The sequence below is a fragment of the Urocitellus parryii genome, chromosome 1, assembly GCF_045843805.1.
Source record: "Urocitellus parryii isolate mUroPar1 chromosome 1, mUroPar1.hap1, whole genome shotgun sequence".
Taxonomy (NCBI): domain Eukaryota; kingdom Metazoa; phylum Chordata; class Mammalia; order Rodentia; family Sciuridae; genus Urocitellus; species Urocitellus parryii.
In genome coordinates this window covers 16065514-16336039 of record NC_135531.1, presented here as the reverse complement: position 1 = coordinate 16336039, position 270526 = coordinate 16065514, and the positions used below count along the sequence as shown (strand labels likewise).

Here is a 270526-nt window from a genome sequence, read left to right as displayed (position 1 = left end):
TTGGCTATCGCTTCGCGGGGCCGCTGGTCCTATTCTAGGCGTGGGCGGCTACTCTCTTCAGACCCAGCTGCGTTTGGGGTGTCATGCTACCACGCCGGCGGGTCACTTGGCCTGCTCTGGGTGCAGGTGGAAGCTCCACTCTGCCCCCACAGCACCCAACAGGACCCTGACTGAGAAGCAGACACCGCTGGTTCCCTAGCCTTGGGTCAAAGCAGCTTCGGTAGCCAGAACCCGCCTCTCCTATCTCAATACACTCTCCGCTGGGAGCTGGCTCCAGCGAGCGACCCCCACGGGTTCCCTAGCCCCGGGCCAAAACTGTTCCGGGAGTCAGAACCCAGTCGCCCCTAGCTCAGCGCACGCTCCACTTGGAGCTGGCCTCCACCGGCAGTCTCCGCAGTTTCCTCAGACCTGGGCCAGGTTAGCCCCGGGAACCAGAATCCAGCTGCTCAGTGCCCGGTACACGCCTTGCCAGGCATGAGCCTCTAGGAGTATTCTCCACAAGATCCCCAGTCCCGAGCCTGAGCTAGAAATCTGTCTGCTAGACGCAGGCAACTACCAGTCTGAAATCACCTGTTCCGTCGCTGGATGAGCTGAGATCAATAGAACATGGGGATGATTACATCATCTCTCCGAAATGGCGGCTGCTGTCCTCCTCTGTGGTCCGACCGGTGTCTGGAACCCAACTGGACCGCTTCTCTCCTCTGTCTGAAAGCTGGAACTCAGCACTAAGCGCTGCCAAAGTCCTAGCGCCAAACCGCTAGAGGCAGTTCACAGACTCAGGCCTGCGGAGCCTGGTCTGGCCGCCTCCAAGCCGGCTGGGGGTGGGGTGGGGTGGTAGGAATGTGGATCCTATTGCTGGACCGCCGGAGGCCGTTCACAGACTCAAGCCTGTGGGGCCCAGTCTGGCCGCCGCCCCTGGCCAGCCGGCGGGGTTGTGTCCCTGGTCCGCTTTGCTCCGAACTGGCTGGGGGTGGGGTGGGGTGTTAGGAGTGTGGATCCTAGCACCAAGCCGCTAGAGTCAGTTCACAGACTCAGGCCTGCGGGGCCCAGTAGGTTCCTATGTTCGCTGCAGTTCAGCGGCGGCCTGCGGGATTGTGTCCCTGATCTGCCTTGCACCGAGCCGGCTGGGGGTGGGGTGGTAGGAATGTGGATCCTATCGCTGGACCGCCAGAGGCCGTTCACAGACTCAAGCCTGCGGGGCCCAGTCTGGCCGCCGCCCGTGGCCAGCCCGCGGGGTTGTGTCCCTGGTCCGCTTTGCTCCGAACTGGCTGGGGGTGGGGTGGGGTGTTAGGAGTGTGGATCCTAGCACCAAGCCGCTAGAGTCAGTTCGCAGATTCAGGCCTGCGGGGCGCAGTAGGTTCCTATGTTCGCTGCAGTTCAGCGGCGGCCGGCGGGATTGTGTCCCTGATCTGCGTTGCACCGAGCCGGCTGGGGGTGGGGTGGTAGGAATGTGGATCCTATCGCTGGACCGCCAGAGGCCGTTCACAGACTCAAGCCTGCGGGGCCCAGTCTGGCCGCCGCCCGTGGCCAGCCCGCGGGGTTGTGTCCCTGGTCCGCTTTGCTCCGAACTGGCTGGGGGTGGGGTGGGGTGTTAGGAGTGTGGATCCTAGCACCAAGCCGCTAGAGTCAGTTCGCAGATTCAGGCCTGCGGGGCCCAGTAGGTTCCTATGTTCGCTGCAGTTCAGCGGCGGCCGGCGGGATTGTGTCCCTGATCTGCCTTGCACCGAGCCGGCTGGGGGTGGGGTGGTAGGAATGTGGATCCTATCGCTGAACCGCCAGAGGCCGTTCACAGACTCAAGCCTGCGGGGCCCAGTCTGGCCGCCGCCCGTGGCCAGCCCGCGGGGTTGTGTCCCTGGTCCGCTTTGCTCCGAACTGGCTGGGGGTGGGGTGGGGTGTTAGGAGTGTGGATCCTAGCACCAAGCCGCTAGAGTCAGTTCACAGACTCAGGCCTGCGGGGCCCAGTAGGTTCCTATGTTCGCTGCAGTTCAGCGGCGGCCGGCGGGATTGTGTCCCTGATCTGCCTTGCACCGAGCCGGCTGGGGGTGGGGTGGTAGGAATGTGGATCCTATCGCTGGACCGCCAGAGGCCGTTCACAGACTCAAGCCTGCGGGGCCCAGTCTGGCCGCTGCCCCTGGCCAGCCGGCGGGGTTGTGTCCCTGGTCCGCTTTGCTCCGAACTGGCTGGGGGTGGGGTGGGGTGTTAGGAGTGTGGATCCTAGCACCAAGCCGCTAGAGTCAGTTCACAGCTTCAGGCCTGCGGGGCCCAGTAGGTTCCTATGTTCCCTGCAGTTCAGCGGCGGCCGGCGGGATTGTGTCCCTGATCTGCGATGCACCGAGCCGGCTGGGGGTGGGGTGGTAGGAATGTGGATCCTATCGCTGAACCGCCAGAGGCCGTTCACAGACTCAAGCCTGCGGGGCCCAGTCTGGCCGCCGCCCGTGGCCAGCCCGCGGGGTTGTGTCCCTGGTCCGCTTTGCTCCGAACTGGCTGGGGGTGGGGTGGGGTGTTAGGAGTGTGGATCCTAGCACCAAGCCGCTAGAGTCAGTTCACAGACTCAGGCCTGCGGGGCCCAGTAGGTTCCTATGTTCGCTGCAGTTCAGCGGCGGCCGGCGGGATTGTGTCCCTGATCTGCCTTGCACCGAGCCGGCTGGGGGTGGGGTGGTAGGAATGTGGATCCTATCGCTGGACCGCCAGAGGCCGTTCACAGACTCAAGCCTGCGGGGCCCAGTCTGGCCGCTGCCCCTGGCCAGCCGGCGGGGTTGTGTCCCTGGTCCGCTTTGCTCCGAACTGGCTGGGGATGGGGTGGGGTGTTAGGAGTGTGGATCCTAGCACCAAGCCGCTAGAGTCAGTTCACAGCTTCAGGCCTGCGGGGCCCAGTAGGTTCCTATGTTCCCTGCAGTTCAGCGGCGGCCGGCGGGATTGTGTCCCTGATCTGCGATGCACCGAGCCGGCTGGGGGTGGGGTGGTAGGAATGTGGATCCTATCGCTGGACCGCCAGAGGCCGTTCACAGACTCAAGCCTGCGGGGCCCAGTCTGGCCGCCGCCCGTGGCCAGCCCGCGGGGTTGTGTCCCTGGTCCGCTTTGCTCCGAACTGGCTGGGGGTGGGGTGGGGTGTTAGGAGTGTGGATCCTAGCACCAAGCCGCTAGAGTCAGTTCGCAGATTCAGGCCTGCGGGGCCCAGTAGGTTCCTATGTTCGCTGCAGTTCAGCGGCGGCCGGCGGGATTGTGTCCCTGATCTGCCTTGCACCGAGCCGGCTGGGGGTGGGGTGGTAGGAATGTGGATCCTATCGCTGGACCGCCAGAGGCCGTTCACAGACTCAAGCCTGCGGGGCCCAGTCTGGCCGCCGCCCGTGGCCAGCCCGCGGGGTTGTGTCCCTGGTCCGCTTTGCTCCGAACTGGCTGGGGGTGGGGTGGGGTGTTAGGAGTGTGGATCCTAGCACCAAGCCGCTAGAGTCAGTTCGCAGATTCAGGCCTGCGGGGCCCAGTAGGTTCCTATGTTCGCTGCAGTTCAGCGGCGGCCGGCGGGATTGTGTCCCTGATCTGCCTTGCACCGAGCCGGCTGGGGGTGGGGTGGTAGGAATGTGGATCCTATCGCTGGACCGCCAGAGGCCGTTCACAGACTCAAGCCTGCGGGGCCCAGTCTGGCCGCCGCCCGTGGCCGGCCCGCGGGGTTGTGTCCCTGGTCCGCTTTGCTCCGAACTGGCTGGGGGTGGGGTGGGGTGTTAGGAGTGTGGATCCTAGCACCAAGCCGCTAGAGTCAGTTCACAGACTCAGGCCTGCGGGGCCCAGTAGGTTCCTATGTTCGCTGCAGTTCAGCGGCGGCCGGCGGGATTGTGTCCCTGATCCGCGTTGCGGAGATTCACTCACCTGGGACCAACTGACCCCTCCCACAGACTTACTAGTTATCGGCAGGTCTCCTTTCAGTGGAAAATTGTTAGAAGTTCCTCAGCATGTCCCATGCAAGTGTATTTATGTGTCTCTCTGATCCCGTTACTGCGGAGGTATAGAAAATGCTGCCTGCTCGCCAGCCGCCATGTTGGATCCCTCCAGTCTCTTTTCTTTAGTTAGTGATTTCATCTATTTCCATGGGTTTATGAATCACCTTTGTGTGGATTGTTTCTTAGTTTGCTGGTCTCAATTTTCTAATGCTTATTAATAATATCCAAACAGTATCACAGTGATTGTATCATTTTCCCCCGATTTCTCTTCTCCTTTTAGATGCTAAATCTTGTTTATTTCAGAGTCGCCCTTGTTTATGCATTCCTCATCTTTGCTGCCCTACTACCATGTCTGTGACTCCAGCTCCACTCCAGTCCCTATGAACTCACACCTTGAAGATTGTACCAGAGGCTTAACTGCCATCTGAGCCTTTGGGCTCCTGCATTCCCTCCTAACCTACTTTTCCAGCTTATTCACTTTGTATATCACCTCTAAGTTGTTAAACCCTACACAAAATCTCAACATTATTCTTTTAAGGAAGACACCAAACTAGTAACAGCATCCCAATATCAATTATTTGAAACCCTTAGAAATTTGGTTCTATGATAACTTCTTTTGACTTATTTTTTCTCCTTTCTTTTGCATACTCTACCATCTGGGAAAATCACATAACTTGTTGGTCCTCAAAATTGGCTATAGTTTCTCCTACCATTATATTTCTTTCTTAAATATTTTTCTTTTGTTTTTCCAATTTTTGAAATATTAGTGAATTGTATATCTCTTCTTCACATTCCATTCCAAAGGTTTCATTTTCAAACTTTTTTTTTATGTTCCATAAGTGCTTTCACTCTTGAGATGAAATGCCATGTGTTTCTTCCATCCTTGAAATTTATATAGCTCCTTTTGGGAGAACATCGATTATTTCCCAGTATTACGATAATTGCATATTACCTATTATCTTTTACTCCATCTAATAGACTCAAAGTTCCTTAATGATAAGGCCAGAATAATATTAATTTTAATATTTGATTAACACAAAATTGTACAAATATTTATTGAACTGAGTTGTATAGACATAATGACTTTGTAGGAAAATTGCTGAATTCTACAATATGTCTAAACACATATACCCTTAGCCAACTTTTACCATGTTGGCTTGGCATAAGAGACAACAATCGTTTTGGCAGCAGACTATTTAAAGAATTATTTTTATTTGTATATCTGTTGAATTTTGAACAAAATGGTAATATTAGATGTAATAAATCATTTGACAATTCATTGGAATAAAAAGAAAATAAACTTCTATGTAGGCTCTGTGTTAGTCTGCTTTCTGTTACTATAATAAAATACCTGAGGTAAATTATAATGAGAGATTTATTTTGGTTCAGAGTTTTGAATGTTCTAGTTTATAATTAATTAGTTCCATTGCCTTGGGTCTGTGGTGAAGCAGTACATCATAGAAGGAGCATGTGGTGAAGCAAAACCAATCACATCACAAGCTGGGGAGAAAGTAAAGGAAAAGACCACAATCCTTTCAAGGGCATAACCTCTCTGACCCAGTCAGTACCTCCTGAAAAATCCCACTCTGAACCATTCTATCATCTCATAGTGTTGCTATCCTGGAGACCAAGATTTTCACACACAGGCCTTTAGGGGACCTCCCAGATCCAAAGAATAGCAGCCTTCTGTTTTAGAACTGATCTAACATAGACAATAATTCAAATCTAGTTTGAGAATCAAAACAAGGCAAATCTATGCAAGTTTTATAGAGAAAGATTTATGCAAGATTTATAGAGAAACCTAGAAGAGATGCTACCTTAGAACCTTCTGGTAGAAGCAAGGTCAGATGAGTCTTATCTATACTCCAGGGTTAGCTTCCTATCCTCCTCCTCCTCCCCTTTTTCCTCCTTCTCCTCCTCCTCTTCTTCTTCTTCTTCTTCTTCATACAGAAGATTGAACTCAGGGGCACTTACCCACTGAACCACATCCCCATCCCTTTTTTTCTTTTTCTTTCTTTTTTTTTGGAGAAAGGGTCTCACTGATTTTCTTAGCACCTTGCCAAGTTGCTGGGGCTGGTTTGAACTCAGGATCCTCCTGTCTCAGCCACCTGAGCCACTGGGATTACAGGTGTATGCCACTGAGACTGGTCCTACTGTACTTCTTCATTTCCTATTGTCTTATGCATCGTGAATATTGTTACCAAGATAATTTTCCTAAAGTTTCATTAGGATGACAAGAACAGTCTAATATCTAATATGGGTAGCACCTTATGGCTTTAAAAATGCCATAGGAGTAAGAGTATCTTGATTCGTTCATTTAGTTAGTTCATAAATATTCACCCATTATGTGCTATGCATTATGCTAGCGCTAAATATTCAAAAATTAATAATTTTGGTTAGTTCTTTCAAGAACTTCATTTAAAAATGATAGTTCAATAGAAAAATAAAGCAAGAGGTTCTGAAAATTTTCAAAAATCTATCACAGAAATTAAAACAACTCTTGTACAATTGGACACTCATTCCCTTGTTTTTAGGTGATATTCACTATAATTACTATAATTATTATTGTCCAGAGGTTTGTATTTACTCATTCTACAAAAATTTACTACAAGGCACTGTTATAGGTCCTAAAGTAATAAACAAAATAATGTAGAAAAAATCCTCCTTTTATGAAATCTATTATCTGTTGAAGTGAGAGGACAGAAAATAAGAAAATATCTAAGCCAATTATATGATGTTTTTGAAGCATTTCTTTAATATTTATTTAAATATTGTGCCTTTTTAAAATATAGGTTATTCTTTCTGCCTCTAGTTTCTCTTAGCCCTGTGCTTTCTTGGAGAAAAACTGTTCAGTGTGATCCCAGAAAATCTGACCCTACAGGATCTGCTTAGTTGTTTTCAGATCTCACAATTCTGTCCCTTCAACAAGGATGAGGGGTTTGGATTGGGTGTGGGTGGACTGTATTTTATGAGTGAGACTCACAGACTCTAGATAAACAGAATACAGAGCTTAATTAATCCACTTGCAAGGAGAGGCAGAAGGCCATTCTTCAGAGAGAAAGAATGAGATGGGACTTGAAGAAATGTATAGATTTGAGACCCAGGGTCCCCAGAGAATGCAAATGTCCCTCATATCCTTTATATCCCATCATTCCATGAGTGAAATTATCTTTTTTTTGCTTATAATATTTTTATTATAGTTGTGCTACTTTAAAACAAGTAATTCACAAATAAGTTTTGTGATTTAAAAAATATATAAAAATAATTTCAGAAACATTCCAACACTTTCTCAACTGTATATAGCACTGTTCAACAGGAAATGGATATTGTCCACTTCATCTAGACCACTTATCTGGGCTGATGTCAACCCTGAGCCCTGCAGACAATTACGTCAAGGGTGCATACAGCCTTCTCTCTACGAGTTTCATGCTGCCACCAGCAACTGCAGAAATTAATATGATAAATTAATATCTACTAAAAATGCTTTACCTCCTAGAGCAGTATGGAAAGAGGGAGCTAAAAATCATGCTTCCAAATAAGGTCAGGTTCCTTCAGGTAGGATCACCAGGATCAGTCTATACTATGGATGAAAGGAGGCTGAGAAGGAAAGGCCCTTCTAAGTTCAGGTCTGACTGTTGAGAGAACTTGGAGAGAGCTGTATTGAACAGTTTATTCTCTGGGTTGTGAGTAGCTAATAAATGAAGCAATAAAAGCAATTGAAGGGAGATGCAGAGTCTTCGAAATAGCTCTGACAAAGTGCTTTGAGGGAAGATTTTTTTTATTATTATTATTTTAAATTCTGAGGCTGTTTAAAACTACTGGAAGCTGGTGATAGCAAGTAATGTGATCTTCTGGGCAGAGGGCAAAACCTGAAGCAAGGAAAGAAGGAAGACTTCAGCTCAGGTCAGAGATTACTGGAGTCTCAACTAGTTTTATGGCTTCGAGGCAAAGGAAAAAGTGTTGTGTTGGGGCATGAGAACAACTCCAAGTTTTAACAAGCAATTTAAGGGTGAAAGGCAGTGAGAGAGAAAACACACCTTCTCTTTGAGATGTGGATTACACAAAGAAATAGCATTTTTCTTTTCAAGTTTTTCAAGGAGGGAGATTGTCTAAGTCAAATGCTTGGAAGTCTGACAATCCCATTAACAGCTTGTGTTCAGCACATCTAATCCAGCAGTTCTCACAAATCATTCTTCTACAAATAACCAGGACTGTAGCCAAAGAAGAGAGGGAAATGAAAGAAAAGGAACACATTATAAAGTGTTTGTGAAGGACAGTTTTTTAAATAACTAAACACCATGAAGAATATTTTTTATAAATGATGAAAGAAGCAATTTTGTAACAAAAAATTCAACTTCTGTTGAATCAGGTTTCCTGACTTCTTTATTATAATTATTTGTGCATCTTAATTGTACAGATGAATGGGTTTCATTGTGACATTTCCATATATGATTATAATGTGCCCACTATCCTCTCTAATGCTCTCCTCCCCGGGATCTATTCTCCTTCCCTAACAGATACCTTTCTACTTTATGTCATCTTTTTAAAATTTTTTATTTAAAAACATTTTTTCTAGTCTCACATATAAGATGATATGTTTTTCCAGTGCTTGAAGAAATGGAATTGTTCATTTAGCTGTGTTGATCTTTTTAGGTCCGGATAAAAGCCACTTTCTCTTATCTGTCTTTGAAAATTTGATCTTAAAGTTGAAAATGAACTCAATCTATTTTCTACCCTCAAACAGGAAGTATTTCAAAAGTCTGGTTTTTAGGTTCATTATAAAACCTGAATTTAATTGTGAAAAAATAAACATTATTCATGATCTCAAGAGCATGCTTACAGTATACTAGGCAAATCTGATTTTATTAAACAAATACCAAAAATACATTATAAGCTAGATGTGTGCCATAAAAATAATAGGGTGCTGTGAGAAAGTGTGAAGGGTATAATTAGAATTAGAGGTAAGGAAAGTGTGGAAGACAAACATTTGATCTGGGATCTATTGGATAAAAAGGGGATAGAAGTAGGGAGAGACAGATTAAGACTGAGAGTTGTAGAATTATTTTTTTTCCTGCTAGAAAGGAAGAGAAAGCTTTGGTGTTTAGGCCTTGTTTTTATGCAAGTAACATATTATTAATAAAATATAATTTAAGGCCCTGGGCATTTAAACAATTAGTCAATGGAATGCAATAAATAATTGGTAGAAAAGGAATTAGAGGTATTTTGCATTCTGGTGGAACTTGCCTACTTTGCTTTTTTAATTGTCTTTCAGTACCTCCAGGTCACCTCAAGACATCCTGGTGTGCTTATTGGTCTCCAATAGACTGATTCTGTTTTGTATAAAATCAGAAATAAGGTCTTTATGTCTTTATGTAAACTAGATTAAAGAAGAACAAGGATCTAATATGCATCCTCAGTAGTTTTATTTTAACGTTTTATTAAAATATTCATTTTATTTAAACTAATGAATTTATGAAGGTTTTTAAAAATAGCAACACAAGATTCATGCAACAAACCAAAGCTACTATTTCAGTCCACAGTTGCTTGCACATTACAGCTGGTTTTCTTCCTTTCTTTTTTTATCTTCATATTTCTTAATATTTGCTACTTGCATTTATCTTGATCTTAGGCATTTATGCTACAGATGTCATGTAAACTCCACAATATATTGTTAGAGCTTTTGCTTTAAGCAATGCATTCATAAGAGTGGTATTTCCCTCAAGAGGACAGAAATTGGTTGTGAAATAGGTGGTGAAAAATTCTTAGGTATTATAAAGTTTGTGTAAAGCTCAACCTTACTTTATATAATCTCACTTTGTAAAATTTAATTTCTCCTGTTGAGTTTTCTTGGGTGTTACAAGAGGGACATTGAGTCCCTGGAAAATACACAAAATGTATATGAGATCAATGCTATAAAACTATGTTGAGCATATTGCTTTTTCTTTTGTTTAATCTTGAAGGCATATTGCAAGAATTCACTTACTTCTGTCTATTGGTCAGCACTAGATACCTTGGAGATGTTTTGTACTTGATCCTTAATGTTTTTGTGTGTGACGGGTTTAGAGAATTAAACAAAAATAGTTTTATTGGGAGTTATCCCACAGTTATTTAGCAGAATTATTCAAGTCTCAACAAGTTATTTGGTCCATCAATAAGTCAAGTTCTAGTATAATAACGTCAACAATAACCAAATGGATATCTAGCTGCTCATAATTACAAGTTATTCTCTTATGAAACAAAAGTTAAATAATAAGTTCCCTAAAAATAGTTCTTGAGATATTTAATTGTCAAATTATAATATTTTTGTAAAAATTAAGTTTGGGAAGCTGTCACTGTATTTATATGTTACTACTTTACATATTGATCTTAAACATTACTATATGTAAGTAAATAAGTGACATTAAAATTTGCTCAGAAATAATCATGAAGTTACAAAATTAAGTTAAATGATAATAGTTTTTCAGTTTTTCCAATTTAACTTTCAACATTGAAAAAGTTATTCTAACTCCTGCATTGTACAAAAAAATGTAGGCTCTATACTTTTTTGTTTTAATGTATAAAGCCAGCTATACAGACAACATATAGACAAATGCACAATATATTTTAAGTATAAAGATATATTTCATGAGAGAAGGTGGAGTGGTTAGGGGGAAAGACTCTCTAAAAAGTCTCCTTGGGAAAGGGAGATCAGTACAGGGAGGGGACCAAAGGGTGGAAGGCAGTGGGTGGGTGGGGGCTTGCTGGGGAGTGATATTGGCCAATTTAAATTGATATGCATGTATTAACACATAACAACAAACCCCATCATTATGCACAACTATAATGCACCGATACAAATGTGGAAAAAAAAATTAAAAATGTCTTCTTGGGGATAATCATAAATTTGAGAATATGATTTAAACTATCATATGTATTTTAAAGAAATGAAAAGGAGAAAAAATAAATGAAGAGTATAAATAGTTCATTTTTCTATGAATATCTTCCTATTCACCATTTCTGATTCTCTTGGTTCTTTGAGGAGGATCTGATGTTTCCAGCTATTTCCTGCTGAAAGAAGATGGGGAGGTAACTGAGTTGAGGTAACTAGGTCCTTTGAGTTCTTGGCCTCTACAGGATTCTGTAGGTGAAAACTCGCTCATTTTAGTACTTGCTGCTGAATGCCTTTCAGCATTTAGCTTCCTCTGCTGTTGTAAGTCATGTACCATTTCTCCTGCTGCTTTCTATTTCCCCAGAATTGTTGAAATGTTATGTCTACTGACAATTCCTCTGTTCACTGGTTACCTTGGGCTTATAACATTTTATTGTGCACGTTGCAATGAGAGATGGATGAAATAAGGTCATATGCCCAATTATTATGTTCAGTAGAAATTCATAAAGCCTTTTTAATGGAAATAAATTTGATCTCTCAACTATGTGTATTTAACCAGATACTTTTCCTAGCTTCCTTCCCCATCTTAAGCACTTTAAACATGCTTAAGTTCTTTTGAATTTCTATTGTAAAATGAGTCGTCTAATTTGTTTGGATACCAGATATAAAGAATACAGTTTATATTTCTGTGAGAGAAAGATTTGCATTTAGACTGAAACCAAACTTGCCTCAAGCACTACTGTAATAAACAAATGCTTTGGTTTCTATGGCTTCTCCTATAGCTGACATTTAGGGATTATACCTTCTAGGTCCCAGGACCAGGGTGATATATGCCAGAGAAGGCAATAAAACAAAACATAATAAAAAAATGCTAGAGAATTAGAGTCACAAAACTTTGCTTTTATTATTCTACAAAGACTAGATGGTTGAGTGAAACTATGCCTGAATAAAAATGAATTTTCTGTTTTTCTCTCCAGAGTAACTCATAAGAAAACCAGCAGGGAACAACCATTATACAGCAGCCTGGGTGGGTGCAAAAGCCCTTGTGCCAGCTCACCATGCAAAACTCTCACAATGGCTAGGAGGGGCTACCTTCACATGGTGCCACATGGAAAAGAAGGTCTCACAAACCTTTTCTTGGCATCATGAGATATGCCTAATTGTTCTTGTGTCATCTTACTGTCTCCAAATTTTCTAATTGATAAGTTGAAGGTAGAATGGAAAGTAGTTTATTTTAATAAAAACAATGTTCTCTTAGCTTAGATGTGATAAGCAAAAATTATGGAAGGTTATTGTTTTGGACTGAGCTCTAGCAGATGGCTCTAACAGACCAGACCAAAACAAAATGGTATCATTCATACAAAAGGCCACACAATCAAACGGAAACTTTAAGTAAGCAGATAGCAAAACAGACAAGTTTTTTTTTTCCTGAAAACTGTGAGATTCCAGTTTATCTTTGTAAGCATAAATAAGAAATTCCCTTTTGACTGATCCTTTACAAAAAAATGAACTGGAGTGACCTAATGTTAACCAGGTTTCCCCCCAACTTGTTCTGTTTTCTTCTTGCAAAACTGATCCTTTGGCTTATTGCCCAGTGGCAGGTCCCATTCTACTGTATGCAGTGGGGGCTGACACTGTATATGAATCACAAATAAAAGCCAATTAGGTCTATAACTAAATTTTAGTGATTTTTTCTTTTAATAGATGCATGCAAGACAATAAAGATTCCATAACAGGAATTTCACAGCTTATACATAGTCTAATCTTGATCCAAATACAGTAATCATTTTAGAAATTTTAACAATTGATAATGTTTTCATTTATTATACAGTCAATATTGTTCATATTTCAATATTGCTAGTTGTTTTATCATATCTTTGTTGATTTGTTTTTCTCTCCAGTCCAGGTTCAGCTCAGGATCACATTTTTCATTTAGTTATAATGTTGCTTTATCTCTTTTAATATAGAGAGGAATTTCCTAAATTTTCATTGTCATTCAAAGCATTGACAATTTTGAAGAAGAAAGGTCAGGTATTTTTAGAATATTCTTCAAACAACCATTACCTTTTGAGAATAAATTCAGTTTGGGAATATCTGTTTAAATTGCAAATGTTTCTTTAGTGTTTTTGTGACTGTGTTTATGAGAGATTGGCTATATTTTAGTCAGTTTTTTTTCGCTGCTGTGACTTAAAGACCCAACTAGCAAAATTGTAGAGGAGGAAAAGTTTATTTGGGGCTCATGGTTTCAGAGGTCTTAGCCCATAGAAGGCTGGCTCCATTCCTCAGGGATCAAGGTGACGCGGAGCATCATGGCAGGAGAGTATATCAGAAGGAAGCAGCACACATCAGAAAGCAGAGAGAGAGACTTCAATCCACAGATACAAATATACACCCAAAGCCATGCCCCAATCCCCACCTCCTTCAGCCAGACTCTACCACTTCAGTTACCACTCAGTTAATCCCTATCAGGAGGATTAAACCATTGGTTGGGTCAAGACTGATTGGGTCAATCCAATAATTTCTCCTCTGAACCTTCTTGTATTGTTTCATAGGTTAGCTTTTGGGGAACACCTCAGATCCAAACCGTAACAGCCTATAATTTTCCATTCTTGAAGAAGGTTTGTCAACATTTAATATTAAGATTATGCTTCCAAAGTTGGAAGTGTTTCTTCATCTTTCGGATGATAGAAAGTTTAAGACTTAATTAAATATAGATTCTATTTAATAGAAACAGGATTATATAGATGATCTATTCCTTGTGTCATATTTGGTGAATTGCTTTACAACCAAATGTTTTTCTGAGAAATTTTTATCTCCCCCGACACCTCGCTTTTCACAGTCTTCTCAGCCACTTTACTTAGAACATTCTTTAAAAGGAAAAATGGCAGGAAATTGGTCTTAATGGATTTTCTTCTTTCAGTTTCTTAGTTGCTAAAATATTTTTTTCTTGAATTTTTTTTTTTAAATTTTAGCTTTTAGAGTTGCTTGTGCTGAGAGGGTTGGTCTGATAGGACAGAATTTGATGTCAAGCAAGGTTGTTGTACAAAACAATTTCTATGCATTATTTCTGACTAGCAAAGTAATATGTGTTTTGTGGAAATTTGGAGATTCGGGATGTATAAAGAAACATTAAAGAAAAATCTTCCAGGACCTTATACGTCATCATCTTCACCTTGTTAATTCCTAAACATATTTGTTTTCAGCCTAATTAACTTCCATCATTTATACTATTAGATGCCATTCACAGCATCTTGGTTATTGTTCACCCTTTTCACAATGTGTTGCTATATATTTTTGTCTTTATTTGATAAGCAGTTTTCTCTCTCATTAAATTATTAGTTTCACTGTGATGAGGACCATGGCTGCTCATCTTTGTAAACCTAGGACATAGTAGATATGTGACTTCATAAAATGTGTTTTACTGACACTATTTCTTCTTTACATATATGTGTTTTTATTTAAAATTCTATTATATGTATAAGCTTCATATGCAATTTTGTAGTTTCCATATATTTTAAATTTGTAAGCATATAAATCTTTATCTGTATGAAGATTTGCTTCTCATATTAGCTCGGTCACCAATTCTATTTTTTTTTTTTTTTTGTTACTGGAGATTGAGCTCAGGGACACTCAACCTCTGAGCCACACCCCCAGCCCTTTTTTGTATTTTACTTAGAGACAGGGTCTCACTGAGTTGCCTAGCACCTGCTAAATTGCTTCGTCTGGTTTTGAACTTGCAATCTGCCTGCCTCAGCCTCCTGAGCCTCTGGGATTATAGGAGTGCAGTGCCATGCCTGGCTCAGTGGCCATTTTTTTTTTTAACTTTGAAAATGTCAATTAATGTTTTTTAGCAGTTTCCTCAGCTGTAAAGTAAGGAAAGGACGACTCTAACTACTGTCTCTGATTATTTTTAAAAGTAAATGAGATCATATATCTACAAAGAACTTATGGTATAAAAGTTATTGGACCCCAAATGGCTAAACAATGATACCTCTAACTATTCTCATGTTGATGATCAACGAAAAGTGTAATCGGGTTATATGATATGAAGTCCTTGTTTACTTCAGATTTCCAAGGAAGGTATAAGTGTTTCCTTCCTCTCCACAGATGGAAAAACTCTTCACACAAAGAATATTTATATCATGGCAAAGTGATATCTGTCATGGAACCATTGAATAGGGGGGAAAACCAATATAGAGCTAAAACAAGAGGCAGCCATTTCTATTATAGCAAAGCAGGCAATTAGCTTTTTAAAGCACTTTGGAAGGAGGTAAACACATCTGCAAAAATGTAATAAATAATTGCTTCTAAGCAAATTCCTGAAAAAAATAATTGTAATTATTGATAAAGGATAAGAAGGGGAAAAAGCTATCCCACCTTAGAAGATTTGAAACAAAAGCACTGTGAGAGAAACAGAAAAACTCAGATGAGACCCAATCATTTTTTCTGGTGCAGAAGTTTTTTTTTCTGGTGCTAGATTATTGTCAGGTGATAAAAGACTCATCTGTGCATGCACATTAAATTATTTTATTATCTCTGTTATAATAAGTATATGGCAGCATTATCAACTTGAAATATTGCTTCAAGAATTTCCACAAATATTTATGTTTCCATAATAAATTCCTGAGATTGAAATTCTAATCTTCAAATATTACTCTATATGACACCTGGGATAGTTGGTTTTTTGTTAACCATTAGAGTCAAGGTTTTGGTGGGCAGAATTTGCAAAGCTAGTTGCATGGCATCATCTGCAGAATGTTTTTCTACAGAAGTCATTTTTTCCCAATGAACTTCACATTTTTCTTTTGAAGAAGAAAGGTATAAAGTATGACAAGATTCCAAGGTATCAGTATAACTCAGAGACAAACTAGAATCTGTGTTTTAACAATAGAATTTGTACTATCGAGGTCAGGGGAGAAAACTAGCATTTTCTAGTAAGGAAAATTTTGTTATGCTAAGTTTCTAAGCTTCTTTTGCTTGAAAAAAATTGAAAAACTCAGTGAACTAATATCAGAGAATTTGGCAATGAGTATATTGCCCACATGTTTGTGTTTTTAAATTGTCTCTGGAAAATTGTCCATTTAATCAACAGATTGAGAAAATAGAGATTTAGTCCAGAGCTAAATTGGAGTAGGTTAGGAGTTGGGAGAAGCTGAATCATTCATTAGTTTTTGGCTTCTCCAATTATATCAATGATTATTAGTGACTAATGAAGCAATCACCTACCTCCTCTGTACCATTTGTGGAAACAGAAAAACAGAAAATCCCCTGTCTTGAAATTGCTGTTCTAAGGTGATTCCAGCTGCTAAAAATGCTAAGGGAACACAATTACTCATGTTCACTAATTGCTTATTAAATCAAATCAGCTTTATTACCATGGGAAACTGAGAAAGTTATGAGAAACCAAGAATGCCAAGGTAGTAAAATATGGAGGCCCATTTGCAACTGTGAATTACTCAGAACTCAAAGTAGACATTTTATTGCTGCTTGTTGCTATAATAAATCCTCACGTATGGATTTATTAATTTGAAGTTTGGGATGATTTGGAGTGTTGGCTGAGAATTGAATTGTCCTTCTATTGATTATGAAGATGAAGTTTGGAAAGCAATTTAGTATTCAAGCCATGAGGATAATATTTTTGAAACTCTAAGTCCTCTGCTGCCCATCTTTATTGGTAAGTAATAAATTCTATTATTGCCTTTTTTGACCCAGAAAAAGAGAAGGAAACAGGGGCAGGGATTTTCACATGTGAAGCAGAAGTAATAAAACCCTTAGACCATTGGGAAGAGTACAAGGAGAAGAGACAATGAATTCAAGGAAATGATGATCAAGAGGTGAGACTTGAGCAGTGATGTGCTGATAAATGTTTAACAATCACAGCATTTGCTACTTTCTTTAGTGTTCATTCCCACATGACAGATAATTTCAAGTTACCAATTTGATTTCATTGCATAGAGACCAGGAAAAATAAATGTACACAATAACCTGAAGGATGGAGATTATAGTTGTCTAGTTTACTAATAAAGTACCAACAAATTTAGTGAGGTTGTATTAAAATTGTTAGAATATGATAAATTAGAATATTTACCTTTGTTTCTAAAAATATAACTAATTTAAACACAAATTCATATAGTTATCTTAAAATAATATCTATGTTTAATGTATGGTGGACAAAATCCCTAAAAATTTAACAGGTTACTTTTATGAGCTGGCTATAACACACCACGGGATCTTGAATTCTCTCTCTCTGAGCTGAACTCCTGGGAGAGAACAAAACACATGCAAATAAATTTGAAGAAATCCCAAAGTATTGGACCTTGAACTCTGATTTCTTAAAACTGATGAGATTATGGACTTTGCAGAGAAACCCTGAACTCAGAATGACATTATAAGCAACATGCCGAGCAGCATAAAACAGTGATGGTAGAGGAAGTGGATATCTGGGATGGTTTTCCTAAGTACACAAAAATTATTTATGGTATCCACAAGCTCTGTTTGACCAGATGGGGTGACAAGAAAATGTAGAGAAAACTGATAAAACAGAAGAGGCTGTGACTAGATGTTATGACAGGGAACACAGGTTTCATAGTGAGTGTTACTATAAAACCTTATAGACCAGATGGCAAGACTGGTTTAAGATGAATACTGGTTTAGGATGTTTAGTAACTAGTAGAACAAAACACATCATATGGCAGCCAGCATGGCGTGAAATGAGTCTGCAGATCAATGACACCATTCCAACACCTGCATAGTTATTTGGATAAATCCTAAGAAGGAAAGGTAGACTAGAATACCTGTAAGCCATTAAGAAAAAAAGTCTGGAAAGGCAGTTACATTTTGAGTTGATTGAATAGTTTCCTTGAACAAAGTTAATTCAAAAATATAAGATGTCTTCCTGGAGCAAGAAGACAAGAAGAACTTAAAGAAAAAAAGTTATGTTTTTGAGGTACATCAGATTCTCTAGATGACTATATTTATTCTGTTTGTAAATGAATAAATTAAGATTTGATAAGGTTAAGAATGATGTTGAGCTCATAAAATGAACTGGGGAATATTATTTGCTCTTCTGCTTTTTGGAAAAATGTATGTAATGTCATCACTATTTATTCCTCAAAAATCTAATAAAATTCACCAGTACAGTCATCTGAGCCTTGAGTTTTTATTCTGAGTATGTTTTTAGTCACAAGTTCAACTTTGTAGCTTAATTTGAAAAGAGATTTTTTTTTAAAAAAAATCATGACCTGTTATTGAATTCTATCAAAAGCCTTTTCTCCATCAATTGCAATAGTATATCTTTCTTTTTTATTCTGTATTAATTGACATTGATTGTTTTTAAATTTTATATCAAACTTAGAAATCTGAAGTAAATCCAATTTGGTTTTATGATTTTTTTTTAACCATGACAGATTTTTGATGATATTTTATTTAGAAATTCTGAATGTTTATTTAGGAGTTTTGTATTTTTTGCTCATGAGAAAAGATGGCCTAGAATTTTTCCTCTTTTCTTCTTCTTTATCTTTTTTCCCTCCCTCTCTCCCTCCCTCCCTTCCTTCCTTTCTTTTATCCCCTTGTAATATACCCATTTCAGGTTTGGGATCAATATTATGTTGACTGGGGCTGGGGATATAGCTCAGTTGGTAGAGTGCTTACCTCGCATGTACAAGGCCCTGAGCTCAATCTCTAGCACCCCCCTCTGCCCTCCCCCCCCAAAAAATTATGTTAGAATCCTAAATAAGTGGAGAAACAACAATTTTCTGAAGACAGTATACTTCCCTTCTGAAAAGTAGTTAAGGTGGAGGTAAACTTTTTTTAATGTTTTTACTGATGCATTATGATTATACATAATATTCATTAGGACATTCCTACATATACATAATTGACCAATCTCCATTCCCCAGTACCCCCTATCCCCTGCTTTTCCTCTTTTCCTACCTCTTTCTTCTCCCTTTACTTTGCTGGTCTTCTTTTTTGAAATTTGTTCATCATAATTATGTGTAAAAGCTGGGCATGTTGGTACATACTTGTAATTTTAGTAAATCTGGAGGCTGAGGAAGGAGGATGGCAAATTCAAACCAACCTCAGCAACTTAGCAAGACTATCTCAAATTAAAAATAAAAAGGGTTGTAGCTTGGTGATAGAGCACCCCTGGGATCAATCTCCAGAACTGCAAAAAAGCAAAACAAAAACAAAAAAAGCCACACGCCCACACACCACATGCACAGAAGTTGGATTTATTGTGTTATATTTGTACATGAGCATAGCAGAATTCAGTTGATTTCATTCCTCAGTACCTCTCCTTCCCCTCTCTTTCTCCTTCCCCTACTCTAATGGTATGAATAAATCTTAATCCTTTGCAAGGCAGAGAGGATTTGAAGGATAAGTCTTTAGCAAAGGTGACTAGTTTCTCTTCCTTGTCAAACCATGAGCTCTACCGTTTGCCTGTCCCCACCCTGACTTGAAAAGCTTGCTGAGCCTCCAGGTGCTGTTGCTGCCCTCCTCCTGGCTTCCTCTTGACCTTGGTGTTGGGTGGATCTTTGAGCCACTGCTTATAAGTCAACAAATGCCTCTCTGCTAAAAGCTGGGCCAAATGCTGGGTTCCTTTCTGCACTTAGCTTCTCTTTGGGATCTTGGTCTTTCACATCCTCACCCATGCTTTCAGACAGATGGTTTTGAAATGGCATCAGCTATTCTAATTATTCTTGGTGGGAGCGTTGATCTGATAAAAACCTTTCTGCCATGTACAGGTAGAGAGTGTCCAAAGTCATCTTCAGGTGGGAAAAACTTAGTCATACCCCTGAAAAGTAACATCTGCTGCATCAGAATGACAGATGAGTCACAGATGACTCACCAGGTTAGGATGTGTCTCTCCAAGAATTTTCAAAGGAGGCTGGGGACGCTGGGGAACCCATCAGCCAGTTCTGAGCTGCTTAACTCTCGGCTGCCCTTTTGTGAGAGGAAGGAACCCTATGTATTTAAGCTGCTGTGGCTGAATCTTTGTTCCTAGCAGCTAAACAAAGCCCTTATATGTTTCAGAAGAGAATAGGAGAGACAGACTTATTTGAAAACTAATCATAACTATAACTTTGGATAAATAAATGTAATACACCTTTACATTCCATGGATTAGATTATTGAGACGATTTACTTCAAGAGGTAAGACAATGAAATTATAACAAGACTTGAAAAGAGTTTCAGTCCATACAGGAATGACAGAGATCCATTGTTTTAGTAAGGTTTTTCACTGCTATGACTAAAAATCCCTACCAGAACAACTGTGGAGGAGAAAAGGTGTATTTGGGGGATCATGGTTTCGGAGGTCTCAATCCATAGATAGATAGCTACACTCTTGGGAGATTCAGGTGAGGCAGAACATCAGGTAGAAGAGTGTGGCAGAGGGAAGCAGCTCACATGATGATCAGGAAGCAGAGAGAAACTCCTCTCTCCAAATACAAAATATATACCCCAGAGGTACACTCCCAATCACCCACTTCCTCCAGCCCTACCCTACCAGCCTTCAGTTACCACCTGATTGGGTTAAGTCTCTTATAACCCAATAATTTCTATTCTAAACCTTCTTGCATTGTCTCACACATGAGCTTTTGAGGGATAACTCACATCCAAAAATGTTGATCATATGCTATACACTAATATATTTTAGGTCAAATATGAGTAACCCTGTTCTTCCACTGTGCTTACATTCCATATTAAATGCTAGCTGACTCAGCTATGCATCAGATTTATGTTGATTATTCTACCCCAAAGAAGGCAATTCTAGTTTTTTTTTAAACTTGAGTAGTCGTTTTATGAATAGTAAAATAATATTTAAAAATCATATGCTAACATTATACAGATTTAATGCAAAATCCCAATGACATTCCTCATAGAAATAGAAAAAGCAATAATGAAATTCATTTGGAAAAATAAGAGAGCCAGAATAGCCAAAGCAATTATTAGCAAGAAGAATGAAGCAGGAAGCATCACACTACCAGACCTTAAATTACACTACAGAGCCATAGTAACGAAAATGGTATGGAATTGGCACCAAAATAGGCATGTAGACCAATGATGGGGAATAGAGGACACAGAGCAAACCCACATAAATACAGTTATCTCATATCAGACAAAAGTGCCAAAAACATTGGAGAATATTATAGCCTCTTCAACAAATGGTGCTGAAAAAACTGGAAATCCATATATCTCTCACCCTGCCCAAAACACAACTCAAAGTGGATCAAGGGCTTAGGAATTGGGCCAGATTCTCTGCACCTAATAGAAAAAAGAGCAGGCCCAAATCTTCATCATATCCGCTTACGACCTAACTTATTTAACAAGACACCTAAAACACAAGAAGTAAAGTCAAGAATCAATAGATAGGATGGATTCAAACCAAAAAGTTTCTTCTCAGCAAAAGAAAAAAAAATTAATGAAGTGAAGAGAGAGCCTACAGAATGAGAGTAAATTTCTCTCTCTCTCTCTCTCTCTCTCTCTCTCTCTCTCTCTCTCTCTCTCTCTCACACACACACACACACACACACACACCAGATAGAGCACTAATCTCCAGGATGTAGGTTCCCTATTCACCTCACATATTATTTCTCTTGCTGAGAAAAAAACTTTTTAGTTTGAATTCGTCCCCTTTGTTGATTCTTGGTTTTAACTCTTGTGCTATAGGTGTCCTATTAAGAAATTTGGGGCCTGCCCCCACATGATGACGATTAGGGCCAATTTTATCTTCTATTAGATGCAGAGTCTCTGGTTTGATTCCTAGCTCCTTGATCCATTTTGAGTTGACTTTTGTTCGTGGTGAGAGAAAGGGATTCAATTTCATTTTGTTGCATATGGATTTCCAGTTTTCCCAGCGCCATTTGTTGAAGATGCTATCCTTTCTCCATTGCATGTTTTTAGCACCTTTGTCTAATATAAGGTAGTTGTAATTTTGTGGGTTGGTCTCTATGTCCTCTATTCCATACCATTGGTCTACCAGCCTGTTTTGGTGCCAGTACCATGCTGTTTTTGTTACTATTGCTCTATAGTATAGTTTAAAATCTGGAATCGAGATACCACCAGTTCACTCTTCCTGCTTAGAATTACTTTAGCTATTCTGGATCTCTTATTTTTCCAGATGAATTTCATGATTGCTTTTTCTATTTATACAAGGAATGTCATTGGGTTTTTGATGGGGATTGCATTGAATCTTTAAAATGCTTTAGGTAATATGGCCATTTTAATAATATTAATTCTACCTATCCATGAGCAAGGTAAATCTTTCCATCTTCTAAGGTCTTCTTCTATTTCTTTCTTTTAAGTTTCTGTAGTTTTCATTGTATAGATCTTTTACCTCTTTTGTTAGGTTGATTCCCAGTTTTTTTTTTTTTTTTTTTTTTTTAGTATATTGTGAATGGGGTAGAGTATACAAAGAACTCAAAAAGTTAAGCAACAAAAAAACAAATAACCCAATCAAGAAATGGGCCAAGGACCTGAACAGACACTTCTCAGAAGAGAATATACAATCAATCAACAAATACATGAAAAAATGCTCACCATCTCTAGCAATCAGAAATGCAAATCAAAACTTCTCTAAGATACCATTTCACTCTAGTAAGAATGGCAGCCATTATGAAGTCAAACAACAATAAGTGCTGGTGAGGATGCGGGGGAAAAAGGTACACTCATACATTGCTGGTGGGACTGCAAATTGATGCAGCCAATTTGGAAAGCAGTATGGAGGAGATTCTTTGGAAAGCTGGGAATGGAACCACCATTTGACCCAGCTATTCCCCTTCTCAGACTATACCCAAAAGACTTAAAAAGAGTGTACTACAGGGACACAGCCACATCAATGTTATAGCAGCATAATTCACAATAGCTAGACTGTGGAACCAACCTAGATGCCCTTCAATAGATGAATCAATTTAAAAAATGTGGCATTTATACACAATGGAATATTACTCAGCACTAAAAAATAACAAGATCATGGCATTTGCAGGGAAGTGGATGGCATTATAGCAAATTATGCTAAGTGAAGTTAGCCAATCCCTAAAAAACAAATGCCTAATGTCTTCTCTGATATAAGGGGGGTTACTCAAAATGGGATAGGGAGGAAGAGCATGAGAAGAAGATTATCACTAAATAGGGAAGAGAGGTGAAAGGGAAAAGGAGGGAGAAGGGGAGTTGCACAGAAGATGGAAGGAGACCCTCATCCTTATACAGAATACATGTATGTGTTGTGATGAGAAAAAGAAAAAAAAGTGTGTCACATTAGATTGGAGGGGAGGAGTAGGGGGGATAGGAAGGGCAGCAGAATAGAATAAACATTATGATTGCTATATGTATATAGGTGACTCTATGATCAGTGTGATTCTGCAATCTGTACAATTAGAAAAATGAGAAATTATACCCCAATGATTCAAATGTATGAATTGCCAAGATTATTGTACTGTCATGTGTAGCTAATAAAAAAAAACTTAACACCAAAAAAACAAATAACCGAATCAATAAATGGGCTAAGGAACTGAACAGAGAGATGAAGATATACAATTGATCAACAAATTTATGAAAAAATGCTTAATATCTCTAGCAATTAGATAAATGCAAATGAAAACTACTTTAAGATTTCATCTCACTCTAGTCAGAATGGCAATTATCAAAAAATCAAGCAACAATAAGTATTGGTGAGGGTGTGGGGAAAAAGGTACACTGATTCATTGATGGTGGGATTGTAAATGGTACAAACACTTTGGAAAACAGTATGGAGATATGTTAGAAAACTTGGAATAGAACCACCAGTTGACCCAGATATCCCACTTCTAGGTCTATACACAAAGGATTTAAAAGCAGCATGCTACAGCAATGCAGCCACCTCAGTGTTTATAGCTCAATTCACAATAGCTGAAATGTGGAAACAGCCTAGATGCCCTTAAATAGATGGATAAAGAAACTGTATTATGTAAACACACAATGGAATACTACTCAGCCTTAAAGAAGAATAAAATTATGGCATTTATGGGTAAATGGACAAAGTTGGAGAATAAGCAATGTAAGCCAATCCCAAAAATCCAAAAGCCAAATATTTTCTTTGATGTGGATACTTATCCATAATGGGTGGGGGGCAAGGGAAGAATGGAGGAACTTTTCATGGAGCAGAGGGGAGAAAGAGGAGGGAAGTGGGGGGAAGAGGGTAGAATGAGATAAACATTATTACTCCATGTATGGGTATGATTGCACAGATGGTGTGACTCTACATCACGTATAACAAGAGGAAGGAAAAGTTGTGCTCCATTGTGTAAAAAAAATTAAATTAATAAAAGAATCAAATGCTTGAAAATACTGAAGAAAATAGAACTATATTTGTTTATATATATGTATGTAAATACAAATCTATATATATATGTGTGTATATATACATATATATGTGTGTGTGTATATATATATGTATGTATGTATGGATATATATGTATATATGTGTACACACACACACACACACACACAAAACCTCTACTTTGCTTTGCTCTAATAAATCACTTTGCCTTTTAAAGCTCTGGTTTTGAGAGCCACAGAGAATTTTCCTTCATCCATGATCTTTCTGCCATAACTTCCAGAAAAGCATCAGGGATATTAGTATTAGAGATTAGCCGGATGTGTTTTGTCACCCAGCTAAAATGTTTCCATTGCTCAATCTATCAGACCTCTGCTTTATTGCTCACTAATGGGCTGAAGTTTTACATGTGAGTAAAAAGTCTATTTTGTCCAAATGCTGGAAATCAGCACTGAATAGAGTTGTGCCTATGATCTTCCTGGTTAACTTTTTAATTTTCATAGTGAAAGGGATTTTCTAAAATTCAACTGAGAGTATGAGCAGAACAACTACTTTACAAGTGTACTCTTAAGAAAACCAGCAATGAAGTGTTTCAGAGTCATGTTAATGAAAAGAAGAGAGGAAAGCATGGAAGGACAGCTTATAATAAATCAGGCACTACCATCTTAAGTAGAAAAAAAAAGTGTATGTTCCTAATTCTATAAGTGGGGGAGGATTTGCATTTATTTAACTGCATGTAGGAAGCCATCTCTTTGTCAACTTGTGGTCAACAGCATTTAACCAGGGGCCAATTATCCATAGTTAATGACAAATGGAGAATTTAATATGAGGCGCTGAAGTTTTTCACATCATGCTCTATTTCATAGAGTTGACTGTACATTCCAGAATGGAGAATTTCCACTCCCACCCACACTGGAGGCTTCAGAGGAAAACTGGAGTTACGTCACCTAATAGTTGAGTTCCAACAGAGAGAGTCATCAGACAAGCTGAGAACTTCCATATATCCTATGACCTTATGGGACTTAGCTTTTGTTTTTTCACCATTACCCGGGAGGATAAGAACACTTCTACCGTTATTGGCTATGGGTCTATGACACTAGAATTCATGATCCCACTCAGCAAGCAGCTTTCAAATACTTAATTTGTGCCAAGTTATATTTTAGACTTTGAAAGGAAAAAAAAAAAAGATATTGAGTGTGACTATCAATAGCTGTAGTAGACTGTGCTCTTCTTCTTTTTTTTTTTTTTAATAGCAATATCCACTTTTCCAGGCACCCACCTTATGTAAGGAGGATCCTTTCCTGCCCCATCTATGTTGGGTCTGGTCAATGAAATATTACCTGATCTGTAGTACATCAAATTTAAGCCGGCTTTAAATGTCCTGGCAAGTTCTGAATTGGTGTTTTGTACTCTTACCACTTACTCCACAAAGACCTTTGCCTCAAGTCACTGGCCCCAGAATGAGAGCCCTGGGCATTCCTGAGTCCAGGCAAGGCTCACAGGCCAGGTGATCCTGCAGGGATACCATCCGCTTTCAGACCTGTGAGTGACAAATATTTGCCCTTGTATGTCATTGAGGTTTTGTGGTTTCTTCTTGCTGTCCGAGAAGCTGACTAATATCACCAGCTTATAATCTAGTAGGAATAAAATGTCATCTTCTCACAAATAAGTTTAATGTAATGTAAAAATGATTTCATGTTTAAAGGCCTTTAAAATCTTAATTTATATTTGTGTGCTGTTATAATATTATTTAATTCCTCAATCCTTCTACCAGACTATTTTATCCACTTAATAGCTGAAGAACTTAAGATGCAAAGTATTCATTACTTGTCCCAAATGACCCAAGTACAACAGGTAGACCCCTAATTAAATACTAAGACTTCAGAGTTTCTAATCCAAGCTCTAGGTTCATCCTACATGGCATTCTTCTGCCTTTGGTGTCTATATTTTGGTTATTATGTACTAAAACAGGCTTCTACATGCAAGCTCTTTGAGAAACTGACAATAGCCGAGGTAGGTAAAAGGAATTTATTTAAGACACGATTGAATAGCTCAAGCAACCTGTGGACAGGCTGAAAATTCAGGCCAGGGGCAGCCTGAAATGAATTCCAGATCACCCCGAATCCAAGCTTTTTAAACAATTGCAAATATCAAGTTTAATTGTAGAAACTCAGCTCACCACTCATAAAAACATTAGCACATATTCAGTGAAAATGTATATAAGGTATAGGTATCGTAGTTTAAAAAACAAGTTTCCTAGAAGGTCAAAGGAAAATATGTGATTTAACCCACTCTGAATATCTAATTCATTCTAAATAAGAAAATGAATCTTTTTTTCCCCTTTTCAATGATAAAGTAAAAACTCTGAAGATACTTTATTCTTTGTGAAAAGAATCTGACAATACTTCATTCTGACAATCTTGGAATTCTAAAATACCCCAGGGGTGCTGAATCTTTTCTACTATTAAAAAAATAAACCAAACAACTAAAGTTTTTCTTACAACTGTAATATAACAAGTGTCTTCCCTGTTAACAAGCTGTCTCTTCTAAAAATAGTCTTACATATAATTTGATCAAGCTGGAGATCAGTGCACACATTCTAAAAGAATCACAGGGAAGAGAAGCTAAATCAGAGGCATGGAGATTTAATCAACCGATTATCTGCTGTAAGCTGGTCATATTCGGCACTATGTGAATAATTAGCATGAATTTACAAACTTAGACTAAATTTCAAAGAAGTTGGGATATCTTTGAGGTAACAGATTTGGATGCGAACAATTTTATGCTGAGTTGTATGTAATAGCAATTCGATTATGAAGTGCGATGGTATACTTTCTTCATTGATCTTGTGCTTGGGGTTTTCCTCTCCAGCTGTTAAAGGTAAAAATATTCCCAGCTGTGCCTGAACTTGGGGCTCGTACCCTCTAATCCTTGTGTGGGGCTCTTGCTGCTCTTTGGGCAATTTCTTCACCCATGTGAACAACTCAGTTGACAAATAGAAGCAACACCCTTCATGGCCCTGTGAGCTCTCATGGGCTTGAAATCCTTAACTACCACCTCTGTTTCCACAGCTCTGGGACACTCTCAGGTTCACTTGGGTTTTCATCCTTACCTTGAGACTTACACACCTTTGTCCAGGCTGTAAGCTCAGTGGGCAATTGTAGTGATCACCCCATTTGTTTTTCCTTTCTCAGGAATCCCTGTTTTATGCTGCCTGCAGTCCATTATCTTAAGGAAAAAAAACACATTGTTTTATTTAGCTTATTTTTAAGTTATTTTGAGTCCCTGTTACTCCTTTTTTGCCCAAAGAAAGATATGATTATATGAATAATTTGTGCTACTATCATCTGTAACATCAGCTATGCAAACATGGTATTTTTGTTTTTCTTTCTCCAAAGGTAATTCAATTGACAGTGTTTCTTAATGGCATTTTTAAGTTGTAAAAATGCATTATATGCAGCACTGAAAAAATATAATTGATGATTATGCCCCAAAACAATGTGTAATTTAAGAGTCTGTGACTCTTTTAATTTTTAAATTTTTTTAGCTCTCTAAGCAAACAACCCTTACTCCCAACTTTAAAAGTTGCAAATATGGACAAATGTCACACAACTTTATTTAGCACATTTTTCTACAGATGTATTGTGTATGAGAGTAAGTCTCTGCCTGTAGTATATATATAAAACTTATTACATAGAAGAGAACGAATACCCTTTCCTTCAGCTAGTAGAAGAGTTTCGGCAGAAGTGCTTACACCCACAGCCTCCATTTCTTAAGTTTAGTTAGGATTCTCCTTATACATTCTATCACTAGCCTTGTTACATAGCTAACAAGGGAAAAGAAACTTGATTCCTCCATTCACAGCACTTTCAATATTATTTAAATTATCATCTGATGGATTAGAGATTATCAATATATTACAGATGTATTTTAGTTCCATGTGAAGGTAAAAGCTTCCTTTTGGCAAGGAAGTCATAACATGGCATTGAAATAGATTTTAATCACTTTGATAATGCTTAGTCTTTATGAATCTTTGACTGAAAGAACAGCAGCAACTCAGAAAAACAGCATTGGTAGGAAGCACCAAGTGATTAGTCCTGTAATATAATTTCTGCTGCTGTGGGTTATATGACAGTCATTTAAATTTCTTAAAATAATTTTACAAATGAGTAATCAGTTACATAAAGCCTGGGTCCTCCAAATTTTGAAGGAATGACCTAGAGTACCATGCATAGGTCTCACGTTTGAACTCTAGTCATCTATATCCTCTTCCCAGAGAACAAATGATCTGAGAGGGCAAAGGAAATTTATCAGTATCTTGAGATGATGCCATAGGATCCACTTTCATTATTTCATACTCTTGGTAGACAGAAAGTTGAAATCTTTTGTTTGCAAGTAACAAAACTAATAACTTAAAGGGAATTGTACACAGAAGTACTAGAGTATCTCATGGAATCAATGGCAGCTGCAAGGCTAGGCTTGGGGAGAGGAATTTAATCAGGAAATAGGAAACTATGAAGCCTGAGTACATCTCCACTTCAGTCTCCATATATATTCTTGTACCTACACTGACTGCCTTTCTCTGCATGTAGTCTATGAAGGGAAGACAGCAATCCATAAGTGAATTTATACACTATTGGTCTATTAAAGATAAAGGCAAATTGGGGGACCCGATTCTTAATTCCCAAAGGAAGACATATGAATGGTCAGCTTGGTTAGGACTGCATTTATGGTTCAATGAGGAGATTTTATTTGTATAGAGTCTATCCCTGTGGGATACTATGTTTTTCTGCTAACCTTACACCTGAGGTTGCCCCTCAAGTGGAGTGATTGATAGATAAAGTTTTGGAATTTCAAAGAAATAAGTACTAAATGCTAAGAAAATTAGCGCAAGAAAACTTACAGAATGCTGCAGCGTATTCTCATGGTGGACAGTGAGAGTACAAGGATAGTCTACAAAAGTATCCACAGGTGAGAGTCAGTACTGGGGACTAAATTAAGATTTAGGAAATTTGGCTCAAGATCAGGGCCACTTTCTTTCCGTGTTTTGGACAACTACTTAGATACCTTTACCAGTGCCTGAGGATGTTCAGGGCCCTAGCTGGGGTTCACATCTGCTGGAAAAATCCTGCAGTGGCCGAGTCAGAGGTGGTTAAAGCACTCTATGATTTTCAGAACACAGAAAGTAAGCAGAGGGAACTGGGGGACTCTGAAGTTAGCATCTGCAGAGGGAGCAGTTCCCAAAGAAGGGAAAAAAATCACCGTGAAAGATGTCTAAACATTAAGGATCAGAAATGTTAATAGGAAGGGGTAAAATTACATGATCAGTTCAAAATGTTACTATAATGGGGTGGCTGTGTGGTGGGAACAAATGTTCCATTAAATGTGGTTTGGGGATAAGAATTCTAGATTCTGCAGGCTTCACATTAGACCACACCACAACATCCAGACTGCTAAGGGTACCTAAAATCCATCCCTCCAGTGTCAGGATTCAGAGAACCCCACTGCTGAGGATATTTTGCAGTTTGGCAGCAGCCGATCTTTGTATCACACAGAGGTTTCCATTGGATTTTAATTTCTAGGCTTAATGCTTTCCTGCTTTTTATTCTTCTAGTGACAAAAGTGTAATAATTGCAGCATATTCCAAACCAAACTTTATTCTTGAGCTTCTGCATTTTATATAAAGGTTGAACCACTTATTAGAGAGACTGAAGGTCACCAGATGAAACAGAATAGATTTTATAGATGGGTAGAGAAGTAGTCTCTTCATTATGCAATATCAATGGAAGGTTCAAATGTCCCCCCACTTCTGCCCCCAAGTCCACCTTGCTCTTTCTTGTTGTCTGAATGAGCTTGACTTTCCACTGCTTAAATGGTGGCTTTTTTTGTTATACTAAAAATACTATAGAGGATAATACATCGGGCTTTTAGTGGTTATTACACTTTCATATGAATACATATCTGAGAGAGGCTTTTTTAAGTTAAAGGCATTACCACTATTAAGGATCCATCAGAATAACATACCCACAAACAACTGCTACCACATCTATCCAACTCCCTCAACTGTGTGCACTGACTTTGCCCCTTCTGCTATTTATAGTTTTAACTATTTGTCCACTTGACACCAACAGGTGTTCCAAATACATTCTTTTCTCGATGAATTAGGCAGATTCCTCTATCATATTTCCCTTCTCTTTCATTCACCATCAAATTCTCTCTCTTGGACTATTCCCATATACATAAGTATCTGATTTTCTTTAACAAAAGAAATAAGCTAACAACTCTCAGTATAAAACATTTAATCACATTTAAAACTTCATATAGAAAATATTTTACAAAAATATAAACTTTTTCTATAAGATGGTATATTTCTACAAATTTATAAAACTTGATTTATTATGACTTAAAATAAATTGATGAGATTTAAGATATATATGAATATCTCTGAATATAACCCTTGTCTTCTTAATGCAGAAAACAAAGAGTAAAATATTTAATTGACTATGAGTGAATTAAATGCATGGTTTATTTTATTTTCTGTAGCTTGGTATATGTATGGGTTTCTAGAATCTCATGTTCATTTCATCATTGATGTAAATGATGTCTTGGACTCTTGACAGGGTTAATTTTGATTTTAAATCCTATTTTTAAGGTCAAGTTTAATACCTTAAAAACTCCACATTTATTCCAGTTTAAAACTCTTAGAAATATAAGAAGCCTTTTGTTTTGTGAAATAATAGTACCATTTTCCTTCAATAAGATTTAAACAGTTTCTAGCACATTAGCACCTCACATAAAACCTGAAAACCCCTTTCACACATATTGAGAACTTAAATCATCAGTTGCTTACAGTGGGTGTTAATTGTAATTTTAGAAATAAGAGATTCCTGTTTCCTGATTATTTTATTTTATTTTCCTAATATCTTTCGGATGTCATGCCTATTAAGAATCGGGACACCATAACTTCTCAACAAGGGTGCTGCTGGCACTCTAATGCTAGAGTTCATTAAGCCAGAATGTCTCATAGGAATGAAGATTATTTGGCATCTCTGGCTTGAACGAACCGAAAGCCTGGGGCTGTCCCCAGTCACTGTGACAATAAAAACCTCCTCCACGCATTTCCAAATGTCCTCTAGGGAGCACAACACCCCCACCTAGAAACCTAACCCTTGGAGAAGGAGGAAGTAATTTTTTTAAATGTATCAGTTGATTATCCACCTACAGAGATGATTTCTATGTTATTTATAAGTTACAGCCAAAGTTTCTTTTAGTTTTTTTTTTCCCAAAGTAATTTAGGCCAATTTTTTCCCCTTCCACCAGAACTTTATTGCAAGCTTCAAAATACAAGCTCAATATTTTTCAAATTCTCAATGTCTTGGCAAATGTCTGGGGACTAAGAGTTAACCTGAACAGGACACGTGTGCACAGGCATGAATACACACAGAAACACACATTCACAGCTTTGTGAACAGTTACATAAATTTCTTCAGAGAAATGACACATGGCAAATATTTGAGGCATTGAATTCCAAATATATAATATCAAAACTCTTAATGTTTTCAGACTCCCCACTTCAATATATCCAGAATTGCTCAGTTAACAAACAAACAAAAAACCAAATACCCTACAATTTCTCTAGTCCTAACCATCAGTCCTACATATGAATAAGATGTTCAGAGAAAGCAGAATGAACAAATGAAAACATGACCAAGTTATATTGATGAACTTGCATTTCAATTAGTAATGAAAAGTTACTACAGAAAGGTTTGCTTCCAATATGTGTAAAGGAAATCTCCATGCATCCACTGAAGACACTGTTACGGCAATCATGCATCATAAAAATCTCCAGGATGAATGGACTATGAAACACAGTCTACTGAACTTACTAAACTTTCATCTAAAATAAGCAAAAAACAAAAACAAAAAACAAAACCACAAACCTCACACACATGTCCACAAATAAAGGAGAATAATAAAAGTGCAAAACTTACCATTTACTTATGACTGGTAAAACATCATCAGAACTCAGGCACAGCAATGGCCAAATCCAGAGTAATTAGCTTCATGTTTCTTTTTATGGGCTGTTACCAGAAATTTCATTATGTACTGATGTGTTTAGGCTAGAAGCATGTTTCTCCAAAAGTATTCCAGTTTCTAAGACCCAGTTTCATAGTAAAATTTAATAAATATTAAATAGAAGCTATACAACATTAAGAGAAAATGTATTTTAAGGAGGAACTCCTATGTACTCTTAACTTGATTAAAAATGTATACATCTTGGGGCTGGGGTTGTGGCTCAGTGGTAGAATCCTCACCTAGCATGTGTGAGGCACTGGGTTTGATCCTCAGCACCACATAATAAATAAATAAATAAATAAATAAATAGATAGATAAATCTATTGTTTCCATCTACAACTAAAAAATTCTTTAAAATATATATATATATATATATATCTTTAAAGTTTATTTTAAAAAGATATTGGCTAAGCAAACAGAGAAACAAATATTGTTCTGCTTCATCTTCCTACTCCACCTCCTGTTTATTTTTTTTTAGTATGTATTTTAAATTTATTTTAACTGATACAGAAAAACAAAATTATACACATTAATGTGGTACCATGTAATGCTTTGATACAGGTATGCATACATTGTATAATGTTTAAGTGAGGTTAAACATATTTATCTCCTTCAATACTTATCACTTCTTTAATATGAAAACAGTTAAAATATTTTCTTCCAGCTTTTTAATGTTGGGGGGTGGTACCAGGGATTGAACTCAGAGGCACTGGACCACCAAGCCACATCCCCAGCCCTATTTTGTATTTTATTCAGAGACAGGATCTCACTGAGTCCCTTTTGCTGAGGTTGGCTTTGAGCTCACCGTCCTCCTGTCTCAGCCTCCCAAGCCACTGGGATTACAGGCGTGTGCCACTGCACCCAGCTTTTTTAAATGAACAGAACCTTATTGTTATCTATAGTCACCCTAGTAAGCAATAATACTGGAACTGTCGCTCCTGTCTAACCATAACTTAGTGCCGTTGATCAATCGTTCTCCATCCCATATTTCCCCAATTCTCTCAGCCGCTGGTAACCACCATTCTACTCTTGACTCATATGAAATAAACTTTTTCAGTTTCTACAATTGAGTCAGATCACAAGGTACTTATCCATCTGGGCCTGACTTATTTCACTCATAATGATCTCCAGTTTCATCCATGTTGCTAGAGATGACAAGATTCCATTCTTTTTCTAGCTGAGTAGTAGTCCATTGTGTATATGTACCACATTTTCTTTTTTCATTCATCTGTTGATGGACATTTTTCATTTCTTGACTATCATCAATAGTACTGCATTGAACATGGGAGAGCTCTCTCTCTCTCTCTCTCTCTCTCTCTCTCTCTCTCCCTCTCTCTCTCCCTCTGTCTCTCTCTTTCTGATGATATTAGGGAATTGAATTTGTCAAGCCTTGAATATGCAAGGCCAGGGATCCACCACTGACCTATATTCCCAGCCTACAGAGTTCCTTTGGATGTATATCCAGTATAAAATTGCTAGATCATATTCTAGTTTTACTTTTAATTTTTTTGAGGAAACTGCATACTGTATTTTCCACAATAGCTATACTAATTTACTTTCCCACCAACAGTGTACATGGATTTCCTTTACCCTTTTCTCCATATCCTCTCCAGCACTTGTTGACTTTAGTCTTTTTGATAATAGCTGTTCTTATTGGGGTGAGGTGATACCTCATTGTGGTTTTGATTTGTATTTCCCTAATGATTACTGATCTGGAGTATTTTTTTCATGTACCTATTTGCCTCTTTTGTATCTTTGTATTTTCTTTTGAAAAATGTCTATTCTCTGTCTTCTTCTTCTTTTTTTTAATGTTACCAGGGATTGAACTCAGGAGCTGTCTACCTAAGCTACATTCCTAGCCCTTTCGATTTTTATTTAGAGTCCAGGTCTTGATAAGTTGCTCAGGCTGTTCTTAAGCTTGTGGTCCTCCTGCCTCAACCTCCCAACTAACTGGGGTTATAGGCACTCACTACTGTGCCTGGCACTATTAAAAAATAGATTATTGAAAAACCAGACTAAAAAATATTTTAAAATATTTTAAAATCCATTAAAACTCAGATTATTTGATTTGTTTACCATTGAGTTTTTTGGAGTTCCTTAGATATTCTGAAAATCAACCCCTTGTCAGATATGTAGCTTTCTAATAGTTTCTCTCATTCTACAGGTGTCTCTTTACTCGGTTAATTATTTCTTGCTCGGTAGAAGCTTTTTAGTTTTATGTAATCCCATTTGTCTATTTTTGTTTCTGTTTCTTGTGCTTTTGCACAAGAAATCCTTGCCAATTTTAATGCTGTGAGGCTTTTCTCTTATTTTCTTTCATTAGTTTTATGATTTTAGTTCTTATGTTTATATCCATTTGTGTTATTTTTGTAACTGGTGTGAGATAGGTCTCTAGTTTTTACTTTTGCAGGTGGATTTCTAATATTCTCAGCATAATTTATTGTAAAGACAGTTCTTTCTCCAGTGTGTGTTCTTTGCACTTTTGTTGGAAATCAGTTGACTGTGTATGCATAGGTTTACTTCTAGATATTGTAGCCTATTCCATTGGTCTATGTGTCTGTTTTTATGCCGATACCATGTAGTTTTGATAACTATAGCTTTTTACTTACGCTTTAAGTTAGATAATGTAATGTCTCCTGATTTGTTCTTTTTGCTCAAGATGGCCTTATTTATTCAGTGTATGTGTGTGTAGTTCCATAAAAATTTTACATTCATTTTTTTTCTAGTTCTGTGAAGATTGTCATATGTTAATAGTACTTTGATAGTGATTTCTATAGTGTTTGTATTTAATATTTGGGAATGTATGAACATGTTAACACTATTGATTGTGCAATGTTGCTGAATTCATGTATAGTTCTAACTGTTTTCAGTTTTTGTGGAACAAATACAAATTAAATTAATTAACATTAAAACCTTTCTACTTTAATTTTTTAAAATAATATAGGAAAAATATATTGAAGTTGCACCTAAATATTTCTTCTAATTAAAATTTTCATGGTCATTTATTAAACTCCCTGTTATTAGCATCTTGCATCTTTTATTTTAATTTTAATGAGATTATCATTTTTGTGGGGGTACTAGGGATTGAACTCAGGGGCACTCAACCACTAAGCCACATCCCCAGCCCTATTTTGTATTTTATTAGAGACAGGGTCTCACTGAGTTGCTTAGCACCTCACTTTTGCTGAGGCTAGCTTAGAACTCCACGGCCTCTTGCCTCAGACTCCTGAGCTACTGGGATTACAGGTGTGGGCCACCCTGCAGGGCTCAAGATTGTCCTTTTTAGTAGCAATGTCACTACACCAGAAGGTGATGATTTTTCTTTTTTCCAAAATATTTTTCAAATTTTATGTTTCTGATATATTTTGAAATGCACAGAAATTGAATTTTAAAAGATATTCTATAGAATGAAATCTACTGTATATTGTAAAAGCAAGACACATTCCTTTGGAGTGAAAAACTTTTAGCAAAAAGTTAATAATTATTTTGTCCATATATAATAAATGAGCAAACACATTCTTCCTTTTCTTTTATGTTCTTCCTTTTCCTTTCCCAATCTCTCACCCTCTCTCTTTTCCTTCCTTCTTCCCTTCATTCCCAAATCCTCTTTCCCTGGAGTATATTATACAAAATTAGAACTAAAGACCTAAGGTGGGCAGGATGTAGAGAAGAGAATAAAGAGGAATAAAATTTTTGCAAACAGACTCTACAAAAAGGCTTCAATTTTACTCCAAGATGGTAAAAGTTGCTTGAAGTAATTTGCAATGCAGTAGGAGCTGAAGTTGGTACTGTGGTGTGAAGTTCCCGGAGGAATCCACTTCTTGAGACCATGTGCCTTGCCACTGCACATCCTGCATCCTGCTTCCTGCATTCTGACTCCACAGAAAGGTTTTTGATTCCACTACCTTTCTCTCTTGGAGGACCTCTAGTGAGCAGGAAGTTTTTGTCTTCTGGGACAATTTAAAATACCATTTTCAAGACTCTGCACATGTGTATGAGAACAGGACATATATAACTCAATTACCAATTTTGGGGGTGCAATTCAACCTTTTCTTGGGCTTCCATTCTTAGAATCAATGGAAAGGCATTCAGTTCTGACAGAACTTCTTATGAGAATGATATTTAGAGTCCCTTTGGAAAAAAAAAGCATTACAATATTATGAAAAGACTTACTTAAGTAGATAAGATGTTTAAATAAAAAGTTGTAAAAAAAAAGTTGTAGGTTGCATAACAAATTACTTTCACCCACTATCTGAAAAGCATTCCTTCAAAAACAGGGATTTTTCTATGTACTTGATTCTTTACTCATGGATCATGTGGCAAAATAAGTAGTTTTAGTTTTCATTTGAGATAGTTTTTTCATCTTTTCTTAGTTATAACTAAGGAAAAATAGTTTCCTAAGGAAAAAGAAACTATTGCAATATGAAATGTTGGAGTATATAGGTCAATGATTTTCTTGTCTTTGCTTTTATAGTTGGCACTGGATTGAAGAATGAAGTTATTAATAAAGGTACAAAATGATTGAAAGGAAAATAAATCATGGAGCAGGAGGCTATGCCATGGTGGAAGCTCCCTGACATTTACCATGGGAATCAGTGAGGATTCTCAAAGTGACCAACAGAATAAGTAACTGTGTAATGGATAGGCTGAGTCCCACTGTTCCATTTGAGAAGGATGAGGCAAATCTTCATGAAAATTGGCTCTAAGAGTTTGCTAACTTAAGATTGTTTGACTTTTTAAAAGCCTAAATACAAATTTCACATAATCTATCTGCACAATGTTTACTTCTTTTAAGGTGATTTGATTTCTTTAAAGTTCAAATTCAAACCCAAGTAGAGTTCCAGCCAAGATTTGCCTTTGGGCCAATCTTACCTAATCTCTCATCACAATTATCATCAAAGTTGGGAAACTTTGCTCATGGTTCCCCTCCTCCTGAACTTCTCAGTTTCTCTCTAAACATTTCCGAAGTCCTCGGAGCCTGTGTGACAACTCCCAAGTGTATAGTGTCCTTGCTTTTACCACCAACAAAATTCTGAACTGCTAAGAAAACTTATTGTACTTTTCTGTCATAAAATCTTGCCTCTCTTTATGGCTACTTAATCTTAACGAAACCTGCTAAAGTACTCGTAGGGATCAATAGGTTTGGCATGCCTCTCTTCCAGGTAACATTGCTGTGTTTTTAGAGAGATGACCTGGAGGCAGAACACATAAGCTTAAATATTGGCTGGACTCCTTTTCTTCAATATCGTGGCACAAATATATGCCATTAGTTCAATATAGATAGTTCTATTAATCTATTCCATCACTGGACAACAGCATGAAGCACCTGCTGTTTCTGATGAATGATTGTGAAGTTATGGTGTAGGGGTTAAGCAAAAGCTTTCCTAGCAATGAGAGGCAGACTATTCATTTCTCTTTCATAACATGAATGACCAGAAACAAACAGTTGAAAGCCAATTTTGAATCCAAGGCAGATAATGTTTCCTGTATCCTGCTATTATTTTTCTCTCCAGCATGTGTTCATTGAAGATAAGTCCTGTGAATAATTATCCGACTCCATAAAAACCATTAGGCCAGAGTCCAGTGAGATACCACAGCTGTGCTAGGGACAAGATAATAGAGAAAAACAGTGTTCATCTCCACCATGCAGGTGCAGTGGAGGGAAGACAGGACCTAGAATGGGGTGGTCCTAATGAGACATCAGGTTGTGGGAAACATCAGGAAAAGTCCTCTAAGGAAAAGGTCAAGAGAATTTTTCTAGGTGAAGTATCCCCTAAATCCTGGGATTAATATTCTTTGTTTTTCAGTTTCTCCTCATGTTAATGTAGAAGATTAGAATGTTACAGTAACCCTTAAGCTCTGAGGTGAAGCTACAGTGCAGGATGAGCTGGCAATTCAGGAACATAAACTCTGAAGTTCTGTCTCAGGAAGTTTCCATGGTAGATTGAACCAAACCAACTTCTTAGAACATGTGTAATTCTGTCCTAAAAACAACTAGGAGCTGGCTCATGTGCTGCTGCCTATATTGCCTCCTCTGATCAAATTGCAATATTTTCCTTCTTAACCAACGGCTTTCTTCTCATCAGGCCTGTTGCCACAAATAAATGGAGATTTTTCAGCTTGCCAAAATGATGTTCTTGTCTCTTGTTTATATATTCTTGAGACTAGATTTTGGCTTTTGCTATCTAATTTTTAAGAAACTAAAGATGTAAGTTTAGACTCTATAAGTAACTGAGAAAAATATCAGCAAACCCTATGGAGCAGAGTGATTGATAGCTATAGGGGTTTGTGCCCCACCAATCAAGTTAATCCAACAGTCCTTCTTCCTAGCAGTGAGAAACAGATATATATTTTTTTTAGAGTGCAGGTGTTTTCTTTACTCACGGCTGAAGTTAAAGGAAAATGTGGTTTTCACAAATGTTTTTCTTTAAAATATAATGTCAACAATTCCTTAATTTGGAAAACTTTGAGGAAACCACCTGAGGTCAGAAATTTTTCCTAGCAAACCATTTTGATGTCAGCTGTATATTAACACAAGTAGAAAAGTTCCCTCCCCTTTGTTTTACTTTTATTAGGACAAATTGAATGCTTACCCATCATCTGGAACATATCTTCACAGAGCAAAGGAATCACTTGAGAAGGAAAAAATGTTATTGGAACAGTGAGATCAGGGTTATCTGGAGAGCTTTTCCATGACGTATAGCGAACACCGTCGCTTCACTTTGCAGAAGTATAACCTCAATTGCATTCTTGCATTCATTCACAATGGGAATACAGGTTTTTCTTAGGATGTTGTGGCAAAGGTCCTCTCTTTAGACAGGGCACTGCCTGCAAATCAAAATGCTGGACTGAGTTAAGCCCTGGTGATAATAGAAACGTATAACAGACTGCTAACCCCTGACTTCAGTTTCCACATCTCTACAACATGAAGCTATTCTAAGTTCCCTTCCAGGGCTGACACTCCAGAAACCCCTGCTTCTCCTTGATAACTCAGAGACAGAAAAGGGAGCTCATAGAACCCATGTTTCTAGTGTGTGTCTGGTTGATTAGGGGTAACAAAAATACAAATGATAACTGTGGTTTGGGCAGTAGAGGGATGTGTGTGTTTATGGACAATTATGTGTTCTCAGCACATCTCTAGTTAGGAATTACAGACAACAGAAATGGAATCTGAGGTAATATGTCTTGGTGTATGTGTAATTAAGGAAAGTCGCCATGGCCAGAGAAGTATGTGTCAACATAGCAGAACATAATTTCCAAAAGTTGTGAAATAGGTTAAAATTCTCTTCAAGAAAACAGAACAAGAGTTATGGAGAATGTAAGCAGCATGAAATTAAACTTATAGGTCTCTGAGTTTTAGCACCTTGGTGGCCAAAGTGATCCTGGACAAAATATCTTTGCAGGCAAGCAGATCTTTGAAATGCAGAACATTGGCTGAGCCTGCTTTGCCAGTAACAGGTTGCACAATGTTAGCAAGTTCCTGAGCCTCTCTGTGTCCTATGTTTTTCTATTAAAGAAAGAATTGAAGTGGAGCAGAGTGATTGATAGCCTTATTGATATATTGATAGTGGAGGCCTTCTGAGCCATCTTCAGTTCTACAGAGTCAAGGTTTGTAAGAACAGATTAAAATACAATTGCAAACTAATAAACAAATTGTACAGATGAATCTTTTGAATCTTTAAGTTCTTCAAAGACTCTCATTAGCACATGAACTATTCATAATTAAAACCCATAGGGTCACACGACATTACTCCTAAAAAAGAACCCAGAGATCTTCATTGAACTGGCACATCATTGTGCATCATGATCATTTGTGAATGTGATTCTGTCTTTGAGTTTATTGAGGGCATAAATAGTTTTGTTTGTCTTCATATCATCAGTGCTTAGACTAGTACAGATATAGGATAGGTACTAAGTAAGGGTTAGTTAAGTATATTTTGCAGGAAAAGAATGAGAAACCTGAAAATTTGCTGAACTGCCCAAAGTCTTGTAGGCAGCTAGAATAGAGCATCTCTCTTTCACGAGGCCCAACTCAGGGAGGGCTTATTGTTTAAGGACAAATTTAGAGAGTATTACAAAAAGCATCATTAACAAAGGTATCTATTCATGAAAAGAGGCCTTCAAATGACTTATGTCAAGTCAAATAGAATGGAACAGATAAAGGTCATAAAATCATATTTTTGTGGTAGCATCCCAAGTTGACTATTTCTTCTCTGCCTTGCCGTGCTCTACTCCCCAATTAAGAGGTGAAGTCTACCCCTCCAAGCCCTTGAAGCTTGCTCAGCCTGTCACTGCTGCAACCTACAGAAAACAGCAGTGACGACACTGCATCACTTCTGGTCCTAAACATTAGGACTTCAGTAGCACTGGCCTTGTGTTCCGGAGGCCAGAACCTCCATCTCAGAGCTCCCTCTCCCAGTGCTGAAGAGGACCCAAGACTGCATGGAGAGGAAGAGGGAGGGGCAGAGGAGTCCAGCTGAACCCACAATTTCAGTTGTACCCTCCCAGCCCCTGGATTGTGGAGAAAGCTGACTTGAACTCTCCAGAAGAGGTCATCTTCTAGACAAATATCACAAGCTGACCGCACACTGTGGATGCCTCATGGAGCCAAAGGGTCTCAGAGTTGAGCTTGAACTCATGGCTTCAAGATGAAATCTACAAATACAATAAAAAGTTGTTATAATACACCTATTTTTAAAAAATGGTTCATACTGTTATACTTAACATTAGGACTCATTTTGACATCATTATAAATGCATGGAATATAATTCGCTCCGGTTGAGTCTCCAGAGCTTCCCCTCCCCCCGCCCCATTCCCTTCCCTCTACTCTCTGGATCTTTCTGCTATATACTTATATATCTTTCCTTTAGTCTTGTGGATATACATAATGGTGAGATTCACTGTAGTATGATCATACATGTACATAGGAAAATTAGACCAGATTCACTCCAGTTTATCCCTGATCCTCCTCCCTCCTTGTCAATCCCCTTCATCTACTCCCCAGATCTTTCTTTTATTTTGATGGAATTTCCCTCCCCCCCACATTTCTTTTCTTTCTTTCCCCAATCCCCTGATTTTAGACTAGCTTCTGCATACCAGAGAAAACCTTTGACCTTTGACTTTCTGTATCTGGCTTATTTTATTTAGCATGGTTGTCTCCAGTTCCATCCCTTTACCAGCAAATGACATAGTTTCATTATTCTTTATGGCTGAGCAATACTCCATTGTGTATGTAAACCACATTTTCTTTATCCGTTTATCTGTTAAAGGGCACCTAGGTTGGTTCCTTAACTTGGCTATTGTGAATTGTGCCGCTATAAGCATCGATGTAGCTGCATCCTATAGTATGTTGATTTTAGATCTTTGTGGTATATAGTGAGGAGTGAAATAGCTAGGTCATATGATGGTTTCATTCTTAGTTCTTTGAGGAATCTTCATACTGTCTTCCAGAGTAGTTGCACTAATTCACAGTGTCACCAACAACATATGAGTGTACCTTTTCCCCATATCCTCACCAACATTTGTTATTATTTATCTTTTTGATAATTGCCATTCTGACTGGAGAGGGATGGAATCTCAGTATGGTTTTGACTTGCATTTCCTTAATTACTACAGCTGTTGAACATTTTTGTCAAGTATTTGTTGGCCCTTTGTATTTTTTTTGACAAGTGTCTGTTTAGTTCTTTTGCCCATTTATTAATTGAGTAATTTGTTTTTCTTGGCATTACGTTTTTTAAGTTTTTATATATTTTGGATATTAATGCTCAGAGGATCAGGAGGCACCTAGTTTGGGGATAATTTGTTATGCAGCAATAAATACCTTAAACATTCCCTTAGTTTAAAAGTATATGATTTTATATTTTCCATAAATAATTTTTTTTTCTGACTGTCTACTCTTATTCCAGATAAATGTAAGTGAAAAAGATCTAATAGTGTTGACCAATTTCAAGCTTTGCTATGTTAAGAATTTGCTCAGAATATCACCATTAAGAAAAGTTTGACTAACTTCTTTATTTTATAGAAAGGAGATTAATAATTAATTTCAATGTGATTCATAGCATAGAAGGTACAGTACAAATTTCTTTCCCTGTAAAGATAGCCCTATCCTTTATAGTCAAGTGAAGCAGTAAAAATTTGCCTGCATCCTACCCTCAGCTTTCTTCCCCTTTTCCTGATCCCTGAATTACTATTTCAATGTTCAGTTCCAATGTCTCATTCATGGATGTGTGGATTCTTTTAGAAAACCTTTACTGAACCCCTGCTACCTTGCTGAGGGAGTCTTAGGCATGGGCAAGGGGCTTCTATTGATGAAGAGACACAAGTACCTTGAGGAACATGTATTCTACTAGGGAAGATAAATGTATTGATAAATGAGGTCCACGGGGTACAATAATTTTGAAAATGGAAGTAAGTACTCTGGTCAATGGAGACTTGGAGATGAGAAATAGTGCCAGAGAGAAAGTTATCCCAGAGGAGATGATTATGAGTTTAAAAAGTAAATTTTCCAGATAAAGAAAAAAAGAGATGACGTTTTAGGCAGAGAGGATGACATCTGCAAAGGCATAAAAAAGTAAGACAAAAATGGCAAAACCTCCATTGTGCATATAGCAAAGATTAACAGGGAAGGAAAAGGGAATAATGAGAGAAAGTAATGGATGATGGTGGGAATGGGTTGGGAGGAACAGAGTGAAGAAGTCTTATGCCATGAACAGTCAACCTTCACCCAGTGCCTCCTAAAGTCCTACTGTGTAGGTGGCATGCCCACTCCTGTCCACAACTGATGAGACAGAGGTGGGTACCCACTGCCCATTTATCATTTGGTTTGTTTTTGACCAAGCAGATCCTTGACCTTCGATATTTGCCTTAAGAGACCTATTCAGTGGCTATGCCTGACCTTATCACATGTCCACCCCATCAAATGATCATATACTCAGAGGGTCAGTTCTGGCTTCATGGCAAGACCAAGCCACGAGACAGTTAATACATTAATAGCACAGGGAGGCAGAACTACTACAGGCCTGATGCTCCAGTCTGTGGCTTGGAAAGGGGAGCTAATATGCTGAGAGAAGAGGAGGGATGAAGAGCCATGTAACCTGAGTAAAAATGAGAGTGAGAGAGAAGCAGATGGAGACTTGTTAAAAGAGCCAGGGCAAGAAGAACATTTCTGGGAGAAGGATACAGGATTAGACAATCAGGCCAAACGTGGTAGAGACAGGCATCAGCCAGATGGGGATTTGGTTTTGTGCGCGCTGGATCTGACAATTATTACTGGTGTTAGAAAGACTGCTTCTCAGGGCACTTGTGGCCAAAGTCCAGACATTATAACTAGGAGCTCTGTGTCTCTGTGGCATAAAGAAATAAAGCACACGAGACATGATGGATAATCACGACTTCCTAGCTTTAGGCTGAGGAAACTCAACAGCTGTTCACGCAGGCTGTGTCTCTCTAAGGACATCAGGGTGGGATGGTCTTCCCTCTCTTCTACTCAGCTTCCTCTAATGTGAGGCGTGAGTTGAGCTCTCCCCCTGTCTGGGATTAGATTTGTGGCCTCCTCCTTTAGTTGTGGTCACATTCCATTCACTTCATCTATTTAAAACTCCACAAGTCCCCACTTTGGTGTCAGTGATCTTCATATATCGAAAGATTTGACACAGCCCTTCAGAAAACTTAATTTTCAAAGATATCAGTGTAGCATTGAGGCCAGGGGACAAAAGGACAGTCAGCGTAGGTAATAAATAATTGGGTCTGATCAGGAAGATGGAGGCTGGTTGGAAAAGAAAGGAATAAAATGCTGATATCTCCCAAACCCTTCACTCCTCCTCCAATCTGCTGGTGACCTACTTCCAGGGGATTGTTCCTCCCTGCAGGGAGTTATAGAAGTTGTTAATGAATGCCTCCTGGGCTGCTCCCTTCCTGCCCAGGATCCATGGCCCACCTTTTGGTCATGAAGGCAAGAAAAGGGAAGAAGGAGGGCATGAGAACAAAGGAAATCTAAATGTATAAAAGGGGCAGAACATCCCCACTTGTTTGGATACCAGCTCTGGGTCCCCTTCTTCCTCCTGGGAAAAGTCTAGCTCTATTCCATCTTTTAAATAAAACTTGCTTTCTATGCTTGCCTTGGTGTTTCTGGGGTGTTCAGTCTTCACATCTGAGGAAGCAGAACTTGGCTCTGATTGATTCTGGTCATCATCAGTATCAGCACGGGGCTGTGGAATGATGGAGTCAAGTGAGCTAGCTGTTGCAATGTGGTTTTTCTCCCTCGGAATCCTCAGAGTGTGTTTACAAGGTCTTCCAAAACAAGACTGATTTTCTTGATGCTGGATCAGGAGTTGGTGCCTTCCTCATAGAAATCCTTGGCGTCTCTTGTATCTGTGCCCCTGTAGGGGAGAGTGGTGTGGCTAGTGTTCTATAGCCGATCTGTTTTCTTTCAAGGGGTTCACAGGCTACTTCAGAATCACTGCTTGCTGCAGTGCCACATCCCCAACAAGAAGAACATGTTGTCCTCCAAGGAAGCTCAGGGTTGAGTTTTATTTATTTGCTTATTATGGGATGAGATACAAAATCACAAAAACAATGGAGTTGCCTTCTCTGGTTAATACATTAACCAAATACCTGGCGCCTGATGCTCCTCTGCTTGCCACCAGGGTGCACCATTGAACACACTTCCAAACTTCACAAAATCCAAGTTTGTTAAGCCCTTCATAATTGGGTTCTACTCACCTTCCAAACAACAACAACAACAACAACAACAACAACAACAACAAAATATTCAGGAATGTTGAACCTATAAAGAAATGTTTATCATAGTATAATTCTCAAATCCTCTGATTTGTTTTTCATTATATCTACATTCTGTTCTGCCATAATACATATTTTTAATGCAGATCAACTCATAAGCAATTGGTAATTAGGGTAGTGATGTCAGCATAACAAATCAGATAAATGGAACCCAACATATTTTTTTCCCCCAGTATGTTTAAGGCTTGAGGTGATCAAGGGTAAACTGCTTCACAGCTGAATTAAGAAAAGAAAAAAAAACTTTAATGATATTTGCATAATATTCAGAAATAGCTGAAAAGTCTCCAATGTCTCCTGTTGGATTTGAGAAATGATGGCTGTTAGACCCACTATGACTGCCCATTGTGTCTCACTGTCGGGTGGGAGGCCAAGCGTAGACTGGAACCTGGAAAGACAATTTCCTGTATTGAAAGAAAACAACAAAAGAGATAAACTCCTGAATTACATTTTTATTTTGTATGAAACCAGCCTGTATTAAAGTGTCTGATTTCACAGGCCTCTATCTCCAAGGAGAAAGTCTCATTTCCAGGATTCAAGACGTCAAAGGGCAGACGGGTTCAGTTCTAGGGGCAAAGACCAGTGCAGACAGACTGTGATACTATTAGCTTGAGGACTGTTGCTGCTTTTGCTAGTGCCCTGGTTAAAAAGTGCCATACCTTCTGAGCAATCTCTTCCTAACCCTATTTTCCCCATGAGCCCTGTTATGTTTAGTGTATAATTTCGAAAAATGTGAGAACACATAGATACAGTGGTATGACAGAAACACCTGTGCCTCGTGTTTTTCTTAAACAACATTTGTATAACGCTTACCAAATACCAGAAAATACGTTTTTCTAAATGTTTTATATACACAAACTTATTTAATCCTTGGAACAACTTAATGAGGTTGGTTCTATTAACATCTTCTTTTTACAAATGAGGAAACCAAGGTGCAGAGAGAAGAAATGCACAGCAAAGATGAATATTTTGAGGGAGTACAAATCTGGTGGGGGTGAGAGGGGAGAAGAGGTCTTATGCTTTAAGTTAGAGACATGGACAGATGACTACAAGAGTTGAGTTTGTTAGGAAACAAGCTTCTGTTAGAATTCGACTAACATGTAGAAGGCAGCATACAACTTTACCAGATGAAAACTAGTCCTTTTTAAAATGTATATATTTTTTGTTGTAGATGAACACAAAATCTTTATTTTGTTTATTTACTTTTACATGGTGCTGAGGCTTGAACCCAGGACCTCACACATTCTAGGCAAGTGCTCTACCACTCTGCTACAACTCCAGCCCCCAAAACTAGCTTTTTGAGCTGTGCCACCTGTTTTAATGCAGAAACAATTTCCTTTTAAAACTCAATGATATATATATATATATATATATATATATATATATATATATATATATATATTACTCCTTTCAGGCTTTTAATTAAGTTGTTGATAGATATTTTATATGATGTGATGCTATGTGTAATGAACCACAGATGCGTACCATGAAAACTGGTTTCTTTGGTCACTTTTTGTTCATCAACTGCAACTTCCATTTCTCTCTTTTCCTCTGCCCCCCTGCCCAAGTTACATTAACTACTGAGATTAGTTCAACACAAAGTCAGAACAGGCAATGAATATGGAGACCCCATGACACTCTTGCATTAAAGCTTTGGAAAGGTTTGTTTGTTTATTTCCCTATGAATGACACTGCTTCATATAGAGAAATTGTTTAAGAAATTGATTTAATGGGAGTTAATGAAATTTTAATGGATAGGAGTCATTGTATTTGAGCTGCCTATAGCCTGGGTTTCAGGCACCTGCAGACTGTGGTAGGTGACATTATCCTCAGCTGCCTTTCTGTGAATCTAAAGATTAGTGAAAATCTTTCTTGCTTTCATAATGAGTTCATAATAACAAAGCACTACAAGGACTTGCCATGTCACCCGATGATTGTATTCTGGGGCTCTGGAAGGAAGAAATTGCATCATTGAATTAGCATTTTATTTGAAATTTCATAATGAGGAGAGAATGTATAAAATTGGAATAAAATGCTTATCAATTTACAAGGCAAGAAAAATGTGCTTTACCTTTTATAACTCTACTTTCATTTTTTAAAAAATAACAAAATGAATTCCTGATTTCTTTTCAGTGTCAAATACCTGAAATTTATAGTTACTCTTTTGAGAACAAATTTGGAATTTAACATTTCAGTAGATGCAGATCAGTCCGTTTAGCAAAACATAGACTAAGGATCATGCCTATCAGAATCACCTGAGCTGGTTATTAAGCAATGTGAATTTTGGGGGCCCCAGACTTGTTTACTAAATTACAACATTTCTATGCCAGGCCTAGGTCTGTATATTTTTAACAAGGTCCTTAATGACATTTACACACACTAAAGTTTAGTGTTTGTAAAATGTAGTTTTAAATCACTGATGTAGAAAATCTAAAGAATTTGCAATATGAGTCGTCGTTGTGGCCAGGAAAAACAGCCACTGACTGATTGATTACTGTAAATTCCAGGTTTTTCTCTTACATATTGGATAGGCTTTGTTTCTTCATACTAATTGAGTCAAGAGAATCAAGTCATCTAACTCAAACACTAAGGACCAAGTCAATAAATCAAAGTCCCATCATGTAATTAATCTCAGAAGATTGTTCAACTGAAAAAAAAAAGACATTTAAAACAATCCATATACAAATGTCAAGATAGTTGAATTGACCTCTGAGTGCAGAAATAGCCTTAAAACAAGCACTACTAAGATCATAAATATACTTAGGTTTATACTAAAATCTTCAGTAGCAAAAAACAAACCTTTGAATGAAAGATCAATACAGCAACTCACTCAGGATGTATGTGTTGCTAAGTCTAAGGACTCTCCTCAGTCCTCACCTGACTTCTCAGCAGGTTTTGGAAACTGTTGAATATTCACTTATTTTTGAAATAGTCCCTCTCTGGGCTTCTGTGATTCCACATGATATAAGCAGAGTTAATGCTTCTGTTGCCATTTACAGACTCCACATCTTGTGGGCTTAACACAGAGAAGTGTATTTTTCTCTCATGTGAACTCTACTCGTGTTTTCTCACAAGGATGAGAAAGATTTCTGGCGTCTGATGATGGTTGACGTTTAGGCACTACATAGAGAAGAAATTGAGAGATTTCCATGAATTGGCTTTGGAAGTGGCCATCATCACTGTTGCTCTTATTCCATTGCTTGGACCTCAATGGGATGGTAATACCGAATTGTCTGGGAGACTGTGAAGCAGCCCAGCCTAGAAAGAAGAGTAAGAAGGCTGGTGCTCAGCCAGCGCTCTAGACCAAACCCGCCTTGTTTTTCAAACTATCTTTTTTCAAGCTTGTTTTAGGGTTGTTGTTGTTGTTGTTTCTGCTGCTGTGACCAAAGACAGGACAAGAACAATTTTAGAGGAGGAAAACAGCTGGGAACATGGCACCAGGAAACAGAAAGAGAGATCTGCTCAGCAAAGACAAAATGCAAACCCCAAAGGCATGCCCCTATCTCTAGCCAAACTGCCTGTCGATAGTTACCACCAAATTAATCCCTATCAGGGGATTAATGCAATGATTAGGCTAAACCTCTTCTAACCCAATCATTTCATCTCTAAACTTTCTTGCATGGTCTCACACATAAATTTTTGGAATGCACTTAATGAAACCATAACACAGCTCTTACTCAGATGCATTTGTGACTTTTTGTTCTCTGTCCAGCCCTGAAACATTGATTTTCCTCATGGCTCTGTTCTAAGTCTTCTACTCAATTTGGTCTTCAAATATTGTGGGGCAACCTTCCTCTTTCCCCTGTTTTAATGTATGTTTCTAGCCTACAAAGCCCTCAAATCCAAGTTCAGTTGTCACTGAAACTCTGCCCTCAATGTCTCAAAGATGCATCTGAAGCCAGAGTTAAACAGGTTGTCAGTATAGGTAGGTAAATTGAGTCAGGTCGGATCAAGGAGGCCAATTTGAGTGAGTCTCAGGAGTTGGAGACTGCCCCCTGAGAGACTGAAATGCCTTCAGAGCCCTTCCTCCATCCTACCAAGATAGCCTGCCCCTGGTCCAACCTGTCGCTAAGGTAACCTGTCCCAGGTATGGCCCCTCCCTAGAGGGAGTTAAAGTTGTTAATTAATGTCCTGAGCTGCTCCATCCGGCCCTTCCCCCATTCCCCTCACCTTTTGACCATCCCATGAGCATCTCCTGGGCCTAGTTGCTTACACAGGGAGGAGAAAGATAAGGGGAAGAGAGCAGGAGAACAAAAGAAGCCTAGGACATATAAAAAAGACAGAATGCTCTAACTTCTTGGGGTACCATCTATGGCCCCCTTTTCCCTCCTGAGAGAAGTCTATGTTAACCCTTTTTAAATAAGCTCTGCTTTATATGCTTGCCTCGGTGTGCTTCTTTAATCATATACTTCAACATGTGAGAGAGCAGAACTTGTCACTGGTAACCAGCAGTATCACGCCCATGTCAAATATATGAAATTGAGCTCTTCCACTCTATCCTGTATCTTCTCTCCTTTCCTGATGTAGTGACACCGATCACAAATCATACTAAATCAGAGACCTAGTAGGAGTGCTTCCTGGTTCCTCCTGCCCTTTCCTCATCATCCAATCAATCATTAAGCCTTGATCATTCTAGTGGTTAAATATCTCTTAAATTGAATAATTTCTTTCCTAGCCTTCTGTTATTCTAGTTAATGTACACGATCATCTCTCTCCTTTTCCCTCACTGATGCCTACAGTCTTATTCTGCTCCATTTTACTCTCCACACCGTCACCAAGATAATTTTTTTTTTAGAGACAGAGAGAGAGAAAGAATTTTTTTTAATATTTATTTTTCAGTTTTCGGTGGACACAACATCTTTAATTTATTTTTATGTGGTGCTGAGGATCAAACCCATCGCCCGGCACATGCCAGGCAAGTGCATTACTGCTTGAGCCACATCCCCAGCCCTCACCAAAATAATTTTTATAAAACTAAATTACGATAATGTGTTTTCTCTGTTTCGAACCATTCCATGATTTTCTTATGCCATCACAATAAGCTCCAAGCTCTCTAACATGGTTTATGGTGGCCTTCATGATTTTGTCCCTCATTATTTTCTTCTCCTCATTCTTGACCCCTCAACTCCATTCCCCTCACTATTTCCTTTGTGCATATAATGTTCTTTTGATTGTTTTTCAACTTTCCCATTCTTTCTTTTATCTCTGAATCTCTGCACATGCTATTCCCTTTTTTTAGACTTTTTTTCTCCAACCTCTGTGAAAGTCTAAACCCTCCTCATATTTTAGGTCTTAGCTTAAAGTTCACTTCCTTTTGGAAACCTGTAGGAATCCCTCAGTTCAGAAGGATTCTTACCACAAGAAGCAGAAGTCCTGCATTTTATTCTGTTTTCTTGTTTAAAATGTTTACTTCACCCTCTATTCTGCAGTCTCCTCTACTCTTGTTGTTTCTCAAGTTCTTAGTGAATGCACAGAAATTTGTTGGTGAACTAACCAAGTTATTAAGAAACTCACCCAACTACTATCACATTTCTGCTTGTTCTGTGATGTAAACGGTTACTCATGTGTACCAGTTAAATTCTCTATGAACTGATTTCCCCGAAGTCCAACTTCGGATGGCCTCTTGACATGGTACTTCCAATCACCTCCTCTGATGGAAAGAAAAGGAATGCTTTCTGTTTGCCCATGTTTGTTTGCATTTTATCCCCCTCTTCAACAAACTGGCAAAGAAGCCAACAAGTGATATCTATAACACCTCCCAGAGGAACACACTAAAGGAAATCAGAGGGACATCTGTGCATTGTTTATACCTCCATTAGCCTTTCATGTGCTGTAAATTACTTGAAAACAGCTGGGCAAGAGGGAAGGGAGAGCTACTCTGTTTTGGAAAAAGACAAATGAACATGGTGATCAATTTGATGCTTTCAAGTTTTATCATCTACAAAGTTATGGTACTTTTTATTACTAAGAATTGGTTAATTATAATAATAACCAGGAGACATCAATATATTGATTATGCTCATAGAGTGAGTAGGGATAATTCTTAAAATACTAATTTCCTTTGGAAAATTTAATTGGATAAAACATCTAACCTGTGTGGATGCTGGTCTGATCACGTCCCAGCACTGAAAGATTGATTCTTCTAGCTGTGAGATGCTGCCTGATCTCTGTTGGGGTTGCCTTGCATAAGATAGCCAACCTTGCTCAATGTTGCACCCTATTCTCAAGTGTAGCTTGCTCCACAGACTGTTGGCCTGATGATGGGGTACCCTGTCCTCTTGATCCAACTTGGGGCAACTATTACAGACTTCCAGCAAAATTCCTGTAGGGTGAACCAAGGCCTAGATTTGAACACACCAAACTGCACATTCTTCTTCTATTCAAAATTACTTCCTCTTCCTTCCCTACAGGTGTGAGTCTTAGGACAACTCCTTAATAAGTATCTTATTCGTTGATCTCTATTCCAGGTCTGTAACAAAAGTCCTGAGTTCCAGATGGTAAATTTTGGAGACTAAATATGGTTTGTTCAGTGACCGAGGCAAGAGAGAAAGGTGGGTTTGGGGATAGAGGGATTGGACCACCAAAAAGAGGACAGACTTGAGTCCTGGAAGCTTTAGCTTCCGATAGGTGGAATTATTCCAACTTGCTAGGTGACCTATAAGATTTGCTATGAGAAAAACTTTTCCAGTCTGACCTATAAAGGGCTTTGTGGCTGTTCCTATAATTTTTTCTTTTACAGTTTGCCTTATACCACTGGCTTATTGTTTTTTAATATTTAGTTTATTGTTCAAACTTTTTTAAGGCATCGTGAAAGCATTGGGACTCAATAATTCTATCAGTATTTTGGATATCCTAATAGTTTAATTTGGTAAATTGTTACTGAAAGAAGTTCCTTAAACATAGATACCTGCCTAGTCATGACTTAGTCAGTTCCTTCCTCAGTTTGGCCCTTCCTTGTTACAACTTTTCTTTCTTTCTTTTTTTTTTTTGTGTGCATTCAATTTGATTTTAAGGTGTTGTCACAACAACTTTTCGAGTCTGATTAAATATAATAATTTCTCCGTTATTTATATCCTTTTGTTAACTTACACATTCATATGTAACAATCCCAGTGTGATATAAAAAGTAATTTCATGTAAAGTTGAGAATGTTCCAGGGCCTGCACAGAATACTCGACCCACAATCTTGAAATGTATTCTGCATTTTGAAAAAAAAAAAAATTCTGCACAACATATTTTTTGGAATCTCCTTGATTTTTATTTTATTTTTAATTGATTTTTAAATAAATAAATAAATGGCAGCAGAATGCATTACAATTCTTATTACACATATGTACCACAATGTTTCATATCTCTGTATATAAAGGATTTTGATACCCAATTCGTGTCTTCATACATGTATGTTGGATAATGATGTCTCTCACATTCCCCCATCCTTGCTAATCCCCTGACCTCTCCCTATCCCTCCCACCCATCTTCCCTATCTAGAATTCATCTATTCCTCCCATGCCCCCCTCCCTACCCCACTATGAGTCAGCCTCCTTATATCAGAGAAAACATTCTGCATTTGTTTTTTTGGGGATTGGCTAACTTTACTTAGCATTATCTTCTCCAACGCCATCAATTTACCTGCAAATGCCATGATTTTATTCTCTTTTATTGCTGAGTAAAATTCCATTGTGTGCACAATATATATTTTTTTCTATTTATTATATTTTATTGTATTCACAATCTTTGGAAACTGTCAGTCCATTTAGGAACTAGACTAATCTTTCTTCATTAGGATGCCTGACTATTAACAAAATTTCATATAATACTCACCATGTAACAGGGAGACAGGAGAATTGTTGTCAATTTTCTGGCCCTGAATGCTCAGTGATGAGAAGGTCTTGTGGGAAATGAACATGCTTGCCAGTCTACTAACCTCCTTTGACATTTTAATTCTCATGACCTATGGGTTGCTGTTTTAACTGCTTTTAGTTTGTCAATGAAGAAGTGAGTTGGTTTCCCACTCATTCAAAGGGAGGGGATAATTTCAAAGGACTAAGAACAGTGTCAAACTAGGAAAGAATAACATAGTTAAACATACACTAGTGACTTGGAAAAGAGTCACTAGTGATAAATTTTCAATCAAAAGAATAGCTTAAACATGGATATGAGAAAATCTCTCATTCTGTACAGAATAGGGAAATGGCAGGAGGCTCTAAATTAAAAACTTGTCTCATTTCAGCCATTACTGAATCCCTACTATGTGTATTTCTGGCACTATGCTATACTGCCTGCCCCCATAAGAACCAACTGTGGGAGATACTGATGGAAACAACATGAGATCCCTATCCTAAGGTAAGTGCTAACAGGAGTGGATATAAGAGAGCCAGTGTAATTCTAGAAGCTGAAAACTGTGTCCAGAAGAAGGTAAGCCATTTATCTCTCTAGACTTATAACCAGTTATTTAAGGATATTTCTTAGGAAAAAATAATAATCATGTGTTGTTCAACTGAGCTATGTTTTTCAAATAATCTGCCTAAGAAAATCTTTATGTTTAAGAGGGAGATTGCTAAAAAGAAATATAGCTTTATCCTCCCACAGACTGCAGATTTATCAAAATTATCTACTAGGACTCCAGCTTCATCCACCACAAGAGATCAGAGTCACACCTGTGTTGTGAAAAATGAAGCTTCTGTGTTCTGCATTTATGTATACAACATAGTAAAAATCACTCCAGACTTCTCTACCATGCATTCTGCACATTTGAAATGTTTCCATAGTATCTCAGAGGAAGCAAAAGGAGAGCAGGGAGAGGAGCAGGTGTGTGGATCTGAGATCAACAATTTCAGGATGCCAGGACCTCAGATCAGATACAGAGGCACAACTATGGAATTTGTGTAGGCTTATTTTCTGTTATTTTTGACAAGGAAAGGAGGTGGTGGCTGTTAGCATGTACTATTATTTGGGGGACCATGCCTTATAAATGATTATTTTCTGCATACAGGAATCAGATATTTTGGATTTGGATGTGGATCCTAGCTCTGCCACTTACTAGGTGTTATGATAGAAATTCATTATCTAAGGCTGGTCTTGTGGCTCAGTGGTAGGATGCTCTTCTAGCACCTGTGAGGCACTGGGTTTGATGCTCAGTACCACATAAAAATAAATAAGCATATAAAAAAGAAATTCATTATCTAACACCAACTAATTTAATACCTGTAAATAACCATGTGTATACAAAGGAAGAAAAACTAGTAGAACCATATTATTTATCATCTAAATTGTATATCTCCTTGGGCTTTGATATTTTTGTTGGGCAGAGGGAAAATGTCCTTCAGCTAAAGGCAACAATGCTGTTTTAAAATTTAAATATTGGTAATTTAAGTCACAGCTTCCTTTCTCTACATTCTCCCTTTCTGAAATGCAATAAGTCACCTAACCAGTGGATCATGCAAAATCCTGTTATTATACTTTTTAAAACGTTATTTAAGAAGCATACAAAATTGCAACTGCACTATTCAAAATAAGTAAACTATCAGAAGATGCAGGAATACCAGGAAGAGTGCTATAGTAAGAGATCAGTATCATTACACCAACAGCCTGGGAAAAAGTGATTATTGCAGCCAACCTCAAATATAACTGGTTTTCATGGAAGACAAGGCTAGAAAAACTGAAAGGGGTAAAGTGTGCTTCTTAGGGAGGAAGCTGTCTTCTCTGATCCTAAACTCTACAAAAGCCTTGTAATAGATACACTTATATGATGTCAGAGGATGTTAGATTGTTGCATGAAACAGGTAAACCTCAAATTAAAATAATTTAAAAAGTAGCAACTGTTTCTTTTATATTAAAAAATGGTCAGAGTAGGGAATCCCTTTCTTGGGGAATCTTCATGGGGTCACCAAGGGCCCAGGTTCCTAAGTTCCTATGCATCAACTTCAAGATTTGTGATTTTATACTCAAAGTAGCTCATGACCCAAGATGACTCTTGAAAATACCAGGCATCACATTTGAGTTTTAGGTTGTCAGCTCAAAGGGGGAAACCACAAGTTATTTGTCCCTTTCCATTTAAGAAAAATTTTCCAGAAGTCTCACACAACACTTCTGCATCTATTTTGTTGGTTTGAATTTAGTAGGGGACCACATCATGGAAGGGTGTATGGGTAGCTGAGAAGTGTAATCTTTCTGCAGAGTAATGTACAAATATTTGGCCAGGCAACTCATAGTCTACAGATGGGAATAACAGAAGGGCAACGTCTTCAATGAGAGTTTTACAGAAAACTCAGATATGAATTTTACAGAAATGTATTATCAGAGGCAAGAGAACCAAGTCCTGTGACCCTAAAGTATTATTGCATCTATTCTACCCTCACTCTGGTCTCTGCTTTCTCCAAGGGAAGAGAATGCTGAAGGTCTAGAGAAATAATTTCATGCTTAATATATTGGATCTAGTGAACTTCCCTGAGGACCACCCTACATTTTTAAAAAAAGGAAGTTCTAATGGAAAAACACAAATCTAGTTCTTATCAGGAGATTTCATCAATGCTGGTCATATTTCTCTGAGCATCAGGCAATAGATACACAAAACATTTGCCTATAATTTCTCTAATAACTTAGTTGTGAAGAAAGTGCTTTGTTCAAAGCACATATGTAACCCAGGCATCAGGAGCTCTCTGAACCCTTTAATTCTAATGTGGATGGATTGGAGCCCCATCCCTTGGACTGTGGAAAACCAGAGCCCTTTGCATGGTTGCCATGAGCTTTGGAAGGACTTTTGTTCTCAGGTTTACATCTGGCTTTGCTCACCTGCTTCCACCAGGTGTCCCTGTTTTGATGGATCAACTTGATCATGTTGTTTCTCTTCCATGCTTTGTAGATATTGACCTAGGACTTGGGTATTTTTCTCGTTTTACATATACATGCACACACACCTAGCCAAAGCAATAAAACCAAACCAAAACTCCCGAAGTTATTTTGTGTGAGTCAGATTTTTCTGAAATACATCAGAATAGAGAATTATAGTATGTACACATGAAAAAAAATTAAATTAAATTAAATTAAATAGCAGACATGTTTGAGATATTAAGTCCTTTGGTCACCAAACCATGGGGGACATTTTCTTGGCAGCATCATGCCTATTTCCACTCCTGTTAATCTCCTCTCAACCATGAGCAACTTTGCTGGGGTTTTCTGCATTAAAATGGAGAACAGCAAACCCCTCTTTGGCCCTGACACCCTCGGCATACTCAAGGTGCTTTGAACTGCACATCTGGACAGCAGCTGTGCCCACCTGTGCATGTCCTTACTTCACTGGGCCATTGTCATATGACTGGTTTTTAGGGTTGTAAGAATGATTTGAAATGAATGAAAATGGGAGCTCCTGGGAAGGTGGAAGGAGATGGCAAATGTAAGAGACAAATCATGATATTGAAAATAAGTACACACGAGTCACTTCATAAGGGTTAGGTATTGTTTTAAATAATTTTCAATTGATATTGCTTTTCTCATGGAGAAAAAAATGTTGAGTCTTTCTATTCTTCTGGTGTAGATGGTTTTGAATACAGAAGCCTCCAGAATCAGAATTTGGGGAACAAGGCTAAATCAGGGATGATAGCCAGGTTCTTGGGATAGTCCAGTTATTGGGGTGATTTCATAAGGACATGGAGCTACTAGTTCTGTTACTGAAATTCAGTAGTGGAAGGCAGGAACTGACCCTTCAAAACTCAAGCAGGCAAGTACTGAACAGTGGTCAGTTAACAAAGTCAACAAGAAGGAAAGGTAATATTTTCCCTTTCAAAATGTCAAATAGCTCTCTAAGCTGATCAGTAGTACTTTATCCTAAGCTTCCCTTTAACTAAACAGTAAAAATGTACAGCTCACATACTGCAGATCTCTGCCCCTTTGTGCCTTTAAATGGCCCTAATCACCTGCTGTTTACTCCCTTTGTTAGTTTCTCCCTTAACCAGCCCTTTTTTCCTCCCTTACATTCCACCTCTTTTTTACTCTTCTGCATCTTTAGATTTGTTGCTTTAATTGATCATGATTTGAGAACTTGCAGTCAATCACAGTTCCTGAGAATTTATGGTGCATATTTAATAGATCCAGTTTCACTTTTAAAAGCAGGTGGACTTAATATTTTCCTCTACCTTTGTGATTTTGAGTTCTCAATTGTTTTTCCTTTTAAGAATATTAATCCATAATTGAAAATGACTTATTCATAGGAGCCCAGACGTTTCTCCTCCATGCTGTATATTGCTACTTACTTATAGTTTGAAAAGTTATTTAACAACAATTTCTTGAAGATTTATTATATGTCAGACACTGAGACAGATGCTGTGTGTTAAATAAGATTTGGTTCCCTTCTTCAAGCAGCATGTAATGTATTTGGAGAGAAAAGACATAAAATTCACAAGGCACAATTTAAACAATGGCTCAAAACATAATATAAAAACTCCCTACTGTATACCTTGCTAAATGGTTTAAAAGTTAAATACGCCAGATCTAGTTTAGTGATATAATTATATTGTCCCTAATTTTTTAGCAGCAACCTAAATTCTAATAATAAGGTGCCTTGCAATCCTCTTTAAAAGGAAAGCAACAGTATATCCAGTTTCCTTTAGAATGAAATCTACAAAGGTAATACTCCTATGGATCTCATTAAGCAGAAATGTTTCTCTCCTTTTCTCTCTGTTGAAATCTCAAAATATTACAATAGATTTTTCCCATATTCTGTATTCACAGTCTCTGGCACTCACCCAAAATAGAGTATCACTTAAAAGAAAGGCACTTCTTTTCTGATATGGATGACTAATGTTTCATTTAAAATGTCATTTTAGATTTAATAGTCAAATCCCTGGACTCAAATCAGCAAAGGTAGCAAGATTCTCTATAAAAGGAAATGAAGACTTAAAAAAAGAACTACTTTTTTAATATTAGATGGAGAAAAAAATACTTTCTTAGATTACTTACTAGTTATCTTACATGGGAAATAAATTACGTGGCCTTGAAAACTCCTTCAACAGGAAGAAGAAGCATCCCACCTTACTGACATCTCGGGGGCAGGTAAGAAAGGCTGATCGCCTTCACCCTCAAGATGATGTGTTTTTAAGTCATCTTTGAACTTGAGAGTGACTGCACCAAGGATCACAGATTAATATGGAGACAGCCAGAGAAGGATTGACAAAATTCACATGCTTTTCATTTCCACTAGTATTTATATTTATTCTGTAATGACTATTTACTTCTATGGATGGGAAGGATCAGAAGTTCAGGGTAGGAGCAGTCATTGTGCAGGTTCTCAAAAATAGTGCTCCCCTGACTTGGTCAACCTAGGCAGCTTCTTAGAATGTTTGAACTGCCTTAGGCAGAAGGTCAAAGGGGGTGGGATTAGGTGGGAGAAATGGAAAGCTGGGGACTGTAGGATTGTAGGCATATATATTTAGCTCACATCCTGCTGGTACATATTTGTTTTAATTCTTTTGCTACTGTAAATTGTATTATAATGAACTTGTATCTTTGTTAGTTCACAATTCTGTAAGTGTATTTCATGGCTACATTTCCAGAGAAAGAATTTCTGAATTAAAGGAAAACATACACTTTTGGTCTTCATTGCTGTTAAAATAGGCATAATTTTCTCTATTCCCAGCAACGCAAGCACATGTTTCCCTACCACCATCTGAGACAGTGCATTATCCAACATTTCTGATCTTTGCCCACTGGATAGTAAGGAAGTAAGTGAATAAAATATAAACAAATGTATAAATATAGAAATTTGATTCTCATCTTCATTTTTCTAATTGTGAGTGAAGTTGAATGTGTTTTTTTTTAATTTTCTTTCTTTTTTTATTTTTATTTTTTGCAATGGGGAATGCACCCAGGAGCACTTAAAACCCCAAGCCACATCCTCAGCCCTTTTCATATTTTATTTAGACATAGGCTAAGTTGCTTAGGGCCTCACTAAGTTGCTGAGGCTGGTGTTGAACTCATGATCCTCCTGCCTCAGCCTCCCCAGCTGCTGGGATTACAGGCATGAGCCATGGTTGCCAGCAAGTATTTGTAATTTTAAGAGCCATTTGAATTTCCTTTCCTAACATATCTGTCATATCTTTACCCACTTTTCTCTTGATACCTTCATTTTTTTACTGAGTTTGGAAGCTTTTTGTTAAATTAATTTTTTATTTATATATGACAGTGGAATGCATTACAATTCTTATTACACATATAGAGCACCGTTTTTCATATCTCTGGTTGTATTCAAACCATTTCATGTCTTCATACATGTACGTTGAATAATAATGTCCATAACATTCCACCATCATTTCTAACCCCATGCTCCCTCCTTTCCCCTCCCATCTCTCTGCCCTAACTAGAGTTCATCTATTCCTCCCATGCTCTCCCTCCCTACCAAACTATGAATCAGCCTCCTTATATCAGAGAAAACATTCAGCATTTGGTTTTGGGAATTGGCTAACTTTACTTAGCATTATCTTCTTTTAACTCTACCAATTTACCTGAAAATGCCATGATTTTATTCTCTTTTATTGCTGAGTAATATTCCTTTATGTATATATGCCCATTTTTTTTTATCCATTCATCTATTGAAGGGTATCTAGGTTTCTTCCACAGTTTAGCTATTGTGAAATGTGCTGCTGTAAACACTGATGTGGCTGTGTCCCTGTAGTATGCTGTTTTTAAGTCCTTTGAGTATAGGCTGAGGAGAGGGATAGCTGGGTCAAATGGTGATTCCATTCCCAGTTTTCCAAGAAATCTCCACACTGCTTTCCATATTGGCTGCACCAATTTGCAGCCCTACCAGCAGTGTATAGAGTGTACCTTTCCCCCACATCCTCGCCAACACTTATTGTCGTTTGTCTTCATAATAGCTGCCATTCTGACTGGAGTGAGATGAAATCTTAGAGTGGGTTTTGATTTGCATTTCTCTAATTGCTAGCGATGATGAACATTTTTTCATATATTTGTTGATTGATTATATATCATCTTTTGAGAAGTTTCCGTTCAGGTCCTTGGCCCATTTGTTGATTGGGCTATTCGTTTTTTTGGTGCTTAGCTTTTTGAATTTTTTTATATACCCTTAGAGATTAGTGCTCTATCTGATGTGTGATGGGTAAGGATTTGCTCCCAAGATATAGGCTCTTTATTCATCTCACAGATAGTTTCTTTTGCTGAGAAAAAACTTTTTAGTTTGAGCCCATTCCATTTATTGATTCTTGATTTTAATTCTTGTGCCATAGGAGTCGTCTTAAGGATGTTGGGGCCTAATCCCACAAGATGGAGATTAGGGCCTATTTTTTCTTCTATTAGATGCAGGGTTTCTAGTTTTATTCCTAGGTCCTTGATCCATTTTGAGTTGAGTTTTGTATATGGTGAGAGATAGGGGTTTAATTTCATTTTGTTTCATATGGATTTCCAGTTTTCCCAGCACCATTTGTTGAAGCAGCTATCTTTTCTCCAATGTATGTTTTTGGTGCCTTTGTCTAATTTAAGATAGCTGTAGCTATGTGGGTTTGTCTCTGTGTCCTCTATTCTGTACCATTGGTCTACCAGTCTGTTTTGGTACCAATGCCATGCTGTTTTTGTTACTATTGCTCTGTAGTATAGTTTAAGGTCTGTTGTAAGGATGCCACCTGCTTCACTCTTCCTGCTAAGGATTGCTTTAGCTATTCTGGGTCTCTTATTTTTCCAGATGAATTTTATGACTGCTTTTTCTATTTCTATGAGGAATGTCATTGGAATTTTGATTGGAATTCCATTAAATCTGTATAGTGCTTTTGGTTGTATGGTCATTTTGATAATATTAATTCTGCCTATCCAAGAGCAAGGTAGATCTTTCCATCATCTAAGGTCTTCTTTGATTTCTTTCTTTAGAGTTCTGCAATTTTCATTATATAGATCTTTCACTTCTTTCATTAAGTTGATTCTCAAGTAGTTTTTGTTTGTTTATTTTTGAGGCTATTGTAAATAGTGTAGTTTTCCTCATTTCCCTTACTGAGGATTTGTTACTGATACACAGAAATGACTTTGATTTATGGGTTTTGATTTTATATCCTTCTACTTTGCTGAATTCATTTACTAGTTCTAGAAGTTTTCTGGTGGAATTTTTAGGGTCTTCTAGTATAGAATCATATCATCAGCAAATAGTGCCAGTTCAGTTCTTCTTTTCCAGTGTATATCCCTTTAATTTCTTTCAGCTGTCCAATTGCTCTGGCCAGTGTTTCAAGAACTATGTTAAATACAAGTGGTGAAAGATGGCATCCCTGTCTTGTTCCAGTTTTTAGATGGAATGCCTTCAATTTTTCTCCATTTAGAATGATGTTGGCCTGGGGCTTAGCATAAGTAACTTTTATGATGTTTAGCTATGTTCCTGTTATTCCTAATTTTTCTAGTGTTTTGAACATGAAGGGGGATGTATTTTGTCAAATGCTTTTTCTGTGTCTATTTAGAAGATAATATAATTCTTATCTTTAAGTTTATTGATGTGATGAGTTACATTTATTGATGAACCAACCTTATATCTGTGGGATGAATCCCACTTGATTGTGGTACACAATCTTTTTGATATGTTTTTGTATTCGATTTGCCAGAATTTTATTGAGAAATTTTGCATCTGTGTTCATTAGAGATATTGGTCTGAAGTTTTCTTTTCTTTTCTTTTTTCTTTCTTTCTTTTTTTTTAATGTGTCTTTGTCTGTTTTTTTAATCAGGGTGATATTGGCCTCAGAGTAAGTTTGGAAATGTTCCCTCTTTTTCTATTTCCTGAAATAAATTGTAGAGTATTGGTATTAGTTCTTCTTTAAAGGTCTTGTAGAACTCAGCTGTGTATCCATCCAGACCTGGGCTTTTCTTGGTTGGTAGACTTCTGGTGGCATCTTCTATTTTATTGCTTGAAATTGATCTGATTAAATTGTGTATGTCATCCTGATTCAGTTTGGGCAAATTTTATGACTCTAGAAATGTTTTGATATCTTCAATATTTTCTATTTTATTAGATTACAAGTTTTCAAAATAATTTCTAATTCTCTTCTGTATTTCTGTAGTATCTGTTGTGATGTTTTCTTTTTCATCATGTATGTTAGTAATTTGAGTTTTCTCTCTCCTTCTCTTCACTAGCATGGCTAAGGGTCTGTCAATTTTATTAATTTTTTCAAAGAACCAACTTTTTTGTCAATTTTTTCAATTTCATTGATTTCAGCTCTGATTTTAATTATTTTCTGTCTTCTACTGCTTTTTTGGTGTAGATTTGTTATTCTTTTTCTAGGGCTTTGAGATGTAATGTCAAGTAATTTATTTGTTGACTTTTTCTTCTTTTAAGGAATGAACTCCATGCAATGAACTTTCCTCTTAGAACTGCTTTCATAGTTTCCCAGAGATTTCAATATGTTGTATCTCTGTTCTCATTCACCTCTAAAATTTTTTAATCTCCTCTTTGATGTCTTCTGGAACCCATTGTTTATTCAGTAGCATGTTACTGAGTCTCCAGGTGTTGGAGTGGATTTTATTTCTTATTTTATCATTAATTTCTAATTTCATTCCATGATGATCTGATAGAATGCAGGGTAGTATTTCTACTTTTTTTATACTTGATGAGAGTTGCTTTGTGGCATTGTATATGGTCTATTTTAGAGAAGGATCCATGTGCTGCTGAGGAGAAAGTGTATTCTCTCATTGAAGGATGAAATATTCTATATATGTCAGTTAAGTCTAAGTTATTGAATGTATTATTGAGTTCTATAGATTCTTTGTTCAGCTTTTGTTTGAAAGATATATCTAGTGATGAAAAAGGTATGTTAAAGTCACCCAAAATTATTGTGTTGTGGTCTATTTGATTCTTGAACTTGAGAAGAGTTTGTTTGATGAACATAGATGCTCCATTGTTTGGGGCATATATATTTATAATTGTTAAATCTTGTTGGTGTATAGTTCCCTTGAGCAGTATGTAGTGCCTTCTTTATCCTTTTTGATTGACTTTAGTTTGAAGTCTACTTTATTTGATATGAGGATGGAAACCCCTGCTTGCTTCTGCAGTCCATGTGAGTGGTATGATTTTTCCAAACTCTTCACCTGCAGTCTGTGGATGTCTTTTTCTATGAGATGAGTCTCTTGCAGGCAGGATATTGTTGGATCTTTTTTTTTTTAATCCAATGTACTAGTCTATGTCTTTTGATTTGTGAGTTTAGGCCATTAACATTCAGGGTTATTATTGAGACGTGATTTGTATTCCCAGCCACTTTTGTTTATTTTTGGTATTTAACGTGACTTGATTTCTCCTCTAATTAATTTTCCTTTAGTGTAATACCTCCCTCTGATGATTTTCATTGTTGTTTTTCATTTCCTCTTTGTGGAATATTTTGCTGAGGAGGTTCTGTAGTCCAGGCTTTCTAGTTGTAAATTCTTTTAACTTTTGTTTATCATGGAAGGTTTTTATTTCATCATAAAATCAAATCTAAAGCTTAGTTTTGCTGTATAAAGATTCTTGATTGGCATACATTTTCTTTCAGAGCTTGGTATATGTTGTTCCCGATCCCCTGGCTTTGAGAGTCTGTCTGGGTTGAAAAGTCTGCTGATATACAAATTGGTCTCCTCCTATATGTGATCTGATTCCTCTCTTTTGTGGTTTTTAAGATTCTATCCTTATTATATATGCTAGGCATTTTCATTATAATGTGTCTTTTTGTAATTTTGTACATTTGGTGTCCTCTAAGCCTCTTGTATTTGGTTTTCCAATTCGTTCTTCATGCTTGGGAAATTTTGTGATATTATCTCATTGAAGAGATTGTGCATTCCTCTGGTTTGAAACTCTGTGCCTTCCTCTATTCCAATAACTCTTAGATTTAGTCTTTTGATGCTGTCCCATAATACTTGGATGTTCTGTTCATGGTTTCTAAATATCTTCACTGTTTAATCAGCTTTATTTTCCAGATTATATACTTTGTCTTCATTATCTGACGTTCTTTCTTCCAAGTGATCTAGTCTGTTGGTTAAACTTTCTATTGTATTTTTTATTTGGTTTATTGTATTCTTCATTTCAAAGATTTCTGACTGGTCTTTTTTTCAGAGTCTCTATCTCTTTCTTGAAGTAATTTTTTGCTCCTGTATTTGCACTCTTTGTTGGAGTGATCAATTTTTGCCTATATTAGCTCATTTAGATAATTCTTTAATTCACAGATCATTGTAAGTATGAACCTTCTGAATTTCTTCTCTGATATTTCATCAACTTCACTGTCCATGGGTTCTGTTATTATAGTGTCCTGGTTTGTTTGGGGCACTTTCCTCCCTTGTTCATGTTGTCTATGTGTCATCCTTTCTTGCAGCATGAATCTGGGATACTACAGTTTCTACCCTATATTCTTCTAGTACCTGTGCAGAGTGCCTGAACCTCACCTTGATGTTGAGTTTCCAGACCCTGCTGGTGTCCCTCAATGTATGCCACAACATCTAAAGCTGGTCACAGCAATAACTGAGGTAACTCAAGATAATAGTTGAGGTGCCCCAAGATGGAAGCAATGTCCTACAGGAATGGGGGTGAAAGCGCAGGCCTCACACTCTTTTTGGGATGTCTGCTCTGAGATGCAGCTGCTTCTAGGTCCTGTATGTTGTCAAAAACTGCATGGGGTACTGCATGGGGAAGGCTATGGTGATGACTACAGTGTCCCAAGATGGAAGTGGGTTAGGCTTAGGCTCCCAGGTGGGGGGTGGTTGTGGCAATCTTGGACCTACTCTGTACCTGGGTCTTGCGCAAGTTGGTATGGGCAGATCTGGGCTGGGCCTGGGCTCCAGCAGTAGTCTGCAGGTTGGAAGAGGAAATCATGTGCTGGAGGTTGGGCTCTGGAGGGTGTCTGCCAGGGGAGGGGTGGACCTAGGCCTCCTGTGAGCATGAGTTCCACACAGGCTGTTGTGGGTGGATCTGGGCTGGACCGACCTATTGAATTCTTATGGAATTCTTTTACTTCTTAAATTCTAACTCCTTAAGATGTAAACCTATGTTTTATCTTTGTATTTTCTACCTAGCAATATTCAGAGCATGATAGATACTCTATGACAAGTGAATAACCAAATGATTACATTTGTAAATAAATCAATGTGTCTTATCAATCAGTGATTTTGTTTCTGTGCTTTCAACAGTATTTCCATTGAGTTTTGATTAGAATAAAAAAAAAGGCATGATAGTTCAATTTTTAGTTCTGCTGTATGGTCACATTCTGTGTAATCCAAGGTGGCAATTCCTACATCAATTTTGTAAATTAAAATGTTAATGAAGAAAAGCCATGAAGCCTGAGATTTTTCTTCCAGTTGTTCTGCCTTTACTCTCCAAAAGTATAAATGAACATCTGTGTTTCTGAAACAAAAGGCAAATTAAAATGTGGGATTAATTAAGCATTTAATTGACAAACATAAATTTGAGCATTGTAGAGGTGGTAAAATCAATCATTTCCAGTGTGTTATAGTGGAGTGTTTTGATTTTACTAAATATTTACTGAAAGATGACATGATCTGTAAAATTATACAGCAAAGAACATTAGCTTTTACATACAAAATTATCTTTGGAAGAATTGTCTATTAAATATTGTTGCTTAAAAATCCATGCTTTGCACAACTTTGTTATCAGGAGCCTTTATGTTTGACATTTTGGAAGAAAAGCAAATGGCTTAAAAAGGTGAAAAGCCAATTCATCATAATGCCTGACATTTCAAAGTTTTACTCTCATTTGCAATTTAAAATTCAGAAATGATAACCACATTCAAAGGGTCTTGCTGAAATATATGTATTTATCTGGGAAAACAAAAGAGTTACAAAAAGTTGATGGTTTTGAATTTGAATGTTTATGCCTCCCTATCTCACATTCAAATTTTATAAGATAGTGAATTTCTGCCTTCTGCAAAAATAAAAATGTATTTAAAAGAAGTTGACTTTAAAAATCAACATATGACTTTTCACCCATGGTTAAGAGAATTTTCTTGATCATGTGTCATGTGATCTTTATTGATGACGTAGTTTATTTTTAATCAAACTTGGGAGAAATGAGGAGATTTAGGGATGGGGAAAGGTTGATTGATGAGTACTAAGTGTATGGTTAAGTAGGAGTAAGAAGTGCTGGTATGAGCTCTGGCATAGGGGGATGATCCTAAATTATAACTGTATATTGTATATTTCAAAACATCAGAATAGAGGATATTGAATGTCTTCAACATGAAGAAAAGTGATAGATAATTTAGGAGACCAATAATTTTACCCTGTTTTGGACATTACAAAATATAATGTACTTATTATTGAAACATTACATGGTAACCCATCAATATGTACAAGTTTTATGTTTCTATGTATCAGTTAAATATACAAATACATAATAAAAATAAAAATATTAAACAATAAAACATAAAGGAACACAAAATATGTTTAAATATGTTATGGGAATTCTACTTGGGATGTCAATAATAATCATGATGTTGTTGTACACTTACACATAAGGTTTTCCTGGCCAGGGACTCCTATCTGGTAACATCAGGAGGTATTTTCAATAGTATCCGCATCAGAATATATCTAACTTCTGGGATTCTACATACCTATACTCTCATAAGTCCCAGAAGGTCCCCCTAAAAGTTCTGGAACCCAGATGACTTGAGACCCTAGATTTGATCAGCCACTTCACTTCTCTTTAAAGAAATCAGCATTAAGATTGAGAAACAGAATGGGCATCAGCCATTACAATGTTTACTCTTTCTCTTGTCTGGCATTGATAGTTCAGCTCCTCTCCTCTTGTAAAGAATGGCTTTTTCTGTGTATTATGCTCAGCTTTCTTACAGTTACCCTCAGATCAGCAAAGCAAAGCATTCCCTTTCTTCCTTCCTTACAAATACTGCAAGTAGAAGCATCTTGTGGTTTGTACAATTGACAACTGCAGCCACTGTTCAGGACAGATTGATAGAAACTCATATTCTCCTTAACATAACCCAGAAGTGCCTGTTCATCTACCTTATGGCTGAGGCACACATTTCATTGTTGCTTGTGATCTAATTCAGACAAGAGGTAGCTGCTGCATTTTCAATTGATTTATAAAAATAGCTGGTTGCACTAGACACTATCTGACGTCAATGGAATCATTAAAAAGCAGTGACCAGCCTGCAGAATGTCTCCGTTGAAGCTACTGAAGCTCAGTGTGCAGACTTAAAGAGATATCATTTTTTTTTCTTTTGACTAACAGCCATCTCTTCCTATTGCAAGGCAATTATCATCAGTCATTTAACAAATACGTGGTCAATGTTTAAGTTCTTTGCACTACATCATGGTGCATAATCTTGTACAAAAGTTCAGCCCCATGTGGGAAGGATTTAAATTCTGTGAATGTGGCAGGAATGGATTTTTAAAGACCTTTGAAAATTTCTCAGTAGACCCTTGTATAATTTTATTGGTTTCTAATGACAGCCTTTGTCCTGGAACTTCTAGCCATGACTGAGGCAGGAAGTCCCTGAAATTTTAATGGTAACCAATGTGGTACTAAGGCCCATGTATGCGTTCTTTCTAAGAGTTGGAACTCATACCAGGAGCCAGACATGAATATAAAAATGTCATGTGGGACCAGAATTAGGAGCCTGCAAAATTTCTATCCCATAAAAAGTTCTGTCAGTCCTTCTCTCCAGGATGGATTCCCCTCATTTTCCTTGCTCTCAAGTTAAATTTGACCTGTCCTTCCAATGAACCTGATGATGTCTTACTTGAACTCTCTAGCATTAATTTTCTTTCCTTTCCTTCCTAGGCAGGTTGCTCCAGTTTACAGTCATTGCCTATCTAGGTCCTTTATCAACTCTTTCTTACACTTTCATAGAAGAATACCCTCCTGACCCCTGACCAACATATCTCCACTCTGTCTTTCACCATACCTCAGTTGCAATCCTTCTAATACCAACATGATCATGTTAGCCTCTTATTTAACCATGGGCAGTGTCTCCCTGGGTGATGCTCCACTGCTTTCACATCTTTTAACCACATCCAAGCCAGAGACCAATTACCAAGTTATAGTTGTATCTTGTTTACCTCTGTATCTTTAGGAAATAGAAAAGTACCTGGAAATAGTGATATTAAATTAAAATATTAAGTCAATGAATGAGTGAATGTCATTTCTTCATGAGAGTTCAGTTATTAGTTGGGAATAAGTTTTTAATCTAGGTTTGAGTAAGCAGTTAACTTCTATATTGCTTGATTGATGAAAATAAATTAAACATTGTACTACATACTACTCTTTTTGGTATAATTTCCTTCCCCTTACCGGCCCTGGTAAGAAACTTTTCACACTTGAAAACAACATGTACAGGAAGATAGCAGGCTTTCCCAAGGGACTCTCAAGATAAGAGGTCTTGTGATTGTGAACTTGTGTTGGTTAATTGCCTAGTTTAGCACATCAATGGGAAGTCAGACCTTGTTCTTTTAAATGCCTCAATAAACATGTTTATATCTTGTTGTGCAGATAATATTATAGCTAATCACTGAGCTTCACCACTAAGCAACTGTCAATGGAAAATGCAGAGCAATCAGATCAAATCAATAAGGTTGTCTAAAAGCAATTACAGGAAGGAGTGACACAGACTTGATGTTGTCTGACCTGTTTCAGAACACTTTGATTGCATTTTTGGCTTAAATAGATTTACTGTAACCATGCTTTTATTGGTAAGTATTTCAGGACACCTGGGAACAGAATAACCCTTCCTTCCCTTTTTCCTTCCTTCTTGCCATCCTCCCTCCCTCCCTCCATTTCTTTCTTCCTTTTTATTTTCCATTTCAGTGCAAATAGCATGAGTTTTGGAGTCATGTGCTCTTAGTTTTAAATGCTATTTACAAACTTTGTAGTGCTGAAATAATTTCTAACCTTTGGGAAGCCCTGATTCTTCTACTGCAAGGTCATCAAGGTTGAAACAAATAGCATGCAAGTCATAGAAGCAGAATACCTCTTAGCTTTTCTTCCACACACTATACTTTAATTTCCCCTTTATTTCTCCTTTGTCTTCATCTTCCTGCTCTATAAGGCCCTTGGTGACTTTCTTCAATTTCCAGGATAATGTCTAAAATTATGTCTTGCAGATTCTAGATAATTCTAAAATTTAGGGAAATGTAAAACTTCCTCAAGCATATTAATAACTAGAAAAATACCGTTTATCGTGTTGTAGTCACAAAGGGTCTATTTCCATTGACTGAAGAGTTTAGAATCTTTCTTCAATAGAATAAATGTCCTCAATAGTATTATAGTGTTCCTTTAACACTCCTATAGTTTAGAGAAATTCTCTCTTCTCCAAAAAAAAGTTAGGGACCTAGTAATCTAAAATGTTATTAAGCAATGCAAGAGTAATGGGACCAGTTTGCAAACTAAGAAAATTAGTGACAGATGCATCAATTATCAATTTACTACCTCAGTTCCACTCGCATTTCATTGCCTGCCTCATGAAAATACAGCTGGGCCCTTTATATGAATTTTCTTTGTCATCTGGCATAATGTTTAGCTTTATCAGTGGAAGACTTTGGGGGGAAATTACAGGAAGAGCATGTTATTTTCTGCCTAGTCCCGTCTTATTCCTCTAGCCAGGCTCCCGCAGCACAGTTTCTTCAGTGCTGAGTTTTCATTGCCCTCCTTCTCCAGTGCCCAGGTCCTGCAGTGCAGAGTATCCAGAAGCATCCTTTGGCTAGCAGGTTCTCCTAAGAGCCTTGCAGATAATTTTGCAACGATGCATCCTTGAATGGGCATGTCCTAGAGCAAATCTTCCTCTGAACCCACTTGTGCAACACTGCAGTGAATTTGGGGGTATGACATCTCCTTCTGATGACTTTCTCCAGATGGCAAATGTCATCAAGTTCTAATGGCAAAGGGTCTCAGCAACTCTTCTTATATCCACGGAACCACAGTTGTGCCCTTCCCAGTGAAGTATAGATCTTAGCCTTCTTTGGTTGCTCTGTTTCAGCTCTAAGGATAGGTACTGTCCTTTATTTCTGCTATTCCTAAATTCCCTATAGTTCTAGTTCTCCTTACTTAATGCTAGCCAATACCCCATTATTATAATCCTTTGTTATAGTTAATAATTATATATTAAAACTTCCCTGTTAAAACTACTGTGTGTGTTCTGTCCAGATACACCAGAGTCCATTGTCTACATGGGACAATGAAACAATAAACCTGTTTCGTCTAGATGACATTCTGTAAATTTGTTAACAGAGGGATTTTTCTGTTTTCTCTTTGGAAGTAAGCCTTTTATAAAATGGTAAAAAAAAAAAATTAAAAAGGATATTGATCATGTAATTATTTCACATGAAAAGTCTGTAGAAAAATGTAACAAAAGAAAAGTTGCAGGGGAAAAGACACACTATTTGAGCAAAGTGTGCTAAAAACATTGTTTTAAAAATGTCTATGAAAAATGTGAGAATGTTGTTCATGGTGACATTACAAGGAAAAAATACCACGAATGAGTTTTTCACACACTAGTAATCTTATTTTTATTTTACATTATTTTGTCTTAAATTCAATAAACAACTAGCCTACTAAATGGTAGAGGAATCCATAAAATAAAAGAGATTGATTATAAATTATACGATTTTAAAACATGCAGTGGCTTTTACAGCATTTCTTCAAGATGTGTACCAGGTTTTAGTAACCCGAATGCAGGTACTTCCTGCACCCTTCCTCTCAACATCCATGCCTACACCAAATCCAAGAGTGTGATAGGGTAAGGAAATAGGGTCTTTGCAGATGTGACTAGTTAAGATGAGGTCGTACTAGGATAGAATGTATACCAACCCATTCACTGGTGCTTTCAGAAGAAGAGAAAACACAGAAAAATCAGGTGCCCTAAAGATGGAGGCAGAGACTAGTTATTAACCAGCCAAGGGAAGCTGAGGACTGCTAGGGGCAGTTTCTTCCTCAGAGCCTTCTGAAGGAGCCAGTCCTGCCAACACCTTGATTTCAGACTTCCACTGTCCACCTCTGTGATGGGATACGTTTTGTTCTTCTAAGCCATCAGATGGTTGAAATAGCCCTAGTAAACTAATACTCAGTTACTCGACTAGTTGTTTGGAATTCACTGAAAAATCAGACAAGAATCATTACTGGGCGTATGGAGCTACTGGTCATCTTCCGTTATTTTTCATCTAATTTAAAAACATGTTTTTACAGGGTATATTTTTAACTTAGAAGATCTTTCTCTTCTCACAACCTCATAAATTGTAGCTGCTGAAATAGGCCAAAATTTGGAAATGTGGCCTTGGGGGTCAGGGGGCCTGTTTAGATAGGAGCATCAAAGTATATTTTAAAAATACTGTTAAGAGGACACCCTACAGAAAATCTTATGGAATTCCTAGATAGCCAGACGCACACACATGTACATACCACTGTGAACTTCATCTCCCTTCCTAATTCAGAAGTGGCTTATCTCATGTAATGTACAGATTGAATTCAGCCAATCATTTAAAAAACGACTTTAAGAACTCAGCTGAGGACTACATGTTCTCCTTCAATTAGTATTGATTTGGGAGAAATAATTTGGTGCTACCAAAGCTATAACTTTCTCTCATTGTCAAACTATTAATTCAACTACATTAGCAACCTCTTCTAAAAATTGTCTCTCAGAACTGCCTGTTGCTTCCCGTATAGTAAGAATCCTAGTCCACATATATTCAAATTAAATGATACATCTAATATTCTCTTATATTGTGTGTATCTTAGAGATGTTTCTTTCCACTCTTTTTTATATGAAACAATGACTTTATTTTTATATTGCTTGTAATGCCTTAGTATAATGTGAATTTTAGCATAATGTGACTTTATTTTAAGAATGACTGCAGGGATATGGATTTCTAGTTTTTAATTCTAACATGATAATAAAAAATTTGCTTCTGGAACATGAATAATACTTTAAAAAACAGACTTTTTCCTAGATAAGTATTTAATGTTGAAATACATTAATTAAAATGACTCCAAGGAAAGTGTATGTGGAAATTTCTTCTAATATCTTTGAAACTTTTCTCTAAGTTTGAAATAATTTAAAATTAAATAGTATGAACAAGACCCCCACAGTTAAAACTAGAAATTACCTTAATATTTGATTTTACATTTCAACTTCCTACAGATTCAGAACTGAACTCAAAGCAAATTCAAGGTGAAGTTACAGAATAAATTTAATAGAATGCCTACCTACATGGTATGGTTTCAGAGGTATAGGAAATTCTTTGCAGAGGGCACCTGCTACTTATGTCTGACTAAAGCACCTTTTACATCTTCTAGTACATCTTCTAATAGCAGAGTTTCTATTTTCCTTTCCTACCACTGCTAACCCATGTTCAGTCACAGCTAGGAGTGGGGCTGGCATAGGACCAACCAGTATATAGTTGTCACTGGTATCCATGGAGTCTTGGTTCCAGACCCCGGTGGATACAAAATCTGGGGACACAAAAATCTGTGGACACTCAAATCTGTTGTGTAACTGCATAGTGTTTGCATATAACTTATGCATATCTTTGTGTATATTTTGAATAATCTCTTGCTTATGTATAGTACCTAATATAAGATAAATTATATGTAATAGTAGTTATATTTATATTGTCTGGAGAATAATTACAAGAGAAAAGTTGTGCTTGTTCAATAGAAGTAGATTTCTTTTTCTGTGAATACTTTTGATCCATGGTTTGAATCCACAGATGCTATACCCCACTTTTGCTGGAACCCACCAATGTCAGAACCCACATAGGAACCTCCACAAGCTCAGCTGTGGGTACACAAGACTAATGGTCAGTGCTTGTTTCAGAAATTGGTTTCAGGCCCACAGCAGACCAATGAGACTCAATTCTGTTTCTTGCTTCAAACTACTTACTGGGATAAAGTATCTTTGATAATCTCGACTCAGTCTGAAAAGGTTCCACTTAAACAGAGTCACTGAAGAGAGAAAAAAAAAAGAAAAAAAACTGAGAAATAGAAAAATCAAGCCCTGATATGATATTGTTAGCCCAACACTATCTCTTCTTTGGGCCCCAATTAGTTTGAAAAGTAATACACTTTCTCCTCCTCTGTTTTGGCCTAAAATCATTTGAGTTGGACTTCTGTCACTTAGAAACTGAGCATGTTAAAATCAGCTTGGGATGAAAAATTAACATCTGGATGGCCGTTCACCAGGTTGGAATAATAGACAAATGTAAAGTCAGCTTTGCAAAGTCAGAACTCTCTCTCATGAGGACCCTGCAGCTCTGAGGTGTCATAGTAACCCTCTTCTTGAGTAAGTGTGGCTGTTTGAAATTCTATCAGTAAGAATAAAAGACCCCGTTCTTGTGTGCAGGGATTTAAGTTACTTTGATATAAAGAAGCAGCCTCTTCTCAGTCCAGGACCAGAGCTTCAGATGAGCTTCCACACACCACATGACAGCTGCCTGCAATGTAATAGGGTCAAAGGAAGCAGGATTCAGACTCTCCTTTGCAGTCTAGACCCGACCTGACCCCTTTTACACAGTCTTATTTTTCTTAGAATCTATCAAAACACTGGTGTTTAAATTTCATCTGCACTCCGTTCTTGCACATCACAATGTTTGTCTTCCTTTAGTGAGATGACCCTTGTTTCATCTTCCGGGTGGTCTGTCTCTTGGTAGTAGGTAAACAAATCAGACTGTAAGTAGTTACTGATGATTTTAGGTAGACAAAGCTTGGAAAACTAAAAGATTTTAGTTATAGAATTTTCTTCCTTACAATAATTCCACCACTCAGATTTGATAATTAAAGATCTGGTCATTAATTCCTCCCCCGTAGTAAATCTCAAGGGGAATTTGAGACATTGAAGTAAGTGTTTAAAGTTGGGCTCCGTAGACTCCTATAAGAGGCACACATGTCACAGTAACATCTTTATTGTTGGAAGCTTGTTTTGAAGGCAGAATCTAGCTTTATTCCTAACTGGCTTGTATTTAATTAAGATATCAAGGTAATTGTATGCATGACAAAATTCAAGAAGTATTGCTCTGGAGAGTTGTGAAAGTTTTCATGGGGTTCCTCAGGAAAACTTAGGGGCAAGGAAGGGAGACACCAAACTCTTAGCCTTTCCTTGAAGAAAGCCATCCTGTAATATATTGCTATGTGAGTGTCACTTTTCTGTGAATACTTAATTAAAATAAAAATCATGTGAATAACTACTATTATAAGCCACATTACTATTTCATGGTGAATGAGCTCATTAAATTGTGTGTAAGGGAAGAAGTTTTGTTTTCTGTGCACCAGGTGAAGAAGAATCCTACTAAGAGAAATTTGGAGATTCAAACACAATCTTCTACTCAATTTCCTCATTTTTCCATCTGTACAGAAAGGGTTTCTGGCAGGAGCAGCTGGTTCTTTTAGACTACGTGCATCTGGGGTTCTAGAATGAATTTGGAGGTGGTTTTTCAAAGACCTATTTGTATAAAAACCAAGGATCCTACTAGGATAATGTCTTGAGAAAAGGAAAAGCCAAAGAAAGATGAATTTGATGAAGAAGAAAGCATGGCTCCTTGGAGCGGAGTGGAAATGGAACTGTGAAGGCCCTATATTAGAATGCATCCTGAGAGAGAAGCATTTCCTCACCTACCTCCACAGGGCCCAAACCATTCATCCCTTTGCCACCTGAGGACTCTACCTTCATAGGGATGCCCAGGTGGGCATAAGCAGGGCCTTCTGGTGGGTTGCTTGGCCTGGCAGAGAAGGGGCAGAGACTGTAGTCTCCAGCAGCTGGTAGACAGGGGAGGGCATGGAGGATTTTGTATTAAGCACATAGGAGACATCATCTGCATACTCAAACAAGTATAGGGAAGGAGAGGGTCTTCCAAAAGGGAATGGGAGCTGGGGACTCACGTGGGAGCAGGCATCCGTGGAATTTAATTAACATATTCATGCAAACCCATATGTATCCAGTGGCAGATGAGGGACAGGAAAATTGAGGAAGAGATTTTGCTGACATTCGAAACATAATCTCTTCCCCCATCCTTTCTTGGTTCTTTTAAAATACATCCATTATAAACCAAGTTCCCCTGAATGAATATTCTCCACAAATATATATTTTTTTGACTTTATAGCTAAGAGGTAGGAGATTTTTAGACTTGGAGAGAACACCCTGCAGTGTATTTCCCCCCTAAATCTTCCTCATATTCTTAGTATTCCTCCCAGGAATTCAAGGGGTGTTCTTTAGTGAACCCTCATCTCTCAAGCGTCTTGGTACATTCATGGTATTTATCAGGCATTTGTCCACAATTCAATTAAGTCACAACCAGGCACAATTTTATTTCATTGTTTCCAAACATGTTTCAATACCTTGCTGCACCCTGGGAATACAAAAATAGAACTTTCAAGGCTTAAGTTAAAGATTTTTATTGTTGTTCAGAAATTAAAGAGTACAGTTTAATATCTGAGCAGTTATGTTGACACAAAAGATTTTTTTCTTAATTATTTCTGTGCAAAACCACCAGAAGTCAAACTTCATGTTCTTATGGGGAAAAAAAGTATGTGGAGAATAAAAGTTAGGCAGGGAGTGCTTATTAACTCCCAGCAGCGGAGTTCTCCCCCACCTACTCTTCTTGTCACTTAATGACGCCAAATCTCACTTCTGAGAATTTAACGTGGTTTTAATGTGGTTTGCCTTTGCCTAATAGCTCCAGATGCTTCCAAGAAATTTTCTACCCACAGGACTGAAGGATGAATTTCGGTAGCAGGTGCCCCATTATATTTAGGATCACTTCTCCCTACCTAATCTCAGCACGATCATTATTATGACTAACTTTTAAGGACATATATTGAAATCCACGTGGTGAGCCATCGTTAAAATATTCTACCATGCAACAGTATTTCTTTCCATCTAAAAAGAAATATCTGCTTTCATTCCAGATGATGTTTTTACTCCATCGATCCTGATAGCATCACTGTTTTTACCCCCCTCTGTGGAGGAGATTCTTCTTTACTTGCTGTGCTCTGCTGACCTGAAATATAAAAGTCTACTTGTTGTCATCCTAAAGCTAGGATCAGCTTCCTCTGTGGAGTGTGAATTATTTCTGCTGTAGCCTAAAGGTGGCGGGGGGGGGGACAGGTGAAGGGATGGAGCCTCTGGATTTGCCCATGTACAGAGTCATGAACATAGTGGCTGTTGGAATCAGGGAGTGAGTGGGAATCTGCTCTTTACTATCTGTTTCTGTGACTTATTTCCAATTATGCTTATTTTATAAGACCCCCAGGGTCTCAGGAATATCTGTGTTGGAACAATTTTACTACCTGGAGATATTTCTTTGAAAAGGTCATTGAGAATGAGTTCTTGTTTTTTATATTCTTTAAGGGGACAGGATAATACCACCTATTAACTCTAGTGAGAAACTCCCAAGGAGGATGCCCTTTGTTATGGTCTGGATCTGTGGTGTTCCCCTGCAAACTCATATGTTAGACAAGGCAAGACACTTTAGAGGTGAAATGACTGGGTTATGAGAGCCTTAACAGAGTCAATGCATTAATCTGCTTGAATGGATGAACTGGGTGGAGACTCTAGGCAGGTAGGATGTGGCTGCACAAATTGGGTCACTGGGGGCACGTATTTCATACCTGGTGAGCAAAGTGCTCTCTCTGTCTCTCCCCCCTCCACGCCCCCACTTCCTGTTGTCCATATCCTGAGCTGCTTTCCTCTTCCACACTCTTCTGCCATGATGTTCTACCTCACCTCGGACCCAGAGCAAGACTACAGACTGAGACCTCTGAGATCCTGAGTGCCAAATACATTTTTCTCCTCTAAAATTGTTCTTGTTAGGTCTCTTTTGGTCACAGCAGCAAAAAAAGCTAATTAAAACACCCTTTGTTCTTTCTTTTAAGGAACTTTTTGGAAATAAATGTCTTCTTGTGCTTATCAGAGGCCTGCCACCTAGTAGCCAAATGTTTGCTGAATGAAACTAAAGAAATGTTATATTAAGGACACACAGTAATCATGTCAGCTATTATATGGAGACACACAGCACTTCCTAAATAGAGAGATCAGTACAGCTTTAGAAACAGAAATTGTCTAATGTCATGAATGTGATAGTTTATATAACAAGTAGAGCCTTTGGGGGGTCTTATATCCAAGTGAGCGCCAAAGATAACTTGAACCATATTTATTTACTGGACTTCCATTATAATACATTATCATGCTTAAATTTTATATTAAAGCATGATTTGTACCCCAACATATAGGTTTTATTTGGTGGAGTAATGCAAATGCAATTCCATCTCTGGAATCATGTCTCATGTGTTAGATACAGTAATGTCTTAGCAAAAGAGATTTTTCTTCACTTTAAGATTTTAACTTGATGGTGTTTTGCAATAGAAATATGATATTTTATTGTATTATTGCTGTTTGTTGTATTACTGATGTGTTGATATTGATCTTCTTATGGATCATATCAGAAGCTAACATTATTGGATCTCAGAGATTCCTAATTTTGAAATATCAGAGCACTCGTTGCAGTGCCTTTATTGGTAGAAAATATGTACGACATTTGTGGAGGAAATTCTAATATGATGATCACAATTTTTTTAAAATGAGTTTATTTTCTGATGTTCTGAGTCATGTTCTATTTAAGTGACCCACACTTTGGGGTTTAGAATGAAGCATTGATGAATATGAATTAAGAAAAAAAATCAAGATAACCGGTGCCAGGACTTTATTAGCATTTCACTGGATACAAAGAAACTGTTTTTACATTAAGAACACAATAATATCAAAAAAATTCACATTTGCTATACAGACTGTAAGCATTAATTTTTTTTTCACACCACGTTTATTAAAGTGTCAATGACCAGATCCTAAAAAGAGAAGGCACAGATCTGTCTCACTCTGGTAAAGGAAATGTCACCAGCTTTGAAAGTTCTCATCCTCCAGAATGAAGCAAATCAACACAAATTTGTAGAGGCAGGAATCAAGAGATGGAAATGTTAAGGGATTTAGGTTTTCCTGTATCATTTGAAGGAATGCTGTTCTAAGACTTCATTCACCTTCAGTTTTGTCAAGGATTCAATGTTGGAAACAGCAGTGTTAGAAAGCTTTGTTCTAGGAATTCCAACATGGTTCTATTCTCTGAAAACTTCTAGAAACTATCTTTGCTTCTCATTATTCATAATCCAGGAATTCTTGGGTTTTCGATTCCTATAAAAATGGACTGGTCATTATAATTTTCTTTAGCCAGTGTCCCTGGCAGGTGCTAGTGTTCTGTCCCAGAACAGCTGACCAACTTCACCTGTTTTAGTGAAGTACTTGACAGGGTCATACCTCAGACTCCTCTCTTTCCAAAGTGAAGAGTTCTTTTCTACGTCAAATTTTATATTTTGTGGTATGGTGTTAATGGGAGTGAAGGGATAATGGATTAACTTGTCACCTTTCTGAAAGAAAAAGAAACTGAATTTTAAAAGTGGTTCTGGTACTAAGTTAGAAGGTACTGCTGCTATTTTTACAAGAACATTTTTAACAAGGGTATGTTTTTCATTTTCTCAATTATTGGGTAATGTTTCTTAAGGAATAAATGGGGAGACTATGTGCTTCAAAACAGGCTAGTGAAGGGAAATTTTGAATGCTATAGCACTAATCTAATGAAGATAATTGGTTGATTATTCCCATCTTTTTTTTTTTTTTTTTTGAGACAGTGTCTCACTATGTTGGTCAGGACCTCACTAAACTGCTGAAGTTGGCTTTGAACTTGTGATACTCCTGCCTTAGTCTCCTGAGTAGCTGGGATTATGGGTTGTGCCAGCAGGTCCAGCTATTCCCTTCTATTTTTGAATTGGTCCTTCATAAAACATTTCCGGGACCTGGTGTGGACCAATATTTTCCTTCAAGAAGGGTACACCAACAGCAGATTTGCACAAAGTGTCTTAACATAATGACACAGAGGGAGGTAGATCTCACTCTTCATGGGTAGCCCACTGGAAAAGATAGAGAGGCAGTGTGGATAGGGTGCCAGATTTAGGAAAAAATACAGAATATATCCATTTTAATTTGAATTTCATATAAGCAGTTTTTAGTATATTTGATGAAATATATAAGAAATACTCTAAAATAATTATTTATCCAAAATTAGAATATCACCAATGTCCTGTATTTTATTTGGCAACACTAAATATTAAAAACAAATTCTTGGAGATGGAGGAAATAAGAAGTTTAATTAATATTTCATATCCAGATCCCAGTCTAAAGAAGATTGTAAGATTTTTGCTTAGAGCATAACTGCCAGGATAGATTCTTAAAATCATGAGCTTTCTACCGGTGGGATGCACACAGGGCAGACAGGAATAGTGTGAGTGTTGCATGCTTATTTTTTGAAAAGAGAACCATGTTGGAACCACATCATGTTGATGGAGCTTCAGCAACTTTCACAGAGCCAAGGTGGTTCATTTTCCTTCAGAAGATCCAGTTTTCAAAAATAATGGTCTACAGAAAAACTATTTGTTATGGAAAAGTTATCATTAAAGCAAAAATCTTTTTACAGAGTTCCATGTTGGGAAGAAGAACTTTAGCAATGCACGGGTTCTGACAGAAGCAAAAAGTGAATTTAGTCTATTTGTATGATGATGAATTTAGTGAATTAATCAATGCATGGTCGTTTTGAAAAACATAGGTGCTTTGCAAACTGGACGGTTTGCTTGTGGGAACTCAGAAAACTTCTAAAGCACATACCACATAAGATTTTTTTTTAAAAAGTCATCTTTAACAAAAACATAATTTATGTTTAAGGTTTAAATCCAAATTGCAGCAATGACAACCAAAAAAAAAATGGTGACAAATTAAGGCTGGTCATAATGTGCCCTTTTTCTTTAGGATAAGTTTGATATTTAGTAAGGTACAATATATTTACACATACCACTGACAAGCACATAGTTTTGACTCATACAAATATACATTTAGAACTAATAACTATAAAATAGTATCACAAGTGAAATAAAAATTACACAAGTTTTAACAGATTCAGTCAAGACCTTTTACAAATTCTACAGAACATTTTATCACTGTCATTGGGAAAACAAACAATTTGGAGCATTATTTGAAACCACATGGAACACAGGAGCCACCAATAAGTTATGGCAAATATAGCATTTACACCATGGTGTTACTGAACCAAGTTTGAAAAACAAAGTGCTGCAAAATAAAACACTTTAAAAATTGTATTTAGCATAGCCTGAGGTGCACTGCATTATTTTCTCCTAGCAATTCAAAAGGTGAACACTCTTTCTACGGAGCTCCTGTTTAGTTGTGCAATCAAAGGTTAAAAGATTGTGTCACTGAATATTTGTAAAACTATAGAATGGAAAAACTCATGAAAACATGCATTTCCTGAGACTTCCAATTTTCTAGTCTGGAATCCTAAAAGGGGAGAACAACATGTGACCTTGCTTTACTAAAACATGGTCAGAACCTCAAAGGACTTTTGACACCTTTAAGTGAAGATGTATATGTGTGTGTAATTCATATTCAAAGTCCACTGTCCAGCTTAGATTCTCTAGCTTCAAGTGTCATTGACAATGCAGTTAGACCACGAGTGCCACGTGTGTCCTATTTCTGATGGTCTCACTTTTCACTGGTTTTCAAATAATTTTTCTCCCCTTAAATATTTAAATACTTGAGCTATGTTTATGCCTACTAACATAGGAGATGATTGATTTTAAGAATCAAAATTGCAAAAGAACTAGGTTGGATAATTAGATGCAGTTCCTACTTGAGTGTGTGTGTGTGTGTGTGTGTGTTTATGTGTGTGTTTATATGTGTGTGTATATATACACACAGGTGCATCATGCCAAACACTTTGTATTCTAGTACATTCACTGTTAGGTGGCGCTCCATGAAAAGTGAGTTTTCCCAGTATGGCTGAAAGTGAATATTGAGGTCATCATATAGAAAATCCTAAGGCTTTTAAAGGATGCTTCCTCATTCCTTATGTTCACATGACTATGTACTAATAAAGGAAACATAAATGATTATGGCAGGAGAAGTATTCACCATATTGGTGCTCCAAAACTGCTGACAGGAAGGCAAATGTATAAATGAGATCCTTTGCTTATTTCCCCTCACTTCACCCACTCCTTTGATTTCCTGATGAAGACTGGGTAAAAGTTGGATTTTATTTTAGTTTTTTGCCTTGTAGTACTTGTGACATAAAGTCTTAAGAAGCAAAGCAAAAAATGCACCAAGATGTGTTTACTACATCTTGGGGCCTCTTTGTAGCCCTTGTGCTCCTACCTCTCTGAAAACACAATGCCCAGCTGAGACCAAGGAGCATAGGCGGAGGGTAAACTTGGAATGCATCCCCGGTTCTCCATGTAAGACCCACAGCCTGCTTCCTAAGTGTGCTCCAGGGCAGGACCAACGAACAGACACAGCCAAAGGCACCTCCTTGCCATTCCCTCTCCAAGGAATCTCTAGTGAATTCTCTCAGGGTTCTCTACTATCTCTACCCTCCTTTAGAATTAAGGCAAGTCTATTTACTCTTAGTGCCTGCTACAGAGGTGGCACTGTATGTCCATGTGGGAATCAGAACATTAGATTGAAAGTACCTTTTGTCTAACAAGGTCTTTGTGTGCATATCTCTAATGGCAATCAGAAGCTTTCCTCAGTTTACAAACTGCACTGTCGAATGCTTCCTCAAGTTTGTTATTTCCAGCACCCAAATGACAAATATAACAAAGTTAATTCTAAGCAAACATTATAGGAAAGCATTTAATTTCAAGAAAATACAATATAGTTACCTCTATATTTTATTCATTTTCGTTAATAGGCTGAAAGACCTGTTTTCTGTCATATTTATAAGTTAAATCCTGTGTCATAACAAGTGTAATTGCTGAAATATCTGGAGTGATGAATGATGAAGAACCAGCAAAAAAAGTCTGTTCAAAAAGCAAATTTACAGGACATAAACTTCAATAGCCCATAGCCTTTTAAAAAGAATTCATGTTCGGTTGCACATAGAGAGCAGGTGAAAAGGGAAAAAAAACTGTAATGGAAGAGAAAATGGAAGAAAAGAACTATATTTTGTAAATATTTGAGTTCTAAACTATAATATTTTTACAAAAATATTTTAATATGATAAGCTACTCAATTTTCAAAGGTTGTGTCCATCCTTTTTTTATATCACTAGTTAAGAGACTAAGTGTTAAAATTAAATTATTTAATAATGGTGTTTTCACTTGAAAAGAATTATACTGTATCTGTCTATTTTTTTGTGTGTTTGTGTATATTTGTATCTTGCATAGGAGTGGGTATGTGTAGGTATATTGTGTATGACAAAGAATATACACTCAACTGGAATGTCCAAATGTATCTGTTGCTTATAAAATGTATACGTGTGCTACTTGGTCTAAACAGGTACTACATTTTTCATGAACATTCTGTTCAGTATAAAAAATCTTTTATTCCTTCTCTGCAGTTACTATTAAGTACTGTTTTCTGACAATGAATATTCATAATCAACTCTTGATTATCCATAATCTTGACATATGTAATCAACTCCCTTACCTAGGTCTAAGATATTAAGTTATACATCTTGCACTTGGATTAATTAAAAGCTGAGGGCATGCTTCTTATTTCTCCATAGTCTCAATTTGCATGGAATTGCACTGTCCCAGAAAAATATGGAGGTGCGATTATTTCTAAATATGAAGATAAAAAATACTTCAAAATTGTAAGGATTTCAACAAATTTTATAGATTTGTATAAATGCCTCACAATATTCCTGTGATGCATACAGGTAAGGGGGCATTGTGCTTTTGAAAACTAATTTTTGGAATTGTCAACTGTTGTAAAGACACCAAAAGGAGGCAGGGCTCAAACTGTGTTATCACTGTCCTTTCCTAAGGGCTTGAATTATCAAAAGTTAGGTCACAGAATCTTTGTATGACACTTTTGCCCCCTGCCTTCATCTAACCTCTAGAACAGGGTAGATCCCAGAAGTGATGAGTGATTGCCAATTTGAAACAAATCTGTCCAGATCACACGTATTTCAAGGATTTCCTAGAGATATTTTATGGATCATTGTGGTTTGGTGGACGTAGTTTCGAAGACATTGCTCTAAAACGCTCCATCCACTACTCTTCCTTTCTCCTTTCTTCCTGTCAATTGAAATTTCTTGAGAAATTTTCCTGAAAACCTGGGATTTAGAACATATTTGGAAATCCTGACTTTCATCTTTCTTTGTTCTTCCTTTTATTTAAATCAAAATTGTTAAGAAAGTTATTGGAGGAATCCAGATTTCTGATTTTAATGCATTTGCTATAACATCATTTACTGGGTATTTGCAGAGTATTATTACTTCTAGGGGTTGCTGAACTAAAGTGACATCCATCTCCCCCCACATACCTCACTCCTCATTTTTTACTAGGGAGTTGGCACTCAGTCCTATCAAAAAAAATTTTTACACTATAGTTATAGCTGCCTTAAATGGAAATACTGTGACACACTATTGTTTTTATATAACACAAATATCACTGATTATGGCCTCCAATATCACTGATGCAGGGAAACTGATTGGATGCACATTTTCTATGACCAAAAGTTGGCTATGATTGCCCAATTGCAGACGACTACAGAATATTATATCAAGTCCCACAAAACAAATAAATTTCAGTACAACAAGGTAATACACATTATGTTGGACATTCAATTGTTTTGAGTACCATACAGCATCTGATTAGAAAGAGCGAGCAACAGAGGGAGTGGAAAGGTTAGAGAGTTTAGACAGTAAAGGAGCCCTAGGTTGAAATTATAAAATGCAATCAAGTAACCACTCATGAGTTGTACGTTAAAAGACTAATTTCAAAAAACAAAATTCACTATACTTTTTTATCCCTAACACTAGAAGTAGATTTCGCTCATCAAATAGGAAATGAAATATTTATAGTAGATTGTGACATAATCACTGAAGAAAATGATTTCCCCTTTTCCCCACCCACTACAAGCCCTAATCCTTTCCAAGACTCAGTGGAAAAGGAAAATCAGAGTGTTTACAGATAATACACCTAATACAATGAGTCTTCTCTATCTTATTCATGGCCACTCCAAATAGGACTATCAAGTGTTGGCTTCACCTTCATCAAAGATATAGTTGAGCTTTATGACAGTGCTGATAAAATCACCAAGTTCTACAAAATCGGCAGTGACAATGTTGATGCCACTCTCTCCTGGCTTCTGCGTGCGGACCCATTGCATCATGGCAGGAAGAGCTCTGAGAAAGAAAAAGAGAGAGAGAAGTCACAGAAAGCAAGATATTATCTCCCAAGGTCTATAATTCTCTTTAATTTTCTAATTTTTTTTAAAGTAAATATTCTAAATCATGGAAAATGTGACAATTTGACTTCATCTTTTCCCATTTGGATGTCCTTTATTTTTTTCTCTTGCCTGGTTGCTCTAATGCATTTTTCCTTCATTGACAGAAGCATGATACATGCTTAGGAACAGGGGATGCAAACAGCCATGTTACTGATGTTAGTGATGGTGTGTACTATGACAGCATACTGGAGTGAAATCTGCTGTGAGGCGGCAGGAAGGGAGCTCTCCATGATGAAAGCATAAATAACCTAAGACAAGAGAGATGATGGTATATTAATAAAATTTAATGAAATACACTTGAACATTCAATTCCTGGAAGACATGAAGAGGAAATGAGAGATAAGTGATTAGTGGAGAAGAGAAAATAATGAGTTAAGGATCCTGACGAAATTATATAACAAAGTTACAGGAACAATACTGGAGAGAGAAGAAAGAGAAAAGAAAAGAAGAAAGAGAAGAAAGAGAGAAGAAAGCTATGCTATGAAGCTATAATAATCAAAACAGCATGGTCTTAGTAAAAATAATAATAATAATAAGTCACATAGGCCAGTGGAACAGAAAAGAAAGCCTAGAAATAAATTCATGCATCTAAAGCCAAATGATTTAAAAAAAAGTGTTAAGAACATGCATTGGAGAAAGGATTTTTTTTTTCAGTTAATGGTGGGAGGAGAAGGGGATATCCACATGCAGAAGAACAATGCCAGATCTGTATCTCTTCTTATAAAAATCAACACAAAATGAGGTCAAGATCTAAATGTAAGACTTGAAACTATAAAAATACCAGAAAAAAGAAAAGATACAAAACCAGTTCCAAACATTAGAATAAAAAAGATTTTTTTTTTGGAAAGAGATTTCTTTCCTGGAAGTAAAAATAAACAAATGGGATTATATCAATCTTCTGCACCATTAAGAAAAAAAAATTAACAGAGCAAAGAAACAAACTTCAGAATGGGAGAAAATATTTGCAAACTATATATCTGACAAGGGATTAATATTAAAAATATACAAATAATACACACATTACAATAGTAAAACAAACAAAAAACCCACAAAAAACAAATAATTTGATTTTAAAATGAGTAACAGACCTTAAAGAATATGTATGAGTGGCTGAAGGCATATAAAAATGTATTTAACATCACTAATCACCAGGGAAAAGCAAGTTAAAGCCATAATGAGATATCACCTCACTCTTGATAGAATGGCTGTTAACAAAAAGATACACACTGGGGATGTAGCTCCATGCTAGAGCACTTACTTTGCATGTTTGAAGCCCTGAATTTATACTCCAGTACATGTGCATGCATAGGTGCACACACACACACACACACACACACACACACACACACGCCATAACAAGGGCTGGCAAGTATATAGAGAAAAAGGGAATGCTTGCACACTGTTGGTGGGAATGAAAGTTAGTATAACTACTATGAAAAACAAAATGGAGTTTCCTGAAAAAAATTAAAAACAGGAAGACCATACCATTCAGTGATATTATATTGAAGAGCCAACTGCGCTTATCCAGCACTATTCACAAAAACCAAGAGTGGAAACAACTCAAGTGTCCATCAATAGATGAATGGATAAAGCAAATATGTACAGAATGGAATACCGTTTGTTCATAAGAAAGAATAAAATCTTGTCATTTGCAATGATAGGGATGGAACTAGAGATCATTGTAAGTGAAATAATCCAGGCACAGAAGAACAATACCACATGATCACATTCACATGTGGAATCTGAAGAAGGTATTCTTGTGTAAGTTGATGGTAGAATGGTGGTTACCAGAGGCTGGGAGAATATGGGAATAGTGGGGAGGGGGAGAAGTTAATCAGTGGGCACTAAGTTATAGTTAGTTAGGAAAAAGAAGTTCTGATGTTCTAACACATAGTAAGGTGACTGTAGATAATGATAATATATTGTGTATTTCAAAAAATGCTACAAGAAAGGATTTGACTGTTTTCTCCATAAATAAATGGTAAACGATATTGAAGAGATAGATATGTTTATTCTCATCTGCACATCACATAATGTATATGTATATTGAAGCATCATCTTGTACCCCATAAATGTGTACAATTTTATGTATAAACTAAACAATAAAACAGTTAAGGGGCTGGTAAACTCACTCAGGCTAAAGATAGTGGTAAACTGAATTGTTATTAGCAATAGTGAATATATGTGAAAGGGACATTTGGTGTGCGATTGGAAATAGACGGAAAGGGAGAGAGAGGCCATGGATTATACCTAGACTTCTAGCAAAATTTTGGCATGTACATTGTTCAATAATCTTGGAAAGGATAGGGGTGATGGATCTCCAGCAGGTGTGATAAGTTCAGGGAGAGACATTGATTTTGAGAATTTTGGAACACGTGAGTTAATATCTCAAGTGGCTGTTAAATGAAGGTCTGATATTCAGGGAAAAGACTGGTCAGAAGCCATTACATATAAAGAAATTTGGTGGGTAAGATCATTTCAAAATATTTTGTAGAGAGAGAAAAAAGAGAAAATTTGAAGACAACAGCATTTAAGAGATGGGCAGAAATCTTGAGTCAATAAAGAAGAAGAAGTTAAGCATGAAAGTAGGAGAAAATTCAGGAGGACATAAGGTCATGAAATCAAGGAAAGAATGAGGTAATGCTCATTTTCAAGCTTAAAAGAGACCAGTGGGGTTTAAACATGGAATACAATCCATGTGCATTTCTCCTATTATCAGAAAGCAAATCTATGAAACTCAACCCCTGCAGGTGAAACTGGGACAATTATGTTGGTCTACATGGACCCTATGGGTGATACCTTGAAAAATTCTGATCCATATTTTTTAGCATATGTATTTTCCCATTAGAAACCCATTGAAGAGGGTACCATTGCTTCTAAAAGGGCATAATATGGATCTAAAAGGCTCAGTGCCTTCAGAACATAGATGGGGGTGGGTGGAGAAATGTTCTCACAGGAAGAGTTCCAGAAGAGAATTCTATCTTAAAATGAGAAATATGTATCTCTGGAGCACAGACACAAGTATATTCAAATTCATTGGAAAGACAGATGCTATTGCCATGTGTGCAAAATCACTCATGTTTGAAATCCATTACTTTCTCTTCTGGACTTGCTAGAACAGATGAGTTTTCTGTTGTGAATGTAGCATCACCTTTGCATTTGAGAAAAGGCAGTTATCCTTTGGAAACCATCTTAACAACCAGTGCCTTTCCCAGGAGAAGCGTTTTACAACAGACAACTTGCCTTGAGTAGTGAGAGAGGAGGTCAGAGTGACATTGAGGACAACACTGATTCTGCATGGACCTTTATGGAATGGCTCATTCACCAGATCCCTTGGGTACGAGGTCATCAGAGATTCCTAGGCAATCCTCACCTGAGAGCCATGACTACTGCAGAAAGAGCTCCACAGATGCTCTCTACTACTCTGAGATGAAAATTCCCAGGCCTGAATTTAGAACAATTAATTGTTATCCCCATGGAGACAGGTTAAGAGAACCTAAGAGTGCTCTTCTCTGTTTCTCTGTAAAATACATTGCTTGGAGGATTGATGAAATGTTCTTTTGGAAGAGTGTGTAGTCCTCAGATGAAATATGAGAATTATACTTAAAATATCATTCCTCTGAGTCATGGGAATATTTCTATTTTCTGTGCAGACTTATTTTCCTAAGTCAATATGACACAAAAACAAAACAAGCAATTGACTCTCTAACCCAGTTAACTCTCTAATACTCAGAAGTAGGATTATGTTAAGGAAAAGTACTTACTGTGCTGGATGAAACTAGCAAATATCATTGAACATTTACTTCAAGTAGCATTTCTTAATTCCTTTTCATTGTTCCCACCAGGGAGTGTTTTAGATATTTTTTCCTATTTTTCCTCCTCTTTCATGATACTTTTTTAAATATTTATTTATTTTTTATTGTAGTTGGAAACAATACCTTTATTTCTTTTATGTGGTGCTGAGGATCAAACCCAGAGCCTCACACGTGCTAGGCAAGCACTCTACTGCTGAGCCACAACCTCACCCTTCATGATAGTTTAATACCACAGATATATTGCATATTTGTTTATTCTGTTTATATATCTATACTTTAATACTGTTTATCTGTGACATATATGTCACATACATATATATGTCATATATGTATGTGTATGTATATTCATGTACATATACTTATGTATATATATACCTATGTAAATTTTAACTAGCTTTCACAAGAACCAGTTTCTGTCCCCCAGAGGCCAATTTTTCTATTAAGAATGCAGGATTTCACAGTTGTGCATGCTTGTGATCCCAGCAGCTCTGGAAGATGAGGCAGGAGGATCATGAGTTCAAAGCCAACCTCAGCAAAAATGAGGTGCTAAGTAATTCAGTGAAACCCTGTCTCTAAATAAAATACAAAATAGGGCTGGGGATGTGGCTCAGTGCAGTGGTTGAGTGCCCCTGAATGCATTCCCCAGTATCCAAAAAAAAAAAAAAAAAAAAAAAGAATGCATGATTTTACAGCTAGTTGACAAGTTCTCAATTATACTTAGCATTGAACAGAGAATTAGGAAGAAATGATAAGTTAATTCTGATTGTGATAAAAAAATGTTACCAATGTAACAATTTTCATGGTATAAGATCTTTTTTTTAGTCTGTTTGGGGTTGATATAATAAACTACCATAACCTGGATAGAGTTATAAACAACAGAATTATTTTTCATAGTTTTGAGGACTGGAAAGTCCAAGATCAAGGTGCTGACAGATTCAGGTGCTGATGAGGGCTCACTTCCTGATTTCTGTGCCCTCTCGTGGTGAAAGGTCAAATAAGCTTTAGTGGCCTCTGTTATAATGGGACTTGTGCCATTTATGAGGGTTCCACCCTCAAGATCTAATGACTTCTAAAGGCTTTGCCTTGGAGTAATGAAATTTCAACATGGGAAATTTGGGGGCACACAAACATTCACCCCCATGCAAGGACAAAGCAGTTGAGATTTAACATTTTAGAAAGATTCATCCATTAATCTATCCATCCAACCAACAAAGATGTATTGCATACCTGTGGAAAACAGGGTATTACTTGTAGCTCCTGTTAGCCACCCCCAGAGCTCAAATCCTCATCTCTCTTTGAGATCTGTCACAGTCTTATCCCCATATTGCTATTCATGCCTTTTATACACTATAGTCAAAATAATCTTTCTCAAATATATCTGAGCAATATGATTGCTCTGCATTAAAAAACAGAAAGTCTTCTCCCTTCTCTGCAGCCAACTCCTTTCTCTACAGCACAAGTCAATTCCTTATCTCCATCATATCGGCTGCCACAAATAGCCCTCTTTGGCACCATGTGTTGTTTATTCCTACCTATTTTTTTCTCCAAAAATACTGAAATTCTTGTATTTTTCCCCCAAGTGCACCCTGTGGTTTCATGCCTTTGCTTTTTTCCTACTTTTCCTCTATGTGAAATATGATTCTTTCTTCCAGCAATATTATTGACCTAATTTCTGCCTGACTTTTAAGATTTAGATTAGGAAAAATCTCAGTCCCTCCTATCTGGTAAAGAACCCTTTCATTTACGTATACTATTCAATTTTCTTTAAGTATTGTTCCTTTAAGTATTGCTCTTTAAGTATTAAAGTCTTAAAGAGTCTTAACCTTCATTATGCTCATTTTAAAAGTGATGAACTCTTTAAGTATTGTTCCACATATGACAGTGGCATGGTCCATTTCTGGTATTATTTCTTTCGGTACTTTCTAGAAACAGTTCACCAAAAAAAGGATGGTATCAGAGTCATCAACATGTTCCATAAACCTACAACAACCCCCAGAACTCAAAAGGAAAACAGCAAACATGTTGAACTCAAATTTTGAACTAGAAATCCAGAACTCACGTGTCTCAAAGTCAACAAATAAGATAAACATAAACAATCATAACAATATAATATGGTGCAATAGATGTGATTGTAGTTTTCTATGGAAACATAGCTGATAACATAATTCACTATGCTTAGGAGAAATTAAGGAGGGATTTTAAAAATGCTTCACAAAACAGGATATTTGAACTTAGACGAGGCACTTTTTAAATACAGAAAGAGAAAGAAAACATTCCAAAGAAGGCTAAGCAAGCATCTCAAGAAAAAGGGAATCACATTTGCAAAAGCATATGGCATAAAAGAGATGATAAAAGAGAGGTCAAGAGGGTCAGAGAGAAGGCTGTACAAAGTATGAAATTGGGGAAAACAGAAAAAGGATGTTGGCCAGATTATTAATTACCTCCTTTGGCACATCCTGGATCCTGAGTTATAGTCTATATTTAATTGTAGGATGATCATTGATTTTGTCCAGTGAACAAAGCTTTTTGGATTTTTTTCCATGTTAAATATTAATTCCATCCAAAGACTTCCATATAATGATACTTACATGTGACACTGAAATTTGTATTATTGTTACATATAAATATAGAGACTCTTCTTTCTCTTTGAAACTTCTGTTACATTGTTATGAGTTTTTTTTTTAAAAAAGCCTTTATTTACTAAGAATACTCCTACCTTTCTTTATAGCCAGAAATTATAAGTAGAAAATTGAACAGTATTCATTAGTACCATGGAAAAAATATTTTTAAGTGAAATTATATAATCTGATTGTTAAATTTTCTTTGAATTTCTGTATTAATAAGTTAGCATCGATCTATAGGACGGTCTACTTTGATATAAGACAGGATTATACATATACTGTGATGATATTTTATAAATGCTCCTTCTTAAAAAAAGTCTCTCTTTTGGGAGTTGCTGGATTTACAATGTGAATATGAACTCAGGTTATTTGTAGGACTTTACTGATAGCCAGGAAACTCATTTCAAGAAAAAATGTTTATTTATTTATTTAATTTAAAATCATAGCACTACCATCAATTCTGGCACAAGATGATTTCTTTTCACATCTCATCACCATCCTTTTTTTTTTTTTTACAAGGTTAGGTTTACTCTATGCCTCAGTTGCATCACTTATAAAATGAGCATAATGAAGATTAAGTTAGTTCATACATGTAAAGTGCTTAGGAGACTGTTTGTTTATTCATTGTATATTCCTATAATTATCAACTGTTTCTCATTTAATCAATTATAATTGAATTCATTAGAGATTTATGATGAATCCATGACAAATTCATATTCAGGTGTGTATATATGTATAACCCTTTTACAATAATCATATTTTTGTGCAATATTTTCCTCATTCCTCTAAACTGTTTTATTTTATAGTTATGGAAGAACAATTGTAAATGTCAAAACACATGTCTTTCAGTGAATTTTATTTAGATGCACTGAATTTTTAATGACATGTTACTCTTATTGAATGAAAAAATTTCCACAACAATTCCTTAATTTTTTCAGGATTCTCTGGTGCACTTAGGGATCAAAATGATTACTATGAAAATATTACAGTCTTGTTACTGCCAGTCCCCAACCCAGCCACTCCTGAGAAATGGAGGTCTCATAGTTTAAAATAGTGGCTTCTGTCTTTCCCTGAGCAACTGAGTCAGCTGAACCTATTAATTAAGATCAAGTCCGACCAATTTTAAAATATGATTTCCTGTCAGTTTGGCCATTTCCAAACATTTGGAAATTTTACTTGAACATGTAAGGAAGAAAAAGACTAAACAAAAAGAAACTTGAAGAATGTTGACCATTCATGCACCAAAGCCTACAGTGATAAATGACAGAGACTTTGCATTTGCAGATTTAAAGAATGCGGGAAGCTTTAAAACAGCCTCAAGTAGACAGGTATATCTCATAAATCATAGAGTCCAAAAACACCAAGTCTATTTCTTTATAATCTTGCATAAATTAGGAGAACCCTCTGAATATCAATTTTCCCCAGAAAAAAGTTAGAAATAACAATATCCAGGGGTTTCTGTGAGGATCATAGCACACCAGTCCAATGCACACCCCCATGATACTGTCTATAATAGCATTAGGCAAATGCAGCCCAGGGTTGTTAAAAAATCAGCCATAGCCTTGAGTGCAGATGTGTTCTGGATGCTGCAGGATATGAACTCAAATGCATCTGTCACAACAGAAACATTGGGAGACAGGGACTGAAAAAATTCACTCTCACCCTAGCTATATCAGCAGAATCAAGTGTTCTGGTGGGAAATTCCAAGCTCTCAGAAGTTTATGAGGCATACCTGCCTGGTAAGTTCTTAGTTTTGAATTTTTGTTTAACAAAAAATAATTGAATCAACTCAAAGCAAAACAGACCACTCATTTTCTTTGATGACAATGACAACAATCCATCTTCTTGTGGCTAGAGAAACAGTTAAAAATCCATTTTCAATTAAAATAAGATCATATAAACTCTAGAAACATGATGTTGAGAGTTTATAAAATGTACTGTGTCCTCGGGCTCATCCTTTGCTCCAAGGCAGTGTTTCAGAATGAGTCATGCACTCTGCCAGGAGGCAGAATGTGAGCACAGCCAGCCCTGTGACAGGGCCTCCTGGCATGCGAAGACTGTTCTATCTGCTGAATTTCCAAGGGAACCAAGGAAGAAAGAAAGCTTTGCAAATTCTAAACAAGGAGACCCTTCAATACATTAACAAGATTTAGATTGCCAGGAGACAGATAATGGGTTTTCTTTCAAAGGTGAATCTCAATATAATGAGCACTTCTGTGGGGGATCAAGTGTTCTCACTTCACAGTCTCTTCCCCAGAACCAATAGCCCCTCACTCAATGCAAATGTACAGGGAATTTGGGTACTGGATGCACACAAGCAATTTCTTCCTCAGTGCACAAGATGATAACTTCTATCTGCTAGCACCTGTCCATCCTTTCTCCTCTTTAGAAAGATTTCCATTTGCTAAGAAAGTGCTGCTGCTGAGCTTGGGCTAAAAAGAGATTTTGACATTTCTGGGTGTGCTTAGAACAAGCATCTCAAGGACTATCTGGGTTTATCCCTTGGTTCTCCAGTGTTCCCAAGTTGAGGACCAGGGACCTAGGAATATCAGAGGCAGTAATATGGAAAGGTATGCAGAAATCAATTACCCACAGTCTGTTGTCACATGCGTAAACTAAAATGCTGCTTTTATCAATTCAATTTTTAGTTTTAGTTTTTCTTTTTAATTAAGATGTAACATTTTACATATTTGTGGGATACAGTGTTATAGTTTAATATGTATATCTGGAGTCCTACTGATCAAATCAGAGTGTGTAACATTTCCATTTCTGTTATCATTTCTCTGTTTAAAACTTCATTTGCCTCCCTTCCAGTTCTTCTCAAATTCATAATAGGTGATTATGACCTATAGCCACCTCACTGTGCTGAAGAATATGACAACTTATTCCTCCTATATAAGTGTGTTTTGGTCCCCATTATCTATTTCTGCCTTGTATCTATCTTCCCAGCCTCTAATTACCATTATTCTATTTCCTTCTACTTTGAAATCATCTTTTTTAGATTCTCTATATGAGAAAGATCATGCAGTATATTTGTCTTTCTGTGTCCAAATTGTCTCACTTAACATAAAGTCTTTTAGTTCCATCCATTTTGCCACAAAAGCCAAGTTTTCATTCTTTTTTTTTAAAGCCGATATATTTTCCATTGCATTTATATAAAACATGTTTTGTTTATTCATTCTACCATCAGTGAACATCGTGGTTGATTCTATGTCTTGGCTATTATGGAAAGTGCTACAATAAAGATGGAAGTGCTAAAACCTCATTTCAGGTTTGGTATTTACTATCTGTTGTTTATTGGAAGTTCTAGTGGATCCTATATGTCTTTAATTTTAACAATGAGAATATAAAGTATTACTTATAAAATATTCATTTACTAAAAAGAGAGGGTTCTATAGGGTCAATAGTGAGAGGTCTTGGACAGTGAAACTCTGGGAACTACTTGTCTGAGTGGCATTCACATTTTCTCTTATATGGTCTACAGTAAATTTGCCTATCATATGGTAGTTGTCAGAGAGCACACAGGAATGAATCAGACATGGTTCCTGCCTTGGCTATGGAATTAATTCCAGAATTACCTGAACTACTGAAAATAGAAAGTGCTTCGTTGCTCTGAATCGTCTTGCCTGAAAGCATTGGAAATGGCGATGTTCATGAAGCCTCCTTTGGCCTCATGAACTGGCTGCCAGTCTTGTGCACATTCCAGTTCCAAAGAATATATCTCACGGATTCTGACAAATCTATGAAGCTAAATGAAAACCACTCTCCACAGACTCGTAAGTTAAGTGAGCACTGTTGAGTTTCAGTGGACACCCTGCAATCAACACAGGGGCAACAGAAAGAGCAGCAGCTTAGGAGTCAGAGCCCTATTTGTGTTACAATACCATGTGATACCTGGAAGATGACTTAACCTCCCATGCTCACTTTTCTCATTGTAAAGTGAGGTTAGTAACCATACATGCTTCACAGTATGTAGGAACAAAACCATAATAATAAAAATACAAAAAAAAAAAAAAAGTTGGAGGAGCTTAGCAGTTACAAGTGAGGCCCCAGAGCAACTTGTCCAAATGAAGATTCTGGCACTCTCATGTGCACTTTTACACTCTCAAGTAACTTGCTTTCCCTTCCTTCCATTTCCTCACTCGTGTAAAGGAAATAAGTGCAGACTGTGAAAAATAAATGAAATAACATGCTCATGAAATTTAGCATAATACCTGAGATACAAAGACTCACTGATGGTTAGTTAGTACTCCATGATTAGTGTCAATGTCTGAAGTGTCTCACTCATAGTAGGCCGTAATTAAATGTAGAAACCTTCTTCTTATTAGTGTGGGGTGATGTTAAGGCAGGTGATTGACACAAGCCCCTCTCTACTCAGATGTGTGGTGACTGCTGGGGTGAACAGCCACATCCTCTTTTCTGGATCCAGGATGCTCATTTTCCCAGCTTCTGGAGTGTTTCTGGTGTCAACTCCCTGCTAGGTTTCTGTCCAACAATTGCCTTAGCCAAAGAGAGCCACTTCACCGGAAGAGGGTCACACACTTCCTGGAGATAACTCTCCAGTTTAGATAGCAGGAGATTCTGTGAGCATGAAAGTTTTCCTTCGTACATAGTAGGAATCAAGAGTGGCCTCTGACAAACTTAGTGAGGTAGAGAAGTTCGCAACACTCTTGCATGACCAAGATGAAACCAGGAGATGTCTTCAGTTAATTTAAGAGTATTCTGGGGAAAGGTCACCTGGGAGACACTGCATTTCTGCTCAGTGTGGTGGACAGCACAGGTTCGTGTTGGGTCCTCTGTTTTATCTGGTGAAGCAGAAAGGCTGCCAAAACTAGATATTATTGGCAGTGACCACAGAGTATTATTTCAGATTTTTTTTTAGCCAGGATTTCCCTCTGGATACCATTAAGCTATGAATAATGTAAAAAAGGCTCAGAAATCTAAACTTACTTCTAAAGGAAATATCTGCCATGGTGACTCTAGTCCAAAGTGCCCAGCAGAGTTTTTGTGCCTAGTACTCTCTGCTGCAATTCCATGTCCCTGACATGGCCTTTCAAAGATGAGCATGCTCATAGCATGCAAATCAATGTTCAATTAAAAAAAAGCCAAATTCTGAAATTTTATATTCCTTAGAGAAAGTAGTAACAGGCAGAAGTGAAAATAAGCTGGTACTTTAATTTGATCTGAATACCCCAGGTGCTCATGTGTTAGTTTGTCTGTGGGGCTGTGTAATCATGTGCAATTATCAGGGGTAATTTCTTTGGCCTTTTCCCTTTTCGTCAGCAGCAACTGCAGGTGCATAGGATAAAAGAATATATCTTCTGTCATGTAAGAAAATAATATTCATTATACTGTTAATTCTTTGATTTTCTCCAGATGGTAGACTTTGAAAGTTAGAGTCTCTTAATAGGACCAGAAGAGAGCAAAATTTTAAGTCACTTAGTCTGACTTAAAAGAGTACTTTCCATTGTGTTGTGTATTGGTTTTATCTTGTGGATAAACCTGATACTTTTAAAATTGTTTGACCACTTTTGCATTTTTTGGCAATATGGAAAATTCCTGGGAACTTAATAATATACAAGTATTGAAAAATCATATAGATTCTACCCTCTTCCTATATCTTCCTTGATAGCTTAGAAAAGTGACAGAGACTCCATGTTTATATAAATATATCAAAACAGACTCTACTGTCACATATAACTCAAAAAGAATGAATAAAAATTTAAAAGAAGAAAAAGAAAAGTGACAGAGAACATCAGGTTTGAAAACATTCTTAAGAATTCATAAGTGATGAATAAAATTCTCTACAAATACTGTTTCCTAAGCCAAATTTCATAGAAAAAAAACATTTTATGAGATTTTAGCAGATATTCCCAAGGCAAAATATTTTCTTGGCCAAATAAGTTTAGGGAATATTGAAACCCCTTTACTGTTCACAATACATACAATGGCATACCAACTCTATTGTCATATTATCGATATTGAGATAGCCTAGATTTAAGAATGAACTTCTTCATTTGTAAGCTGTTATCCAAACTTATGCGATCTAAGAACATCCCCACCATTACCACCCCTGCTAACATACATGTATGTGTGGACGCACATGCCCAAACTCACAAACCACCACTGGACATCTTTTAGACTTCATGTCCTACAGAACACTGTTCTGAAAATGTTTCAGTCCAGCATCCTTGTCAAGGGATTGACTATGACATTTATTTCAGGGTCTTAGAATTCTTACAGCTGCTTGAATTTGACCTTCTCACATTTAGACTCCTTCTATTCTTAGAAGGTTCTTTCTGACCATCCATTTAGCTTCATCCTGAATATGTCTATTCTTCGTTAACACAATATTCCTTTAAACATATGAAAATGATTATCATTCACATATCCCTACTATGGGTATCTTCCCTTCTCCCTCCTCTTTTTCTTACATAATTCAGCTTAGAACCTTCTTATTGCTTTTGTCAGTCTATTTTGAGAACTCTACGTATACATTCTCAAAGAAAAGGACACCCCCCCAAATAACACAATTTTTCTCATATGAGTGTAGAGTATAACAGAGTATCTACTGTCATAAATAATTCAAAAGAACCTCATTCTGGTTCTGTTATTATGATTATGGCCACAAATGATGATGATGATGATTATGATGATGACAACGACAACGATGAAGATGACAATGATGAAGATAATGATTATTTACAATTTCTCTATTAACATTTTCCAGTAGTTCCATGATTACCCTTTTCTTGGATTTATTCTGAATGGAGCAGGCATGTATTAGGCAGTACTACAGGAAGGAGTTAATGGGAAGCAGTTCCACCTTAGATGAGTCCCCATATGCTTGTTATCTTACATATTCTTCTGTCTCTAGCTCAGAGAATCTTCTTTCTGCTCCTAAAGAGGTTTTATAGCATGCAGGAGCTGAGATCCCACCAAAATTGTTAAAAGAAAAAGAAAAAAAAAGCCCTGGAGAGTAGTCCAAGTCCAAGGCTGAATAGTAGCTGGAAACAGGAATGAAACAAATCAAGTATAGAAAGTTTATAACCTCTTGCAGGTTACATTCCAGCAGGTAGTAGCAATGATATTGTCAGGGGATCATAGTTTTCCTGATAAACATTCTCTGAATTGATTTCCAGTGAAGATGTCAATGGATACAGAGAAATTATGTGAGTAATTATAATTCTTTTTTTCGAAATTTAGAATCACATATGCATATGAATATTTGGTGGTGAAAGTTATACAGCTGTGAGACTGAATTTGCTCTTAACAAATACAGAAGTAGGATTTCCAAGGTGAGGTAAAGACAATAATGCTGCCCTTGCTCAGGGCTGGTGCACACTTTATAGTCTTAATTAACTAGCATTTATTCTAAAGGTCATTGCCTATAAAATATGCTACATAAAAGAGAAGTATTATCAACAACTGTATCTATTATGTTTTAGAAGATAATTAGAAAAAGTAGTCCCTAAAGAACTCTCGCCACACTTTTTCCTTAATTAAATCTGTTTTTTTGCATTAATCTATAATGCTATAAAAATTATCCCAAAAGGCTAAAATAAAATATTTCCATTGTAGTAGGCCATACTCAATTCTGTTTTTATTTTTATTTTTTTTTAAATTGCGATAGGCTTGATTCTTGTTGGAATAGGAGGAAAGTCATGGAGAATGCCACAGGAGCCTTCTGGGGAGTCCATAGAAAGCTGTTGAAAATTCAGAGAAGAGGCTCTGTGTTGCACATGTATGCATGTTTTGGAAATTCAATTAATTTTCAAGTTTTATAGAATCACACCTACCATGATTTTATATTGATGCTGCTGGCCTGGGTCCTTCTCCCAGCAAATTTTTTTTAGTTGTATATGGATTCAATGCCTTTATTCGTTTTTATGTGGTGCTAGGATTGAACCCAGTGCCTCATATTTGCAAGGCAAGTGCTCTACCACTGAGCTACAACTCCAGCACCACACTCGCCCACCCAGCATTTCTTTTGTGAGATAATCAGGAGCTGTTTCATTTAGGGAATGAAGTGAGAGTTATGTACCACAATCGCCCCTATATCAGTGCATCTGCCTACAACTGAATTTATATATGACCACACATACCATCCTAAAAATGAACAATAAGATACTATTAAACGACTCTGTTGAATAACTAAAACAGTGAAATTGCAGAATCATCTTAGAGGCAACTAGCACATATTCGTTTATCAATTAATAAAAAGTAGTAAAAATAACTAAAATAACTTGAATGCCCTGTGTTCTCAGGTTTTCTGTTCTAGCCCAGAAGGACCATTTTTAAAAATCCCATGCATTCTTCACCACTAGGTTGAAATCTTTTTCATTCAAGAGTTGGGGTTCAAACTGGGAAGAGACTCACCTTGCAAAAGGTGGTGAGCCAGACAGTAGCACCAGTGCTACCACTGCCTCTGCTGACTGTGAGGGTCAGGCGCTCATCATTTTTTATTAGTCCTGAACCTAGCTGGGGCCAGGGCCTGTGAAGAGCCCTCTCCTAAAGTGTTAAAAGTCTCTCCAACAGGGAACTGTTTCAGAGGGACAGCATTAATTTTTAGTGAAAGAATTAATAAATACTTTCCAACTAAATATCTAAGTCAGCAGGAAAAAAAAACTAAAGAATTTTGTTGCTAATTTTATTAGAAACTTATGTCCCACTGGAAGTCATTAAGCAGAAATCATTTGAAAATATCTTCTAATCTGTGACTTTTCTTAGTTACCAAAAATAGAATGTATTTTATAACTGATTATATTCCTGGCACTCAATTCCAATTTAGGCAATAAAAAGAATTTGAAATAAAAGAAAAAAAAAAAAGAATTCTCTGTTCATGTTCCACCAAAGTAAGGTATTCTAAATAAAGTAAATGGTGTTGCTGACAAAATACTTGTCATGTTTTGAAGTCTGCTCTTGCTATTTCAGATGACAAATGATGCTTCACAATGCTAATCTGTTTTTCTTAGTTACATTTTACCTGGTCAAAATAAGTGAAAAGCACAATCAGTAGGAGATAACTTAAGAATTTATAAATCATTGATTCTAAACCTGGTTCTAACAGGATTCCCATGGAAGACAGGACCATCAGTGTCATGTCTCTATATTGACGTGAATGTCCAGAAGGGATCGCATATCTTTCCTGTCTGTGCAAAGTCATTCTAAAAACACATCATTATACAAAATACATGTATGAAGATGTGATTTGGGTGTCAACATACCTTATTCACAATCAGACAGATGATAAATTGTGGTATAAAGTTGTATTAAGAATTGTAATGCAAAAATAAATAAATGAAAACAAGGTTGTAACTCTATTTGAACCATGTCTGCAAGTCACCGACCCCCTCTGTGAAATGTATGAACAGAAATGCCTCACTCGGCCACAGGGTCATTAGGAAATCAAGATGTGATGTAAGTATATAAGAAATTTGAAGTATATTTAGTTATTTCAATAAACCTAAAAATTTTTTTAGCAATATCAAAAGTCTACACTTACCTGAATGTAAATGTAGATCAAGTACGTTTCCTTTTCATTAGAAGAATGTAAAAATTTAATGATAATCAACTCACAATCATTAACAAGCCCATACTCCCAAAGCTGCTGCACCTTCACACAAGCTGTAGGATTCTCAGAGCTGAGCCCAGGTAGCTCCACCTGTTCCTGCCCTGGTCCGTACCACTTTCTGGGCTCCTTGGTATATAGGTATATGAGGACTACTGTCCATACCTTGATAGTGACAGAAAATTAGAATAAAAATAAAAGCATGCTTTTCCTTTTACATGGAATGACTGTCCTTTTTAATGTAATCTTAAAATTTTATGATTACTTGAAAATCTAGTTGTTTTGCTTCAAAAATCACTTTTATATAAATAGGAAAAAAAATCAATCTGAAGCCTAAACAAAACATCTCCATACACCTGACCAATATTTTGAAAATCAATTACTATTAGGCAAAAGGAAAGCTAAGGTTGTTTAGATGCAAAGTAAATGCCTTCCTTTTGACTAAACTAAATGGCCAATTCAATTCTTGAGACTGAATGTCTAACCTCACAGACAGTTCACATTGTGCTATCATTAGCGTTACTAAACGCAGTTTGAATCTACATCCTGAGCTTCAAATCCAGATAATGTAAAGCCATAACATAATGTCTAGACTGAGGACATTTTTAGTCACATTGAAAATCCAATATACTTAAATCTGGAGGAAAATAAAGTATGGTACCTGCTAGTGGTGAATTCTGACATTTTTCTGATCTTAATGAAAATGTTGTTCTATTTCTATGTCAAGTCACATTCATATTAAAACATTTTCCTCTAATCCCCAGCTGTTGTATTTGCTGTACACAAGGCAAACATTTCCATGAATTGTGTTATTTTCTTTTCTTTTTCTTAAAGAGAGAGAGAGAGAGAGAGAGAGAGAGAGAGAGAGAGAGAGAGAGAGAGAGAGAGAATTTTTTAATATTTATTTTTTAGTTTTCGGCGGACACAACATCTTTGTTGGTATGTGGTGCTGAGGATCGAACCCGGGCCGCACGCATGCCAGGCGAGCGCGCTACCGCTTGAGCCACATCCCCAGCCCTGTTATTTTCTTACTTAAGCTGAATTGGATGATTTGTTTGCTTGAAAATATTATTATTTTTTTTTACACCTCAGTCTTCTATTTTACTTTTATTTTTTTATTGGTTGTTCAAAACATTACAAAGCTCTTGACATATCATATTTCATACATTAGATTCAAGTGGGTTATGAACTCCCATCTTTACCCCAAATACAGATTGCAGAATCACATCGGTTAAACATCCACATTTTTACATAATGCCCTATTAGTAACTGTTGTATTCTGCTACCTTTCCTATCCTCTACTATCCCCCCTCCCCTCCCCTCCCATCTTCTCTTTCTACCCCATCTACTGTAATTTATTTCTCTCCTTGTTTATTTTCCCATTCCCCTCACAACCTCTTATATGTAATTTTGTATAACAATGAGGGTCTCCCTCCATTTCCATGCAATTTCCCTTTTCTCTCCATTTCCCTCCCACCTCATGTCTCTGTTTAATGTTAATCTTTTCTTCTTGCTCTTCCTCCCTGCTCTGTTCTTAGTTGCTCTCATTATATCAAAGAAGACATTTGGTATTTATTTTTTTAGGGATTGGCTAGCTTCACTAAGCATAATCTGCTCTAGTGCCATCCATTTCCCTGCAAATTCCATGATTTTGTCATTTTTTTAGTGCTGCGTAATACTCCATGGTGTATAAATGCCACATTTTTTTTTTATCCATTCATCTATTGAAGGGCATCTGGGTTGGTTCCACAGTCTAGCTATTGTGAATTGTGCTGCTATGAACATCGATGTGGCAGTATTCCTGTAGTGGGCTCTTTTAAGGTCTTCAGGGAATAGTCTGAGAAGGTCAATAGCTGGGTCAAGTGGTGGTTCCATTCCCAACTTTCCCAGGAATCTCCATACTGCTTTCCAAATTGGCCGCACCAATTTGCAGTCCCACCAGCAATGTACAAGAGTACCCTTTTCCCCACATCCTTGCCAGCACTTGTTGTTATTTGACTTCATAATGGCTGCCAATCTTACTGGAGTGAGATGGTATCTGACTGCTAGAGATGGTGAGCATTTTTTCATGTACTTGTTGATTGATTGTATGTCCTCCTCTGAGAAGTGTCTGTTCTGGTCCTTGGCCCATTTGTTGATTGGGTTATTTGTTATCTTATTGTCTACTTTTTTGAGTTCTTTGTATACTCTGGATATTAGGGCTCTATCTGAAGTGTGAGGAGTAAAAATTTGTTCCCATGATGTAGGCTCCCTATTTACCTCTCTTATTGTTTCTTTTGCTGAGAAAAAACTTTTTAGTTTGAGTAAGTCCCATTTGTTGATTCTAGTTATTAACTCTTGTGCTATGGATGTCATATTAAGGAATTTGGAGCCCAACCCCACAATATGTAGATCGGAGCCAACTTTTTCTTCTATCAGATGCAGAGTCTCTGATTTGATATCAAGCTCCTTGATCCATTTTGAGTTAACTTTTGTGCATGGTGAGAGAAAGGGATTCAGTTTCATTTTGTTGCATATGGATTTCCAGTTTTCCCAGCACCATTTGTTGAAGATGCTATCCTTCTTCCATTGCATGCTTTTAGCCCCTTTATCAAATATAAGATAGTTGTAACTTAGTGGATTAGTCTCTGTGTCCTCTATTCTATACCATTGGTCTACCTGCCTGTTTTGGTACCAGTACCATGATGTTTTTGTTACTATTGCTCTGTAGTATAGTTTGAAAACTGGTATCACTATACCACCTGATTCACACTTCCTGCTTAGAATTGCTTTTGCTATTCTGGGTCTTTTACTTTTCCATATGAATTTCATGATTGCTTTATCTATTTCTACAAGAAATGCCGTTGGGATTTTGATTGGCATTGCATTAAACCTATAGAGAACTTTTGGTAATATCGCCATTTTGATGATGTTAGTTCTGCCTATTGAAAAATTTAACAAAACTAAAAGTTGGTTCTTTGAAAAAATAAATAAGATCAACAGACCCTTAGCCATGCTAATGAAGAGAAGAAGAGAGAGAACTCAAATTACTAACATACGGGATGAAAAAGGCAATATCACAACAGATGCTACAGAAATACAGAAGACAATTAGAAATTATTTTGAAAACCTATATTCCAATAAAATAGAAGATAGTGAAGACATCGATAAATTTCTTAAGCCATATGATTTGCCCAGACTGAGTCAGGAGGATACACACAATTTGAACAGACCAATATCAATGGATGAAATAGAAGAAGCAATCAAAAGATTACCAACCAAGAAAAGCCCAGGACCAGATGGGTATACAGCGGAGTTTTACAAAACCTTTAAAGAGGAATTAATACCAATAATTTTCAAGTTATTTCAGGAAATAGAAAAAGAGGGAACTCTTCCAAATTCATTCTATAAGGCCAACATCACCCTGATTCCGAAACCAGACAAAGACACCTCAAAGAAAGAAAACTACAGACCAATATCTCTAATGAACCTAGATGCAAAAATCCTCAATAAAATTCTGGCGAATCGGATACAAAGGCACATCAAAAAAATTGTGCACCATGATCAAGTAGGATTCATCCCTGGGATGCAAGGATGGTTCAATATACGGAAATCAATAAATGTTATTCACCACATCAATAGACTTAAAGATAAGAACCATATGATTATCTCGATAGACGCAGAAAAAGCATTCGACAAAGTACAGCATCCCTTTATGTTCAAAACATTAGAAAAACTAGGGATAACAGGAACTTACCTCGACATTGTAAAAGCTATCTATGCTAAGCCTCAGGCTAGCATCATTCTGAATGGAGAAAAAATGAAGGCATTCCCTCTAAAATCTGGAACAAGACAGGGATGCCCTCTATCACCACTTCTATTCAATATAGTTCTCGAAACACTGGCCAGAGCAATTAGACAGATGAAAGAAATTAAAGGCATAAAAATGGGAAAAGAAGAACTTAAATTATCACTATTTGCGGACGACATGATTCTATACCTAGAAGACCCAAAAGGGTCTACAAAAAAACTACTAGAACTAATAAATGAATTCAACAAAATGGCAGGATATAAAATCAACACGCATAAATCAAAGGCATTTCTGTATATCAGTGACAAAACTTCTGAAACGGAAATGAGGAAAAACACTCCATTCATAATATCCTCAAAAAAAAAATAAAATACTTGGGAATCAATCTAACAAAAGAGGTGAAAGACTTATACAATGAAAACTACAGAACCCTAAAGAGAGAAGTAGAAGAAGATCTTAGAAGATGGAAAAATATACTCTATTTTACTTTTAGATAAATAACAAAAAACTATTTTTTTTTGACATCTTGTATTTATTTTAAATTTTAAGTGGCATCTGTGAGTATCTATTCACCATAAAATATAATCTTTGAAGAACACACCATCTAAACTGATTTTCTAAATTAATAAGCATGTTTTAAAGAAATGATTTCTAAAACACAAATAATAAATTGATCATAAAGAGAAAACATTAAACTGGCATTCACGATCATCTCCAGGACACAAGACAGAAGGCAAAAGATAGTCTGTCCAATATTTCATTAAAATACACACACACACACACACACACACAAACACATACACATATACATACCAGGGATTAAACTCAGGGACACTCGAACACTGAGCCACATCCCCAGCCCTATTTTGTATTTTATTTAGAGACAGGGTCTCACTGAGTTGCGTAGAGCCTCGCTAAGTTGCTAAGGCTGGATTTGAATTCAGGATCCTCCTGTCTCAGCCTCCCAAGCCTCTGAGATTCATTGACATATTTGACCAAAACTAAGTGCCAAGACTACCATTAGATATGCAACATATTTTTAGAAAGAGTAGACTCGATAATTGAGGTTTCTGATTTCTTCAGCTCTTATTTAAATACAAGGTAGGAATTTTTATTTTTATTTTTTAGATTTTTTTCTTCCACAGAAAAATGAAAATCTGACCCAAAGGGTCAATTCATCAATTAAAGAAATATTTTAATTTAGAAGGTAAAACTCATCTCCATTTGTCACTTAAGTAATTAATTTTGTTACAAGTTTATATTCAGAATAGTTATCATTACTTTGCTTTTATAACATTATTTTAATTCATTAGTTTGTCTACAAAATATTCTAGCTATGAACAATATAAATGCAACTGATGCTTGTGGCTCATATCAATTAACAGAAGAGTATTTGTATGCAATAAATTACCACTGATTACTAAAAAGTAAAATTCCTAAATTCTTGCTAGAAAATTTTCTGCTCAAATATTCTATCATTTAGAAATATTTCCTAATATTTTCAGAGTAAGCTATGTTTTCATAAACCAATAGTGATGCATGAATTAGGGTTAAATATGTGTTGTATGGTTTTATATATTTTGACAAATACATAGTGTCCTGAATCATCATTACTTTATCACAGTTTTATTGACCTGAATTTTCTTTTTTTCACCTATTCATCTCTTATCCCTTAGTCCCCTAACAATCACCAATCTTTTACTGTCTTTATAGTTGTATGTGTCTGGTTATGTTTATGTGTTGTGATAAAAATATATGTATATAATGTAACATTAACCATTTTAAATGTATAGTTTTGGGTATTAAGTACATTCAAATGGTTGTACAACTATCACCACTATCCAACTCTCTCCATAGTTTTGGCTCATCCAAAATGCAAGATAGTTAGAATTATATACTAAGTTGTCTTTTCAGTATTTTTTTTTTACTTATCAATATGCTTTTAAGATTTCTGAAGGTCTTTTGTGGCACATTTATTTTTATTACTGAATAATATCCCATTCAATGGATGCAAGAATTCACTTATCTATTTAGCTATGGAAGGATGACTTACTGATTCATCTTAGTTGCCTCCACAGTTTGATAATTTTTATGCACAAAGCTTCTATAAACATTTATGTACAGGTTTTTGTGTGAACCAAATTTTTCATTCATTTTAGTAAATACTCATGAGTGCAGTTATTGAATCACATGGTAAGCTGAGCTTTAGAAACCGAAACTGCCAACTGTCTCCCAAAATAAGTGTACCATTTTGCATTCCCAGCAGCAATGAATAAGAGTTCCTGTTTTTCCATATTTGGTGGAACAGCTGGTATTGTCAATGTTTTGGATTTCAGCCATATTAATCTAGTGATATCTCATTTTAATAAACAGATCTTTTAGAACTTAACCAAATTAATTGTTGAAAAGAAGTCTCAGAACAAGAAAAGGGAGTTAGAGAAAATTCTTAACCTATTAAAATGACTTCTGACTCATTATCAACAAAGCTTGCCACCTGCTAGTTTGGGTCTGCTCTGGATATTTATTAAATCATGTTTTTTGGTTCTTTAGCAACTTCTTACTCCAAGGCAAAGGATTTTTCTTTCTAATGAACTTGTATAGCTCCACAGCACCTTAGACAGACTTATATTATATGATTATCATACTGAAGCAACTTATTGCAATGCCAGTCTTCCTAACTGGACTTCGAGGTCTTGAAAAGCAGAAGGATTGATGTGGCCACATCTGCGTCCCTGTGGCAAGCCCAGGATCTATGCCTTGGGGTTATCAACATGAAGTTGCTCAAGATGATGATGGAGGTCAGTGGAGGATGTTGGAGACCAATTCAGACTTATCCTGGCCTTCAGGTTCATTATTTTCTCTGTAACAATTTTGCCCAATTGGTCCAGTTGTTCCCAGACCAAACAGATGATGTGAGGCATGATTACTAAAAAAAAAAAAAAAATCATCAAATAGGGTAAGAAAAAAGTCTGAGAGATATAGAGACAACATGATATAGAGAAGCAGACATTTCTCAGAAGAAGATAAACAATAGATCAACAAATATATGAAAAAAAATTCATCTTGTCTAGTAGTTAGAGAAATGCAAATAAAAATGACTCTAAGATTTCATCTCTAGTCACAATGGCAATTATGAAGAATACAAACAACAATAAATGTTGGCGGGATGTGGGGGAAATGGTATATATACTCTTACATTGCTGATGGGACCATAAATTGGTGAAACCATTATGGAAAGCAGTATGGAAATTCCTCAGAAAACTTGAAATGGAACCACCATTTGACCCAGTTATCCTTCTCCTTGGTCTATACCCAAAGGATTTAAAATCAGCATATTATAGTGACACAGTCATATCAATGTTCATAGCAGCTCAATTTACAATAGTTAAACTATATAAGCAACCTAGATGCCCTTCAATAGATGAATGGATAAAGAAACTGTGGTACATATACACAATGGAATTCTACTTGGCAGTAAAAGAGAATAAAATTATGGCATTTGCAGGTAAATGGATGGAGTTGGAGAATATTCTGTTAAGCAAAATAAGACAATCCCCCAAAACAAAAGGCCAAATGTTCTCTTTGATAAGTGGATGCTCATTCACAATGGGAGAGGGGGCATGGGGAGAATGGAGAAACTCTGGGCAAAGGGGAGGGAGAGAAGGGGAGGGGTCATGGGACAGGAATGAAGGTGGAAAGAGATGAACATCATTATCCCAGGTGCATGTATGACTGCACATGTGGTGTGCCTCTACATAGTGTACAACCAAAGAAATGAAAAGTTGTGCTCCATTTGTGTACAATAAATTGAAATGTATTCTGCTATCATGTATAACTAATGAGAACAAATAAAAAATAATAATAAAATAGAATAAATTGTTCAACATAAAAAGAACTACTTGGGGATGAGTACAAACCCACTCTTTCAGAGCAAGTATAAAAATTTTGAGCTTTGCCCTTGGCAGTGAAACATTGTAGTGTCTAAGAAGGTCAAATAATAATCACATACACAAGTGTTTCCTCTAATTATCCAATAACTTTATCTAAAATATTTAATTCAAAATTCTTAAATTATTATAAAGTGATTTACTTCTGTTTTCTATGATTTATTGGCATCCATCACCAATAGTGATGGCTAGTACAAGATACCATCATGTTGCCAGTTCTTCATATGCAAGATGAAGATTCCTAGTTTTGTCCAGTAGTTGTTTAAATGGTCAGGAAATTGTTCTTATGTTCGCTCTTTTATTTCCAAAGCAAGATTTAGTTTTTAAAAGCATGGCTGGGCTCATTAGAGGCTTTTAGTTTGCTAAGCATGGCTTTAGGAGCAAAGAAGCAATCAGAAGTTCCAAATATTGTGTCAGGATGAAAAAAATGTCATTTTGAACATAAAATAGCACCTAAGGAGGGCTGTCACTCTTAGAGAACTATCTCCCCACAAATTCTGAGATAGTCACATGCTCTTGCTGGGAAAAACATAGAGAGTTCTTTAAAGTCTTATTATACTAACTGCTGCCATGGATTGTGTTAAAAGGACGTCATCCCTGAGAAAACATTCCTTTAAACTGCAGCAGCATCTCACTTCACTCAGGGTGTGGAGTTGGGGGTGAAGAGTTGGCAAAAGCACCCACACTTTCCCACATGGGATGGTCCAAGAGATTAAAGCAGTGGTTCTTTTTCCATATTTTTATTAGTGCCTTACAGTTGCACATAATGGTGTCATTTGTTGTTGCATACACCCACTACATCAATACAATGTGTTCACCATCATTTCCCAATATTTCTCCTTTCTCTCCCATCCTCCTTCCACCTGGTCCCTTCCTCTACTGTGTGAATCTCTCTTCCATTTTCTTGAGGTCCCCCTCAAATTTTCTTTTTCTTTTTTCTCTCTGCCTTTCCACACATGACAGAAGACATGTGACCCTTGACCTTTGAAGTTCGGCTTACTTTGCTTAACATAATGTTCTCAAATTCCACCCATTTTTCCAAAACAGTCATTTTTGTATTTTGAAGGTTTCAATAGCACTTCAAAATGTTAGATTTTTTAGACTTTTTCTTTTCGCTGCACACTTGAGATTTATGAACTCAAAAAAAGCATTCAGCTAGGCATTAGTTATTACCACACAACCACAGGTACCACAGTGTCTGTAAATCATTTATAGTTGCACAGCACTAGTCCCTGGGCTGTCCTTCAGCTCTCTGACTACTGTTTACTGCCCTGACTATACCTGTAAACTCCCAAAATAAAGTTAGGGAATTTTTTCTCTCAGTGCTCTAAAACATTTTTTTTGCAGAAAACTTTATCCAGCTCTTCACTGCTTTCCACCCTGCTCAGGTGAGTTAATACCTGTCAGTGGATGAGTGCATAGTGGTTGAAGCTGACAAAGAAGACTCCACTTCCATCTCCTGAACCAGAAGTTCCCACTGTCTCCTAGGTTACCAAATGCCATGATCTGCATACAGCATCTTCTTGCTCAAGTTTTAAAAATCTTCCACATAGAATTTATTTTACTTAAGGTGCTAAGGAACTTGGAAATCTAAACCATTCTCTTCTGAGACATCTGCTGTATTGTCATCATGTAGATTAGCAGTGAACATGAGGGGAAGTTTGCTTTCTTTATTTTTAAAACAAAGTCTAAGTAAGTTCTATACATCAATCAAATTTGGCAGCTCTCAGTGTGCAGTTTTGCAACATGCTGGTTGGGGATACTTGCTTTAAAATATTCAAGGTCATTTTCACAGTGAAAATCCTAGGACTAAAAAGCATCCTAAACCTGGTTTAAGTACTATCCCCTATTCCATCTTTATGAGCCCAATTTCTTTATCCTTTTAGCCTTTCCAGTCTGTTTACTCATAGATATTGAAAGAGGTGTTTTCTATTTCAGCCTCATCTATAGAAGGGCTCATAAGGGAGGTGCTGGCGAGCTCTGCTGGCTGGACTTCCCACCACTGACCCTAAGTCCACCACATTCCCCGTGTCTCTTTGACCATCTTTCCATTCACTTGTACTTCTTTCCCATTTCTTCCTTTCTTTCCATCTGAAGCTGTAACAATAGGGAAAATAATGTTAGGATATTAGGTCCTACCTCCATCATGCAGACAATACTATTGATTTTTATGGGAATTTCTTCTTAGCACTTAGATGTATTCCATTAGAAAGAATCTTCTGCAGAACTGGATAATTACATACAAACTTTGACTTGCTTAAATTATGCTTAGAAGAATAAATTAGAAGTGATATGTGTATGTACCATGAATTGGAAAAATCAAGTATAATTCTGTCCAAAAGCAAGGTCAAAAAAACTTGTCTGGCTATCCACTCTAGAACACTTACTAGGAAAGAAAAAAAAAAAGCAGTTCCAAAGAGCTATGAAGTAGAGAAATATTGGCATTGTTGTTCCCAGAAAAGTGCTTGTGAAACATCTGAGAGACACATTGTACACAATCACTTATTAAATTCATCTTTAGATCTTTGTTGTTTGTTGTTTTTTGCTAATTTATGGAATTTAGGACTGATAACATAAGCTATCATTTATCTAGTTTTGACAACTTTATGCCTTTACTGTCAGCTTGAATGAAAAATTCTGCCAAAAACCCAGACAAACAAAAAACCCCAATGATTTCTGCTCTTACAATGGGTAAAATCCACCAAATCATTCTTTATGATTATTTGCAGCAGGAATTGAAATAATCATTACATTAGGTCTCATAAACTATCAAAGAAATCTGAGGACTTAAGAACAGATCATTTTTTGAGGCAAACGTTCTCTGATCTTTGAGTCACCCCCCACTTCTCGGCACTCGGAATTTGACTCAGGGTGTTGCACATGCTAGGCAAGCACCCTACCACCAAGCAACACCTGGGTCTTTACAACTCTATTTTGAGAAAGGGTCTCACTAAGTTGCTCAGGCTAACCTCAAACTCATGATCCTCCTGCCTCAGCCTCCTGATTAGCTGTGATTACAGACCTGCACCACTGTACACAGCTCTTTTTTTTTTTTTAATTTTATTTGTTCTATTTAGTTATACATGACAGTAGAATGTACTTTGATACGTCATGCATAGATGGAGTATAATTTCTCATTCTTTTGGTTGTACATGATGTAGAATCCCACCAATCATATAGTTATATATGTACATAGGGAAGTAATGTCTGATTCATTCCATTATCCTTTCTACCCCCATATCCCCTCCCCTCCCTTCACTCCCACTACCTAAAGTAACTATTCTTCCAAACTGCCCTCCACTTAATATGAAATAGCATCTGCATATTAGAGAAAACATTTGGCCTTTGGTTTTGGGGGGGTTGGATTATTTAGCTTAGCATGATATTTTACAGTTCCATCCATTGATTAGTAAATACCATAATTTTATTTTTCTTTAAAGCTTAGTAATATTTCATCATATATATATGCATGTATATACATGCATAGATAATGTGATGGATATAAATCAGGTTAAGTATGCCTTCTTAAATTGGTATATATATATATATATAATTTATATTGAAAGTATATAATTATCATAAATATATATTTAATATATAATTTATATTGAACATTATATATAGATATATATATCTAATTTAATAAATGTGATATATACATATCATATTTTCTTTATCCATTCATCTGTTGAAGGGCACCTACATTGGTTCCATAGCTTAGCTATTGTGAATTGCGGTGCTATAAACACTGATGTGGCTGCGTCACTGTACTATGCTAATTTTAAGTCCTTTGGGTATAAACTGAGGAGTGGGATAGCTGGGTCAAATGGTGTTTTCATTCTGAGTTTTCTGAGGAATCTCCATACTGCTTTCCATATGGTTGCATCAATTTGCAGTTCCACCAGCAGTTATGAGTGTACCTTATCCCCCACATCCTCGCCAACACTTATTGTTGCTCATATTCTTGATAACTGTCATTCTGACGGGAGTGAAATGAAATCTTAGAGTAGTTTTGCAGCTCTTCAATTTTTAAGACGACAAACCAATCAGACTGGAATACATCCTGATTCTTTAGGGCCCTCTGATAGGCGACTTCCATTGGGCCCTGCTCTTTTCCCACTTCCTGACATTTGCCATTTCACCTCAGCGTGACTTTATTAATATGTCGTTCCATGGGAATTTGAGCTTCAGGCTAGAAGGATTCCTGTTTCCTTGGGTCCATTATCTTATTACCAGACCTGGCAGAAGGGCCTGAGCCACAGTGGACTTTAGTGCCTGCAAAAGATGAGCAGTTCTCTTCTCGCTCTCTACCTTGGTCTCTTGGTAGAACAAGGACAGTTCAAAGAGATTATATGAGTCACGAGAAGAGTCACACAGTGGAAAGGAGCCACTGGACTAAGGCCCAAGGGCTGAAGTTTAGGTCCAGCTTTGCAAAACTGCCCTTCAGTTTGCAGCCCTGAGTTTTCACATTTTTAAAATGACACCACTACTCTAAAGGGAACCACAAACATTCAGGTCAAATCCCATGGTTCTCCCTCGTATCAGGCAGTGGAGTTCTTGTTCACTCATTCATTTAATGAATGAGCTCTGTTGCTTATTCACTTAAGGAGCAAGCAATGTTAATGTTGATGCCACTGCATATTGCTAAGACTGACTTGTATTGTTTTTCAATTAATTCATATCACTCAATTCCCAGGCTTCTCTTTTCAGTTTTGAAATGTGTGAGAAACATGCCATTTATTCTTTTTGAGGAAATATCTGAGAAAAGACCAGAATGATGCAATGTTTTGGTGAATATTACATTTCATGGAGACTATTTCATTAAAGATCTACATACTTTGTACTTAATTTATCTATTATAGCACTGATATATGTAAGTTTACGAAGCTCAACAAGGCCTGTTATAACAACTATTGTACTTTGGATCTACCCCCTTATTGCCCGTGTGTTTTGACCTCCGTTTGGCACTGTTAGGAGATGGTGGAACCTTTGAGAGGTGGGACCTAATGGAAGAAAGTTAGGTCACTGGGGCATGCCTTGGAAGAATATATCAAGACCCTGGCCCCTTTCTGTCTCTGCTTCCCAGCTACAAAAAAAGTTTTTCTCTACTACATACTCCTGGCCATGGCATTTTGTCTCAACACAGGCCTAAAAGCAATGAATCCGATTGACTCATAGACTCCAGAAACGTTAGCCAGGAATAAACCTTTCTTTATTACAAATTGATCACCTCAGGCATTTAGTCATGGTGACAGAAAACTGACTAATGCACCAACAATGGCCCAGTCCTGAGAATTTTAATCAATGAGCTTGGTTTATGATAAAACTGGTCTCAGTGAAGTAATAGCCATAGATACTCCCTCCCAATGTTCATGTCATTTGAAATTAAGAAATAGAAAACTATTTGCTTTGTGAATTGAAAGGCTCAGCATACAGTGGACTGCATCATCTGATCTCTTTCAGACTCTTAGCTCTTCATCTAGCTTTTGCAGATATAAACTTAGGTTTAATATTCATTAAACATCTTGAACACAAATATCCTTTCCTATTTCACATAAATATATTCCTTCTATTTCAAGAGTTATTTTTCCCCAGGTTCATCTGGAAAATTTTCTACTCTATTTAGTTCTCTGATTAAAAATCACTTTGTAAAAATTTCCTGGAAATCTCTGGGTTCGTGAGAACAGGAACAGTATCTTATTTAACTTTAAATCAATTGGCAACATCTAGCAAATTCTGGCAGAAGCAGATGCTCTTACAGAAATGAATGAATGATAATTAGCCCAGTCTTAAGTCTCAACCATGTTTCTTAATGTACTTGTTTGAAATAAGGTAGCAATCCATTCTTTCTCTAGTTGGAAATCTTCACTAATAAAGTCTGAATTTTTTAAAGATCTAGCTATCTTTGAGTTATCCAAGTAAAAATCAAACACACATCTAAACAGTTCTTGACAGCTGAAAAATACTTTGTTTAGAAAGCTTAAAATGAGACATTAAAAAAATCACTCTCTCTGGAGTATAGGAATATTTTTAAGTTTCAAGTAATTTTCTAGGAGGGTTCTAAATGAATGGGGTTAGTTTGAAGGAAGACCCATCATTTTATCACTGGCTGTACCAGATGTTCCAGAATTGGATTTATCTGAAAGAGAATTATATTTTACAAAGCAAGAAAATTTTATCTCATGATTTAAGGACAATGAATATCATAGCTAAGAGAGTACTGGAGGTGTTGGATAATCAGCATAACACAGTGAACTCTTGGTTAATTAAAACATTACATAATGGAACAATTCATCCCAAACCAGTATTTTGAGCCCTCAGTTTGAAAGGGAGAAAGCCAAATGCAAGAAAATAAATTTATATCAGGAATTCTACATAAATAGGCTTATCTAGGATATGGTTTGAGGTCATACCTGTTGTATGATTGGCATTTTATGCATGCAACAATTATTTATTGAGCATATAGTACATGTCAGACTTTTTTTTAGGACTAGGGATACAAGAGTGAGCAAAAGACAAAAAATATTATGAATTTTGTGGACCTTCCCTTTTATTGAAGGGAAACAGATAATAAATTACCAGGTAAAATACAGTTATGCTATGTTATAAAACCACTTGCTTGGAAAACAGTTGTTCAGGATTCTTCTACTTCTGAGTTTGTTTTGTTTGGAGCCTTAGGAGTGGCAGGATTGGTAAAGACACTTTTCTTCTGGATCTCAGAAATTCCTTATTTGTCTACTGTGGATGTTAATGGTTCTGAATTATCTACTTTCCTGTCTCACTAGAATTTTTGAACTTCTCCAGAGAAGGACTGTTTCTGTTATCTTTATATTTTCTGCACCTGGAATACAAGTACTTTCTTTAAGTAATGTCATTTGGATTCTAAGATGCCATAATCCTGCCAGCCTTTTCCTATTTCCTTCCAACCCTTTTTCTGTTTTCTTCCAACCACTGCCCCTTCTCTGTTTTTCTACTACCACTTTTGTTCTGCCCAAGCCTAAAATATTGGTGATTGTCAGACAAACTTCCATCCACTTCTTTTTGGATTCTCATTTCCTGTCTCAGTGATTTTACTCTTCCCACAGCTTTCCTTGCAAACTATTTTGTAAACAGACATCTCTCTGGACCCTAGGAAATAGAAATCTTCTTCAATCCAGGATGCCTTATGATCATCAGGACTCAAATGTCCCCAAAACATCTCAAAATCCAGATATTGATATAACCTGTCATCTTTCCTCCCTCAACTTGCTCTGTGTTTAATGTTTCTGACCTCAGTAAAAGGGGTCAGAAGTGCCACATGCCAGAAACTTGTCTTTATTTTGATTCCTTGAATCCCTCCCTCCTTAATCCCTGCCACATGTGAATTCTCCTCCTGCTGCAGATACCCACCAACATATTTAGAATCTCTATTCACTTCATGACATCCTCATTGCCACATGTTAGTTTAGTCTATTAGCATATAATACCTAAACTATTACCATAGCCTTACTCAGTGACAAATATACATGGACTACCTATTATGTGCCTAGATCTTAGGGAGAAAAGATACACAAAGTCCCTGCTCCACTGGGCACTTGGGTCTGGAAAATCCTTTCCAAAATCCAAAATCCAAATCTGATCATATTACTTCTTTGTATATAACCATTTAATTATCTCCCAGTATTCTCAGGGAAACTTTTCCTTTTCTTTCTTTCCCTCCTCCTCCTCCTCCTCCTCCTCCTCTTCCTCCTCCTCCTCTTCTTCTTAATTTGGTATGAAATACAAGAAAGAGTCTATATGATATGCTTTGGTTTTCTTTCTCTAGACCAATCATTTGCTAAATTCCAAATACTGTTTCAGTGTACAGAACCACTTGCAGTTTCCTGAAGGCACTCTGTGTTTATCTTACTTCCAGGTACTTGCAGTTCTCTGTGACTAAAGAAATAAGTCTCTTAGGATACAGCCCAACACAATTTTGACACTCCATCTGTGTCTCTGTGTACTCCAGGACAAACCTCACTGTACTACAATTTCTTCCCTTTCTTAACAGTATCCTGGCCCCAGGACACTATTAAGGATGGAGAAGAGATGGTCTCTCAGATCTCTGACAGACATGTGAAGTTGTATAAATCACAGCTCCTAACCCAACATCTGGAATGCATGATGTAAATGATTCTTCTGTCTTTGGATATCATATTTTCAAATGCACAGAGCCACAAAGAAATACATAGCACCTGGAACAACACTTTCCCAACCAGAATGAGGATGATGTATTCTAGCACACTTTGAGCTTACATAAGGATCTTCTGAAAAAATTACATTGTAGTCCAACTTTATTCCAACCTTCATGCTCCTGCTTCAACCTGAAGCTCCACCTGTTTTTGGTACTCAATCTGTCATGGAATGCTAATGTCTATTTATGCTCCACCCTTTCTCTGCCACTCCTGAAGTGGAATTAGGAAACCATGCCAAGGTATTTTCCTTCAACTACTCTGATATGGACCATATACATGTAAAGGAAAGGAACAAATTTGCTTTCATTCACCTAATCATGTCTCTTACTCTATCCAAGCTGCTCTAGTCACAAGAGTATGTTTCACATAGGACAATATTCTGGCTTCACAGTGAATGAGCACAGGGAATGTTAGACTGAATTTTTAGGACAGATGAAGATGATATTAAGAGAAGAAGAAATTAACTTCTGCTCAACACACATCAGGGATTGCTTATCTATCACTAGCATCTTTTTTTTGGATATCAAGTGGCTTACTTTGCCTTCTATTTTAACATATATGAAATGGTAGTTTGTGCAACCAAGCTATTCTCCCTCCAACAAATCTAAGCATCATAACATCATAAGAAGTGCAATGCTTGATGGTGCTACTAGGAGATGGCTTATGTCAGTGGAGAAAACAACTGGGGTGATTACAGGATTTTTCATTCTAGGCAAAAATTAGCAAGGTGACTTTAGATAAGTCATTTCACGAGTGCTGATCTAAGAGCACAGGCATCATTAATTATCAAATCTTGTTATTAGCTAAATTTTAGTTTGCTCTTTATACTTATTATTTAATGCAAATACTGAGCTTCTGGTCATTGAGGATTCATAGTTCCCAAACTATGTGGATCCCTGCTTATAAAAAAAGAATGGCCTCTCATTTTAATCCAGTTTATACAGTATTATGTGCAGGTAAACCTTTGTGCTATGAATATTTACTGAAAACAAAATATGGACTCTTACCAAAACCTCCTGATGAAGTGACCCCAAGAGATCAGAAACATATTTCTCCTTCCCAGGTGTGTGCTCATGGGCTGGGCTGGGAAGACTCGCTAGGCCATGCCATCTGGAGGGCAGCATGTTGTTATCAGAAGATACATGGCAAACAGGACAGGCTGCAGAGGAGTGTGGAGAAAACACTCATCCCAGGGGCCCACCATTGGCTGCTGGAATTAGCTGCACAATTACCAGCCACAACAAATTTTTTCCATGGGTGACAGAGATCTTAGAGGCGACTTAATGAAACATTTTCAGTTTTATTGTAACAACCACGTGTATGCAGACATTCTTGACCTAATCCCGAGATGGACATAGGCTCACTTGCAACAGAATCTGCTGAGGTGGTTGACATATTTAAATAACAGAAATGTGGCTAATGACTACAAGTGTCTTTCTCAGAGCAGTGCTTTGGTCAACATTGCCCAGCTAACCAACCTGTCAACAACCTCCTGAAAGACAGGTATTTCAACCATTCATTAATTATGGCTAGTCTTTCCTCCTTGGAATAAAGAAATATAGCTGTCAGAAAAAAATTAAAGATTGAATTTTAGGATAAAATTATCACTTTTAAAAATTGTTATTTTTGTAATTTAAAGTATCAACAGCTAATTGTAAATATGCCAGATAGTAATTTTGATTTCTTAAAACATGTAAGACTTGGAATCTGTTTAGTAACTCAGTTTCTATGTTAATTGATCTCCAAAACTACTTAGAAAATAAATAAAAGGCTATTGGAGACATTGAAGTGGATATGAAACTGAAGAAATGATGGTCTGTGTCTTCAAGGAACTCATGATAGAATCAATCATCAGTTTTCAACTTGAACCTGGCATTAAAATAACCTGGGGTGGAGGCTCGCTGAAGAATCTCCAGAGAGGGGCTTGTGCACATGTAGAGTGTAAGGTTTCATTGGTAATTATGATGCACAGAATCATTGTAATGCATTTATGCTTAACTTTAAAAATAATCATAATTCAATAAAAATAATGATAAACATAATGCAGAAATCTGTAATAACAATAGTTAGAGAACCCCCCCAGCAAGATATCATTTCAATGGCCATATAACATCTCACAATTGTGTATAGATTTGCTTCTGTGTGCCCAGTTGAATTGAAAATGCCAAATCATCCTAATAATCCAGATTACAAGATGATTCTATTTTAATTATTCCCAAAAATGAAATTGCTTCCTAAGAAATTAGGTTTTTAAAGACAATTATTTACTCTTTTAATTGAGCACGGCACCATTTAGTGTTCTACCAAAAATGTTTTGCTCATAATAAAAAAAAATGTCAGTATGTCTGGAACACTGACTATGTGATAGGCACACAGCTAAACACCTCCAATGATTATTACCTAATGCTTCCCAATAGCAATGGACAGGTGTACGTTTGTCTCCATCATAGAGAGGCAGAACTGACGCTCAGATAGACAAGGAACTTGCCTAAGACCACACACTGGCAAGTGGCACTGTCTGGCCAAGTCTAGCTGTGTTGAGAATAAATGCTCTGGGCTACTTAAGCCATAGTGAAGACATGAATGAGGTTTCAGGAATGAACAACAGAGAACCTACCCCCTACTCCCAGGAGAGTGGACAAATAAAGGAACTAAGAAACAAATAGCCTGCTTTGCCCTGCTCTGCTCGAAGCCACATCTCAGGGTATCAGTTAACCTATAACTCTACAATTCACTGTATTTTTAAAAAGTCTGTATGATAGAAAAATAAAACATGTTAAATTAATTTCCACCTAATTTACTGCATCAATACTGGGCTCATTACCATAATGTTAATGGGATAACTGTTGAATCATCAGGACTTTTGCAGATGAAAACTGAAAACTGAAGATGGAGGTGGTTACTTTTTGAGAAAGACTCCAAACAGAACATTCACAATTGTTTTCATATTAGCATCTCACTTAGTACACTGACTAAAGCAGATAATCTGAGAATTTAATTGCCTTCTTCTCTATCCTTGAATCTTTGGGAATTTTGAAATATTCTGGGTAAAAATCAATGATAATCCTTGGAATCCATTTTTACCTGTTATGGAAAGCTACTAACTTGCCAAGATTTTTATGGCTTTTTTTTGTCATTTAAAATCCTTGAATTTGGAAATAGATATAAACATTTCCTTCTCTTTCATTCTTTGGTTGTTAGCTAATATGTGATACTTTCATATTACTGCTTTTGCTTACTTGTAAAGAGAATCATATAATTTAAGATCTTCATCACAGGTGATTCAAAAATTGGAGTGATGTTTAGGGGTAAAAGAAAACACAGACTGAAACCAGACAGACTTGTTTGAATTCCAGCTCTCAAGAGATGCTGTTGAGATGAGGCAAGCTAAGCCTCATTTTTTCCTTATGTAAAATGGAAAATTTATGCACCATTCAGTTGTTAGGAGGACAATGAGAATACATATGTTGTGTCTAATGCAGTCATTCAAAATGTATTATTTCCAATTCCAATCTCTGTATATTGCAAATGAGAATATTAAAGTCAGAATCTGACCTCCCAAAAGTCATATGGATTTTAACCTGAGATTATGCATGCCACTCATATGTTTTACAATAATACAATAATTTAAATCACAAAGGATTTATAAGTTAAGCTTTGAATATAGGTATTTTACTTCACTTTCCATCTGCATGCTACTCCAAAGATACCACAATTCCTAGTCAATCAAGGCTACATGTGGATCATTTTAACCCTGTATAGTTCAGGAAGAAAAAAGTAAGAACAATTCATTTGGCTTATAACCATTATTTAATAATAAGTCACATTTATCAATATTTGATGTTCATAAATATCTAATTGGTTCTCTTCCTGTTTTGATAATTATTTAAATGAAGCCAATGATTTGTATTTAGATATTATTAGATCAGATTTTCTTTATAAAAATTGTAATACCTATGTTCAAAGAAACTATCAGTATTACCATAGAATCAGTGTGTTGACGCTAGAAGAGGAGACAAAGACTTGTTGATACCTGTACTATGCAGAGCAGGAAACTAAAGCGAGAAGAAATTAAGTGAATTCTAGGTTACACAGTTTTTAAATGGAAGTGTTGGGTTGAAAAAATCAAATGAACACCTGCTTATGATTTACCTTAGTATTGACCACACTAGAAAAAAAAAGTTATGAACTTGTATCTTCCCCTAGAAAGTAACCTCCTTGGGAACCAGAGACCATGTCTTGGTCATTTTGAAGTGCAGACTTTGTGTAGACTGAAAAAACTCTGTAAATATCTATTTGACCCAAGAAATACAAATAATGATAAATAAATCCAAAGAAAGATATTTTTTTCAAGAACCTAGAAAGTTTCCTTTTCTATTTTTTTTATTCTGAGGTTTGACTCTAAAGTAGTGAGATGCTATTATAATAGCCCAAAACTTAAAAACTGAAAGTGAGCTATCATTCAGAATAGTGACCCATGGAGCTATCTGCTGACTACCCCCTTCATGGCAGAATGATTCAAAATCTGTTTATGACTCTTCTATTAGGATTGACTTTGGGGTTAGTTCATGAAGCACAGGTGAAAAATCAATCTCATTACTGCTCCACTGGGTTTTGACTTCATCATCAGCTTTGCTACCTATCTTGTTTACTGAACATGGATCTGAATGAATTTAGGTTGTGTCAGAAACCAATTCATCTTGAAAGAAAAGGATTTACCACTACCACCACCCTGCACCCCCTGAAATTATTCTGAAAATTGCTTCAGCATTACTTGGCTAGTTGAGTAAATTCTCAAGATGACTAAGAGGAAGGTAATAGCAGACATTAAAGGTGTAAAGTTCTGTTATGCTTTTAAAACAGAAAACAAGCCGTATAACTGGTTCTTTTATGTTTCCCTAACCCCAGGGCAGTTGGTCTCATCTGTGTAACATGTAAAGAAATTAACCTCTAGGAAAAGTAAATTAATGCACAAGATCTTTTGCTCCCAGGCAGCTTTAGGCCAGTGCACCCTCTCTCCTGGGTGGGGAGGATTGGGCAATGTCTGAAGACATTTTTCACTGTCATGACTGGGGGAAGGCAATACTAGAATCCACTGAGCAGAAGCCACAGATGCTTGACGAACATCCCACAATGTGGAAGACATCTTCCCCAAACAACCATCCTGTTTAAGGTATTGATAGTGCTGAGACTTTGAAACTTTGCTCTAGGCTAAATATTCTGATTCCCAGTCTCTTAATTATCCTTTACTACAATCAATGCTAACATTAAACGTGACTTCACGTTTCCATAAACAAAAATGTATGCATGTATTTTTCTGTGATAATGTATGAGAGCAACCTTTCTTTTTCCATTTTATTTGCCAATTGAAAATCACCCTTTGCCTTAGGCTTCCTTATCAGAGAATACTAAACTGTCACAGAAGATGCCTGGAGATGCACTTGACATCTAAAAAGTCTAATTGGCAGGAAAATTAAAACAACTAAAATGTGTGTGTTATTTAGTGAGAGGCGCTATTCCCACCCTGCATTATTAGATCTCAGAGACAGCCGGGGCCAGAACAGCTGGGACTTCCTGCACTACCCTTTTGCCAAGTGCTAAAAATTTTTCCCTTCTCACTGCAAAACTGAGAAGGAAGAGAGGGAAAAACAGCAAGCAGGCCAACCCCATTTGTCAAAATGTGCTTCTCGGCTGTCCTTCAGAAGTCTCCACTGCGGCTCCCTCATTGTCACGTTAGTTCAACAAAGGAAGGAATGTGCTTCACTTGATAATCAAAGACTGTATCTTGGCATATACGCTATGCAGGACAGAATGTCAAGTCTAAAAACATAGTTTTCCACCTCAAATTTAAAAACATTAAATGTGTAGCATGCAGTTATCGGATTTTCTCAGGGAACTTGCTGGATTTTGTGGCAGAAAACTGGTCTTTTTGCCCGATTCTTTTATTCTCCCCTCTCTTACAGAAGCTATTACTAATACCAATAAGTCACACAAAGTGCGTGTATGTGTGTGTGTGTGTGTGTGTGTGCGCGCGCATGTGTGTGTGGGGGGGAGAACTGGGTCTTTCAAATCCTCACAGAACTCTTGCTGGTTGACCTAGTCTGAACCTTACTATCTAGAAATGTTCCCCAAACCAAGAACAATTTTCCTTCATAGAAAAAATGCTTTTTCCTGTGTTCAATGGCCAATGATTAGACAAACATAAGAGCAGATCACAACCGAGTGGAGAAAATAGATGTACTCACAATATTTGGACCCCAAATTGCAATGTTTTGAAGGGACAGGAAATGTCAGTGCATTGTCCTGAGATGTTAGAGGACTCAGTTTTGTCACCTTTCTTTGGAGCCCTGGGATATATTATCTACAGGTCCACATCTCAGTACTCAGTTGCAAATTATATCTTTCGCCAATCACTAATTGTGTCTCTTTATAAATCTCATACCTGAAGGAGAATATCCTAGAACTCAAGGACAAAGATGCTGAGGCAAAATTTTACAAGATACTACATCATGCTTCTCTTATCCCTGTTCTAAGTTCTCAGCATATTCTTTACATGTTCTTGTTGGTTGAGTGATGGTTGGCTCAATCAATGCATAGATTATTGTTTCTGTCCTTGGGTAACCTAAAGAGTCTTGAGACCTAGGGAAAAAAAATACTTTAGTCTACTTTGAATAATAGAAATTATAGAAATCAAAGCATAAATATCAGGGCTGGGACTGTAGCTCAGTGGCAGAGCACTTGCCTAGCACATGTGAGGCACTGGGTTCCATCCTTAGCACCACATGAAATAAACAAATAAAATAAAGGCATGTTGTCTGCCTACAACTAGAATAATAAAAAAATTAAAAAGCATAAATATTATCATAGTCATCAAGTGGCTATGTTGCATTCTTTCCTTCTACACCCCGACATTCGTAAGTTCTGAATTGTTAACAAGAGTCAAAGGAAGAAAAAAAAATCACAAAGATAAACCATACAGTGTTGGAAGCAACAAACTTTAACAGCTATACTACTAAAGAAATCCCTCAGATAAAACACTAAAAGGGAACATGGGGTCCAGAGCAATGGAGAGAATATAAATGCATGCTCTCAAACAATCATGAACCTAGGAGAGAAAGTACCACAGTGGGTATTTTAGCATTTTCAGGAGACCATCATCTCCATGCTCGACTGCTTGATAGGGATACCCAGCAGATAAAATTCTTCTTTACTTTATGAGCAGGAAGAAAGAAATGCAATTTTACAGGTGGAGAGAGAAGAATAGGTTTTACTACTTATTTTCATTACATTTCTTTCACCCCTTTGAAAACACACACACACACACACACACATTTTTGTCAGTCTCAATCTGATCACCTGTGTTAGCTGGACTAGCAAGCAAATGGGGTACCATTGAAATAGTTTTTTTATACACAGCCCATGTCATGAAGACATGAAAATATCATTGCTCATGGCACTAAGGAACTACTCAATCTTGATCAGATACAATAGTCCTGGACCATGTTCCTTTGGGAGCTACTGGCCTGTGGGTACATGGGCAAGGTGTTGAGTGGTGTGTGGGCAAGTATGTGAAATTCTCCTGTCATGTTGACACAGACAGAGATGCCCGTGGCAATCTGCTCTGTTTGTGTCAGATCCATCACATAATCCTTTAACGACTAGCTGGTAAATGTAAATGTAAGACAAATAAAACTAAGCTTCCAGTCTGCTTAGAAACAGATCCACCAGGTCTCTCCTAAATCTTCGCATGGTCTCTATTAAGAGAGTGAATTTAGGTTGAACACATACTCCACTAAGTTTCCCTATAATCTATTCATTACAATCTAATTTGTGCAAGTATTTTATTTGGGAAAACAGGCAACCTGAATTAAGACCTCCAAAAACGAACCATGCAAATAGAAAGATTTACATTCATAAATAGCTCTTGGTAGCTTTGTTGTGTTATTTGTTTTCTTGACTGGTTCATTTTTGAATGTGAGTTAAACAACACAGGCAATGGCTTTTCTATTTGATATTCAGTCAACTAGCAGCCACACAATGAATTTGCTGGCCAGAGCTCACATACATTTCCAAAGGGCAGCCTGTGCTTTTAGCATTCACTAATGAAATCACACATTACGGTCTCACTGCCACATACTGCTCCTTCCAGATAGGATGTCACAGCCTTTGAAACAACTTGTAAGCTTTTTTTTCTTTTAACAGCTGAGGCCACAGGGAAATAAGTGATGAGGGGGTGGGAGGAAGGAATATTTTAAAGCAAAAATTCAAGGTATACTTATGATTTCTGCAAAAAAATTAATTATGACAAGCAAGTTTCTAGCCATTCTCATCTAATTATTTTTAGTACTTTAAAATAAGCTAATTAGCAATAGGCTACAATCCCAGACACACAGAGCAAGAGCCAAAAGATTTGTGCTCTAATCAATGAAGCCAAATATTCATGTCTGCAGGCAATGCAAGCAGTATTTTCTTCTAAAATCCTCCAAGGTCTGATATTCTGAGAAAAATTTATCTTTCCAGCTTTTTGCTGTTGTTTTTATATTGAAATTACTATGGAAGAAACTTGCATTTTTCCACTGAATATGGTTCAGTTAAAAGCTGAACTGCCATTGCCTACCATGTTGTTGATAAGTTGTTGGAGATTTATTTAACAATTTGATTAGGAGGGTAAATTTAAAGCATTTCCTAGTCCTTTTACCTTTGGTGAAGAGAACTTGGTTTATATCACCTCACTCAAGCAAACTTTGATACTTCTCAGGATCACCTTGATAATCAGTAGATCAGTCACCCAAAGTTGTGTCTACCAAGTACACGCAAAACAGACACCTGGATTACAAGCCTTAAGAGTCATTCATTCAAACAAACCCTGGTAACGAAATGATTCGGTTGTAAATATGATACTCTGCCATCCTATCTTCTACTTTGTACTCTGAGCAAGTTATGAAACCTCGGGAAGGAAGTTGGAATGTTCACAAATCTTAAAGGATCAGCAATTCTTTTTACAAAGAGCCATGTTCTCACATTTCTTTCCCATCCACACACAACTTCTCAGTCCCCTCTAACTGGAGTTCTCTATACCTATCAATCAATTCCCAGAGTCATCCAAAGATGTAGGGAGAAATTTAAGATCACAGAAAAAGAAAGTTAAGTTGATTCTCAATATGGATCAATATAAAGAGTTTGCATTTTTAGTAGGCAACCTCCAGGTTGTGGTACCATTCTCTCTTATTATCATTCCCCTATTATCAGAATGGTCTAGGCTTTTGAGTAGACATAGCCTCAGTTGTTTTCTGAATTCAGTGCTCCAAAACTGAACCATAAAAATAGAAAGAGCTGCATTCATAACTGACTTTTGATACCATTATCACTTTATTTATTTTAACAAAATAATAAAGAAATAGACAAAAAGCACAATGGGAAGCTTAACATGTAAAAGGTTTCAAACTAAATGAAAGCAGCAATAGCCCCTGACCATGAGAAACTGCCCTGATCCTCACAATCAGGTCATACTATTCACTTGTTGGACATAATAATTTCTCAGAATGCCATCCTCAGATGAGGTCATTCTGAATCATCATATAGAATATATGTTTTTTTAAAAAGCTGGACCTATTTTTGTTTAAGCACAGAAAAAAAGACACTGTTCCAAACATGTAGCTCTCTTAACCAAGATGAGTGACAATGACTTCTTTGCCAATTAGAGTTCAGTTTTGATTTGGCCTATAATAAGACTTATCAAGATACCCAGCGGTAGAATGGTCCTTACTTTCTGACACCATGTGATCCAAAGAGGATCTCTACTTCTTTCCACCAAATCACCCAAACTGAACCCCAACCCTTTTCAGTTCTTTCTTGCCTCCTCTCACTGGGACATCCCATGGCCCTCATGGTGAATGTCCCCGCTGTAACAGTATTCAACCCGGGATATTCCACTAGACATTTTCACCTGGTGATCTTTTTCTTAGGGATTATAGAACTTCTATGACATCTCTCTCTACAGTTTAAAAGAAAAAAGTTATCTTCAGAATGGAATTGTTGCTCCTTGGATAATTTTTTTTTTTTTTTTTTTTTTTAGCTGGATGGGCATGTGACCCCCTCAGGAGCCCTGCCTGCAGAGAGCAGAAGGAAAGAGCTGGCCTGAAGGCCTCCTCCTCCTCATGGCCTCAGAGTGTGATCTAGAGATGGTCCATTCGAATTCTTGAATCAGACACCTCTTTCTTACTCATCTACTGATCATGATTGTGTCACGATCAAACAAATCTCCCTCTCCCCTTAGCTGGTGACTTAAGTACCCAAATATTGTGACCACCTACTTAAATATCTCAGCTTCCTGGACACTTGTCATCTTTGTTCTCTCTATGCTCCACCAACCTACCTCTTCTCAATGTTTTATGAGTACTAGCTGTATACATTCTAGCTACATACTAGGGTAGTGTTTTTAAGACAGTGAACTCTGTTGGCCCCACAATTCTACAAAGAACAGATCCAGAAGGGTATACTAAGGTGGGTGAATCTATATCTCATATTAGAAAAATGTGTGCATTCCCATACACGCTCACCGTGCACTTTATGGATCTGACTTCCCAGAAGCTTGGAAACCCCTCCAATCTTTTCTTCCCCTAATACAGATAATAAAAAGTTCCTTTATGTATTTACCTGTACAACAGTGGCCGAATGAAAGAGAAAGAGCTTTTATGTGCATACTTCTTTCAAAAATTCTTGGGTCAAACACTGCTAAAACCAAAAAAATTAGAGACAAGCCTTTTCCTACCATACCTCAGCAGAACCAGACTGAAATTACCTTTCTGTCACACAGCCTCATGGTTGCAAGTTGTTAAATAAAAATCTCCTCCTTCTTCAAACTGTGAAATCAGCTTGGAGAGGCAGTTGGGATGCAAAGCGCAGCCATATTTAATGGCTTTGGTGAGAGATACTAAGTCTGGAAGTTATTAAGGCTTCTTCTATGGAAATGAACACATTTTTTTTTCTAGCTCAAGGCCACAAACAATTCCTCTAAAGGAGACTTTGCCTCTTCCTATCAGCACAATAATCCTAGGATCAAACTAAGTGACATGAAAGAGAAGATGCCAACAGGAGAGGTCTACTTTTGGGAAATCTTTGATGGGAAGCTCTGTTTGGGACAAAACAATCAGAGATGAACTGAAATCTGGCAGGCTCCATGGTAGAGGAGTCATAGCTTCAATTTCAGAAAGAACTATCTGAGCCTGGAAAAGAGGGCACTGATAAATCTTGAGGTTGACTCCAGACTGACGAAGCCCAGGTTGAGGTACATCTTGTCTGCAGATGTGAGCAGGGCTACTCAAAGTGAATCTCACTGGAGTCTGTTAAAAACACAAAAACTTTGAGTCACAGACTGTTGAGTCAGAATCTATGGGGGTGGAATCCAGGAAATTGCATTTTAATGGTCTTCATGAGCATGTTCCAGTTTGCCAAACCCCAGGGTTGGGAAAAGGGTTTGCTTTCTGGAGCTTCCTTCCAATTTATCAGCCAGCCTCCTCTTTTAGTGGTTCTAATTATCTAGATTTAGAACTGATCCCAGCACTGGCTGGAAAAGGGTTGAAAAGGAGGTTAGGCATGAGGCAAAGAGGACCCCTCTAAGTTTCTTTCCTGTTCCATTATCCTATGCCAGGGCTTCCTATGCCAGCATTCCCACCTGGGTTTGCTCTCTGGAGGAAAGACACACACCTCAGACCTTCTCTTCTCATGACTTTGTCAACCCTATCTTCCACATAATTTGTCTTTCCAAACCCTGAGGCATGATTTTGCCTCCCAAGACAAACAGATACTGTATTACAGGTACCCAGTACTAAGTCATATCATTTTTATGTAATTTGCAAGAGTAAGCACGGGACTTATAGTCAAACAAATCCACATAATAATCTTAACTCATGAGCTATGGTATTAATTTAATATTGGAATTTTTGAGTATGGTACTATGCATCTCAGGCTCAATTTTGCATCTCTAATAGATTAACAATGCCTACCTTAAAAGGTTGTAGGTAGGATTAAGTGGATATAATTTATGGAAAAAGCAGACCATAAATGTGCCTGGCACATTATGGGAGCCTCAGCAACTGTAGGTGACTTCTCTGCATTTCCAAGCTGGGTAATAAGGGCGCACACAAACAACCATGTCCTGAAATTTTTACCTTACACTGAAGGCAATAAGAGCAATCATGAGATTAAGTGGGCAGGGATCCCATTGTCCAACTCCACATTTATACAGAATGATACAGGGAATGGTATCCCCAGTATTCCAAAGGGCAGGCTGTTGATAGAGCTGAAATCACATTATGTTGACATCTTTTTTCCTCTTTGTTCTCAACCACTTGCTGACATCCTATTTTTGTTTCCCTCTTTGAACTTGTGGCCATCTTTAGTTTCTACCTACTTTATTCAACCTATGTAATCCAGTCAGTTTTACCACCTAAGGTCTGATTTTGATTTGGCCTGTCCCTCTTCAGTATCTTTCTAATTCATCTTTAATTAAGACTAGAGTCCTATAATCTTTTCCTTCCCTTTTCTTAGACCCATCTCCCAGATTCCTTTGACATCAGTCCACTATGGCCAACCCTGACTTCTCTTGTCCTCTGGATTCCTTGTCTCCATTCTTTTGCTTTTTTCTCAGTCTTAGAAGCTACTTCCACCCATCTGGCCAGTCACGATACCATCCTTTCTGAGAGCCAAACAAAATCTTTCCAGGTCTCTATTGCCTCTAAATCACCTCTAAAAATCTTTGATCTTTAATTCTCTCATTTTTCTTAAATTTTATTTAGGTCATGTATGTGCCTGGCTTACTTGATACTTGACAGAAACAATGGCATCTTACCAGTTTTAGAATGCCTCACAGCACTGAACTCAGAGCCCTGCACACAGGAGCTGTCCAACAGGGTAAGTACTAACTTGAACTTAGTCTACTTGAATATACTGCCAAATTGAGTCTAGATCTTGTCATTTAGTGAGATGAAAACAAAGTTGCCATCACCTCTTTGGAATCTCACAAATAGCAGAGAGATATGATGGTGTGATAGTTTTAAGAGTACATATTTGAGGTCACACACTTGAAGTACAGTGTCTAAAACAGAATATGACTCTAAACATGTTTGTTTGGTGGATAAACAAACAGAACAACCTGAATTTAAATCCTAAATGCACCTCATGTGGATGTGTACACGTGCACTGGGGATTAAACCCAGGGGATTGGGTGTGGTAAGCATGCACTGCACCATTGACTTAAATCCCACCCCCATGGTTCTACCTTTCCTGAGTGGTGTTATCCAGGTAAATTGCCTAACACTTCTAAGGCTCAATTCCTTCATCTTAAAGATGGATAGCAATAGTACCTACTTTTTCTGAATATTAAATCAAAGAATACATATAAAATAGTATTATATCTGACAGCACTTAAAAATTGCTAATAATAATATCACAATATTATTATTATTGTCATTATCATCTAAATTGTTAGCCTGTATAAACATCATCCAACTTAATTCTGCATCAATTTACTTGTAAAGATGCATTGCTTCCTAAACATTCTGACAGGCGATATGACTGCAGTTTTTTAAGCTGGAATTAAAAAAAAAATCTATTAATTAATACACTTCCACAAATTAGGGAAAGACATGACAAGTTGCACACCTTCTTTTTAAGAACGTGTGAATTCTGTGGGGGAAATGTGTGAAAACTAGTGTTTGAAAAGTAGATTAAAAATAGGTCTTTAAGAAATAAAAATCTGTGTCTTTTGGCATTGCTAAAATGTAGAAAACACATCTGCAGTATTTGGCACCAATGGCCAGATTGAAAGATACAGTACCTAAACTCAGGCTGGATTTAGTTTCCCTGAAAGCCACCCACAACTTCAAAGAGTATTTTCTAAATGCATATGCTCAGGGTTTTTGTTAACCCAAATATTAGAAAAGATTTGAAAAGTTATACAGAAACTAGCTAGTCAAATGCAGAATCTAGTTCAAACTCTGGATTTTGGAGATGAAAATACTTAAGGCCTAGAGATCTCAAAACTGCTTGGTGATTCTTTGTTAGATGGCACAAGGGGGCTCATTATAATCTCTTGGTGCCAACATGCCACTTTCTGAATGAAGGTTTCTGGCACAAAGCTCATAGGACAGAGGCACAATCAGTCTACTTTTGAGTATGTTTTAGGACTCTTCACTTGGTAAGAAGAAAAAGGAAATGAATTCTCTGGAGTCAAATGTCCCTGCACTGTTTCTTCAGAGCTAAGTAAATTGCCTTTGCAAGGCACAATTCAATAGCTGACAATGACCTTGTCTAAAAGGCTTATTCATAAGGCTGGAATTTTTTTAAAAAGTAACAAAACAAGACAATAAAATAAAAATCCTTGGCCATTAACTCCACACTCAGAATACAGCTTTGGTTAAAAAGTTTGTCTTTCTAGTGTGTATAAGACTAAATTCCAAAGGAGAAAGCTATAGCACAAATATAATGACAAAGTTCAATGTTTTTGCAAATTATTAGCAAGTAATTTGCATAATATCAAAGAGGAAAAAAATTGATTCTACCTACTAGGTTTTTTTTAAGAGAGAGAGAGAATTTTTAAATATTTATTTTCAGTTTTCGGTGGACACAACATCTTTATTTTATTTTTATGTGGTGCTGAGGATCGAACCCAGCGCCCCGCACATGCCAGGCGAGCGAGTTACTGCTTGAGCCACATCCCCAGCCCCCTATTAGGTCTTTTTAATACCCCCACCCTTGCCACTTCTCTTTCTCTTTTCAATATTACAGCTTTACCACTGCAGATAGATAGAGCCAGAAGCAAGTTCTGAACTAGAACAGATGGCTGAGGACAGTTTTTCAAAATTAATTCCATGGGCTGTTAATAAGTGTTATCTGAAAGAAAAGGTGCATGGAAAACACTGTATTAGTTAAATTTAAATAGGCTTCTTCACTAAAAGACTTGTTAGTGCCTTTTATATGCTAATGTGCATTGGGAATCTTTTGGGGAGAATTGTGTAAAATACAATTTTCCACATTTTCTTAACTTATTTTGACTTTCTCCTCCACAAATCCCCACTTTAGTATTGTATACTAGTGCATGAATAGCCAAAAAGAAGTTTAACCGTGGCTTGAAAGCTCCCAAAGTCTACCAGGTGCCATAAAAGGAAAACCATTTATTCCCTGAGTGAATTCTTCTTGGCTTCTTCAAAGGCTGGTTCCTACCCTGGGAGAAACTGGCTGAAACCCATTTGGGCTAAAGTGGGCTTGTTGTACTAGAAAGTGCTTTCCTTAGTAGAGAGGTATGGTTCAGCTGTAAGAGACCATGGGAAGACTTGTGTCATGCAAAATATGTAAAAGTTAAAAGTAAGACTTCTTGCATTCGAATAGAAAGAATGGAACGAGTTGGAACCAGTTCCTCTCCCAGCTCTTGCTTCCTCTTCTCTACCTTTACTGGGTCCCCAGGAACTCCTCAAAATTTTGGAGACGCTAAGGGCTAAGGCTAACAGTAACACATTCATGTGTACGTATCTCCCTCATTTTCTAATCTGGTGAGAGAGGGGATAAGTTGTTAATTACCAGAACAATGAATGTTTGTAGAGTGCCTTTAGTAAATTTAAAAAAGCCTTCTTGTTTTGATGGAACTAACTGGGTTTGGGCATAAGAAGGCTGGAGAGAAGTGACTATGGTTAGGTACAATAACCTGGAAAAGGATATCCCCAAAGCAATCTGAATGTAGGGGGAGAAAAGTAATGAGAAAAAAAAAAAGAAAAGAAAAAGGAAGAAGAAGGGATCTAATCAGAGGAGTGAGGCTGAGGGGCAAAGGGGTGTATATGTCACCAGGGAAGATATCCCAGGACAGAAGGTTTGTGATTACAGAAAAATCTAAAAATTTAATTCTAAATTCTGTACATTACAGTCATTATAAAACTTCCCTGATCTCCTTAGATCTCCAGGAAAGGGTTAAATCCATTGTGGGAACATGTTGAAGCGTGAGGCACGTTTCATGTCTCAGAATGGAACAGACGCAGATCAAATGGGGGAATTGACCCATCGAATGATGCTCTCCAGCAGAAGTGAGGGTTAGAACCATCAGAGCATAATCTAGACAATAGCAGAAATCACTGGGAAATCCTTGTGCTTGAAATTGGTGTACAACATAGGATAGGCAGACTTATTTAAATTTCAAGAAAAAAAGGAGATCCCAGCTGATATCTGAATAATGAAAGGAAGCTATGCAAGAAAGAACCTTCCATTTCAGTGATTTGGGGCTCTCATTACCCCATAATGCCAATAATCCCCATGAGTTGGCCATTGGGATTATAATCCTAATGATCGATTGTCTACATATATACTTGCATTCCTTACTGGCACTTGAAACTAAGCATGGCTCTAATTCTATTTTCTCTGCTTCCTTTCCAAGTTCTTGTGTCTTGGTTTCCTATCCCTGTGAATATTTCCTTCACCCACCTTAATTTTCAATCAGAAACTACATTCTTACCTCTTTCTGTCATTCATACCATTTTGCTAATTCACTAATTAGTCTAAATTTTCATGGCTCACTTATCACATTCTAAGTTTTCTTTCTTCCTTAGTTTAGCTTGCACTCCCTCTTGCTAAAACAGTTCTAAGCCCCTCTCAATGTCCCACTCTCTCCATCTATTTTCAGGTTGCATTAATTATAATCTAAAAATTCAGATTTGGTCATTCAGCTGCTAAACATCATTATCCAGCTTCCATTGCTCGCAGGATGACGTTCACTGTAGCCTGACTAAGAGATCTGTGGCAAGTGTATTGTTGCCTGCTGTTATAAGCTTCTTCTATCACCCCCACCTTGTATTCTGCTCTGGAAGGTCACCCATCCTATTTTCATTTCAAAATCTTTCTCCTTGTTTTCTTGTCCTTGAACCAAAGCAAAACCTTAATCCTTTGTCTCTTTATCTTAATTAGAATTATTAATTAAACATAAAAATAAGATATCTGACAAGGGTTTGTATTCTCTTTTCAGGTACTGTTTACATTGTTTAGCATGGGTAATTCAAAAGAATAAATAATATGGGTGATTCTGCATGTTCTGTCACACTCATAGGAAAGAGCTACAGAGATCTTTGATGATTTTTCAAATCGTACCTTGCAGGTACCCACCACTCTACATGGCTGGGCTTGACAGATGGAAGGTCCACTCCCTCTCTGCAGAGTAAGCCTTTGTTATGGGGCAGGATAGCAATGGAGAGGGCCTAGCATGTGATTTGAGAATGGTGTCTTAAGTATCTGTTTCATCATTTACTGTCCAAAGGACAAAACATTGCATTTTTTAGGAACCTCATTTTCTTAAATCTGTAAGACAGTATTTACTTCCTAGGATTGTTTAGCAGGTCAAATGACATTTGATACATTAAAAGACTCTATAGTCAGTAGAAAAATGGCTTTGAAATCTATAAAGAACTAGACAAAGTGAAAGGAATGCTGTGAGAAGAGAACTAGAGATAGAGTCAAAAATACATGGTGTTAGGGGTTGATCTGTATCCTACAAGAAGCATCTTCAAGTCCACCTCAGTACCTCTGAGTGTGACTTCATTTGGAAACAGGGTATGTTCAGAAGTAGTTTAGCTAAGATGAGGTCATGAAGGTGAGTTTTGATGCAACATGACTGTTGTCCCTATAAGAAAAGAAGACAGAGGCACATGGGGAGAAGACCTTGGGAAGAAGGAGGAAGATCAGGAGAGATGCAGCTGAAAACCACTCTAAGAATTATCAGCCATCACCAGAAAATAGGAGAGAGGCAAAGATCTTCCCTCAGAGTCCCCAGAAGCAACCCACTCTGCTGACGCCTTGATTTCAGACTTCTCGCTTCCATATCTGTGAGAAAATGCATTTCGATTGTTTTAAGATACCCAATTTGTGGCCCTTGGTTATGGCAGCCCCAGAAAATGGATACTTGTCAGTATGGAGGATTGTTGCTTGACCGCTTTGCGACTCTATGGATCTGACTGAAGTTATTTGCATTTCCCCTGGGTACCCTGAGGACACTCACCTCTCTGTGATTGTTTCTCTGAGGCCACTTGCCACACCTTTGACCACAGTGCTAGCTTTGGGGGTTAGCACCACCTGAGAAATAAAAAATGAGCCCTTCTTTCTTCTCTCAGTGATGGACGCCTGAAGAAACTGGATCAGTTTTTCAGGGTCTGTGGTGTTGGCCCAGGGTGCTGGCATCATCTGCCCAGGCCAGAGAAAGGGCACTTCCAGAGCGACTGGACTGTGGTAGAAGACCAGCACTTGGTAGTCCTTCTCCCACAGGTACTTTAAACTAACTTCCTGGGCAAAAATTGCTGGGCACATTTTGTTTCCATAGATATCTTTCAGCATTTGGACCAGTTTTTCATGGTGATATTTCTGCATCCCATAAAAATGGTTGAAGTCCAAGAATACCACCTCCTTATGGTGATCCGTGAGGAACGCATTGATCTCTTCAAGGCCCTCGTTGACTTTGGCACTGAACAAACCATGAGCGAAGTAGAGTTCGTTATCGGGGTCTCTGGGCTTGGTGGAAATTCGAAGATCAAAATAACGGATTCCAGCTCCTAGCTGACCAGTGAAATTCATTGTCTGAGTGGCTAGCCATTTCCGCATCAGCTTCTTGGCTACAGTTCCAAACACAGAGACAAAATTCTGGACAGTTTCTGGCTGTTCAGGGCCTACTGGAGAGGCTTCATCAATGTAGAAGCTGAAGGAATCGTGGGACCCTGGAGGAATAACAAACACAATGTGATTAATGTCCAGTCCTCCATCCTTCCCACCTTCTTCCTTCTTGTAGCATCCATAGTTTTCCCTTCAATAAGTCAGTGGAATGCTAAGCACAAGTTAGTTAATTGTTATACTTTAGGGGGACCTTTATTATAACCTACCCTTATGTCCTAATGTAGGACACAGACTACTTTGATTGACTAACCTGCTTGCAAATTAATTAGAAACATTTCCTTTGGATCGATATTTTGAAATTTAAATAGTTCATTTGCTTCTTTGAACAATGAATTTAATGTATTCACTGGGATTGGCTGTCCATATAGGTGGTATAAGTCATCATTCATAAGAAAGATGTATGGGCACTCACCAGTTTGCAACACTTTGCTTGTAATTTTACTCTTTCCCTCATTGTGGGTTGTTTTTAACCATAAAGGGATTATATTAAAGAAGAGGGGAAAAAAGCCCCTTTCACAGGAAATCAATGTATGAATCTTTACCTCATGCACTTCAGGAAGCACAAGAGATAAAGGAGACAGCAGAGAAATAAGGCAAAAGTATAGCACAATGCTGGTGTATTTAACTTCATTCCTGACCTTGTGTGAACTTAGAGGAGACTAAGTACTTTTCACATACTGAATACATGGCGATTTTTTTTTTTTTTTGCAGTTAATACAACAGACAACATTTTAAAATTAACTAATAGACTCTGTTATTCACTGATATTTTCACTCAATAGCTAACACTTTGGAGTTGGCTTCCAAATTTAAAAGATTTCTTCCTCAGAACAAGAATTATTTATTCAGTTATTTTTGGCAGTTATAAGTATCAAAACTCCATGAATTCAGTGATGAACATGTGTATCCATCATCTAAGAGCAGAGAGTACAATTAGAAACATAATTGGAACCCAGTGAAGAAAAATGAGTTCAAGGTTGAGCTTTACTTTTCAAATTCTCCTTTAATTCTTGGACACGATCTACTGAATAGCTAAAATTAAATTAATGTATCCTGGGTGTTTCACACATTGGAAGCAGCAGATGTACTTCCAATTCTGACACCTTTTCTTTCCTCTTTCATGACCTTGTTCCAGGACTGTCACTCTCCATCTGTTATTCAGGCTTTTCCTGAGTACATATTGTTGCCTGAGTCCTGAGGTATGTCCTTTAAGGCACAGCATTTTCTAGACTTTTTTCAATTTCCTAACACAAAACTCCCCCATACAAACATACATACACACCTCCCTGAGTTTATCCATTGAACCCCCTTGGGCCTTTGTCTGATAAGCTATTTGAAGCAATTTTTTTCAGGAATGCAATACATATCTATATCTATATTCCATACCATACTTATTTATACCTCTAGCTCCAGCTATACACATGTCCATATGTCTCTGTGTAGCTTCAAAAGCCCACAGGAATCATCAAACCAGGGATTTCAAACATCATGGTAGTTGGTAGAATAAAAATTTTTGCAAAGTATCTTGATACTCTGCAAATCATAAATTAAGATTTAGAACAGAGAACTTCTCAGGATTATTAGGTTTTTAAAAAATAAGAAAGGTAACCTAAATGTACAGAAATTCAATTTTAATTTACTTTGAAACTGTGTGGTATATTTATCTTTACTATATGGTATATGAAGAAAATGTCAGCCCCGTTCTTCATTTACATTTTTTCTTTTTTCCTTTCTTCTCATGGATTAGTTGAATGGTACTTAGTATTCCATCTTAATTATTGGCTTATTAAATGGACTATTTTGACCTTATTAACAAAGGTTAATTTGTGGATATGATGTGTGGAGAGCAGATGAGCCCTGGTCATCAGCTGATCCTGGGGTGTCAACAAAAGCCAAACCTGGGAAACATTTCTTGCCAAAGGCAAGGATGTTATCAGCCTTGACTCTTGGCTCTGACACTAACAGTGATCAGATGTCCCAGGACAATGTGTTTCCTGAGTGCAGCAGAATGTTCCTAGCACTGCAACAGTAGGATAGCTGCAAAATTGTCTCTAGTTCTGTAACTTTTTAGTGCACAAAGAAGCCTCTTATAACTCATAAGCAATTCTCCTAAATAGTTTATCTTCCTGATTATGAGACCCTATACAATAAAATTGCAGAACTAGTTCTGGGACATTGTTCCTTCATCAGAATGCAGTGTCCCACCTGGCCTCAGCTTAGCTTGAAAATACCTTTGGTATTTTTGTCTTCGTATTTTTGTCCATCTCCAGTCACCCCTACTCAAGATCCTTTGTTGCTGTGTGGGTCATGGCAATGATGTAATTTGTTTATTAAATTATGGATTTAATAAACAAATATATATCTGTGTAGCTTGAAAAGCCCATAGGAATCATCAAAGCAGAGTAATAGGTAGAAAAAAAAATTGCAAAGTATCTTGATATTCTGCAAATCATAAATTATATATGTGAAATACATGTGATAATTTTAAATGTCATTCTTTTCATATTAAAAACAAAGTTGGTAGAGAGGAGTTTTTACAATAACAATTCTTTAAGAATAAATAAAATACAGCATGTCTATAATTTAATTTTTATTAATGAAAATCAAAGGCAAAACATGGCTATTTGATAAATTAAAATGGTGCATCAAAATGTATTAACCTCTAAGCTAGATTCTCTAAGAAAATCATGCATTTAAATTGGTATTTAGATTAGAATGCATTAGGCAATGCAGTGCATGGAGACAGGTTTAAGTTAAAATTCCATCAGTAACTCACAGTTTAACACAGGAGGATTATCAGATCATCATCCATACACAGCTTTGATTTTCTGATGTGTTAAGTTAAAATATCACAGAATTTTCTTAAAGAATGAGTGAAATCATGTTTTATGAATGTCCCATAAGAGGACTATGAAATTTAAATTGCTGTTATTTTCTTATAGTGTTATAAGTAGTAAAACATTGATTTACTTGAGACTAAGAAAACATCACCCAAATATGGATGACTATGTGAATGTATGGAAGAAGGGAAGGGACAGAAATTATTCAAGTTGCAGGGTTTAGATGTGGAAATATTTATTGAAAACATGAATCTATCCACTAATTTGTCGAAAAGGCTGAAAATGGAAACAATCAACATTACCCCATTTTCTTATGGCTTTGAACAGTATATAAAGACTCACATTCTGTCATATTCATTAAATTGATATGTGACATATTGTAAGTACTAACTCTCCTCATGCAACATCTTCACTGTATTATGTATACGAGCTCTTTGGATGAACTTTAGGTTGGTCTCTCAAAATTCTATAAAATTATGGATTTAATAAACAAACAAAAGGAAATTCATCAAATCAATTTAATCTGTAAACCTGTAGACCAAAAGGCCCTGTGGGTTAAAAGTTGACATGTGTATGACTGTTCAGTTCCAGTATCTAGATCCTCACCTTAGAATCCAGGCTCTGACTAGGTCAAAGTAGGAACTGCTTCTCTCCTTACCTCAGTGGAGCACTGAGATTGCTGGTGACAGTCCCCATGCGGGCATCTGTCTCTTTTCCTGTTCCATTCCTGTTATTTGTCACAGGGCAGAGGTTTCCAAGGTTCTTACTTTCTAGCAACAGGTTTTGTGCATTTTTGATAGCTTTGTTCTCATATGACTGATGCTACAGTGGTGAAGCATGAGTACCTTTCATCTCTGAACTAAAAGAAGGCTTCCGGTAAGGACGTGGAAGGGTAGATTCATTTTTGAGGCCCTTTTCTAGGTTTGAAGAAAGAAAGGCAGGCGGCACTATTTCCACTTTACAGGAGAAGAGACGGGATTCTGAGTGAAGTCCGCCTCTAGTCTTTCCCTCATGAAAGTCCTAATGCTCGTCTTATTTTGTGACCTCCACTTATTTCCTCCTGTGCACTGAAAGATTTTTTTCATTCGTGGTTATGTTTTCTCTGAATTCACAGTATATCTGGTCTGCAATACATTTTGTTATTGGATGTTGCTAGAAATTCTTGTCATGTTATTTGAAATTTTCTCAGTCTTTACATTGTGTTCTACACCTAAAACTCCTCACATATATACACTTGATTTTAGGCTAGTGTAAGGTACCAAGAGGGGGGAAAAATATCCGTACCTTAAGATCCTGTGTCCATTATGACATGTAGCTTAAGTCAGTGAGTCAAAATTGTTCACATGGGATATGCTACAAGAGCAAAATAACTAATTCTACCTCTAATATTTAGGCCTAATAATATTAAGCCTGATTAGACTATTTGACAAAGGACCTCCATTGGCTCTCTTTTTCTTTATAATTTCCACTCAACTATCTCAGATTATTCTATGCAGTCTGGCTCTCTTTATTCCACATTTGTTTCCATCTTTAATCCACTATAATGAGTGGATTAAAGATGGAAACAAATAATCATAATATCACTATTATGACCCACATAAAAGCACGATGAGATATCATCTGATGACTACAAAAGAAAACTCCACTAGTCACCTCAGTGAATTCCTTCCTAAATCCTAGCACAGAGCTTCATAGGTATATAGATAATGCCATTGATGAAACAAATGAGTGAATCCTGCTAGCCTTTCTGGAACATTTGGTACTCTGTGATTTCTTCTTAGAGTATTTCCTCTTTTGTCTTTTGTGACACAACTTGTTTCAGGTTTTGTTCCTCCCCAATCTTCTACACTGCCTCGTGTTGTGCCTCCAGCTTCTAAGTAAAGGTATATCCAAAGCTCTGTTCAGGATGTCAACTTGCTCCATATTTTTGGTTATCTCATTTATTTCTTTAGCTTCTTTTTCTTTCCTATGGATGCATCAAAAATTGATACCATCTAATTTGTCTTGCCTTTCAGGCCCCCTGCCTGCCTACAAAGCAAATAAATTTTATTGCTCCATGGGCATCATGAGCTTAGGTGTCTGCACTGAAACTTAGTATTCCCCTTGAAACATGCTCTTCTCTTATGAACACGATTATGTTTAATTATCTTATTATCCTTCTATCTCATCCTTCAGTCATATTCAACTCTTCCTTACCCTTCAAGCATGACATTTAGTCATTCTGATGTGTCGAGCTACACACTATGTAGAGGTACAAATCCTCTCTCTCCAGATTTCTCTCAGATCTGTCCTCTTCTTTTCTGTTCCGTTGCTACTGGCCTGCTTTCTTGTGGGGACAACTGTAATAGCTTTCAGGTACTGCTTGTATTCAAATCTCTGCTGTTTCCCTTTAGCAGTCAATATTTAAACATCATCCACAGCCATTATCCAGCTTCAGCCTCTACAATGGATTTGATCTTGAGAAAAAAATAATAATTGATTCCAGTTCCAAACACTACAGTCATTCACAAGATCCTTTTGCTCTTTGTCTCATTTTCATTACCAGATATTTTGACTGGGTAATTTATCCTTTGTAATTTTACCTTCTCTAAAGGAACAATTTACTCTTATAGCTTCCTGTCACCCACAGAAGACTGAAATCCCATCACTAGATGCTCTCCTGATAACTAGAGCCTTGCTGTATGCAGAATCCATCTTTCCATCATTGTCCTTTCAATACCACTGTCTCCAGAGTATGCATAAGCTGGATCCACTCCTTGTCACCTTGTGCTAAACTCCTAAACACCACCATTTGTGAGGATCTAAGAGTTAGGACCTCAGTACATGGTTCTCTCAATAAGTGAATTTGTACTGCCCCATTCCCAACAGTATTAAAATAAATAGAACCCATGCCTGACCTCTAACTGCAAAGGAGGAAAGAAAGTACAGATTGTGAAAATAATACTAATAGTTAAATCACTTTTACTTGGTTTGGAAGGCAAGCTCTCTCCAAGTGGGACTACATGATGCTCAATCTGACAGAAAAAAAAAAAAAAAAAACTTTGAAATTAATCACTTTGTTCGTACCTGACAACCTACAATTCATCTCATTAATTTTGTTTACCACACTGATTAAACTGATCAGTTGTTTAGATTTTTCAAGACAAACACTATACCTTAAGCAGAAAGAATCACTTCCTATTCTTGGCACATAATCTTGCTTCAGCCCTTCAGCATATGATTAGGTCTTTGTGAACAAAACAAGAATTTTTTTTTTCAACAGAGATGATGCACATCACACTGCTAAATTTGAGCCACCACACTTCTAAAAGTTGAACAAGTAATTAAAAACACACACAACTTGTAACTTAATGTGTATACTTCACCAGACATAATAAGTGTATAGAAAATGCACTTTGAATATTAAATTAAACCTGACATATCCAGTGTAGCACTGTGATTAATCCTTTTCTAATGAAAAAAAAATTGTCATGCTTTAATTTCTCTTAGAGTAAATCTGTATCTTTCATATTGTATAAATCCTTTTCCTTCAGCCCATCCTGGAGACAGTAAGCTGAAGTAAAGGAGTTTGGTTTTCCTCACTGTTTTGATCCAGGGTCCCGGATGCTAAATCTGAAAAGCCTTATTACACTAATGCCTCCTAGAGGTAGAGAAGCTCAATATTCATCATAATTTCTATAAACTTTCTGGGTTGTTTCCTTAAACCAATAGATGAGCTGACGCCACATTCCTTTAAAGCAGCAGTATTCCAGAAAAAGAGAGCTAGCTCCAATTACCACCCTCGGTGGAGCTGTTAAGCCCCTTTTCATATGAATTGCATTTTAAAGATTATCAATAGAGTTACTAGAAAAATAATTGCAAGAGACCCCAATAAATAGAGCATGCCTAATTTAGGTCTAACTTCCTGCAAACCAGCTCAGCCAGGCACTCTCCCTTTTCATTGCAGTGTGCTCAGCAGAGTCGAAAGGACTCAAACGCTGAGGTTTTGCCGTGCACAATATGCTGAGCCTGATAGGAACAGCATCACAGCATTGGGGAAGGCAATTTTCAAAATAGGAAGGTCCTGGGACCTGAAAAAAAATGTATATTTAAGTTACAAAAATTTAAAAGGAATATCAATAGGACAGCATTATTTTTTTTTTTTAGAAAATTAGAAATAGCAGTAGACCCTTCTGCCCTAAGCCATTGAAACCCTAGAGCGGTGGCTCTTAACCACGGGTGATTTTGATTCAAGGGTATTTGACAAAATGTGAAGACATTTGGGATTTCTAGCAACTGAAGAGGGCTGCTCCTGACATCTAGTGGGTAGAGGACCAGTGATTCAGTTAATATCCTATATCGCCAGCCCCCAGGACAAAGAATTATCTGGCTTTACATGTCAGTTAAGACTGGGAAATCTTGCTCTAGTGAAAACCTCAGAAACAGAAACCAAACTCTCTGCACTGTCCCCTCCACCTCTGATCCTTGTTCTCCCTGCCCGCAATGTGCCATTCTGCTCTCAAACCATTCTAAATACCCTTAGCAACTTGAAACCATTGCACGTAAGGGATTGCATCTGGTTTTGTTAGAAACTCAACAGAATGTGTGGCTTTGGAACTTATTTCTACTAATCTCTTGATTTTTCTTTCAAAAATCTCTTTTAATTTTTATGACAACTTCTCAAGATAATACATTGTTTGGGCCAAAATTAAATCATCAAGGTAGGCATCTTTTAGTCATTGATCTCCATCTCTACCCCAGAAACTTCTGTGTGGCACAAGTTCTATGGGGGAAATGTTTGTCCTTCTCTTTTTATAATTATTCTTTAACCAATCACCTGTTGTGTGCAAGACACTGGCATGGTTCTGTGTCTGGCTGAGAACTGGAGGGGGTGGGGGAAGATTCAGATAACAGTGTTATCAAGCAAGGAAAGGAAGGCTGCGACTCCTATCAAGTGTGTCTCCTGCTATGTAGTGTTAAGGATTTAATAGACATTTATTGAATATCTATTATATATCAGGGAAATGATATGGAATAGGTTAGGGATATGGAAATAAAATAGTGTGTAAGACTTATCTGGCATCTGTCCTTGTGGAGTTCATACCATAGTGGGGAGAGAGAGGCAAGAAAAAACATTATCACAAAGTATGATAAATGCTATGATAAACTGGAAGGTGATGCTTTTTGATAAAGCAGTAGTTCATTCCTGAGTGAGACAATGATCTTCTAAAGAAAATTAACAACCAAAACAAAAGGTAGGAATAAAACCCACAATTTATTCAATCCTTAAGATGATTCTCCAATGTAACATGCATATAGATCACTTGGGATGGGGTGTGAGCTTCTGTACTTCTAGCAAGCTTCCTGGTATTATAAATGCCATTGTTTCAAGGAACACACTTTGGGGCACCATCAACTCCTGTCTTTTTGCCATCAATTCCTGTCTCCTTTGCTTTCCTACTCTCAGTCCCTATCCCTCCAGATACTCAGACCCATGCAGACACATGTGGAAGCAGATGCACACAGACACACAACACACATACATGCACAAACATATTGATGCACAGTTCTGCTTATGTGATCTGAGTTATAGTTTTATGACAATTTTCCAAGTTTGCAGAGATGTTATAATTTCCGCATTGTGGGCTGTTGGTTAAATACTTTGCTGAATCACAAAGAAACATTTCTGAACTTACCTTTCTTTTTAATCTATGAATACAGCATTTATTTATTCTGTAAATATTTTCTTAGTTGTAGATGGACACAATAGCTTTATTTTATGTATTTATTTTTTAATGTGGTGCTGAGGATCAAATCCAGTGCCTTACACATGCTAGACAAGCATTCTACTACTGAGCCACATCCCAGTCCAAAACATTTGTTAATATATTTTTGAAATAAATCATTTATTTTGATAAATTTTCTGAGATCCTTTATATAATAACTCTAGAATTCAAATCTATACATCTTATTTAAAAATTTCAACAAAAGCCTGTGACCCTAAAAACAAGGAATAGCATATCTGAGCACTGGTAAGCTTGGCTCCTTTTATCCTTAAGGCCACCGAGCTAAATTGCCTTTCAAATACCTTTATTTACAGATTTATAATGATCACCTTTCCACATGCAGTGAGTCAGGGACAAAGCTGAATCAAGGATGACTAAATAATCAGAAAAGCAGAGGGTGAGGGACTGTCCAAGGAAGAATTGTGACAAACTGGCAGGAGAAAAATAGCATATTTTATTATCTATAATGAATGGCCTTGGCTATTTTAGCAAAGCTCGGACAGGAATTCAAAAGGGACATTTCCATTGGAAGAACCAGAATACCTTGTTCCTCTTGGCATTTGGCTCTGCTTTAGTCTCCAAAGGGCCTGGGCAGCCCAAGAAAAGTGAGAAAATCTGGACCTAAGAAACAGATGTGTTTTATCAGTGAGATAACAAAAGAAAAACCTGTTCTGCACAACAAGCTGTCTGAGTCTTCCCAATTCACTGCCCCCCAAAGTAGCCCCATGAAGTCACAGGAAATTGAACTCCCAGCAGCCTTCAGTAGTGTTTAGTCCAGGGTCCCAAGGCCACTTAAGACGGATGGCTCTCCCTTTGCTGGCTGGGCTCTAGCACACCAGGTTTCTTTCTGCTTATTGAATACATCATGCTCATTCCAACTTAATTCCTGCACTGGCTGCTCCTAAGGCCTACGATGCTCTGCCCCTGTGTGTGTGTGTGGCTAGCACATTTTCAACCAAATTTCAACCTAAATGTCTCATCTTAAATAAATTGCCCTGAATCCACGGTGTCTAACTCATGCAGCCCTCCCCTGCAGCTGGTTATTCTCTACTACCTGATCAAATAACATTTCTTTATAGCATTTATTTCTGACTTTGTGTTTCATTTTTTAAATTACTTTCTGTCTATCTCCCTCACTAACTTTTAAATTCCATGAAAATAGGAATTGAATTTCTCTTTCTCACTACTGTGTCCCTCACAAAAGGCACAGTAATTGGTACATAAAAGATACTCAATAAATATTTGCTGTATGAAATAATGTATTTCCATATCTCTAAACCTCAATATTCTCATCCATAAATGGAACTGATAACACTATCAACTTAAATAAGTAATAAGCCCTGAATATGGATTACACAGAAAATACTTGAGAAGCCTCAGCATTTATTATCCCTATGAATTATTTTTCTATATGATTAACACTGAGATCTAAGTGCCTCATATATACTAGGTTCTCACCAAAATATCGACTGAATGAGTGAAAGAATGAATAAGAATTGTACCCAAAAACTGCAAACGTCTTTGGCTGTCACAAGTTCTTAGAACTACTCAAAATATTGCCACAGCCTCCAGCAGAACTTTGAATAGAAAAATGTATCTAAAATCCTCCCCTTTTATATTCCTGGGCCAGGACCACATGCAGCAATGCCAAGTCCTGCCAGTTCTGGAAGGTCCTGCTCCGTATGCCCATGCCATTCAAGGTTCTAACCAGGAGTGTTGGCTCTTCTGAGACACAGAGCCCCACTAACAGCTTTCCTCTACCAGACCCCTGTCGGGGGCTCAAGTGTAGAGGAATTACTCCAAACCATCTCTTCCCCTAAAAGTTCTAGCCTTTGATAGGCCTTTTGACAGGTAAACACTGAGCATCCATCGCACCACTGAGGGAGGAGAAAGGAGACTTAGTGTCCCAGACAGGTAACAAACATCAAAGCATGACAGACAGTTGGGAAGGGGGCTGCTGTTGCCAAATAGTCGACCAGGTTTTCCCCAGTTCTTTTTAGGAGCTAAGTGTGTATGATGCCAAAGTCTTTTAAATGCTACTCCTCCCCTGAAGCCTCTCTGTAGCAGTAGATCCCAGAGTGGGGGGCAACCTTGAATATGTGGAACCCCAGAAGCAGCACTGGGCACACAGAGTGAATAGCTAGAGGAAAGGGAAGGGTCCATTCAGATAAAATCAAATCCAAACAGCTAAATCCGACTATTCTAAAAGAAAAAAAATAACAAAATAACTGTTTTGGTTTTTTTTTCCTTTATGAAGAAAACAAATGTGAAACATAGCATATAAACAGTCCAATCATTAAATTCTCTTAGATTTGAGATACAGAGTTCTCTGAAGTCCCACTATTTAGCTCTGTTCCTTGCATGCCTGGCGCTATTTGTTTTCCTTTTATGAGTAATGAAAATCCAAAATAACACACATTACCCTTAATCATGTTTGTGTTACAGAAAAAAAAAAACCTCCATGAAATTCAAGCCTTTGATTCTATCAGGTCCCCACAAAACACCACTTCTTGCCAACAGCTGGATCTTTTTTCTTCCAAAAAAGGGTTTGAAGCCTGGGGATTATTCCTTGGCTCTTCCTTCCCAGCTCCCTTTCTCCTCCTACAGCATTGGGACTTGAGATTTGGATACATATAGAACAATATAGATAATAATCAATGCCTGGAGAACTGGTGTACACACACAGTCTGGTTTCTAAAGATTAGAACACAGGTACCACAACTGGATCCTAAGAGGATTCTGAATAGCATTGCCTTGATGCTACATGATATTTTGCCCCATATATGATACATGGCACACAGATATTCCCAAATCACTCACCCTCAAATATATGTCAGTTATGAAGCATAATTTTTGCAGTAGTTTTGGTTATATAGAGTATCCATTATGGAACCTACATGCGTGTGCACGAGTGCGCAGGCACACACACACATTTAGTAAATGCACTGGCTCTCATCAATGTTTTTCCATAGTGTTACACAATCTTTGAGCATTGCTTAAATGATTGCATTGTGTGGCATATACTAATAAATATGTTAACAATGCCTCTACCAGTATGCATTTTTATTTTCCTCTCATATAAATTATATTGAAATGAACCTCTTCCTATTTTCTTTCTTTTTTGTTTTTTAGTAATTTTTCAGACACTCTATAGTTCCATTTGTTAGCAGGTGACTTACCAAACTCTTTCTCCTCCTCCACTTCATTATTGCTTCCTGCCTCCCCTTAGAGTTATGTGACCCTACATGAAGTACACTCAAGCCTGGCTGAAATGAATGACTTCCTCTTAGTAATAACCCTCTTCTAGTCACTTGCCTTTTAAAATTTACTCTTCCCTAGAACAGAGGCATTTCTTGTTTCAGTTTTGATGTCTCACATCTCTAGTATATTATCTTCTTTATCATTGGTTTTGATTTCTTGTATCTAGTTACTCAATATCTCATCTCAAAGATTTCCTCATTGTCAAAGAGCTTGGTATCATCTGCTCTTCGCTACAGATCTTTCAGAGTTCATATAGTCACAAACTATTTCAAAAAAATTGTTTTATTTCTTAGAAAATCCTTCCTCCCCTCCCCTTCCCTCCCTCCCTCCTTCCTTCCTTCCTTCCTTCCTTCCTTCCTTCCTTCCTTCCTTCCTTCCCTCCTTCTGTCATTCCTTCCTTTTTTAAAAGCCTTTTTATTATACCAGTCTATTTGCTTTCTGGGAGAAACTGTTCAGACTGGATTTAAATTGCAGACAAATATACACTCCATGTTTTTACTCACTTTTGGTCTCTTCAGAAAAAAAAAGAAATAATGAGTGTTGGAATGATCTCCCATGACAAACAGTCATGTCTTAATGATCCCACATTGAAATGAAAACAAAACAAAATAATAAATCCTGCCAATGTACTAAGTTACACTTGTTAGTGCTTGTGTTTAATTTGGAAGTTCATGCTTGACCACACAAAATTGCAAATAATTTAAAAACTGCCTAGTTACAATGTATTTATTTTTATACTAACCAAGCAAATAAGTTGCAAGCAAATGAGCCTGGGATAGGATTATAAAAGTAATAAATTCTGGGAAACATAAGGAAGTGATTGCACTGAGCTGGCTCAAGTCCAGTGTCAGGATAGGCAAAGCAAGAGGAAATATCAGCACCATTTAGTTTTCTCACAGAAATTGGAAGACTCAGTTCAAATCAAATGAGCAAATGCGTACAGAACACCTGCAATGTGAAAGGAAGCATTCTAAACACTGTGAAAGATAAAAAAAAAAAAAATAAACAAGACAATCTCTGGCCCCAGTAAACTCAAACTCAGTGAATTTTTGAATAGTTTTAAAAGAATGGTCCCTGCCTTTAAGAAACTTTAAATAATAAAAAAAAATTCTGACAACTTCCCAAAAGACTATCATTTCACTTTTCCCTTATTCATTTCCAACAGTCAATGTACTTGAATCGCAGCAGATTTGAGTTAACTGGATTAGCTCATTGGCTATAAAAGTTTTTCTATTTTTATAGTTTATGCAATGGTCTCATGCCTATGTGTTGGGAGAAGGGTTTTCAAATCCCCATTGTGTGTAGTCTTTGATTCTCAGTGTGATGAAAAGTGTCTTTTCTATACTTTACAATATGAAAATAGATTTATTTTTTTAAATCTCCTGCTGCAAGGGAAACATGAAAAAGTATTTTTGATGTCTCTTATTAAAAATGCACAGCTGAACTAGTAAAGAAACTAGGAAAATCTCCAAGGGTCAAAATCAAACCAAGTAGTAGAATCCAATGTGGTAAACCAGCCCTGAATTTGGATGTCCTGGGGCCATTTATTAAATCAAAAACCCACACATTGGCTTTTTAGAGACACACAGGAGAAAGGCCTAGATCTGGGCAAACAGTACTTACACACAGTTCAGTGTCTCTGCGAGCAGAGTATAGCCCCACACTGTGCTAGCTCAGTGATAGCAAGACATTGCTACTCTGAAGGGAGATGACAGAGCCATTCATGTGTTCTGGCCTTGGCTGTACGTGGAGGATGGTGGGTAAAAGAGGAACTGGGCATTATCTTTAATGGAAAAAGAGAAGTTTCTAATTAGGGAAGGATACACTGTGGACTTCTGTTGTATTGGGTATATTTTATTTCTTAACCTGGATGGTGAATATGCAGGTGATTATCATACAATTCTTATAGCATTGCAAATATTTCTAATATCTTTGAATCAAAGATAGAAATTATTTTCAGACTAAAAAAAATTTCAAATCTAGCTAATTAGTAACAGTTAAGATGAAAATGCCAGTCTTCCCACCCCAATTACCTTATATATATATGGAATGTTTCAATTGAAAAATGTATGTAAATTTCATATTTTACTGTGGGAATCACTGAGTCCACTCTCCAGAGTTAATAATTTCCAAGAGCCTTGTCTGAGATTGACCAATACTATGCAAGCAAGCTCTTTGGCATAGCTCCATGACAGGCCATCTGCTTTGGTACACCCTTGAATACAACATCTATCCTGCATCTATGTTAGAAAATCTACCACCAAATGATGTTGAGGTAGAATGTAGTGACAGATCCATATGTTTTATTTGATCATTCAATCATACTAACTTTGCCCATTTATGAACTTAGAGCATTTATCATATATTCTAATTACTTGGATACTTAGTTCTATTTTGCTTTTCATAGGTACATAGATTATTTCTTCAATAATCCAGAATTCCTAAGGGAGAGATTCATTTTGCAGTCACTACACACTGCCAAGCAAATGTAGAGCAGGAATGGATATTATTTATTATCTGATCTAAAATCTCAGTTATTGTGTTTCAGGTAACTAGTACTAAGAAGTGACTTTTCCAATATCACACTGTGTATCTGTCAGAGTGTCTGCAGAAAGCAAATGGCACAATCCAACAGGATAATTCAAGGAGAGTTTATTCATAATGGGGCCATGTGAGTGGGGCATAGGGAAAACACAGATTACAGTAGTGTCTGAAGTCTAGTTGTAGTTGAATTGTTACCACTCCTAGGTAGCAAAGGGTAGGCAAGGAAACTGGAAGGAATAGGCTCTAATGAAGGTACCTCGAGAAGAAAAAGGACTTTCAGTGAAAGCCATCCCCAAGCAAGATCATAGAGAAGGATCAAAGGAATAAATATCCCAACCTCCCTTTTCTTACTTGGAGTACTTCCATTGGTCAACACCCATTTGCAGACCTAAGAAAAAAGAAGCTCATTAATTAATTTTATAACAATCAGCTTTCCAGAGTCAAGGGCAGAGTGAAGGAGTCTGGAAAGATCTAGAGGAGAAAAGACAATAGCAAGGACATATTGCTTTGGATGGAATCAAGGTTTCGCAACTCCAAGTCCACTTTCAACCAGAATATAGTTCTTCTCACTAGTTAAAAAAAAGTGACCAATGAATTGAGTTGATTATTAACTGAATGAAAATTTCCAAACAAGAGGGAAGGCCTGGGCACTTCACGGTGAGTCAGCACCCAGTAAAAGACCTTGTCTGAGATTGACCAATACTATGGATCTCAGACCACCTCCTACTTTCAGAATTGGAATTGGATTCAAAAGCTGTACTCAGAAGCATATGGAAGGCAGTACAGTGCCCAGGGCCAAGGGAGTGGAATGTTCCACACACCCAAACCCACTCAGCATCCTCTTTTGCTAAACAGTGACACAACCCAGCATATGGCAGGCTGGACCCTGTGTGAAGTGTGGGACCATCGCCAAGGACAGATCTGGTCTGGTTTAAAAGGGATTGTGCTAGTTTTTAGTACTGAGGAATTGACTCTGTGAGGTATCATTCCATGGAAGAAGAGATATAATATGTTGAAAGAGCTCAAGAATCACAATGACCTTTTGCCATGCCTAAGACCCAGGGTTCTGTTGCACGTGGAAGTGAACTCTGGAAAGCAAGAGCAGAAGCACGCCCCTTTCTAGGCTTGAAGACACCTCTCCTAAACCTCCACTGCAGCAAGCCCTAGCATGCATAAGAAAATAAATTCACCTTTGAAAATTTTTGTGGGGAAAGAGACACACCAATGAATCCACTATGAACAAAGATACTTCCCAAGACCATCATCAGCCTGAGGACCCTGCCATTCATGGACCATGACAACAATGGTGGGATGTTTCAGGATCACCTAGTAGGTGTCTCTTTTTCTTTTCCCTCAAACCTATGGAAAACACTAACATGCTTGTTATTCCTCTATAGACATACCCCACTGGGCTATGATAATCAAGTGAAATAATACTCTGTAAAATGTCAGGGCCACTGTACATGACCATTTCTATTTCATCCGTTGTGGACTAAGAGTCCTAGGAAAGATAATTCATTTCTGCCTCTCATGAAGTCCACTTCCTGGAGGATGGTTCCATTGTGGAAGGCTGTGTTACAAAGAATGTCTCCATTGCAGTTGGGTGACTATGTCTTGATATATATCATTTGAGAAGCCCCTGCTGAATTCCTGGATCAGCTTCCTTGTTTCCACTCCTCAAACTACAAGCTGGAAGCAGAGGACAAGATTTGACTCAATTCCAAGAGAAAGAATCAGGGTACTGTTTTATCAGACAGTGAAAAGTCACTCCCTTGCCTCTTTTTCTACCCTTCCAAACAAGAACATGGAGCCAGTGAGAGAAGAATCAACAGGAGGGGGTAAATCAAGCCTCTGAGAAGTCCTTAGAGAAATCCCAAGGAAGGAAAAAAAATCCTGGAACAGAATAACACATTAATATTATTCACTCTCTGATTAGCTGCTAATTGTTGCAAATAAGTTTACTGACCTTTTCTCTGACAGGTAGGAGAACATTGCCATCACAAAGCTGTCAGGTTATGGCCCAGACCTGTGCTGCACAGACCTGTGAAGATGGACTTTTACAAAGTGTCAGGGATACTTGGGCAAGGCAACAGTGGATGCCTCCCGAGGGCCAACCAGGAAACTTGCCACAGCAGGGCCAGATCTGCTGCATGTCACGTTGACTGAGTTGACTGAGCAGGACTTTAGAAATTAAGATCTATGGGCCAAAGGGAAGGCAGTATCCCAGATGCTGTTTCATCTTGCAACTTACTAACAGTATGGAATTATCTATGTATTGTTTCTCAGAATTCAAATGGCATATGATAATGTCTGAAATGAAACCCCATCAAATAATCCAACAACAAATGTAGTTGCCTCTTTGCCAGTCGGGAAAAAATTGCCCAGGATGGCAGGATATTGTTTCCAAACTTCAATATAGGCACACAGTAGAGTAGTGTGCTAGAACCCAATACAAGATGCATTGTGCACATTTCCAAAATATCAATTTTACTTGATATTTGAAAGAAGAGGTTGTTTTCATGGAAAACTACCCTCCACACATGCATTAAGGATTCAATCTTTGTTTTTAAGATACAACATGAAGCTTCAAAGACAAGATACTTTGAATGACACACAGGCCCACATCTTGGGGTCTGCTCTGCACATACAGACATTAGAATTACTTGGGTGGAAAATTCCAAGGAACTCTAGTCATGTACATCCCTATGTAGAAGCCAAGAGAAAGGAAGTAGACAGTCCTTAAGGTCATTTACAAACCTAGAAACTGAAGACAAAAACAAACTAAAAAGCCCATAAGAGTTACATTAATTTTTTTGGCAAACATAACATTTAATATGTGACTGACCATATCTCAGACACTGAACCAAACACAAAGCTGAATAATACATATCTCTCGTGCAAATCCTCCAGTTTATGAATTAAACTAGATGAAGGGGTCCTTTAGTGGAGATGATGTCTGGATTTTTGTTTTCTCCTTCCTGGCACACTGGCTCCCTCACCTCCCACCCTAGCTACCAACTGAAAACACATTCACTCTTAAACTACCTTAATCTTCTGTTATTCCAATAGTGGCATTAAATTGTTGACCAGATTTTTTTTGGGGGGGGGAAGAAAATGACCCCAAAATATTTGCTCACTTCCTATGATTCATAAACAAATGGTGAGCCATTGCACCCCAAAAGGTTACACTGTTTATCACAAATGTTGCAGTAGAAGGCAGAAGAGGTGGCACAGTGCTGCAGAGCAGGCAGCCAATTGCTTTCCCTTCCACCACCTTGTGGGAGTGATGGAGGCCACAATCTTTGGTCGATAGATGATGGGTTTACCTTTATGTTGTATTAGTTTCCCCTTCGCATTCTCTGCAGATTAGAGACATGAAAGTTTGGTAAAGGCAGGGGGTGGGACAGAGAGGCCCTGTTTTTAGGGGAGAATGCACTTGGAGGGGTATCCAAAGAGAAAATAGAAGCACGCAGGCTTTCCACTTCTGCTCAAGACTTTATAGCCATAGATCTCTCCAAATTGGAAAAAGCTCCCTAACATCAATATTTTTAAGGATTCATAATAGAAAAGACTTTGTAAAAATATTATTCAGTATACTACAATGTATAATAATTTCCTGGAATATTCAAATCAAAGAGTTAAGAGAATATTTAAGATGTTTCTTAAGACATGAAATTTTTGTCCATCATATGGCAAGATAAATCTCTAAGATGTCAAGACATTGCTCAATATTTGGAAAGACGGAAGCTAGTATTCCTATTCCATGTTCATCATGAAATAACTTTTTAAAAACCAAGACTGTCAATATACCTGGAAACACCCTGATTTCTGGTTTCTTAGAATAATACAATTCTATTGTTCACCAACCCAGCCCACATGAACAGTCATACTAGATAAAATGACATGGATTCTAGAAATTGATTGCCCTCTTCCACTAATTCTTAGGTATGTGGCAAAAGTTAAATTTCTTAATGTCTTTACACCTCAATTTCTTTAGTTGTAAATTGTATAAAGTACCATAGACCATCCACAATCAACTGGTTGTTGTAAAAATTAAATGAGGTAATGCACGCAAAACACTTATCACAGTGCTTAAGTGCCAAATAATTATCATAACTATGATTGTTGTTAGAAAACCATTTCTCTAAACTTTTATACCAAGTTCCTTTAGTGGCTAAAAAATTCCTTTTTAGAGTTGCATGGTATTTTCTTTTTTTTTAAATAATATCTTTTAAATGTTTTGAATTGTAATCATTCTGTGTCAAATGTGTTGTTATCAATATAATATGATTCAAATCTTTTTTAAAAGTATATGGAATATAAATTAAATAAGAACACAGACCAGGATTTAACTATATCAAGTATCTCATCTATCAGTTTTTAAATGGATTACTTTTGATGTCAAATCATTATCCACAGAATGAAAAAGAACTTCTGGATATATACTAGTTAGGGAACATAACAAATAAGAATAGAAGAAAACTCACACAAATCACTAAATTGGACTTAATGGAAATGAATCTAGCATGTCTGGCTAACTCTTCCTCAGTCCAGAAATACACATCTTTTATAGTCATGTGGCCATTATGGAAATCCTAGGCCAAGATAGGCAACAACCCAGTGATACATTGGCAAAAATCCAGTGTTCCTCACCTTTACAAAATAGCCACCTTCAGGTGTCACATGCAACAAGATTACGGTAATCACATTTTCTTTTAGGAATGTCAAGAGTATCAAGAAAAGATGCAAAGGAATGTGACTACCTACCAAGCCCCTTCCCTTGATAGTCCGCAGACAGGTTTCACCTCTTAGGCTGAGCTTCTGCCAAGCCAGCCGTGTTCAGTAATCTAATCCCTTCTGCTTCTCTGTGGCAAGCATCACCTTTACTACTTATGGAGAGAATTTATCTTTTGCAGAGCAAGATTAACAGCAGACAGTAAGTGGGACATGGTATACAGAGACAAAGTGACATTGTTTCTATATTGTTAGTCTTTCCCTTACCCTCTTACCCACTATTTTTTTTTTCCACATTGCCTTTGCATTGTCTGCAAGTAATTGGTTATCCTCACTCTTTCAGGAAGTTTCTCTGTGCAACCAGATGTGGCCAGATAACTCCATTATGTGACACTGTAGTTAATAAAATCCTACTGTTTATTGTGCTCATGGACAGAGATACTTTTACACTGCATTGTGAGTTCTTTCAGTTGAATCTTATTCACTAATAAAACCTTCCCCCTCCCACAGTGAGCAGAACACACTTCCAGTCATAATACCTGATTCTTAAAGCCCAAAAGAATTTGTTTTATGATAAGACAAAAATGAAAAAAATATGCTTAATATCATGTCTCCAAACACTAAAAAAGTATATTAAATTCTTCCCCATTACATTTGTGTTTGTATTTCTTGTAAAATTTATCGTCAGTGTCACATTGCTCAGTTCTTAATTCCTCTTTAATTGTGTTCTGAATCATATCTCTCTAATTAAAATATATGAAATGTGAGAGTAAGGTAGGGTCCATGTGTTGTATTTCTTACAATAGTCTGTATAGTATTATAGTGTTTGGATGTTTAGTACATCCTTAAAGAAATACTGGTTGGTGAAAACTAGATGAATGGAAAATTGAAATACACGCACATTCTAATTTCAACTGTTTGAAAAAAAATATTCAGACTCAAATCAGCTCAGGTATCCCAAAGAACTTTTGTAGGTAGAAAAGCAACAAGGTCTTAAGTCTTAGTTACCCATTTAAAAATAATTTCCATATAATATGCCTCTCTTCATTTATTTACTACAATCCTCTGTATCAATCATAAAGGAAAACGACTTAGATTCTTTTCATATATATATGAAACTTCCTCATCTGTTCCTTCATGTGCATCTTCTCCATGTTAACAACACTGAAAGTGGCTTTAAAGTATGACTTACACTTCCTTGAGTAATATGGTGGGGGGAGGCAGGGGTGCTGACTTGACAGCAACAGGAACCAGGGTGTGAGGCCTTTTGCCAGGGTCTTTGGCCTTAGACAGGTTATCACCAGTATCTTTGTATATTTGGGTAGGATGGGTTTCACTCTTCCTTTTTCCTTTCTTGGTTAAATTTTCCTTGGCTAATCATGGAGTTTTATCTTTCATATTCATGTTAGAATACATTATTAGATATACTGAACAACTTACTAAAATTTTTATTGGGGTTGTATTAGATAGAATAATTTTGAACAAAAATATCAGTTTTGGTTTTATTTTTTCCATAATTCTAATTGGTGCGTTTTAGTTGTATATAATATAAACTATAAATTATATTATTACAATTCATTGTTACATATCCGCACATGCTTACTATATAACACAATAATTTGGCCCATATCATTCCCCAACATTTCTCGTTTCCCTCCCCTCAACCCCTTCCTCTACTCTCCTGATCTCCTTTGATTTTCAGGGGATCCATACATCTCACCCTCTTTTCCCTTTTTCCTCTCTAGCTTCTACATTTGAGAGAAAACATGTGACCCTTGACCTTCTGAGTTTGGCTTATTTCACTTAACATAATGTTCTCAGGTTCCACCCATTTTACTGCCAATGACACAAATTATCATAATAATTGCATATCTTTATAATATTGACTTTCCTAACCATCTAGCATCACACTTATGTTCACTTATTCAAGTTTTTTATGTCTTCCATAAAGTTTTATACTTTTATTAATAAAGTTTGAGTTTTAAAGAGTTTTCCCAAGTATGTTGGAGCTTGGTTAGCTACAAAATTGTGTTCTAATCCTTTACTTTTTCAATGTATGTATGTTTTCTTAATATACTAGCTGGTCCTCCAACACAGTAATGGACAACAGATATGAAAACAACATTTTTGCCTTCTTTCTAAATTTAAAGAGAAAGCCTCATTCATCTTGAAATAAAATACTAGGATTAGGCATTTTGTAGATATACTTTATCTAATAAGAGAATATCTCTACTTTCCTCAGTTTGTTAAAATCTGTTAATTTTTTTTAAAGTTATTATGAACAAGAGTTGAATTTTCTCACATGTTTTTTCTGCATTTGAGAACTGATCAAATTTGTGTTTTCCTTTTTATATTCCCTTAATGTGGTAAATGACATTAACAGACTTTTTTTTTTCTTTTGCAGTACTTCAACACTGAGCTACATCTTTTTATTTCGTATTTTGAGACAGGGTCTTGATAAGTTACCAAAGCTGACCTCCAACTTACAATCACTGGGTTAAAAGATTTTTCTAAGTTCAAAATATTTGTGCATTCTTGGCATATGCCTTATCTGACTTTGATTTATTATTTCAAATCTTTCCTTTTCTCCAAGAACAGTTTATACCAGTACAGATTTTGTGTTTTTTGATAGCTTAGTAGATTATGCTTGCTACTATAATCTGGTCTAAATACTGTATTTGTCAGTTAGGAAAGATTTTTGAAGATTTGTTTTATACAGTTAATCATTATAAGCCTTTTATATTTTCTATTCCTAGTTGAGTCCATTTTCAGCAATTATTATTTTCTAAAACATTTATTCAAATATATTACATAAGATAGTTCATAGAACTATGACACAATTCTACTGCATCAGTAGCTATGACCTTCTCTTCATTTCTATAATTCTTTTGTCCTCCCTTTTTTCTTATCAATTTTTCCAAAATTAGTCAATCTTAATAAAAGAAATAGATTTTGATTTTGTTGACTCTGATTTTATTTAACCAGTTTCTGTTCTTATCATTTTTCCTCCTTTCTTTGGTTTTGGTTTTTCTTCTCATCTTTATTGAGGTTATCATTGACAAGTAAATATTGTATACATTTTAGGTATACAACTTGATGTTTTGACATTGTTTATTGATTTTTTTCATATCATATCATATCATTTTTTGCATATCAATAACCTCATATAGTTACCATTTTCTTCTTTTATTTTTTATAATTTTTTTATTGTTTTTCATTATAAATAAGGAATCATGTGTTCATTTTGCCTGGTATAGTATTTATTGATGCCTTCTCTATAACCTAATATGTAATTAATAAATATATTCCAAGTGTTTTTGGAGAAAAAGTATTATTTAATAATGTGTGTTGAGGAGATTCTATATTCTATATTCTTTTTGAAAAATATCTTTTTAAGGCTGGGGATGTGGCTCAAGCGGTAGCGCGCTCGCCTGGCATGCCTGCGGCCCGGGTTCGATCCTCAGTACCACATACAAACAAAGATGTTGTGTCTGCCGAAAACTAAAAAATAAAATATTAAAATTCTCTCTTGCTCTTTCTCTCTCTCTCCTCTCTCTCTCTTTAAAAAAAATATCTTTTTAGTTGTAGATGGACACAGTATCTTTATTTTATTTGTTTATTTTTATGTGGTGCTGGAGATTGAACCCAGTGCCTCACACATGCCAGGCAAGCGCTTTACAACTGAGCCACAACCTTGGCCCCTATATTCTATATCTATCTGGCAAACATGTTTATTGTCATGTCAATCCATACCTAGCCTTACAAATTTTATAAATATATGATCTAGCATATGATAATTATGATACAAATATATCTTAACTAAAAATCATAAATTCTGTTATTGAAATCAATTTCATATATTTTGAGGCTATTTTGGCAGGTGTATGCAGTTTTGGGATAGTTAAAATTCTTGGTGAATTGTTGTTTCACCATTGCATAATTACCATCTTTCTCTCTTGGTAGTGTTTTCTGCCTTACGATCAAAGTTGTGTGATGGTTAATATAGCCACACTAACTTTTCTGTTTTAGTACTTACTTATATGTTTTCATTCTTTTACTTTCAACTTATCTGCATTCTTATGTACCAGCTTCATCTCTCATAAAGATTCTAAAAGAGGAATTCTTTGACTTGGTCTGGCAAAATTATAAAAACAGAATTTTTTGAATCTATCTTTTCCCTTATTTTTAGAGAAGTTTTAGGTTCACAGTAGAAGTGAACAGAAATCACAGAGATTTCCCATATGCCCCCAGCCCCCACAGGAACATCACTTGCTCCATTGTCAACATCTTCCCCAGGGTGATATATTGTTACAGTTGAGAACCTAAGTTGACACATCATTATGACCCATTTACATAGTTCACATTAGGATTCATTCTTGGTTTTGTACACCCTATGGGTTTGAACAAATATATAGTGGCATGTATCCACCACTATAATATAAAGAGTAATCCTGTGTTCTCCCTATCCATCTCTTCCTCCCATTGACCCCTGACCACCATTGATATTTTTATTCTCTTTCATATTGCATTTTGCAGAATATCATACAGTTAGAATCATTCAGAGTGTAGCCCTTCCAAACTGACTTTTTCACTGAGTTATGTGCATCTAGGAATCCTTCATGACTTTTAATGGTTCCATAGCTCATTAATTTTTAGCACTGAAAAATACTCCATTGCCCGGATGTACCATAATACATTTACCCATTCAACTAGTGAAGGACATCTTAGTTACTTCCAAGTTTGGACAATTATGAATAAACTTGCTATAATTATTGGCATGTGGGTTTTGTGTATACAGAAGGTTTCAATTTCTTTGGATAAATATTGAAGAATATGATTGCTGGATCATAAAGTAAGACCATATTTAGCTTTCTAAGAAATTCCTAGATTGTCTTCCAAGGCAGCTGTACCATTCTGAATTGCCAACAACAATGTACGAGAGGTCCTTTCTTCTCCATGACCTTTCCAGTACTCGGTGCTAGCAGTGTTCTGGATTTTGGCTATCATAATAGGTAAGTACTATTTCATTGTTGTTTTATTTTACTTTTCCCCTGTAATGTGGAGCATTTTCCCATGTGTTCGCCATGTGTCTATCTTTTTTAGTGAAGTGTGTGTTAAGACTGGTTTTGAGCCTCAGCACCACGTAAAGTAAAACAAAGACATTGCGTCCACCTTTAACTAAAAAAAAAAAAAAAAAAAAAGATACTTGGCCCAGCCCAGCCCAGTGGCTCAGGAGTCTGCAGCAGGAGGATCATAAATTCAAAGCAGCCTCAGCAACTTAAACTTAGGGAGACCCTGACTCAAAATAAAATGCGTCTCAGTGGTCGTGTGTGTGTGTGTGTGTGTGTGTGTGTGTGTGTTTATGAAAGAATATCTCTTTCTGATTAGTTGTCCATTCACTGAAATTTTGTAGTTGCTTATCCTATAGCCAGGCTTACAAGTGCCTGCTGCCTCATAATCATGAGAAACCATTTCCAAGCATGTTTTTTTAAAATATTTTTTTAGTTTTAAATAGACATAATATTTTTTTTATGTATTTATTTTGATGTGGTGCTGAGGATTGAACCCAGTGCCTCACATGTGTGAGGCAAGCGCTCTACCACTGAGCTTCAGCCACAGCCCTGCATGTGTGTTTTGAGATGTTTTATTCTGAAGTTATTTTAAGCAAGCATTATTTTTCCTAAGGGAATCTAGGCCCACTTTCCTACGGTAGTCTGGGTCGTCGAAGTGTCATTCCCAAACGGTTTGGCATTTATTCATCCGTTCGCCCTAGCAGTGTCATCCACATGGGACCAACATTTATGCTAATCTTTCAGCCTAGGGTTTAAAGCACCATTTAGAAAAGATACATTTAAGTTTCAATAACATTGAAGGCACATGGGAAAGATTTTTAAAAATCTGTTCAAAGCCAGATGCAAACAAACAGGTAAAGAATACACTTACTCCCTCTTTCTTAGGGTGGCATCTTTTCAAGGTCTCCATCTTGAGTCAGGGACCTGTGTTCCTATTTTCCACCTTCTGTAAGGAGCTGACTTGTCCTCCATCCTTGTGAAGACACGAAGACCTCAGCTTTGTCCTCTGCTCACACTTTGCACCCCGAGGTGTCATGGCTTAAATGGAAGCCAGTTTCTCTGGCTTTCAGATCCCTTTCTGCCTCTGGATCACAGGAGTTTATCTTTTCCATTGACTCAGACATTTATTTTTTTAAAGAACCTGTATTAAAAGTCACCATCCCTCGGTGTTCATTATGTGCTAACTCATGTGTTCCAAACTTCATATGTTGAAGCCCCTAACCTCCATCACCTCAGAATGTGGTTATTTTTGGAGATAAGGCCTTTAAAGAGATGGTTAAGAAATGAGGGCCAGGCACCATGGCACATGCTTATAACCCCAGCAGCTCGGGAGTTTGAGGTCATTGATTCAAGAGTTCAAGCCAGCCTCAGCAAAAGTGAGGCGCTAAGCAACTCAGTGAGACCTTGTCTCTAAATAAAACACAAAATAGGGGTGGGGATGTGGATCAGTGGTCGAGTGCCTCTGAGTTCAATCCCTGGTATCCTCCCCGCACCCCAACAAAAGAAATGAGGTCTTTTGAGTGGGTTCTAATCCAATCTGACTAGTGTCATTATAAGAAGTGAAAGTTGGGACACACATAAGAGTCACCAGAGCATGTGGCATGGAGGAAACACCATGTGTGAACACAGCAAGAAGGTGGCCATCTGCAAGCTGAGGAGAGGAGCTCAGAAGATAGCAAACCTTCAAGACCTGATCTTGAAATTTGCGTCTCTGGAACCATGAGAAAATAAATGTCTGTGTTTTAAGCTTCTCTATGGTATTGCTTTATGGTAACACTGTAAACAAATTTATTGTCTTGGCACCAGCATTTCTGACCTAGTCTAGTCTGATGTTTTTCCAGAAATTGTTCAATCTTAAAAATTAAAAATTAAATCAATCCCCTCATCCCCCATATTTCACCCCATAAATTTTAGGACATTTTTCTACACACAGCAATACTTGATAGAAGTTGTGTATACTATTACAAAACAAAGAAACAGATGGCGAGAAAAAATAGTTTAAAATCGATTTCATAGTAAGATAAATGGAATGGGATAAAACAACTGTCAGCTTTACTCATATAATATTTCAAAGACACCTTGAGTTCCAGTAGTTTCCAGAGACCCAAATAATCAGGTTTCAGGTTTACTTAGAGGAACTGGAAGAAGGGTCATCTATCCTAGAGGAATGCTGAATTATCCAACTTCTTAGAAGGTCTTTCAATATCTTCACTACTCAGGCTGTGCCAACTAGCCCAAACTTTGAAAGGACCTGACCTACAAAGGGAAAATTATACCTTCTATCATGTGAAGCCTATTGTCAATCATTAAAACAAAAACAAAATATTACCTAGTGAAACCTAGATCACAGAGAAGTCATTTGACTCATTGTTGGTATTTTATTAGAGTTTGCTGAGGAAAGACCACGTGATCTTCCAAAAGTCAGAATGGATAGGACTGAGAATGAAATGGAAGAGGATAAAGATGAATGACACTGCTATCAGAGGTAGAAAGGGCTTGGTTAGTATCTGAAGACTATGAAGTGTGTACGGAGGGAGGAAGAAAGAGAGGAAAAGGAGAAGGGGTGGGGAAGGAGAAAGAGAGAGAAAAACAAATGATGCTGTTTCTTGCCATCTTAGCCATGAAACCAGTCCGAAGGAATTGGAAAGAACAATTAAACAGGCGTATATGCCAAATGACTTAAGGAAAATTGTATGGGTTTGTGTATTATAGGATCTGGGTTTCTATGTAAAAGAATCAGGGTCCCAAGCCTAATTGAATATAAATGTGTGTTAATATTATTTCAAATAATAAAAGAAAACACAAGTCAGTTTATTGGGAACAGGGGCCATGAGTATGTGGGTGCTTTGTAAATAAATGCCCTTAAACAAAATGGTATAAGGAAATAGGAAAGTAAATGTCACAAAGGAGATTTAATGCCAAGTTGACAAGGTATTTTCCAGTGATCTAAAACAAAAGGACCAACTCTAGAGTCACACTATATGAATTTGGATCATAGCTTTGCCACTTGCTAGCTGTGCAAACTTGAGCAAGTTGATTAATGTTTCTGTGCTTTTGTTGCCTTCCTTATAGTAGTCATATTACTTATCAGAATCCTCATGAATTCATTGAGTAATATTTGCAAAGCACTTTTACCAATTCCTTGCATATAGCAAATACCATGTAAGCCATTTGTAAATACAAATACCTAATTAATTTGCTTTCCATGAGAGAAGAATAAACCCAAGAAACATTGGTTGAATTAAAGGGAATTAAATAGTTGACTGGAACTCTGGTAGGATTAGATCATAAAGCCAAAGTAGTAAAATCATCAAGAATCACAAGAATTGGCCTGTATATATTTTTCTTTAAAAAAATGTATATATACATACATATGTGTGTGTGTGTGTGTGTGTGTGTGTGTGTGTGTGTGTTGTAGTTGGGCACAATACCTTTATTTTATATATTTATTTTTATGTGGTACTGAGAATGGAACCCAGCACCATGCACATACTAGGTGAGCGCTCTACTGCTGAGCCACAACACCAGCCCTCTGTCTATAGTTTTCTATGGTTAAATATGAAAATAATACTAACTCAATTTATTGAAAAGATCTGCAGTTGCACATCTTCTGCTCTCCTGGCTTAGGATTGCAGAGCAAATTTAGGAAAGACCCAAAGCTTCACAGTGCGCCTGGGTTTTCACATGCCTCTCTGCGTGGACATTACTGTTCAAATTGACTTAAAGAGACTGCAACGGGATTTCCTGATCTAATGTGTGCTGGGTGTCCAGGGAAATCATTCATTTCTTCCTTCCTGTGCTTCTCTCCTGGATACCCTCAAGGGGGACAGTGTAATACTTGGGACTGTCAGAATTTGAGAATATAAATTGTCCAAAAGCTTTTGGGGGAAAACGAAATACTTAAATTATAAAATCGTCCTTAAAATCTTATTTCCAAGTATAAAAATGACAACCAAGTTAAAATGAAAGAGGAAAATTTGGCACCTCCAGCCTCTGTACCACAGCCAACCAAGGCATTTCCATCTGCTGCTTATCCACACTGGATCCAGGAATGATTTCCCTCCAGCTCTGGGCTGACCAATTGGTTGTCCACGAAGGGGCATTTGACCAATGTGTCTTCACTTGGAAGCATGTGAGAAACAAATTCTCTTTTGAGAAGCTCATTATAACATGGGCAAGATTGACCTTGCAGGTGCACAGATTATCAGAGTTAGGGAAGATCCAGGCCAATTTCCTGGACTGAAATAATTCATCTCTATCTATGTAGAGACTCTATTTCTCAGTGATGATGTTTTGAAGTCCAAGCACTAGATTTGGGGTTCTTATTAAATTTTTATTTATTGAAAAATGACTGTGTGTGGAAATGTCGTCCTATTCTCTGGTTTAAATAGAAAAAAAAGGGCTGGGGCTGTAGCTCAGTGGCAGAGCATTTGCCTAGCGTGTGTGAGGCACTGGGTTCAATCCTCAGCACCACATAAATATATAAATAAAATTAAAGGCATGCTGTCCATCTACAACTATGAAAATATTTTAAAAAATAAATAGAAAAAAGAGTTATTTATGCACACTCTTCTGAATATACATTAGAGGCCATGCTAAGAGTTTGCAAAGGTAAAAAGCACACTGAATATTCAAAATTCCTGATATTTAGATTTTAAAATTCTTACATGTTACTTAATGGTGACTTTTGTTACTAGCTTCTAGATTTATTCATGCAACATAGTCATTTTTAGGATGAGTTCATCCTAAATTTTCAAGCCAAAATAGACAATTTCATAGAGAAGTTCCAGAAATCATACAACATTAATTGCAAAGAAAATTATTACCTACATGATGGCTGTCTTCCTGTTCAGACATTGTACATTTTGGTTCTTCATTTGAAAAGAAAGAAAGATATCGGAACAAACTCTTTACCCTTTTTGATTGTTTTTCAGAATAAATGTGGAGAATTTTATCTTAAAACCCATGAAGGGAAGTCTCATTGGCCTAAGCTGTCTTGGTGAGCCACTCGAAAATCTCTAGCAGAAACAAGGCATTTGAAAATAAAAAGCAGTTAATTTCAGAATTCAGGTTTTTAGAAAACCTTTCTTAGAAAAGCAGAGGGCAAAGGCATTGTGTTGACACATGGCTTCAGGGCAGTCTCACACAGCTAGTCCAGGAGGTCTGCTGTGCATGGAAGAGCCCAGGGCAGGGGGAGCTAGGCAGGGCGAGCTAGGCAGAGGGGAGAACCCTGGAGGAGACAGCAGGTCCAGCAGAGGTGGGAGACAAGAGTGTTTTCCAACTACGCTGTGTCCTCTCACAAGGTACCCAGCTTTTCCTGGCTTTTGACGTTTGTATGGTATGAAATTTTTTAAACTAATTTCATAATCCAAAGCAGATTAAGACATCTCAGAAGCCCTCCATCCTGAAGCCCTGCTATAAAATTCAAAATAGAACACATTTTAATGCAGAAATTGCAATTCTCCTATTTGGACTGAAAGTAGAGGAACTTCTTTCTAATATGCCAACTGAGAAATTCTGGTAAGTTCATTAGAGCTAAAAACAAAAAACAAAAACAAAAAAAACCCCAAACTTTCATTTCTTTGGCTACCACTATTTTCTCTGGTATCCAGCATAGTTTTATTGAAAAGATATAGAAAAGAAAGAAGGCAATGGAAGAGAAAGGGAGGAGTACGTAGGGGGAACATGTATTAAATTAAGGTGGCTTATGCCTTATTTATTTGACAGGATCCAAAACATTTTTGGAATGAAGCTTGCACTGTTTTTCAAAATTTTTAAAATTTTACAACTGTCTTTTTCAAAGTAGAGTTTGCCAGAGAAAAACAAGTTAAGAGAGGTTCCCAAAAGGAAAGGAGCATGTTTGTAATGCCTTAGCACCCGGTGCAACCATAGTGAATAATAGATATTTGCTGAATAAATAAATGAGAGCAAGAAGAATCTGTTTATTTTGATATAACAATGCAACTAAAAAATAACACAAGGAATAGAAAGAAAAAATGTCAATACATTGTTTTGCCTCAAATACACAGACAACCTTTACTAGCTTTCTTGATATTTTCATTGAACTGACCTGTTTTCAGGTGGAAATGGCTGAGCATTCCCCTGCAGAAGGACTAAAGGGGCTGCCTCCTAAGTCTGTGTCTCATTCTGGGTTGCCTATAGCTTTCTTTCTGCCCAGGCCATTTTCCTACATCACAAGGAACTTGATCTTATTTTCAAGGTCCCAGAGCAGTGAGCTGCTGCTGACGCTGAGGTCAGAAAGCTGCACTCTCAGAGCTCTATCCAAGCAGTCTGTGCAGAGACCAGTTCTCTCCACTACATGAAGGAGGAGCTCAGAAATAATGCGCAGGGCACCAGCTTCTTCCCTTGCCTTTGTGTCTACTCCTTGGCCAGATTCAGACCAGAACAAGAATTTGGACTCTGTCATTTACCTACCAGGTAACCTGGGGCAAATCTGAGCTTCTATAAACCTCAGAGCTCAACCCTAAGTAAAAATCATCACACTAACCCACTCCTTGTGTGGGGGTTATTTGACAGTAATTTCCTAATGCTTTGACTTGGAATGTGGTCAGTATACATTAAATGATACTCATGTCCTTCCCTCTGGCCTCTTTTTTCTACCCATTAGATATTTAAGTCCTGCTGAAGAAAAAGCCAGATAACCTCTGACACTGGATCCCCAAACCTCTTTATTATAAGGCATTCCATTCTGTTATTACCTAAAACCTCTTGTACTGGTCTGGAGATAGAAGCAGTCAGATTAATTTCTCAGTAACCTCTGAGAGCAGTTTTATAGATTTTTCCATGTTTGCTCTGGCACAGGAGAAACAAGACCTGAGCTCTTGGTGCTGAAGTATTTCTTCTATTACTGGCTTACAAAGGTGACAGTAGAAATCAAGAAATAAAATGTTCATCCTAAGAATGATTCAAGTGGCCCGAATCCAGCCTTGCTCACCTCAGTTGATCTAATCAGCACCCTCTCAATAGAGAGAAAAACAAAAATTGCTGCAATATCAAGTAATACATTAAAATTTTGCAAATCAATTCTGTGACGCACAGAAACAGAAACATAAAATGACTCTTTTCCCTTGAGGTAATATGATCCCCCCCTGCATCTCTTTACCTGAAAAGCCTAGGGGTGGGAAGGGAAAAGAACAGGAGACTGGTGCAGCTCTGATGCAGTAAGATCTGATAGCAGCCAAGAGGATGGAGCATTTCAGCAGTCGTGGAACATGGACTGCAAACGCGGTTCAGGAGCAGAGATCGGGTTTCCCATTCTTACTTCACTGCAAAGGGAAACAGCAGGAGATGCACAGGCGGCAGCTGATGAAGATCCCAGGACTACATGAGAAAAGCAGTCAACCCTTATGATTCCTGCATAGACCTTTGCTTATCTCCATTTGCCTCTGGCTTCTACTCAAGTTGTCCTATTTCAAAGCACTCTGGGTTTGAGTTGAGTGAATTCACTTGACCTCTCGCTCATTTACTAATTGACTCAGTGAATATTTGTTGAGCACCTTGTAGGTGCTAGACACTGTACTAGGTGCTGGGATTAGGATAGTGATCCGAAGGAGACCTGCTCCCTCTTCTTGGTAGACAATGAGAAGACGAACATTGACAATGAATAGCTACACCTGGGACCATACATAGCTAATAACAGAAGGGTCTGGTCTAGGAAGGAAGTCAGGGAGCTGAGTTGGGTAACCAGATTGAAGCCTGGCTTTTATTTTCCACTCTTTCTTTCAGTTGCTTGCCTTTCTGTAGGGCACAAAGAGCACAGAGACCCTGCATTCAACCCTGTGATAGGAAATCTTGAAGAGGCAAAATAAAAATATGACTGGTGGGATGATTTCCAGGATATCGAGAGTCTGAGTTATCCAGGGAGAAACTTGGAATAGATCTTAAAATATGGACAGAAATTTCATGACTAGAGATAATATAGTGGAAAAAATCAGGAGATGGATTAGTAAGAAGGCAGGTAAAACTAAACAATGTGGAAAGGGGATGGATCAAAGGTCTCCAGAGGGCTCCCACCTGGGCCTGGATCTAGTGTTATGATGCAGTACCAAAAAAAAAAAAAAAAAGAAAAAAAGAAATGGAGTGGGATTGCAACTGATAGACAAGGAAGGAAATGAATCTAATGTTTTGTTTTACAAAGTGAACCCAGCAACATGGTTTTTCCTTCTTATTTAAACAACTATTCACATTCATAAAAATTGTTCAGTAGTATAATAAGTATAAGAAGCATAAGAAGAGAATAAAAATTATATAAAATTCCAACATTTAAATAAATAATCTATTGGTATTTTGGCATATAAGATTCTGGCTATTTTTATTCACATCCACATGTGCCCACATGTACGGAGAATGCACATATGATTTTATGTGCTATTAAAGGATATATTTAGTATATTAATTGCAATCTACATTTATGACTTTTTCTATGCCCTGGGTATTGCTACAATTCAATAAATGTACAAATATGATCATTTTTATAAAGATGGTGGATGCCACCATATGATTGCACCACAATTTATATATTGATGATTATTAAAAATATCGATGACAATTGATTTCTGAGCTTTGGTTATTATAAGGAATCCTTTGCTAAATATTCATAGGGGACCCTTATTGCATAATAAGTTTCCAATATTCTGGATAGAGTTTGAAAAATGAGATTTAAGGAGAGTAAGAATGTTAAGACTTTTATCAGAATTTAGCAAAAAAAAGGAAACCTTTTTCCTATGAAGAAGCAGGATCTGCTATTCAGTATCACACCAGACAGAATTCTTTTGTGGTCTCACGGCTTTTAAGGTCTCTAGCTACCACTTGCCAGATGGATATCTGCACCTGGCAGCCTGGTCTGGCTTGCCCCGTGGATTCCACCTAATTATACAGTGGTTGGACTGAGAGGGTCTTGGTATGTCCTCTGAGAAAGGTGAAAATATTGAAAGAGGTGTTGGGATTCACAAAGCATGAAGCAGATAAGATATATTGGCTATATCCCTTTGGATTCATTAGGCAACCATTTTGGATGAATGGCTGATACATATTTTGAATTTTAAACCTCATTATAATCATAAATGCTGACCAGGAAAGATACCTTAATGATTATCAAGTAGAATGTTTTCTAAGATATCTATCACTGAACAACATCCTTATGAATAACCACTAATACAAGGCAATGTATTGCTGCTTAAGAAAATGGAATCAAGTTGGGTTCAGATCCCGTCTTCATCTTTCATTAGGTGTGAGCTTTTGCAACTTACTTAATGTCTCTAAGCCTTGGTTGCATCATCTCCAAGCAGAGTTGAAACAGCAAAGTTACATAAAAAAAGATAAGTTCAGAACTTGCTACTTAATGCATTCGATAAATGTTAGTTATTACTATTGCTGAGTTAGTTGAAAATGTCTTATTAAGCACTTTTTTTTTTGTAATGGCATCTGCAGGTGTTCTATTAAAAAATTTCAATTGCCGAAGCCCTCCAACACTACCCACCATGATAAGTAGCCATAATTTCACAAAACTACCACTTACTAAGCACTTAGAAGGTACATAACAAGAGTGTGTAGGGGGCCAAATCCAGAGCTTTCAAAAAGCAGAAAACTACTTCACATGTCCATGGGCTATTGGACAAAAGATAAAAACCTACTTAGGAACAGATTTTTCAAAAGCAAACTTGAGGTACTGAAAATCAAAATAATTCACCTATGGATTCAATTAAAGTTCAGTTATGACATTTCATATATTTTGTGCATAGTTAGCATAGCCAAGGGATATGGATTTGAAATTAAATGCCCCCTTAATTATTTCTGAAGGTTCTTTTACTTTAGCATCACATGGGCTAGGCTGTTCTCAGAAACTCAAAAGGGTGATATAAAATTTAAACTCTGACTGACCTCTTTGGTCCATTTTCACTTAAATTTCTTTTTATTTCTTCCCTTTTATATCTTTCATTTAGTAAGCTTGTCCTAGTAGGAATTTAAAGAGGTGATTAAATTAGAAAAATATCACCTCTGTCTTTGGAAAGTTTATACTCTAAATACAATGATAAGCCACTAAATGTGAGACTAATAGAAATATGGAATTCCTGAAATAGCGAACTTGCCAGAAATGGATGTGGATTTTGGTAAAACAATGAGCCAGGCATATGGAGGTTCTGGCCACAGTGATTTTGAATTCAAACAAGTAGTTCTGAACATTGAGCAAATAAACGCTGCAATGACTGTACATGAGTAATCACATAAAAGAAGGCTATTTTACAAAATATTAAGTATTGAAGAAGATTATGATATCAGAGCCTTGTGATAGTAACCGATAGTGGAGGGAAATTATTGGAGAAGACTGTCATACAGGAGTGGAATTCAGAAAAGGAATCCTGAGTAAGAGCATCTCAGGATGGTCCATTTCAGATCTATGGCAGAGCAAACTCATATGTCTTGAAATAGGAAAGAACTTGGCAAGTTCAAGAAATATAAACAAGCCAATGTGGCCAAATGCAACCTGTACAAGAATAGAGAGGATGCAGGAGAGTCTCAGACCCAAGAGAGGTCATGTCTGGGAGGCAGGGCAAAAGTTTGGACTTGATTCAAGCATTAGGGGCAGCCATTGGAGAGCTTGGATCAGGAGAATGGTGCCATCTAATTTATCTTTCCAAAAGCCCTCTTCACTTTAGTGGAGACTGGATTGTGAGGTTCAAAGAGTAGAAGGAAGACTAACTACTGTCCATCAATGTGTGATAAATACAGCTAACTTTTGAACCAAAATCCAATTTTTCTTTTTCCTGGACAGAGGTTGTCATACATTTCTGACTCTCACTTTCAGCCCTGTATAGTGCATATCATTTGAATGTGATGACAGAATTGTGTGCAATTCCATCTTCACTGTCATGAGAAGAAATCCCTAGTCCTGGGCCTTTGTTTGTTCTGCCTTGAGTCAGCTATAAAGATAACCACTGTATAAATTGCGAATCCCTGAATGTCTATGTGGAGCAGAGCTGCCACAATTTAGAACATTGTTGTCAGACTTTTATGTGACAGGGAAATTAAATTGCTCACTTTTAAATATTGTTGGGTTTCTTATTTTAGCAGTTCAATTTGCCTTATTTAATGATGAAAAGGCAATAAAAGAAGCATGTTGACACATGTGAAAGTATCTTCACAAGAGATTTCCAAGGTTGTTGACCTAGGCAGTCTCCTTTGGAACTTATTTAGCATTGACCCTATGGTTACAAAAGGGACTTCACAAACTACCACTTATAGCAAATAAAATCCAAATATATATAGATATAAACCTAAGTGATCAATCAAATGTTTCTCTCCTTAGAAAACAGTCCCCAAAAAGCAGAGTTTTATACATGTTAATTTCTATAACTATCAAAATACAATTTCAAGGTTGTTTGCTTGTTTATTTTAATGCAGGAAAGCCCCTGAGCAGTCTAAGAAATTGAACAAAGCACTGCTGGTGATATACGGTAGTGCTCAGGGATCATCTCTTGTGAACCAATCAGAGCACATTTTAAATTTCTTACATGAATCATGAATAAAAATTTGTCCACCAAAAATTAAATGTTGCTAAGGAGAAATCAACAGAAGACTTTCATTCATCTCTGTGGCCAAGTGTAGGACTTGCCTAATATCTGTTCTCCTCTTCTGACCTAGCCCTAGAATCTTGGTGTTTTGGTGGGTATATTAACATGCTAAATCACACTGCAGCTACTATAGCCATGTGAAAAGTTTCATACAATGAGATGTGAGCTAAACATTGATTGGAGGCTTTTAGGAAATCACTTTAAACGGAGTTTTCTCATTGAATAATGCTCGTACTCCTCATTGCTATCTGAACTGCAAGTGTAATATCTGGTCAGGAGATATCCTTGTGGGTTTTTCCTGTATGCAAAGGGTGGCAAAACACATGCAGGAACTGGGGTCCCTGGAGAAATCATACAACTACATTTCAGCCCCAGACTCACTTCTTCCACATGTTTTTAGGTGAGAGAAAAAATATATATATCTTATTTAAGCACTTTTCTTTGGATTTTTTCCTGTCATATGTAGTGAAACTTAAATTGACAATCTTCCATGGATTAAAAACTAATCTCTAAGACATCAGTATCTCATGATTCTATTGATTGGTTAATTGGACATTTGTCATGTACTAGATTCTCCCAGAGGCATAAAAGAACCACATAACATGGTCTGTCTTCAGACATTCACTCAGACTAATTGGGCAGGAAGAATAGGGAGAAGAAAAGTGAAAAGTGATAGTAACATTACTAGGTTGAAATCAGCGACTTTGAGTTTAAAGAAGTGGAAAATAATCACTTGGTTCAAGGATAGAAAGGGAAGGATTTGTAGACTGGTGGGGCCTGGGCTTGGTGTGTCTGATAGGGAGTAATGGAGAATAGTGAGTGAGTCTCTAGATCAGAGGCCAGACTATTTGGGTTCAGATCTTAGTTCACCTCTTACTTGTCAGCTATACAGCCTTGAGCAGGTTGTATCATATCTCAGGCCTCAGATCTCTAATCTAAAAAACAGAAGATATATCTACCTTGTAGAGTTGTAGTGATTCCATACATACTGATCCCATTCTCTCCACAGAGAGCTGTAGAGTGTATAATAGCTACTTTAAATATGTTAGCCATTATGACTCTGATTTGGATCCCTTTTCTGATAAGGTCCATTTCTTCATTGTAAGAAATTGCTCCTACCTCATGGTAAACCTTTACTCCTTTCCCCAACCACCCTACAGGTAAATTAAAGGACCCAAGCTGGGCCAAAGAATACCTTACCCTCTGACCACTTTGATTATTCTGAAAAGTAAACACATACCTTACTACACACAGGATGTTCCCCAGAATTTTTAGAAAAAAAGGCTGAGGAAGAGAGAAAACCGGCTAAGAAAAAGGCCAATAGTTTGAAGTACACATGGCCACTGAACCCAGCTACATGCCTCAGAAGACCCTGTACTTTTAAGTGTGTCCCTTAAATCCCTCCGGTGTCTGGGACCAGCTGCATATGACTATCAGTGCCACCTGGGTGGACACTGAGCTCATATATCCCAGGTCTCGGATTCACCTCTTTGGGGTTCTCTTGAGCCCTCTCTCCCTACCTGTAGGGTGGGTTCAAAGTTCTGAATAGGTCTATGATTTGTAGCGATGTGATCATCCCGAGGTCTCATGCCCAAGCCCTGGTTCTCTGGTCCTTCTGCTTGGTTTGCTGTCTGTTTTTGTTTGTGATATTAGGGATTGAACTTAGGGCATTAGAATGCTAAGTAAGCAGGTTACCACTGAGCTATATCCCCATCCCTCGTGATCTTCCTGCCTATTGCTATATTTCTTTCATGGGATGGCATGAGCATGGGTTAACCTAACAGTAACTTTGAAAGTCAAAGTAAACAGAGAGGCAGAGACAAAAACAGACCATTCTTGTGGTACTCCAGGCCCACAGAGTCAGCGATGTCTGATTCTGTAGATCTCAACCTTTTGCCACTAAATTCTGCCCATTTCTTCATCTGTCCATCCATCCATCCATCCCATCCATCCATCCATCCACCCATCCATTCATTCATTTCGTTTATGTTTGATTTTTTTAATTGATCTTTTGATACTGAAAAGACAACAAACCTGAAAAACAAGCCTTGAAGAGCTGTGCGGTGAAAGGTGAGTGTACACCAAGTCACAGAAGAGGATTTGTGTAGAAAAGTCACCATGAACTACCAATCCTATGTCTTCTAGTAGAGAGAGGGCATGCTCTGTGCCAGTTTGCAAGCTCATCAGCTCTCACAGGGAAGAAGACAAATGCATTGGGACACATCCATTCTGCTCAGATTTTCATCCTCTCCTCATTCTCCTGAGAACTCAGGTAGTTTCTGTTTTTATGGCCAAGAGAAGTTCCTCACCAGGGAAAATTTCTCTTAAGCATTCTCTTGGAGGAGCCTCTTTCTAGGGGGAGCACTTATTAGAGCCAAGAGATGTCTCCAGAACATCCCCATTTCGCCACATGCACTACCACATCTTGCACAGATTTACATATTCTGGACATCATCATCTACTTTTAAGGTTTTTTCCTTGATTCTTTTATCTCTCTGCATAGGTCTTACATAAAATCTACAGAAGTCCAGACAAACTCTTGGAGATAATCTCAGTTCTGCCAAGTGAAAATGAAGAGATTGTCTTACCTTCTTGCATTTTATGTTCCCTGCTTGTACAATAAAATAACAATACAGACTGTAATATAATACTTAGTTTAGAGTATCTCTACTAAATAATAGGAAGAAAATAAGTCTATACACAGTCTAATTTTTATAGCGGTCTCAACATCTGGAGTGAATTTATTATGTTTTAAAACTCTGACTGTGTTTACAAAAGTAAATTTTAGATTATGAGTAGCAGACCATTTTATAATCTTCCCTAAGTCAACTCAATTAAAGAACATTATGCAGATCCATAAAATTTTACAGACTATTATTTAGATAGATATTCTAAAATTTATTTCATTTGGAATATGGAATAAAAATAATTACTATTAAGAAGAGCAAGCTTTTGATATACCATGATTAAGTGAATCCCTTAACTCTGATAAGTATTAATGAATAAACAACCAAGATAGGTATTAACTAGAAGGGAAGGTGAATAGCAGGCATGCTGTATGGCTTACTGGACAATATTCTATACTCTTCCAAGTTCTTTAGACAGTTTCCAGTGGCAAAGAAGTTCTTTACTATGTTCTGGTATGTTGACGCAGCCAACGTGTCATTATATCATGACACGTTAAAATGACAATAAATATAGGACCAGCCTACTGCCAACCTGCCCAAATCAGTACACTTCTAAGCCACAATTTCATCACTTATAAAGTAGGAGAAAAGTAAAAATCAACATGAAAAGGTCATTCTGAGGATTAAATGAGACAATGAAGGTGTAAACCACCTATTGAGGTGTTCTGTGGCTTGCCTGAGCATGAGAGTCACACTGAGAAGCAATACTTTTCCAACATCCAAAGCAGGATGTTGGAAGTAATTATAATTAAATAATTATTTAATTATTTAGAATAATTAAACTAACAAGCTTGAAAAATTGTGTGGTGGTGGCAAAACAATGACAAGGGGAGTTTCATTCACCACACAGGTAAACCTCTATTATAGCCTTTTATCCTTATATCATCAGCTGTCCCTGGAATCCAACCTACTTGTGTTATTCTTGTCTTTTTGTCCCTTCTTCTCCCACCTTCTCCTGGTTTCCACATGATTTAATCAACTTGTTGTGGTTTGGTTTAGTCCTTCCCCTTCTTTTTTCCCTCAAACTGTACAAGTCACAAAAATAAAGACAGTGAAGATAGAATTCTCTGTATCATATGTGGGGAGGAACAGGAGAAGAAGACATGGAGAATCCTCACAAGTGATTGTCCACATATATGTATATTTATGTATAATATAATCATATAAGTCATAATCACATATTGTGTGTGTGTGTGTGTGTGTGTGAACTGAGTTGAGTATTTCTTCTCTGAAATGCTTAGAACAAGAAATGTTTCAAAGTTCAGAGTTTTTTAGAGTTTGGAATATGGGCATATACATATAATTTTGTAATGCATAAAAAATATTTCAGTCAACAACAGACCTACTACATTAATGATGGTGATCCCATTTGATCATAATAGATATAAAGCCTTCCTTTGATTAGTGATGTCATAGCTGAAGAAATGTCACATCACAGTGCATCACTTACATGCTTGTGGTGATGCTGTTTTATACCAACCTAACTGTATTTCTAGTCACATGAAAGTAAGGCACATACATGAGAAAACTTGTTGCCCATACGTAGCAGACCAGATGAGAGCAAATCCCTGTCTCCAACCCTGCACAAATGTCACCTCATAATGGGACAAAGACCTAGAGATTAGACCAGAAACTTTGCAACTTCTTGAAGAAAACATATGGTCAATGCTCCAACATCTAGGCATGGGCAACAACCTTCTTAATAGGACTTCTAAAGCTTAGGATATACTACCAAGAATTAATAAATGGGATGGCATCAAATTAGAAAGCTTCTGCCCAGAAAAGGAACAAATAAGAATGTGAAGAGAGAACCTACAGAATAGCAGAAAATATTTGCTAGCTACTCTTCTGATAGCAAGTTAATATTCAGAATATAAAAAGAACTCAAGAAACTAACCCCTGCCCCAGCCTCAAAAAACAAAGAGCCTGATCAATAAATAGGCAAATGAACAAACAGACATTTCTCAAAAGAACATATACAAATAGCCAACAAATACTTGAAAAAAGTTCAAAATCTTTAGCAATTAGGGAGAAATGCAAATCAAAACTACATTGAAATTTCATCTCACTCCAGTTAGGATGGCAGCAATAAAAAATATAAACAATACTGAATATAGGAGAGAATGTGGGGGGAGCACTTTTATACTATTGGTGAGATTGTAAATTAATTTAACCAATATGGAAATCAATAGAGAGGTTACTCTAAAGACTAGGAATGGAGCTACCATATAACCCAGCAACATCATCCTGTCCTCAGTATTCATCCTAAAGAATTAAAATTAGCATACTATAGCAGTACATGCATAGCCACATTTACAGCAACACAAGAGCAAATTAGGGAAGTATCCTGTATGTCCACCAACAGATGAATGGATAAAGAAAATGTGGTGTATATACACATGAAGTGCTATTCAGCCATAGGAAGAATGAAATTATGTCATTTGTAGGAAAATAAATGGAACTTGAGAGCATTATGGTGCAAGATGCTTACACCATTATTAAATTGTCGAATGGCTCATCTCTTAGAGTGTATTCTACCAATAGGATGCCCGACTTTATTGAGATATCTTGGGGATGGCATCCAAATCTAAACACGAATTTTATATTTCATACACTATTTTGTGTGTTTGTGTGGGTTTTTTAAGTTACCATCATGCAGAATGGAGGGTAAAAAGACTGATCTGACATTTTGCAAGAATGTTCAAAAGGCTGCTTGGCCTGAAAGAGGATATCTGAATGAGCCTTCCCTTTACTGGTATTTGGAATGTGTTTATAAAATAAAGTGATTATTATTACTTTTATGGAATTGAGGATTGAACCCAGGGGCACTTAACCACCGAGCCACATCCCTAGCCCCCCTTTTTATTTAAAGACAAGGTCTTGCTGAATTGCTTAGGGTCTTGCTAAGTTGCTGAGGCTAATTTTGAATCTTCCTGCCTCAGCCTCCTGAGTCAGGCAACTGGAATTACGGGCATGTGCCACAGCATTGGATGGATTATCATTTTTTGACAAGCATTTCAGGGCAGGCTTGGTGAAGCACAGACAGAGCAGACTCAGTTGTAAGTCCTAGGGCAGCTGTCATTGTGCTAACAGTTACAAGTCAACCTGAGAATCCATATTTATTATTTAAGACCTTTTAGCTTTTCTTTTAACCATGTGTTGTCTGGTATTTTGATGATAAAATGTTGGACTCCGTTGGGTTTTTTCCCTAGTTTAGTTATTCTAAATAGTCTTTAAATGGAAAAATCAGTTAAGTGCTAATAAGTCTATGAATATACTTTCTTCTTAGGTTTTGTTATTCCTTTCTAAGCCAGTACCTTAAATTAAGTCCTTCCTATAAGTGGAAACCTTAATTAGAGGTAAACTGTGGTGACAACCATATTTCTCATAGAACATGCATTAGGTGATTTGTCTGGCCTAATGTTCCCTAGCCTAAGCATGGGTATCTCCTTCAGGTTAAAGTTTCTTCACACATGTTCCCCAAACTCCTTCAACTTTCTTAGGAGTATTGGTAATGTAGCTATTTCTACCTTAACATGAAAGAGCTAGAATCAAAGAGAAAGAATCCTAATGATAGCACTTCAGGAGAAACAGAGTACAATTTTTGGTTTGAGTTAGAGAAGCACATTCAGTGCTCAGATAATATCAGCCAAAGTCTTATACCTGGGTAGTAACACCATCTTTACAAGAATAATTGAACTAAATTTCTCCTGCTGAAATGGAAGCCAATTCCTATTTTATCCTCATTACTTAAACAAATGATGCCAGTCCTATAATACCAGTTAAGTTGCAATGCATGCGAGAAAGCTAATAACACATGAATTAATAAAAGAGGACACATTTGAAGGAGAAGATCCATAGCTACAGATAATGATATTAATAAAAATAAATGATCCAATGACCAATTCCACTTTAAATAGCTACTGTCAACTGAAACCCACTATTTGTGCATCAAAGCAAAAAAAAAAAAAGCAAATTAGTCATAGAAGAGCTATGCCACAGTTACTTTGTTAACATCTGGCAGGATTTTTTTATTATGCTAGTAGGCTATAGTAGGCTGTATATAACACATTGATATTAGTATGAGTTTTTGTTTGGTGATTAATTATAAGAATATTTTGAGGTATTTTATTTTTAAAAAAGAAAAATTGGGGAAGGGAAATAATAATTAGTTCCTATTTTTGAAATGAAAGGTAGAGCTTATTTGGCACACTTTTGTCAACATAGTAACAATGTGTAAATATACAACAAGCTCTCGTTGGAAGTAGTTCTAGAAAAAAAAAATTCTCCATTAATGAGACTCTAAATCCATGGCCCTCAGTAGAAACCTGTTTTTTATATTAAGGTACTGAGCACGGCCAACAAGGGGGGAGGTCAATTTTGATTTGTGACTTGGAGGATCCTGCTGACTGAATTCATAACAAAGCTGGCTTATTGCATTTCTGAGAGTAATTCCTAATGACAGGCTATTTTCAAGTACCAATTTATTATACGCAGTGTGTTCAGGGTCTCTCATTAAGGAAGTACACATAAGTCAGATTATCCTGGTTTCCATAATGGGCATCATGCTGATTGGGATGTTCTTATGACACTTTTATCCAGCAAGTCAAAGGAAAAGTAATAGCACCCCTCAAAGGCAGGCCAGCAAGTTCGCATTCAGAGGGCAGAGACTCTATCTATGGGAATATGGCAAAAATGCCACCAACCTTCCTCGTCAAGAAGCAAAGCACGAATGGTGTGAAAATACTTTGTGTACAATCAGTGACTTGAAAAACTGTGCTCTCTATGTATAATGTGAAATGAATTGCATTCTGCCATCATGTATAGCAAACTAGAATAAATAAATAATTTAATGTTAAGACTTGGCAAGGAAAGATTTCCTCAACTCTCTCTTCCTCTTAAATAGTCTATGAGTCTTCTTTGAAGAAGAGACCAGTGAAATAAAGTCTCTAGAAAGTAAACTTCAACACAAAGTGAGTGCAGGGAGAGGAAAGAAGGTGAAATTAGAATCCACGGTGGAAAGCGCCGTTGTTTGATTTCTTCTAAAATCTCTTTGTCTTTAGAGGACAGATTAGCCAATCATGTTCATAGCAAAAAAGTTTAACCAGTAATGGAAAGCGTGGCTTTTATCCAGTTGGCTGTTCATTCTAAAATTGATTAGGCTGTGATTTGACTAAAGGAGTCAATACTGAAAGGGAGTTTCACTTGGGCATTTCATACCGGCAAATGGAGCCAGTGTAAAAATCCCCATGGAATGAATAAGTACTAGTTTCAACTGAACAAGCTTTTTAATTTTGAAGCCAATCTTCCAGATAAATGCTAAATTAACTATATAATTGCTTTATTCTGAACCTAGCTGGGGCTACACGTAGGGGTGCTATAATAATTGTTCAAGAGTTGAAAAAGCTATTAATGTTCAGAAATAACTTCCACCCACATACCACCCATGCCCAAAGCTCTTATGCAATGGTTGTATGTCTTGGGGTGGAGGTCAGAAAACTTCATGCAGGTTGGTTTGGAAATTAGGTTGGAAAATGGTTCTATTAACCTTTATTGCTTGTAAAACTCTTAACCTGTTCCTGGTTCATGTCTGATTATGAATCAATTTGGTTGTGTTAATAGAGCCATTGCCCTTTTCTTCTCATTGCTAAGCATTAATAAGTTAGCAGAAAGACAGACTGGGAAACAGGTGGTCATTAGCTGAGGTTAAAAATTCAGTTGTAATTGAAGTAAATGGAGAAAAAATTATTGGGGAGGGAAAAAAGACAAGGCTAAAATATTTAAAAAGCTAAGGTCAAGCATCTTGATAATGTTTCTTTCTTTGGAAGGTAGCAAGTTTTCATGACATGTGATCTATCCCCAGAGTGCTAAATACTGCTGGTTTAATAGGAAGAAGAAAAATATGGGGATCGAGGGTGTTGTACATGGATACAGAGCTAGTACACTTAGAGACCCTATTTGATAGGAGCGTAGTGGAATTAAGATACAACTCCATGGAAATATGGCAATTTGAAAAGCCACTTCTTCCAAACCACATAAGTGAACCCCAGAGGCCGTTGTATATAACTGCCAAAATTAGAGGGGGGAAAACTTGAAATGGCCCAAAGAAAGAGCAGGAGGCTGAGGTCATAATACCTGCCTGTCTCTGCAAATGGACCTGATAACAATTTCTTCTTATATCCGCTTAGGTAAGGGCTGACAAATAAAACTATCATGAATCTCCAAACCTGGGAGGCAAACAGTTATCTCATTAAGGCAAAGTCCATTAACTTGCTGTCATCATCTGCCTGCACACTGTGCTGTGAATAAATTAAAAGCGGATTCAGAGGCAGTCTGCCTGTCGTTGGTTGACATGCAATATAGCAGTGCAAATACCACTGATCATTCACACAAGAAAATTGGGGAGGACAAAGAAAGAATAAAGAGAGAAGCCTGTCCTTAGGCCCTGATACAGCTGTAACCGAGAGCCCCATAACAGCTCTTAGAAATACCATAAAGAGTTGGAACATCGTCAGTATAGATCACATTCCCGAGATCTCCAGGATCAAAACAGACATCAACGGTTTTATGGAATCGATGCATCTGACAAGGTGTTCTTCACCGGCACTAGCAGCCTGTTTTTCCCATTGCTTCTGGGACCTGACAAGCTGATCCTAATCAGAAACACTGTTGACTTCAACAAGCTCAGAGGATAAAAAGTCACCTGCCCTTGAACAAGAGAGGTCTGAGGCCACACTCAGGCAGATTTATTTGACTGGTGCCTTCTAACTTCTCACAAACTGGCTACTAGCCAAGGCTATAATCCTTAGAAAAAGCCCTGGGGAATTGGTGCCAATTAAGTGTTCCAAGAGTAATTGAGAAAATGGATAGAATCAGAGACTGAGATAATATGTAAGACTTCACATTATAAAACCGTACAAGGATGGTTTCAGTGTGGCCTGACTTAAATATTTCCAGAAAAGTTAGTTGATAAGTAAATACGTGATTTGTTCAAAACCAAAGTTAATCCTCCCTTCTTACATTTTTAACTTCTCAATCATCCAAATTTGAAGTCATTCTTTTTTCCTTTCTCTTCATCTTTTTTTTAAATCAGGTAACAAAGACTAATATATGCCTTTAACTAAAGTAAAAGCAGTGTGTTGCTTAATGAATGGAAAAATGGATAAGAGAGAAAATGAATGGATGCTACTACTTAAAAAAAAGAGAAGAAAAAGAAATAGTATTCACTTTCCAACCACCTTAGTTTGATATCCTTCTGAAATTTGGAACATGGGTACAGCTCAGTGGTAGAGCATATGCCAACTGCATGAGAGGCCCGGGGTTCTATCCCCAGCACCACACACACATACCTAGAAAAAAAATGTACTTACATGTTTTAAACTTCTGTGTTCTCTAAAAGAATCCTCCTTTTCAGCCAAACCCTACTGTCCAAGTTCTCCTTTCCATACCTGCAAGGCCTCCTCTACACCCGTCTGAGTTCCTAGCCCACAATGTTTACCAGGAGGTTTTTCATATTGGTGTTTTCCTCTCTAGAATCCTATGGGACATGTTGTCCTTATTTTCATGTTAAATTTTATCATTTATTCTCCTTGACATTTTTGTGTACTGTGTTACCATTTAACTTTTTTATGAGTGTTCTCATTCTTACTGATAGTACAATCTAATTTACTAATAGAAAAGGATATTACATTAATTGATATTTTCATAGCCATTTGTGTTAATGCCTTTCCTATCAGATCTCAAGAAGAAAAAAAAAACTTAAATGAGTGAATAAAGAAGATTGTGCTGAGATTAAAAAGCAGAAATCTTAGGGCCCAGATCAAACTTCCAAGTAACTTTCCAATTTTCTAAGCTATGTACAGATTTTTCTGTTACCAGTGACAACACATTTTCATGTTCAAAAATTAAGAAACAAAAATAATAATTTAAAAAAATCAAACCTTGAGAGTAAGATTCTACTGAAAGTGTCTTATGTGGAAAGCAATCTCAGGGGCACAAGTAGGAGAGTGGGAAGTGAGGCAGAGAAAGGAAAGAAACCAGTGCTAGGTGCACTGATAGGCAGGTTGTGAGAACTTGGGCTCCATCCCACTGCGGACATCCAGGATATATAAAATGTGCCTCATAGCTGTCACACCAGGGGATTGAGGAGGCTGCAATATTTGCAAATTTCCTTTGATCATTGGTTAAGGTTCATCCCTCTACCCCCAACCCCAACTTGATGTTAAAAACCTATTGATAGGAACAGAAATGGAGAGTGGCAAGGGAATATGAGCAGACATCCATAGTGCCTGCAGGAGCATGTATTTTAAATGCCTAACTATTGGAGACATTGTCTAGTACCTCCCCTTTCAGAGAAGTGGTATTGACAAAGTGTACGTCTATCATTTTAAATCTAAAGGAGTTACCAGGGACTTTCTTTGGAGAAGTGTGAAAGAGAATAACAACATAATAGGTGTGTTTACGCACAGAAATGGTACTCTGAAAGCAAACTGAAAGAAAAGACAATGACTGTGTCCTATAGAGCTCCATCCTTTCTTTCCTCTTCAACGCTGCCCTTGATTTTAGCTTGATTTCTCCAAAGGAAGATGATGGAAGAGCCTGTTGAAAGTAAGGACAAAGGATAGGCCTGGAAAGACATTGTATAAAAGACAACAGAAAGCGTGCTGATTTTCTTGCAAGTCTGAATTGACAGGAAATTGACATTCATTGCATCTTAGACAAAAAAAAAAAAAAAAAAAACTTCCAAGCAGGTGACAGTTAAATTATTTCTAAACAAGTGTCTATATTCCATTTTTCAAAGTTCTCCAAAATAAAGGGCATGGAATTTAATTAGCAAGTTTCAATGATAAAAAATTAAAATTCAACATTTTTTTCATCAATAGTTTAAAGATTACATTCCCTGGGTAGTGGTTAGAAAAGGTGGCTAGCATGAGAGCACCTCTCAAGTTTTCACATATTTTACCAGACTGACAATATTGATGGAAGGAGGCTGGAAGTTTCTCCCAAGACATACCTAACTTCAGTTCTCTCTAGCAGCAAAGAGAGGCAAATTTACTCTTTTCCAATTTCACTTAATCTTTCCAAAAAACTTCAGTTATTAAAACATTTTATAGAAGCTCCTTATCAGTGATACACTCACAAGGATGGAGTAGAGACCTTGGCTATCCCTACACTAAAGAAAGAAGACACTGGAGTACCATATTGAGCCTTCATCTCTGGTCTGGGTGTGGCCTACAAGTCAGGAGCATGTTCCTCTGGCAATCATGTCAGATGAAATAAATGAAATCTGGGGAAACCATGTTCTTTTGATGCATTTTGAACAAAAAGTTTTACCCTAGAGCAGACTCTCCAGAAGATCATGCAGGCTTAAGGTTGTACACACCTCAAAAAGTCCTAAGGGATCTCAGTTAAAAGTAGAAATGAACATATAACTGTTTTATTATTATTTTTTTACTCCTGCAATAGATATGTAGAATATCTTATAAACCTGGCAATTCCCTGATATTGGAAATACACAGATTATTTACCACATGATGATCGTTGGGGAATTTATAAAAGATCTCTGCTTGAGAAAGGAGATAGTAGGACTTTATTTACAATTAAATTTGATAGATAATTAAGTGCTATTATTGCAAAGTGAGCACAGAACTGTCCCTGAGGTCAACAGGGTCATAATGTAGTAGGAAAGATGGGCATAGATGAATGATAACATAGGAGGTATATCCAAAGATGCATGCAAAGAAGAAAAGCACTGTGTTGCCAAGGCATCTGAGAAACACCTCTGAAGAGAAATAGTGTGATTATTTTGTCTGGTAGAGCTGAACTCCTTTTATTTCACACTGTGTATAAACACTAATTTCAGGTATGAGTGAGGGACCTCATGAACTCACCTCATGATAGATATTGGAGGGAAACTATACCTTAAGAACCAGCTCTCCATGGGCCTCCTCCTCATTTCACATTTGTTACTTTATTCTAAAGTTTTCAAACAGCAATTTTCTTTAAACAATATAATTAACAGATTCACTGAGCAATAAGATAAAATACCATTTTCCTGTTGATTTGGAGGCTTCCCAAGGCCTGTCTGACCCTTGGAGCGTTTTTACCCAACCCTCAGATGAGGACTGTTTGTAGTTATGTTACAAAGCAGTGAGACTTTGATTGTCATGCTGTCAGCCAAATCTTGCTTTCCTCTCAAGGGACTGCTGTTCTAATTGAAATAATACCAACGACCCCAAGATAATGGTGCCAGGAGGAGCTTGATGGCAAAGCAGTCCCAAAAACCTTGATTTTGCCTCCCAAATTTACCCTGTTCTTGCCATTTTTGTCTTTTGAATTTTCCTGACCTTGTCTCTGTTAAATTTTTGAAACCCCCTCACTTTTATACCATCAGGATATCCAAAGTGTGATGTCTTATTTTTCATGAAGGATGAGTCATGGGGAATTAATTTAAGAACAATCTATATACATAACTTGAAGCTAGTTAGCTCTTCACCAAATCCAGAAGGTACACTTGAAATGGTCTACACTTTACAAACAGAGGGTATAAATCTTTCACATAGGGCAGATCTAAAATAAGTAGGCACTGATACCCTAGCACATGTGAACTTACTTCAAGGACCCTGTGTACCTACTTTTAAGGTAGCATGCCATAGACTACAGAGAAAATACAACAAACAAACAAAAAAATAGGATCAAAAATAACCTCCAAATGAAAGGTTAAGCTTCCCCTAATCCCATCTAAGAGCATCTCTGTAATAGCTTCCTTCAAGGTCAATGTGGGCAGAGACATATTTACTTCAATAATGGTTAATGATTTTCTTGAGCAATGCTGGCAAGCCCAGCTAATACCAGAAATTTAAAAGCATTTGCACCTAAAAGAATACACTTTTGAGGCTCCATAAGCTGTCTCTATCCTAAGTACCATTACACTTTCTTTATTTTTCTTCTCTTTATTTCTAATTGACAAATAAATAGTGCACACTTATAGTGCACAAATGATGTTTTGAAATATGTATACATTGTAAAATGGCTAAATCAAGCTAATCAACATGCAATACCTTAGGTACTTATCATTTATTTGTAGTGAGAACATATAAAATCAACTCTTTTAGCAATGCTCTTTTACTCTAAGCCAATTCCAAAAACACAGAGGCTGAACATTCTCTCTGATATGCAAATGCTAACACACAATAAGTGGGGGAGGGAGAGAGGAATAGAAGTCCATTGGATTTGACAAAGGGGAAGAAGGGAAAGGGCAATGAGAATAGGAAAGGCAATAGAATGAAATGGATATAACTTGTGTTCATATATGAATACATGACCAGTGTAACTCCACATCATGTACAACCACAAGAATGGGAAGTTATATGCCATGTATGTATGATATGTCAAAATACACTTTACTGTCACGTTGACACCTGCTCCCAACTGGAAGGGTGTTTGAAGGGGAGGACTTTGGGAGGTGAGTAGGTATTGGAGCAGACTCTCATTAGTAAGATTAGTGCCCCTGCCACCATGTAAGGATACAGGAAAAAGACAGCTGTCTGTGAACCAGGAAGCAGAACCTCCCCAGATGCCCAATCTACCAATTGCCCTGATCTTAGATTTCTTAGCCTTCAGGACTGTGAGAAACAAATATCTGTTATTTATAAACCACACCATTTATGGCATTTTGTTATAATGCCATAACAAAATGGCATTATGTCTCTTAGTGAGACAACTAAAGAAGATCATGTTACCACTGTATTCTTACTCTTTTTAGAAGAATGGTGACTTAGTAGAATACATTAGCACTAATGGGAAAATACACATCACATTCTAGCACATATGAACCAATGAGACATAAGAACTTTCTGTAAAACCACATCTTGGGCAAATTTTTGTCATCTTATAAACCTGAAAAATATCAATTCAAAGTAAACACGTTAGATATATAATTCATTTTCATTGGACAACTGAGTTAATGAGCTGTTGATATCCACCAGTCCTGGAGTCCTGGTGTCCACCCTTGTCCTCACAGAGACAGCAGCCTACACCTTACAACTCTACACTTTCTTTTTAAAAATGATATGAAAAGTAATTATAGCCATGACCAACAGCACATTATACCTAAAGTAAAGGGAGATACATATTTAAGTGATTGTGGTAGATATAGTCAGCTATCTATGAGAAGCTCATGCATATTAGAGATGGGGGTGACTTCAAGAAATAGACACCAGGACTTAATCTTGGTCAAGGCAGTTTCTAGTCTCTTCTCAAGTGACTGGAACCCAGGATCCATCTTTTTCAGCATGATCTACCTGTGGGAGGATGGCCCACAACCAAGAATATATATCTACAACACTGCCTCAGATATTAATACTAGGAGGACATCAGTACTCAAAGTGGTGGTAGTGAAGGGACATTTGCTCCCAGCAAAATGTGACTACATCCAAAATGGTACCCTTTAAATATTTCACATTGGGCTGGGGATATAGCTCAGTTGGTAGAGTGCTTGCTTCACAGGCACAAGGCCCAGAGTTCAATCCCCAGCACCACAAATATATATATATATATATATATATATTTTTTTTTTTTTTCATAAACTCCTTTGACTTGTTTTGGAAACTTTCCATGGAACTCAGGTCCTTGACGTCTGGGAGAGGCACAGAAGATAACACGAATAGGCCACTCATTGTAGGGAAGGACCCTGAGGATATGCAAGAAGACTAGCTCTTCCCTATTCTCTATACCACCCATGATGTTTCTGCTCATTCTCCCCCAAATTATGTTTTACAGTTGTACAAAAGAAAATAGTTCTGGGGCTGGGTGAGTGGTGCACACCTGTTATCCCAGAAGCTCTGGAGGCTGAAGCAGGAGCATTGTGAGTTCAAAGCCAGCCTTAGCAACTTAGTGAGGACTTAAGCAACTTAGACAGACCCTGTCTTTAAATAAAAATACAAAAGAGGGCTGGGGGTGGCTCAGCGGTTGAAGTCCTCTGGGTTTAATCCCTGGTACCAAAAAACAAAACAACAAAAATAAGAGAAAAAGAGGGGTGGTGGGGGCAGGGGAGAAAACAGTCATGTGCCACAGAAATACAGGACTGTTTATGGGCTGATACAAAAGAAAACTGTAGATATGTGGGGAAAGAAAAATAAGTTCAACTGAGGGAAGAATCAACAATCATTATTCAGAATGTGTTTGAGTCACAACAATGATTTAAAAGGGAAAGACTAAATGGTGGTTATCACTGGCAAGATGTTTAACCAGCACGCATGGGTAAGTTGTCCCTCTTTCCTCTAACAGTGTCAGTAGTGATGAAGATTAGGTAGAATGGAGAAAGTCAGGGACATAGTATAATAGCTTTGAAAACAGATTCAAATACCTGAAGCTTTAGAGATTCTATAACTAAAGAATTGAATATAGCAGAAAAATATATTGAATATAGCAGAAATAAAGAACAAAGTCACAGATTTGGAATCCCCAGTAGAAATAGAAAAGTTTAAAATAAAATCAGAATTAATAAAACATAATTTTAGTAGTAAGAGAAGAAATGTGACCAGGATGATGTCAAAGTTATTTGCCTTAATCATCAAACGTTTGTCGGTGATAAGGAGAGCAGGGGGAAAAATATGGAAGTTTAATAATTTTAACTTAATAAATAATTGAAGGCTGATTCTGTACTTGGTACTGTTTCATGCACTTAAATAAGGTGCTAGAGAAAACAGTACATTCAAGTGATTAGCCAGGGCAAAGGGATGCCTCATTTCACACTGATGCTGAATTCCCCTGAAAACACAAGTGTTTTTCTTTGCACTATGAAAACTAAACCAGAAAGATTGGGCCAAATTTTTAAAAACCAAGGGTTTGGAAGGAAACAACTCAACTATTTTAAATAAGTTGCATCTATTTCGGGAGCTACAAACACACTCAACAGGAAAGGTTCCTCTTGCATTTTGTAAAATAATTTGTGCACAAATACTGAGTAGTGTTGTACACACATATTCAACACATACTACACTTTAGCTATAGATATAGTAATATTTTTCAAGTACCTATTTCTATAATTTTACTTCTTCATGAAAATAATCTTTTGTTAAGACTTTACCATAGATTATGACTTGATTTTTTAATTTCTTCTTTATCTATTATTTCTAAGAAAAGTATTTTCCTTAAATGCCAAGGAAAATTTCAAATGTCTAAACAGAAGAATAGTAAAGTTATTGATTAGATATTCCCTTCTCTTCGTCTCATCACCTAGGTAAGACTGCAGAAAACTTAAAAAAAACAGATGACAAAAATATATTTGCAGCTACTTTTGTGTTTAAACAGGTTAGGAGGATCATGTCTTGATTCTTCCAAATGTAAATGGCATTCAGACTAGACAAAAGGAAAAAATAGTCTCTAGGATTACAGAAATGCTATAAAAAAACACCCACATAAATGTGTCAGAATAATTTAAATGCCCTACAATTTGATTCCAATGCTATAAATAGAGGTGAAAAATCAATCAACACAAACTGGAACCAAAAATAACGGTGCAATAAATAAATACTACAAGTCCAACCTAATCTTGCTAATCCTGAAAAATGGTAAATTTATATTAGTAGAATATATAGGTCATGTTGAAGTGGAATTACTCTACTCAAGTCTCTTTAGCATACCAGTGTCAAAGATAGTATTCCCAAAATACCACATTTGTAAGTTCAGTGACAAAATTTCATAATCTTGGCATCAAGACTGTCAAATGGATAACAGCCTCATCTCCTACTTCTTCCTAGCATGTTCTACTGCACACCATCAGACAATCCCTTGCAATGATTGCTCAAATCTACCTTCATGCTCTTTGCTAATATCTTTGGTCTAGACAGTGGATCCACCTGTCACATGCATATCTCTTCTCACCAACTTTCTTTTGTACCTGATTCAAAGCTTACTTCCATTAAGTAGATGATCAAGCAAGTTTAACTATTCACTAAACATCTATTTGATGCCTCGCGTTGGACTAAAGTACGAAAGAGGTGACAGGATGGAGGGATGACTAAATACATAAATACAAATCCTATAAGCAGTGAACTAAGACAACATTCATGATAATACAGTACCAATAAAGTGTACCAGATTAAGGCCATATGTAACGAAGGACTTATCTATGCATAGCCGAGAGAAAAGGAGCTACAATTCAGAAGAATTCATTAACCTATGTTTTCCAACAAAGATGTGTGGTACAGAATATAAACATCATAAAAATAGAATATATAACGTCATGGCCCCTGGTCTTCCAGTCTTCACTAAAGTGTACCTCGTGGGTATTTTGTCTTCTTATTTGTTGTAAACCTTTCACACGGAGAAATTTTCATTTCTAGCACTTCAGTGCCTACCTTACTGGTGATCATGCTGTTAATTTTCAATAGTGTTAGATGATTGTTATTGTAATTCACCTTCAGTCCTTAAACTGTGGTTAAGCCATTCAAAACCAGGGGGAATTGAGGTGTTCTGATGTACAGACTTATTTTGATGTGTTCAATTAATACAAATGTGCTTCTCATCTGAAAACAACATATGTGCATGACCAGATCTACTTTTTTTTTTTTTCAAAGTTGAAGAAACTTTAGAGTGAGTGCTTAAAATGCCAACATGGAAATCCCAGAGTTAATTTCTGCTGTTTCTTGTGTTATCACCAAGTTTCTCACAATTTCCATTCTATAAGTGTTTTAAAATTCTTGTTTATGAATGTTCTAAGTTATTGGAACTATCCAGGGAACTGTCTTTTTTTTTTTCTTGTTGCAATTGTAGCCTAAATGTTTTATGTCTTTGATCAAAGAGCTTATAACAAGTTCTAGCTTCCAAATGTGGTAGAAGGTTAATTTTTTAAAATATTTTATCTGAGAATTCATTTAGAATATTCTCAGTAGTGTTTTTTCCTTATCTTATTACAATGGGCTTGTTATTTTCTAAAAGAACCAAAAGTTAATCTGCATTACATCTAGAAAATGAAGAATCAAATCATGTAATACATTTTGGTATTATATTGGCTTATGGGAAATAAAACACAGCAAACTATTCCACATGGTCCTGGGACAAACTTCATAAATAGACTCAGCAGACAAATCCAAAAGGGGAGCATTAGTGTGTTGTACATTGGGAATGAAGAGAGAGGAACCCTAAATTAACTCTACAGAAACCGCGTAACACATAACTGAAATGATTCCTTCCTGCTTTCTTTCCTTCCTCCCTTCCTTTTGTATTCTACTAAAGTGCAAGAAAATATACCACCTACCTCAAACACATGTAAAAGGTGAGGAAGAATTTTTTATTTATTTATTTATTTATTTATTTTCTGGACTGAGGTAGATTTTTAAATTTTTTTTTTTGGTTGTTCTAATTAGTTACACATGACAGTAATTGTTTATGCTTTAAAGTAGTAGCTCCCCACTAGTCATTGCAAATCTGTTTCATATACACTTTTCTTTGCTCCCTTATTATGTGAGCCGTAAGACCACGGTGGTTTCTTTCAAAGATCATAGGTCACAGGAACATTTCTCATCATTGTCCCCTTTGTTAACCTACACTGAGATTTCTACTTTTAGGGTTGTTTTTACAGCATTTCAGAGGTTTCTGATCATCTTTCACATGATTGAGAAGATGGATGGGGAGAGGGAGAAGCTGTTCCACCTAAAGAGTATGTGGGAAAATGAAGCAGCTGATTCCACTCTCAAATCATAGCAACAGAGCAGTCCAGTGTGTAGTCACAACTCAATTGTATTCCACGCTTGTCACAGAGACAACTCATTAAAGGTTGATTTGTGATAATTTAGTAATATGTTTGCATATTTTCCATTAATGGTCAATTTTAATTTAAATACCAAATCTTCTAAAGAAGCAGGTCCCTCATAATTGACAACTTTGTCCTGCCCATAGTTTTGAAGAACTAGAGTAAAACCTCACCCACTAGCCAGAAAGAGTTTTGAGGTCACGTGGGCACTCAGGCTACATTTTTTGGCATCACGTTTAGTCCAGCCAGCATCTGTCATACTCCTGTAAAGGACACACACAGTTTTGAGAGTAACCATATTCAGGAAAGTTCCAAATTAGGATGCTCACATCAGGCACTTAGACTTGATGCTAGTCCAGATCCAGTTTAGAAATCCAGGATCATTTTATCATAAGTCATTCTGCCTAAAGATAGAGTTGACATTTTACCAAGGAATAAAAAGTCAGATTCTGATGGGGTGAAGGAAATGGGGTACAATCAGAAGTATCATTTGGATGCATTTGCATTTGCAATATCGATGGGACAATCCAATAGAAACAGTATATGGACAGTTGGACAGTCCTGGGATGCAGCTGGTTAATTTGGCTGGAAATATAAATACAGGAGCTATCTAAGTATAGGTGGAGTTCCATCTAAATACAGGAGCTATTTGAGTATAGGTGGAGTTCAATCCTGTGGGGACAAAGATTTGTCTAAAGAGAGAAGAAGGTTCAGGAGAAATCCTAAACCTAATATTTAAAAATCTGAGAGTAGCAGAGGACTGAAGAAAAGCAGCTGAAGAAGTTCGGGAGAAACACACAAGAGAGTCATGTGGCAGAAGCTTGTAGAACAAGGTGCCTACTTCAGAAAGAGGATGAGCTCAACTCTGAAACAATGGCAAGGTGAATCTTATAAGTGTTTGTTGGCTTGACCAACCTGGGCTTATAAATGACATGGAAAGCATTTTTGTGTGTGTGTGGGGGGGCGGGAATGGAAGGATACTAGTCACATTGACTTGAGTAAAAGGATAAAAATGGAAAGTAAGCAAACAGCATGTTATGAACTCCTAACAAATTTGTTTTTGAGATTCACTTCTCCTACCTCTGCCTTCTGACTTGTTGGGATCCTAGAGGTGTGTCACTACTCCTGGATCTTTCCTCTTTGAATACTTATTCTTACAAGGAGAATTAGTTCTCCTAAGTACTTAGAAACAAAAACAAAAGCAGTAACAACAGTTTTTAATGTAATAATTTACTATCAATTATACTCTAGGCCTTGTTCTGGACACTTTCTGTCAGGTGCTTGCTGACCACTTGGGCTACCATAAATGTGTTGTTTGATTGTCACTTATTAGCCATTCCAACATCACACCTAGTTCTGGTCATGAAATGATTATTGGCCCATATTGTATTCTGACAGCATCCCTGAGTAGATTCACTTTTATATCAGCTTTGATATGAAGAGCTCCATGGTCAATGTATCAGGACACTAGCAAGAGCCATTAACTGAGTTATCAGAGTTTTGGTTGTGCTCAATGATCTATTTAGTTAAAAAAAAAAAAACTCCTGAGAAATAAATACCAGTGAGTTCCAAACTTATCTGTGCATCACTATCAGTAGAAAAAGAAAGTACTTACATGTACTACTGTATACGTATGATGCATGTGTTAAAAAAGATGAGGTGATGAGGTAAAATAAATGGGTAAAAATTATATTTACTTCTAGTCTCTACTTTCAAAACTCATTTTAGCTTCCTTTGGTCCTTGCTAATTTTATTCCGTACTCAGGAGTTATTCCTAATATGAAGATTTATGCCTTATGTTCTGGGGAATTATCAACCATTATCTCTTGAAATATTGTTTCTCTGCCATTCTCTATATGTTCCCCTTTTTGAATTTGTAGCATATGTATGTTGGATTTTCTGGATGTATATACCCTATCTACTAACTCCTCCGGCAGATTCTGTAATTCTATATCTTTGTACTGTCATTTTAGTTCATTACTCTCTCCTTAGTTATTTTCAGTCTCCTTTTCAATGCCTGCAATTACCTTTTCTTTTGATTTCAATAACAACATTACCAAGTTCTATGAAGTTTAATGGTAATTTTCAAAACACCTGCTTCTTGTTTCATCACCATTTGTTCTTTTTTTTTATTATATCCTGACTTTTTAGTGTTCCCATTCCATTCTCTTTTAAAGGATAGTAAAAATGTTTATTTTAACTTTTTTCGTTTACTCATTATCTGTATTTTATGTGATATAGATTATTTTTTACAAGTTTTTTAGATGTCAATGGACCTTTATTTTGTTTATTCATATGTAGCACTAAGAATCAAATCTAGTGTCTCACACCTGTTAGGCAAGCCCTCTACCACTCAGCTGCAGCACTGGCCCTTAGATTCTTAAATTTGATAAATTAATGGCAGATATTCCATCCTTTGGCCTTTCTCTGGGACTCTGGGTATCTTGATTGTGTGGTCGTCTTCTGTGTAACTGTAGTAGCTTCTCCGAGGCCCCAGCATTATCTGTATAGGGCTCAGCACTCTGCCTGCTAAAGAAATTCAGTTGAGGATATCATTTAATGTCTCTAAAATTCAGTTCCTTCTTCCCATAGGTTCCTTTTTTAGCCTCTCTATTTGCAGTCTCTAGAGACTTTCCTTTTCTGGAGTTTAAAAATAACTATGTTAATTTGTGTATTTGCCTAGTATTTTTCACGAGTATTTTTCAGATGGCAGAGAATTCAACGAGTGATTAATTATTGATTCATTTTCTTGAATCAGAAGGCTTTCCTTGGTCCCTATCTCAGTTTTGTTTTTAATTCAGTTATGAACCAGGGGAATTTTTAAAAATGGAGGCTGTGGGTAAGGAAGTAACTCAGTCTCTTTAGAGCTAACCAGCCACTGCATATCCTAAGATGATGCTCTAAGCGAACGTAGGGACCAGGGAGCATGTATGTGCCTGTGGTCAGAAAAAATGGACTGGCCATGACAAACATCTATTTTTAGCTCTGTTCTGACTTTTGAAACAGCCTGAGGGAAAATCTGCTGTCTCGGCTCCCTTATTGATGCTCCTCACTAACCTTTCCCCTCAATTCAATTTGAAAATATACTTCTGCTATGAAATTGGCCAAGAGTTTTTAAGTTCTAAATCTCCCTAACCAAAGAAACAAGATCTTGAATAAGAAAAGAATTGTCCAAGTTTTTTTTTATTCTTGTGAAACACAAAAGAGAATCCATTTCTTTCATCTTTCTCCCTAGATCTCATTAATGAACACTCAAAAAAAAAAAAAGTATTGCTCCTTTATATACTCTTTTCCAACTTTCTGAAATGCTGTAGGAGGAGAGAGGTGTTTAAAAAAGTATAAGAATAATGTGAATGTGGAAGGAGACAAAGAGACATAAACAAAATGTAAAAGAAAGAAAGTGGATAAACACGTGATTGATAAGCAACAGAACAACAAAAGTAACTGAAATCCAAGAACATGAAGATGAGGATACTGATGAAAGGAAGGTCAGCTACTACACAGTATCCCAAATATCAGATTTAGAAGCAGCAAGCGTCCTGGAAGATGCAGTGAGGTGACAAGCTGGAAACTGGGGTGGAACATGAGCCCAAGATCTATTAACAGAGCAGTCAGATCTACAGATATCTTCCTCCAGCCCACACAGTGGACAAGGATTCCTCCCCCTGGACAGGAAGAGAACCAAGGCTTGGGTCTGGGGAAATCCATACAAGATATCAAATGTATGATATGAAGATTGAAGTGGTCAACTTTCACTCACCAGTACAAATGCCAGCTCTTGTTGTAGACTGGTTCTTCTAATTCTAGAAGGCTGGACAGGCAAAAGACTAGAATATCCCTTCCCGGATAACCCAAAGAACTTCTGAGAAAAGCATACAAACAGCAACAACAAAAAGCTTCCATCACACGACCTGGGGAGTGGTCTACCTCTAGTATTTATCAGATACTAATACAACTGAGAAACAGATACCTCAGGACAGAACTGGGCTCCATTTCAAATATGACCTGGACAAATTGGATTTAGAGTCAAGATATAGGGTCAGTAGATGAGAAATTTCCAAGAGAAAACATCGGGGTAAGGCAGAATTCAGCTAAAACAGCCTGACAGGGTTCCTGCCTTCGGCAGGATTCTTGCCGAAGGCAGGAACCTCCTGGGAGACTGTAACAGGAGGATTTGATGAGATATTGAGGGTACAGGTTTCTCCTAAACTGACTTAGCAGGATTCTTGCTAAAACTGGGCTGTGTGGGCTTGGTAGGATGAACGCTGAAGGTCAAGGGCCAGATGGCTTACAGTGGCCGGACCAGAGTTGGCTCAAAGAGGGATTCTTTGTCATTCCTAACACATGCACACACTGTCATTATTATTATGGAGCTTCCAATTACCTTTTATCAAGCCTTACTTCTAAATATGACTGAACACCTGGGGACTACCAGATATTTGAATGAGCCTCCAACATGAAAGAGATTAAGAAACATCAGAAAAGAGATCCCCAAGGTCACAGACTAACATGATATTTATAAAGAAACCAATAAAAGGAACAAAGAGGAAATTAGCAAAAAAGAAATTTCTGAGAATCAAAAGCTTAAGTTTATAGGAAGAACAACCAATTACACAGCAAAGTGAAAAACTGAAAGGAAATAATCATCAGAGTTCAAACTACTAGACATAAAAAGAAGACCCTAAGAATTTACATACCAATAGGTAAAGTAAATACTGATGCTAAAAGATAATGTCCCAAGGCCTCCAAGTTTCTGGTTAAAATAACATTCAACTTAGAATTCCACTCCTAGCAAATATATCAATCAATCATGAGTATAAAATAACATATTTTCCAACATTCAAGGATTTGAAATCTTATAACCTAAGATACATTCTCAGAGATAATAAAGACATACCTAAAGAACAAATAGCAGGATATTAAAATGATTGATGTAGATGGTGCAATAAGAATCCTTGGCTTGAATTCCAGTTTCTAGCTGCATGCTATTGAGCAATCTGTGAATTTCCCCATCTGTGAAGTGGGATAATAATAGTAGCTATTTCATGAATCTGTCATGATTCAGTGAATACATACATGTATACAGTATATAAATACCAATTGGTATTATTTTCTTTATTAAATCACAGAAGATAAGGAATTAATATCCAGGATATAGGAAATTCTACCCAGGGTCAAAAAGGGAAGCTTAAGTAACAGCTGTCCAGAAAAGAAATCTTTTCTAGAACAGTAAATTGGAGGGCTCAGGAACAAGGTTTCCAGGGGAAACTGGGACTGATGCAGTACTTAGGACCGTGAGCATTTGGAAAAAGACTATTATAGGCAAGTGACGAATCTTTTTGAACATTCAGAACAGCATAGCAATATACACAAGGAAAATCTAATTTTTGGATCCAATCCTTAAGATTTAGAACTTTAGAAAAAAATCTGTATGAAATATCATCACAGTATATTACTTGGCTTAATGAAGGATAATACTTTCAGTTGTGTAAATAACTAAATAATTTAACCAGAAATAATAATGTAAGTATAATAAGAGAATGATACAGAGTAAGAATGAGAGGCAGCAGGAATCAATAAGAGAGCTAAGACTTCCAGGGCTATACCAAGAAGTCAATGGACTTTACCTAAAATTGACAAATCAGTAAGCATCAACAAAAGATTAGTATTTAGTGATACAGGGGTAAGTGTCAGAAGATGCTACTGAAAGAATGTTCAGAGTAGTGTTCTCTATAGGAAGGGACTAGATGGGGAGGGGGAAGATACAAGCCTTTTGTACTATATAATGTTGAGCTACTACTTTGTTGACAAATTGATTATCACAAATAACAAAGTAAAAACTAAAAACAGTGACCCAAGGGAGCCATGGCACATAAAAATGTGGTCATTATTGAACCACTACCGTATGCGAGTCATGTTAGATGTTAAAATACAAAGACAGTCTCAAGCCTAAGTAAGGAGTTCACAAACTAGTGAGGGAATTGAACAGAAGACACTTAATAGGATACAGTTTGATGATAAATGTCAACGCATTCAAGAACAATGCATAGGAGTATGAACAGGTGGCAAACCCATTTGCTTTTTCTAGGTAAATTAACTTTTGAAAATATGGTTTTGAATTATATATATATATATATATATATATATATATATATATATATATATATCACAAAAATTTAATGCAAGTAGAGTAAGGTCTCAGAATTGGCTAAACCATGTATTTTCTTTCTCTCTGACAGTATGTTTCTCTCATGACTCTAGATTTCCCAGTGTAAAAAATAGCAAGTGATTTAAGGTGATAAAGAAGCATATAAGCTATATTAAATTGTATGTGATAGAATTGGAAATGGTTATGTTATTGAGTTTTTATCCAAGTGGATCTTTTAAAGGTCTCAAATAATTAAAGCAGGAAGTTAAAAGAAAATAATTAAACAATGTAAACCATAATTTCTCTATAATAAAGTAACATGGATCTCATTTTAGGCTACCCATTTTTTTCTTTTTCAGAGAAGACATTGCAGTGACTTAAGGATATGATTTTAAGAAGTAACAATGGTTTTTTCAGCAAAGTGCTAGATTATTAGAGAGTTGATGATCTTTAGCTTGATCTTGGTTCCTCAATCCTTAGGGGATTCATTAAATGACCAAAAGGGAAAACCACTCATTGTAGATGCTAATATAAACCTTACACTGCAGCTCTATTATAAGAGGATAATTATTTCACTCCATTTGAAGAACATAATAATCATGTTTTTGCCTTTGTGAGAGTACATATTTTCAGAAAAAAACTCATGGTTGACTCAAATATTCACATCATTTGTAAATAATCCAAAGTAATTAATGAATCTACATGTTGCATCTATCTCTTTAATATTTCATATATTTTATGCAAAAGAGTTATTTTAATTTTTTAACCTTCTACAGCATTTTTATTGCCTAGGAAAAAATATTTCACAAGTAGAAAAATACTATGAATGGTTGAAGAGATCCTTCCTGGCATTAAAAATTAGCATGTAAATTAACCATAAAGTGGAAAATCCATTGCCAGATAATTGAGGATTAACAGTATCTCAAAAGACTAAAGAAGGAACTCTGACATCTTGGGACCTTAATGAATCAATTACAATTGCTGGGATTCCCATAGCACAACACAAAGTGATAATTTGCTCCTCCATTCAAACTGATAGTGCATTTGTCATCCTTTCATGGTGCCATGAGTAATGCAATGCCTAAACTGGTGGTAGAACCATTCCATATTCAGTCTTCCTCAGAAGCGATGCACATGTGGAGCTGTCCACAAAGGTAACCCCCACCATTACTATTAAAGGACTTAGCTGTGTCTTCCTCCCCTTGGAAACTTACAAGAGATCTCTTCCCCTTAATAATGTTAAATGAGTCTGCAAACCTTCAGGAGTCCTAGGAATGAGTATCCTCTACTTTCATGGGAATACTGAACCTCAGGATGACATTGTCTCTTGTAGATAGTCCTCTCTATTTGGCCAATAAGAAATAATACTCAAGAGATCATTGGGGAGGCCATATTTTTCACTGCTACATCTTGACAGGTGAAATGACACTTTTCTGCATGGTGATATGTGTGCATAACGATTCCTAACCTAGAAATATATCCACAAATGAATGTGCCATATAGCAAACCCTGTGAGATTTACACTGTATGCACTTCTTGCCTCCTGGTTCATCTGCTGAGAGTGAAGTATGCAGTTTTGGGGACTCATTATCTGCCAAATATCATAAAAGTATAATATATTATCTCATTTAATCCACACCACATTGGGAAAGTATGCAGAAAAAAATTTAACCTAGCAGAACTCACCACTATTCATATAAAGGTCTATTCAGAGTTCACCCTTAGCTGACATCCAGGACTGGGGATTATAGAAGAGTTATCACCATGGCCAGAATTGTGTCCAAAATATTTGTATAAACAATATGGTTTATATTGAAAACATGCTTGCCTTCTGGGTGTGTGGAGTTTAATATATGCTAAGTGGAGGTGGCCTACATACTTAGACCCCAATCTCTGGGTTGGCAACATCTTATGTGTGTTCTCACAACTCTCCTTGCTGAGGGGATTAATCACATCCTATGTGACTCCACTAGAAGAGGACTGCCCTAAGCTTCCGAATGATTTCCCCAGACTTTGCCCTCAGCACCTTTTGTAGTAGATCACAGCTGTGAGGTCACCATATGTTGAGTCTTGTGATTCCTCCTGCTGTGTCATAGTATCTAAGGTTGTACCTAGGGATCCCTAAAGGCAAGTAATCTTATTATCCACATTTTATGGAGAATAAAATGAAAGGGCAAAAAGTCTAAAGAAATACACAAGTTTTCATTTAGGCTTTCAGTAAGAGTCAAAAATTATCCCAAAGGGACATAGCATATACCACCTTAATTTTCTACTGCTTTTGAGACGGTTATAAGTTGTGGTTTCCATAGATTTTTTTTTTTTTGTTATACTGTCCAGGTCAACATTTTTCCTATTTCCTTTTGGAAGAACATACACAGCCAGACACTAACCCAGTCAGCAAACTACAGTTTGTGTGCCAAATAGAGCCTGTTACCTGTTTTTGTATCACTTGCATTCTAAGAATATTTTTCCCACTAATTGGTTGAAGAAAAAAAGGTAAAGAAAAATAATATTTTGTGATATATTAAAATTTCAGTATCCATATATAATATTTTATTAGAACACACCCATTGTTCTGTGTATTTCTTTTTAAAAATTTTTTTAGTCAAACATAATTCTATTTATTTATTTATTTATATGATGCTGAGGATCAAACGCTGGGCCTCACACATGCAAGGCAAGCGCTCTACCACTGAACCTGTTCTGTGTATTTCTATGGTTGCTTTCATGCTACAACGGCAGAGTTGAATACTTGCAGCAAACCTTCTGGCTGCAAAGATCTTTGCAGAAAAAGTTTGAAACCCTTGCTCTAGACCTTTCAAGGCCTTCCTCTCTCAGCATTTTCCTAGACTTGGGATCCTCAGAAAACCCCATTAATCAATTGCAAGCCAGAACTCGTGTTATGTATTTCTGTCAGTATGAACTTGGAGAAAAATCACTTTCTTTTTCTGAGCCTTAGTTTCCTCATCAGAAAAATGTGTTAGCCTAACGGTGTAATCACAAAATTGAAATAAAATAGCACAGATTAGAATAATTTAATTTGAAGTAAGAACTAAAAATATGGTACTCATTACTAGTAGTTGTTGCAATTACTAAACTATCCAACACTTTATCTCTTTGTATAATGTAGACCTTATTATAGATAATAAATGAAACTTAAAAATAAAAAATACCTTTTTATTAGCATGATGTAATAGAAAGTAACCAGGATTCTGAATTCAGAATACTTAGATCCAATTCCCAGATTGTTCTGAGAATTTGGGCCAGTTTAATCTCTTCTCTGAGTATCAATATCCTCGTTGCTAATAGGCCACTGACCTTTGCCTGGTGTCACTTTGAAGGGCATGTTAAAGAATCAGGTGTATTTTTCCCAGTTCCTCAGTCTGCAATAGTATGTGAAATCAGAAAGTCCCTTCCATTATTCCTAAATTCCAGTTCCCACTCCCCATATCATATATATATATATATATATATATATATAAAATCTCATCTAGGCATTAGAAGTCATTTTGAAGAGCCTGTCCTATATCTCAGTGCAATTTCCTACTTATCCACTGCAGATTAGCCTTTGCTTTTATCAGATTGCAACTGACCTAATTTGTGAAGACTCCCTTCAAAAGAGCTCATTAAAAGCCTTCATCTTTTAGCTGCCTCTCTTTCTTCCCCCAAATGATCTAGGTCAAAATGGCCCCATACAAATAGCTGGGAACATTACAAAGCCACTCAAAAACCTTCTGAAAGGAGCTTGCAAGGAGGAGAGTCTGTGAGGATCAGAGACAGACATGTACTGGCTAAGGGTGGATTCTGAGGTGCTCATAAGGGTAAAGGGACTCAATAAATCCCTGACAAAGTATAACAATGGCTAACTACCCCACTCTCCCTTAGAAAACCATTGTAAGAACCTCCAGTCACGGATCTTCCTATGGATAATGCCTGAATGTAAGAGGCATTTTGTTTTGACCTTTGTACTTCATGTAAAAATGGGTTCAGTTTTAAAACAATCCTCAATAGTAGAATCATTCAATCAATACTTATCAAGTCTACTATGTGGAAGACACTATAGTTGTGGAGACTGTATCAGTTAGGTTTTCCCAAAATAATAAATTAACTTCAAAGTGTTAGTAGCACACACTGAGAGACAACTTCTTGTTCACCATGGTGATGTGGCTGGAAAGGTGGGACTCGAGGAATGAATGGCTGAGGTGGCTCAGTGCCGGGTGCCTCTCACCTCTCCGGGGGACTGGTAGGCTGCCAAGGAAAACTACTCTCATGAAAACGGCAAAAGTGAAAGGGGGAGGTATCTTTAAAGTTAGGCTCAGAACTAGCATACTGTACTTTCTACCCTACTGTCTGCAAGTCCCTTGGCCAATTCTGAAGTCAAGGGGTAAAGAAGTGTCCTCTGCTCCTGATAAGGTAATGTCAAGTGAATGCATGGAGGGGTGAAGAATTTGAGTCAGTGTTTCTATCTGCTTCAAAGTCAGGCAATAAGACCACCATCCAGATCCTAGAGATTACTTACACCAAACCCTGAGTTTTAAAGACAAGAAATGTGAGAACCAGGACAAGTGACAATTAATCACAAGAAATATTTATCAATGAACTAATGAATCACATATGCCATGTCTACCTTCTAAAGGATTAAGAACTCAGAAATATTGAGCGAAATCACCCATCATAAAGAGCTCTTAACAGTCATGCTTAGTTGAAAGGTACTGGAGCTTATCTGCATTTATCACGCCGGAATATCTAATATATAATAATCATAACTGATTATTAATTGTTGATCCACATGTCTTTCTCATATATTAGGATTTATTTTAAATTCAATCATGGGCTATTAGTAAAGCCATTTATCCCATGAGTCAATTATGTTTTGTTCTATTTTTTGGCAGGTGTACAAAGAATTCTATTTGAATTTCACAGCCCAGATTCGGAATCACTTTATATTTCCACTCACCAATGCAAATCGTGCTTCAGAACTGATTAGTGCATAATTAATATCTATAACTAATAATATTTCATGACTTTTCAAGAAAAGTTTCTGCTTTAAATGTGATCTAATGTCAAGTTCACTACCAATACATATAACCACACAGTTAACATCTGGATTAAGGAATCCGAAGTCAAATAACTATAATATCTTTCTTTTCTAGAAGTCACTACTTTTACAGTCCTAGTTATCTAAAATACCATTAATAAGTTAAAAGCACATAAAATAGGATGACCTTTCAGTGATTAAAATAGATATCATAAAATACATTTACTAAAGATGATGTACTTTACTTAATTAAATATCCCTTAGAGTCTATTTACTTCTGCATTAAGCACAATTGAGATCAACTTAGCTAAATCATTCTTTAGCTAAGAATAATAAACAGCAAAGCAGAAAGTGATATAAGGAGATAAGTAGAGTTTGTTGGAGGCAGGCACACCAAAAATATAAAGAAATAGAAGCAAGAGAAACTAAATCAAAATTGTAACAATTAGGTTACTTAAAAAATTAAACGGAAGTATTGCCTGATCCAGCATCTCTGCTCCTGTTCAATTCAATTATACTTCACAGTGAAATCAAGGACTTAAACTTGATATATGTGCAACCATGTTCATAGCAGCATTATTTTAAAAAGTCAAAAACTACACCAGGTATGGTGGCACACACCAATAATCTCAGCTATTTAGGAGGCTAGGTCAGGAGGATTGCAAGTCTAAGACCAGCCCAGTCAAATCCTGCCTCAAAATTTAAAAAATAAATAAATAAAAATGGCTGGGGTATTGTTCCATGATAAGAGTCCTTGCCTAGCATGTGTAAGGCATAGTCAATGTCCAGTACTGGAAAAAAAAGAACAAAAAGCTAAAAGTTGGAAGCAACTTATCAACAGGTGAAGAGGTAAAAAGAATGTGGCATACACACACAATGCAATGCTAATCTAAAAAAAAGGAAGAAAATGCTGATACATACATGCTCCAAATGGGCAAAAATTGCAGACATTATACTAAGTGAAATGAGCCAGGCACAAAAATACAAATGATTCCAATCATATGAGGTATCTAGAATATAGTCAAATTCATAGCTACAGAAAGAATAGTGGCTTAGGGGCTTATGAAGAGGGAGGCGTGGGAGTTACTGTTTAATGGGTATAGAGTTTCAGTTAGGGGAGACAAAATGTGCAGGAGGTGGACCATGGTGATGGGTGCACCCGATGGGAATGTACTTAATGGAACCAAACTGTAGACTTAAAATGGTTTAAAATGGAAAATTTTAAGTCTATTTTACCACAATAAAAAAAAACCTATATCAGAGACTATAACACTTCAAAAAAAATCCTAAAAACATGCATGTCTCCATGAGTGAGTATGTTCATGAGTAGTGGTGTCCTTACCAATATATTCTTCAAAATACCTCTATATGACATAATTCAATGTTTCTAATATCTATGTTTCTAATATCAATATCTCTAATATCAATTCTACATATCAATTCTACATAACAAAGAGAGAGGGAAAAACAGAGTTGTTTAAAAATTTTGTACAAAATAGCTAAAATTAAGCCTGGTGTCATCTTAAACAGTGAAATTTTACAATTTAGACAATGACCCCGTGGGATTATTACATATTAATGTTAGCCTGTATTTGCTAAAGCACCTAATACATTGCTTAGTTAATTTCTAATGATTAGAATTTAATCATTAGATGATGGTTCCATTTAATATCTTTTTCATGAAAAAAATAAACTAGTAAATCTTCTTTGATTAAAATTTCAATTCAAATACTTTCATAAAGTGTGGGAAAGTGCATTTCTTACAGTTACTAGCAAAGATTTCAATGAAAGTAAGCCATTTTAGAGAGATATAAGCCAAAGTTTGTCATGTTCTGTTCTAAATTTGGGTGAAAATTATTCATTTCAACAGAAATAAAAATGACTTTTTGCTCATTAGCCAAGGAAAACATTAGCCAAGGAAAGTCCCCTGAAAAGCACTGTTCTGGAAAAAGTTCTAAGCCCAATAAAAAAGCAATCAAAATCAAAATGTCAACTTCTGGGGTCAAGGACCAACATGTCACCCATTGAGAGACTCTGAGCTTCACAACACAGCAATGTTCTTTTGAATATGATAAAGTTTCACTGAAGTACTTTAGAGGCTGATATAGCTGGGATGTACTTTTTTTTTAAATAACATTTGCTTTTTTCCCATCTAATAGAAAATGGTAGGATGACATTTTGCAACGGGGGTTAGAGTACAGAAGCAAACACAATTCCAAGTTTAAGGCATAAAGCAAACTTTTGATCTCACTCTTGCTGAAGTTCAGTACCATTAGGTTTGATCTTTCACATGTTAAAGGATTTAAGAAAATATCTAGGTCTATTTTTAAAGCATAATGGAAAGGTAAGTTAAAACATTAAACTATACAAATACTGATTGTTCTAAAATAACTCAAATCAATATTACTTAACTACTCAAGTCAAAACATTGCAGAAGATAGAATTTATAAAATTGTTAATGGAGAGAATGTTAAAAAATAATAAAGAATTAAAAAAACACGTTTGGACTTGGAAACTTGCCATCTCTTTGTCTCTATAACTTAATACTTTCATAAACCTGAGTACTTAATCTCTCTGTATTTGCAAAGTGGGGATAATATTGACTGTACAGTGTTATTATAGAGTTAATAATATACGTACATGGCTGTCAGAAGGCATTGATAAATGGTAGCTATTACTATGATTTTTTTCCATGAACGTAATGCTGGGATACATTTACTTAGAGCTCCCAGAACTGGACTTTGGCCTAGAGGAGAGATTTCCAGCCCATTAAAGATGAGTCACATCATACTTTTGGAATCACACATATGCAACAAAACTAACAACTGTCTCTTCAACACCTTTGAAATAAGTCCCTTCAGAATCTAGAGGATGACCCTAAAACTCAGTAAGTACTCTTCAACAAGGCCAAGAGATTCTGACAGGGCCAATTCAAGTCACAGATGCTTTCTTTCAATATGATCATCCCCATCAGAATCAAAATTGAGGATGCAGGTAAATAAAAAGCATAATGTTTGTAAGCAACTATTACCAGGTCTGGAAGGAGACTGTAAATGAAACAGAAGAATTGTGTTGAACAGGTTAAATGGTAGAGGAAGAGAGAGACGGAAGCTCATGGGACTGCTCTGCCCTCTAGGATGGATATCTCAGCCACAGGGTCCTTCTCTTCTCCCTCCTCTGGCATGAAGAGCGGGAAGTGAGTCCACAAAACCATCCTGTGAAAGGTCAAGAATTTAGATCCCCTATTGGATATCTAGGCCTATCAAAAATATTGCATGTTCATTGTTTAATTGGCTCTTCAGATACCAAGCCATGTGGATAAAGACCTAAGAATATTTATGGCATGGGGACATATGATAGCCTCCAAACAATTCTGCCAATATTTTACATTTTAACATGAAAATGAAAAGTGAAGTCTTCCAAGAAGGATTTTTTTTAACCTGAAACTCAGGTATTTAAATAAAAAGTCAACATATTCTTCTGGTTTATTCTTCCAATGGGTCTTTTTCTTGATAATTATTTATGGTATCCTTCCTGCCAATAGAATGAAAATGTCTAATCTAGTTCATTCACCTCCATTTCTAGCCCTTAGCTCAGGATTTAGTAACTAATGTACAATTTCTGGATGACTGAATCCTGAACTCAAGTTGCATTATGGTGCCACCAATTCTTTTTCAAGAACAGAAATTTGCCATGGAGGGTATCTCCATGCTCTGTGAATCCTAACATATTCATACCCTGAGGAGGATGTTTTCAATATAAAGAATTTGAAAGCCTCTCATATATTATTTCCTTAACCCTTACCATCAGGATACTTAAGAGGACAAAGTACATTAGTCTGATAGCACACTAAAGAAACAGAGACCTAAGAAGGTAATATGATTTGGCCATCTTTGATGAGTTAAATCATGAATGAACTAAGAAGAGGAAAAAACAAGGTTATTGACCTCATAGCTGCCAGCAAAGCTAAAGAGGATGGACTTTCATAGTGCGAGAGCCTGAAAGAATTATGAACATTGTAAAATCTACAGAACAAACCTCAGGGTATTTATGTCAAAAATCATAAAACTTAATCTGACTGGGCAACGCCTGTTCTTTTTTCTCCAATTGTGGTAAAACAAACAAACAAACAAAAAACATAAAACTTATCATCCTAACCATTTTTAAGTGTGAACTTCAATGGTCCTGATTATATTCACATTGTTATACAAGTAATCATCAGAACTTTTTCATTTTATGAAACTCAAATCCTCCCCCAGACCCTAGAAACCATTTTACTTTTTGTTTCTGTGAATTTAACTACTTCACATACCTAATATAAATGGAAGCATACAGTATGTCTTTCAGTGATTGGCTTATGTCACTAATCGTAATGTTCTCAGAGTTCATCCATTGGTAAAGTTTATTTTGAGGTCAATTTTTACATAAATCATTTAAAGAATTAATGACTTCAAAATGAACCTTATATGATCTCAAAGGAAAAAAAAATATCATAAATCTCAAGTATTTAGTATTAAAAGAAAATCTGGAAAGCAAGTACAAAGTTTAAAATACATTTTCACAATCCAAGACACATAACCCCCCTCATCTGAGAGATCAGATAAAACACAGGATTTAGTTTTGCACACCCTATGGGAAAAAGCAGTAAAGAATACTGGAATGGGTGCCAAATGGCCCAAGTTCAAGTTCAAGTTCTCCAATTAAACAAAGGAGCAACAGCAACCTATAGGCATCTGAGTCTTGAGTTCCTATCTTTCTAAAAAGACTGTTCTGAGCAAAGTAGATACAATATATGCTGTATCTATGTAATACTTAAGGTACTTTATGGGCAAAAGAAAATTATTTTAAAAGTAAGTTTAAGGGTTATTGTTTAACCTGGGTGTGGTGGCACATACCTATAATCCTAGTGGCTCAGAAGGCCAAGGCAAGGGGATCGCAAGTTCAAAGCCAACCTCAGCAAAAGGGAGGCGCTAAACAACTCAATGAGACTCTGTCTCTAAATAAAATACAAAATAGGATGCGAGAGTGTGGTTCAATGGTCAAGTTCCCCTAAGTTCAATTCCTGGTGTCCTCCCCCCAAAAAATGTGTCATTGTTTAATGGATACAGAGTTTCTGTTTTGCAAGATGAAAAATATTCTGTGGAAGGTTGGTAGTAGCGTCTGTACAATAATGTGAATGTACTTAGTAATGCACAATTAAAAATGGTTAAAATGGTAAATTTTGTGTTGTGTGTATTTTACTATAATTACTAAATAAATTATATATAAATACACATATATAGACATAATTGTATTTAAATTGAAAAATGATTGCTGAATTAGATAACATTTCAGATGTAGAAATTCACATTATTTTTCTATTTAAGTTAATAGTCCTGTGTGTTTCCATTTTGAATTGCCATTTTGGGTTCTCTAAAATACTATCAGTAACACACACACACACACACTCACACACAATTAAATAATGTGATTTTCTTGATCTTGGTATTCTTGTACATATTTTAAAGGCACAAAATACATTAGTATAGGAATCTTATATTCTTCTGTTGAGAAAGCAATTTTTGATGTCTTTATTTAACATATAGAAAAACATAAGCACACAATGTTAGTGATTTGTTCTATCTCAGGAATCCAAACTATCAATAATGAACCCCCAAAAGTAATGTTGATTTTTAAATGTACATGGTAGGATGGGAAGTTAATTCTACATACATGATTCCCAATGTTGAATCAAGTCATCTTTGTAAATTCTTGATACTTAAAAAGTGTGTGTCTTAAGATCCTGGAATACACACACATGTTCTAAAGTACTTACACATACATTTATTGAGCAGTTATGATCAAAATAGATGATCCATATTTAAGTTACTGTCTGCATGAGTCACAGCCTTTATTTTTGAACAACTTTTTGTAAAATGTTTATTCTTACATTTCCAAGCTTCAGGTTGAGTTTTTCTCTTTCCCACTTTTCCTTTCATCAACATTTAATAAGCAAATATTGTTGCTAAATATTGTATGCCCTGCTAAGTTGTTTAAATGGCCCTTAGAGGAGTTGTTTATTAGCATGAAATGTCTGAAGGGTGAGCTGGCTTTGAGGAGAAACACACTGTTCAGACTATTTCAAGCTCAAGATTTTTTTGTTTTCTCCCTGAAGAACCTTGCTTGAAGTCAAGCCTTAAGGGTCATTTGAGCATCCTGACACCAGGAATGATCCGGGGGCCCCAACCTGTGCATAGATAATGGCATGCTCATAGCCTGGAGTCTGCTTAACTTTTATCACAGGAAGTCAGTCTCAGTAATTACACTTGCATAAAGAAAAATAAATTCCAACTTCTGGCATGCTAAAATAATGTTCTGAATCTAATAACTTTGAAAATAAAATTCAGGTCCTACATTGAGACTTGTTCTTGCTGTATTAAATTTTCAGTTCATATCCCACCTGCTAAGAAATTGCTAAATCCTTCTAGGCAATTAAACAATAAATAAGATTTTATAAAAGATGAAAGTAGAGACGAAAAACACACTATGATAGGAAATAAGTAAGGTAGCAGTAGTGATTAGTGGGGTTTGATCTATTCAGTCTGTCAAAAATTCACTAGGTTTCCTTATATCACTTATAACTCATTCATTGAGAACTTATTAGGTGTCAGGCATTGTACTAAATATTTCACACTGATTATTCCATTTAACTCACATAACAATCTTATGAAGATGGATCACATTCTGACTTCCATTTCCAGATAAGAAAATCTATGTTCGTAGAGGCTAAATAACATGCCTCAAATCACATATTATCTTAGAGCCAAAAAACCCTCAGAAATGATCAAGCTCAAATCCTGTAGCAATGTGGATGTTCAAAAGATGGCCATCCAGCCTCTTTGTTACTTCTACTATAGAGGATGCATTTTTCTACTTAAAATCACCTTGATAAAATGTTCTTTCCTTCTTTCAATTTGTCAAAATCCTCATTCTGTTAAATGCTATTCTTTGGCTGCTTTCATTTAGAACTCCATAGACTTTCTTCTTTGTGTTTTTGAAGAGAGATGGTATATTCTCATTTGATGTGACTTCCAGAATCTTCAGAGTTAATAATCTGTTAAAATCTTCCCCTACAATTCTAATCCTCCATCCCCAGCTCCCTCACAGCACACAACAGCTTTCCAATGTCTCTGTAGAAAATGAAAAATAGAATATGCATCCAATGTTCCAGCTTTCTGAATGGCTATCCAAGAGACGAGTTCATTTAGCCCGACTTGGAGTGCTGGTGAGCATAGCATGTTCTAAATGCCTGGGGGCTTCTGAAAACACAAACAGCTATGGTGTGCGGCTGCTTCAGGGGACCCACAGTACAGGACGCAGACACCAGAGGGAGTGAGAGATTACAAGCTTCCGCAAAAAAAGAATCCAGTAAACCCTTCTAATTATAAAACACACGTGAGTCCAGAGAAGGCACATCCACAGAAAAAGTTTAAGAGACCTCAGGAATCCCTGACTGGGGGATTGGTCAAGGTCTTTCCTATATGAATTCAGTCTGTAAAGATATAGGTAACTGTTTTCAAAAGCTTATGTACCAATGCAAAAGTATAAGAAATGTGAAGAAATAGGAAAATGGTCCATTCTAAGGAATAAAATAAATCTCCGGAAACCAATTCTGAAGAAATTAAAACATATAAATTACATGACCAAAAAATAAAATACCCTTTTGAAAAGTTGCTCAATGAGTTCAGGTAAACAACACATGAACAAAATGAGAATTTCAACAAAGAGAAAGTACAAAAAGAATCAAACAAATTTTGGACCTGAAGAATGCAATAGCTGAATTGAAAAATTTACAGGATGTATTCAACGATAGATTTGATCAAACAGAAAAAAAGAATCAGTGAACTCGAGGACAAATCATAAAAAATCATCCAGTCAGAGAAATAAAAAGAATAAAAGAGTAAAGAAAGTCTGCAAAACATATGGGATTGAATCAAGAGGACCAATATATGTATCATGGAATTTAAGGGGAGAGAAGAAAAAGATTAACAAAAATCAGAAAGTTATTTCAAAAAATAACCATCAAACACTTCCCAAATCTGGGCAAAGAAATAGACATCCAGATTCAAGAAATCAGAGAAACTCAACCAAAGAAGTCCATACCAAGACAGACTATAATCAAATTTTAAAAGGCAAAGACAGAGAACTTTTAAATCCACAAGCAAAAACTGACTCTTCACGTATGTGGGAAATGTTATAAAACTATCAGTGGATTCCTCAGTGGAAAACTTGCCAGCCATACAATGGAGTGATAATGGTCAACCAAGAATACTATAACTGGCAGATCTGTTCTTCAAAAATGACAGAGATTTTAATATTTTCCCAGACAAACAAAAGCTTAGAGAGTTCATCACCATTGGATCTGCCTTACAAGAAATGGTAAAGGTAATCCTTCAAGTTAAAATGAAAACATGCTAGACAGCAGCATGAAATTGTATGCAGATATACAGCTCACTGGTAAAGAAAAATATATAGAAAAACACAGAGTACTGCAATCATGGTGTTGGTATGTAAATCACTTTTTAATCATGTATAGGAATTAAAAGACAAAAATATAGATACTGTGACTGTAAAATATGTTAATGGATACAAAATCTGGAACATTAATAACAAAGTTTATAGGTAGAGGGGAAATAAAAATCATAGAATTTTTGTATGGGGCTAAGTAGTGTTAAAACTATAAGATGTTTCATGTAAACATGGTAACTGTGAATAAAGCATCTATTGATGTTACACACATGAAGAAGGAGAAGAAGTAACGAAAATGAGAAAGGAGCCAAACTATGTCACAACAACAAAAATCAACAAAACACGAATGATAAAAGAGGGACAAAAAAGCTATAGAACAGAAAGAAAGTAGTTAACAAAATGGTAATACTTAGGCTTTTCTCTCTAAGAAATTACTTTAATCATAAAAGAACTAAACTCCTCAATCAAAGGACAGAGAGGTTGAATGAAAATATATGCTCCAACTACATGCTGTATCCAAGAGACACACTTTAGATTTATGAACACTCATTCTGAAAGTTAAACACTGAGAAAAGATAGTCCAGGCAAACAGTAAGCAAAAACAAAGTAGGAATGGTCATACATATATCAAACCAAGCAGACTTTAAGTCAAAAATTGTCACAAAAGACAAAGAGAAATGTTAAAAATCATAAAAGTGCCAAATAACGAGGAGGACACAATTACAAATATATGTGTACCTAATATCAGAGTGCACAAGTAGATGAAGCAAACAATAACAGAACTAAAGGGAGAAATTCCACACAGTAACAGTACCAGGTAAATGTCTCTTATCCAAAATGCTTTGGGACTAGAAATATTCAGATGTCATAGTTTTTTGGATGTCAGAATATTTGCCTATATATTATTGACTGAGCATCTCTAATCTGAAAAATCCAAATTCTGAAATGCTCTGAAATCTGAAACTTTTTGAAGGTTGTGTTGGAACTAAACACGTTTCAAATCTGGTAGTATTTCTGATTTAAAATTAGCAATTTTAAAATGAAAATCATAACAAATTTCTTCTCTGACCACAATGGAATGAAACTAGTAAACAATGGAAGAAGGAAAACTGGAACAAATACATGGAAATTAAACACATTTTAAACAACCAATGGGAAGAAAGAAACCAATAGGAAGATGAAATCAACAGAGAATATAGAGATTACCTTGAGAAAAAGAAAAAAAAAGAATGAAGACACAAAACTTACAGGATGCAACAAAAGCAGTACAAAGAAGAAATCTTATAAAGACAAATGCCTACATGAAAAACCAGGCAGGGTGGCACATTCCTGTAACACCAGCAACTCGGGAGTCTGAGGCAGGAGGATTATTAGTTCAAGGTCAGCCTGGTCAACTTAGCAAGAACCTGTCTCAAAATAAAATAAGATAAAATGAGCTGGGATGTAGCTTAGAAGTAAAGTATCCCTGGTTCAATCCCCAGTACCCTTCCCCTTTCTCCCCCTATCACAAAAAGAGAAAAATGAGAGAAAGAAAGAGAAAAAAAAATGGAGAAGAAATTTCAATGATCTAATCATACACTTCAAGGAACTAGAAAAAGAACAAACTATGCTCCTTGTTAATAGAAGGAAGGAAATAATAAAGATAAAAGCAGAAATAAACAAAATAGAGAATAGAAAAAATCATAAAAAATAAGACTTAATTCTTTGAAACATAAAATTAGCAAACATTTAACAACACCAAGACAAAAAAAAAAAAGAGGACTTAACAGAATTTTAAATGAAAGAGAAGACATTACAAGTAAAGCCACAGAAATATAAGGGATCCTAAGAGACTACTAAGAACAATTATTTGCCAACAATTGAGATAACCTATAAGAAATATATAAATTATTAATATTGTGTGACCTATCCAGATTAAATCATGAAGAAATAAAAAATATCTAAATAGCCCTATAACAAGTAAAAGGATTGATTCGGAAAAAGCCTCTCAACAAATAAAAGCCAAGAATCCCAAGGCTTCACAGGAGAAATCTACCAAATATTTAATTAGCATTAATGCCAATCCTTCTCAAACTCATCCAAAAAAATTCAATAAGTGAATGCTTCCAAACTCATTTTATGAGGCCAGCATTACCTTAATATCAAAGGCAAACAAAAATGCTACAAGAAAACTTCAGATCCATATCCCTAATGAACACTGATGTAAAAATCCTCAACAAATCCTAACAAACCAAACAGCACATTAAAAGAATACATGATGATTGAGTGTGATTTATCCCTGAGAAGCAAGAATGGTTCAACATATAAAAAACTATTCATGTGATACATCACATTAACATAACAAAGAATAAACATCTTGTGATCATATCGATAGATGCAGAAAAAGTATTTGACAAACCCCAATATCTTCTTATGATCACAATTTTCAACAAACTAGGTATATAAAAAATGTACCCCAACACAGTAAAGGCCATATACGACTAGGCTATAGCCATATTCAATGTCAAAATATGAAAGCTTTGTCCTTTGATATCAGGAACAAGCTAAGGGTGTCCACTCTTACTGCTCCCATTCAACATACTACTATATTTCCTAGCCAGAGCAATTAGGGAAGAAAATGGAAATTAAAGGCATCCAAATGAAAGAGGGAGAAGTAAAATCATATCTGTCTGTAAAGAACATGATCTTATATGTAGAAAACCCAAAGATCCCCAAATTAAACCTCTTATGATTAGCAAATACATTGAATAAAGTTGCAGGATTCCTAATCAATGTACAAAAATTACTTGTGTTTCTATGCACTCACAATGAACAATGCAAAAGAAAAATTAAGAACAATCACACTTCTAATATCATCCAAAAGAATGTATTATTTAGGAAAAAAAACAGCCAAGTAGGCGAAGAGATTTATAAGCTGAAAATTACATAACACTGCACAAAGCAATTAAAAGATACAAGCAAATGAAACCCATCATGATGTTTTCTTGGATTGGAAGACTTACTATCACTCAAAGGTTCATACTACCCAAAGCAATCTGTAGATGCAATGCAATCCCCTTCAAATTCCCAAGGCATCTTTTGCAGAAATAGAAAAAGCAATCCTAAATTCATTTGGAACCACCTAGGACTTGAAAGGACACAATCTTGAGATAGAAGAACAAAGCTGGAGGCCTCACATTTTTTTTTAAATTTCAAACTATACTACAGAACACAGACATCAAAATAGTATAAAACTGGCATAAAAATAGTCATATAAACCAGCGCAACCTAATAGCCAAAAATAAATTCACAAATGTATTGTCAACTTATCTTAGACATGCAACTCAGGAATACACAATAGCAATAAGGAAAGAACAGTGTCTTCGACAAGCGATGTTTGAAAAACTGGACATCCACGTGAAGGAATGAAATTGGACCTTTGTCTTACACCATACACAAAAATCAAATGAAAATAATTAAAGATGTAAACGTAAGACCTGAAACTCTAAAACTTCCAGAAGAAAACATAGGCAAAAATCTTCATGAAAATATGCTTGGTGATAATTTTTTTTTATATGATACCAAAAGCTGAAGCACTAAAAGCAAAAATAGTCAAATGAGACTATATCTTACTAAAAAGCTTCTGTGCAGCAAAGGGAATTATCAACAGAGTGAAGGGACATCCCATAGAATGGGAGAAAATATTTGCAAATCATTTATTTGATAAGGGGTTAATGTAAAAATATATATGGAATTCCTATGATTCAATAGCAACAAAACCATACAACCAGATTAAAAACAGAGCAAAAAGGATAGATTTACAATGTCTCATAAAATGGCCAAGTGGCATATAAAGAGGTGCTCAACATCATTAACCACCAGGAAAAGGAAAAGCAAATCCTCAGTGGGACATTGCCTCACACCTGTTAGAATGGCTAGCAAATTTTATGAAAATTGCAGAAAATATCAAGTTGCTGAAAATGTGGAGAAATTGGAATCATTGGACACTATTGATGAGAATACAAAATGATGTAGCCTGTATAGAATATAGTATGGAGGTTCCTTTAAAAATTAGAAAGAGAGCTATACTGACCTAGCAGACCCACTTTGGGGTATTTTTCCAATAGAATTGGTATCAGGATCTTGAATCAAGATTTACACCCAATGCTCATTGCACTGTTCACAACTTAAATGTTCATCAATGGATGAATGGATAAAGAAAATATGGCACATTCATACAAACAGATGATAATTCCACCATAAAAAAAGGATATTGTCATATGCTACAACTTAGATGAACATTGAGAAAATTATGATAAGAGAAATAAACCAGCTACAGGAGGGCAAAAACATTCATGATTTCACTAATATGATGTATGTAGTCAACCTCTTAAAGGCACAGAGTAGAATGGTGGTTACCAGAGACTGATAACAACCGATGGAATGGAGAGTTTCTGTCCAATGGGTATAAAGTTTCAGTTGTGCGAACTGAAAAAGTTCTATGTATCCATATTGCACTTTGAGCTAGAAAATATTATATTGCACAGTTAAAGATTTGTTAAGTGGGTAAATAACATGTTGTGTGTTTTAACCACACACACACACACACAGAAAAGTTAAAGTTGGGTAAAATACCAAAGGAGGAATATGTTTCAAGAAGTGGCATGAGGTGGGCCACATCAAATTCTGCTGAGAAGTCAGATAGGATAATAGAGACAGTCTTTAGATTGGGCAAAATATGATCATTCATAACTCTGATAAGAACAATTTTAGTGCAGTGGTGAAAAAATAATAAGATTTGGATGGGCTAAGGAGAAGAAGAGAAAAAACAATCTAAAGACAGAAAGGATATTTTTACCTGTATCAGAGAAATAGTATGACAGATAGAGAGGCAGATGTGTTATCAAAGAGGACTTCCCCCCAAAGAGGGTACTATTAACATGTTTGTGTGCTGATTGAGTGATCCCAGAGAGGTAAAGGGAAAAGACCACTCAGTAGAGAGTGGATAATTCAAGAGTAAATTTTGAGGAGATTTGAGGGGATAGGATCTGTAGCACAAGAGAAGAAGCTGGATTTTGTTGGGAGCAGATCCACATCTTCCAAGTATCTAAATGAAATCCAACCTTCACAAAAATAGGCACAGGTGGACTAGCGGTTTCAGTGGTGAGAAAGTTCTTACTTGTCAGCATCTAATTTTTTTCTACTAAATAAGAAGTGAGATAAGCAGCTTAAATCAGGTGGGCAGTAGATGTTGATTTGAGAAATAAGAACAGCTATGAAACTGTCATCTCAGAGACAAGGAAAATGAAGTTACTTGGTAAGTGTAATTAAGAGTCTCTGGCAGTACTGAATGCCCATTTAAAATTCATGTTCAGAAATTTCTAGTGAATCCTGTCATCTAGTCTGTGTGATTTTTTTTCTCCAGCAACATTTATCCACTGAAGTTTTCTCAGATTTTAATAGGTACAAGTTTGAGTTTAATTGATCTAGGTTTTTCCAGGTAAAGAGAATAGGAAAGAGTGAGATGAGAAAGTTAAGGACATTTTCAAGGGGGCAATTAAAATGTTGATAAAAGGAATTTGACCTGATAAAAAGAGAAATGAGGATGTGAGGGGGCTGTGAGGGCTATTCAAAACTTCACATTCTGCATCCTTCCATTATATTAGTATCTTTACACCTCCCTGACCACCTTTTATCTTGAGAAAAATTCAAGGCAGGTCAGTGAGCTTAGAGGTTACTCTGCCTAAGGCAGCTCGGAACCTCTTCTTAGTCCACCACACGGCAACAGGGGTGTCTGGCCTGAGGTGTGCACTGAAGCATGTTCCCATTTGTCCATCGGGATTCTGGCAAGTGCATTTTCCTCTTCATCACCAAAGGCCAGAAGGGGCCTCCAGGAAAGCTTAGCAGACAGCTAAGATTACCATTCACTTTAGCCCACTTTCTTTCATGAAATAAAAATTTCCTAAGTGAATTAAGGAACCAAATTATCATTTCTAATGTTGACTAAGGATAACATAATTGCTTCATAAACATTAACTCGCCAGAAGAATTCTTCTATGTAAAACATATCATTAGCTGGCATTTAAAATGATGTGTCATAAGAGCTGTCCACTACCAGGATCTGCAATGAAACATAGAAACATAACAAGAGCACATCCAACAAGCCCAAGGGCCATCTGTTTCAGTACCTGATTTCCGGAGGTGACTAATCATGGATGCTTTGCCAGCGTGTTAAACCATCTCCTTCAGCCCCTCTCTTCCTGACCTATCCTCCCCTCTTAATAGAGCATATTAAAAACATATGGTGCTGTATAAAGCTTTTGGCAGCAATTCTGAACCATGGTAGATTTTTTCCCTTCCTTTTTGGAATATATGATTTAGATAATTTTCTGGTGTGCAGTCTTCTGAGACTTGAGTAGATTAAATTCCATATGACTATGTCTAAGAGATCTTTGAGTGCACATCATGGTGGCATGTTCCGTGCCTTCCAAAAATTAATGCTTGTGGTTAAAGGGCATCCAGACTGGTGGGAATTGACAAATTTTCCAGGAAATGGAGCTTACCCTTTAAGCAACAAGAATTAAAGTGTGTGTGTGTGTGTGTGTGTGTGTGTGTGTGTGTGTGAGAGAGAGAGAGAGAGAGAGAGAGAGAGAGTGATTTTTGTCTTTTTTCAATGGGGTCAGAGTACATCAATTACTCTGTACTTCAATTCAATGGAGCCCTTAGAGATCATTTTAAGTCTGTCAGATTATTTGGCTAGCACATGGCAATAGGCTGATATATTTACATTGTCCCAGGATGCTTACTCTCGGAAAAAAAAATACAGATCTTTCTTGTATTTCTACTCTAGACATATATATAGGAATGATTAGGTAGCATCCACCAGAGGTTTACTTATAGGAGAAATCAAAAGCTCCCTGAAAAAAGAAGTTACCTTAAGAGAAAGTAGATACACAAATGCACCCACACATATGTGTGTGTGTGTATACACACACACACACACACAGTGAACTAACACTGAGAATAGAACAAAATATCCCACATATTGTTCTCTGCCCTCTCATCTTAAACTCATACCTGAGTCCCAAGTCCAGAGGATAACAACAAAAGCAACAAAACAACAAGACATGCAGGTTTGAGCAGTGCTGAAACTCAGGCTTCAGCAGCCATGGCAGAGTCAGGAGTAGTAGAAGTTGGCCTCAGCAGTTTCCCAGTGGGGGACGCAGCTCTGGAAGCCTTTGACCCTTGTTAGACATTAACGTTCTCAATATAGAACCTCTGCAGACACAGCACAAATTCTGGTGAGCTCCCAAGTGGCTGTGATGTCTTGTGCTGAAGCCTATGGGAGCAAGATTTCTCTCTATCTATTAAAGTAGCATCAGTGACAACTCTATAAAACTTCCCCCAAATGAAAGAAAGAAAATGGCAGAGATGACATGGCAGCCCAAAGTACTGGCTTATCCATTCCAGCCAAAGAGCTGGCTCAGAGACATACTCAACAATCTATCCAAAGATTTTTTTAAACTATTTGGAAATCCATTGAGGAAGTATTTGGAATGAATTAAAAGGGACAATTATTATGACTTTGATTTTGCAGCTGAGCTGGTAGACCTTAGAGAACACTACCTTTGGTGTCAGTGTGTTTTCATTAGTGTTCCTTTACAAATGTTCCCTACTTTTATTGTTGCCATAAGGCACCCAACATTCTTTCTCCTCTTTGTAATTTACTCTTTCTGTTCTGATTGGGTAAGGTTAGAATTAAATAAGAGAAAACTCTAAATATGGGTATGATAAATTTTCATATGCAAATAGGGCATGAGCCTTAACATATAAACATTGTGTTATCCATTTTAGCAATTCTAGAGCTGTGTTCGTGTATGCTTGTGTGTGTTTTAACTCTTTTAGAAAATTTATTATGTCAAATAACTGAAATTCGAACAAGTAAGTTATAACCACATTTATAACTATCTCTATTCCATGTAAATCATGCTTCAAATAATTGAAGTGTCTTGCAAATACAAGCAAGATTAATAATTTCTTTATATCAAAAACCAATTACTATTTGCCTTTTCTTTTGATGGTTTTCTGAGGCAATGATTAGTACATTTTGCATGTATGATGCCACTTTTAATAAAAAACAATATTGAAAAGTTCTAGCTTACACATAAAATGAATAAACCTGCAATGTGTAGATATAACAATATCTGAACCTGTGTACAATAAAGAATGAAACCAAATGGACAAAGAACCAATATAGGGAAGTTTGCTAAATTGGTGTTAGTGTCCACTAGCATCACCAGATGGCTCATTTTAAGTGGTGCTGATGGCCAATATCAATGAGCATCAGGACTTTAAAGAAATGAAGGGAAAGGTTTTACATTTATCAGAGTGATCTAATCTGAACACTTAAGTAGCAATTAAATAACATTTATGCTCAAGGTGCATGAGGAACTGTAATGTCAGTTATCAGAAATGTTCCCAGCCTGAGCCATTAGCCTTGAGTCAAGTATGGAGTTCTGGCTTTAAGCTCACAGATAAAATGGATGGTACAACAGAAAGAACCCAGTAGAAAGATGTATATTTAAGTTTGGCTCTGCCACTTACACAAAGGTCCCCCTTAGAAATGTAATAAAACACTGTTCCTCTAACTTTAAATGTGCATATAAATCTGAGGGATAGGAATCTTGTTAAAACGTAAAATGTAAAGTAAAATTAGATGAATCTGAGGGGTGGGATCTGAGATGCTTGCTGCATTTCTACCAAGCTCCCTTGTACCCCAATGTTGTTTGTCCCTGGACCAATTCTGAGTAGCAAGGCATTAGAAGATTATTGATGGAGTATGCAAAAATCATGAGTGCATAGAAGAATACCTCCTAAATGATATTTCACTTCACATTGATTGAAATAGTGGAGATAGTTGAAGATTGAATCAAATCATAAAGAAAAATATCCTAGTGGAACAAATTATTTCAGATATTCTTCAGGGAGAGTAGGGAGGAAGAAGGGATGGGGAAAGGTTGGTTGTCAGGTACTATGTTATAGGTATATGACCACATGTTCTGGTGTTCTATTGCACAGTAGGGTGACTACAGATAATAATAATAATAATAATGTATAGTGTATTCCAAAAAATCGAGAAGAAAGGATTTTGAATATTTTCACCACAAAGAAATGATAGACATTTGAAGATACATATATATATGTTTAAGGTGATTTGAACATTACACAGGTATCAAAACATTGTGTGGCATTCCATAAATATTTACAATTCATGTCAATTAAAACATAAATTTTAAAAAGTCATAAAACACAGGATATTCTTCATTTTCATAGCAAAATGAAAACTAAACTAGGAATTAGAGAGGTAACACAGGAGGGTTATTCATTCTAAACAACTCTCTTTCATTTTGATTGCCTATCACTTTGATTGTGGTATCACTGTAGTCACTGCACTGACTAAAAATATAGAAAAAAGACCCCTGCTTTTTCTTAGAATACAACTAGATCCAGTCCAACCTTCATTCTATAGAATGTCTAATGCCAATTAAAATAGAAATAGTAAATTACAAAGAACAGGAAGAAGACATCCAAAATCACTGGCAACAAGAAGGGATTATTGTGAGGAAAGAAATTAAAAACTAACAAGGTGTGGTTATAAAGGCTAGAGTATGGCTCAGTGATAAAGCTCTTGTCTAGCATGTGTGAGGTCCTGGTTTAAGCCCTAGGACTGCATAAAACAAACAAACAAAAATAAACAAAAGTAGACATGCATACACATCCATTCACACAAATCAGAGCTCGCTAAATGTCTGGTTTTCCTAAGTAAAACTGTTATTTTTTTTTATTGGAGTTGGCATTTTCTAAAGGAAATGAACAAATTCATAGGTATAATCATTGACTTAGAAAGCCTTTCTGTTTTCCTTATCTAAAATATAACCAACAACTGCCTGTTCAAGAAAACATAATTCTCTCTGAGGTTCTAGCCCCACTATATTTTGGCCAATTTTTAATTATTTCATGGTCAGTTTGTGGCTATGGTATATATGAGATTTTTATCATCTATCCAAAATGTATAACACATCCTTTACATGAGCTAAATCCTTCCCCATCTTTTAAATTTTGCACAGAATGACACCCTGCCCCAGATTCAGACTGCCAATTCTGCTGCTGTGTTGCATCTCTCTTCAAAGGTTCTGAGGCCACCATGATTGTATATTTAGAACTCTGCTTCAAAGATGCTAAATATTCATCACTCACCTTTACCTGAACTTACACTTCATTTTCCCGTTTCCATCTCTGTTTATCTTTTCTTACCTGCTTACAGTAAGAAGAATCATCATTCATAATGCCAAATGCCGTTGTTAATAAATATAGATGAGTGAAAACTTAGTTTGGTTTCATCAGAGAGAGAAAGAAATGATAAATAAAACTGAAATTTGAATAACAATATATGTGTTCTAGCAGTATTATTCCCTTGGGAAAAAAATGAAAATAAAATTACTAATATCAATGACTAACTTAATTCTTCAGCCCAGTCAATACAAAATCATGAAGCCATTTAAATGCAAAACAGCATTGGGAGACTGAAAGCATTCAAGATGCAGACACTTGAGAAACATTTAGAGATGCCAGAACTGCACACATAGTGGGTAATATCATACACATGAAAATTGTTCTTTGCTCTAGTTCTGGGTAATTTGTGTCAGCTGCCCCAAGTACGTGGCCTCATAATTAGGCAGTTCTCCACTTTGTTGCTGCTTCACCTAAGAAACCTGAAGCTTTGAGGACGGCTGAGCAGCAGCTCTCCTCTACAGAAACACTTGTGTGGTGCACCAGGCGTGGTTTTAAATGGTGGAGATAATTGCTTAATTCAAGCTGTAGCAACTGGCCAAGTAAACATGTAGCAGCCAGGAAGCTATTAGCATGATTTTAAGGCAATTATTCCATTAGTGTTTAATAGTCTCCAATTAGTCTTCTCTGACTATCTAAGTTTGAATGTCTTCTTTCCTCCAAAAATTTTCAGTGTTGAGTAATGCAGAAAAGTACTAAACCTATTTTTAATCTTGGTGATATATATGTATGTCTGTGTGTATATATATATGTATATATAGAGAAAGAGGAGGGAGGGAGAGAGAATGAGAGGGACAGAGAGAGGGAGAGATCTGTCATATATGTGTGTTTATGTGATATATATAGATAAATATGAATATATCATATGTATATATAGATATAGATATATCACATACACACAAACATGCCATATCTACAGAGTTATGGGAGTATTTAGGAGTATAGATTTGGTAAAATATGTTGTGTGTTGATGTGTGTATTTCTCAGAAGTACTTTGGTGAATTTGGGAGACTTTGCAGTGGAGTCACATTGAGTATCATGCTAACAGGGTTGGGGAAAGCAGTAGAAGCTCCCGTGGCATTCCAATGCCATCATCTTTATGTCTCTTCTCAAAGATCTCCAGAATATCAAACTCTTAGACCTCAAGTTTCCCCTCCCTGCCCACCTGGCAGATTTATCCTGTTCTTGCTAATGCCTAGTTTATAGTCTACTCATGCTGATTAGTACCTGTTGGTGCTGAATCATCTAGACACAAATCATAAAGCATTTCCCTCCAAAATTCCTAGAAGATTTTCCTTAACATCCAGTTTAAGGGTCAGTTTACTGACCTGATTGTATGTCATTTGCCTACACTGTCTCGGTTTTTTTTTTTTTTTTTCATCTAGGAAAAGGAGATAATAATACAGTATTGTCTACTTCACAGATTTGGGGGAGGATGTGAGTTGAAATACATACCAGGACTATGAAAAGTGCAGTATTACAGAAATGTAAGGTAGATTCGGATGTGGTATCAACACTCATTACTATTTATACCAACTTAGTCTTTTAATTTTCCTTAATCTCTGGAGAATACCCTATCAAAAACCTGCCATCTCAGTCCTTGCCCTTCTTATCTTCTATGTGTGGATTAAAAAAAGAAAAAGAAACTCAGGTTAGACCAAGTGAAAGTAACTGTCTAAAATTCAAATAAAAATAGAGGAAGAAAAGGGATAAGAATGCCTGTGTAAGTGATAGTGGAGTTTTGCCAACAAAGTTGTGTACTTTCTACTATCTCCTTCAAAAGAGCAATCCCCAGGCTCAGCCAGGTAGGCGAATAAGTGCAGAGTGGAGAAGCTGGGTTATTCTTTCCCTTGGGGATCTCTAGGCCCTTGGGAAGACAGGTGTTGAAGAAGAGCAAAAAGAGACAACCCTTTCTGTAGAAGGCACTCAGGGCAGCCAGTGTGTTTTATAGCCACCAAACACCCACTTTACCAACAACCCTTGATTTGAGTTACTGATCAAGTTCAGCACTGTTTGTTGGATCTTCTTGGGGTTTTCAGGAGAACTCCCCCCCGCATTTTTTTTCCTGGGTTAGCCCCCCACCTTTCTTTCTTTATATATAACGTCTTCCATCAGTGGCTGAGAAGGGCGCTGGATGGGGCAGACCAAGACGAGGTAGTCCAGAAGGTTAAATTTAATAACCCAGTTCTCTTCTATCCGGAAACTGCCCTCCAGCCAGGTCCTGAAAGGATCAGGTGTGCGCTCCCTCAGTCCATGTGCATAGCCAAATTGCTAGGGAAGTGTGGCCGGGTTCCCAGCTGTCATCCTTGTAAACTGTCCTGAAAAGACCCACCCTCAATGGCTACTGGAGCTAGGGACGGCTGCGCGCTCTCCCCCAACCCAGAAACCTGCCGAGTGCTCTAGTCCAAGTCGCGCGCGCCATACTGAAACCTCTTGATACCCCACGTCTTTTCTTCGTTTTTTCCCCCCCATGCTTCCTTCCTTCTAAGCTGTTTGGATTCGGCTCACTCACCTTTCTCCCACCATTTGCGCATTAATCCCACCCCTCCGCCCCTGCTCACGCAGGTCCCCATGCCCAGTTTCTGTCCGGAGCAGCAAACGCCAGGCTGGCACGGGGTTGCTTTCTTGATCCGAGTGCCTTAACGTTGCTAACGTGCACTTGGACCAGACTCCAGATGGTGGCCACTCGGCCAGGTCCTGAGAGTACACGCAGATCAGGAGACGGTGCAAGCTTCTCGCCCCCTTCAGCTCTCTGTCAAGGGCAGCGATCACGCTGCCGCCTGTCCCTGAACTTTCATCACTCTTGAGAAGCGCTTTGTCTTTTTAAAGGAGTCTGGGAACGAATGTTAATGACTCGAGTAGGTTTTCACCGAGAATCTACCAAATCTGTTCCATTCCCTGCTAGGGATAGACTCAGGTCCACTCGCGGGAGCAGAGTCCCTCGGACACCAGCTCTTACTCACCGCGCACTATCACCCCTCAGCTTCAGAAACCGCCCTGTGCTCCCCAAATCTGCAGGGGAAATCATGGGAGGGGGGCACGAGGCGCCATCCTAAAGCCCGGCTTCTTTCCTACCCCAGTCCTGCGCCAACAGCCTGCTTCAATAACCCTGGGGGGAAGCAGTCACCTTGACTCCTGGCGCCACGGTCCCCAGAGGTTCGGAAAATGCCCGGAAGCCCGAGGTCACCAGGCAGGCACTCTCCTGGCCTGAGACCCACCCCTGAAGACGAGTTTCCCTCCCGCGGGCATCGTGGCAAGTTCCCACTTAGTGGCAGATAAAGCAGGGCGGGGCAGGTGGAGCGGGCGCCCAGCGCTGGGCGAGCAGCCTCCGCGCGCCTACCTGGGATGGCTAAATTGGTGAGGGGGATGCTGTGGATGCTCTCCGGCAGAGTTGCCATCCAGTCGGCGAATTTCAGCTCGTTTTTCCCCTGAGACGAGGCCATCGTGCTGGTCGACGTGCCGCGAGCTGGTCCCCGCACTCCTCGGGCAGGCTGGCTGGCTGCTAGCGCGAATCCAATGTTTGCTCGAGCCCCGCTAGAGTTTACACTCCGCTCTGCGCCACACCCACAGGATGGCGCAGACACATGCTAATTTTAATAATTATTCAAAACACCCCGTGCTCCCTCGGTGCCTCCGCCAGACTCCGCCGGAGCTTTTGTTCCTGACGTCCGCGCTCAGCTCTCCTCGCTCTCCCCTCCCTCCTGACTCTTTCCTCCAGTCTCACTCCTCCTCGGCGGCTCTGCCTCTCCTCGCCATTCTGCAGCTTTCCTTGGCTTCTTATTATTAGCCTTTTATATTTTATTTTTTTAACTTGATGCACCCCGCCGGTCTGTCCATGGTCTTGCTCTGTCCATGGTCTTTCTCCGTCCACTGGTGTGACTTCCTGGTCCTTTTTGTATGAGTGACAATCTTGGGGTTGAACCTAGAATCCTAGCATACTTTGGGGGTGTAACTGTCTCCTGAGGGCCAGAGCTTTACGCTGATTCTCAGGACTTTCCATTCTTAGTGAAGAGTCTTCCTTTCCGGAAGCTTTCTGGATATGAATTTCCTCGGGAAGAGCCCACAACCCTGCTTATACAAAATGGTGGTCTTTGGTTACCAATTTGCCTAATTCTTGGAATAGCTGACAACTGTGGTGTCAGGGAAGGGCAGTAAATTCTAGATGGTTCCTACTTATCCCTGGAACCCTGCTTCAGACACTTGGTAGTAAAGAAGCATTGCACCAGATAGCGGGAGATCTGTTATTTCTACAGAGAAAGCTGCCTCTGGCCTCTCTCTTGGTTTCAGGGCACTCAGGGCAAGACTGAAGCCTGATGCAGGAAGAAAACCACCACATCTCCCAATGGCACGCTGTAATGACTGCCTGCAGCATTTGGTGAAATGTGTCCGGCACCATTTGAAGTGATCTATGTGATTGTCTGAATTTTCCTTTTTTTCTTTTTTTTCTTGGCAGCCTAGAAAGATATTTCTCTCTCAGGAGAAATCTCTCACTGAGTCTCCAAAGAACTGGGTCCACATACTTTCCAATGAGAAAGAGGAGAGAGATCAAGTCTTATTCATGTTCCGAGACAAGCCAGGTGGCCTGAGTGGGAATATATAGAGATTGATTAGATGTAGCTCAGTGGTAGAGTACTTGCCTAGCTCACTTGAGGCAATGCTTTAGATCCTCAGCACTACATAAAAATAAATAAAGATTTGTGTTCATCTAAGACTAAAAAAAATAAAATAAAAAATTTTAAAGTGTGTTGGGCCTTTGCAGTCCAGAGAATGGAGATGAAACAAAGGTGCTCCTATTCTTACATCCAGTGGTATATAAATTCTTTTCCCAAAGGAAATTCTTGGGTTGGAGAAATAAAAATCAAGGTTGGAGAGAGAGAGAGAGAGAGAGAGAGAGAGAGAGAGAGAGAGAGATATGAAACATGAGAAAAATCATTTCAGTTCAGCAAATCCATTTGGCATTTTTAAACCCTAGAGCCTACTTATTTTGTACAAGGATGCTAAGACTAAGGAATATTCACCATCAATTGGGGAACAGTGTGGAAAAGATGGAGAAAAGAAAGATAATGTTGTATCATTTTGGTCAAATTTTCCATTCTCCTTATAGAATCAGTTCATATCTTCAAGAAGACATAGTAGGGTTATCTTTTGGAATGAGAATGAGATGTACTGGAATTTTTCCCCCTAGTGAATCTTAATATTCATGTTAGCACAACAGAACCCACATATCCTTTTAATTAAAATGATAATTTTATTTTTTTCCATAGGATTCTTAGTCAAGAGACCTGTAATAAATACCCTTCTGACTAATGTTGTTACTCTTAGGGTATCATTGCAGGGAAACACGGAAAAGTTAGATCTGAGAGTTAGTTGCTCTTATTCTGAGTAGATTGAGCAAACTCTTTATTTTCCAAAGGCTCATTTTCTCCATTATAAGATGATGATTAAAACTGAGAGATTTGTAGTGAAGCTTTCAAGAGAGTGTATGCATGTTCACTGAAATAACAAGATATTTGTGTTTACCTGTCTTTCCTAGCCAGTCCTAGCCTTTTAAACTATTCTTTTTCAAGAGGGTAAAATAATTATTGAACCACCTTAAATGTAGAAAAAAACTCTTTCTGTAAAGAATCACACACTGTCTTTTGGGAAAGCACAGAAACCTTCCTTCTCTCTTTTATCTGCTTTGAATACTGGGATTTTTAAATGTGTTGTATTTTATGCTAACATTAGCCATTAATATTGTGAGCATGTAATCTACCAGGAAAGACAAGGCTGAAAGTTGATAGTTCCAAATTTCTTTCTTGGCCTGTAATCAATATTTTGAATAATATTTTATTACCTAAGTTCCTCATCTTTCTCTCACAAGTCCTCATATCATTTACTAAATGACATCAGGAAAAATCACACAATTAATCTGGGTTTTAGTTTGGCCACTGTATTAGAGTTCTCCAGTAAAACAGAACCAGTAGTATATACAGAGAGAAAGAGGTTTGTTTTAAGAAATTGGTTCACATGATTGTGAGAGCTGGCAAGTCTGAAATTTGCGGCAAAAGCTGGGAAGGAGTTGTATGTTTTAGTCCTGAGGTAGAATAGCTTCTTCAGTAAATGTCAGTGTTTGCTCTGAGGGCCTTCAACTGATTGGATGAGGCCTACCCCTATTATAGCAGGTAATCTGCTTTACCCAGAGTCAACAGTTGTAAATGCTAATCTCATCCATAAACATCTTCATGGCAACATCCATTCTAGTGTTTGACCAGACAGTCAGGCATCATAGATAACATAGCCAAGTTGACACATAAAATAAACCATCACATCTGTTGGCAAACTAAAGTAGGAGTTGATACCAATCTCTAGGCCTTTTCAACTCTATTATTTTTAAATTCTGTTCCTTTTATGAGTCTTTCTCATACATATAGTTGCTGGAAATAAATATGAACCTTGGATTTTTAATCCATGCAGACAACTCAAGGTACAGATCAACATTTTAATCCCAAACATGAGAAATGTCAATGCTTTTTAAATGTAGTGTTGATAGTAGCCTACCTTTAAAAATCAAATTATTATAAACATAAATAAAAGCTGGCCTATTGCTGGGATTCATGCTACCATTAAAACTGTTCCAGTAATCTTCTGATGTCCATCAAACTCACATTGTCAGAAGAATATAAACATTGATGCTCACCTGGAGCATCTCTTTAATTCATATCTTCTTCCATCCATAAAAATAAAAGCACTCTTTGCCATGTATTTTCTTTCATTAGTTCATAATTCTTCTTGTTAGAAATATGGGTTTTTTTGCACCTAAATTGATTATGAATTATTTTCAAAAAAAACAAGGATTCTTATAGGCAAGAAAACATTAGAACACATTTCAGTTGAATAATATTTTAAACGAGGATCTTTGTTCAAAATATTCATCCAAATTATTTTAAAAACAGAGCTCATAAATATACATTTGTAGTCAAACTTAAAAACATAAAGAAAGGCATGAAAGAATCATAATAAAATTAACAATTAGTGATCAAGGTTTTTATATTATTCTCTACAACTTCTACCCTAATATTCTGTCCAAGAACAATTATACTTAATTTTTTTTAATTTTTAGGAACTAAAAAGAATAAAATAATTATTCTGTACAAGCAATTGTACTTAAAATATGGTAAAGTTCTTTGGAAATGTAGAAAAAAAAAGTAATACCCCCTGATTTATTCCAGTACTTTAACCTTGCAGAGTTTTCTGTTTTTTTTTCTTTTTCTCCTCCCCTATACTTACATCTTAAGTGTCAGCCCAAAAAAAGCCAATGAAAACATAAGAATGCAATCTATTTGTTGGAATAACCAATTATGAGTTCTGAAAGCCTAGACTTATAGCCAGGATTTAGCAGTTAATTACTGTGCTTATTTCCTTATCTGAAATATAAAGAATGATTATTTCCTCCTGGAGATGGGCAAATGAAAGATACTGTGAAGTTTAAATTAAGTAAAAAAAATTGAAGTTTATTGAACAGAATGAAAGTTCTAAAAACCATACTTCATTGTGATGCTGCTTTCTGTCACCATGACTTTGATTGTCCCCATGTTACATAATTCAATTTTCTGTCAAAGCTTTTCCTACTAACCATCTTCACTTCATAACTTCCCTTACCATCCCTAAGAGGTAATCTTTCCTTCCTCTGCACATCCATTACAGTTTGTTTACAGCTATCTCATGGTGTGTTTCTAATTCCCTACTTAGTTTTAAGCATTATGTAGGCGGAGATGGTGTTATTTGACACTCCATGCATCTTGCACAGTGCTTAAGACTTACTAAGGGCTTCTTCTAATCATTCATTTTACTCACTTATTTCATAAATATTTATTGAGTGCCTATTATGGGTTCTCTCCTAGAGAGAGGAGAGGGAGCAGAAAGTCCCTGAACTCTTTGAGTGTATGTTCCAGGAAGAAAATGTCTAATGATAGCTCAATGGCTAAAGAAATCAATGTTATCTTTCACCTCAATGGGAAAACCTTCTTCAACATGCCTATTTTTAACACTTCATTGGGTAGCACATCACCAAAGATTTATACCTTACTTTTGAAACTACATTTTGAAGTAAAAATTGGTACACAATTGCTTTGCCTTTCTCCACTTTTTCCCCAGTCCTTCCCCAACCTATTGCTATCCTGGTAAAGTCAGTGGTAACATTTGGAAATGGCATTATTATTTTTCTAGTAATGACCCTCTATCCAGACCCTCTCATCCAGAGGGTAATTGCTAGAAAATATTTGGCCTCTTGGAGCAAAGAGGTTGGTAGAAATGGGGGTATCCTGGGAAGGAAATGGAAGGCTGTTTTAGGTTCATGTTCAGAATAGAAAAATGCTGGAATTATTCTGTTACTGCTAAAAAAAAATACCTATGACCATTTATACAATGCTCATAACAACATTATTCATAGCTGCCACAAGGTAAAAACAACTAAATGACCATGGATAGATGGATAGGTAAACAAAATGTGCTATACACATACAATGTGATATTATTTACTTTTAAAAAGTAATGAAATTCTAAGGCCTGCTACAACACATGAAACTTGAAGATATTATATTAAATAAAGTAAGCCAGACACTAAACAATAAATATTGTGTGATTCCCCATATATGAGGTACCTAAAATGGTCAAATATATGGACAAAATAGAAAAGTAATTTTCAGGAGCTGGGGCAGGAAGAAACAAAAACTTTAATGGTAGAGTTCCAGTTTTGAATTATTAAATGATTCTGTAGGCAGCTATACAATTGTAGTGCCTCTGAAGGTACTTAATGCCACTCAGCCATACACTTAACAATTGGTTAAGATGGTTAATTTTATGTGATGTATATTTTACTACACTAAAACATGACCAATTATTCTCTTGGATAGAAGAACCACACTTGTTTTATCAATGACAGAGTTCCATTTGCTGATAGTTTATCCTCTAGCCAAGAACTACCAGGATCAAACCTGAAATTGAACAAATTTCATCTGTTACTTCTTGCAAATGAGGGAAAATAGCATCACGATAACCCAGGACATTTCAATAAGAGGGTGTAGAAAAGACTTAGAGGATTTCGGTTAATGTTAGGTAATTTAGTGAATGGCTTGAAGAAGTGGCTTTGCTCTGAGTTAAAATGCTATCAGTAAGTGAGTAGAGGATAATTCTATAATTGAGTATCATGATAATTCTTACGTTGAAGGACCAGACTAAATCTGTAATTGATAAAGAAGCAGGAATCACTGATTGGAGTAGAAGGATAGTGGGTGATATTTGTGCACGCACAATATTAATGCTTTGTTTGTTTTCAGGCATAATTATAGAGGATCAGGTTCTTCCTTTGGATTCATCAAGGTTATAGAGTATATCTTCAAGTTGTTGATGTTTCAGAACACATCTATATTCAACATGTGAACAGTAAGATGCAGCTAAAGTACCAGGACAACGCCAAGATACCAAGAACTATTTTCCTTATTCTCATCAATAAGTAGAAGGACTCAGACAAGTCCAACTGACCTCGGGTTCCAAGAGTCCTTGTCTAGTAGAACTTTACAATGCTAGATATCATTGGCAAATTTGACATGTACTTCCCACCAATGACATTTTCATTTTCTCTTGTAGAAAGAAAGAATAAGTTGTTATAATGAATTAAATTATGTGACTGTGTACACAAGTTCATGGATCTCTTGCACAAGTATGCCCTGTGAAGCCTTTTGTATAATCCTAACATTCTCAAAGAGTCTCGCAGATACACAGAAGCAAAGATAATCCTTGCTGCAAGGTAACTCACTCAATTTTTATTTCTTTGCAGGATCTTTTGTGCAAATCCCAAAGGCGATTATCTATATCTAGATTTGTCTGACAGGCACCAGGTAATGTTGTGGGACACTACTAACACCATAGAGAAAAGATTCTGAGAAGAAAAGTCACATAATAAGCTCTCAGTCTAGCCCTTGTTCTAGAACTGCAGATCAGCCTGTAGATGTGCTAGAAATATGGACATGGTGAAAGAGGCAGGACAGGCTTCTGGCTATTCAGGGAGCTCTGGGAAGTGCTCAACACTGGCAAACAAAGAACAATGTGAGACTATGATTTGTTATGTGTATTCATTTTTTTCTATCAATCTAGCATCAGTTAAGACTACTGCTTGCCTAATAAAAGTTTATTTTGAATATTGGGCAGTTGTCATAAGACAGTATAAATATTTACTTACAATTCTGTGTAACACTTGACACTTAAACCTGATTTCTTTCCTTTTGTTTTTATCATGTAAACAATGTACAAATTGAAGCTCCTCCTTTCCATGCTTGAACTCAATGGCTCAAATGTAACCGTGCATTGCAGAAATGTTACCGTATTCCATTTATTTGAAAGGTTAATTCCACATTGTTTATAGTGTCTTGATTTTTGTTAATCAACACTGTAATATTTGACCATCTGTCAAAGAAAATATAATTGTGAGAGCAGGGGAAAGTAAGATGAAATTCATTTTTTTTGACTTTATGAAGAAAGCTATATAAACAAAAATTATTTATATTTTCAAAAATATAAGAATAAAAATATGTGATAAAATGCCCAGATCCTGCATTTGTTTTAGTAAATACAAAAAATTAAGGCTTGCTACAGCTATGCCAAAAACTACTAGAAAAAGCCCAAAGTAGCTGTCCACAATTCTAGTGCTGAACATAGACAAATTCATAATTGCTCTGGGCATGTTTATCATGGCCTGTTATTACAAGCCTGTTATTATAGTTAGTGGCAAATACCAAGATTTCATTGTTTACATTCCCAACAGACTTTTGACTTCATGTCTTAAAAATTTTTATCATAAAAACTTTCAAATACTTAATAAAATGGAAAAAGCAGTCAGCAAATTTCTGTGACCATCAATCAGTCTCAATAATTATCAGCTCATGTGCAATTTTTATTTTTTCACATACTTCCTTTCTAAACTAGTTTATTTAAAAGTAAATACCATATATTATAGCATTTAATTCATAATATTTCAATATTTTAAATTGATGGCTAACCAAGCAGTGAGTTCAGACCTATAAAATTATTAATAGTTAATTAAATAAACTGAATTTTTTTCTGACATGACAGATTGATAATCTAGATACAATATAAACGTGCAATTTTAGGTTCTTTTATTTCTCTCAATTTCCATATAGGAAAAATAATATAATCTGTATCAGAAGGAAATTATAAAAAGCAAAACTAAATCTTTTTAAACAGACCACCTCAAATTCAAAGTAACCATACATTCTGGTTATATTCTGACATGATTATTTTAACATTCACTATTGAAGATAATCAATTTCCCTGTACCTATATGTACTATTGTTATCATTGCATTTATTCTGAATAATCTAAAGGCTTTAGATTATAAAGTCCTTCTGTTTTAAAGATTGAAAAGCTTGAAGGCTCTCTATTTTTAATCATCATATGAGTCCTTTTTAAAAAAATAAGCTAAGGAAATTATACAACTCCAATAAACAAACCTAAGACCTAGACTTCATTTAATCCATTACACACCAAATAACCATATGACTGCCAAATTATTTTATGTGCCTCATTTACTTAAGACTTTTTTTAAAAAAATACATACAGGCAATAATACAATTTTATTTAATTAATTCATTAAGCTTGAAATAACATTTAACAAAATACTAAAAATACATTTGCAGATGTCTCTGTAAATACATGTAAAGACCTTTTCATTGTTACAGAAAAATAAATATTTCTAAGATACAGACATATATTCTCTCTGATAGTTGTATAATATTTGTACTGAGTGCTAAATGGCTACATTTGGAATCAATGTATCTTTGAAAGCATGTGTATAATGAAAGCATAGAGGGGCTGAGGTTGTAGCTCAGTGGTAGAGTGCTTGCCTAGCACCTGTGAGGCATTGGGTTTAATTCTCAGCACCACATATAAATAAATAAAATAAAGGTATTATATCCATCTACAATTAAAAAATAAAAAATATGCATAGATAAATTAGCCTTCTCACACACTGAAGAAATTATTACAGAATTTATACTACATCAAATAAGAATAAATTATTAGTAGTACAAGATTGCTTAGGAGCAGCTTCCTTGGCCCCAACAGAGACAAGTGTGGACCCAGGAGAGTTAAATGCCAAAATCTATCACAAATCACATAGCAAGTGACAGAAAAGTCCAAAAGGAGACAGTAAAGGTCTTGATGCCTTATTTCCCTGGCTGAATGATTGTAATTTACGAAGCACAGTGGAAAAAGAATAGACAGATGAGAAAATATAACAGAGGAGATCCCCACATAAAATTAATTATTAATAAAATTATTCATTTTTACCTACTTATTAACTTTGATAACTAAAATTGAAAAAATACATCTACTGTTATGTTTATTCATGCCACTTCTGCTTTCTTTCACCAGCAACAAAAAATCTGTGATATGGCTCTCAGGGAAGAGACACAGGGTTTGATAAATTTGATGTTAGATAAGAATGTGTTTGAATTGACCGTAGTTCATTTTAATGGGTATAAAGGGGATGGAGAGGCCTCACCTGGTCAAAAGCATTTTAAAATAAATTATACTAAATAGCTGTTGGAAATATTAACAAGGTAATGTTAAGGAAGTACATATTTGCACATGCAATTTGTTCAACGAGATGATTTGATAGTAGGATACCTGCTAAAATTGACAACTAACAGAGAATAAAAATATTATAAAAATTCTTAAATAATGTAGACATATTTCATATAAAGTAAATATTGTCAGATAATATGATACAATGGTTTAGACTAAGAAAGGATAATTTTACATATCACTAATAAAAATTAACCATTGTATTTTATTTGTTTTTTTATTTTTTATTTGTGTGTGTGTATGTGTTACTGGGAATTGACCCCAGGGTGTTCTACCACTGAGCTACACCTACAGCCTCTCCTATCTTTTTTTTTTTTTTTTTTTTGAGATAGATTCTCACTAAATTGTAGAGGCTGGCCTTGAACTTCCAATTCTCCTGCCCAGCCTCCTGAGATGCTAGAATAACAGGAGTGCACCCACACACATGGTTGAGTAACCAATTTTAAATTAGTTTATAACAAGGCTATATCATTGTATAATCAGTGCTCACAACAATGGACTGCAAAAGGAAACCAAGGAGAGAGAGAGAGGGTGGGGGGGAGGAAGGAAGGAAGAAAGGAGGGAGAAGGGAGAAGAGAGAGAGAGAGAGAGAGAGAGAGAGAGAGAGAGAACATGATAAAGGGTGAGATACAATAACTAAGAAATAAATGATGGACTTTTATGGACTAATCTATACAACAACAAAAAACAGAAAGTTAGAAATTATTCAGTTAACACAAACATAAACTAATTGTTTAATTTGGATCAAGATACCAAATTTGTCATCTCTAGACTCTTCCTTACTTGATACTGAGGAGCACACTCCTCTGCTCTATGAATACTGCCTAATTCTACCCCCTAATAAAACACCCAAATGAAAAGAGGGTGATTTGTTCAATTATTGAAATGTTTGGCCTATATCAGTAAAGCTTGAGTTATTCCTTTTTTCATTTAGATATTTCAACAGTAAAATATAGAAATATCATTTATATATTTCAACAGAAATCAGATTCACATTGTAAATAAGTATTAAAATTCTGTGGTTGGATTTAAGTAACAAAAAAAAGCCACATAAGTTTTTTAATTTTGCATTTCATGCCATCAGAAATGATATTTTCTTTTTTTTCATTCTGGGGTTTTATTTATTTAAAAAATAATAAAAAGCCTTTCCCAGTTCATATTGGCATTTTTCTAACAGTTTCTAACACTAATATTTAGTAAGGCACTTCCATAGGCAGGAGTTTTAAAGTGGATAATCATCCAGAAGTTCAAGTACTTTTTTATGTTTTAGGTTCTTTTTAATTATTTTTTTATTTTTTATTTGTATATGACAGCAAAATGCATTACAATTCATATTACACATACAGAGCACATTTTTTCATGTATCTGGTTGTACACAAAGTATATTCACACCAATTCGTGTCTTCATACATGTACTTTGGATAATAATGTCCATCACATTCCACCATCATTTCTAATCCTATAGAAATTATATTTTTATTAAAATAAAAGAAATACAATCAGAGTTTAGGAAGAAATTTATACCTAAACACAGGCTTATTTTTTTTAATTAAAATATTTAAAATGAGATTTTTTTGAAGAACTGGTATATTAAAGTCATAAAACACTGTTGGTAAAAATAACTGAGCAAGTTTGCTTTGAGATGTATAATTTTCAAATTATAATTTCATATTAATTTAATTAAATCTTATAAAGTTTTCAGTTCTTTGTTATCACTTTCCTTTTTCATATCTTTAGGTTGATTGCATTTATCTGTCTTCCTAGTTTTTCTAATTCTAGTGTTATATCCTCTATCTCAGTGAGAAATAGGTAGAAAAACATTTTTGAAAAAAAAATTAGCTTAATAGAAAATTAAAATAGCTCTTCCAGGAAATTTATATTTTAAGGTAGTTTTAAAAAATAATCAGAAAATTTACTTTCATCTGACATAATAATTACAACAGAAATTATTCAGCCATATTTCACTCAGAGACACAGACTCACTGTTATCTAAAAAATCATTATGAGGGAAGATACCAAGGCAGCAAAATAATATTGGGTAATAGTAACCTAGCACTTAGTATGCCCTGTGGGCACTAGGATAAGTACATAAGCCTGTTTTATTCTCACCTGGGAATTAAGATACTTAATTGGTGCCCAAGGCCCCAAGCTAGGCTTGACTTTGCAGTTGAGTCCTCAAAGAAATGCAAAGGTCACAATGATTAAACACATACCATTCAAATTTCTTCACCATTGGCTCACCATATCCATGTTTCATGTTTTTTTTTTTTCCAATGTGTTAAATATTTCCAAAGCTGCCCTCTACAACCACAGCCCTTTTGTAACACTGCATATGTGCTTTTCCAATAATCTCGTGTAGGAATCTGGGCATAGCACCAAGGTTTCCAGTTAGACTTTTGCCCATAGTTTAAAGCATTTGGTTCGTAAACCTGAAATTAATTTATAGATTGAAATTATTCTTCTTTATACTTGAGATTCTTATTTTCAATCCAAAATATCTTTAAGTCTAACATTCTTTCTATAGAATTTAAACTTCAAAGACGAGGTCTGTGTATATTGAGTTAACCTCTGTTTTCCCAAGTCTGAACTAATGTTTTCTCCACGATAGCTCTCCTTCTTTTTCTCTCTGTCATCCATTATTCATCTCTTATACTGTGCGATAATTCAGATTGTTACAGTCAGTTCTATGATTGGGCAGCATATTAGACAATGGTATAACTAATTCCCAACACTGAAAGAGCACATACTGTATGCTTCTCTTTATGATTTTCTTTTAAGAATCCTTCTACACATATGAGATTCTATTACATTATTTGGTATCCTGATCACTAGTACCAGATGTCAGATTAAAACACAATAACACTTTCAACTTTTATTATCACACATGCATACGTGCGTGTGTACACACACACACACACACACACACACACACACATTCATTTTGGTATTTTTTTTCTTTGTAGAACTAATTTTCCCTTTAAATTATCTTTATTCATTTTAGCACAACTTCAGAAATACAGTAACCTTAACTATGACTTATACTATGCCCTAGTTCCTCCCACTCATTCTCCAAGGTGTTATGTTTTAGACCATTATGTCATGAATGCTGTGACCTCTGATAGATTTGCGCCACATCACCTCTTCCCAGTGTTCCTATGACATTACAAAACTCTAGAGACCATTGAAAATACATGGGAGAGAAAAGATAAGGAGATGGACATTTTAAAATAATCATATTAAGTTCATTAAGAAAAAGTACACTCCTAGAAAAATGTCCTTTCCTATCTGATGAATAACCTCTTCAAAGACTAGGTGTGGAGGTTTAGAAGGGGCTCTGAATTGCTAATTAATGTTACAGCATTAAAGGCAGAATTAAACATGATTGGGATCACATTTCCATGATTGAAACATTATTATTTTATGTTTAATATATTTGTCTCTGGCAAGAGTATACTCTAAAGAATGTTTAAACATGTAACAAATGAGTTCATAAATTTTAAGTGTTGTTTCACTGTAGCACAGATCTATAAATTCACAAAGATAATTTCTTTTGGCAGCTTATTTGAATTATGTGAAACTATATAATTTATAAATCTCTATTTCACACTTTCTCTCCTTTTTTAGTGTGCATACACACACACCCAGTGTTTGAAAGTCTATTAAGATCTTCACTGAGAGGAACCATTCAACTGCTGGTACCCAAAAGAACAAAAATACTGAATTAAATTTGACCAAACTAAATCAGTTTTCAGCATTTGAAATTTGACAAAACTAAATCAGTTTAAACTTCAAGCTGGATAAAATTTTCTAATGACTCTGTATTGTATTCCTTTAAATAATTTTTTTCTGTCTCAAAAAATATCAAAACCAACATGAATGGCACTTGGATTTTGATTGCTCTGCATTGAGAAGAAAATTTGATTTGCTGTCTTTGAAATGTATTTGTGGGGAAGACAGTTTTATCTTTTCATACCATGATGTTTCCTAAAGACTCACCATCATCAATCAGACTTGAGATTAGCCTCAAGCCTCTCTTACAGCCATTCATATCCATTTTTTCCTACATTATTGTCACTCTTTAATTTTGTACCCATGTATTGAGGGAGTTGAGTATCTAATCATTGTGCAAATGTACCAGAAAAACAAATGTATATGAGATCTTTCAAGAGATTTTAATAAAGGGAAATGGTTAAGCAGATGTTGGAGAACTAAAAAAAAATCTAAAAATGTACACTGTGATAATAATTGAACAAGCCTGCTATCATTTCCAGAACTGGGGAAGTAAAGACAATAATCTGGAGTGATCAGAACCCAGGTGCTTGGAGCAGTGGCTCTGAAGAATAAGGAGTCAGACCTCTGAAGAGCAGGATTGCTCAACTTTTGTGGGCAACTCTTAAAGTGATGAGTCTCACACTTGAAGTGTGACTGTTCTGGGAATGTGAGAAAAAAGCTGTGATCTGCATCCTCCGCTGCTGCCAATGAGAGAGACAATGCCAATAAGACCATCCAGCTAAACAGGATGAAGTCCCTTTCTCTTCCTAGCTTCCTTTAGTGGCCTTATAGACATAACAGGAACCAGCAGGCAAAGCAAAAAAAATATATATATATATATATATATGTGTTACACATTTCTATTATCTGAAATCAGAGACATAGAAGAGTAATATTTGTGACAAGGAAAAATAGCCAATCAGTTGACATGTGTAATGGGCAAGATAATGATGTCCCCAGAGATGTTCACATAAGAATCCTTGAAAATGGTGACTATATTACCTTAAATTGCAGGTGTAAATAAGTTAAGAATCTTGAGATGGAAAAGTTATTTTCAATCATCTAAATGGGGAGGGGGTCAATAGAATTATAGAGGTCCTCATAATACAAAGGCAAGAGTCAAGAGTCAAAAGAAGAAGATGTGAAGACAGTGCTAAAAGGAGATGAAGAGAGGAAGGAAGGAATGGAGGGAGGTTGATGGTCTTAAAGATGTATACCCCTGGCTTTAAAGATGGAGAATGGGGCTGAGCCAAGGTATTATGGAAGCTTATAGAAGCTGGAAAAGGCCAGGAAATAGATGGCTTCCTAGAACCTCCAAAAAGAAAGCAGCTTGCTATTAGTCCCTTGAGACTTTACTCATACTGATCCTGTTATGGGTTGAACTGTGTTCCCACAAAATGGATATACTGAAGTCATACCCTCTGACACCTCAGAATGTGACCTTACTTGGACATAAGGACATTACAGAAATAATTAAGTTAAAATGAAGTCATGAAGATAAGCCTAATTCATTATACTTGGTGTTCTTACAGAAGAGGGAAATTTGGACACAGAGAATGAGATGCACAGAGTGAAGATGACAGGAACAGGCACAGGGAGAAGACAGACATGATTGGAGTGATATAAACACAAGCCAAGGAACGTCAGTGGTTATGGGCTAATATCAGACACTAGAAGAGGCAAGAACAATTCTCCGCTAGAACAAATGGAGAGAGCATGGCCCTTCCAGCATCTTGATTTCAGACTTCTCACTCCCAGAACAATAAGATAACACATTTCTGTTGTTTAAGGCTAACCAATTTGTGGTTCTTTGTTCTAGAAGCATTAGGAAATTTATACAAACTCCAAATTACAACAATCCAACTGTCTACCAATGAGCAAATACATAAATATACTTTGGTCTATTTGTCTAATGAAACACTACTCATCAATAGAAATGGACAAACTAATGATTGATTTAACAATACAGATATCTCTCCAAAACTTTATATTTAGAGGGAAAAAATCCCGGCACTTGAAAGAGCACATACTGTATGATTCTCTGTATCTTATAAATTCCAAAAATGGCCATATAATGTATCCCCCTAGCCATGTCTTTTGCAATGTTTTCTCCCACCACCCATCAAAGATGGCAAACCATCCATTACTTTTAATTGAAGGTAGTAATGTGTGCCAGGTCTCAGGTTGGGGAATTCAGACACCCAAATCTCCCTTCCAACCATACTCAGTCACTGTTTGAGCAATCCCAAGACAGTCTGCTGGAGAATGAGTGACCACCTGAAGTAAAAATGAAATGCCATACCAAGGCCATTCTAGACATGCAGATTGAGCAGCTCACACAAACTCATAAATACTCCAACTGAAACAGGGGGAAACACACAAATGAGTCCATAACATTTGCAAAATGAATAAAAAGTTGTTTGAAATTACTGAGTTTTGAGTGAAATTTTGAGTTTTATGCAACAGCAGTTAACCAATAAAGTTAAGGAACAGCCAACTGAAATCTGATGATAAAAATTACAACAGTAGATAGCCAAAACAATAGTCACCAAAAGGAATACAGCTGTATGCATCACTCCATCTGATTTTTAACTGTACTACAAAGCCATAGTATTTCAAACTGCATGTTATTGGCTTCAAAATAAACAGACCAATGGATCAGAATAGGGAGCTCACATATAAATTCAGTAGTTTACCATCAGATCTTTGACAAAAGTGACAAAAACACACAATGGGGAAGAAAAGTTTCTTCAATAGATGATGTTGAATTATTATCAAGGTCAAATACTGGAACCTCTAAAGAGGCAAAAACACCAAGTTCATGTGCTTCTGCTGCTATGTTGGCCCCAGTTTCATTCTTGTGTTTAGTAGGTTTTGACTTCATTATGATCATAACAGGTATGAATAACTGAAAGTAAACATTTTTAAATTATGTTAAGCAAACAAGATATTTACACACATAAAAATGAAATTGGACCCTTATCTCACACTACATAAAAAATCAACTCAAAATGGATTAAAGTCTCAAAAATAAGACAAGAACATAAAATCACTAGGAAAAAAATGAGGAAAGCTTTTTTAACATTAGCCTGCATGATGACTTTTTTTTTTTAATTGGTCGTTCATAACATTACATAGTTCTTAATACATCATATTACACGGTTTGATTCAAGTGGATTATGAACTCCCGCTTTTACCCCGTATACAAATTGCTGTATCACATCAGTTACCCTTCCATTGATTGACATATTGCCTTTCTAGTGTCTGATGTATTCTGCTGTCTGTCCTATTGTCTACTATCCCCCCTCCCCTCCCCTCCCCTCCCCTTCCCTTTTCTCTCTCTACCCCTTCTACTGTAAATCATTTCTTCCATTTGTATTCTCTTGTCTTACCCCTCCTTTCCTCTTATATGACATTTTGTATAACCCTGAGGATCGCCTTCCATTTCCATGCAATTTCCCTTCTCACTCCCTTTCCCTCCCACCTCTCATCCCTATTTACTGTAAATATTCTTCTCAAGCTCTTCGTCCCTACCCTGTCCTTGTTTACACCCCTTATATCAAAGGAGTCAACATGATGACTTTTTTGATATCATCAGGCAACAACAGAAAAAAATGGACAAATGGGATTGCATAAAACTAAAAGTCTGTGCAACACTTAACAAAGTGAAGAAACAAACTAAACAATGGAAGAATGTTTGCAAGCTATATATCTGATAAGGGGTTAATATCCATAGTACATAAGGAAGCTATATAACTCAATAGCAAGGAAACAACTCATTTTTAAAATGGTCAAAGGACCTGAACAGCCATCTCATCTCTCAAAAAATGAACAAATAAATAGGTACATGAAAAAAAAAACCAGGAATCACTAGTCATCAGAAAAATGCCTCTTAAAATCACAAAGAAATGACATCCTATACATGTCAGAATGGCTATTATCTAAAAGAAAAATGATAACAAGGGCAGGTTAGGCTGTAGAGAAAAGGGAACTCTTCTCACTGTTCAGGAGAATGTAAATTTGAAAAAAAAAAGAGAGAGAATGTAAATTTGTATATTTATGAAAAACTTCGTGGAGTTTCCACCAAAAAAATTTAAAATAGAACTACTATATAATCCAGCAATTCCACAACTGAATATATATGCATAAACATATACATATTATAATGCATATAAATATATATATATAATATGTGATAAAGATATGTGCACATATATAACATTTCTGCTGTGATGTTGGCCCCAGTTTCATTCTTGTGTTTAAAATTTGTATATTGAAGAGATGTCTCCACTCCTGTGTCCATCGCAGCATTATTCACAATAGCAAAGATATGAAATCAACATAAGTGCCCACTGAGAGATGAATGGATAAATATATATATATATATATATATATATATATATATATATATATATAAACACTCATTGGCCATAAAAGAGAAAATATTATCATTTGTAACAAAATGGATGAACACATACAAACAGCATAATCTCACTTATGTGTAGATATAAAAATGTCAAATTTCTTAAGACAGGGAGTTGAATGGTGGTTGACATGGGCTGGGAGTGGGAGCAGATTAGTAAAGTATTAACCAAAGTGTATCAGTCAGACACAAAAAAAGTTTAAGGGAAAAAGTTAGGACAGTGATTATCTTGGGATCTTGAGTTAGGGAAATTAACCATAACAAAGTTGTGAGCAAAACTGAGATTATGGGGATGCTCTATATTTTGATTTGAGTGATTGTTATACTGTTGTCAAAAACTCATCAAATAGTATGCTAAAGATCTACATGTTTTACAGTTTGTAAATTCTATTTTATTTTTAAAGATAGGTTGAGAAGCTTCTTGGCAGGAATCCTGTTAAATCAGTTTAGCAAGAATTCCCAAATCTGTAAGGTCTCCTTTTAGTGGATATATTCCATCCACTGACCTCTTCATTTTGCCCATTAGTTATAAATTTCCAACTGTATATACTGTCTTTTACTTTGAGGCCCAAATGCTTCCCCTACAACAGTCATGAATAAAGTCTTTCTTATGTCATAAAAAGTGTCAGAGTACTCAAAGATACTGCTAGTAGTTTTTGTTACTCAAAACCCTTTAGATCTTTGAGAGTCACCTGTGATATATTCCAGGTAACCTTTGTAATATGTAAAAATAATCCTAATTTTATTTAGATAGATAGATACATAGGTAGATAGATATAGGAAGATACATAATTAATCCATTTTATATAAGCTTTAACAAAATTTAGGATGGAAAATACCTTTTGACTGAAGTTAGTATTACAGAATAGATCTATTACATACCCGAAATAAATATTTTAATTAGGTGATTTTTTTAGTACCTATTATTCTGAAGGTGCCAGTCACATGTATACTTCGTTATTCTTCACAGAAGCTTATTCTTGGACTTCAATCATCAGAACACCAAGTGTTGTTGACACTTCATGTGAGAAAAGACAAAGTAAGGGAAAATGTGATCTGGACTAAAACCATTATTATTTGTCTAATAAATTTATCTCAGGAGCTTTAACCTCCATCTGTTATTATAAATATTTTGGAAAAGGTTTGCTGTACCTGAATAAATAAAACTCAAGGCGATTGCTTGAGACTTTTTCAATAAATAAATTTGGTTTCCTTCTCCAATGTCATCCCATATTTTTATTTCCCTATTTTCCTTCTCAAAGAGAAGGTTTATACTATTCCTTCTTCACAGAAAATTGGAGAAGATGAGGCTGGAAACATCCATTAAAATTTGATTAAATTCTATGTCAATAACTTTTATTTAAAGAATTGCTAATTACTGGAAACTTCTTGTACCTTATTTCTGTGATTTGGGAGTGATATTATGTAGCTACAAGTACACATTTCTGAATAGTAAAGCTTTTTATTTTTTAAAGAAAATATTTACTGATAATTTCTCTAATGTTTTGTTATTCATCCAGCTTTAACTGAAGAAAATTTTTAAAATGAAAAACTTTCCACCCTGATCTCCAATGACAGTCAAAATGAAGCTTCAATCCTATAGACACCCTGCTGTATCTACTAAGTGCTCAGTAAGTATCATCAAAGAATAACTTTTTTATATTCCCAATTACTATATTTGAACTTCCTCTAAGAAGTTTAAGTTTAGTGGAATTTTAATTAAATGACTAGCTGACATATAAACATGCAAAAATTGTACACATTAATGGGGTACCAACCATGTGATGTTGAATATATGCATATGCGCATTGTGTAATGTTTAAATCAGGCCAAACTCCTCTATGTAGTTAAAGCAGTCAAAATTCTTTCTTATAGATTTTGGAAATAGTACATTTTATTATTATCCATAATCAAATCCTTGTGCCATAATAGCACAGTAAAACTCTTCCTCCCATCTTTAGTACCCACTGATCAACCTCTCCCCACCCCACCCTTCCCCTTACTGTCCCCAGTCTCTGGTAACCTCTATTGTACTTTCAGCTTCTATGACATAAACCTTTTTAGATTCTACATATTAGTTAGATCACACAGTACTTGCCTCTCTGTGCCTGGCTTATTTCACATTGCATAATCATCTCAAGTCCCATCCACGTTGCCAAAGATGATAGAATTCTATTCATTTTTCATGGTTGAATGGCATACAATTATATCCCATTTTCTCCATATATATATTCATTTGTCAATAAATGCTTAGGTTGAATTCTTTTTTTTTCCCTCTGAGACAGAGTCTCACTATGTTTACTGGTATCAAATTCATGGACTCAAATGATTCTCTTGTCTCAGCCTCTCAAGTAGCTAGAACTGCAGGCATCTGCCACCATGCTGGGTTCTTAGATTCTTTTTTTTGTCATTTTAAAAACTTTTATTTATTCTAATTTGTTATATATGACATCAGAATGTGATTCCATTCCTATTACACATATACAGCACAATTTTTCATGTCTCTGTACACAAAGTAGAGTCACACCATTCTTGTCTTCATATGTGTACTGAGAGTAATGATGTCCATCCCATTCTACCATTTTTCCTACCCCCATGCCCCCTCCTTTTCCCTCCCTCCCCTTTGCTCTATCTAAAGTTTGTCTATTCCCCCATGATCCTTCCCATCCCCATTATGAATCAGTTATAATGATTAGATTAGATTCTTTATTTAGAGAATTGTGCTCCTAAACTCAGCCACATTGTCCTTTGATGTTGAAAACAGGCATTCCCATATCCTCTGAGTTGGATAGCTTGTGTAGGCTAATTCTTGCTAGAACTTTAGAATTGAGTCACTTCTTAAAAATAAAACAGAGGAAAAGTATTTGTTTAGAAACTTGGAAAGTGAGAGAAGGCTAAAAAATACACATTAAATAAATATAATTGAAGTGGTAACTGATTTGCCAATGGTCTGCTTCTTTTAAAGAATACGACACTGTTGTGAATCCTATGCTATTTCAGTCAAGACTGAAAAATGAAAACATGTCACTCTCTAGATCACACCCCTACTAACAAAGAAAATAAAACAATTTTGCTTCATTTTCTTCTCTTCCTCTGCCAGTTTCTTCCTCTCCCAAATGAAGATTCTGCAGAATACTATGTTGAATTTTGCATCTTGATATGGACCATTTGGGTGTCTAAGTGTGAATGGGCTTTACCATATTCATTTAGGTCTCCTTTAGTATTTAAAACTAGTTTTCTAATTATTGATATAAATTTTACACTCCCAAAGCAACAACAGGACATTTCACCCCATGGAGTTAATTAAATACCTATAAATTAACTCAGCTAGTCTGCCAAGGCTGAATAACCTAGTGACTTAAATGCGTGCTATAATTGGAAATAGAATGAAGTTTAATTCCTCTGAGTTTCATTTTTATTATAAATCCCCCATCTCCTTTTTCTCCTGATATCCAATGAGTAACTATAATTTTTCATTTAATTATCTTTATCATGTCAACCTATTGCAGATCTAATGAATATATTTAAATAATGTGTGGTTTTTAAGAAGAAAAAATATATTAAGTCTAATTTTCAGAAAAGTCCACTGTATTTTTTAGTGGAAAAAGGACTGTACCTCTTTGGTACTTTATGTCACTTTATTGTGCAACGTATGTTCCTTTGACTTCTCTGAAGCATCCGGAAACAAGCACATAGCACACAGTAGCAATTCTTTGAAAGGAAATTTTTATTGACTATCATTCAATCAAGATGAGTGTTCCCAGCATGTTAAAATATCAATGCTTGCAATATGCACAGTTGGATGATGCTATAAGAAGCAAATGTTCATTTGTCTGATTAATTGTCTCCTCTTTCTCCATGGGATTTCAATTCAGGAGAGGGTGCCCATTGGTAAAACTAGGCATCCCTTTATGGTCAAGTTGCAATAGGAGTAGAATTGTGGAATCGATTATTTCTACAAGTATAACACAGTTCCATAAAATCTGTTCCCTAACAATTTTCTGCAGTAAGATCAAAGGAGTATCCACATAGGAGAGAAAAGTCTCACATTGGGCTAAGTTAAAAATTATTGATAAAATAAGGTTTCTGTTGTCCAAGAAAAAGTAAAGCAACACCTGTAATAATCAGGGAGCCATAGTCTTCCAGCACATCTCATTTCCCTGACTAGAGGGTCTTTCTTATCACCTTGTACATAAGCTAGGGGATCATTTATATGTCCAGATCTCTACAGTGTGTACCCTGGAGAAAACAGGACAGACAATGATAAGAGCTGGGGAGTCTAACAAGTATGGTTTCAACCTGGGACCCACTACTTTGATAAATTCCTTCCTTCTTTGTCCATTTGGGCTGCCTCAACAAAATGCCATAGACTAGGCAGCTTATAAACAACAAAAGCTTACCTTTCATAGTTCTAGAGGCAAGGAATTCCAAGATCATGGCACTGGGAGATTTGGTGCTTAATGAGGGCCTGCTTTCTGATTAACAGATGAGCCTTCTTGATATATTCTTACATGGAAGAGAAGAGGAAGGAGCTCTCTAGTATCTTTTATAAAGGCACTACTCCTATTCATAAGGCTCTGCCCTTATGACCTTATCACCTCCCCAAGTTCCACTTCCTAATACCATCACACTAGTACTAGGTTTCAATGTATGAATTCGAGGATAACACAAACATTTAGAACATAGCAACTTCCCTGAGCCTCAATTTCCCAATCTGTAAATTTAGGACGAACAATGAAGATTTAGCACTTGCTACTTAATCTCTCTGTTTGTGGATGTCATTATTTGTAAACACAGTTTAGGTAATTGTAGAAAGTTTGGCAGTGATTAAACTCTTCTGAATCTTGATTGCAGTGGTGGTTTTACAACTGTGTGTTAGCCAAAACTTGTACAAATGAACCCTGAAGAAGCAGCACTTTGCTGAATGTAAATTGTGTCTTAATAACGAAGAAGAAAAGTAAGTTACAAAATGTAGAAAGTAGTGATAGTTCGTGAATTATATTTATCATTAATCACTTCAGATGGTGAATCAATTAAGAGAGAACTTAATTTTCTTTTAACTCATTTCCTTCTTAGAATTAGGTCTTATGTTTAACACTTTATAAAAATAAATAGTGTCACTTCTCAAGTGTTTGAGATGGCAGCTATACCTTAGTAAAATTTTCCTGACTCTTTCTAAATCTGAAGCAAAATGTGGAATGTTTTTTATAGGGTCTCCTCTTTGATCACAGATATCTAACAATCTGAGGAAATACAAGATCTTCAAGTGATCCATGTTCTTTGTATGATCTACCTCATAGAATTGTGTGATTAACAGCCCCTGAACAAATGTCAGGAGTTGCAAAGTTCTGTGCCAACATGCGATAGGAGTAAAGGATATTTATTCATTCAAACTTTCAGATTTATGAGTTCTACCCCAGCAGATTATATTTGTAAATGTCAGGCCCCACCAGTCATAGAAATTAGACTCTAGTGGTTGTAAATATGAGTTGTGGTCCCAATTCCTCCACTTACTGGGTGACCTTGATAGACTTCCACTCAGGTGGTATCTACTTTATGCAAATTTCTGAGGAACAATTGAGACAAGTTGTATAGAAGCATGTTGAAAATGTGAAGTTCCAAACAAAGGTAAGGATATTAGTAACTATGAATACATGCACACTAAAAGCTACAATTACAATGCTGTTTCTTTTTACAGTGTATCTTCCTTCAAATCACTTTTTGACTGACTTTTGAAAGTAATCTATGAGGTTTTAACAAGTTGTTTCATGACCACAAATACTAATGTGCCTCCTACAGTGGGAGAGGAATATAAGTCTGAGACAGATAGCATCAAGCAGAGCTATTATTTTAGTTATTATGGGTTATATAACACCAAAGACAGAAGTGTCTGATGATTTTATTGGTTCAGCTCAACATCTGGGTCAATATCCACACTGAGCAAGTGTAGGGCTACAAAAAGAAATAATTTGGTCAGGGTTCTATGGTTGTTAATTTCATCCAATATGTATATCAAAACTTGAGGCTGATAAGAAACCCAAACACAAAGTTTAACATATTCTTTCAGTTCTTAAACAAATTGTTTCAGTAAAATAGGTTGAAAATAGTTTTCTAATGTCCTTAAGTAGATTACCTAAAGGTCATTCATTTGCTATGCTTAGAAATCTACCATGAGAAAGAAGGTCTGTCCAGAATGAAACTGTTTTTTTTTTTTTTTTTTTTTTTTTTTTTTTTTTTGTATAAGGGTCGGGGGAAGTCCTACATCAGTCTGTGCAAGAGGTGTCCTCCAGAGGTCTTCTGGTGGAAAAAAGGAAAGCCAAGTGCCAAAAGCTCTTTTCTGGTTGTTAAAGGCTACTGGACTGCAGGCAGCTGGGCTGCCTGAGGTTTTATGGTGCTGTGTTCTCTTTGAAGTATTATTGCCTTTTTGGTTTCAGCTGAGCCTTCAATAGGAGCTAAAGAGCTGTAGCCTCTGAAGCCCACTGCTAGGAGGTTAGCTGACCTCCAGTGAACCTAAATCCTGCACAGACCATAGTGTATGCTGCTTACTATTGCAGCATAGCTCTGCAACATGGTTATCTGCCTATATCTGCACGAGGTGTAAGAATTTGTAGTTTGTATTCTTCCACAAAGATAAGAATCCATCTGTCTTGTATTGTTTTCACCTGTCTTGTTATATTCTTTTAATTGGCACTATTTACTTTCACTAGAATCAATTTTTAATTTGCTTTCTTTTTAACTAAAGGAAACTGTGTATCTATGTGAATCTTCATGGCAACTGAGTATGTTTTTACATATGTATATCCCTGTATAAACATCTGAATCAAGGTATAGAGTATCTCTAGCCTCCATGGAATTTCTTTTGTGTATCCTCCCAATAGCTACTCTCCCCCAGAGATCAACTATTATCTGCACCATGAGTGGTGGTTGTTTTTAAATCTGTTATGTTGATAGACACTAAGGTTGTTTCTTGGTATTAGCTATTATGGGAGAGATTATTATTGTAGAGATTTTTATTTTTGTACTAGAAATTCAACTTAGGGGTGCTTCACCACTGAGCCACATACCCAGGCCCATATGTATAATTTGCTGAGGCTAACTTTGAACTCATGATCCTCCTGCCTCAGCTTCCTGGGCTGCTGGGATTTCAGGGGTGTGCCACCACACCTAGCAAGATATTTTGATATACGTTTCTATTTTGCTTTTTTTTTCAACAGTAAAGTTCTTGAATTATAGAGAATGAAATTTAAGTAGCTACTGTAAGTTCTTCAAAATGTGTCTACCAGTTTATATTCCCACTAACAATGTATAAAAACGAGGCTTGGGATTAGCAGATGCTAATTCACAATGGGTGGGGGCACTAGAGAAGAATAGTTATTTTAGATTAAGTAGAGGGGAGTGAAGGGAGGAGAGGGGAGGGGATATGGGGATAGGAAGGATAGTGGAATGAAACAGACATTATTACTTTACGTATATATGTGACTGCATGACAATGTAATTCTACAACATGTACAATCAGAAAAATGAGAATACTCCATCTATGTATAACATATCAAAGTGCATAAATACATTCTACTGTCATGTATAACTAATTAAAACAAATTTAATTTTTTTAAAAAAATGATAAAAATAAAACTGGGGCTTGACCCTATAAATCCTTTAACACTTCAACATAGTGTTATTGTTATTGTGGTTTTAATTTAAATTTTTCTGAGTATTAGTATTGATTATCTTGAGGTATGCTTATTGGCTATTTGATTCTTATTTATTAAATGTCTGAATTTTAAAATTTGCCTGGCTTGTTTCTCATATTAATTTGCATTAACTCTGCATATATTCAGGATGTCAGTCATTTGTTGCATATGTAAATTACAAAAATCTTCTCCCAGTGTATGGCTTGCCTTCTCATTCTCTTAATGATTGGTATATTTTGATGAATTGAAAGTGTTTATTTTATTGGTTGATTTATCACATTTTTTGTTTTTGTAGTGAATGCCTTTTAAGTACCTTTTTAAAAAAAATTCATGTTTACCTTAACATCATAAAAACACATTTATGTTTTCTTCTTGAAGTTTTATATTTCTGTATTTTCTATATAAGCCTATATTCCATCATTAATCCCAAATTAATTTTAGGGTATATTGTAATATTTGGGAAAGTTTAATGCTGCAGCACAATTTAATGAATAGTTTGCCTATTCCCCCACTTAACTATTGTGTTACCTTTATGATAAATCAAGAGAATCTGTATTTCTCAGCCTATTTCTGGATTCCCAGTTCTGCCTGTTTGTGTGTTTGTCTCCCCTTTGCATAATGCCACACAGTTTTAATTACTGCATCTTAATAGAAAATCTTGAAATCTGGGAGCATAAGCCTTTCTGCTTTATTCTTCAATACTATGAGTCTATTTTAGGTTCTTTCATTTCCATAAATTTTAGGATTAGTTTGTCAATTTCTTCACAAACACTTTCTAGAATTATGATTGGGGTTGCATTAAATATATAGATCAATTTTGAGAAAATGACATCTTAAAAATATTGAGTCTTCCAATTCAAAAACACAGCATATATTTCCATTTCTTTGGTTTTATTTAATTTCTTTTCAATTTTTTTATGTCTTCTCTTTAGTTATACATATTTTGACATATTTATACAAACATGGAATATATCTTATCCCAATTAGGATCCCAGTCTCATGGATGTACACAATGGTGAGATTCACTGTGTATATTCATATATGTACATGTATACAGGAAAGTTTTTTGATTTCTTATAGTATCACTTTGTTGTTTAATTATAGATGTCTTGCATACTTTTTATTAAGTTTAACACACAGGTACATGAACTTTAGGTTATATTGAAAGGGTAAAGTTTCTAAGCTGGAAAGCTTGAATGTAAAAGTTCCTCTGTTACACCCAGAACCTGAAATTCCCGAGATAGTTAAAACAACACCCTACTGGCCATTAGCCTAGGGCCCTGTGCAGTTGTCACAGGGCCCGGACCAATCAGTTTGAATGTGTAACCCGCTTACGAATGACCAATCATCCCCGCCCGACCTGTTCCCGCCAATGAATGTGCCAATCACGTCTCAGAGTTGTTGTTCAATTTCCCCGCGCCTCATGATGATTTGTTCTGATGTATGCAAAGCCCACCGCCCTCTCCAAAAAGTGTACTTAAGCTCTGCTTGACCTTTGCTCTGGGCTCTGGGTTGCTCTCCCTTCTTGAGTAAGCATGGAGCCCCAGCGCGCTGGAATGGATCCCCAATAAATCCCCTTTTGCCAATTGCATGGAGTAAGTCTCTTGTGTGGTCTCTCCCTCCGACGTTCCATCGGACCCCCCCTTACAATGTGTTAAATTATATTTTTGTCAAATTTGCCCTTTTTGGTAAGCAGAAGTAAAAGATTTTTCTATATTGGCATTCCATTATCAAGCTTTTAATTTATTATTTCTAATAGTTCATAAATTTTTGGATTTATTGTATATATGATTATGTCATTTATAAATAAAAGTAATTTCATACACTTTCTTTAATATCTTAATATTTTTTTTCCTACTGAGTGAAACATTCAGATTTATGTTGAATACATATGGTAATCATGGACCTCTTGTCTTTTCCCCAAATTTAAAGAAAGGGTTCAATATTATGCTCTTAAATATTATATCAGTTCTGGGCTATTATAAATGGCTTATCACATTGAAAAAGTTCCCTCTATTCCCAGTTCTCTCAGAGTTTGTATGTGCAAGCGTGTGTGTGTGTGTGTGTGTGTGTGTGTGTGTGTGTGTAAGACAATAAATGGAGTTGGATTTTGTCAAATGCTTTTCTTTTTGGTAGGGGATGTGATAGGGATTTAACCCAAGGATGCATAGACCTTGAGCCACATCCATAGACCTTTTTATTTTTTTATTTTGAAACAGAGTCTTGATAAATTGTTTAGGGCATCACTAAGATATTGAGGCTGGCCTCAAACTTGAAATCCTCCTCATGCTTCAGCTTCCAGGGTCTGGGATTACAAGCATACGCCACAACACACAGCTCAAATGCCTTTCTTGAACTACTAAGATGATATGACTTTTTCTGTTTAGTTATTTGTGAAATTATACTGATTACCTGACTTTCAAAAATGAAACCATCCCATTTCATTTCTGAAATAAATATTGCTTTGTCAAGTAGTATTATATTATTTTCATACTGCTGTATTCTATTTGTCAATATTTTGTGTAGAAATTTGGAATCTATATTCATGAGAGAAAGGGAAATGTCATTTTCCGATAATGTTCCTATTATGTTTCAGTATTAAGATAATGCTGACCTCACAAAGTGAAGTGGGAAGTGTTCTTTTTCTTTTTCTATAAAAGAAACTGGAAGGCTGGGATGTGTCTCAGTGGCAGAGCACTTGCCTCCCACATGTGAGGCACTGGGTTCGATCCTCAGCACCCCATAAAAATAAATAAACACAATAAAGATATTGTGTCCATGTATAACTAAGAAAATTTTTTTTAAATAAACTGGAAACATGGTAATATCTACTCCTTAAAGTTGCAGGAAATAAATCTTGACATTACTTAGGCCTGCAGTTTTCTTTCTGGAAAGGATTTTATTATGGGTTATTATTATTATTTGACAGATAAAAACCTATTCAGATCTTCTACTTCATATCAGTTTTGATAAGTTGTGCTTTAACTTTTTTTCTGTTTTATCTAAGTTCTCAAACTTATTTGCATAGGAATATTCATATTATTATTATTTTATTGTCTTTAGGGAAAATCTTTATGACTAGATGTGAATGTATACTTTCCTATCTTGAGAATAGATACCAGGTTGCAAAAACCAGGTTGCATACCAAACAAGGGCAACAGCTTAAGAAGAAAGAATGGTAGGTTTAGAAGAAGGGAAAGAGAGGAAACTAACAACAACAGACAGACACAAAGCCATTGCAACAAGTTTATGGAGTGCCAATATCTGAGGTTAAGTTTGACTAAAACAAAACAGTGATATGGTAGCACACCTGGTCGGAGGCCCTTTTTTCCAAGTTTTGGGCCTGTCTGGAGTGGGTGCACATGAAGATCTTCAATCTTCTTACCCCATGAAAATTTGGGATAGTACAACTTCCTATCCTGGAGTACTATACTCATAGCTGTGACTCAGATGGGACCTCAATCTCAATTTTTCTCTTAGATCCTCTCTTATAGATGAGTAAAGAGATGTCCAGTGGCACTAATGACTTGCACAACATTATACCTTTAGCAAAAAGCTGCTCTTTAAAAGATTAATCCCAAAATTAATAATCTTTCCAAAAATCTGTTCCATTATTATGATGATAGACTTTATTAAGACCCTTGTTTTAAACATTAAAAAATAAGTCCAGCTCTCTACTCTCTACAGTTAGGAAAAAGAAAAAATATATATATACTCAGACTCTAAATCAGAAGCCCTCCTTAGATTAGATCTGATAAATTTGCTCTCTTCATGTTCCTTACAATAGAGATTAAAAGCACCACATCTAATTTCAAATTTGAACTTAATGTTCAGTCCTTAAAATAGCTACTATATGAGTACTTAGTATTTGCTAGTAGCTGTGCTAAGTGCTTTATATGAATTCACCCATTTATTCAAAACTATTATTAAATGTCTACTATGTGCAGGCTACTGTTCTAGGTACCTGGGCTTCAGTAGTGAATAAACAGTTAAATATCTGTCATCATGGGCTTGAATACATAACACAGAAGTAAGTTGCATGATATAAGGTGCCAATTGCTCTCAAAAAAATAAATAATAAAATTCAGTAGAGGCTAAGAGGATAGATTTCCTGGGAAGGTAATGTTCAATTTTAATTAGGGCAACTATAGTAGACTTCACTGAAAGGCAGCATATGAGATCAAGTTTGAAGCAGGTAAAGCATGAACCATGCAGATACTTGGGTAAAGTGAGTCTCAGGCAAGACATAGGCCTTGGGGCAGGAGAATTCCCAGCACGTTGGAAGCCAGCATTGCCAAGGGGAGGGAAATGGAAGGCAGTAAGAGAGATGCTGGAGAGGTGACCAGAGGCCAGAATGCATAGGCCACTTTGAAGACTTTGGCTTTTGCACTGAGTGAAATATTGAAGACATTCTAATAGCTCAGCCATAAAGTGACACACTCTAGCTTAAAAGCATACCCGCAACCATGAGGGCTGTGTTGAATTAGTTTTAAGGGAGGAAGGATAGAAAAAAGACTGCTTAGAATCAGTTCATTCAATCCTCATAACCACCCTGTGAGTAGATACCATCATAATACCAATTTTATGATGGAGAAATTGGGAAGTGATATAACTGGCTTAATCACATAGCCAACAAGTAGTATAGAACAAACAGAATGTGTGTGCAGGCTCCTCTCTAGTCTCTGAAAAGTTTTAATTTCCCCAATGCTCTCCTGGACATCATTTTCTTTATTGTTGATTGAAAGTCATTAAAGGAGAGTCAGAAAGCTGATTTTGGACTTTGTTTTTTGGTGAATAGATTCAAGAAAACATAATACCTCATCGTGAATTATCTCATATTGTTAACTCTACACTTTGCTGAGACTATATGTACTGATTGACTCCACCCCACCATCTACTAAATTTGTCAACAAGATGTTTTCTACCTTTGAAAGCATGAGATGTTACAGATAGCTGTTGTCTAAAAACTCACAAACAGACCACACTTGAACTATGTCCAAATAAGCACTGCAATTATTATTTAATCTCTAAAGTAGTGTGTTCTTACCAAATGAGCTTCTGAAATGATCACCCACACCACAGCCAGAGAGGGAAGATAGCCAAATAGAGAGCATGACCTCAGGCATGAACTCTAGGATTTAAACTAGGCAGCCTGACTCCAGACCCACATATTAACCATTTTAAATGCCAACTTTTGTATTGTACTGGCTAAAGCATCTGGGACCAAAGCAGAGAAGATTGACAGAGAACTCAGGAGCTCAAACAGAATAGTTCCTTGATAATTTTCCAAGTGTCCAAACAAGTTGGGTTCTCAGTGGATTTTTCTTCTTTTTGAAAGGTTTAGGTCTAAATCCTAATTTTACTTTTTAAATGTGATAAAATATGTATGACTTAAAATTTACCATTTTAGCCATTTTAGGTGTATCATATAATGGCATTAAATGCATACAACAATTGTACACCCACCATTTCCAGAGCCTTTTTCATCTTTCCAACTGAAACTCCATAACCATTAAATAATAATTTCCCATTCTTCCTTCCCTTCAACACTTGGAGACTGCCATTCTTCTTTCTGTTTCTATAAATTTAATTATTTTATTTATTTCATGTAAGTGGAATTGTAGAATATTTGTCCTTTTAAGATTGACCTCAATGTCTTAAAGGTTCATATGTGCTGTAACGTGTCTGGATTTCTATCCTTTAATAGACTGAATAAGGTTTAATTACATGCACAGAGTATATTTTCTTTATCCATCTATGGATGCTCAGGTACTTCTGCTTTTTCTTTTTTGTGAATGATTCTACTCTAAACCTGATTGTACAATATCTGATTTCAAGTCTGTGATTTCAGATTTTAGGGGATGTCTTAAGTCTGTTTTGTGCTGCCCTAACAGAATATCTAGGACTGAGTGATTCAGAAAGAATAGAAATTTCTTTTCTCACAGTTCTGGAGGCTGGAAGTCTAAGATCTGCACATCAGCAACTGATGTACACCTTCTTACTTATACATGGTGAAAAGTGAAATTTTGTGACTGAGAGAGAACCCACTCCCACAAATCCATTTATAGAGGCATTAATCCATTTAGGAAGGTGGAGACTTTCCCAAAGTTTCTATCTCCCAACACTACCACACTGGAGAACATGAAGGTTTGGGGAAAAAAATCAGACATAGCAGAGTATATAGTCATGCTAATAGATATGGAGTCATTCTCATTGTGGTTTCCAGTTGCATTTTCCTAATAATTAGTCATTTTCAGCATCTTTTTGTGTGTTTGTGGCGCTATTGTCTACCTTCTTTAGAGAAATGTCTACTTAAGTCCTTTGCCCATCTTTTAACTGTGGGACTTGTGTTTGTTGAGTTGTAGGCATTCTTCATGTTTTGCTACCATTCTGTGGTTCACCATTTCAACTCTGTTGATAGTGCCTTTTGCTGACAAAAGTTTTTAATTTTGATGTAGCCCAATTTATCATTTTTTGGTTGTCTGTGCTTTTGGTATCGCATCCAAGAAATCATTGTCAAATCCAATGTCATAAAGTTTTTTCCCTGTTTTACTCTAAGAGTTTTGTGATTTAACTCTTATGTTTAGGTCTCTGACCCAATTTGACTTAATTTTTGTACATGGTATAAATTCAGGGTCCAACTTTATTCATGTCCAGTTTTCCCAACACCTTTTGTTGAAAGACAATCCTTTTCTCATTGAATCATCTTAGCACCCTTATAAAAAATTATTTGCCCACATATGTTAAGGTTTATATCACAGCTCTTTATTCTAGCTCTATGTCAGTAACACATAATTTTGTAGTAAATTTTGAAAAAAGAAAGGGCAAGACCTCAAAACTTGCTCTGAATGATAGTAATTCAAAGCCTCTTGAGATTCCATACAAACTTCAGGATGGATTATTATTTCTACAAAAACTATCCATGTGATTTTGATAGGGATTGCATTCAGTCTTTAGATAATTTTAGATAGTATGGACATCATGTTAAATCTTCCAGTGCAAAAATATTATTTCTTTCATATATTCGAATCTTATATATAATGCTATTTCAGCAATATTTTGTAGTTTTCAGTAAATAAACCTTTGTTACCTTGGTCAATTATAATCCTAAACATTTTGTTCTTTGTGAAATTATAAATCGAATTGCATTTTTATTTCACTTCTTAACAACTACTCATGTCAAAGTGTAGATATACAACTTGTTTGTGTATTGATTTTGTTTTTTGTTTTTTTTTTATTTTCATTAAATAAGATCATTATTTACCTAGTGATTCTTTTTTTTTTATTGGTCGTTCATAACATTACATAGTTCTTAATACATCATATTACACGGTTTGATTCAAGTGGATTATGAACTCCCGCTTTTAACCCGTATACAAATTGCTGTATCACATCAGTTACCCTTCCATTGATTGACATATTGCCTTTCTAGTGTCTGATGTATTCTGCTGTCTGTCCTATTGTCTACTATCCCCTCTCCCCTCCCCTCCCCTCCCCTTTTCTCTCTCTACCCCTTCTACTGTAAATCATTTCTTCCATTTGTATTCTCTTGTCTTACCCCTCCTTTCCTCTTATATGACATTTTGTATAACCCTGAGGATCGCCTTCCATTTCCATGCAATTTCCCTTCTCACTCCCTTTCCCTCCCACCTCTCATCCCTGTTTACTGTAAATATTCTTCTCAAGCTCTTCGTCCCTACCCTGTCCTTGTTTACACCCCTTATATCAAAGGAGTCATTTGGTATTTGTTTTTTAAAGATTGACTAGCTTCACTTAGCATAATCTGCTCTAATGCCATCCATTTCCCTCCAAATTCTATGATTTTGTCATTTTTTAATGCAGAGTAATACTCCATAGTGTATAAATGCCACATTTTTTTTATCCATTCATCTATTGAAGGGCATCTAGGCTGGTTCCACAGTCTTGCTATCGTGAATTGAGCTGCTATGAACATCGATGTAGCAGTGTCCCTGTAGCATGCTCTTGTTAGGGCTTTAGGGAATAGACCGAGAAGGGGAATAGCTGGGTCAAATGGTGGTTCCATTCCCAGCTTTCCGAGAAATCTCCATACTGCTTTCCAAATTGGCTGCACCAATTTGCAGTCCCACCAGCAATGAACAAGAGTGCCCTTTTCCCTGCATCCTCTCCAGCACTTATTGTTGTTTGACTTCCTAATGGCTGCCAGTCTTACTGGAGTGAGATGGTATCTTAGGGTAGTTTTGATTTGCATTTCTCTGACTGCTAGCGATGGTGAGCATTTTTTCATGTACTTGTTGATTGATTGTATGTCCTCCTCTGAGAAGTGTCTGTTCAGGTCCTTGGCCCATTTATTGATTGGGTTATTTGTTATCTTATTGTCTAATTTTTTGAGTTCTTTGTATATTCTGGTTATTAGGGCTCTATCTGAAGTGTGTGGAGTAAAGATTTGTTCCCAGGATGTAGGCTCCCTGTTTATCTCTCTTATTGTTTCTTTTGCTGAGAAAAAACTTTTTAGTTTGAGTAAGTCCCATTTGTTGATTCTATTTGTTAACTCTAGCGCTATGGGTGTCCTATTGAGGAATTTGGAGCCCGATCCCACAGCGTGTAGATCATAACCAACTTTTTCTTCTATCAGATGCAGTGTCTCTGATTTAATATCAAGCTCCTTGATCCATTTTGAGTTAACTTTTGTGCACGGCGAGAGATAGGGATTCAGATTCATTTTGGTGCAAATGGATTTCCAGTTTTCCCAGCACCATTTGTTGAAGATGCTATCCTTCCTCCATTGCATGCTTTTAGCCCCTTTATCAAATATAAGATAGTTGTAGTTTTGTGGATTGGTTACTGTGTCCTCTATTCTGTACCATTGGTCCACCCGCCTGTTTTGGTACCAGTACCATGCTGTTTTTGTTACTATTGCTCTGTAGTATAGTTTGAAGTCTGGTATCGCTATACCGCCTGATTCACACTTCCTGCTTAGTATTGTTTTTGCTATTCTGGGTCTTTTATTATTCCATATGAATTTCATGATTCTTTTATCTATTTCTACAAGATATGCTGTTGGGATTTTGATTGGCATTGCATTGAACTTATAGAGAACTTTTGGTAATATCGCCATTTTGATGATGTTAGTTCTGCCTATCCATGAGCAGGGTATGTTTTTCCATCTTCTAAGGTCTTCTTCTATGTCTTTCTTTAGGGTTCTGTAATTTTCATTGTATAAATCTTTCACCTCTTTTGTTAGGTTGATTCCCAAGTATTTTATTTTTTGGGGGGATATTGTGAATGGAGTAGTTGTCCTCATTTCCGTTTCAGAGGATTTGTCGCTGATATACAGGAATGCCTTTGATTTATGCGTGTTGATCTTATATCCTGCCACTTTCCTGAATTCATTTATTAGCTCTAATAGCTTCTTTGTAGACCCTTTTGGGTCTGCTAGGTATAGAATCATATCATCTGCAAATAGTGATAATTTAAGTTCTTCTTTTCCTATTTTTATGCCTTTAATTTCTTTTGACTGTCTAATTGCTCTGGCCAGTGTTTCGAGGACTATGTTGAACAGAAGTGGTGAGAGAGGGCATCCCTGTCTTGTACCAGATCTTAGAGGGAATGCCTTCAATTTTTCTCCATTCAGAATGATGCTGGCCTGTGGCTTATCATAGATTGCTTTTACAATGTTGAGGTATGATCCTGTTATCCCTAATTTTTCTAGCGTTTTGAACATAAAGGGATGCTGTACTTTGTCGAATGCTTTTTCTGCACCTATTGAGATGATCATATGGTTCTTATTTTTAAGTCTATTGATGTGGTGAATAACATTTATTGATTTCCGTATATTAAACCAGCCTTGCATCCCAGGGATGAATCCTACTTGATCATGATGTATAATTTTTTTGATATGTATTTGAATCCGATTCGCCAGAATTTTATTGAGGATTTTTGCGTCAAGGTTCATTAGAGATATTGGTCTGTAGTTTTCCTTCTTTGATGTGTCTTTGTCTGGTTTCGGAATCAGGGTGATGTTGGCCTCGTAGAATGAATTTGGAAGTTCTCCCTCTTTTTCTATTTCCTGAAATAGCTTGAAAAGTATTGGTGTTAGTTCCTCTTTAAAGGTTTTGTAAAACTCTGCTGTATACCCATCCGGTCCTGGGCTTTTCTTAGTTGGTAGTCTTTTGATGGTTTCTTCTATTTCCTCTATTGTTATTGGTCTGTTTAGGTTGTCTATATCCTCCTGGCTCAATCTGGGCAGATCATAGGACTCAAGGAATTTATCTATGCCTTCACTATCTTCTATTTTATTGGAGTATAAGGATTCAAAGTAATTTCTGATTATCTTCTGTATTTCTGAAGTGTCTGTTGTGATATTGCCTTTTTCATCCCATATGCTAGTAATTTGGGTTCTCTCTCTTCTTCTCTTCGTTTGCATGGCTAAGGGTCTGTCAATTTTATTTATTTTTTCAAAGAACCAGCTTTTAGTTTTGTCAATTTTTTCAATTGTTTCTTTTGTTTCAATTTCATTAATTTCAGCTCTGATTTTAATTATTTCTTGCCTTCTACTTCTTTTGCTGTTGTTTTGCTCTTCTTTTTCTAGGATTTTGAGATGAAGTATGAGATCATTTATTTGTTGGTTTTTTCTTTTTTTGAGGAATGAACTCCAAGCAATGAATTTTCCTCTTAGAACTGCTTTCAATGTGTCCCATAGATTCCCATATGTTGTGTCTGTGTTTTCATTTAACTCTAGGAATTTTTTAATTTCCTCCTTGATGTCTTCTAAAACCCATTGATCACTCAGCAACCTATTGCTCATTCTCCAGGTGATGCTTGCTTTTTCCTTTCTTCTTTTATCATTGATTTTCAGTTTCATTCCATTATGATCAGATAAGATGCATGGTATTATCTCTACCCCTTTGTATTGTCTAAGAGTTGCCCTGTGACATAGTATATGGTCTATTTTTGAGAAGGTTCCATGTGCTGCTGAGAAAAAAGTGTAACTACTTGATGTTGGGTGGTATAGTCTATATATGTCAATTAAGTCTAGGTTGTTAATTGTGTTATTGAGTTCTATAGTTTCCTTATTTAACTTTTGTTTGGAAGATCTGTCCAGTGGTGAGAGAGGAGTGTTGAAGTCTCCCATGATTATTGTATGTTGGTCTATTAGACTCTTGAACTTGAGAAGAGTTTGCTTGATGAACACAGCTGCACCATTATTTGGGGCATATATATTTATGATTGTTATGTCTTGTTGGTGTATGGTTCCCTTGAGCAGTATGAAGTGTCCTTCTATATCCCTTTTGATTAGCTTTGGCTTGAAATCTATTTTATTAGATATGAGTATGGACACTCCTGCTTGTTTCCGCGGTCCATATGAGTGATATGATTTTTCCCAACCTTTCACCTTCAGTCTATGTATATCTTTTCCTATCAAATGCGTCTCCTGTAGACAGCATATTGTTGGGTCTTGTTTTTTGATCCATTCTACTAGCCTGTGTCTCTTAATTGGTGAGTTTAAGCCATTAACATTTAGGGTTATTATTGAGATATGGTTTGTTCTTCTATCCATATTTGTTTATTGATGTTACTAAACCTGATTTGTTATCCTCTTTGACTACTTTCCCCCCTTTACTGTCCTACCTCCCATTGTTGGTTTTCAATGTTATTTTCCATTTCCTCTTCCTGTAATGTTTTGCCAAGGATTTTTTGAAGAGATGGTTTTCTAGCTGCGAATTCTTTTAACTTTTGTTTATTGTGGAAGGTTTTAATTTCATCTTCTAACCTGAAGCTTAATTTCGCCGGATACACGATTCTTGGTTGGAGCCCTTTGTCTTTCAGTGCTTGAAATATGTTATTCCAGGATCTTCTAGCTTTCAGAGTCTGTGTTGAGAGATCAGCTGTTATCCTGATTGGTTTACCCCTAAATGTAATCTGCTTTCTTTCTCTTGCAGCTTTTAAAATTCTCTCCTTATTCTGTATGTTGGACATCTTCATTATAATGTGTCTAGGTGTGGATCTCTTATGATTTTGCACATTCGGCGTCCTGTAGGCTTCTAGGATTTGGGATTCTGTCTCAATCTTCAATTCTGGGAAGTTTTCTCGTATTATTTCACTGAATAGACTGTTTATTCCTTTGGAATGGAGCTCTGTGCCTTCCTGTATCCCAATGACTCTTAAATTTGGTCTTTTGATATTGTCCCATAATTCTTGGATGTTCTGCTCATGGTTTCTTAGCAGACTTGCTGAGCTGTCTATGTTCTTTTCCAGTTGAAATACTTTGTCTTCATTGTCTGATGTTCTCTCTTCTAAGTGATCTACTCTGCTGGTAGTATTCTCAATTGAGTTTTTAAGTTGGTTTATTGTTTCCTGCATTTCTAGAATTTCTATTTGTTTGTTTTTTATTACCTCTATCTCCCTGTGAAATTGATCTTTTACTTCCTGGATTTGTTTGTCAATGTGATCTTTCATTGTCTGATTTTGCTGTCTCATGTCTTCCTTGAGACTCCAGATCATCTGAAGCATATATATCCTGAACTCTTTATCTGATATTCCATCTGTTGCAGCTATTACCTCTTCTAAAGTTGAGTTGACCTGCATTGCTTGTGGTCCTTTCTTTCCTTGTCTTTTCATACTGCTCGCGTTTCTTTCTGCTTGGTGCAACTGTTGTGTTTTGAAATTTACCCCCTATTTATTTATGTTGCTCTTGTATACTTGAAAAGTCTCCCTTGCAGGTGCGGGCGGCGGCTGTGCCCCTACTCCAATTGGGGTAACGTGTCTACCACGCTGGCGGCTCTCTGGGCCTGTTCCGGGAGTGGAAGGCGGCTCTGCTCTGTCCCTATTCCAATTGGGGTGTCGTGACTACAATGCTGGCAGGTCGCTGGGCCTGTTCCGGGCGTGGGCGGTGGGCTTGGCTGGCGGGATTCCACCTAATGGCAGTCCCTAACCTCCCTGCTTGCTAATTAATGGCTTCTCTGAGGCGCCACGCCTTCTGTAGCTGCGGGGCAGGCCGCGCGAATCAGTTGGCCTGGATCTCCGGGGTCCTGCTGCTGGCTGTTTTGATGTTGCAAGCTGTTGGAGAGTGGTGGTGTATTCTTCAGCTTTCCCGGATGGTGGCCGCTGACTGCCTGGATGGAGTGTCCGCTGTTTTGATGTTGCACTCTGAAGGAGAGTGGCGGTGTATCCTTCAGCTTTCCCGGATGGTGGCTGCTGACTGCCTCGGTGGAGTGTCCGCTGTGGGGGATGGGACTGTACCGCTTCCTTCCCCTTCTGAGATCCCGTGCTCGGCCCAAGAGTCCGTGTGGGCTTGGCTGGTGGGATTCCACCTAATGGCCTTCCCTAACCTCCCTGCTTGCCAATTAATGGCTTCACTGAGGTGCCACGCCTTCTGTAGCCACAGGGCAGGCCACTCGAATCAGTTGGCCTGGATCTCCGGGGCCCTGCTGCAGGCTGCTGGGATCCCTGGCACTCTGTGTATTGATTTTGTATCCTGCAACTTTGATTAAGTTTTATTTGTTATAACAGCGTTTGTATGTGTGCATGTGCGCTTTAGAGTTTGCCACATACATGATCAGATCATTTGTGAAAGGAAATATCATTATTTCTTCCATTCCAATTTTTATGGCTTTTATTTCTTATCTAATTGCTCTGGCTAGGATATTTGAATAATTTTGAATAGAAATGGTAAAATTAGGCATTTTTGTCTTGTTCCTGATCTCAGGAGAAAAGCTTTCAATCTTTTATCATTGAGTACAACATAACTATGGGTTTTTCACATGTGGCCTACATATTGTTGAAATAGTTCCCTTCTATTTTTTATTTATCGTGGGATGATGTAAATTTTTCAAATGTTTTTCTGCATCAATTGAGATAATCATATACTTTTAATCTTTGTCCTATTGAATGGTATATTACATTGATTAATTTTCATGTTAAACCACCAATTTTGCTTTTATTAGCTATTTTATTAGCTCGTTCAAACAATTTGCTGAAATTTCAGTTTTTTGCAAAGTGAAGCCAATACTGATATCTATCTTCATCATTGAAAATATTAAATAAACTAGGCAAATATAATACTTAGTACTATGCCTCAACATTTAAATGTAGTCATCAACATCATACCCATGATCATCACCATCTGATATTTTTTCTTTAAAGAGAGAGAGAGAAAGAGAGAGAGAGAATTTTTTAATATTTATTTTTTAGTTTTTGGTGGACACAACATCTTTATTTTATTTTTATGTGATGCTGAGGATCGTACCCAGTGCCCCATGCATGCCAAGCAAGTGCACTGCTGCTTGAGCCACATCCCCAGTCCAACCATCTGGTATTTTTTAAATAAAGCTTGCAGTAAGCAATAAATTTATGAAAAGCAAACATAATGCTCATAAATATACTTTTTGATATGGAATTTGAAAATCTTTCCATCTTTAACTCACTGGAAAAATCAAAATGATTTATAACCAACCACTCAACTGCAGAACCCACGCATCTCAGCTAACAACAGCATAAGCATAATATTTTAGTTCCTCTGCCCTTAGCTCCAATCTTATACTTTGACTTTTATCAGAAGAAACTGAGTCATCATTCATCAATGTAGGGTGGAGCTGGGTGTGGTGACCGACGCCTATAATCCCAGCAGCTCAGGAGGCTGAGGCAAGAAGATCACAAGCTCAAAGCCAGCCTCAGAAAAAGTGAGGTGCTAAGCAACTCAGTGAGACCCCGTATGTAACTAAAATACAACACAGGGCTGGGGATGTGGCTCAGTGGTTAAGTGCCTCTGAATTCAATCCCCGGTACCAAAAGAAAAGGCAAGATGGAAAGAAATATACTGATTGTTATGGTTTGTTATGGTTTGAATGTGAAGTGTCCCCCAAAAGCTCATGTGTGAGACAATGCAAGAAGGTTTTCAGGAGAAATGATTGGGTTATAAGAGACTTAACCCAAGGTTGGAGGGGGTAGGACACTGGGTGTGTGGCTTTGGGGTATATATTTGTATCTGGCAATTGGAGTCTCTCTCTCAGCTTCCTGATCATCATGTAGGCTGCTTGCCTCTTCCACACTCTCCTGCCATGAACTTCTGCCTCACCTCAAGCCCCCAGGAATAGAGCCTGCTGTCTAGGGGATTGAGAACTCTGAAACTATGAGACCCCCAAATAAACTTTTCTTCATTTACAACTGTTCTTGTTGGGTCCTTAAGTCACAGCAACGAAAAAGCTGACTAAAACACTGATAAAGAAGAAAAGCCAAGGCAGAAAATCCCCACAAGGTGTAACAGTGAGAAAGGAGAGTAGACTTCATGGAGATAGGAGAACCCTCCACGTGCCAGGGTATCAAGCTGCTGTTGCCAGCCACAATTAGAGGTAGAACAAGCCTCAACACCTGCCACTCACAAAGCACCTCCCAGTCCCCAAAACCCAATACTCATCTTTTACTATTCATTTTTCTCAGCTCTTCTATTACCTGCCTGAGCTGAGAAAAAAAATGCAGAAAATCAGACAGAAGTCAACTGACAGAGAAATTAAACTATTGGCTAAATTCAAGAGGGTTTCAGGACTGTCAGCAGATTGTAATTGTTCCTGCTTCTCATTACCACAGTTGCAGAAACTAGACTCTTTTAAAAGAAGGGTCTTAGTTTTCTAAAATTCCTTGAAACCAGGCCCAATAACACTAAAACCAGCTAGTCATGTTCATTTCATTATTTCATACCATCTGTCTTTGTCTTTGTCTTTCTACCATCTCCTTCAAAGTCATTCGACTTTCATTGAACAGCCATTGACTAGGAATGAGCAGTGACCATCTGCAATCCCCACTCTCCAAGTTCGGGTTCTAGTAGGGGAGAGTGACAATGAATGGCCTAAAAATATGTGAAATGCAGTAAGAAATGCATGATTCACACCACAAAGAAGAAGCATTGCAATGTAGACTTAAAGTAAGGAACATGCCACACATTCTTGGGGTGCATATTCCCTGTGGGGTCCATAGAAATAATTGCAGACTCCTTTTCTAAAATAAAAACAAACAAGCATTCTGAAGAGAAACACTTTATTGGCAATTTCAAAGAATTTTATTTCTTAACCACTGAGCAAGTTGAAGAAGAAAGCACATTTTCTTTCTCATCATTTTCCAGAATGTCACAGTTGATTCTAAAAGGAGCCTCTCGGTGGGACAGCCAATGTAAGTAACTAGCACAGAACTTCCAGAACTATTCTGTCACACACTTTGTTATGATGTCACAAGAATCCTTATGGGAACCATGTCTCAATTGGGAATAGCCAAGCTCCCCATTCATATTGACAGCTAAAGCTCAGACCCAATCAAGTGCCTTTGGTATTTTCCTTTAGCCATGTAATTTTAGATTCACGGTTATACAGTAGCCATTCTTACCTAGTTAAGGGGAGAACTGAATGCTCGGCTGGATAATTGTTTACTGTTGCGTGAAATAAAAGAGGTGACGATAATGCTGAGAAATCGGAATTCATAACAATTTAAAGAGGAAGATAATTAAAATAGAGAGGGTTAACTTCCAAGACAGATTAAATATCATGTCACGAACCCTGGTCACTCAAGCATTTGCAAAAGTTTTACAAGGGAACTCACAAAGAAACAAAATAGTAAGGCAATAGTGATATGTTTAACTCCTGGAATTACTTTTTTTCTCTTCTACATGGAATTTTGTGAGACTGCCTCTGTGTCCTCTGGAAAAAAATCTCTGTCTCCAGTAGAAAATTTTCTATTCCCCCTGCAACTCTTCAAGTTTCTCAGTGATAAGCTCCAGAAAATGGGTGGATGAGTAATTAATGAATGACTGAAAAGCACTTTGAAAGTCCCACCATCAAAAGAACTATTTCAGTGAAAGGATCCTTAGATTATATATTTAAACTCAAGTAAGATGAAAAGGATAATGATGGGAAGTGGTGCAGTTGTTAATCGGGAAGGCTGTGAATAATCCCTCTCCCATAATAACAGTCACTTTTTCTGTACAACAAGCGCACGCAGTTCATTGCCCGAAAGGAGAGTCTGAGCCTCTGCAGCGCTGCACTGTCTTTCTATCACTAGCTGCTCTTTGTCAACATGCTAAAATACATCTCCTAATGGGTAGCAACTGCACTGGGAGACATCCATCCTGGGTACCTTGTGCTGAGAACTGAGTTATTTGTGTTTCATTTACAAACCATGACAACACTTGGAGATAGGTATTATTGCTGGGAAGTTAGAATAAGTAGTTAGTGACCATCCACAGCTACTGAGTCTTCAGACAATAATTCAAATTCAGCTCTAAGTCCAATGTCTATTCACTCAACCACTCTACTGCATCACCCTAAGAGTCTTTGTTCTCTTACTTTTGGGGTTCCTTACCTGGTCTCCCCTTAACATTTCCATTTATATTTATAGCCTAAGAGCAGGATATAGGAATAGCTCCTGGGTGAGGGATATTTCCTTTTGTTGTCATTTTAAATTCTTTAAATCGTTCTAGAGACTTTTTCTGTACAACATGCATTGCTTTTCTAACATGCTTGGCTTCCGAATTCAATACTACATAGAATATTGTGTTACAAAGATCATACATTTTCCTTTGGGGCATCGTGTTATTGAGATACTTTGCGTACTGTGAAAAACAATAAAAGTCATTAAAACTGACAGCATGAGAAAGAAATAAAGATGAGTAAATTTTTGACAAGGTATCTGTGTAATTCTCCTGATTTCTCTGTGGCATGTGTATTCTGATGCCCAGCGGATCCACCATTATTTTCTTCATCTGCAGGCACTTGTTCCTTCACCATCTGTTCTGGGCCCATAGTCAGCTTTAGATGCAGCCCAGATGGATGACTTTCTGTGGGGTAGCACCATAGTCTATCTGTCTCCAAGGTTCTATCTAATCCCAAATCCCTCTTCCATTATCCTTGGAAGGGAACTAGAACGGCCACTTCTTGTTTTGAGATCCGGCCTTATCCTCTGGAGAGTGCTCTGTAGATTCACTCATGAAGCATTATGACCAGTCTTTAGGTGGACGTCACATTGGGCAGAGTACAGCAGACTTCATGGGAGTATGAGACAACAGCCAGAAGGTATATGTCCCCCTAGGGCTTTCATTACAGTGTTGGGGAGACAGACAACCAACATAATAAGTAAAATACGTAGTATTTCAGGTAGTGAGAAACATGCATTTCTTAGGTCTCCAAATTAAAGTACCACAAACTAGGTGACTTACACGATAAAAAGAAACTAGAGCTCTAGGTGGTAACTGTAAATCCTTGGTGCTCCCTGGCCTGCAGCAGCCAGCTTCGGCCATCACATGATGTTCTCCCTGTGGGTCTCTGTCCTCACCAGGTACCTTTCTCTTCCCATAAAGACACAAGCCTCATTGGATCAGGACCCTCCCTGATGACTTCATCTGAACTGGAGGTAAATCTCCAAACCTCTATTTCCAAACAAGACTACTTTCACAGGCATTGGTGTTGAGACTTCAAAATATTGTTTTGCAGAAACAATTCAACCCATAACACATTCTATGAGAAAAATTAAGCAGAGAGACTCAAGAGGCTGTGTGCAGGTGGAGGTAGAAAGGGGATATGTAGTATGAAACAGAATTGCCAAAGGAAGTCTGACTAAAAGGGAGACATGTAAGTAAAGATCTGAAGATGAGGATGACGTCCAGGGGATAATTAGTTGAGAGCAGATGCAAAGGCCCTGTGGAATGTGTCATGCATGTTCAAAGAACTGTAAGAAAGCTCAAATATTTGAGGCAGTGTGAACAAGGAGTAAAGTAGGAGAAGATAAGTTCTGAAAATGGGAAAATCAGATTGTAAAAACTTTAAGATAAGAAGTGAGATGAAATCCTTGGAAACATTTTGACCGGAGGTTAATATGACCTGATCTTAATAGGACCTCTCTGCTAACTGTTGAAAATAGATGATAAAGAATCAGGGAAGCAGGGAGCCTTGTTTTGGTAATTAATTTTGATGAAATGTTTAAAGAGTGTACAAAGTACAAAACAAATGACATCTGTTAATAATGATTATTTATTATCATCAAAGGAAACTGCAAAATGAAGTAATGCTCAAACTAATAAAGGGGTACAATGTAACTATAGGCTGAAAGGTTAAAAAAAAACAGCCCTGTATAAAAAAAGGTAAGTTAATATGATAGTTAATGGGTAATTAGAGACTACTGTGCCTAAAGTAATTGGCAACACCAGGGATATTATGCAGCTTTGAATATTTTCATACCCTGTTTTGGTGAAATATCTTTAGCACATAGTACCAAGAATTTTGGAAATTATCTTTAACAAATTAAAAGAAGATGAGGAAGAAGAGTAACAAGAGGTTGTGGATATGCACAGTAGACAAAGAAATACATACCCCTCAGAACAACTTGTACATAGTCTTTTGAAACTTAAAATGAAATGCAGAAACACGGTCTTGGCAGCATCCATAAAATCCTCTTTTGCTCTTTTCATCCCCAGAGAAAAAAAAAATGTCTGCCAGTCAGTGCTTTTACATGGAAGAGGATCTTAAGGGGGGTGTTGGAGGTTCCTAGATAACAGTCCCCCAATGTCCAACACTGACATCCCCCTGCCACCCATGGGAAAGCTGAAGAAAATAATGACTTCCCACTTCCACGTGGCCAGAGCAGGGATTAGCTAGAGTGTAAATCTACAGCCCCCTCAGAGGTTGCTACCCACAACCTCTGACACCAACAAACTCTCAAAAGCCATCAGTGTTGTTTCCAAATGAACAAAGACTCTTGTTGTCAAGGGGCCACTGAGGAAATGGTTTTCTTCCAGCTTCTTGTTAGTTTCCCCTCATTCCAGTTCATCCCCCTCCCAGCTAAAGGGAAAGCTAGAGTTTGCCCTGAAAGGCTGCCATCTCCTTCAAGGATGCAATCCTGTTTTCCTCCACTGCGGCACAGTTGGCCTGGTTAATGAGGCCCTAGGGGAAGAGATCCTGGTTGCCAGTGTCTCTCTCACCCTGGCTGCTGATTACAACACGGCATCGGAGCTTTGGAGAGTTTATTACCATATGTTCCACTTCCCTTTTTAGCACTGTTTGGGCTCTGTGTGCAGAGACAAGAGATGAGGTACTTCCTACTGTTGGGCTGCAGCAGTTTTTAGAAGACAATGAGCCATAACAAGAACACTGAGCTTTGTTAAAGACGCCGTCTGGAAGAGAACATTCTCACTTTCATGAGAAGCTGTTTCAGCACATAATATCTTCCTGTTAAAAGGTTCAATCAGCTAGCCTGGGCGGGCTGTACTAAACTGACCACTCACACCATCAACCTCAATAATATTAAGGATGCCTGTCAGGGTTTGGTTTGAAGGAACTCTCAGACAGGCATAATATTTCCTTGTAGCTGGAGAAACAAAATAGATTCTGCAAATTAACTTCTTGTTTGTTTTTCCTGGAGATGATTTTCCAGTGGAGTTCACCTCAGGAAAGAATTTCTCCTGCAAATCCCATGCTCTGATTATGAGAGGAAGGTTTATAGAAATAAAATCCTTTTAAGTGTTATCCCTTAAAGTGCGAATGACTTTATTTATAGCCTGTCTTAGGAAATGTTTTACAAGTGTGGTTTGTGTTTATATTTCAATATGCTGACCACCCCCACATGCCATGTAATGTGATCAAACTCACTAAAAAAGACGTACGAAGCAATATTTATACCACAGGCAGAAAAAGGCTACAGAAGCTTTATAAATATTAACTTCCTAGTGTAGAAATACAATTAAACCATGTCTGAAATATTTTTCTTCTTCTAAAACTCTTAATGTTTTTTTTTTCCAGTTTGGGGTTTGATTCCCAAAGGAAAATCCCAAAGTTTCCCCAGTTTCCTTAGCAACAGAACCATATATAAATTGTGCTCCTATATTTCCAAACATCTGTATCCAAGCAACATTTTAAAGTGTTCTGCCAACTGATGTATGTATATTCTGTAGGTAAGAATGACTTTATAGAAGGAGGTTAAGAGAGAGGAAGCAGAAAGGCATAAAAATCAAAACCAAAATAAAATCATAAGGAAAAGTACAGTTTCCTAGTTTTTTCTTTCTTTCTTTCTATTTTTTTTTTGTCTGTTCCATCTAAAAAACTAAAGATGGTCAGGATATTATTGTTTCATGATTAAAATGGCAAAGTTTAGGATTATTTTACTTATGTAAATATATATGTCATGTATATTTTACGATGATTTTAGAAACAGGAACAATATTTGTACCCCCATAGGATTACTTTGAGAATTACATGAGACAGTGAACAGTTTAGTTTGCAGGGTGCTTGTCCTATTGTAAGTCCTCAATACATGGTAATTATTTTTATTGTCACTCACATTAGCATTAATGAAAATTGACTCTTGAATACCTACAGAAGTCATAATCAGTTTCAACCTTTGCGATTCCTCATCTCACCATTTTATCCAGTTTACTACATTGACTGACACTTATACCTTGGTCCCCAGTCCTTCTTCTAACCATTTCCTTATTCAAATGTGTACTTTTTCTACATTTTTATATCAGACAATTATCAGAGAAGTCATCAGGAAAAAAAAAGTTTGGGAGGGTCAAATCCTTTCACTAGAATTGCACATATGAACAATCCTAGAAGGAAGCTATTTTAAATTCAGCTGTCAGCTGAAAAAATCTTCAAACTAACTCTAGAGAGTTGACCATCACAAGAATAACCAAAGATAAAATAAATCATTTCTGTCTCTTTCTGACATTGTTTAGATGGGAATAGTATCAATGAGCATGTCAGGGTTTACAGTGCTTTTTACAGATGCTCATTCATTCCTGTCATCCCTGTAGAGGTGATACCCCAGGAACACCATCA

At 36.8% G+C, this 270526-nt stretch overlaps 1 protein-coding gene across 1 annotated transcript; it reads right to left on the bottom strand.

Moving 5' to 3' along the window:
- Positions 1–84025: 84025 nt before the first annotated feature.
- On the bottom strand, positions 84026–223651 carry Plcxd3 (phosphatidylinositol specific phospholipase C X domain containing 3). The gene is made up of 3 exons (XM_026410248.1): positions 223549–223651; positions 134272–134980; positions 84026–84179 (listed from the first exon to the last, which is right to left on the bottom strand). Exons 1-3 carry the CDS (start codon positions 223649–223651, stop codon positions 84026–84028), a joined length of 966 nt encoding a protein of 321 aa, XP_026266033.1.
- Positions 223652–270526: the final 46875 nt, after the last annotated feature.

Bases quoted from the DNA above. Each gene is read 5' to 3' on its own strand.
- Plcxd3 (XM_026410248.1), bottom strand. From the start codon at position 223,651: ATGGCCTCGTCTCAGGGGAAAAACGAGCTGAAATTCGCCGACTGGATG. The intron at 134,981-223,548 runs GTAGGCGCGCGG...TTATTCCTCCAG, and splicing joins CACCAATTTAGCCATCCCAG to GGTCCCACGATTCCTTCAGC. The intron at 84,180-134,271 runs GTGAGTGTCCTC...TTTCTTTCTCAG, and splicing joins AGAGAAACAATCACAGAGAG to AGCTCTTCCTGCCATGATGC.